This window comes from Anopheles cruzii, chromosome 3, assembly GCF_943734635.1.
Source record: "Anopheles cruzii chromosome 3, idAnoCruzAS_RS32_06, whole genome shotgun sequence".
Classification (NCBI taxonomy): Eukaryota; Metazoa; Arthropoda; class Insecta; order Diptera; family Culicidae; genus Anopheles; species Anopheles cruzii.
Window position 1 is genome coordinate 44,215,131 of NC_069145.1, and position 279,441 is coordinate 44,494,571.

Here is a 279,441-nt window from a genome sequence, read left to right on the forward strand (position 1 = left end):
GGCGAGCGACGGCGAGTTGCCGGAAGCTGATCTGCTGCTGCACCGGTGCAGGGAAAAGCCACTTTGGTTAGCTTCAGTTTTGTAACAGCGGACGAACGATTTTAGATCACACTCTCCCAAAGAGGAGTGTGCAAAGCCATTAAATACACACACACACACCATTTTTGCGGGTCCTCGCCATCGCATCGTACCCTTACAGACAGATGGATTAGTAAAACCGTAATGACCGTCACAACTGATAAGGCGTCGAAAGTTTTGAGATGTATGTATTAAATAATAACTTTCCAAACTGCACCAGCCACCAGCTAAGCAGTTTCCAAACTGGGCGCAACAAAGTTTCGGACACCGCTGGCAGTGCCACGCGCCGCGAGCCTCGAGAAAAACCGATGATTTCCCGGCAGGGACGAGATTATCGGTTCTCCCGTTGGCTCACACGCAACGGAGAGCGTGTGTCTGGTCTGGTTGCCGTAGCAGTGTAAGACCATTACTTATTAAATTACGGGTAGCACCTAGCGAATAAACCAAACTCCTACTGGAAGACAGTTTTCGAAGCCATTTTACGAAGCTAATCGATCGATTCGGGTTCAGGAATACCAGCGCGAAGATGTATTCCCTTTTGATATGGATCTAGGTTTGTCCGGCATGCTCCGGCATCGTCCAATCGAGACACACAACCATCCGGCATGAAGCGCAGGAGCACCCCGCATACCACCATACCCTAGCCCCAGCTCAATGACCCCGAACAATAATAGTTGTTAAATTTATTGCGCCGTAAGACAAGCTGATAGAGAAAAGGCTACGACCGTTTGTATAAGTGTCACTAGTTACCGTTTAACCTTCTTGCGAGATCCACCGATCGGAATGAGAGATAGCCGGACATGCCACAATAGTGACCACCCACCACTGTCCCACCACAATGAGCTACTCGAACGCCCCCCCTCTAACGCTGCAAAACAATCGTTAGCGGGCGTAACGGAGCGCCAAGCTAGTCGCTGTATACAGGGTGAATATAAAAAAATGCAACAAACTTCAGACTGCTGTCATTTCTAAACCTCTCGTCCGGCAGCTGTCAGATTTATACCAGTGACAGTTCATTATATTGTTTACAAGCTTGCAAAAGCATTTCGGTGGGAATTTTACAGAAAAAAAGTTATTCGTGATGGAACTCAACCGTACCAGTATGATTTCATTATATTTGGCTGGAAAACCACAAATGGCTATCTTTAGCGCCCTCCAGCATTTAAATGTTAATAAATATTTTGTGTCTCGTACCATCGCTCGTTACAGTGATACTGGTAGCGTAGCTTGACGTCAAAGAAGCGGACGAAAAAAACAGCAACATCACCAGAAATGGTTCGAAAAGTGAAGAAGCGACTTCATCGAAATCCGTGTCGCAGTGGCCGAAAAATTGCTCGTGCGCTGAACATATCGCAGTATGCCATTCGGCAAATATTGCAAAATGAGCTTGAACTAAAGCCATTGAAGTTCCAAAAAGTGCAAGATCTTACCGATGCACAAAAAAAAGTTACACTCGAAAGAGCCAAAGACTTGCTTCGCTTGGCCGCAAGTGGTGAACTGGCGAATTTGGTTTTCTCCGTTGAGAAACCATTCGTTATCCAGCAATTTGTAAACAAATAAAATGATCGTGTTTACTTGCCAGAGAGGTCAGCTGAAAATTTACACCTTCGGTTGGCCACCAGAACTCAAGCGCCGGCCATGGTGGGGGTGTGGGCTGCCATAACAGTCGATGGTCGCTATCCGCTAGTATTAATCGTCCGTGGCGTCAAAATAATTGCCGAATATAATCACAAAATATTCTGAAGAGTGTATTGGAGCCTAGGGCACGCAAACATTTTGGTCGCAGACCTTGGACATTCCAACAGGACTCAGCACCATCGCACTCAGCTCGCGCCACCCAAGAATGGTTAAAAAATGAGGTTTCTCGCTTCATTTCCACCGCACAATGGGTACCAAAATCTCCGGATGCCAATCCGTTGGACTATTGTGCCTGGGGTATTTTAGAAAGCAAGGTTTGAACTAAAAAATACCAAACTTTCGATCACTTCAAGCAAACGCTTCGCCGAGAATGGGACAAAATACCGCAGAGCCACTTGCGGGCAGCGTGTAACGGTTTCATTGGCCGTTTGAAGGCCATAATTCGTGCCAAAGGTGGCCAATTCGAACAAACCTAATTTGTTCTAAAATTTTATGAAATTTCCGACATTTTTTGCTTTCATTCAATAAAATTGAATCAAAAATGAAAAAAATATGGCGTTTTACTTTGTTGCATTTTTTTATATTCACCCTGTATCATTAACAAATATCCCAACAACACGGACGAAACAATCAGGGGACGAAACAATGTGGTGGCAACATTCAGGCACGAGACGCCTACAGTCCCAACAACACATACTGCTAAAGTAACGCATGAATCGAAGCATAACAAAACTAAACGAAAAGAAACACAAACACAAAAACTAGTATTGAGCTATTGAGTAACAGTTTTTTAGAGATTTTCAAATCGATGTTTGCAACTTATCGACATTTTAGAGGTTGGCCGATAGGCGCAATAGAGCGAGAGTGGCGCGGCCCGTAACTATGTGTGTATCAGAGAGAGAGAGAGAGGGAGAGCGTTTTGATTATGCTAGAGCTGAATATTACATGCAATACAGTTACAATAGGACAACAAATCTAGTAAAACAAGCAGTAGAAACATTGGCGTGACGGAAGCAGAACACGAACCCGAAAACAAACCCCTCTTATCGTAACATAAGTGTGTGTGAGTGTGTAACAGGATTTGCTTAGGATTAGCGCCAGCTCAATTATGGATATACTCATTGTAACGGGCATCCGTTTTTCACATTTGCCAGAGTCCCGCCATCGATCGCTGGCCGATCGGTAATGGTGGCGACGGTATTTGGATTTGCAACCACCGGTTAAGGACGTGGGACGCGTTGGATGGTTGGCCAGGATAGGCGGATGGCTAAGCAGTTGTTGGTCGAAATCGTCAAGCTTTGGTATCGCAACAAGTTGGAATGCACTCGGAATGTCGGAATCAGTTTCGGAGAGCCCTTACGAGGTGGAATAACAGATTTGCTAGCCTTTGGTACCTTCCCGACAAGGGGCGTGTTGGTTGGGAAGGGTTTTTCATACGTCACACGAAACGCTGTTGAACAGCGGCACCGTTGGTGAAGTTGGTACAATTCTTAAATTTAAACTAAACACAGTGGTAGAAAATTGTAATGAAATAAAACTTCCTTCAGCAAATGTCTCCAGCCATCCCGAACGGCCCTAATGGCAACGCTCTATTGCTCCCACCTCACTGGTACCCCTCGTTACGATCCAATCGCCCCTGTATAGGAAACTTTCAAAACTCACGCCCTAGTCGTCGAGTAGAACTCCCGATTCCCACCCAGAGGCATCAGTTCTCGATGTGTAACGAAGATGTACCCTGCATGTGTTCATTATGGGATTTCGTTTCCTGCACTGTGTCAGTTTGCGTCCACCGGAACGAATTTTAATCTAGCCAACTACACGAATTCGCAAAATAACATAGAACGGATCATACATAGCCCAGGGAAGTCGATAGGACACCTAAACCACTTACTAGAACGGCATCGTACAACGCAAAACAATAGTAACAATTGAAACTTTTCAAACGAACTCGAATGGTGTACCATTCGCGTATGAGCACCTGCAATCACACTGATAAGTTACACTACGTCCTTAAGCATTCTTGTGCAACTTTCAATTTGACCATCGGTTCCATTTTTTCATATCCATCTACAACGGACCCGACCCACTGTTGTTAAATAAAAGCGAACTATGAATTAGAAACATCAAGAGTGATTTTTGTCTGGTTTCAGGGAATTCGAAATAATGCTGACGTCGGTGTAAAATCTCATCCACTGCACATCAAAAGCTAGTTAGCTTTCAAATAACAGTTCATTCACCGGTGCGGTTTCATCATGCAATGCGCTCTGGACCTAAGCCTCTCGCCACGCACCGTGTTCACCAACAGCAAACTAGTTTTACATGAAACATGTCGCAATTAAAAGCTGCCGACTTTCCATCATGTATGCAAAATTGTGGCACTCCAAAGTTGCACCACACGTGGCCAATCTAGCCAGTGGGCAACCTGTTGCCAGAAGAGCTTTCGAGACCCGAAACCATTCCCCACAGTGACTTCACCAACTCAGCAGCCAAAGTACCCTTAGCATCTCACAGCAAATGCATTCGTCGGCGTCGATAGACTAGGCATTGTCTACCATCTTCCGATTTCCTGGACACGGTAAGCCGGGTCCTGGACTACGTAACTGGTCCTTCACCGTCAGCAAAATATTTTATTGAATTTTCCAACCCCACGTTCGCCGAGGTCCGTTTTGTGTGCAGACAACTTTTCTCGACAAGCTGACAGCTGACAGGACAGCGATAGGGTCGCCCCGTGCAACCGACACCGGCGCGCACGGTTGAATGCTGATGCATGAAATGCACTTATTTGCATACAACATTCCTATGCGCTCTCTTTCGCACCACCCATCCAAAACGCCCTATCCATGCTTTGATGATTCCTCGTCGAAGCGTCCAGTGTAAACCTCAAAGAATTCAATCATTCGTTATCCATTGACCTGGTTTTTCGCTTGTGAGCGTGGCTGATTTGCGTCTCCACCGTGACACGCTGGTGGATTGGGTGAAATTTTCTACAAACTGTGGACTTGGTCTAGCCCGCCACGGGTGTAAAATTGACGTTCCCTTCGAGCACAGGCTACTGACGCATTTCATGAGAGTCCAGCACCGAAAATGACGATTGGTGGACGATTCTTTCGCTTGCGCTTCACCGAGTACTTTATGGTGTGGACTTCCGTTGTCCAAGGCTGCCAATCGCGCTGCTATCCCGTGCACTGCTTACATTGACATTGGCAACATTGTTACTATGTTTGTACGGGCCATCACAAGCACTGTCTGGTCCCTGAAATGAACTTCATGCCTGACAGTTTTCAATCAGTTGAATTTTCACAGGAGAAGGAACCACCAAAGTCGCTTAACGTTTTTTGCGATCTACAGGGTGAGCAAATTAGTGTGTTCTTTTTTATTTGACTATTTTAAAAAAAAGGCTGAATATTTTTGAAAAGAAAAGATTGATTGATAATTGGCAAATGCTAATATTAAAAGTTTGACGAATGGTCGTCAGTAATCAGTAATTGAGTAACTGTTTGAGAGCTCGTCTGGCACTCTACCATTGCACTCTGACTCGAAATGAAGAGTAGATCCAAATTATCTCGCATGGCGGCGTATCACCATCCTTCGCTTCAGATCTGATTGCTAATGTTATTATACCATCAGTAACGGCGGACCGAGTTCTAATAAAGTCTTTTTTTTTCATCCAAGTTGGTGCGATGTTTGAAAAGTCATCTATTGCTTTAATCCGGATTAGTGCGTGAGGCTGCAACAGGACACTTCGCAGAAAATTCACAATCGTAAGAAAAGATTACGAGGTTAGTTACTAACGTCGATGCTGAATAAATGCATACTCGATTTTTACTTTCTACCTCTTTACTTTACAACCATGTTTCTGGATTTTTCTTTCATTTTCAAGGTTTATCTTATTGCATTTGCACATATTTAAATTTAACACATTTTGTGAGCTGCATTCGTGAATCTACTTATTGTTTTCCCTAAATTTATAAACAACCAAATATGAAATAAGTCCTTCAAATTGTAGAATACAAAATTAATATGAGATTCTAAACTATAGTATGTTTTGGGAAACATCCTAGGGGCAGGATAAATCAGTCCAACATAAATTTTTACAAGTTAATAGTACAAGGCTGGGTGAAAAGCAATCGACGGTTTTCACGACTTTCACGACGGGGGGATGCTTTTAGTGATCGATATCTCGTGAAGTATCGATCGTACAGTGTTAAGTTTTTTTGCTTGTTTTAAAGCTGATACTTTTAACTTAAAAAATGCTCTCACTGTTTTATGTTTTTGCCAGTTGTTTGTAAGTTACAGGGTGTTAACAACGGAGGTCAACGAAGAGAAAATTCGGTAAATTTTACAGTTTTTGTCCGATAAAAGCGAAAATTCAAGCTAGGCCGCTGAAATTGTGCATCGTGTTTGTGGTGCCGATACTCTAACAGCTAGTAATGTGCAATTTTGTTTTCTTTGACCCGTTTCAGTTATTTTGTATGTTTAAGTTGCACTTCGCACCGGCAGACCCGCCGTCGAAAATGTCGATAAAATCACCGAAATAGTCAAAGTTGATCAGCATTTTAGTCATCTGATCTTCAACCAGATCCTAAAGATTACCTATCAAATAGTTGTAAGCCATTTGCGCAAAGCTGGATTCACGAAGAAGCTCGCTGTTTGGGTGCCACATCAATTGACACCGAAAAACCTGATGGATCGAATTGCCATCTGCGAAGATTTGACCAAACGGATTGAAATCGACCCATTTCTTCACGGATTGGTACTGAAGATGAGAAATGGGTCACTTACGACAATATTGTGTGAAATCGGTCGTGGTCTAAAGCATGGTCCACAAAGAATCGGGAACAATTGAATTAGCTCTTTCTCGGGATTGGTTTGTCTTAGGAAACATGTGAAGGTGTCAAAATGAAGGTATTTGATTGTACTTTAAGAGAAAAATTTCATACATTTTTTTTGTTGGTCGTCGGATGAAATCGCGAACTTTCTGTAGAACGCGCGCCATTATTTTTTGCACAATCTTCTGGTCCACCTCAGCGGCTAATTTGTTCCAATTTATTGCCATCTCTGCAACATCCCGCATCACCTTTCCAGTCTTCTTCAACTTCCATTTGATTATTGCTCAATAATTTTCGATTGGGCGGAGTTCAGGGCAATTTGGTGGATTGATATCTTTTGCGATGAAATCCACCTTATTGTCTCGGTATCACTAAACTACCTCCCTGCTGTAGTGATAGCTTGCCAAATCAGGCCAAAACTTAGCCGGACCTTTGTGTGACTTAATAAATGATATAACTCGCTTTTTGAGGCACTCTTCCTTGTACAGCGTTGAGTTCATCGTTGTGTTTGTGTTGAAAACCTTGGTTTCGGTCCACATGTGCAAATTCCTTGCCAGATCATTAGTTTCCGTGCAAATTTATTGCTGAATACATATTTGAACTTGGAGAGGACATCTCTCCATGCCGTGGCGAGATAACATTTTGGTCCAGGAAGCTGTCCAAAATCAATTTTCATGTATGTTTCGTCGTCCATAAGCAAGCATCCTTTTTACCTCGTCAGAACCTTCTTGTATAACTTTCAAGTGCGTATTTAAGCACTAGGTTTTGCTTAAGTGCCCTCTTTCGATGCCTCAATGCAAGAAAAAACACTAGCTTTTTTATAGACAGATCCTCTGGACAGTACTTCTGCTGGCACCATATATTTTTGCAATATCCCGAACCGGGGATCCAGGATTTGCCGCAATTGATCTCAAAACCTTCCAGATCAGCTGCCGGTCGTATGTTCCACTACGACACCTACTCTGAATCTTTCGGTCTACGGTATTGGATTGCCGGAAACGGTGGAGCACAGCATATACAGTTGATTTTGTGAATTTTTGTGTTTTTGAGATTTTTAAAGCAGACCACGTGGTGTTCTCGCCGTGAGTGTGCAGAATTATTTTTCTTCTTTCGAGTTCCATTGAGCGTAACTTTCTATAAACTTCGCGTACCAAGATGAAACGTTCAGCACTGAAAGTCAAATGTTTACTTAAGACATACCTGTCAAAACATTTGAAATCCGACCAACAGAGGCGCTGCTAGAAAACATACAACATTTCCCGATTCTTTGTGGACCATGCTTTAAGCGTGATGAAGCATCTTATCCGGTGATCAAACCAGGACTTACGGCCAGTAAGGTTCTACTGGTGGGACTTGAAAGGAATCGTTTATTATGAGTTGCTTACGTGCAGCCAAACACTAAATTCAGATCTCTACTGTCAAGAACTGCAACTAGCAATTGACGAAAAACGACCAGAATCGGCCAACAGAAGAGATTTTGTATTTCAACAGGACAACGAAATGTCACAGACGTCTTTGGTGACTCGCCAGAACGTCCAGGAGCTTGGTTGGCAAAGTTCACCGTGTAGTCCGGATCTTGCACCAAGCGATTGACACCGTTTTCGCGCCGAACAAAATTTCCTGAATGATGAAAAATTTAGATCAAGGAAGGATTGCTGGGATTGCTCGAGTGTTTTGCCAATAACGACCAAGAAACCAACATGGAAGGCATGAACCTACATTTGCAACGACAACAAATTTTCCAACAAAACGGTGCATATTTGACACAAAGCGGACAATTGAAAGCGCCTTAAATAAAGTTATGAAATTCACACAAATCACACAAATCATACTTCTATTTTTTCTTCGATATGCGTCGTAGACAAATTGATTCCAAAATTCCCCAAAAGCCGCAATTGCCTGTCCGCGAGATGGTCTTATCCATTTGTTTGCATCACATTCCACTCAACCGATCGCCAACAGACACACGCGCACGCACGCACGCTATTTATTTGCCTGTCAACAACGATCCTTGGCCGTTTTGCCGGCATTTGCTTCCCGCGTTTGATCGATCAGCGAGTTCGCGATCGTAAGTGCCGATCGCATTCGCACGCACACAGGCACGATTATCGCGGTTAGCGCGTATTTCAGAGCGAACAAAAACCGGCAACATTCCGCCGATTTGGACACGCACATTCGGAAGTGCGAGAGAGCGAGATGGCAAACGCGAAGCGAACTGAACCACGTACACTAAGCCGCCCCAAAACACCACGGTAGGCTGTGTGCGCGCGACTGTGCATCGGTGGTGGTGTGGTGGTACGCCTTTCGTTCGCTCCGCGAGGCGCCAACTTTAATTCGAACGCCAGCCAGTACAACGACGACTGTGGAGAAGTTTAGCTGTCAAAGCCGAGCGGTGTTGCGTGCGCGGTGCCATTTCGTGAGTTCGCCTCCTTACTTTGCACCTTCGAAGATTGTTTCTGTTTGCCTCGTTTGTCGTGACCAGTTCGTGTGCGAACACGCGTGGCAATTTGTATGCTAAACGGTTTTGCATCGGAACCGGCATAACGAGAGACGACCGCCACAGAGTGTGTAATTGGCCACTGATTTCCGAAATAGCTAATCGGCGTTCCGCGGTTCATCATCGCCATCATTTTTTTGTTTTGTTTGTGCCTTGTAAAGCTTTTGCCGACCGCGTGTGTCTGAGTGTGTGTGACCGAAGCGGTGTGTTTACCCTTGCGGCGAGCATCTTCACTTTCGACTTTTTGCATTTCTGGACCAAACACGTCTTCCGTCATCGCCGCGCGAAGGGCAAACCGTTGACTCACTGCATTCGGCGAGAGAAGTTGCCAACCGCAGCCAAACAAGGTAATTGTGAAAATCACCGCTAGACGATTGTTTGGGACATAAAGGCGCAGTAAAACGGTGTACATCCAAAAAATTTAATGATCAAAGGAAGAATTGCTTGAAGAAATTTGGCACAAAAATGTATGCAAAATTATTATCCCAACAATACCGCCAGGCCCCGGTTGTTCAATCCCTATCTGGAACTCACTTTATAGTGGTGCTCGCGTAGCCCGTTAGAGGACACCGAATGCAGGAAATCGACACACCGTTGGGGAGCTGTTATCGTCGGTTAGGTCAACGCCTCTGGACCCCTCAAAGCGCGAACCGTGACCCTGGGAATCCGGTGTCGTTTGGGTACAGCACCCCCCCCCATCACCCCGTTATCCTTTCCCCCGTCAAGGAAGAAACGAACCTGCCAGCCGGGTGCGCTGATGGGAACGACAACTGGCAACGCCGACTGGAATCGCCGACCGTGGGCTGGCGGAAGGTGGCCTCCAGGGAGTGTCATGTTTGCCGATCGCTGGCGCCCCGAACCAGGCTTGCCGCCCACACCGTGTGCACCGCCGTGTTGTCCTTGCCGCGTGTCATCGGTTGGGCGCTTCCGTGTGCTCGCCGGAAGTGTTGAAATTTGCAACGTTAATGGAACAGTAACTGCAATAAGTTTACCGTGCCGGAAATGTGTTGTTTGTCTGAAGCCCAACCCGTTTCGGGTTTCATTCCGTTCCGCAATATCGGTCTCCGATGTGTGGACTATCATCTGATAATTTTCAATTCTTTAGAATGTGTTTAAGAATGGTGCGAATACTGTTCGAAACTGTCAACATGTTTTGTATATCTTTAAAAATTTAAAACTTGCGCAGCCTGGCCAGCAGCAAGCAGCTGGGCTGGCCGCTCATAATCGACTTATCGTATCTGATCGGCCCGGTCCGTTTTTGGGTTGTAATACCCACGTACCCACGACAAGCCAACGTTTCCGTGGCGTTATTCTCAACACCCAATGAACCGTAAGCAAGCAACCCACCAAAGAAGAGAGAAAAAACAAGTAATTTCGTGACACCATCGCGATGCGATCTCGAAAAGGAACCACGGAATGACCTTTTTCTTCCGTTTCGATGGGACACCGATCCTGCACTCCAGTTGGAGCGACACCCGCCAAAAAGGGGTGTTGGCGTTGGCGGCCAGCGCTGCCTATTGTGGACAGCCGTCCACACCCATAAACGGTCTATAAAATCGAATCGAAACGACACGGAACTCGACCACAGGACGCCCGCCTGCCAGAGTTAGGCGATGATTCACGTACCATTAATCGTGACATCATTCCGGGCCGGGAAGGAGCGTAGATTGCGATTACCATTGTCGACTTTCGGCGGACGAACCACTACTGTACGCAGCCGGCTAATTACTGAGGGCCTCCTAATGTAGGTTTGGATGTCAAGCACAGCCGGTAGCCGAATTTCGGTGCCCCAGATTCCGCCCCTCCCGCGTGTCGGGCTCAAGGACGCACTTTCTTGTTGCGTACTACCGACCGAGCAGCCAGAAACCCGAATGCTGCGTACCGTCGCTTGATTTGCATTTCCGCGATGAACGTTCCACTAACACGCACCTCGTACCGGGTTTTCATTTCTAGCTAGTTAACCCCGGAAACGAAAGGACAGCCAACGGAACAACACACCCTGCACCCCCGATATGGATTACCAAGGCCCGACGGCGGCTGTGAGAGCGACAGTAGCAGCAGCACCAGCAGTACCCGCCGCCTCCGTCGGATCATCAAGGCTGGCTCAGATGCAGGTTAGTGCGCCCGTGAAGACCGCGAGGGCGTTTGGTCCTCTCGATATTCCTCCAAAAAGCGACCGCTCCGGAGAGGCAATCAATTTATGAGTGCGAGCCAATAAAGTAAAATTGGGGTTGCAGGACCGATGGTCACAACCCGCCCCCCAAAGTTAATCTCAGGTTCACCGTGAATAAGGGGCCACTGCGGACCACATACACGCCCACGCGAAGTAACAGATTTGGTCTAACCGATCGCACTCTATCCTATTTTCTTGACGAAGAATCTTAGCTCCATAAATTTGAAACTTGTAACATGGTTACCATAATATTTTGACATGTCACGAAACCTTCACTTTCATACTTAGCAAAAATAAGAGAACCTAAAATCCTAATAATAATAATAATAAAAGTTAGGAAATTAGTTAGCTACATTTCTTTGTACCTTAGAAACGAAATAGAAAGTTCCCAAACACTGACATTATAAAACAAAACGCAGTGCTTTTGGTTGTACCTCATATAACTCCAAATCGTGGCCGTTGACGGTAGCGGTGGACGAATGTTGTTCGATCGCATAAAGCCGCGCTCCACCTACGCGGCCACAGCGCGAGCCGTTGCTTCGAGCCATTCCGGTTACGTACCGCGTGTAGGATCAGAGCATGTGTCTTGGCCGCTGACTCAACTGGTTGCTCGTTCGGCAAGGTTTGGCCCCCTTGATTCCCTGCCGGGGAAGCGGAGCGATGATGACTCACGATAGCCATCAAAAGCGGTACCAGATGTAGGGGGTGAACAAACGAAGGTGGCAAAACGCCTCATCAATCCTGCCATTTCGGACGCGGTGATTTATAGTGCGACTTAACCACGACCGGAACACCGGTCCACACCGGGTCGCAGTGGTTGGCGTTCGTACGATCGCCCAACACCCCATTGCCCATTTATGCCCAGTCTGTGCGCTAATTTGGCCGCACTTTGAATAGAATTTTTATCTTAGCAGCTCGCTTTGCAACTTAGTACCCCTGGTCGGCACGTGGTTTCAGTGCAACTCAAATGCGAATCTATTGCGTCAAAGCCACAGTAGAAATTTTTTTTTTTTTTTTTATATAAATTGCGTTTATTGGGAGTTGATTTCGTAATACATCGAGGTTGATTATTCGAATGGGCTCGACTAAGGCCTCTCCACATTATTATTGAGAATTATTTCACATTATTATTTTCAGGTGTTGTTCGTTAGTGTACCTAAGTGTTTGATTTGTTTTCTTGATATTTTGACAGGGGCCCATTGGACCTGTCTAAGACTTTTTTCCTATGCCTTACATACCTAAGCCTACCTACTGACTAAACTATTTATATTTACATTATTTAAACTACTATCTACAACTACTACTACTTTAAACTACTAATTAACTGTGTCACTGAAGACGGTATTTCAATTCTTTGTTTTTACAGCAAGCGGACCAGTACTTTTTGTTAAGTTTTAGGGTGTGTTGAGATATTTTTTCTATTTTAGCTAGTTTATGTATTTTTTCTGTGCTATGCCATGGAGGCTTATTTAGTATAATTTTTAGGAATTTGTTTTGGATTCTTTGTAATCTTTTTTTGTGGGTATTCGCGCTGGTGGCCCATATGGGAGATGCATAAGTGATGGTGGGGCGGATTATAGTTTTGTACAGTAGCAGTTTGTTTTTGTTATTTAGTTTCGATCTCCTATTTATTAGGCTGTAGAGTATTTTTAGGTGTTTCTCGCATTTTTCTATTACGTGTTCGAAGTGTGTTTTATAGGTTAATTTCTTGTTTAGGTGAAATCCGAGGTATTTGACTGATTCTTTCCATGGGATGTTTGTTCTGTTTATTTTTGTGTGGCTAGTTGGGAGGCGACGCAGGCAACTTCTTCGTGTAAAGAAAATTGCCTCTGATTTGTCGGCGTTAATTTTGATTTTCCATGTTTTACAATATTTTTCATATTTCCGGAGGCTGTTGTTTAAATTGGTGACTATCGTTTTGGGCATTGTACTTGAGGAGCTTATTGCTAAGTCGTCGGCATATAGAAATTGTGAACATTTTGTGTGTGTTGGGATGTCGGATATGTAAATATTGAAAAGTAGTGGGGAGAGAACACTACCCTGCGGTACCCCTGCATCTGGGGTGTAGATGTTTGAGCAGGAGTTTCCTATGAAAACCTGGTTTTTTCTATTTTTAAGGAATGATTCTACTAATTTAACGATGTTTTGTGGGTATTTTAGCGTAACCAGTTTGTAAATTAAACCGTCTTGCCAGACAGTGTCGAAGGCTTTCTCGATGTCCAGCAGGACGAGTCCGGTAGATTTTTTGTTATTTCTGTTTGACCGTATATTGTTTGTTAACCTGTGGAGTTGGTGAGTGGTTGACAATGATTTTTGAAAGCCGAATTGGTAGGGTTGGATTATGTGGTTATCGTTTGTGTGTTTGTCTATTCTGTTTGCTATACTTTTTTCCAGAATTTTTCCCAGGCAGCTGAGCAGGCTGATGGGTCTGTAGTTTTCGGGGAGGCTGTGGTCTTTGCCTGGTTTAGGGATTGGAACGATTTTTGCGTGTTTCCATGCGTTTGGGAAGTACCCTAAGTTTAGACAGGCGTTGAAAATATGTGTGATTTGTATTATGGCTTTGTTTGGTAGATTTTTGATACTTTTGTTGTTGATATTGTCTAATCCGGTGGATTTTTTGGTTTTTAGTTGTTTTATAATCCCTTTGATTTCGATTGGTTTGATCAGTAGGGTTTGGGGAAGTGTTTCTTGGTATGAATTTTTGGAACTGTGGGCCGCTTCTTTTACTGTTTTCTCCATGGTGCTCTTTGTATGCGCTGTTATTTTATGAGAGTGTTTGAAGTGTGAGCTTATAGCCTCACATTTTTCTTCTGAACTCATTAGGAGATTTCCGTTCATTTTTAAAGGCGGGATTGTTTGTTTTTGGTTTTTTAAATTTTTTACTATCTTCCATAGGGTTTTGTTGTTGTTATGTTTGGTGTTGATGTTGGATAGTGTTTTGTCCCAGCTTTCGTTTCGTATTATATTTGTTTTTTCTTTGATCGTTTTTTCCAGTGAAGTGAAGCACGAGTTTGCTAGTTTGTTTCTTCGGTTTCGTTGCCATATTCTTCTGAGCATGTTTTTGACTTTGATCATTTGTTTTAAATTTTCTGGGAGTTTGATGTTATACTGTCCAGGTGTGATGAGTGGTATTGATGCTTTGTGGGCGCTTTGAATTGTTGTTGTGAGCTCGTTTATCGTTTGGTCAATTTTCTGAGTGGTATCTAATGTAAGGTGGTTCATGTTTTGAATATTTACTTCGTTGTTTATGCATTTTCTGAACTGTTTCCAGTTTGCTGAGCTGTAGTCGTAGATCTTTTTCGTCGGTTTTTCTATTGTGATTGTGTGGTTTATGTTGAAAATTACTGGTTCATGGTCGGATGAGAGTTCGGCTATTGTGATAGGTGTTGACATTTCATGATTTCCGTTTGTGATGGTTAGGTCTATTGTCGATGGTGAGAATCTATTGCACTTGGGGAAATGTGTGGGTGTCTGTGCGTGGTGGATGGCGAAGTTTCCTCTTTGACTCAACTCAAACAGGATCCTGCCTGCCCCATTTGACGTTTTACAGTGCCACATTCGATGTCGGGCGTTCAGGTCGCCGCAGATGAAGTAGCTTTTGTTGCTTTTCGTCAGTTTTCTTATGTCGTTTTTGTATTTTTCGAGGTCCTTATTTCCTCCCGGGTGGTATACTGATGTGATATTGATGTTTCCTTTTTTTGTGATAACCGAGATTCCGATAGATTCTATTTTTTCTAATTTGAGGTCGTGAAGAATATTGTGTTTGATGTTTCGCCGCACCAGGATAGCTACTCCACCTTTGCTGCCATCATTTCTGTCTTTTCTATGTATGTTATAGCCGGGGATTGTAAGTTTGATTTCAGGTTTGAGGTAAGTTTCGGCTATTGCCATTATGTCAATTTTGTTGCTTTCTAGGAAGTGGATTATTTCAAGTTTTTTATTTGAAATACTGTTTGCATTCCAGTGGCAAATTTTGAGTGAATTTGATTTATCCATTGAAACAATATTTCTGGATGACTTGGAAAATCACTGTGATTTGTTGTTCTTTGCTATTACAGTTTCTCATGAGTGAGAAGGTATCAGTTATTATGTTTGTTATTTCGTCTGCTGAAAATAGATTTGGCCCTTGATTGGCCCACTGTGCGGATCTGTTTGTATATGTCGAGTTTTTTGGAACTGCCGCTTGTTCACTTGGTAGATGTGGGTGAGACGGCAGGGATGGGAAGTTGGTTTCGTCGAGCTTAGGAGCGGGACGATAGATTGTAGGCGTTGGTGTGCGTTGTGGACGCGCAGGGCACTTATAATAGTTGGCGGTGTGACCGCCGTTACAGTTTGCACACTTTAACAAGTGTTCGGGAATTCTGCCTTTTTCTTCCACCGTTTTTTCGGCGTGTGGGCAATCGTCTGCTTTGTGTGCCCCTGCACATTTCAGGCACTTCGGCTGTGTGTAACAGTTATTGGCTCCGTGGCCGTACTTGAGGCAATTTCTGCACATCATTGGTGTGCCGTTTGTGTGGTAGTGGTTCCATCTTACTTTGCAGTATCGGATCGCGTGGATCAGTTTTAAATTCCCGAGCGTTACCGTACCCACGGGGAAGTGTAGTAGAAATGTGGCCTGATCATCGTACCTCTTGTTTCTGATGTTTAGCTTTTTTATTTCGCTAGGGTAGACCTCTTTTTCGTTTAGCGAAGTTTTTAATTCCTCGATGTCGCAGTCGGCCACACCGCTTAGTACTATTTTTGTTGTCCTACTCTCGGGTAGCTGAAAAGTGTAAAATTGCACTTTGCGCGCGTGTAGGGCCTGCACCACCTTGTTGAAGTCGTGTGTCGTGGTTACTTGTACCTGAATTCCCTTTCTGGTGACATTAGTCATGTATTTTATTACTCCTGCGGCTATTAATTTGCTGTGCACATCTCCTACCGATGTGCCCGTTACGTATATCGGTGGAGTTTTTTTAGATTCTGTTTGTGGCGGAGTGGAGTTTTTCTGCTCGTGTTTGGAAATATTCTCCCTTGGTGTCTGCCGATCGCCGCTGTCATCCATTGGGAGAGTTTCGAAAATATTTTCGCTAGCCACCGGCTCGCGGCTTCTCTTACTTTCACTGCTCAGCCCGCTCTGTATCGGCCGTTTCAGTTTGCTTGTTGGAGCCATTTTTTTTTTTCGGTAGCCGGCCCCTGGCTAGCACTGTCACTGTGTGTAACTCTTTGCTTTTGTTCACTATCACACCTGGATGGAGACGAGCAACAACCGCTCCCGACGGTGGTTTGTTCGAGACTGGCACAGTAGGAATCAAATGATGAATTCATCCGAAAATCGTCTCGCATCATCGGCCACCGATGATCGGCGACCGTCGATTTGGAATAGTTTTGTTTCAAACACCGGCACTAATGTTTGTTTCGGTTGATTAAACCCTCTCATTGCGCGGTGTTGTTGTGCATAGTCGCTTCGATTGTCGCTTCCCGACGAATAGATTCCCACTCGCTCACTACCACCTACCTCACAAAAGTTGCGGCCCAAACTTTGTCCCACGGTCCTATGTATTTTATTTCTACCATAGTTTCGCAACGCAATAAGATCAATCGAATGGTGTATCATCAGCATGTCACCTTAAAACACAACAAAGTAGCACAATCTATTAAATTTAAATGATAACATCAATTCTCCCCGACACGATGGCGCTGTCAATGACAAATTCTATGTTTCCAAAGTGGGCCCATAAGCAACGGTTTTTATTCCTCGTAAGTATTCTATTGGGGTCATGAATCTAGTTTTATATTCCATAAAATAGTGGGAACCCTGACTGCTTATCGTTGTCGCACCACGCAAAGCGCGAAACGCAATATCTTCTTGCAGTAATTTGATTATACGGACGATAAAATCAATGCTTAAACGCGTAAAATAAAACACATTAAATGGGTAAGGCGGATAGTACGGTTAGCTACTTTGTTGAGTACAACCTCCAATGTTCTATCTCACAATCAGTGGCTGAACTGCGTGATTAATACACCCAGGGGAATTTCAGTTTTCTTCGTCATAAATTCCAGTGGCATGTTCAGTGGCCACTTTTAATGCCCTGGCATCAAGGGGAAGTGTTATTATGGCCTCACAGAAACTAACCAAGCTGATATCAATATCATCTCTGTGTAGGCAAACCGTGTCCCTCAAAACTTACAAAAGTAGTACATCTTATGCTCTCCACTCTTGACCATTCACTGCAGAACATAACGAATAACGTTGCTTTGCATAACTTATAGTTTTTAATTAAACTTCCCACCAAGAAGTATGGCTTTGGAATGCCAAGAATTTAACGATGGTATCCCGGTATCGGACATTAATCTCTCTTCACACCACTCGTCCCGTAAAACAAGGCTCCATTTGACTTCAACAGCCGATCGATTGTTAACCACCAAAGGCACCCCTGGATCGGTCATCGCGTAATGCGGAACGTGCCGTCATCAGTTGGGCCAGTAATTGATAATGATTAACGGAGCGACGGCAACGACACTCCGCCAAAGGCAACATCGGCCAAAAGGGCGAAATGCGAGGCCACGGGGAGATCATAAAACGCTGAGCCCTAAATATGGTAAACGATGGTGTCGAGATGTCGCAACGCCGGCCACAAAAGTTGGGCACTGTGAAGAGAACGGCCTTATTGGTTAGCAATGGATGAGCCGAGCGGGACGCTCGTAAAGTAGCCAGCAGGCCATTCGTTCGATGCTAGCGATGCTAGCAAGGAAACGTAACTTCATTATGAAGCGGATAATCCGAAAACTAGTTGAATTGTAAGGAAAGTTTGTTGTCCAGTACGCGGCACGCTGCAAACTACGTCCAGTGTAGTTTGCTGAAAACTAGCTCTTGCCCTCGTTACGATCCCAAGACCGGACTAGTTGAAGCATTAGGAATTCCCCAACTTCACTTGCAAGCAGCGTGCAAAAGACCTGTTTTGGAACGACGTAACCTACAGAAGCGCACGGACTGCAGCGACCCACGTGCCACCATCCGGACTTCGCATTTCATTTAAAATATTGCTAAGCCGTCTACAGCTATTACAGGCAGCATGATTTTGATTTATAGAAAATATCAATTACATCCCGCTTCGCGATTCGCGCGGTATTACACAGACACAATCTGACGCAAACATTCGGTGAACTGTGCCCGCCCGGCCGGAACGCGGAAAGAACTCTGTGAACTCCCGCAACTCGCAATCGGCAATATTGGTCCAGAGTGAAATTGATTATTCTAGCAAAAGCGAACGAATTTATTAGATTCCTGTCCGAAACGAACCCGCGAAAGATAAGCGGCTTGCCGGGTGCGCGCTTGCCTTCCACTGGTCCAAACGGGAGAACCACGTTTTCCTGACCGGATCGCTCAGCACAAATCCTACCAGCAGCCATGAAAGGACGCCGCGGTACGCCAATAAAAAAAGAATTGTTTCCAGTTTGATGCTCCACTGAAAATGTTTGGCGGTGAACGATTGATAGATTTGCAGAACTTCCCAACCGATCACCATCGAGTGTAGATGTGTAGAGAAGCATCTCGAGACTCCATCTGACCCTGTCGCGGTATTATAAAGGTTGATTTATACCGAGCGAAACGCATGGAAGCGATTCCTGACGGAGCGTGTCGATGACGCCGGCGGAGGGCCCTAGAGGCCGAACTGCACAGACGCTTGGCTATGCAAATGCATTCGTTTACCTTCCGAATAGTGTTTCGTCTGGGGTGTTTGAATGGTCTTGCAAATCGACGGCGTGTCTCCAGTGAAGAGAGCCGTTTGAATGGCTCCAGTTTCCGACTGCCACCGCGAGCCGGAGGTTCATTTTGAGATACGAACCAGCATCGTCGACCTCCCCACCGCGGAATCCGAATCACTCTGGCTGACTGGAGTAACCGAAGCCACATGCCGGCAAACAACCGGTGCTGCCTTTTCCTCATTATGGCGATTTTAGATGCCTGCCTAACGGTCTCATTAGAGTTGCTATCTTCCGGAGCAGTCAAGCTGTCACTGATCCCGCAGCCGCGAGCACAACGCGGGAAGACTGTGACGGAACCCGGAGGCCGTTGTTCGCCGTGGTCTGTTTAGCGCTTCGGAGAACGTGATGAAGCATTAAAAACTATGCTCAGACTCAAGCGATGCTCCATCACAACACTCCGCCGTCACGTCCTCCGACTATCTCGAAAGGCAAAAGGAAACTTTCACTCACCGATCTGTTGTACTTGTTATCCTTTCCATCCAATAAATCGCCATTCGGAAGGAACCATATTCAACGTGATTCGTGCCGATGTTGAACATTATATTCTGATCTCTTCCTCTTGCTTGGCACTTCCGAAGCGTAAGAGTCTTTAGACGAAGTTACAGAAACACGACATGTGACTGATAAGAATGAGACAAGTTGGCAGCTGAGTGCCAGACTAACTGTGTGGTGTAGAGGATTGTGAAGATGGGTGCTGAACTCTTCCTTCAACCATCCCTGTGGTCTGCGGGCGAGTAACTCAACACTCCTAGCATCCTAGGTCTCGTTAATTACCGGCCTCGAGCAATCAAAAACCACACTCTCCCTTCCTGTTCCGGGATGGAAATCTTGTCCAAAAACCACTGACTTGAACCGGTTTTCACTCGGATCGGCTCTCGGAAGCGAACCGAGGGTTTAAAACACCGCCGAACACCGTCGAGCCTGTTCCAAGCGTACCGGTGCTGACAGAACTAATAAAGGTACAAATGGCATCATGCCGAGGTGCAATTAAAGCGTATCTGACACCAACGAGAACACAGGGAACGCGTCACCCTGCGAGTGGTTCGTTCGTAACGAATTTAATGCGTTTTATGAGCTCAAATTGGAAGCGAAATGCTTTCAAGTTTGAACGGCAGCGCCGAGAAATGCATAATAATGCGTTGAATTATGTCACTGTCTCTTGCTTAACCGGGGAAGGTAGATCGTGGCCAGGTATAGGGTTATACGTTCATCTCATTTCTGTAAATTTAAGTGTATCCTACGTAGAATGTTTCCATTCTTGGAATTTATTCTCACTTGGGTTCAAAATTGATTATAGAGTATTTTATCTCTATACTGAAACTATACTTAAACTATGGAAACGATGCGTATATGAAAATCCAGTTACCTTAAGCGTTGCCAAGGATTATAAAAAAAAACAATAAAGTCCTTCAATCTCACGTCGCATCTCATGTCACAAGTGCCCTCTGTTGAGCAATCAATGTTTTCAAGTAACTTGCCATTTTCTCCGTTCGGATATTTGATTCCCCGTGCAATAAAGACTGAGAGCTCGGGCGCAATAGACATTGCACCGGATACAGCAAGTATTCCAAGCGACCGACTGCGGTGATCGCCGGGATCTCTAGTTCTCTGGAGACTGGACATAAAAAAACAACTCTCAACAGCCATTGTGCAGCTTCCATATTGCATTTTTACTTCACCGACTACTCCGCTTACAAAAGGCGCGAACAATGTACAGGCAATGGAATCGCAGAACCGGCTGAAGGACACGGGAGGGGCCTTCGTTACCGGACTGACAATAAACCATCAGTCGCAGTTGTCTCGGCAATGTTTATTCGTCCATCAAGCAGCCTGTTGGCGCTGGCCTTTAGGAATGTTTTTTGTCGTGGCCAGTTTCAACATGAGCGTCACAATCAATATGTAAATCACACGCACACACACATTTATCACCACTCCTGCCGTTACTTTCCCACCAGGATGTCATTAAATATTCAGCGCTTTCGCTGACCCCTGGCTCCGTGTGGGTCCCGCCGGCCAGCTCCTCCTGGCATGTTCTTTGTTCCGGGCAAGCATGTGTGTGTGTGTGTGTTTGTACTAGATAATGCGGGGGACGAGGCTTTTAGTGGCGAAAACCCGTATCGACCTGCACCAGTCACCGACCACCACCAGCACGGAAGTGCAACGCGCGATTCGTCGGGGATCCGGTGACCGTGAACGTGTGGCGTTTCACAACCGGCCATCAGTCTGGTTTTGGGTGTGCCGGTTGCTGTTAGCGTGAAAGTGTATGTATCGTGCAGGGAGCAGTGACAACGGAAGTGCCAATACATTCGGTCCACCGATCGATCCGTTGCTGGCGCAAGGCACCGTTGTCCGCGGGGTCGTGAGCGTCAGTCTGGATGATTCCTGGACTGGACGCAGCTTGCTCGAAGCACTGGGACGAGTTCCTCCACTGCGGCCGCTCGATGTAAGTCAACGGGCTTCACGAGATTCAGTTTCGATTAGAAACGTGACCTCAGATCGCTAGGCTGTAGGACGGACTGCACCGAGCCTTTCGCCATCCGGATTCGAACCGTTCGGTCTCTTCTCGTACACGAACCCGAGACATGCCAGACGACAACTCTATTTCGAGTGACCCAAAAGAGCACCGCCTAGCGGGAGGGAGGGCTAGTTAGATCCTCCTAGCCCAGTACGCATCACATTGCTCCATTTTCGTGCCAAGCGCGCCCCAATTTCGCGTTTCTAAGTAATTCGGGCGTGCCACAGTCTAGTGTCTCCCGCCGATCTATCACCGGTCTGGCGTTTGCATGACGAAAGTAAATTTAATCACGCACCCTACGCTACTCTACAGGTAACACTAGGCAGGACACGGCACACCAAAACTATTAAACGCCCGCCAGCACCAGGCCCGGTGAGGCACCAGGCGAACCTTTTGTGTAAATGAGACACCCCATCGACGAAGCATCGATCGGTTTCCAAAACCAGCCACCGGTGGCCTCCACTGAAGGCCAACACCGAGCCGATGGTAACCGTGCGGCCGAAGCCCACCGTGCACACGGAACTCGGAACTCGGTTGTTGTTTTGTTTCATTCATTCGAAATGCCCGTGTCCCCTTCCGGCGGAAGCAGCAGCGGTTGCGATGTGAAACAGCACAGTTCCGGGGCAATCGAGCTGGGGACGAGGGGCGCCCTGTCACTGGCGGTCCTGCCGAAGCGTCGCTTTCATTTTCTATCTACTTTACTGCTCTACCAGCTGTACCAGAACACAACAACAACCAAAACGGTTGCCAGCCCTCGTGTCCTGTGCAACTCCGTGGCGCCTTATTGCATAAAGTCCGTTTGTCGGCTATAAATAAATGTACCCCAGTTTTTCGTGGCGGCCTCTCGCAAATGTGCAACGTAGCACCGACCTGCCAAACAAGGGGCTTGGAAGGCTTGGCGACGAGTTCGGCCACGGGGGGCCTCGACACGGCCGATGTTTGAACGGTTTGTTGTGATGTGGCGGTCGCTCAGTCGTGGATGAGCCTTGCATGGACACGAACACACCGTTCACGTGTTTCTTGGGCCACGCTGCTATATATAGTGTATACAGTGCGCGCTAGTGCGCCACACCAGGACGAATCGGACAATGAAGTTTAAAGCACTGGATTACGGCGACATCATCGAAAGTTTCACTAATCGATATGAAAATATCGTCAAGAAGGTAGTGCTCCGGTGCTCGGCCAGAGCAGCTATAATACTGGGCGAAACTATTCGTGTTCCAATGTCGGGACATCGGGTATCCTGCATGTTTAGTGTACCGGTTTCCATTTCTCTCGATTGGCTCTCGATTGCAGATGCGGTTCCAGCAGCGTCAGCAGCAAGAACGTGACCAGCGAAAGATAGAACAGATTGCAACGCGAACTACGGCATCGACGACGACAGCGATTGCAGCTTCCTCGTCCAACGGTCGCATAATCTCAACGACAACGAACGTAACGACGGCGGCCACGACGACGACGACTGCCAACAGCAGCGCGACATCCGGCGGCGGTGCGGTCGCTGAGCTCGCCGACCGCCTCAACGCGACCACACTCTCGTCCAGTCTGGGCGCGGGCAAGGTACGCCAGATGTTCGACGACCGCCGGCACGGACGTGTGGCCGGCATTGACAAGAGCTACCCGCTGCAACCGATCCAGACGAAAACGGGAACGGCCACGGGAGCAACGACGGCAGCGGCGGGCATCACCAATGGCAACCACTCGACCGGTGGCGGCGGCGGCGGCAGTAACAACAACAACGCCCCCAGTGGTGACGGTGCGAGGGACGGTTCCCTGGGACGGAGCGTCGTGACCAAGGGAGCCACGGGCCTGAACAACAAACCACGTGTCCCACCGATCTCGGCCACCAGCCGCAACCGCTTGGTGCAGCAGCAAACCAATCGGGCACATAGCCTGCGTCAGGACGTCGTCAGTGGGATGCAGCAGCAGGTAAGGAACGATCGTGAAGCCAGTTCCACGCTGGTCTGGGAACCCTGGTTCCACCATCGTGCTTATGTACACCCCCAAAATTCACCCGCTCCCTTCATTTGTAGAGCACGCGCAGCACCAGTAACGCTGGGGAGACCACCACCGACCACGGTGGCTTCGATGACAACGATAATTTTCTCGAACTGGAAAAGCACCCAGGTAAACCCAGGGCGGCAAAATCGATCGCTGGTCAATTACGTCCAATCGGGGAACGGTCGTCACCGCCAGGGGTCCACCGCCCTCCCTAAACTCCAACCGGGATTTAGCTTCCGAGGCAACGGCTAGGGAACCGACACGTGCCGTAACCGGGAACACATGAATCGATTATCAAAAACAGAAATCAGGTGGAAGGTAGAAAGAGGGAAAGCGGCAGAGAGCGGCGGCAAGCGTGGGCCGGGAATGTAGCCGATTGTTTCTTCTTGCTGCTGACGCCCGCAGGAAGAGAAAGCACATTTTCTCAGGCTGCACTTAAAGACACGCGCACGCAAAAGGGGTTAGGCGTTTTGTGTTATTTACTGCTACCGCCACCGGCCAACCGGTTGGGTTGCACACGCGACTGCCGGCGAAGGAGTTCCCGTTTGGTGGTTGGTCCTTGTTGCTACTACTCGTACCATTTGCGTTTTGTGTTGTTCATGCTGCTGAGGGGAATGAAATGGTTCGTTGTGACTATCTTAAAGTCAGCGTAAAGAGAGCTTTAATGCGATAAGCTAGAGCTTAATCAAATCTACACATTTGCTCGTGGCTCGTGCCTTTATTCGATCAGCTCAAACATGTGGTGAGATCATTAACGAACCGCATAAAAAATTGGTTTCACTCAGGTTTCGTTTGAATAGACGTCGCTGTAGTTCGCAAGAGAACGGGACACCCAAACCTTAAAGGGAAGGATACATGATAAACAGCAGCGCCAAGATAAGCAGGCATTGGCAAGTTTACTACACAAACGGACAACTTTTCACTTCGCAGACATTGCGTTTGATCTGGACGGCGACTCGGTTCATGCTGCAGCCAACCACGTGAACAACAACGTCGTCGGGGACTATTCGCACTCCAGCAGTGCTGCAAGAATGGCAACGAACGTGAACAGTTTGAAGCTTAAGCCGGTACCGGGCCGATCTGCGGCGTCGACGACTGCAACGCCAGCACGAAATTCGTCGCTCAAAAAGCAGGCGTCGTCGATTACGTCCAGCATCACATCGACCGCAACATTACCACGCTCCGTTAATGGATCCGCCAAAGTAGGTCATGAGCATTATTTGTAACTCAAATCGCGTATTTCGCCTCCCAAAAATCCATTCGCTTAACTCGAACTCGATTTTTTCGACAGCTCGGCACCCAACGCGCACCTCCAGGCTCCAAATCAAACGGTCCATCGCGTGGTGTTTCCCAGGCCAGTCCCGCCAGCTCGGCCGGTTCGTTGCGCCGAATTTCTTCGACCCCCGCGCCAATGCACGCCACCACCCCTTCACATCACAACGACGATCTCGTACCGGATGGGCTGACCCGCTGTGAAATCTGCAGCCGCAACTTTGCCGACGACCGCATCGAAAAGCATCGACAAATCTGCCAGAAAACAAAGGCCAAAAAGCGCAAGGTGTTCGACGTCACCAAACACCGGGTCCAGGGCACGGACGCGGAATCATACGTGCTGGTGAAAGGTGGCAAGAAAGGTGCCACCGGACCGCCGCGGAAGCAGTCTAGTCAGCTGAATGGTACAGGCGGAACACAGGCGGGAACCGACGCCGGTAAGCAGAGCGGTTGGCGCAAGAAGCACGAAGAATTCATTGCCACGATCCGGGCGGCCAAGGAACTGAAGGCGCACCTGGCTAAGGGTGGCAAGCTGTCCGACTTGCCACCGCCGCCGCCGTCCGAAAACCCGGACTACGTCCAGTGTCCGCACTGCTCGCGTCGTTTCAATCAGACTGCCGCCGACCGCCACATTCCGAAGTGTGCCACGATGCTGCACAACAAACCGAAACCTAAACCGAAGGCTGCGGCATCGCCACTCCGACGATACTGAATGTTCCCGAACAAGAAACGGGACCCCAACGTGCGGGGGGCCGTGTTTGTTTTTCCTATCCGTCTATTTTATGAACGCTTTTTTTAACGCAACTTTACAATTAATGCCTTTTTCGCGACACGTTCTTCTGGGGGTCCCGGCGCAGGAGCTGACCCTGAAGCGTGGTGTTCGCTTCGGACATAACATAGTATTCGGCTCGGAATCGTGGTACGGGATCGTTTCGTGTGCCGTCGAACGTTAAATCTCAGCTCAGAAATCGAGAACAAAACCGAAAAACACGAACCTGAAAGCTGGTAAAAACATTCGCGAGAAGACAGCAGAGACGTAAAATGGAACGAAATCGAGATATGGCTGTGTAGCGGACACGAACGATGTTCAAATTGGTGTACTTGCGCAAATTAATAAAACTGTGGATAAAATCAATGAAAGCGCCTCCGAACCGAGTGTTGTTTTATTAACATTTATCATTTAATTCTCTTTATTCGAGTTGCACTACATCAGAGCGAATGCTCCGCAGGCTGTAGACGAGAGTGAGGTGATGATGGAATGCACACTCCGCTTTACGGAACTAAATCGTCACCAGAAAGAGTGTCCATCACCGTGAGATGGGACACTTTAGCGTCATGCCTATGGCTGAACTATCAGTGTTCGATTGACACTCCGCATCTAACGGTGCTGCCGTTCCAATAGAATGTAATCCCTCTTTTACAACATCCAACTACTCATCCGCTCCCGAAAGAACCGTCTGCAGGTTCGGTAATCGCGCCACATCGCACCACCCTAACGTGCGCGAGGAAAATAGGCGCAAAACTCTGTGGCAACAATAGGCAAAAACAAACAACCAGAGCGCACGGGGAAGATAAATAATGCGTCTTATGGGAAGAAATTGATATGCGATAAAATTTGTTCGATTCTGCTGTACGGTTCCGCTATAACATATTAGCTACTACTGTTTCTAGGAATGGTACCCTTGTCACGGGTTTGTGATCCACGGCCGGTACTCTACTATGGTAGTTCGTCAATTGGGCACTACTTCCAGTTACTGATTAGCTCCCGCTGTCTACCGTGCTGTACTTGGGCCTCTGTGTGGAAGATAATACTTGTAATACTCGTAATCTTGGTTCTCCACCCGCCTGAGATAGGAGGTAGCAATTCTGCGCCCTCGGAATGCGGGGAGACAAAGGAGGTAAAAGAGGAATCAAATGTAAGCCGACGACAGCCGACGCTGCCTTATGTTTCCGGGTACCGGCAGTACGCGTTCCCCTCGATGGCCTCCAGCGGAATCCAGTCCTCCGATAGCGGGAGTCGGTTTTTGTTCGCTTCGACTTCCCGCAGCACCCGCACAATATTCCCCCCGACCAGCTTCTTGATCGCAACGGAGCCCCACAACCGGTCACGGGCCAGTTCGGCCAGAAGCAGCGGGTAGTTCTTCGGTGACCCACTGAGCCCGACATGGTCGACGCCAGCAATCGCGCGAATGTAGTTGATGGCCGTGATGGCATCCTTGAGCGACATCGCCTTGTCGCCGCACCGTTCCACGTTCAGCATCAGCACTCCTCCGTTCTGGGACAGTGCGCTAAGGATGTGGTCCGGCACGGCGGCCGTTGACCCATTGCACGCCATCGACGACGGTAGGGCATTGGAGAGTAATAGCGGGGCTTTCGCCACGTTAAGCGCCACCATCATGGCCGGTTCGGAGAGTCGAGAAATTTCCACCAACATTCCTAGCCGGTTCATTTCCTGAATGACAATCTGCAAGCAAGTGACCAACGTGAGGTTACACCTATCGGGCTACCGGTCACCTTACTTACCTCGCCAAAGCTGGTCAACGTGGACGGGAGATTCTCGTCGAAGAAGTCGTTCCGAATCGAAGCGCTTGCCCACGGTGTGGTGCAGCCGACGCCGGTCAGCGAAACGAATCGTGCTCCCAGCGAGTACATCGATCGCAGAACAGCCAAACTTGAGCCGAGCGTGTGGCCTCCCTCGAGCCCGAACAGGATCGCCAGCTTGCCCTCGGTGTGTGCCTGCTCCATTTCGTCCGCGTTCTCGACGACGGCCATGTCACCGTTCTTGCGCACGAGGCGCCTGGCATCATCCAACCCTTCCAGCGTCAGTTGTACCGCGTCCAGGTACTGGGCGGCGCACGGCACAGCGATTGGCCACAGGAGCGCTCCAACCATGCCGCTCTTGACTTCAGCAAAGCTTTTACTAAAATTCGCTCCCATCGGCGGTGCCCAGTAGCCTTCGACAAGCGGCGATTCCACCAGCAACCGTCGGATGAAGGCCAACCGGGCCTCGAGTAGCGAGGACGAACGTAGCTGAAGCCCGAGCGGGATTCCCGCTGCCAGGGCCACGCAAATCAGCAGCCCCGACACGAGCGCTATTATCTTGCGACTGCGGCGCTCTTTGGCCAGCTTTGGTGGTGGTGGCGAGATGCTTTCCTTCGTGTACGAGTGGATGCTGCCATTCTTGATCTTCTCCGGGTACTTGGTGATTTCGGGCGGCAGCTCGATGTCCGCTATCTCGGTAAACACGAAACAGTGCTGCTTGCAGCCTGTCGGGTGCTGATGCACCGGATGCAGCTCCATAAAGTCGTGGTTCGGCATGGTGGCTGCGTTCATGCTGCCCTATCTGATGGTGAAAACAACTGTCCGCGCCACACGGGGGAAAACAATACAAACAATTACGCAGTGCCCCGGGTCCGTTCCACTTTTTCCAACACTGTGGAACCAACCGACTGTCGAAGATGGAGCATATGCCCGATGAGCCTTCACACACGGAACTCCTGAAACTTCAATAAATTATTTAGATACTTTTAACATTGAACTCTGTGCAGAACTGAATTTGGATTATTTTCTCCATCAACGTGAAAGCTGTCTTTGTGATGCTTTGGCGGATTTCAAGGCACATGCGCAACAACGCAAGGATACGCGTGCCGCGGGTTAGAAAAAAAACATATCAAACTGATTTCAAATGTACCGTTTAGTTGTTTTATGTCCTACGTTTATTCATACTCATTAACCATCTGATGTTCAAAGTTGCATTTGAATCAAAGAAAACCCTTGCAAGCGAATTGATAGAACAGAGAAAATATTCTTTATCTATTTGATAAAATCTGAGCATATTCTGCAACGGACACTGAACAGAAAGATGGTAAAATCTAAAGACTTTTTTCACGTACATTGGTTGAAAATGCATGTATTTGTAAATTGTCTTCGTGTAGCAAAAGAAACGTGTGTTGCAGCTCACTCGGAAACTTCCTCTACCTTGTCGCTAAGCAGCGCAATCATCTGTTTCACGGCATCAGCGGCGACTCCCATATCAAGACCTTCAAGGATGTAGGCCAAGTTGTCCAAACTGGCGTCCATGTCGTCATCAAACCAAAGCGTTAACAGATGACAGCACTGTTCCGTAACTGAGGCATTCTCCGACTCGAAGTACTGTATCTCGTCCGCACTGTAGCCCAGCTTGATGGCTAACTTTTTCCAGTCCTTCCCGATGCTCGGCGACAGTTCCGCCAGCTGTTCCTTGCTTACGGCCAGCGTCTTATGGGTGTTTTTATCTTCCGGTGTTAGCTGTTCCGTTTTCAGCAACTCCGAGTCCATCTGTTCGTGTTCTTCGTCACCGACCAGCCCTTCGCCCTCCGCTTCGGTCGGCTCGACACCACCCGGTGCCGCCGTTTCCTCCTGTATCGCGTTCTCGAGCCTTACGTCCAGCTTGTCCTTCTGGATCTTCTTGCGTACGCTCTCGAGATAGTCCGACACCTTGTACGAAGGTGTGTTGAAGAGGGTGAAAAAGTGAGGCGACTGGCGGGCGAGCAAACGCAGAGCGCGCCACTCGAACGACGGATCTTGTTTCTCTTTAGGGTTCTCCAAATACGTCTCGAGCGACGGCAGGAAGTTCCGATCCGTACCCTTGCACGCTTGCAGATTGTCCGGACAAAGGTTCCACAGACGCGTTAGCTCCTGGTTGCCCATAAAGAACTTTCCCTGTCGCGTGGCATCGCGTATAAGGTCGCCCAGTGGGCGGCGGGGACGTTTGGCCGGTGGGCGACCCGTTCCCGGCGATGCGCCAACCGATGAACCTGACGTTCCGCTTGCTGCCGCCGCTGGTGGCGCGGCATCATCCAAGACCGCTTCGGGGCGTTTAAATTCTTTGCAACCCTCATTCTTCCAGCTGTTCCAAAGCTCCTCGCGCGTCAGCATGTGCCGCACGGTTTCGGCAAACTTTTTGCCATTCGGTGGTGATTCTTCCAGCAGCCGATAGACCAACGTTTCCGTTTCCTTCAACCACTCGCCCTGCGCCGGCGTTAGGACGTGCGCTTCGGCCTTAAACTTCACCGTGGAGTTGAGATACTGGAAAAGGATCAAAAACTGCACCAAGACCGAGCGCCGAAAGTTTGAGTCTGACAACTGGAGCGACAGTAGCTTCGGGTTGGTGAGAAACTTGGCGAAAAAGTGACCCGCCTCACGGATCTGTTTCTCGTCCGTTGGGCTGCTGTCGACCGGTGCGCTACCGTCGGCCACTTTGGCACTACTCGTCGATCGGTGCTCTTCCAACTTGAAGCTGCTGAACGCCGACAGGACACTTCCGGCGTGCGTGGCAAACGTTTTCCACTGCACCTTGTTGTAGCACTGGTTTGGGTTGCGGAAAAAGTCCTGCAAGGCCCAAAACTTGCAGTACAGATTGTAGTCGATCTTCAGCTTGTTCTCCTCGGTGTCGGCCTCATCCTCGCCGGTCCCATTCCCGCCACCGGCCAGCTGTTCGAGCGTCATCTCGTTACCCTCCATGCCGTACTCGGTGATGTTTTCCAGGTTGAACTCGGATATGATGTTTAGCCCGCTCCGTTCAGAAAAAGGGAAAAATTTGGCCAGAAACAGCAGTATCCGACCGCAGAATACCGTGTTCTGGGAGCGTGACAACCGACGCAGCAGATCGTTGCACATGCGGAGCAAGTTGTGTTTGCACGCGGTGAAGAAAAACTCCTCCTTCCAAATGGCCACATTGTTCTCGACGTAGGTGAAAATCTGCTCCGCTCGGTCGAGCGTCACCGCGTCAAAGATGTCGCCCAGCAGCACGACCGGCATCGTGGCGGCGGTCATATCCTTCCGGCAGGATATGATCGCGAAGCTGATGAACCCTTCAATGGCGGGAATGTTTTCCGTTTTCGTCAGCATCATATCGCGGAACGCCTGATGAAGAGCCGTCTTCTTGTCGTTATCCGTGGCCCTAGCCGCATCATATTCCGTCTTCAGTAGCTCGATATCGTTTGCCTTGAACGCTCGCTTAAGTGATTCCTACGTACCGGATGAAAGCACAACATTCAAAAGGACGCCCAACCTCGACTACGACTCTCTTCGAGTGCACACTTACGGAAAACGTTTTCAGAAGCACTAGAAAATTAGATGAACTCATTTTCTAGCGTGTGCTAACGGGAAACAACTGCACCGTTCGGCGGAGTTTGTGTTTATTCGGCAGAATCCGAAGCAATGGAAACACTGTAAACAATCCTGCTGTCAAACCGCTGTTTGACAACTGGGCAAACTGGGACCCTTGCAGCAAAAACAGAAGAGGGGGCACCTGGTCAGTTTCGGTTAAGAAAGGTAAGGTTGAAAAGTCAGGTTTGCATTTCATTAGAACCGGTAAAGGGTAAACCGGTAAACCGGTAACCGATTCGTTTTTTGGCTTTCGTCGGGGAAGGACGGTAAATTATCTATTATCTGCTCCGTTTTATCGAATTGTGTTCCGGAGGTTTGCAGGGGATTTCGTGCAGTTCGAGAGCAGGGAATCGCCTTGATCGCACTTACACGCGGCCAAATACAATCGAATAAATCCTGGAGGTAACGAAGCCACGTTTAAGAGCTGTTATGCGTTTGTTCCTTTCGCCCGTGCGCGCGTGTGTATGGTTGTGTGTGCTAGCGTAGAATTCGCCTTTGCGACCGGTTTCTCTGTTCTCGTTTGCATCGTTGCCTCTGTCTCTCTTGCGCACCGTGTTTCGTAAACACATTGCGGAACCCGACGGAATTGCCGTCACATGCACTTGGGGTTTTTTAAGCGAAGTGGCATTTAACTGTGATGTGCGGATATTTTTACAAACATCTCTTCAAAACTTAACATCCTGTCCAAATCATCCGACGAAAGGGTTCATTCATGCTGCTGACGCGTTGGTGTTAATGCGCGAAGCATACTTCGCTCATCTAACGTCCAGTGTGTTGTGGTGTAAGTGCGCGCCCGCGAGACCAACCGCGGATCGTTCTAGAGGCGAGAGCACGCGAATCGCGTACGACCACATCTTTGGGTGCTGGAGAACGTCTCTCGGTGCTGATTTAAATTCTTGACTTACTACACGGTGCGCGAGACCTGCCGAGGGTCAAATTAGTTAAATCACTCTCCGCTCTGCGAGTCATCGGGCATCGTCATTTTGTTAGTAAAATCGAAAATCACGCAACCCGAGGCGCCGCCAGTGAACGGATCGTCGTGCCTACCCCGCGTATCCCACAGTGATGATGTTGCGCTTCACCACGTTGGCATCGTTTTCAAGTTTATTTGCATAAATATAATCTTACTCCGCATTATCTTCGTAGGTTATCAATCTTCGGCGAGTGCAGCGTGCCTATCGCGTGAATGAGTAGTGAATGCAAGTGAGCCCAGCCGTGTAGCCGTGTAGCCGTGTGTTTCGTTGCGCCAACCAGTGAGCGAGCATCCCCCAGGCGGGATTAAAGTGAGAAGCACATAGAAATCATACATAAAAGTTGCCGTTTAGTGCAGCTTATTCTGTGCGAGATTGCCGTTCGAACCGTGCATCGTAGCTTTTGAAGGAGTTAACCCACAGAGCAGCGCGACTGCGGCGTAATACAAGTTGTTTTTAGGCTGATCAAAATATATACTCCACCCACAGCAGTGGCCTCTTCGCGGTGAGTGTGCGTGCGTGTGCGTGGTTTGTGTGCCAGCATACCGGGAAGAGTTTGAGCGAGCGAGAACGAGACGGCGCGTGAAGTAACAACACCAGCATCATCAGCTTCAGTGAGCCTTTTTTTGGGGCCCGGCCGTGCGTGCGAAAGAGTGCGAGACACAACAAAAATGGCTTCTTTTAGAAATGCGCACAAGAGCCTATCGGTCGAGGAGCGTGCCGAGATGAAGGAGAAATTCGAAGAGGTAAGTGTGTACTGGGGCGGGAGGGCCTCGCACCACCCGATCCCGATACGCCCGGTGGCAATAATGGTCCCCCGCTACGCGAAACATTGCGGGTGGTGTACTATAGCAAAAGAACCTCCCCGGCAAGGTGTTGCCAGCAAACTGAAAGATTGCCCCAATATGGTCACACAAAACCATAGGTTCATTAAAATTACTTTAAAATAAAATTACGTGCAAAAACCGGAAAATTTTCATCTTCTCAAGGACCTCCGCTCATCGCTAATGAAACAAATGTGTTTGAGAAAATATTCAAGAAACCATGCCATGTGCCGTGTGCTTCCTGGAAAGGGGTTCTCGCTGCTCCCTCTTTTTTCGCCTTCATGACTCATGCCAACACCCTGCCCTCATGCTCCGCCCGGCGAGTATTATGTTACAGCCTGCTGAGACCAGTTTTCATTTTTATAGATTTGCATGCCAACATTTCCATTGGCCGGCGAAAACGCGGCCCTCTTCGACGGCCCTCGGTTGCATGTTGGGCGCATAGCATAGTATGCGATATTAATGACTATTAGAGCCGGATCTGGTTCTACTATGTAGCGCCTCTCTTGAGCCCCCGCTTCGAATCAGGTTTAGTTGGTTCGTCGAGTGGCCCCGTCGCGATGTTGCAAGGCAGGTAATTAATTTTTCAATTGATTTACGATCGAGGGGGCAATCAATGGTGCATTCCATTTGTTCCAGAAAAAAGGAAATTTTACTGCACCCATCCGGCTCCGTGAAGAGTGTGCTCCGAGGGAATCCTGAGGGCGCCCATCGGAAGAGAGAGATAGAGAATGTTGGCGCCGGTCCTGTGCAGTGGCTTATGTGGCTGTGTATCGGTGAACCGGGCGGCTTTCCCGTCTGGATATGCCGGTTTTCCCGAAGCGAACCCAGACGGTTGACCTCCTTTTTCCCGGTGCCATGAGCCGCACGCGTACGCGCATGCCACGCCACTCCCAACGCTGTTTCCCGGACGTCCGGCGTGTCCCGGATGGGAGCTCCCACAGGACGGGGCGAAACGACAAAAAACCTGGCTTCGTTCCTGGTTACTGACACAATCACCGGCATTCCCCCGCTGGTTTGTGGAAGTGTTAGTTTACCGGTAACCGGTTGTTGATTTTGCTCACCAGTCGGAAGTTGGGTTCTTTTATGTTGCTTTCCACGTTTACCAGCGCCATTTTATCCTTCTCTCTCTTTTTTCGCTCGATTTCTCTCTCACTTCAGTGCCGAATCCGGTTCGCAGAAGGGTCGCTGACTGGTAAGGATTTGCGCACTGAGCGTCGCCAAAGAACCTTGCAAGAACACGTGCACGTCTGGCATACTCAATGGAAGGACGATAAGAGAGCGTGTAAGCACGTCCCGGAAAATAATGCTTCAGACACAGAAGAGAAAATGGAAGCCCGAAAAAGGAATTGGTTAGAATACGTGTCTAAGCAAGGGAATATTCCGTTCCGATCCTTTATTGCGTTCCACGTTTGATTTATGAGTGCAAGGCCCTCGCCAAAATCAAGGGTTTGTAATTGAAGTCTGCTCACAAGTGTTTTAAACACGTTATGCTATTTTAATCTACTAGTATATCAATAACAAAAATGTTATTAACTTGTTTTCAAAACTGAAAGCTTGTACCTTTCAAATGTTTACTGGAAGCTTAGCTCACCATCGTCTTTCGCTCTTTTTCTGTCCTTGACCACTGCTCAAACAGCATTTGTGCGTAGGTGTTACCACAATCCCATAAGTTACGAACTCTACGTGTCTACTTTCGAACGTCCCTCGGGGAAGGAACGTCTGGTCCACCTTCGACGAAAACCTACTCACTGCAAGCGAAGTGACCACTCCAAAAGTTGAAACTCTCCTTCCACCGGGTCCACCCGAAGCCATAATGTCATAATGCCAACGCCCGTAGCCGTCTTCGATCTTCCGGTTGGTGGCGTGCAAGAAGTAGATCTTTTAATTTTATCTCTTTTCTTTCTTCCCTCTTTGTTTTATAACCAACACTTTCCCCCAACCAAGTGGAAGCCGGACTGGAACTTTGACACTTTCTCTCTGGCCACACCGATGCCGATTCATAAACTCCCATGGGTTGGGTTTCTGCCGGGCGGGTTCCGGTTTTCTGGTCGATCGTCGCCTGGTCGTCGTTATCGGGCGTCGGTCGACTCTTGAAGGTCGTCCACCAGCCTTCTTCGGGTTACCGTTGTTGCGGAAGTGGTGGCTGCCTTATCGCAGACGCCTCTAATAGCATAAGCGCTCCTCGGCCACCTCGGCGCATTCCGTTATGTAAAGTGCAGTGCCAGTAAATGTGCATTCCGAGGGCGCGCGCGCCCTTTATGAGTTGCTAATGATTCACTCGACGCCGGATGACAAAGAAAGGCACCCAGAACGCCGCCGACGACGACAAAGAGAAGACAACAATCTCGGGCCCACCGGGTGGGTCACGATCGTAAATATTTTTTCCCTGACATCATTGTGGCCACTTGGCATTGGGCTAACCACCGTGGGATTGATTCTCGCTCCACTTGGGACACGGAGCGCGCGGCAGTGCAATTTGCATCTCCCGACACCGCTCGCTCCCCTCGAGGGGTGTGGTGTGGTCACAGATACTTCACTTCCGCATTACGGGTCTGGGGTCGGGTCGAGAAGCACAACAAAGGCGCAACCCCCGGGTGCACCCGCGGTGTGCAATGAGTCACGGGTGAAGTCTCGATCGCGCACGACTGTCAATCTTGGAGACGAAGCGACACGCGATGCGTAGAGCTTTAATAGCTGCCGTTGCCGTCAACGACGAAGAATTTAAAGGTCCACCAATCAACACGTTTATTGACGTGTCTATCGAAAGTTACCGCCATCGATTGTACGGATAAACAACACACCGTTTCGAAAGCAATCCGTCCGAGGGCTCCAAGGTGAACCACTTGAAATACTTAATTGAAATAAAAATAAATACTTAGCTTTTTATGGGGCATCGAATTTGCATAAACAGCATCGTCCGTGAAATGAGAAACATTTGCACGAATCCATTTCATCCATTGAAATAGCGTCAACAGATGCCGGTATGAGTCACGTGCAATATGAATGGAATATCATATTAAACGCTAAATTCTCCGAATTTCAGGATGCTTCATCTCCACCGGCGGCCAATAATTCCTTGTGTTCGCTCAATGGGCGTTGTGAGCGTGTGTTCCACCTTCAAACCCACAACAAACAAGCTGGAATCGAGCACGTAACGGCTTGGAACCCCCGAAAAACTATCAACCATATGAATGGCGCACTCGAGGGCGGACGCGCAGTGGGATGATGTGGGTGGGATTTTGTGGCACGTATTCTCGGGATGGTGGGAATACACACCACCACACGCGGCCGGTTGAAGGTTATTAAGCGATTCCGATGCACACTTCACAGAGGCACAATAGAACTCTCTAGGTGGTGTCCGTTGATTTAACAGCCTTCACACGGCGGAGCTTACGTCATGTGGCGTGCGTGTTGCAAGGCGTTTGGACCCGAACCCCCCGAGAGTAACTATGACATCAGCGGGCACGACATGCTCCACATTATTAAGCCTTTCTTGTGACAGTGGAGCGTGTTGTAAATGAGCTTCACAGCCGAGCGCCATGCTTGAGATGAGCCCCGTGCGCCCCAGAGTTCATCCATCTTGGACAGTGAATGGACATTTGAGGTAGTTGTGTCAAGTCTAAACGTGGACTATTGGTTCCGCTTCTCTGTTGCGTGCCGGATTTTTAACATTCCAGTTTGTGTTACGTTTGATCGCTAAGATTGGTTTGGATGAAGCTACGCCGAACTGCACTCGGTGCACTTATGTAAGCAATGCTTATGGTTGCCGACCCCGGTCCGGGATTAGAAAAGTTCCTGTGCCATTACTCACCAATAATGCGCTCATCATGGTGGTGATTTATCTGTCGTTCGTGCTCGGCTTACAGACCTTCGGTGGCTTCGGGTGGTCTTTCTACACCCACGATGGCCCTTTATGGACCCTCCTTCCCAAAAAGTAACGTAACCACTTCTCGCTCTTTGTGTACCCCGCATATCTGTGACTACTGCCACCACGATAAAGCACGATGCAGGAAGCCAACAGCCTAACTCGGTTCCTCAACATCGTGCAGGGTAAATGGCCACCCAAAGACCTCCTGCAGTCAACAACAACAGCAAGATCAGTAAAACAGAAACGGAGAGAAAGAAAGCAAGAGTAACAGCCGAGGCACAGAGAAGGGCTTTAGTTTGGTAATTCGTTTTTCCACGTGTTTCGCACCCCGAAAAAAGGGCGAAAAAAGGGGCGAAACTGAACACAAATTGCAAGCTGCATAACACAGTTATGTTGTGGAGGTTTTTTGGCAGCTGTGTGTTTGACTGTTTTCTGCACGTGCACCCTCTTTGTGGTTTAGTTTTTCTTCACCGTCACACGAAGGAACCATAAACCGCATAGTTATGGTGGAAAACAGAAAATATAAATGGGTCTCTGGTATGGAAAGGTTCCAATCCTGATGTCTTCGGTGTGGCGATGTGGGGATTTGAAAGCAACCGCCAGAGCGCAGGGACCTCCGGTTGGACCCAGTGAGAGATTCCAAGGGCCCGCCAGAGGCTGCGTATTATTACTTCCACCGATTATCTAATCTACATGAAATTAATGTTTACTTGCGGTCTCTGCCCAGCCCCCGGGGGCAGTTCGTAGTTCGAAGTACAGCGCCCTCATGCGCCCTTAGCGATCGCTGTCGACGATTCCAACCGCCATTCGGGTCATTGCGAGGTGAGCCCGTCCTATGTGCGCCCGTCTGTTGAAGGCTACCTTAGAGTCGTACTCGTGGTCCTAAATTCATAGGCTGCTCATTATCAGTACAACGAATGCACCGCACGCGCCGATGATTGAGAAACACACGCATTGGGCAACGTCTATTGCTGGCTAAATTACTGCAGCTCTCGTCTGTCTACATAATAACCTATTTGGTTTACCCCTCTAAGTGTTGAGCCATACACAAATAGTTTAGCAGTTTTTATCAACTTATCGCTAACAAATAAATGCCAATTTGTTGAGTTATTATTCAGCCATTCTCTTTAACATTTTTTCGGTCCGTAAGAAAGATCTAAACCTCTTAGCATAGCGGAAGAGCTACTTGCTACTGTTAAAGCCTTTCGGTGAATTCTCGTTCAAAGACAAGAAACGCGATTTGGTGCATTTGATGTCATCAGTTCTATACTGATCGCCTATCGAAACACCCCCACCAAAAGCTTGAAACTAAAGCGAGTCGAAGCGACTAGAAGATTCAAGTTCTTGACCAACGACCATTTTTGGTGCCTTACCCAAAACGTGTTCTTCTTCTTCGACTCCATTCCTTTCGCTGCGGCGTTGTGCCAAACTGGTGATGTGCCGTCCTGCCATTCGAAGGCCATTAATCGTTAGCAGCAGTTAGCTGACCACACCACCATATAACCCGCGCAGACCCCGGTGTGGCCGGCGAATGCGTTGTAAGAAAGTGGAAAGCAAACGGCTAAATTGTGAATTCATAATAAATGTGTTCACCATATGTTGGGACCCACGCAGGGGTTGTACGGTATCTGGCATCGCAAATATAGGTGCCTGTGTGTGTACTTTGCTTATTCCGGGTGGTGGTGCGCGTCACGCAATGTTGCCGGGAGGTTTCGATTTTTATTTTTGCATAAAGAGGAAAAGTTGAAGTTGGACAAAAAGGTCCACCATATTTTTACGCCCCTCACCGCTCAGCAGAACGCAACATAGGCCCATAAATCCCCAGATGTGTGAGTGTGTTCTGGCGCATTAATACACGCTGTAGCGTTGCGGGAAGAGGATGATGACGCGCATGACGTTGTGGCGAATTCATGCTGGGAGGTCAAAAAACTTCGATGCCACGGCAAGAACGAAGCCATCCTGCACCCCCGTGTGCCGAGATGGTGAGATACAAGGAGGAGGAGGTTGTAATCGGGTTATGTGTAACCCATGCAGGAATGTTTCATCACGATTCCCAACTGCCATAGACCACGGAAGCCACGGGTCGCTTGGTCGTTCTTGAAGATTCGTACGCTTGCCAGCGGTTGTTGATTGACAACCAGAGCGAAAGGTTCGAGCACGCCTCAGAAGTACCCAAGTTTATGGTGCTGCTAAAAGATGAGTTCAATAGACACGACAAAGACGTACATTTTGATTGAATTGCAGATGAACTAACAACTAAACCAGAAAAATCGAATGAGCAACATATTCGCCCGATGCGATCGAGAAGCATCTTTCGAGTCGATTGGAAAAATAGATCATAAATTGAAACAGTCGAAGAGGCTAGAGCTGCAACTGCTATCTGTTGTAAATAAAAGAAAAATGTTGTTTGTTTCGGCAAATATTCTTATTTATTTGACAGAATGTATTTCAAAATGTGTAGTGGGTCTACGGTGGTATATGAATGTATAGGGTAGTCAAAAAAGAAATCCATTATTTTTGCGTGTACTTCAAAACTTTATTTAAGACACTTTCAATTGTTCGATTTGCGAAAAATAAGCACCATTCTGTTGGAAAATTTGTTGCGTTTTAAAAATACCTTCATAATGACTCTCTTGTAAAAGGCTTAGTTGTTATTGGCGAAAAACTTTAGCAATCCATTTTCACAATCCTGATTTTTGATCTCAGTTTTTCATCACTCAGGAAATTTTGTAATGCGTGAAATAGGTGTCAATCGCTTAATGCAAGGTTCGGCCTATACGGTGCATGCATTAAAGCTTCCCAGCTTGATTTGACTTTCTCGGACTTTCTGGCGAGTCACTAAAGACGTGTGTGACATTGCGTTGTCCTGGTGGAACACAAAACCTCTTCCGTTGCCCGATTCTGGTCGTTTCTGGTCAATTGCTAGCTTCGAACGATGCAGTTGTTGACAGTAGAGATCTGAATTTAGTGTTAAGCCCCACGGAAGCTACTCATGATAAGCAATTCCTCTCGAGTCCTACCATATACACAGTAGAACCTTCTTAGCCGTTATTCCTGGTTTGTCCACCGGTTAATCTGCTTCACCACGCTTAGACCGCGACCAATTTCACACAATATTGTCGTATGTGTCCCATTTCTCATCCCCAGTATCTATCCGTTTAAGAAATGGGTCGATTTCATTCCGTTTGGCCAAAATTACGCAAATGGAAGTTCGATCCATCACGTTTTTAGTGTTAATTGGTGAGGCACCGAAACATCGAGTCAAACTCAATGTCAAATTCAGTGTCGTTTCAGTAAAGCAAATGTTTTCCTAACATTTTCGTCGTTATCGTCTTTCGACATTGGCAGTTCATGAAGCACACTTTTCAATTGGAAATTTTATACACATCGTACTCCAACGACCTGCGACTAATTAGTCGCAAGTATTCGAGAGTTTGGTGACTTTTGCTCATCAACGCAGCGCAGTGATCATTAAACCCTCCGGTGGCCCAATAACGGTCGAATAACGCAAAAGCAATGTACGCTGCAATGAAACGACTTTATTCAGACTTCGGTCGGTCGGTCGTCGGTAGGCACAATAGTGTTTATTCAAGCGCTCCGAGACATAGCAGAACCATCCGGAGGGCAGCTGACCACAGACAGGGTCGCCGGCTAATGAGTGAAATGGCGCCAGGACGGCCAGGCGAGCGCGAGTCCAGTTTGGTTTGATTACACAGCTGATTAAGCTGATGACCTCGCAGCATAGCATACGCCGCGCACGCGTGGACCATTTAAATGTTTGTGCCATTTTTAACTGCGTCCCGACAGCCGGCCGGAACCGGTGCAACGAGACCCACCGGTATTTGCCACGGCACGGGGACCGCTTTCCTGTGTGTCAGTAGCGGCAAGTGTGACGGCAATTTGTGGTTCGCTGCTGCGCGGCGAAAATCCGGTTCCGTTGACGCATTCTGTTTTCCGGTGTTCCGCCGATCAAGATCCTCAAGATTTGTGTAGCCTGTCGGTTTCATCATCACGCGCTCAGCAGGGTAGCATCTTCGTCGTCGATCAACGACTGGGGACAAGTCGCTTCACGCAACGCACACCGGTTTCTTGGCCACGGCGAAGCCTGTAACCGCAAAAGACAGGAATCGAGGTTCCGCGACCACCATTTTCTACCTGACAGCTGACGAGGGTGACATCGGCGACAACTGCGACGCGGAAGCAAAACCAAATACAAGCGGTGACATTACGTAACTAATTTGTCAAACACCGCAGGCCCCCCGAGGCCGTTGATTGACGCGCGATGAAGATTACGATCATTGGCAAGTTAAAATGCATCGTGTGTCATCCTCCGTGATGACACGGCGGTGATACTACTCCGGAGACTTGAAGGAGACCTAAAACTGACCACTTGAGAAGGTGGCGCCCACCTTATATAAGGAGGTGGGCGGGTACCCCATTTGGGGCGTTCGAAAGGCCTAGACAGTTGTGGCCATACGCCGCAAAGCGTAATCGATAATTCGTACTTTTCCTACAATGTTTGCGGACCCAGATTTCCGTCCGTCCGTTCCCGGAATGGCCAATTGTATGTGTGTGTGTCTGGCCGGATAATTCGATCAAGTTTGGTGGCGTGCAAATGTTGCTCGTTGCTCCCCCCCACGTCAGTGCACGGAAATCGATAAAATAGACTTAGTGTTTGTGTTTTAAGGTGAACGAAGAAGCGCACGTAACGCGGCCTAACGCTGGCTGGCTGACGGTGCTCTGATTACAGGTTCGATGGTTGGTACACTTTGGTTGCCCGATCGTTTCCTCGCCACCTAGCCAGTCGCACCGCTTTCGATCTGATTGCATCGAGCCGTACTCACCCTTAAAGTGCTGTAATTGGTGGCGCTCGTTGCGTAAGTGCGCGCGCGCAACAGAGGAGTCTATCAGAGATCGTCATCGTGGGTTCGAGTCTCGGTCCGATGTCCGAGATTTCATCTCGTGCGTGTCGCGCTTTAATCTTCTTCCAGCAGCAGCCTATTCTCCGGATACTGATGAGCTTTTAACAACAACGCGAACCGACTAAAGCCCCGTTTCATTCCAAAAGTAATCTTCCTTTGTGGCCGGAAGTAACTGCGCCCCTGCAGATCTGCCCGACCACCCACAGAAAAGAGCACAGCACTTATTCCTTCGGCCCGCGAATGCGCCCGAATTAATTGGGTGTAATCCAATTACTCCAGCCCGCTGCCCCGGAACCGGAAATGGGAGAATCGTGAAGTGGCCGACGAGACGGTGGGGGTGCGGCTCGCTAATGTTCTTCGATTTTTCGAAAACCGTGTGTCAGCTGCCGGGCGCACTCCTCTCTCCGCACTCTGATCATCGATCACATCTAGAAGCTTGAAGAAAAACCCGATCGAATCTCCGGTTGAGGGACCTTAGAATGCGATGTGCTTGTGACGTGTGTGAAAACATTGGCGGTGAATGTGCGGAGAAGACCCCCGAACAATCGCTCCATTATGCTGCTGTAAGCAGGACGAGATCTCAAGGGGGCCGCCGCTTCAAAGCTCGCGCAATCAAAGCAAACGGCGCTCGACTCCCAACCACGGCAACCTTGGGCCGCGCTCAGAAGATGGAGTTTCGTCTCGCATTTTGTGGATGATCCACTGCAGATCCACTCGGTTTCGGTTTCGTTTTCTCGGCGCCGCCTCATGGGAAAACTGGCCGCCCATGACCGGTGGTAGCTGAAATGGGTTAAATGGGACGGGGTCCATAAACAACGAAAATCACTCAGAAAAGCCGCGCGGTTGCTTGCCCATTGAGCAAGATGTTGAAAATATTTAAAGCACTTGCGAGGCGATGGGCCGGGGCGGCCTTTGCCTCTTTCTACACGCCCGATGTTACGTCGCCCGCGGACAGCACCGCGACGACGTCGATTGATGCTCCTCTTTCGTCCGATGTTTCGGTAATGAAAACTGATTTCCCAGCCCATTGAGATCGGCCCGGGATGTGGTGCGATTTTACGATTGAAGCGTTTACAAAAGTGGCCGCGGCCCCCTTGTGTGTCGCGGTGGCAATAAAATTCTGTTTTCCATCATCATCATGAAGTAAAACGGGTGCATTATAAACCCGTATATTGCTTGATTAGAGTGGTATTGGTCGGTGATTAGAGAAACATTGGCCCGTGGCCATCGAGATTCAATCATAGGAACAACAGCATGTCGCGGTGCACAACGCGACGATCCGTCGCAGGGGCACGTCCGATCATAAGTTTTCGACCACCACCAGTGTTATCATAAAGTCTATGCCATTTGTTGGCACAGTGAGTTCTTCGTACCACGGCAGCATTTTCTCACGATGGTAATCGCAAGTCTCTATCGCCTGAGATAATCATGAGGCAGCTGTCTGGCGACGTACAGGTCGTACTGGTCAAAGAACTAACATTTCCGTCCGTCACTGTCACGGTGGGTTGCTGATTCCTTACACATTATAGGTTAAATGCTGGGTTCTGTTGATGCTACGGTTCAGACGTCTATGTCCTGGTTGGTTGGAATCACTTGACGTATTATAAGCCAATAACGGTGTATGTCTGCGGTATTTAGAACTCACCGCAGGCTGTTGCTCTCTTGATCGCGATATTTTTTTCCGTTTCATATTATCCAACTGGTCCCTTTAGTGTTTGGGTTCCGAAGATGGGGCGCAAAACGTCGACTTAGGCTGTCACTGTATGGCACGTAGCCGTCGTCCTGCTCAAACCAAATGTCGTCCAAGTTTTCAGCTTCAATTTCACCGACGAACCAATCAGCCAATAATTTCTCGATAGCGTACGACATCGACGGTTACGGCGGTTCCTTCTTCTTTTTCGAAGAAAAATGGACCGATAATGCCTTCAGACCAAAACCCCGTTTTAAACAGTCACTCGTTGTGGGTGCATTGGCTTCTCTTGCACGACGAGTAGGTTTTCCAAGCCCCAAATACGACAATTCTGCTTATTAACATAACCACCGTGGTGGAAATGAGTTTTTCAAATTTTGTACAGCTTTAGTTGAAAACTCAGCACTTTGGAAATATGTTTTTAATACTTCCCAATTTTCGGCAAGCGTAAAGCTAAGTTTTTACAATTTACAGAATGAAATTTGACGTTCTACAAGTCTAGTAACCGATAGGGTAAAATCCAAACACTTCATGGATTACCCTACAACATTCTGCGGTGTTTTTCGAAGAAATGGTGAAATATTACGTTTTCCATTAATTGAACCCGTTAAACCATTTCCATAACTCCACTGAACTTGAACGAGGAACCGAACCGTCGAGGAACTTCGAGGAACGACCGCCCTCGGAATGGCACAGGTTATCGCAACAGCACGAACTGGACCAACCTTTCCTTTGCTTGCGTTTTCCCGCACGCCACCTTTCTTATCCTTCGTTCCCCTTTAGTCTGGCAACTGGCAACTGGCAACTGGTGGTTCGGAGACTTTTGACCGGAAGTGTGCGTGTGCTCTCCCCACAATCTGGAGCGATCCAAGACCGCCCGTCCGCTCCGGCAGCTTTCGAAGCGCAACCACCATTATCTCTGCTAGCGGCTGCTTTCTGACCTAAAATTCTCCCCGGAAACCACCGAATGCTGCGCGCGGCGGCGGCGGAGCCACGTGGTGGAGCAGCAGCCACGAGCCACGGTGATCATCTGAGGTACCGCGGCGCCTGAGGCGATATCCGGTGTACACCGTTCGTTGCGGGGCGAGAGGTGGTGGCCTTTGAAAGGCAAGGCAGGAGGCGGGCCGTAACCGTAATGCACATTTCGAACCGATTCGGCAGCAGCAGCAGCAGCAGCAGCAGTCACACAAAAGTGGGCTGTGAAAAGGAACTGTGTTTTCCTTGTTTGTTGTTTGTTGCTCCCGCCTGATGCTGCGGCCCCCCGCCCAATAGCATAACGATCACCATGTGGCGATCACACCCGGCGTCGAGAGGCGACGGACGGTGGGAAGCGCACCGGGAGAGCCGTGCCACACGATCGGGAAAATCGGTTCACAAATTACGCTCATTAACATTTCTTCCATCACATAGCCGAGCATCGGCCGGCTCTGGGGAAGACCTAGACCCGGCCCGACTGAGAAAGTCTTGCGGTGTAGGTTTGTCTGGTTGCGTGTGTCCGTGTGTGTGTGTGTGTGTTAAAGTTGAAAATAAGTACAGGGGAAGGAAAGAAAGTCGGAACAGACCACTTCCTCTGCCTTCGGGGGAGCCACCGCCACAACCCGTCTCCTCTTTAGTGGAGGCTCGTGGCGGTAACGACCTTGCTGAGAGTTCCAATTTACCGTAAGGAATTCGACCCTCCTCCCCCCAATGCGCGTTCGACTTTCCTGGGCTGCTACGGCTCTGGCATGTCTTTTGAGCACATTGTCGCAGGCTAGGGGTGCGAAACGAAGCAGTTTAACCGGGAATGTTGTGCATGCTTTTCGTGCCTACAGCGAGCGTAGTGCTTCAGTTTGGCGCACGATTGTGACAGCCGCAGTGTCGCGCAATGTTGATGATCGCACAACAGCCGTACCGTCACGTAAGAGGACGCGCGGTTCTGAGATAAAAGTGCATTCCTTGCCGGCCCGTCGGCGGCGGATGATAGGTACGTTAGGTTGTTGCTGGTTACAATTCACTCCGAATGCCTCCGCGAAGCAGGAAATGGAGGTTTATGATTTTTACTTCACATTTATTGTACGTACGCCTGAAGTGCTGAAACAAACAACTTTTGTCAGCCTTTTGCTCTGTTCTGTTATTTTGTAACCAGATGTTAGTTGCGCTGCTGAAGCAGTCGAAAGTTGAGCGGAATAGATATCTGGAACTTGACGACGAAGTTCTAATGCTCCCAAGGCTGGTACACTAAGTTGATGTGTCCGATTGTGTCCGAAGTGTGCCGTTTCCTTATTTCCTAAATAAGACATCCCTACCAATAACAACCCTGGGGAATTCAAGAAACTCGGGGTATACACTACGGGTCATAAGTTATCCATCTTAATTACTTGAGTCATGAATCATAATCTTAAGCCGCTATTCATCACGCTACTCAACGCGCCGTCCGTTTATCTTTATTGCATTTGGCTTACGGAACAATATAATTATTGAATCCCACAGTAAATCGGCAATTGCTGCTGATTGCTTAAACAGCTCTTTTAATTACGCTTACGCGGTAATTGGTCAACTGAGCCTCATTTTGTCACTGTCGAAAATTGTTGCCCTTGAAGCGTTCTGTTGTTCTGAACGATCAATCATTGTTTTGCCCCTTCTCTGGTGCAGGTTTTACTCCTATGGAGTACCGCCAACGAAGCCAACGATATCTACCAGGAAAAGGGCCAGTCACTGCCAGGCAAACATCGACACTATCGCAACAGCGAATCGCTTTTTGCGCTCAAAAATGACACGGCCCACGCAGAAGCACACCCACCTAGCCTCGTGTCCGTGTTATGCGCGTGTGATGTGCGTTGTGAAGTGTCATATTTACAGGGTGAGTCAAAAAAACTGCAACAAAGTAAAACGCCATATTTTTTTCATTTTTGATTCAATTTTATTGAATGAAAGCAAAAAATGTCGGAAATTTCATAAAATTTTAGAACAAATTAGGTTTGTTCGAATTGGCCACCTTTGGCAGGAATTATGGCCTTCAAACGGCCAATGAAACCATCACACGCTGCCCGCAAGTGGCTCTGCGGTATTCTGTCCCATTCTCGGCGAAGCGCTTGCTTGAGGTGATCGAAAGTTTGGTATTTTTTAGTTCAAACCTTGCTTTCTAAAATACCCCAGGCACAATAGTCCAACGGATTGGCATCCGTAGATTTTGATGGCCATTGTGCGGTCGAAATGAAGCGAGGAACCTCATTTTTTAACCATTCTTGGGTGGCGCGTGCTGAGTGCGATGGTGCTGAGTCCTGTTGGAATGTCCAAGGTCGGCGACCGAAATGTTTGCGTATCCTAGGCTCCAATACACTCTTCAGAATATTTTGCGATAATATTCGGCATTTATTTTGACGTCACGGTCGAATAATACGAGCGGATAGCGACCATCGACTGTTATGGCGGCCCACACCCCCACCATGGCCGGCGCTTGAGTTCTGGTGGCCAACCGAAGCTGTAAATTTTCAGCTGACCTCTCTGGCAAGTAAACACGATCATTTTATTTGTTTACAAACTGCTGGATAACGAATGGTTTCTCATCGGAGAAAACCAAATTCGCCAGTTCACCACTTGCGGCCAAGCGAAGCAAGTCTTTGGCTCTTTCGAGTGTAACTTTTTTTTGTGCATCGGTAAGATCTTGCACTTTTTGGAACTTCAATGGCTTTAGTTCAAGCTCATTTTGCAATATTTGCCGAATGGCATACTGCGATATGTTCAGCGCACGAGCCATTTTTCGGCCAGCGCGACACGGATTTCGATGAAGTCGCTTCTTCACTTTTCGAACCATTTCTGGTGATGTTGCTGTTTTTTTTCGTCCTCTTCCTTGACGTCAGGCTACGCTACCAGTATCACTGTAACGAGCGATGGTACGAGACACAAAAGATTTATTAACATTTAAATGCTGGAGGGCTCTAAAGATAGCCACTTGTGGTTTTCCAGCCAAATATAATGAAGTCATACTGTTACGGTCGAGTTCCATCACGAATAACTTTTTTTCTGTAAAATTCCCACCAAAATGCTTTTGCGCGCTTATAAACAATAAAATGAACTGTCACTGGTATAAATCTGACAGCTGTCGGACGAGAGGTTTAGAAATGACAGCAGTCTGAAGTTTGTTGCAGTTTTTTTGACTCACCCTGTATGTTCCTGCCTCGCACCTCTGCCGCAGACCACAGTTTGGACTTGGCAGAAATCAATACGCCCGAATCTGTGTTGAGCTTTTTCGGTTCGCGGTTGTCTATCTTTTCCTGCCCGCCTGGTGCTCCGCCAATCGCCAATGGGTATCGATTGTGGATGATTTATGTATTGATGATAGGTTTCAATGATTGTATGCGTTGCGTCGCACACTCTCGAGGGCGAGTGAAAAAAAACCAGCACAATATCGGTCAAAAGCGCCGGCTGGGTTTGTATATTGGATGCTGATTTACGCCGGTTGGCTTAGCTAATCAAGTATTCCATACCGGTCACGCCGGGCGGTTAATTAAATGCCCACGAAGAATGTGCATAATCTGAGATCAAAAGTAAATATTGTGCGAGTTTATCGCCAATTGCTGCATTACTGTGCTGAGGTACCGGCTGAACTTGCTTTTAAATATTTGCATCCTGTCAGAAGCAACGCGCATTCTAATTGCGCATTACTGCCATCGCCCGGTGTGTTGCGGGCCAAATGTACGGGGAGGGGGGTAACAAAAAAGTGACTTTCTTGTCAGAAGTGGGATTCGAACCCACGCCCTCAGAGAGGACCAGAACGCTCGTCTAACTGTAGGGAAACACCCGCATGATAGCAGGCAAGATTTGCTCTTGAGTCTGGCGCCTTAGACCGCTCGGCCATCCTGACATGTTGAGAGGGGTGCGCTAGAACAGCACCAGCATGGGTGGCGACAAAAGACCGGCAACACGTTGATCGAAAAGAGCATATTTTGTATGGTGGCTCGGATGAAATTAACCAATTTAATCTCAGTTGAAGCAATAAATGTTGACCCCATGGTCGTATGTTGCTAGTGGTTTGGTAGTAAAATATTGTAAAAATATGCAATAAATGTTTTCCTTACACATAATGAACATTAGACATAGACCGCCGTAAATAAATACAATCAAATTTTTTTGTGGTTTTCTTTTGTAGTTCCTATTATTCCTATTATTAGCGGATAAAGCGATGTTCTCGCAATAGTGACCTACTATGAGATCGAAGCAGTCTTCAAAAAGTTGGTGTAAAAGTTATTACAATAGTTTTTGCTTCTATTTGGCAACTACGAACAAAATTATTAGCCCGATCATGACCAGTTTCAATAAATTAATAGGTGATAGTGAAATTGTCGGAAACAATGTTGAAAAAAGGTGGCTACACGAAGTGCTTTCCGTGAGTTATAGTAAAAGTTTTCCGCATCATATGTGTTATATTTCAACTGTTTCGATAAATAGTGTTCTAAGCTTTCTATTCGTTTTTTTAATCTTAGAAGAACGGACCGTATTAATTTCCATTCGTATTGTTCGTGATAAAAATAAGATTCCACAATGGGTCGTATCTGTGTGTTGAGGTTCCACTGTATCCGCTCTTTGCATATGACGATGGTTGTACCGTGCCATTCACCGCAAGTCAAGTATAAGTACGACTTTTGCTGCGGTAAAAGACATGGCCCGGATAGCTCAGTCGGTAGAGCGTTGGACTTTTAATCCAACGGTCTAGGGTTCAAGTCCCTATTCGGGCGGTCGACTTTTTTTTTCATCGAAACATGCGGTCTTCATGAATGGCGTTTAGTTTAAAATAATCTTCGCACAGTCAACGGGTTGAATAAACGATTGTTTTGTTTTCCGTGAAAAAATACGAAGTTATGACATTTGTTTATTCATAATAGCACACCCACTCTTGACTATGAATAACATAAATAGTTCATTGAAATTATCTTCACAAAATTTGCTTCTATATCTGGTCATTAATTTCACAATAAGCAAATATCCAGAATGGCACAAAAGATAATTTTATTTACCCTTATTTCGTAAAAATATGGAAAAGAAGGTAACATTTAATTATACGTGTCCGATACAGTGCACTGTTAAAATCATTCGACCTACTCTGTGACCTTCCTGCTTAAGTTATCAACCTCCAAGTGAACGGTCTAATGGTTCTTTGGAAATTAAGAAGCATGGATATGGAGCAGAGTGGTTGTTTTAATTAGTGTTAATGTGTTGAAGTTAAGTGCTTAAATTAAACATTTAAATAAATAAAAGATAAATATAAAAGATAAATATAAATTGCTAAATATAAATTGCTAAACAATTGCATGTAGAGCCAGTCTGATTGTAATATTATAAATTCCAACAGAGTTTGTGTGGTTAGTGTTTGTTCGAATAGAACGTTAACGTTTTCTCTTTATAAAATGTTTCGAGCAAACATGCATTTGAAATTATAATGGCAATTTGAAACTACAATGCAGAATGAAAGAAATTCACAGCAAACAAGTGGTCTTTTTATAGATAGGAAATTTGAAAAAATGCACCCACAGATGGTAATCTATATTTGGCGCCCGATTTCCAGAGGCCCGGGTAGCTCAGTCGGTAGAGCGTTGGACTTTTAATCCAACGGTCTAGGGTTCAAGTCCCTATTCGGGCGGATGAAATCTTTTTTTTCAGCTTTTAATATCGATTCTTTTTAACTTACATTGTGCCTAGCCATTAAGTTGAAATATACATTTTGTATGTAAAATATGTGGTATTTATCGAATGGGTAAAATATGCTTTTGCATTATAGTCATACATTATAATGGATCAATTCGAGATACAGCTTTATAAAATCTATTATTACATTTGACGTTAGTTGCATGATTTGAAATAAAATTGATAGTAAAATTTCGTCCAGCAAAAAAGTTAAAATGTTGCCCCAAAAAGTATTTCAGATGTCAGAAGTGGGATTCGAACCCACGCCCTCAGAGAGGACCAGAACACTCGCGGCAACCCATCAGGTGAATGGGCAAGATTTCTCTTGAGTCTGGCGCCTTAGACCGCTCGGCCATCCTGACATGTTGAGCGAGGTGTAGCCCAAACCCAACCACGTTCTCCCAGTCCATGGTTACTCCAATCGAAATTTTATTCATTCACAGTCACTCATCGCCTTCCGTGAGTGGCACGTTCACTCTCTTGTTTTACAATCGTCCTATACGCGGGGAGTTCATCAGCCGCGGCTTGTCGGGCCAAATTTTCTTCAATGAATTAATCATGAACGATCGTTTGGTGTTTTCTTTTGCGGGTTTTTTCTCCTCCGCCTCATTTTCTTTTTCGGTCGTCAAAAAGTTTACGCGGAAATGATGCGCTCGAAGGAGAAATACTGGGACAGGGTCGCTCGTTGTTGGTCAAACGGGGAAAGTTCGTATATGTTTCATGTGCGGTGCCCACCGCACCTGGCCAAGTAGCGTGCGGAGCAGTGTTTCGATCGAAAGTTTTATATGCTCCGATTCGTCCTAGGCTGCCTTTCGGGCTCACCAAAACCCATAAAACGATAACGCGCAAATTGAACAGAACCAACAAGAAAAAAACAAACGTCACATGCGCAGCGCACCTTTATCTATTGACTTTCGGCTGCGCCTCTTTACGACCCTCTTTACACTTTTTATGGCACACAAGGAAGGGAAGAGTTTGAAAAAAAAACTATCGTTTATACCGATCATTGTGCAGTTTTCTACTTGTGATGGTGTGTGCTGCAGGAAAAAAGCGAAATTTCTATACGTTTATCGGGATTGCAGGTTGCAAAAATTAAAACCCCACATCACCGCCCAACCCAAGGACAGCACCGATACTACCCATGGTCGTTATCACTCTACACACACACACACACACACACACACACACCGGAGGAAATCGGTTTGCCACTTGGTGGAACCCCAGTAAACCACTGATAGGCAGCCGGAGTGTTCCGGCGCGCGCGCTAGAGAGAGAGAGGTTGGACCCCGCGCGGTGCCCACCCGTTCGTGACCGCGCTTCGCGAACGGCCTCTGGTGTGCTGGAGGAGCCTTTTGGACTTCCCGCGAGTGCAGCGGCCGGTCAGTCTGATGTCAACAGTCACCCACAAAAGACCGGCATCGCGTGTATTTCGGACCTCTCTTCCGGACCGTCGAGCGTAATCGGTCCGCCTGGACTTTTATCGCCACGAGCAACAGGCGCACACGAACTGCAGCATATTGTGACGTCCCTCTGGGCGGAGGGTTTTGGTTTCGTGATTTTCCCAGTAGTGTATCCGTGTCTGTTGGTGGTGTGTATTGGTGTATGCGCAAAAGGGTTAGAGTCCAGTTGCCCATAGTCGGAAGAACTCCAAAGTTTATCGGTCGCAAGAGCAGAGTGTCCGTCCGTCCGAAGCGTGACAGTGACCCAAACCATGGATATCCACCAAATCGCCCAACAGGATCACGTGCTGGAGGATTTCCGGCGTACGTTCACGCAGGACCTGTACGATCGAGTAAGCAACATAAACACACGAGAATCCTATACGTCTTCCTGGTGGGCATCATCATCATCATCAGCTCTGTGATGATGAGTCAGTTGTGGTCCGGTGAGCGATGATCGATCGGAACACCTTTCCCCGCCCTAGTTGAGTCACCGGAAGACCGAAAGACGACAAACTCCGCGCTCCGCGCTGCGGCTCCGAATTGGGAACGTCAAATCAACATATCGGACGGATAGATGGATTAGTCATACCAACCGAGCGACTGGGGATACTGACTCATCGGTGATCCTTGGGGTGGCGGTTCTTTTTTTTTTTGGGGCGGGGACCATCGGCGTAACGCTGTGTCAGACGATATGACAGGCTGTCAAAGGGGGTCCTCTTTGCCAATTTACGATTTGCTATTATTGGTTGCCCTCTTTTTTGTGCCGTGTAATGCAATAACAAGATTAAACTGTCATGCTGCGCCGCCCGCCGGCCCGTTATCGATGTACTCTTCGCGCTTCGTGAAAGCTTTTGTCGCCATTGGCGTCACACACGTCACAGCGATAGGTGTCAGATCAGGCGAGAGATTGTGTCTGCCAGTGCAATATCTCGGTCGCCCAACGGAGCGGGAAGTTAGAGAGAGCCATTGGATATACTGATTTAGCTTTCTTACCGTAGCGTTTACGATGCGTTTTACTTTCCCCAAAAACGTGCACAAAGAAAGAGGAAGGATCTGGCGATTGACGTTTGCTTTGGCTGAATGGTGGATGAGGATCATAAACATCGAAAGTGCGGCGGGCTGCGTAGCATCTAATAACCACCTAATTGCTGTTGTTTGGGGGGTGGCACCGACTGCTTGCCGGCTTGCCCTTTGCTTCCACTTCACGAACCTCCACAACATCCATAAAACCTAATCGCGCGCAGGGCAGACTCCAATGGTCATAAAAAACTGGGTACTAAGAAGTAGCGCCCGCTGATAGAGCAGTCGGTAGTGCTCTTCGCTGTCACGCAGCTGGCCTGGGTTTCGAATCCCGGGATCGGTTGTCACTCAACCGGCCATGGTTTCGATTCCCGATACCGGCGTGACAGGGGGGTTGGCGCGGGGCTAACAATCCCGCCCGTAAAAATTAAATGTTACAGAAGAGCATCAGAGAGATTAACATTAGTCTCTGGTGCAGGCCAAGACTGCTCAGCGGTTGTAGCGCCAAAGAAGAAGAAGAAGTAGCGCTCCCCCCCAGCAGTGATCACCTGTCGATAGTGTGGCCATCTATGGCCTTCCAGGGAGGATTTCCTGGGCTTTTGCTTCCAAGTGTTTTAGTGACTGATAACAACCATTCTATTCCCACACCGCGACAGGCTAACGCAGGCTACCGGAAGTGACCTTCGAATCGAGTTTCTCCTGCGGAATTAATTCCACCTTATAAACAAACACGACGCCGCACAGGTGTGACGATCGCCCCGATTCCGGGGTACGATTTGTTCCGGGTTACGAAAGGGATTATCGGGGCACGGATCGTTTTCGTAACGACCATCGTCCACGACTGTCGTAATCGGCGTCGAACTAGCGCATTTCCCGGTTTCGGCCGGTGGAATGATAAGACCCGGGAGACGAACCCAAGACGCGGCCGATGAATAATTTAAAGCGGGCTCAAAACAGGCCGCCAAATAGCGGACTCTTTTTCTTTCCCTCCTAACTTGGCGAACTATGGGCAGTTCGGAAGTGTCCAAAAGCGCACAGGACTGTCTATCAAAAGATAATCACCGATCCTTGCCAAACACCACAGCCCCCGGTCCCGGATACTACACCCCACTCACACCACGGACAATGACCGTTATTGCCAGGGCGATTGGCCCCACAACTCGTCGCTTCACTCGACTCTTAAAGTGCGCCTGTTTCCGTGAAGGTCCAGCCAAGAGTGGACTGAGTACGCAACGTCGATAAGATTAGGGTAGTATCCTCGTACCGCACCACGCCACGTAAAGGTGGCCATTTGAACTCAGCGCAACTCTGCTGTTGACATAGTCAGAGCCCACTGGCTCGCAGATAACCACACAAGGGTGGCCCTTCGCCACCGATCAGGGAACGACGGGGCGGGGGATTCTAGTGGAGCGGCTTGTACCGAAATTCCTGACCGATTGGAAATCGATACTGCCGGACCCTCGTCCATCCTTCTTATCGCCGACGCTGATAAACCATTCGGCCGGGGGTCTTTTGCCGGAGGGCCGATGTTTGAAGGTGGTCCCTCTTGAAGGTGATCAGTTCGTACTGCTGACGTCCAGGATGGCCGCTCGTCCGGAGAGGGGCTCGTATCCGCCACTTCACCTCAGCACCTGCGTCAATCGACGTTTGCGATAAAATGCGACACTTTGCGCGTTTGATAACACGCCGTGAAACAATTAAAAACTGCATGTACGTGGCTCCGGTAATTTCTGAGAACTGGAAGCATTGTTTCGTTGGGCCGTTGGCTTGGGCTTTCCTTTTTCTCCAATCACTAACACGGCTGTATTGCGACCGAGTCCCAAATTGCCAATTGATTAATCAATCGATGGTCATCGCATACACGATTAATGGGGGCGCTTCAATTGTGGACGTTGAGTTGATGAGAAGTGATCGCAGGCGCAGCAGGGTCGTGAAAATGTGGGTCACCGTTGGAAAAAGGTGGATTTTTTTTTCGTTTTGGCAACGATCCGATCCGATGGAAGTTCCGCCAACGCCACACGAGGAAGGAAAATTCGAAAGAGAAAGGGCTGCGCGGTCAACCTTGGTCAACGGAAAATTTGTGGCGAAATCACGCCTCGAATGTCACGCCGGTGTGTGTGTGACACATACCACCGTGACCACCGGGTGCGGGAGAAAATGAGTCGGATTGTTAATTTGTTTCATTTATTATTCATTGCACACATGTTGGTGATGTTCCGAACCACGCTTCTCGGATTTCGGCTTATTAATATTGAACCGAATGAAAGTGGAAATGCATAAAACAAATTGGCTACTCGGTTCGCTTCCGGCAACTGCTGGTCGGATCGCGTATCGCGCGCCGGAAAATGCTGGTTTTTGGTGATGGTTTTTTCTTTCTCTTAACCTTAAACGCACACCAAACTGGGTCACGCAATGCTCTGCTGCCGGGTGGAACAGGATCCAAACTCACCTGCTTTTTCGCTCCGTCGCGCCATCCTCGCGATGACCTGTTCGATTGCGATCCGCGCGATCACATTGCCGCGATTATTGCCGCGTTATCAAAGTTGTCTCGTGTCAATCAATTTTGTCCAGTCGTCCTGGAATTTTGGCTACGCCGAAGGGCACTATGCCCTTGTCGAAACCTTCACCTGCGCACACCGGAACACACGGTGAAGCCATTTCATTGCTTATCGATAAAACAATGCCGCCCGGCGCCGCCGCCTGCTTTCGGCGGTATTATTGCTTACTAACGCCCGGCCAGCCCATTGACAGGTTTCGCACCCTTTTAAAAGCCGGTTCCGAGCATTGTAGCCGAGGGATGATAGCGCGGCCGTTGCGAGCTGAGTCAGCCGCAGTTTCTCGGAATGCACACTCGGGGTCGGGTTCGTAAGTGACGAATCCATTTTGCCGGGGAATCGAGTCACTTCCTCCCACTAACATAGCGGGGGGCCCACTGCTCCGTCTCGTTCAAGGTCATTGACAAGCCGTGACCAGTGTGTGTGTGCTTTCTTTATCAATATTTATTTGTTTTACCCCCGGCTCGAGCACGGCGCCACCGGAAGTGGCAGGCCGCAAAAGGGCAACAACATAATTTCCGCTTCGAAGTCAGCCGGAGGCTCGCCTTTCGGTGACCGGCACCGGGCAGACACGGTGGCGCACTAGGCAGCGTGAATGCCTCTTTGCCGCCTCGCCTGGAATGGCTAATGACTCATTTTGAGACGACCAACGGAGAGGGTTCTTGCAAGTGCGGGACGTGTCAGAGGCAGTGTGTCAGCGAGAGGTTGTATCAACTAATGGCGTGTCTGGCGGTCGAGCTTACAAATGTTTTGGGACCCGCCCGTGACTACATTAGTGCCTAGTTTACTTCCTTCACCCGATCTATGGGGTTTTCGGAGCCATTAGCGTGAGGGCTGTTTGCGGTTGACAGGCTAATGTAGATGTCTTGTACCCCGAATGCTGGCGCTGGGTGTACATGAAAATGAAAGTCAGTCAATATACGTTTTAAAGTTTCTGAACCCACGGACCGTACGCTCGACAATGCCAAAAGTATTCCTGCATAGTTGGGCTACTTATTGGAATATCATCAGTGCGTCAGCCAATTGTTATTTCCTAATCTCTTCATCTTCTTCCATGTCTAGTCTTTCAATGTTTACACATTACACATTCAAAGCAACCTGTGTTATATTCAATTTAAGGTTCATTTTTTATCGATCCCAAACTACACTAAATAGTGACGTTGTAGTGACGTTGTAAAAGGACACATTCGGTTTTCGCCACCCGATGCAGATTAGGAAGAACTCAATCAGTCATTAATTCAATTGAACGTCCAATTTGTTGTTTCTTCTATTAGCATAAACTCATTCAAATCTCTTGCCTCGCGGCATCTTGCCCCTACTTCCAGATCGATGCGAACAAAGATGGTTTCATAGAGCTGAAGGAGCTGAAGGAAGCGCTCGATCAGGTCGGCTTCAAGCTGCCCGGCTACCAGATACGGCTGATGATTGACGAGTACACGAACAAGCAGCGCTCGCAGCACATGGGCAAACTGTCGTACGATGAGTTCGAGTTGCTCTGCATGGACCTGAAGGCGAAGGACGTGGCGAGCACGTTCAAGAAGGTGGTGTCGAAGAAGGAAAACCTGGAAACGCTCGGCGGGATGTCGGACTCGTCGGCCGCCGGTACGACACACTCGGTGCGCGTCGAGGAGCAGCTCGCGTTCAGCGACTGGATCAACTCGAACCTGGTGCACGATCCGGACCTCAAGCACCTGCTGCCGCTCGATCCGGAGGGCAAGCAACTGTACGACAAGATGAAGGACGGTATACTGCTGTGCAAGATCGTCAACCACTCCTGCCCGGACACCATCGACGAGCGCGCCATCAACAAGAAGAACCTGACCGTCTACACCAAGTTCGAAAACTTGACGCTGGCCCTCGTGTCCTCGCAGGCGATCGGTTGCAATATCGTCAACATCGATGCGCACGATCTGGCCAAAGGCAAACCGCACCTGGTGCTGGGTCTGCTCTGGCAAATCATCCGTATTGGGCTGTTCAGTCACATCACACTCGACAGCTGCCCCGGACTGGCGACACTCCTATCGGACGGTGAGCGGCTCGAGGACCTCATGAAGTTGTCGCCGGAAGCAATACTGCTGCGATGGGTGAACCACCACCTGGAGCGGGCCGGTATCGCGAGGCGTTGCACCAACTTCCAGAGCGACATCTCCGACTCGGAGGTATACTCCTACTTGCTGAACCAGATTGCCCCCAAGGACGCTGGTGTTAACTTGGAAGCACTCAGGGTAAGTACACTCAGACGAAGATAGTGCCTCGAAGTCAAATACATTGCTTACGCGATCGTTCACATTCTCCCCTTTCGCAGGAACCAAACGCCTTAAACCGTGCCGAAGTGATGCTGCAGCAGGCCGCCAAGCTCAACTGCCGCTCGTTCGTCACCCCGCAGGATGTGGTCAATGGTGTCTACAAACTGAACTTAGCTTTTGTGGCGAACCTCTTCAATAACCACCCGGGCTTGGATCAGCCGGAGGAAATCGAAGGGCTCGAGTCGATCGAGGAAACGCGCGAAGAGAAAAGTACGAACCGAAAAGAGTCGCAACGGGCTGATCGGGTTTGAAATGATTGCTAACGATCTCTGTTATCTACTCGCAGCGTACCGTAACTGGATGAACTCGATGGGTGTGAAGCCGCACGTCAACTGGCTGTACTCGGATCTGGCGGACGGGTTGATCATCTTCCAGCTGTGCGACATCATCCAGCCGGGAATCGTGCAGTGGAAGCGCGTCCACCAGAAGTTTACGCCACTGCGGAAGTTCATGGAGAAGCTGGAGAACTGTAACTACGCGGTCGAACTGGGCAAACAGCTCAAGTTCTCGCTCGTCGGCATTGCCGGGCAGGATCTGAGCGATGGCAATGCGACGCTCACCTTGGGTAGGTTCAACGAGCCGAAGGCGAAGGTACCAAGGTTCGCTCTTTAACCTCTCTCGTTACCCCGTAGCCCTCATCTGGCAGTTGATGCGTGCGTACACGCTGTCGATTCTGTCGCGCCTTGCCAACACCGGTAATCCGATCATCGAGAGGGAGATCGTACAGTGGGTCAACTCGAAGCTCCAGAATGCCGGCAAGCGCACGAGTATGAAAAACTTCCAAGACTCGGCCATCGCCGACGGCAAGATCGTGATCGACCTGATCGACGCCATCAAGCCGGGCAGCATCAACTACGACAACGTTCGGGAAGGTGGCAACGCCGAGGAGAACCTCGAGAACGCAAAGTACGCCGTATCGATGGCGCGCAAAATCGGTGCACGGGTGTACGCCCTGCCGGAGGACATTACCGAGGTGAAATCGAAGATGATCATGACCGTGTTTGCGTGCCTCATGGCGATGGACTACGTACCGACCATGGACGTCAAGACGACACCGCCGGTCGCGTCTGTGTCGCCGCAGCAGCAGCAGCCGTACAATAACGGATTGGCCGCTTCCCCCGAACCGAAACCGATGGTGGAGATCGTCGAATCAGAACCCGCTGCTGCCGTCGTTACGAATGGCAACGGAACGTTGGAAGAGAATCACGACACGGACGAAGTGGTCGTCGGGGCCACGATACAACCGACGGCAGTATCTCCGACACCACCGTCGACAGCCAACGCCGTTATCGATGAGTTTGCTGATTGAACGAACGGAGCATTGAAAGGACTGCGATGCGACGGATAACGAAACCGAATCGCGGTCATCGTGCTTGGCGATATGATGTCAGTGATCAGTCAATACAATACGTGGGTTAAGCGGGACGCTACGTGACTAATGCAACCAGGCCGAGAAATTGTTTGCGTGTAAGCAACGGTATGCGTGTGTTTTGTATGTATGTACGTATGTTGTGTACGTAAGCGTGTGACTGTCCGTTTGTGCGTGCGATAGCCTTTAAGATTGTAGAAGTCCCCACTGTCTCCACCCCCGGGGGCCATCACGTGGTTACGAGATGATGTAAGCTTGCGTGGCCGGACAACCAAGCATCCGCGGTCGGTACGAGCAAGTGGGGACTACTCGTTTCGGATTTAATGCAATAATAACTAATACGGACATCTATTGTAACAATTATAATAATTGTAGTGGTAACGATAAAAAAAATGACGAACGAGAGTTATAAACGCACGTTTGAGGCACTGCGAACGTGTATGAGTTTCCGTTTTTTTAATGTCCCGAAGCTTTGAAGTGGGCTGAAAATGTGCTGGTATTATTTTGTGCTTTTACTTTTATCAGCAACCGCTTGCAATGCCACAAAGATTCACGGAAAGGGTATTTTATGGAAAGAATGTTTCCAACAGAATGGCAATCAGAACTACTCTCAAACCAGCAAACCGCAGAGAAACTCTCTGACCTTACAGCGCAGCAGTGAAGGGTCTCGAGTAACTCCCGCAAGTTTGAGTATAAAATAAAATGAATACACATACAAAATGCAGAACGTGCCAAAAGATGAGTTAAAGAAACGGAAAGATGAATTGCTGCTGGTTTGGCTCCTAAAGTTATTTTTTGCAGGCCTCGGACGTTGGTGTGCAATCCGTGGGCCCCCGGGGCTGGGTTGTGCTTTTTTGCTTTTCGCCCGTCTATTTTTCTGGCATCCTTACGCGCACCATCGCAAGCAGTGCGAAAGGAACTCGACTCAACATTTCGTGAGAAGATTGTGCAACGTTCAGCGTAAAATGGATTTGTTCACATTTAAGAAAGGAATTGTGTTATTTAGCAAAAAGGGGGGGAATAATGACCCTAAGGTTTCCTGGGAAGTGACAAAGGGAACGCGTGCAACAATTTAGCTAAACATATATCTACGATTTGGTGACTACGAATAGTTTGTTTTCCCCTTCTTGTGCTTAATTTTAACCGAATCGTTCCATTTTGTCTCACTAAACAGAAAACGGAACCTCTATACGCCCCGGGAAAGATCACGCTGAACGTGATCCGATTGGTGCGGGATTTATATTGATGAAACTAATCATCTGTAACGCAGTATTAGGCTTCATTAACGTAGATAAAGGAATGGGGTCAAAGCATAAGTCAAAGTAATGCGCCGATGTATAACGAAACGATACAAGTGTACAGGACAAAGGAAATCGCATTCATATCGTTACAGGCTAAGTGAGCCTTAGTTTGTGCTTTTGGTTTGTTTTGTTTTTTCTCTTCCTTTTTTTTAACCATTAGATTGATAAGTAGCAATACGAATCCGCTTGAAGAAACAATTTAAACACGGAACCCCAGGGACATCGGAATGAGGAAGCCAGAAACAGGAAAAGTGGACGCGTGTGCTTAGAGCAAGTTAGAAGAAAACGGGGCGTTGTGTCTAATCAGCTTATAATGGAATTAAAAACAAACCATTAATCATAACCTACGTTAAAGTTTCCGTACTAATTTGTGTGTTAAGATGGAAAAAAGCGTCCCGGCAGGGATGCGAATGCATTCCTGTCACCTGGGAATTGAGCCCCGAGCCGAATTGATTAGTCGTTAAAACGACATCACCCCGTTTACAATCCAAAACTCACTGCACCCCCTTATTTCCTACACTTTAACCGTGTGTTGAGTCCACACCGCGGCAGCGGCTCGGAAAAATATATGGTTTAAGGCATCAAAGTTGCGTGAACATTTAAATAATTCAACAAACAGCTTATTATGTGCCCTGTAACGATGCGGCCGTATCGGAATGGAGCAACGGCTGGTGCCAAGTCCCTGACACGGTGTGCAACTAATTTAACGATACGTTCTTCTGCTCAGCGTCGACTTTTCAATTCAAATACAATGAGGATGGGCTTCAACATCTGTCACATGCGGTATTAGTCGTAGGGTCACAGGCTTTGGAACCAGGATACGGGAAAAAGAGAATCGTTTATTTGCTCGCATGAAATAAAACCACATTCGATTAAAAGCAAAATTACCCTTTATTTGTCCTTCTTACTGTCGGCCTCGCATTCGTCAGTTACGCTTTCGCCCCCATCTTCACCAATCTCTTCAGTCTCCTCGGGTTCGTTTGTGTCCGTCAGTCGATCACTCTCATGCGAGCTTCCAGTTTCGTTCGAAGTATCACTGGCCGAATGAGGATCCAGCTGCCGATACAGCCGACCCTGGTTTTTCTCCAAATATCCCGGCAGCCAGAAGATAGCCTGAACAAGCCTGTCGGAAATTAGACTGCAAAATTAAACCATCCACGTCGTACGGATCAATCAGCGTCACACTCACTTGAACAGGACCCAGCCGGAAAACACCAAGCACAGACAAGTGCCGGAAGTTTGCACCATCGCCGCATAGTCCGGCACCACCTGTTGATGTTTCATGCCCGTGAACGAGTAAGACACGTTCTTTTCGCAATGGCCTAATTAATTGCACCTCCGAAGAACCAACAAATCCTCGTAACAACAACAACGTGGTGCTAGCGTTGCTCGCGCGTGAACGAGTCAGTATTGATTGATCTTTCGTCGATTCCGGTGACGGGTACGACAGGACCTCTCGCATTGATGCCCCGTGGGATGGGAAGCATGGTTTGGGCCCATCCGTTGTCATAGTTATTGGTTGTGGGCCACGTGTCACTAACGGTGCGGGCTTTGGTACTGGGTAATTTATGTGTTATTTGTCCTAAAGGTCCATTGATTTTCTGGACATGGGTCGCTTTCGTTGCACCCCATTTCACCCCACCATTTCGGCATGGCGTGTGGTGAGTACGCCCTTTCATGGAACTGGCTTCGGGAATAATCCATATCAGGCAATTTATTTAAAGGGCGTAGGCTCACTTAAAGTCTAACAGATTACACAGTTTTTGATATGCAAGCAGAGATATTGTCATTGAGATTCATTGATTGAAAATATTAACATTGTACAAAGTCGGCGGGGTTTCGGTAATGTTTATAATTAACGAAAAACTTGAAAATGATTTCAATCAAATATTAAAGCTGTGTTATCTTATCGAGGACAAAATAGTGAAGCGAGTGGATGCTTTGGTTGTGCAGATATGACTAAATTTGAATAATTGGAAACGACTGGTGATCAGATAGTGCAAGACAGTCCAATTTATACGCCAGTGGCCAGATGATAGCCAAATATGGCTGTGATCGTTTGTAGGAAGATAGAATATCGACATCGTAATTTCTACAATAAAATAAACAAATCCTCCATCCCACTACCAGTAACCATATTAGTGCCACTTAATTCACAAACATTTTTGTGAGCTGGTTTCTGGCGATATTAAAAAAAACGTTAGTTATAATTTTTAAGCCTCTAATTACTTCAGCACTTTTTAAAAGTGGAACCGAATATTTCAACCATCAAAATGGTTCAAATCATTTGTGTCCAATTACATTTCTCTGTTCCTGACCTTTTAATAGTCATGTCCTGTCCTAATAGTTACTTTCCCTTTTTGTTCTAACAAAAGTAGCAACAACTTTTTGAAAAACACAGTCTGTCACCACAACCACTGTTCAGTATTGTGTCCTATTGAGTAACATATAACCGTTTGGCCCACATAGTAATTGCCAAAACGGCCCAATCATTTCCGCCAAAAAACCCTCTCACACACAGCTACGCACGAAGTGGCCAGAGGCAAGAACAATCGGTCACCGCGTAACATGGTGGCTCGAAATTCGGTGACAGTCTACGGCGGTGTTGGAAGAAAGTGCATGAGGCGCAAAAAAAAGAGCAAGTGTACGGCCACACTTTCCTTTTCGGTGCAATCAGTGCGCGCAAAACCCGCGCCACATTGGAGGTGGCCGCCTACACAACCCCATTGGCATTGGTTCCACCCTTCCACCGAGACTGCCAAGTTGACAATTTCTTCGGCTGAATCTTGGGTATTGCTTGGGCACGGGCGAACTGATTTTGGTCAATCAATTTGGTTTCGCGGTCCCCGCAACGATCGGCGGAAGGATACGGCTGAATGGTTCGGGATCCCCTCCGCCGGTGTGAGAAAAGTTTCGAATTTTTCGGAACACCACCACCGTGGGGCCAGGTTGACGCCGTGTTGTGTGTCGGGCCTTTTTTCTCTCCCGAGATTTTCCTTCAGAGGTTTTTGCTCCGTTTTGCTTTGGTGTGCAATTATTTAACGCCTGTGCAGCGGAATGTTTCGTCGGGGGGGAAATAGCTGCCCGGGTCCGTGGCGTGTGGTCTATCGCAATACTTATAAAATTATCGCACCCGCCAACGGTCGGACGGCAGTCAGAAAATGGCCTTCGGTTGCGAAGGTTGCGAGCAACACTAGAGGTGTGGTCGAGTTGATTCCCGAGAGTCTTCCCAGTTTCTACGCTTCATCCCGAGACATGGCGTCGAAGGTGGCGATCCTGTGCTTTGCCGTGGCTGTGCTGTGGTGGTCCGAACTTCGTGCCACTTCCGGTGCGGTTCTGTTCGACGGTGCGTACAGTGACACGTCCCTGGTGGATGATATTGAGCGGGAGTTGCTGCGCTTCGACGGTGGCATACACTCCCTGGCGGATGAGGGCGAGGAGCCCGACTTCAGGACGGACTTTGATCTTTCGCAGCTCCACCCGATCTCGGCCACCCCGTCGTTCACTCTGGACCCGTCGTACATCGGTCCGGAAGACGTGTTTCTGGCCACCCGAACCAAACGGGCCAATTGGGTCGCGCAGGACGCGAGCAAACGGGCCAAACTTCGCAAACGAAAGCAGGACAAGGAACGGTTGGAGGACGATGAAGAGCGGGAACGGCTGGTGGAAGAGGAAGATGATGAGGAGGAAGAGGGAAAGGTTGTCAGCTCGGCGGACGAACGGGAGCCAGCTGAGCCGCTCGAGGACTACGCGACGCGCTACGAGCAGTTCATTGCGAAGCACTTCGACGACGATGACGGCGGCGGCAGCGACGTTGGTAGCAGCAAGCGGCGCGAGAAGTCGGCCCAAACCCGGAAGGCCCCGGCCAGGAAACCGTCCCAAGGTGCGCGAGACGACGATGATGATGGCGATCGGGAGGAGCAGGACGGAGACTACAAGTTCGACCGCTTCGATTACTCCTCGTCGGCGGATTACGAGCGCATCAAGGCGGAGTCGGAGGAGCAGAGCAAGCGGCTGGCGGCCGATCCGCGGAACTGTCGGACCTACGAAAAGGACGGCATGGTGTGCTCGGTGTGCCACGATCCGGCCAGCGAGAGCGCGTCGGAGAACTGTGCCTACGCCACGGAGCCGCACCACCGGAAGTACGCGTTCGTGAAGGAGCGCAACTACGACAGCAAAAAGGATGCACCGCAGGAGGCGCATGATGCCGATGACGAAGGCGACGACGATGGTGAGGGAGACGAGCGGGCCGACTCGCGGCCTGAACGGGAAGCAGTCCCATCACTGGGTAGCACCACCACCACCAGCACCCCAGACCGGAAGCGGCATCCTTTGCGACGACCGATTCTTCGCTCGAACCCACACCAGCTGGCGACGGTCGTGACGACCAACGGCGGAGGCTACCGCTACCAACCGCCGGCGATCGACCTGCGCTCAAACCGGGCCATGAAACTGCAGGCCGAGCCGACGGCGAACGGAGCCGACGAGCCGACGGACATCTATGTGATGGACTACGGCGACCAGGACGAGGTGGCTAAGGTGCTGAAGGACTTTGCGTCGCGCGACTGGTCAAACTGCCGCAAGGGTAATCGGACGGAGGACGGCGAGCTGACCTGTTACCAGTGCCGCGATGCGGCCGGCGTTAACCACGAGGAATGTATGTACGTTTCAGAATCGCGCCAGACGGCGACGGGTATCGTGAGCCCACCTGACCCACCGAAGGACCAGAAGGTGCGCAAACGCAAGAAGGTGGTGCCGCTGCGAAAAGCCGCACTCGTGGAGCTCATGTCGCCGAGGATCGAGATCGAGCCCCAGCCCGGTAAGCAAAACGAAAAGCAGACGGTCAAGCGGACGGTGTCGTTCCGGAGCTACGTGGCCGGTTCCGGCCTGGGGCGCCCGGGATCATCGAAAGTCGGTCCGCACGGAGGCGGCAGCCCGGGAGGGCCGGGTGAGCGTGTAATCCACTACGAGCACCACATCTCGCACGAGGTTCCGTAGATCGTGATCGTGGAGCGTGATCGGTAGAATGAGCAAACCATAAACCATAACACTAGCATTAGAAACGCTGAGGCGACGAAATTAGACATTTATTTCACCGTTTCGCACGCTGCGGCCACGAACGGGGCACTGGAACTAATTAATAAACGACTCCGAAAAAAAAGAATCCACTATTTTTGGTACAAACCCTTGCAATCAATGTTTCAAAGCTGGTTTTGTGATCGGCCTTCTTCAAGGTGGCCGAAAAAGAGAAATCGGACAACGAGCAAGAGTTCAGCACGTTGGGTGAACCTTAAAATAAGGAGCACCAAGCGAATACGCTAGGATCCGACGCAATCCACTGCATTCCATTCGGGCGTACCTGATGTCGAAGCGATTCGCGAGACACTTTCTTTCGGCACGGGAAATAATCGGTTTCAGCACACCGCGGATCACGTTTCTTCTTATGTAGTTTATTCAAATCATCATCCTTATCATCATTTATGCTCAGAATCCCATTTTGTTTTATTTATGTTGCTAATCTTCAGCCCTTCGCACTTCTCTCTCCTCAATATGTTTTCTATGTTCTATAACTTTCATCTTATTATACGCTCCTGGTGCACATTAAACGTGCTCTGCGCCGTCGACTTATTTTTCGTGTTATGTCTGTCCAATTTTGTATATCCACCCAGATTTGCTACGCATATTTGGATCGTGTTTATGTGTTGTATGTGTTGTGTTTGTTATAATGTCAGGGCCTTCATCGCTCTGAACGAGTAGTGTGTGTGTGTCAGTATCAGAATTATTATCATCAGTTCTGTGTTCGAAGGGCTAAACGGTTCTCCTCCCCATCATCGGGAGTTGCCGTTACCAATTTTTATGTTTTCTCGCCTTAAAACATGCGTGTAGCATACACACGCACACACGCGGTTGGGTGGAGAGTTTAGGCGCGCTGAGTCGCTACGGTTAACGTAAAAACTAAAATGACCTCTTAGCTTAGGTTTTACACATCGATCGTTGACAATTGCGCAACGCGCCTCTTTGCAACGGTCTCTTCTTTTAATTGCTGAACGATTGTCGCTCGTAGCCAATCGTGTGCTCCCGCGGAACGTTATCTAAATAGGTTTATTGCAGAACGGAAGGTGGCAGCAGTATGCTGTTGTCAGGAAAGCGGTTCAATGAAGATCGGCACTAGTTTTTCTGTATTATTTCCTAAGAGAACGGACACACTTCTGTGCGAACCGTTTTTAGTCATTGTTGCTTTTTGTCCTGTACCCGCCAGCTCCTGGTGGCAAGCTGCTTCAAATCCGTTTAAATGAGCAGTTTCTACGGAATCGATCATCAACATCCCGCCCCCCCGGAGCTCCATTCGATCACTTGGAAAGACTGATCAACGTGCTATTATCCGGACGAGGAATCTTTCTTGTTTTATGCATATTTACTGCCGCTATTGCAGCTGATATCACCACCGCCCTGTTTACTTTCTCTCGCTCATATGTATTTCCTTGCGTATGAAAATTAGTTTAAAGTTTCGTACATTCGTCAATTTCGCGACGTAATGTTTAATATCACTCTTCGTCGGAACCGTGTGTGCGCGAGCAGTGTGACCAGCACTCACAGCCTAGTGCACATGCCAATCTCCAAGGATAACATCACGACGATGAAAGAGGATGATGATTTTCTGGAGAAAATCCCAATTCGATGGTAGTGTTCTGCATCCCTTGGATTCCCGAACCTGTTCAGTTTGTGATCGGTGTGTTGTGACGTTCTCGTTTTGCATCATATCGCACGTCGGCCAAGTGTTTGGCGATTCAAATATATCTTGTTCAAAGTACTTTACAATATGTGTATCCCATGCTAGGGACTGAGTGGGTGTGTTTGTTTAATGTTTGCGTAAGTGTGTATCAACTTGTGCTATCTGAAAAAATAAAACACACTCACACTAGCAAACAGCAACGAAACAAAAATGTACTAAGTCTTAAAGTTACCAAGCTTAGTGTCTAATACCTTTTACATAATGCTCAAAAACGCACACGTACGCTCGCACTTACTGAATTGTGCCCTCGGTTCGAGAAGGAAGATCCCAGTGGAACTATTCACCTTCCGGCAAACTCTAGGCAAACATAGCGTCACGTTGCGCGTAGATAAGGTGTGGTGAACCAAAAGGCGACTTTTTCGCAGGCAATAGTAGTTATCTAACGGCAACGGGCATCCATTGATAGGGAATATACCGCAAATGTTGCGCAAAGACTTCTCAATACGCACCTGTTGTTCAAACTGATTATCTCTGTTAGATTCCCTTTCTGTCTCTCTTTTTCTTTCGCTGTTGTTCATTGATTTTGTACAAGCTGTCTTTCGTTCATTCGTTACATTCTTTTCCATTATCTTACATACACCACCCCAAACGAGAGCAATAACTAACTAAATCTGACTTTACAATTGGTTTTTCTTTTTTTTGCCTTCAAATCGATTGTACGTGATTCATATTTCGCTAAATCGGATTTTGTTTGTTGCTAAATAAAAAAAACTGTTACCTATACAACCGTCTAAGGCTACGTCTCTTCTCTTCTCCATGAAGCTGGTAAGAAGTTTATGGAGCTTTACACGAATGGCGGAGAGCAGAGGGAAAGCAAGAAAGTTTACTTTACCTTCTTTCCCTCGGAAGGAAGAGGAATAAAATTGCAGCACCGCCGATAGCATTCTTCTAGTCGCTGCACTGCGGGATTGGTTCACCGGCGGCAGCGATAGATAGTCTCGAGCATCTTCTCCATTTGATTGGTGGAATTTTACTAAAATAAATTAAATGTTGTTGTCCTTCGCATATCTCTTGCGTGTGCCTTAAAACTAAAAGAAGAAAACAATGGTTCGTTCACAACTATCGTTTCTCGCCCATGCATTGTCGCGCCCAGAAAGAAGAGGTCACCCGGGAAGGTTTCAGGGTGATTTCTTCATTCTTCTAGACCTCCCGTCTGCATTGTTCCTCTACTTTATCATCATCGACCATAAAACTAGTTTTAATTTTGTCTTATCACTAGCATTAGGCTGTGTGCGTTTTACTGCCTTCTCGTACGGTGCAGAGTACCCAAAACACTTGAGCTGAATGAGCGCCCGAAAAGTGCTATGCTTGGGGGGGAGGGTTAAGTGTAGCGTACCGTCTCGAGATAATCACTTTTCGAACCAAACGAACGTTAAAACGCGACTAGTCATATCTTAATTCGCAAGATAATCGGCGACGCGTTTATGTATCGTTGTGGTCGGCACATACAAGGCCGTAATTTGGCTCATCTACTCGCCCTGTACACACTGGGAACATAGCTCTCCCACACTGCAATTCCGCGCTTGTGTTCCCGAGCATGGAACGGATCAATTTAGGGCGGCTCATCGACTCACCGATAGCTCTCACGATCGGTTGTTTCTCTAAAACACGTACGTTTCATCGGCCATGTCGATAGCCCATCGGAATTTATCACGCTGCGTTTTGTTGAAAATTTTCTCTATGGGAACACCAAACCTTTTGCACCTGCAAGTTTCCAAAAACGAAAGAAAGAAATTGATGATTGTAATGCCACGCTGGCGCCACGTCATCGGCGATCGGCGATCAAGCGGTCAGCAGTCACTCACCATGCAACGGAAATACGGGGATCCAAGTAGTTCAACTTCGACGTACCGAGGGCAATAGTTTTATTTTCATCTCTGTCCGTTTCTTGTAGTTCGAGCTTCTTGAGTTGCTCCTTCAGCCGTTCCAGTTGCTTAGTCTTCTTGTCCATGGCGCCAGCATCGCGCACGTTACTCTTTTTGAGATCCTTTGGCATTGGCGAGCGTACGGTACAGGAATAACATTTCATTTACGGTCCACCCATGAACTGCAGCTCGATCGTCTTACCTTCACCTCCTTCTGACACTGATCAATCTGCTCCCGTTTGACGCGTATCTTTTCCTTTAGATTGCCCATACTCTTTTCGTGTGTCTTCGGAACGGCGCGCTGATGGTTACACAGAATAGCTACGGCCCGGTTCGCCCGGTTGTATGAAAGCAGCTTTTCCGGCACCGAACTAAACGGATCGGTAAGCTCCTCCAGCTGCTTCTGCAGCGTGAACGATGCGTTGAAGGTACGGAACACTTTGGCAGTGAGTCCTGAAATATCCAAAGCATATTATTAGCACATTTCATTTTGGTCGGTCAGCGTGTAACCAATGCCTTACCGATCATTAAACTTTTCAAGTATTCATTCAACACGGACGTATTCAGGCGGTCAAACAGATCGTCGCCCGTTTTCTTGTTCTCCTTGAACAGTTCCAAGTTTTTGAAGACACGTTTCTCTACTTCCACTTCATTGTAGTAACGGATCGAGTCCTTGCCGAGAAAGTCAAACACCACCACGTTCTCCTTGCCATACCGCTCCTTGTACAGCTCGATATGTTCAACGCGCAGCGAGCAGCAGCCGACAGTATCCGCCTGGTCGTCATCCTTCTCGTTGCCCGCCCTCAGTGCCAGCTTGTCGATGAAGTACATTGCCACAGCCCGTTGGCGCATGCGCATTTCCTTGCTTTTCCATTCGTCTTGATACGTGGCGCGTATCTTATCGATGTGCTTCAGCAGTTGGCGTGCAGTTTCGTACTTTTGCCAATCCTTCTCGCCCTTGAGCTTCGAGCTCGGGTTAAGCATAATGTACTTTACCTGCCCCTGCACGTTCTCTGTCCACGAGGCCAACCACGAAACCGAATTGTCGTGCCGTACCTCCTTCCAGCGGTGGCCGACGGGCGCCACGGGAGCTTTGCTGTCTTTCGAGCAGTTAATAATAACGTCCTCGGGCATGACTCGTCGCTTCACAAGCCCCATCTTCGGATGCTCGCCGCGTCCACGGAACAAACCGGGTGGTTCGATTTTAAAGTTACCGATCTTCTCCTTGTGCCCATCGATCACGCAAACGCCGTACTCTTTCATGAGTTTCTCATTTTCTTCCTTCAGGGCCACTTTCTCCTCCTTGGTTCGGTTGCGGTTCTGTTCAGCCTGCTGCGCGAAGTGGGCTGCCATCGACCGAAAGTTGCATTTACTTAAATCCGTGATTCGGGAACGCTCGGATTCGGTCATAGTTTTGCGCCAATCTTTGAAAAAGTTTTCATTGAAGGCCGCCTTCGAGGTATAGTCGTGATCTAGCATTCGCGCATAGAAACCGGCCACCTCTTCTGCATTCTTAGACAGCTTCATCTCTCGGCCATCGTACTCGAACCTGACGTTACCCGGTAACGGATCGTACGGCGGAGCAAATACAGGACCCTTATGTTCAAGGAATGTCCACTTACCATTATCCTGGCGCTTTTCTTCCTCCCACCTGAGTTCACACGAAAGGCAAGGCGGGTGCACATGAAAAGGGAAACAAATGGAAGTATTAGTATACGGCACTGCTGCCTTTCCTTCCCATACCAAAAACGTTGATGGACATCGATGGCACGTGGAACTTTACCTATTACACAAGAATGACACATCCGTGTGAAATGCAACACCAAAAACATGACAATGGACCATTTTTAAAGAAAAACATCGTCGGACAAACATTCGACCGGGTCACTGATCCGAAGCTCAAAATTATGTGCAAGGCAGGGCACACGCGAAAAATAATGTGTTATGTCAGTTTTGACAATTGACAGCAGAAGAAATGTTCGCCGCCTTTTGATGCTTGGAGCGCTACCCGGCGCATTGCGGCGATTTCAAAAACTATCATCCCGTATAAAGTTGGCACTCACACACACTCGTATTCCCACACCAAATTCATACAAAATTTAAACTTGCATTTGCTCTAGGTTTGATACGAAAAATAAACTTGCGTTTCCTGCACTCGCCAGCTGTATGATTCTTGGTTCTCGGTTCACCACACAAACACTCACTGAAAACCAGTAACGTCTTGCGCACTGGCTGTCACAAAACAACAACGGTAACACACATCGCCGGTTTCAAAATGTTGCCGGGTCTCCCTGTTGAAGGTGTTTTCAAAACAATTCCTTAACGCTCCAGAAGCGAAGGACAAATTGGAAAACTTCATAGCGCATTTGGCGGTGAGAAGATAAACGATAGATGGAGAGCTTTGCACTTTACACTTACCATTTCCACACTTCTTGTTCCTCTTCTTCTTTCTTTTTGCGGCCACCCTTCGTTGGGCTAGGTTCCGTTTTCACTTCCGTCTTCACGGCCACCTTCGTCTGTGGTAGAAGATGGAAAAGGTAAAGTCAAATGTAAACATTGCATATTCGACAGGCTATCGAAGCAAGGAGGAACAATGCATAAATAATAATGCCTCCCGCTCGCCTACTACTTTTCCGATTGGAGCTACACTACGTACGCGAATATTCGCAAATCGAATCGGTTACCTTTTTCGCAGTTTGTTGCGCCAACGGCTCTTTCTTGAGTTTTGCCTTTTTGGATTTCTTTTTGCCATAGTCGTCCTCATCGCCGTCTTCATTTGAATCGCACGAACGTTTTTTAAGCTTTTTCTTGTCCTTCTTTTCCGTTTTGATCTTCTTTTTGTTGCCCTCGTCGTTACCGTCGTCGGCTTCCTTCTTCTTGCGCTTTGACAATGGAATATCATCTTCGGATTGTTCCGATTGAGGCTCCTGTTTGATCTCATCCCGCGGTTCCTCCTTGATTTGAAGCTGTTGATGATGCTGTTGATACTGATCTTGCATTCCACCGTAATATGCTTGCTGGTGCTGTTGCTGTTGCTGTTGATAATGAAGCTGCTGCTGCTGCGGTTGCTGGTCGTGGCCATTTTCATTGCCATACTCCTCGTCGTCGTTGTCGCCACCACTGTCACCACCCTCCTCGTCGCCATCCTCATAATCATCCCCTTCTCGGTAGTCTTCTCGTTGATTCGACTGATTGTGGTCCATCGATTCATTTTTCAGTGGGAACGGTGTTTCGTCCGCCCGAAATTGTGACAAAGAGTAGTCGCACGAACTGGCCTGCGACATATCAAGCGGATCGTGCGGTTTGGTCCCCCGACACTCCTGTGACACATCGTGTTCCACCTTCACGTGACCATCACCATTCAGGAACTCTCTTGGAAGCCCATCTGCATCGTCGATCGGCTCCGGCTTTACGGCAGCCACGACTGCGGAAACAACACCTCCTTCATCTTTCCCCTCCTCCCTCCGGTGCCTTGACGAGGAGGATGACGACGTGTGTTTGTCCTTATCCCGTTTCGAACTACCGCTGCTGGAATGTTTGTCCTTGTCGCGGCTCGAACTACCGCCGCCACTGCTGCTTTTGTGCTTGTCGCGGTCCTTATCCTTGCTGCCGGACGTGGACGATGATGATTTGTGCTTATCCTTATCGCTTCGGCTGCTCTTGTCTCGATCCTTCTTATCACGATCACTGCGGTCTTTCCCATCCTCACGGCTACGATGTTTATCTTTGTCCCGTTCCTTGTCTTTCGAGCGGTCCTTGTCACTTTTCGAGCTCTTGTGCGAGGACGAACTGGTGTGGTGAGACTTTTCCTTGTCCTTGTTGGTACTACTGCTACCGGAACTACCGTGCTTCTCTTTGTCCTTGTCCCTAAAAGCGGTTACAGTTTGTTTTAATAAACTTAGATAGGGGAAATTTTAGAAATCTCAACAAACATAATGCTTACTTGGACGAACTTCCTCCACTCTTTGAGGAATGACCACCGCTGCCGCTGCTGCTCTTTTGCTTGTCTCGCTCTCGGTCGCGCTGCTTATCCTTCTCCCGTTCGCGATCCTTCTCCCGGTGCCTGTCCTTCTCGCGATGCTTGTCCTTGTCCGACCGATGATGATCGCGATCTTTGTCCCGATGCTTGTCCTTACTCGAGCTCTTGTGGCTCTTGTGGCGATTGCCATTTTCTCCACCGCCGCCGCTGCCACCACTAACCGCATGACCATTGCTTACACCATTTGGGCGATCGACTATTCCATTCATTTGCTTCAATGAATCCTGCAAAACAAAAATCACAAAGCCCAACCCATTAGAAAATAACGGATTCGCTAAGTACCATTCAAATTGTCAATCCTGTGGGTTTCGGGTGGATGTTCGTTTCGTCTAATGTTTTTCTTTTCCGGCTTTGTTCTGCTGTGAGTGTTGGCGTGCGAATGACATTCCATCTTTCGAACACGTTTAACGAAAGACATGAACACGTGCGTTACTTCGCTAACTCACTTACACAAATTCAAATGCAGCATAAAGTAGGTTGGCGAACGCACGATAGGCGCATAATAGATAACCCTCGGCAACCACATTTTACAGAATGGCTCTATCAGGAATCCATGTGCAGTGCTTCCGTATCGCTCATTGCTGATTTTCGACCCGCAAAGAATCGCACGACGAATGGCAATCGCTCTGCTCGTTTCGGCTCCAATAAGCACAGCGCCGCGAATATTCGATTAACACGTGCTAGCAATGTGGTTTATATTTTCTAACTGTGTTCTCTACTGTTTTGAACATCATGGAGAAGTCTGATGGCCCTGTGTCATACTACCGGAACACGCGGAACAAACATGTCGGTTATTTTAATTTTCTCCGAGTTTTCGCCACGTGCCACGCACTTCATTCTACACCGCCCAACAGCTGATCTAAGCCTCTCTTATGTGCGTGTAATGATGGATAAGAGTGATGGGAAGGAAACTTCTGTTAACAGAACCGCAAGCAATACGGGTCAAGTATGTAAAGTTGCCATTCCGTGCACAGGTTTCGCTAGTTTTGTGCTACCGAAACAAGTTTCCTCCTCACCGGATGAAAGTATCCGGTGAAGTGTTGCCAAAACTTTCGTATGTTAAAAATTGATCAAAATGGATGTTGGTTCAAAACCTCATTTTTGGGAGGTTTGGGAGTTTTATTTCTTTTGCCTACAAAAGATTGCCAAACTTCCTAGCACGTGCTTCCCAGAGCGAAGTGTGAATGAATGCATCGCTCGTTCGTAGGCAGAGCCAAAGTTCGAATTGTACTATTTTCGTTCTTCTCTTAAGTTATATTTTTCTGTCGGTCCCGTTGCCAAAGCAGGGTGCGCTAAGTAATACATATTTCAGAGAAACAATCTTTCATATAAACAAATAATTTAATCATGCAACCATGTATAGAACCGTAGAACTCTCTTGGAATGACTCTTTTCTCTAATTTTCCTAAATTTCAATCCCAGAACGGGGATCACATTAACTTTGGGAAAAATGTAACAATTTTTGAACAAAATAGACTGTAGACAGTTTACTGAGCCCCACGATGCAGCGGTCGCACAAGAACCCAAAAACAAATCGATGCTGTGATGGGAACTGTTCATCGAAAACCGTGCGCATAATATGAAAATCTAGCGCGCGAGAAACAAACACTTGCAAGAATCCAACCGCCTTTCTCTCTCGCGACGACGGAGCAACCATCGACGAAGTGCATTGTAAAAAGCAACTCGGTACGTCGGCCGGTTCAAGATGCTGCGTTGTTAACACGAGAAAAAGTGACGGTCATGACGGGGCCACCTTGAGAGACAATGTTTAGAATAATCTAATTTAGAGTCAAACGAGCATCTCTTATTTGCCTCTCTATATTATGTGGTAAATGGAGCGCAGGAAGCCGAAACTTTGTTGCAGATTATAATAAATAGATTTGTTCTACAATATCGACCTAATTGTTGCTCGCACACAGTAGCGAGAAACGGTCACAGGCACACCGCAACAAGGCAGCGGTCGGAAGCGAACACACCACGCAACGACCATCACCACACGCGCCCATCGTTGTATAAGAGGGAAGTGAAAAATTTTCTAAGTCCCCCAAAAATTTGGGACTTAGCCGCAAAAATGTCGAAAAATCATCTTCAGCTTAGGTGATAGTGTTCGGCGTGAAACGCATTTTGCCACCGGTCCCATCGCCGTCGGCCGGCCCAAACGGACAATATTCGTCGGCAAAGTTTTCCACATCGCCCATTTGCCACAGAACGTTCGACGTGGGACTTAGTCTCCGGACGCCATTTTTCTCGTACGTTCGTTCGTTCGCTCTCGCGGCTAAGTCCAACACACCGCTGTGTGAACGGCGGTGCAACGAAACACTTGGGTCGAGCAGTGCGTATATATGAATGACTCTTGGCCATTCCGCTCGCTCGCTCACTCGCAGCAGCGGCGAATGGGGATGAAAGGTGGATGAGATAGGGCATTGAGATTGAGTAAAGGGGAAGGTTACATTACAGACGGAAAAAATCGAACAAGAATGAATTTTATCTCACGAAATATGTAGTCCGCCACCCAAAAACTTTATCTTCTTCGTCGTGTTTCGGAGACGACGGGACACTCGCTGTGCTCGCCTACTACGCGGTGTGTGCGTGCGTATGTTGTTCTTTGTTCCCCCTGTCTTCCGCTGAGGCGACGATGAAAATTCTTTTTTGCCCGTACCTGCACTATCGCAAGCACCCTGGCCACTTTCTCTTCCACAGTAAATCGCGAAAAAAGTCCTAGCAGAGTGCCGAGATGGCACGGGCGCTGATTACGCTCCGCCCGCTACTGCGTGCAATTAGCGAAAACTTCGAAAACTTCCTGCTGGCGTGCATTGTCCACCTTGTATATTTATCATGTTCCATTGCATGGACAAATTGACCACACTTACCGCTGGCTGAGGATGACCGCTTGCTGGTGGAATGACCGTTTCCACGCTCATGGTGCTGCTGGTGGTAGTTCGCCTTTTCCGCTGCTCGCACCGTGGGTCGAGACACCGGACCGCGGCGAAGGACGACCAAAAACGATTGTGAATGGATTAGCGACGACGACGATGATAATGGTACGATATCCGGAAGAGTGGCCACCGCAACACACCGCACGCAGAGCCTAGAAAGACTGTCCGTAGCACAAGTCCGTCCGAGCTATGAAAATTTTTCTAAGTCCCAGCTCCCGATGTAGCACAGCGCAGAGTGTGACGATTTCACTTTTGTCTGTCGGTGTGACGGCTAAGCTCGATCCTTCGCTCTCGCCTCTAAACGCGTTCACCTCGACGGCCGTCACGCACACCAGTGCAGGCCGTCCGGCCGATTCGTACTTTCTGCGATGGCACGCAATTTGGAACAGTAAACGGAATTCGAACGGAATTCGCTTGCACGATCAGCACGTCACGCGTCCATTCACAAATCTTCACGGGAAGCGGCGAAGGACACAAAGAATCGGCACCAAACGCACCAGCGATTGCGGAGAATACCTAAACGTCGCCAGCAGCACAGACAGCAACAGAGCAAACGCACGTCAAAGAGCACACTTCAAAGAGCAGAACGGGACGGATGATTGGCATAAGGTGTGTAGAGACGATGGTCACCCTTTAAATGACATCTTTCGATAAACGAAAAGTGCGACTATAATACGGGGCGAAAGGTGTAAGACCCTTGTATTTTGGAACAATAATATGAACATAAACATTTTCTTCTCCTTCCGGGTGGAGCTCTTAAAATGAAAAATAAAAATTGTAAAAAAATGCAAAATTATAAACCACTGATTCCAGCAGTTCAAAATCGTTGATTCGAATTAAACTCTCAAATACAATGTCTACCCGATCCAGCTGTCAAAGTGGTACAAAACAAAAACCATAGTTCAATTTGTTTATTTCTCAAACCACCTTCTGTATTATAAAGATTTTATTTTATTCATATTCTTCGTAGAATACTGTAGCGCAGAACACATATTAGCCAGTTGAGGACCACAGAACAATCTGTTACAATGGTACTAAGTACAACAAACTGTTGTCGCTTATGCGCGAAGATGGAAACACAGCCGTTGATGCATTCGCTAGAGTCGTTAAAAAGCACCGAAGAAATGATACAATTGCTAGATTTTTGCCTCCATCATCAGGCTGATTTAAAGCGAAATGATTCCTTGCAGTTCATACCAACAGCTGTTTGCGATACGTGTGTGGATGTTGTAAAATACCTTGCCAAATTTGTTCACAATTGCCGAAGAGCTCAACACAAACTGCAGCAACTCGTATCATCCGAGATGTGCGATTCAACAGCTTTCGACGTTCACCACGAGACTTCCAATCACTACAACGACAATGCTCCATCGATCGAAACCGTGATCGTTGGTGATAATCTTTTGGATATTGCTGTAATGGAGCAAGACGATAATGTAGAAATTAAAGTTGAAACAGTTTATTGTCCGGGAGCACTTCCAACAATCGGTAATGGTAGACAACCTGGTCGGCGAACAATCGAAACAACTGACGATACAAAAGTAGAAAACACTGATCGTGAAAAAGAAAGTACAATTGGCGCCTCGTATCTGCATACAAAAAAATATTCGGGAGCATCTAAATCAGGAAGAAGTAATGTTGCTCCATACACATCGGATGTAGATGTGCCAGCAGAAAAACAAAACAAACGAACGACCGCCGACCAACCGCCGCCATCGAGATGCAAGCAGATCTGCCAAATTTGTGGCAAAGTACTCTCAAACAGTGCAACATTCCGGGTGCATATGAAGATGCACTTGCAGGACAAGAACTTGGTGTGTCGTATCTGCAATCGGCGGTTCTACGTTAAGCAGGAGCTAAAGGTTCACATGGAATCGATTCACGAGCAAAAAGAGTTCGCTTGCAGTATCTGTGGTCTGAAGTGTCGTTGGCGCAAGAGCTTGAGTCGGCACATGCAACTACACGAAGAAAACCCTTATAAACACAAGTGCAACCACTGCGGACAGGCTTTCGCACGTCCCCATCAATTGCGGATCCACGTAATGAAGCACACCGGAGACAGAGTATACTGTGAAGAGTGTGGCACCGGTTACAGGTAAACGTTGACGACGCAACTTGCGTCTGTAGACAAAGTGATAGTGTATTTTTCTTTAAATATTTTTTAGGCACAATTACATGCTAACACAACACAAAATTCGCAAACACGGTCACGTGATAGAGGGCGTACAGTTGTACAAAATAAGTCGAAAAAAGATAAAGGGCACACAAAACAAAGCGAATGCGTCACAACAGCTCGATGAATAAGAAGTGAAAATTAGAACAAGCTCGACAACGGTTTATTGAACATTGTTGAAATTTAACACCTGTCGGTTTACGGAAAAAAACTTTGAAACGATTGAACTATTGTAGTAACCATTAGTGAATTAGACACATTTAAAACTCCGAAACCAATATTGTTAGACCTCGGCTTTTTGCGATTTCGCCAAAAATGACTTACAGCACCGTACACATTGCACGTAGCACTGTTCGAATCCTTCCGATCCGTTGTCGTAGTAAGGATCACGTATAATTGCTCCGGGTTGTTGAGGATCGAAGTCGCCGAGTAACAAAATTTTAGCTTTGCACTCTACGCGCGGTGCCCGCTCCTTAAGGTCTGTTATGTTTTCTCCATCCATGCCAAAAATGTAGTCGTAATGGTCAAAGTCCGCTTTCGTAATCTGGCGCGCTTTGTTGCTGTACGGAAGATCATGTTTTTTCATAGTTGCCAATGCTCGATGGTCGGGAGAGCGGCCTACATGCCAGGATCCGATGGCTGCACTGTCTACCTCCCACTGGTCAGCAACACCAGCTGCGTTAATGATCTTAAGAAACACCGCTTCAGCGATTGGCGATCGGCAAATATTACCTGCAAAACAAATATTCTGAATATAGTTTGTGTTGGATAGGCTTCGTGTTAAAAGTAGTATTCGCCGCTCGATACTCCAAACTGCGTAGTTCAACAAACGAAATCTAGCATACCGAGACAAATAAACAGTGCTTTTTTCCCGTCGCTCATGGTAATCAGCAAAACAGCAATCAGAATCTTCTTGTGCAATAACGCTACGGAAACACAAAAAATTAGCGAATAAAATATGAGAATCACAAAATATGATGTCAATAAGCCGGTTAACGTCAAACTTTCCACAGGGTGATTCTCCACTGTCAACAACATTTATTTTAAATTTGAGTGCCTATTCAATTTTTTTTAAATATTTCATACAGATATTTTGTTAACCTGGTTTTAATTAATAGGTCGTCATATAAGGAAGAAGGAACTGTAGACAAACGGATTAATGAGTCATAAGTATATTTGTTATATTATACGTATACATTATCGTAGCCACCAGTAAGGCTAGGTTCATAAAGAAAAACAGTTATATGGTAACACAGCTTCTATTCTATTATTTCTTTCTATGAAAAAGAAAGGTTTTTATACATTGTCTCACGTTATACCTTTAATGATATATTGTAATACACTATAAGCTATTCGCCTCGTTCCAGCTCTTCCTGTTCACGATTCCCAGTCGTAGTGACGCAATAGTTTCGTAAAGACGAAGTATTCAACACTGCTTCCCATTCTGCACGTCCTTATACGGTTATTTTAACAATAATATTGTATAACTTTCAACCGCAAATAGGAAAGTTTGCGATCGCAATTGCATAGTTGGGAGGACTCGGACATAGGTGTGGAAAGGTACTTGAAATGTGTCGACCGTCGACCGCCATGGATGGACTGTTCTTTGGATAACTGCACGGCAAATCAACAAAGTTTAACAAACCTATTAACTACATAAATACGTCTTTGATATTTTTGAACTGGCGAATCGACAAATCCTCCGGTAGGTCGAAACGATACTGCGTTAGTGTGTCGAGCGTCTTGAGTGCATCGCGGAAGCCAGTGTTTGCGACGTAACTCCAGGTGGAATAGTACGAACTGATCATTTCTTTACACTGGTAGATAAGGTACAGCCATTGTGTTAGCTTCTGCGCGCTGAAAAGAAAATCATAAACATTATACCGATTCCATTAAATAGGCATTTTCTATCTACCTACTTTAAACCAGCGCATATGAATGCTTTGAACTGCGAATCGTAGCTACGCTTGTAGGGGCTATGCAGTGCCACAATCGACCCTATGGCACTTAAAAGACTCTGTAAAACGCATAGGTATTAGCACTGATCGTAGGCACATAGGCATTAGCACTCTACCGATAGTTGGTACATACCTGTTTGTTTGAAAGCGGCCTACCATCAACTATATCCAGATTGAAGCTTTCTGATAGCTTTCTCGCCGGTGTCGAGTTGTAACGATCGCCATTTTTCACGTTATAATAAATAAGTAACAGTTCCCAGGCATGCATGCTTGGGTCACTGTTTGCACGGGTTCTATGATCCTCCCATTCATACTCATCATCGACCTCGTTGTCCTGTGAAAACAGATTCGTGGCACCTGCGGAAGCGTCGCCTTCAAAAGAGTTTGTCTGCTTTTTTGGAGCCGTTGTTGTTGCTCCGGCACTCTTACGCCTCACGTTGGAACGATAGAAGCGTTCATCCGGTCTGCCGTCCATGTTCGGTTGCACATAGGTGCTGTTGCTGCCGCTACCTCCGGTGGATGAAAAACATCCCGATATGAATGGGACCAAACTGTTACCTGTGCCTTCAGTAATTCCTCGCAAACCGTGCTGCATCAACATTTGGATCGTTTTGCTCAAACGCTTACGAACCAGTAGCGTCAGATCGTAGTGCTTCCGGTTACGACGGCTAGGACGCACTGAATCTTCTTCATCTACCTCGTTGCAATCGGATTCGTGGGCTGTCTGTTTAGTTTCGCTCTGCAGCATCATTGCTAACGATGCAACTTCATGTACATCGTACTCCAGACGCGCTCGTACATCGCCCCAGCAATTCTCTCGCGTGCGGGTCATACTTTTTGATGCGTAACTCCGTTCTCGCGTTCGTTCGCTGCTGCAATTGAACTGAGACAAGGCGAACATCTGTAGCAACGTTCCAGCCTTATCCATCAGTCCGAAGGCTTTATTGTTGAACGTTTCTCGTCGAGTTATCGGTGTGTAAGCACTAGGGCGGCCAGAGACTCCATTTGATGTTTCCGGTTTCGAAACCGTGTGACGGCCTCCACCGTCATCTTTGCCCGGGACCGGTGTGCCTTCCATTGCCCTCTGCTGTTGCTCGAGAAAGCGCTTTTTGATTTCGGCCTTTTCATTCGTCTGCAAAAATCCGATAAAACGTTCGAGATCCTGTATTTGGGTTTTCAGTTGGGTCACCAACTGCTCCTTCATCTTCAACGGGTTGACCAGTTCGTCCAGTGCGCTGTCAACCTGCTGACGCAAATCTTCCGACGTTAGCTGGGGCAGATCAAGTTCATTCAAATTCAGATTAATCTTCTTCTTGATCTCCTCAATGATCACTTTCTGCTTTTCGAGCAGAATCGACTGTGGAAGGATCCCGGCACCCGATTCATAAGCATATCGCTCCAGGTCCATGAGCTGAGATTTTAAGTGTTCGATGAGCTCATGTTGCTTCTCTCTTAGGTTTTCCACCGACTCGGGGCTACGATCTAAGTTCGCCACTATCTCCGGGATATTTTGCTTTACCGGATTTTGCTGGATTTCTGGTATGCCAAGGAAGGCGAATTCTTCCAGATTTTTTAGCAAACCATCGCGCTCTACCGCGGGCGCTTCGACTATCTGCCGTAGACGGAGTTGCACCTGTGCGAAGTGTGACGTTAGGGCAATCAAATTAGACGACAAAACTTCATGTTCGTCCTCGAGCGATCTTAAGCGTTCCCGCTCTTCGGAACCATGAACCGCTTCATCCTGCTGGTCGACTGTACTTTCGTCGGTGAGTGCATGATTAGACTCCGAACTGAAGGCAGAATCGAAATCAAACTCATCCTCGGATACATTTCGAATGTGTACGGATCGATCATTGTCCACGCATAGACTGTACTTTGAATCATGCCTGACATTGTCTGGAACGCCACACTCATCGTCGTCGTTTTCCGGATCAATTTTGTTCGTATTCGAAGGGGGTAAATCCTCACAGATTTCTATGTTGATGGACATTGTTCCCTGTCCTGGATCTGAGTCGCATTCAGTATGGTAATCGATGTCCGTAAATCCGTCTCCACGAAATCAATGTTTGGTATTCTGATGATTTTTTCGTAGATTGAAAATCAACTAGTCGCTACACCAAGTTTTATTGGGCTAAAGAGAAAAACAGGATCCTGTTGACTTCTGGAATGACGTTAAAACCAATTTTCTACTTCATTCGTGTACCATATGTCCAATTACAAGACACTTTTCTTTAGCAACATACCTTAACAATTTGTTATCTACACTCGTAACATGAAATACGAAAAGCTGTAACTAATCCAACAGACGGAAAACATTGAGCACATGTTGCCACGTAGCGATAAATTCATTAGCACATTCTACACGTCGAACAAATGAATGCCAATGGAATAAGGCAGCAAGTCGTACGAAATGAGCTGAGACTTTTCCGTTCTCTACTAAGACTTTGGAACGCGTTTTGGTTTTCTTTATTATTGACAGCTTTACAAAGTTTTTCCCACCTATACTTGTGTTGGTAATCACAATATTATTACGCTGCCCGTATTGTGAACATTTAAACTGCACAGCACATGCGCATCTACTAGTATAACGCTGGATTGTTTCTTTCCTTACCACGTGTAAACTGACGTAGGCTCACGTTCAAGAAAGATTGAACAGCAAATTAATAGTTGGATGCCAAGATTCGACAGGACTTTGAATTGGGCTTTATGAAAAAGTAAGATATTACCAGCATTGTCAAAAACCATTCGTGTTGCGCTTCAGATCTTTCTATAATTGTTTCGTACTTGAAATAGAAAATGCACAAGAGTGAGTCAACAGGTAGTAACATCATCTGGGCAACTAGACTAGAACTAGACTGACTGACTGTAATGACTGTAATGACTAGAACAGTTTTGCTAAAGTTCCGTACTTATAATAGTTATATTTTAAACATTTTCCCTTGCCAATTAGTTTATATTCCTTTACTCATAATAATTATAAGTGTTTTTATCTGAATCTACTATCACCCAAATACTTTGCGATATATTTTGTCCACTGTATGAAAATACATGCAATATGCAATGAATTAGTTTAATAATATCGTTATGGAAAACAAATATGTTACCTTTCATTAATTTCGCACATCGACCAAATACTATTACAAGATATAAATTTATCATTTTCTATAATGAATAAATCCAAATCTCTTTATTATGTCCTTTATTTGTCAACATAATTTACACAGTTTTATCGCATGAATCCAATATTTCTACATCATAATCCACTGCTTCTAACAGATGCTCTTCTCCTTCCTCTGATTCCATTATTATTTCGCCTATGTTACATGTCTTCGTCCCAGTTTGCAACGGATTCCGCTGGGCAGATTTCGTATAGTTTGACACCTTCTTTTCGTACAACTTGACTCCAGCAAAAGTCATACTGTGCTTCCGTATTTTGTGTTGAGTTAGCATATAATTGAATCTGTGCGAAAATGCGTTCAATATGCAATAAATTAGTTCAACAATATCGTAATGAATAACGAATATGTTATTATCCGCTCTTACCTGTAGCCAGCGCCGCAGATTTCACACCACAAACGATCTCCGGTATGCTTCATCACGTGTTCCCGCAGCTTGCCGGGTGTCGTGAACTTTTTCTTGCACACCTGACAATCATGTTTGAACGCCGTCCTTGTGTGTACCACCTTTACATGGCGTTGTAAGCCTTTTCGCCAGCGAAATTGCACATCGCATAAATTGCATTTGAATAATTTACACTCGTGTATCGACTCTATGTGCATTGTGAGGTCACGCCGCATCTTGAACTGCTTGCCACAGGCATCACAAGAAAAGCGCAGCTCGTTTGAGTGAATCTGTTTATGGTTCGACAGGTTACCTCGTGATCGGAACGTCTTACCACAGACGTGACAGATGTAGCTAGGAACAGTTTTTTTCGTCAGCGTTCCATAGTTTTTCGGGTCTCTCTCCAAAATTGTCACGCTTTCTATAAATACATCGTTATTACGTTTTCTGTGTTGCCTCAAATTCTTAGATTCATCCGGCATGTTAGCGAGCATCTCTATGGTACTCAAATTAGTACCGTATAGTTCGTCTCCTGCTTCAGAGTTGAGATCTTCCTGAGTTGTATCGTTGCAACTGTTTTCATGAATATCGGTTTCTTCATGATCGTCCAACTCTTGCTGATTTTCGACAAGAATGTCTGTTTCGGAGACTAGATATTCCTGCGCTTCGTTGTCTCTGCTTGTTTGCGGTGTTCCAACCTGCTGGTTATCGGTAACATTATGTTGTTCGTCAAAAATAGATCGCAATGTTTCCTGAGCCTCTTTGCACCGCATCCAAAAATTTTCCACAAACTTTACGCTTTCCTTGCAGCTTGAACAAACACCAACTGGTAAGCACTGCGAGTCACACAGAGCAAGTTTACTTTCAAATATATCATCGAGTATTGCCAACAATGCGCTCCCGTCGTCCATTTCCGAGCTCTGTATGGCACCACAAAGCCTACAATAAGCGTTTTGAAACATAATTTCGCGTCGTTTTTTAGGTTTATATACCTTTGATACGTTGTCGTTCGATGTAGATAGCAATTGGATATTTCGCGATGGTAGCGTTCCCGGTAAAAGACGTGGTGTTCTATGTCTTCGATCGATATCTCGTTCGTGGAAGTGCCGTTCGCAGACAAAAATTGTCTCCGGTAAACTCTGACCATAATATTCTTTAGGCCACTCCGTACGGTGCCACCAACGGTTTAATTCAACCGTACGTATGATCGAAAAAAGAGTTACATTCTTTTTCGTTTCCGTTGCTCCGGAAGCACAGTTAGGAATAAAACAACTCAAAGCCATTAGAGTCACGAAAAAGTGATTTTGTGTTAACAAACAAGCATCAACAAAATCAACAAACTCTGTTGCAACTGACGTTAGCTGCTGTCAAACCAATTTCATCGCAGTGTTCAAATTGGAATCGAGAAAAGTTATTTTTCTATATTCGATTAAATACTATTTATAAGTAGCGAATTATGTTGCACTTGCACTTGGCAGCCTAGACTAGATTCAAATCCATGCAATAATTTTAATTTCCAAATTAACTTAACAATATTCCGATCAATATATAAAAGTATAGAACCATTGAGTATAAAATGAGGTCATTACCGAACGTCAAGTATGTTAGTTGTCAACAAAACAGTTAGAAAGTTATGTTTTAGTATCATTGCTGATAGAATACTTTACCCTTAATTGCTAGAAGATGGGCAATGATCGTGATCTGAATTCTACACAAAATCTAGTTCACCCGGAGTGGGAAATACTGGACCCTACACCGGATATTTTCACTCTGTTTCCATTATTTGACCGCAAGTTCTTTCAAGGCAAGTTGGGCTGCGTGCAGCTAGAGTGGAGTAAAAAGATGTACAACTGTGCCGGAATATGCTACCAGCGATCGAATCGTATGGGTAAAAGCTATATCATAAGACTAAGTGAACCACTACTTAAATTACGACCCCGAAAAGATTTGGTACAAACGCTGCTGCACGAGATGATTCACGCGTACTGCTTCGTTCTCGGCATCCGGGAAGGTAACGGTGGGCACGGTCCAACGTTTAAGAAAATAATGAACGGAATTAATAAAATAGCTGGCACACATATTACAGTGAGTTGTTTCATCGTGTTCTTGACTTAGATGAACAAATCTTTAATTTACATTGTATTGTTTGACTTGCAGGTTTATCACACATTTCACGACGAGGTAAACCTTTACAAAACGCATTGGTGGAAGTGCAGTGGACCATGCCAACGCAAACATCCCTTTTATGGGGTGGTGAAACGTACAGCAAATCGCAAACCAGGTCCCAGTGATTTCTGGTGGAAAGAGCATAATCTGACCTGTGGTGGTGAGTTTGTGAAAATTCGTGAACCTTCGCCAAAACGAAAAATTACAAAAAATAAGGAAAACCAACCTGGATTTTTCACACCAAGTCAGAAGAAAAAACCTGAGCCAAGTAGCTCGAAATCGATCTCCAATAGCCCGCAGAAAAATCTAATATCAAATTACTATAACAACACTACCACGTATGGAACCGGATCTCCTGCAAATGTGCCTTCTTCTGGGCGTTCTAACCCATCAGGAAAACCGATTTATACGCCTGGGGTGAAACCCAATTTCGGTGGTGGAACGCTGGTCATTCGAAAGCCACCATCCACTGTTACAGCAAAACCCGCTCCTGTTACACCAAAAGTAGAAAAACCAACCACTGCCGCACCGGCGCTTCCATCGCACCGTCCGCATGCTGAAGGTAATTTGCGCAACGTGGTTCAGTTCAAGGACATAAAAAGCGATGACGAAGGGACCAATCCCCACAACCCATCGCGACCACCCATCGGGCCATTATTTGTCGGTCGCGGTTACACTCTTGGATCATCATCGAATGGTGAACGGAGAAGCCGTCTTTTGGATCAATTTCCTACATCGAAAACCAAACCTTCAAACCCTAAAAGGGCACGCACCGAAGACACTTATTCCGTGGATCGTTCAACTGTGCTGTTGTCCGACGATTCCGACGATCTTTTTGATGCCATTGACCCGACGGAGGTGGAACGAACGGTGGCTAAAATTAAAATGGAACGACAGGATGCTATCAAGAAGGAAATCATCGATTCTTTCACTGGTGACGAAGTCGATGATATCGTGCTAATAGACGACGACTATGAGGACGAGTTGGTGGACGAAGAACTTGCATCAATCGATGGCTCGTTGCTTGATCGCTCCGTTATCGATGATCTGTTCAACGAAAACGACGAGCTGATCGAAGATTATAATCGAACGAATGCAAAAATTAATACTGAAAACGTCGACGATGAAATTGTATCGTGTCCAACGTGTTTCAAAAAAATTGCACGTAAAACAGTAGAAGATCACCTAGAACATTGCTTTAGATCCATTACTGAAGGCATAGATAGAGGTGACAACTCAGGGAAAGCGTTCGTTAAGCGGGAAAGTGACACCATTAGACCATCAACATCGAAAGCAACTCAAGAAGGAACCAAGCCAGTAATTAAACAAGAAACGCACGCATCCACCGTCACCTCTGGGCCAGATGCACACGAAGCACGTCGGCAGCTTCTCCTCGATTGTGGCTACACAGATGATTACATTGCGTCCGTGCTGAACGACTGTGCCAATGACCTACCAACGCCGGATCTTTCCAGCCTGTTACGAGAGAGTGGCTACACGGAAGAGGACATTGCACGTGCCTTGCATGGGTCGAGCCGTGACGATTCATTGGAGGACGACGTGGAATTCGTGTCAACCGTTGATAGCTGTGACTGTCCAAGCTGCGGGAAACCGGTCACCCTCGCACACATTAATCAACATCTTGATCAGTGTCTGTTCAAATAACGATACATAAAACTGAAAATCGCATGAAAATACTTACAACCTCTTATATTTCGTCATGAAGGTGCAGTCAAATTAATGTATAAGAATATAAATGTAAATACTTGTTTAACGGGTTTTTAAAAAAATTAAATGTTTGCCAAATTTATACAGCATCCGCAGCAACACCAACTGTGAACGGCACATTGTACTGAGCCAACTGTTTTTGTCTGTGTCTAATGTATTTTATTTAAATTAATTCAATGGGGCATTATTTTAAGACTGATATCCGGTGGTGGACGAACTAATCGGAAGTTTTTGTACGCATCTTTCCTCTTTGCTTTCTGCTACTGCTTCCCGGGTGTGAGTTCGCAGATGAGTGCGCAAACCGTTTTTGTTCGCAAAACACTTGCCACAGTGTTGACACATTTCCGGTTTCTCTCCGGTATGCGTGGTGTAGTGGGCGCGAAGTTGCTTGGCTGTGGCAAACAGTCGCTTGCAACGGTCGCATTCATACTCCTTGAAATGCGCCTGCAAATGAGAGATCATGTTGTTCACTTTATCCGTACCATACCGGTCGCAGTGCTTGCACTTATAGTGCATCGGTTCACGGCTGACTATCGTGTAGTGTTCCTGCCAGGAGCGCGTCGGACGGTAGTTGTCGTTCTTGGCATGCACTTTCATGTGCAAGAATAGATTACACGAAGTGTTGAATTTTTTCGGACACAGTGAGCACTGGTAACTGCGTTCCTGCGTGTGCTTCTTCAGGTGTACATCGTACGATTCGATCGTTTGTAGCACCTTCTTACACACCATACATTCGAAGCCACTATTTTCATCGTGACTGAGCTCGTGGTTACGCAGTTTGTTTGGGTGGTTGAACACTTTTTCACAGTGCCGACACTTCAGAGCCGTCGTGTGGTACTTCTGATGCTTCTTTAAGGCATCCTGGGAACCGCACTGTTTTCCGCACACCTTGCAATGTGTGATACACGGCGCACCACCGCCGAGATGGTAGAACTGCGTATGATAATACTTTCCAGACGCATTACTATATCGTCGATCACAGTAATCGCACTTGATCGGTTGTTCGTGCATTTTCAGGTGCGTGTTTAACGTTCGAACACGCGTTAGGATGACCGTCTTCATGACACATCGCTCGCAGGTGTACGGAACTCGGTCCACGTGTGTAGCAAAATGGTCCAGTAAAGCCTTCTGGGAACCAAGGGATTTACTGTTGCAGATGTAACATTTATAATCACGCAGCGCCGGACTCGGACTGCCTTCTGGTTTTGTAGACCCGTCGCGACAGGAATTTGTCGTTTTTCTGCGTTTCCTTGTTTTGGGATGATGTCCAGTTTCCAACACTTGTGCGATGGGCGAAATCTCGGCATCGATAATTTCCAAACCATTATCCTCCGGCATGTCGTTGCAAGTGATATCCTTCTCGCAGGAAACGCTCTCTTCGTAGGATAATTCATCGTAATTATCGTACTCATTATCCGATTGTTTTTCATCCTTGTTGGATCTTTTTGATGGCGAGTTCGTTACACCATGTCCGGCAACCTTGGCACGAACACGACGAGACCGCCGGCAATTTGTAATTACCTGCCTCCGCATCAGTACTGAGTCAATGGCGTGTGGAAATGAACGCCGTTTATCGAGCGAATGTAGTTCGGCATCTGTTCGGTCTCCAGCCAAAATATTATCGAAAGGATCGGTGGAATTCCTAGCAGTGTCTGAATCGTTGCTTACACATATCACTAATTCCTTTGCGGGTATAGCAAGCCTACAGAGACATGAAAACAAGTCGTTGATGAATTTACGACGCAGGTAATTTTTTAACTCTTACTCGTCCTTAGCGATGCTATTAGCTGCAGTACTACTGGAGACTAATGATGACCGCAGTTTACGGTCGGAAGCACGAAAGAGTGTCACATGTTCCTGAATGCTTATGAGCTTGTTAGCGCACGTTGTGCAAATCGTTTTAGGTAAATCATCTTCTTCGTGGATCTGTAAGAATGGATTCGGATAACGTTTGCTCTTAGCGCTTCTTGTGAAATTACTTACATCCAGTTGCACTGTCTCTCGGATGATGGCACGGAGATCACACTCGCCGATTGCTTCGAAAATAGAACGTTGGTCGTCAGAGATATCGAGGCATAATCTGCAAATGGGAAACTTCCCTTCTTGATTCATTTTCGTTCCGTTACGCGTGATACTTTCACATTCATATCAAACTATTTTATGCTTTCCACCACTAGAATTTCGTATGAAGCTAGCACTTCTGGAATCAAAATAAAAGTTGAACGTAATTTGTTTACCTTATTGACAGTTCGTTGACGTTTCGTTGCTCTGTTTTCAGTTGGTAAAATCTAGTTAAAATCTAGAATACATAAATTTTACAATTCTTTACTTAAAAATAACAAGTTCAACTGTTTTAAAAATGTTAGAAACATTCTCGTTTAGGTAGGAACTATTTCAAAGGGATTTGGTTTTTGCTACGGATTCAACGTTAGTCTACTCTTTTCTTTGTAGAAATTGTTGGCCCAACAATATCAGAAAGCGCTTGCTTCGGGAGCGAAACACTGGAAAAATGTGGCAAATAATATTGTCGCGGATGCGGTAATTAATAAAAACCACAAGCCAGATTTTTGCATGGAGTACCGGTCTTCAATGTGCGAGGTTTTTCGGTCCCAAACAATCCGCAGCTTGCTTGAAAGAAAACTACATAGAATTAGTTTTCGTTGGTCTGAGTTCCTTAAAGCCTCGGCGATGTTATTTGCGGCTAGCGATTGAACTTGTTCATCGTAACTTGGGTCGTGGCGATGTTATTCGGCGTTATTTTGTTCATTCGAATGTTCAGCGAGTTGGTGCTGAATCGTCATGGTGTTGAGGTGTTATTGAGGTGTTGTTGACGAGGTTGGTGCGTTTCTATTTCTATTTGGTGCCACCGAGCAAATGTTCCCCTCCGTTGGGAGTGTACGAAAAATAAATCACAGTGTCACAGTGTCGTCAGTGTTTTCGGTTTGTTTCAACAAAAGGCAAATGTCCAATCGCGATCGTCGTCACATCTGTCCGCATGACATCCCATTTTTGCTCAGTGTAGGTTCGCGGTTGGGAAAGTTTTCTGACCATCGCACCAATCCCTTGTTGGGATCCTTTCGCGATAGTCCACTGGCTAGGAAAAGTGGTAGTGGCAGTGGCGATGGCAGTGGCGGTGGTGGCAATCTAGTGCGGCTCATCAGAGCAGAATTTGGCTGATCCTTCCGCTGAACGCGCGAGTGCGTGGAGTGTGTGCGTTTGCTTGTGCGTGCCCATTGTGTTGTTGTAAAATGGATTGGGATGAAAATTTACATCTTCCGAAAAAATCACTCCCTTGACGCGCGAGCGCCACTGAGTGGTATTAGCGCACTTGCCAGTGTGTTGGTGGTGGCGAAAATTCTGAAGTTGCGCCACGCACTGTTTCAAAAGGTTGGTGTTGTTTGAAAATAATACCTGCCTGACGTTCGGTGTGTGTATGCGTGTTTACATCGTGAACGATGCTCCGTGAAGTTATGTGCACATTGGTCCCTGGGCCCGTTGTCAATGGTGATCTCCGATGGTTCGTTCGGACGAATCTATGCTCGCCCTGCACATAATTACACATTCCTGTTCCGCTCCCTTTTGCGAACAGATTTCTGTTCGATGAACTGCCAGAAGAATCCATCTTCTCTAAACGAATCTTTTCCTTTTCTCCATATTAATGTTCCCCATTTAGTCTGCACGAAATGGCCAGCTTTCGGTGAAGCTTTAAATAATTTCAGTGCTCGCTGGTGCATCGTGAATGTGCATTGTGACATGTGTACCAGAAAGATCGAAATTTCGTAAATTGCAATAGAAACCCGTTTATTCGTTGACCCACTTCCACTGAATGGGTGTGTAGTACGTGAAATGGCAGTGAAAATAGTGTGAATCAGTTTTTACAAGTTTTTCGATCGAAAGAATCTGTCACTGGCTCAAAGTGGTGCTTGCTGAGGTTTCCCCTGACCGCTTCTTCGTGGGGTCATTCGGTGACCTACAGGAGCTCCTGGCTGTGGGCTGCAGCTGGTTTCGTATGGGAAGCTAATCCGTTAGTGTTATAAATCGGATCTCCGAATCCCTAAACTGCAGGAAGGAGCAGGGCACCACGATTCAGCACCGTTCAGCATTTATCGTTATTTGTCGATTTGGTGCGTTAAATAGCTTTTGTCGCCTGTCCGTCTGGTTGCGAATCGTCTACATTCGTCTTCGTTTCCGCGAAACGTGACAGAAACGGTAGTTTCTGTAACGACAGCGCCGTCGAACCTGAACCAGGAAGCTCGCTTTCTTGGCACACGCTTTAGAATTGAAAGCTCGTGCAGGAGGGAAGGACGACTGTAACGCGAAGGTACTGACCACCGGGAGGCAACTTGCCCAGGAAGGTCGTAAAATAGACCTACCGTTGGAAGGAGGAAGGAGAGAAGGATCGAGCAACATCCATCGCTGCAACTGCCGTGCACCCACCAGTGCAGCGGACGGAGGCAGGAACGATGTCGTCTAAAAACATACCCGCTGATAAGGTAAGTGGCAGGACTAGATTAGGACTACTGCATTACCGATGGCCTCTTTTGGTGCTTCGGTGGAAAATAATTTAGGAATGTTTCTGCAAATTGTTTATGGGTCGTCCCTTCAAGCTTGAAAGCCCAACAACGAATGTTGATCGGGAAGACATTTTTGTTTCGTGTCGCTTTCGCCCAGCACAGCAATTCTTCTGGTTTTCGTCTTTTAGCACAATGGGTCTATATATCACACAGCCATCTACAAACTTTTGCCAGAGATTAGCTGGAGAAATTCTTATACAGACTTAAACACGAGCGAGGTTTTCTACGCATTCCGCAGCGCGAAATGAGTAGGCCATTTGCATTTTCTGAACGATGTCATCGGAATCTCAGAATGTGTAAAGTGTTTTGTGACCGAACTGAATATTTTGATCTTTCTCTACTTGTTCGCGAATAGTGAAAAATGTAATGGTAATGTAATGTTGCACTGGAATACCCGATTTTTTGTGTCATCGTTCGGGCTGTGCTTTTGCTACGCTTTCCAACAATCAGCGTTGGCACACATACGTAGTGTTTCACCTTTGGTTTCTATTTTTGTCGGTTAAACATCGTTTATCGATTCGAAGCATTTTGTGTCGCGTCACATGTTGTGACATTTTTAGCATGGTGCAATGAAAACAAATCGAAGGTCTGTGCGAATGCAAAATGTCGTTATTGATTTTTTCACTGCCCGTGCCCTACAATTTTGATTTTGGTGGGTTTTTTTATGCAAACGTTGTTGCTATTTTGAAACAATCAGTGCACTCGGTGGAAATACTTTAGCAAAGGCAGACCATTTTGACCACTTTGGGTTCAACGGAGCCTGCGGATCAAGCAGAAAGACATCAATTATCTACCCAATTTAGTATCGGGTTGAACAGGCCATTACGTTCTGCAATGTTTAATCAATTTTTCATCCCATCAAACAGAGTCAGCCACTCATAAAATATGCCCGAAGGAGACGAAGAAAGAAACCCTTTTTGGCGTCCGTCCTTTTTTTAAGCTCAAAGAAATCATGAAAATCGTTCCGTACCAGTAGGGAGTGACTGGTTTCTGATGTTATTTGATGGTCTTTTTTCTGAATGGTAATTAATTAAAAATGCCTCCTCCCTGAGTGTCAAAATGAAGGGCATGAGCATTGCGACAAGGGCAACTGATAACTGACTGGACGGGTGCCTAGCGACTGGCGCTTCTCACTTGCTGTCGAAAAGATTTGAGGTTCAATCACGGTGAAGCAAAGGACAACAATGTGCGGTAGCATATTTTGGACGTCGGATGCTGAAGGCATAGCGACCTTAATTACTTTCCCGCTCGCAGCGTACTTTGGCTGAGATGATGGATGCGGGGCATTTGACTACTCTCACTTGGTGTAAAGTCCTGCACGATCAATTAATTAACTAATGAGCGGACGATAAATTGCAGCGATAACAACGTAAGGTTACTTTCTCGCTTTCTCTGTCCCCGTTGACTGCCTTTTTTAATTTTAATTCACTGCGCACACCCTATTCAATCACCGTAATCCACCCACCGTGCTGGCCGCATATTTTTGCTCCACCTTCGACAAGAAAGTCCGCGGTTGGCGGGTGATTTTGCTGGTTGGTATGCGTTCTAGCTATTTGGCTAATGGGTTTTTTTCTTCCACTATCCAATATACCGAATTGGTGTCGAGTGTTGGACGGGGCTCTCAGTTGAACTGCAGCAGCCAGCAGCAAATGGCACCGAAGGCACAAGGAGGGGGTGTTTATTGTAGAACACATTATAATCCGCCGATAAGGTTCTCCATTTCGTAATGAAACCAGTAGAGTGGCATAGTTGGGACTGTAAAACGTTTATCTGCGCTATCGTGATGACAACGTCGGGAAAACAATGAACCGATTCCGTACGTCAGCCCGAAGCTATCGTTTTCAGCAGTCCACATTTCGTTACTGCGCTTCGACCCCCAAGTGAGCCTCGCCCAGGACCCGGTTTCGGACACTACCCCTCTCCGCGGGAGTAGGGAAGGTGTGTCGGCCTTGCCAGCCTTCGTGGACAAGAAAACAAACAATTTTTGCTTTGCCCGCCTGCAATCGAAAAATTTCAACCTGCAGCCTCGTAAAAAGGACCGGATATTGCAGTGCATGCGCGATGTAACTCACCAGGACTCTGGGCGCTGCCATTATCCCTTTCTGTCCCACTGCAACCAGAGCAACAACGGTCTCAGCGTTTCCGATCCATGCTCTTTCATCTTATAGCTCGCTCCATTCCGTCCATCATTCTCTTTTCTCTGTCTCTCTTACAGCGGTGCTCTCTCTTTCTCGCGCGCGCATATCTCTTCCCTTCAGCGATGGTTGTCCTCTTTGCTGATGCACTCGCCTGGGCATGCAATGGCTCTCGTGCTTCAAAAGTTGATACGACAGAGGCACACCTTAATTGCAGCGGCAGCTTTACATTAAAAATTCACTGCACTTGCATTTGAAATATGGCGATTTTCTAAAGTTTGTTATTGGTTCTTGTCGACATCCAGCTTTTCGATGATTTATTTTTTTTATTTCACGCCATGGAGATTGGAAAAGAGCAATCAGTAACAGGTTTTTAAAGGATACTCTCGAGAAAGGAAAGAAACAGGACAAGAAACAGACAGAGACTCCGTCTATTATTTCGATATGGTATTATCTAGAATGTGTCATAAAAAATATAACATACACAAAAAAATGCTCCTCTCGACACCGAGCACGAGATTGATTTGAAATGGCTCAGAAACATTTCTTCGATTTGGGCAATTAATTGTAAAACTGCTGTCCTGTAATTACTGTACACTGTAATTGAATATAAAATCCATGCGCCATGTCCCAATCGACCTGTGCGCTTGAACGTGCTCTCCCGTGGGCTTCCGCACCAAAACGATACACCAGATATGGCAGGGGATATGTCCGCCACACGGGGCCAAGTGTTCCGGTTGACGAGCAACGACAACTTTTCCAGCGTCATTATCGCTGCGGGTGCGGTGTCGGATGTCACTACCTCATTGTGCTTACCGCATCTTTAGGAGTTCTTTTTTTATGTGCCTGCCAGTGCCACATGAGCAGCGAAGGCGTGGCTCTCGGTGGCAGATTTGATTACTCAATCTCAGCTGGTGACAGCTTGTAGTAAATTGCTTTTCCAAGTGGTTGACAAACGAACGGGAGGGCCGAAGGAATTATGATTCGTTTGCCGTTAAACCCTTCACAAAATTTGACTTGAAAGGGCAGCAGCTCTCCAGCGAGAGTTGAGTAACCCCTTCCTGGGGGTAGGTTTTCGGTTGAAGTATGTTTTGAAGTGTGGCCACATCTTTAGCCTTTCGTCCCTTAACCATTATCCTCGTGACCGAAGGGAGCTCGTTAATCGATCAGGGTCTGTTCCCCTTTCGGTGGAAAGGATACTCAAAGTTGGGTTTTCCGACTGAAGGATCCGGTTAAGGCCTTCGGTCCTTTCGCAACGGTGGCCATTACTTCCACCACCGTCAACGCCAGAGCAGCCTAATGTTGCTTCAGTTCCACTTATCTTACGCCACATGCTGTCGAAAGTTGTGCACCTGAAAGGACCCGTGAAGGATCTGCGTGACTGGCAGCAGGGGACCTGTTGTTGTGGTGCATCATCTCGTATCACCATAAACATGCTTGAGATGGCTGACGACGTCAACGGCGTTAAATGGTGCTCGTTCCCACGCACTCCATTATTGGGCCATTAAAAACCTTTGCGCTCAGAACATCTGTTTCCAGTTACGAATTCATTTTTCAATCACAAAGCCCGAGCTTGAGTCAGAGTAACTTTGGTGTTTCACAAGAATGTTTTTATACGTTGCTTTCGAATGAAAATATGTCCACATCTATGGGACGCTCTGTTGGCGAATCATAACGCAGGGAAGTATGATTGGAAAACTAATGGTGCTGGGTTCATAAAACCATCTCTCTGTCTATTGATGACTTATTACTAAGGAAACAGTTTCCAATCAGTAACCTTTCTTTGGGAATCTTGACAAAGGTCGACCGTCGTCCTGCACAGTAACGAGCATTTCCGCTCTCTTTCGAACTTCAGCAGGAGACATTGATCTGGCATCAAGGATTGCATTTTGCGAGAAAGATGCTGATGACTGCGAATTTGCCATAAACGAGGAAAGTGCACTGCATCCTTCCATGGTCGTCGATTCCCGCGAGAGCCGACCAGCGCGCAGCAAAAAGGTTGTTCCACTGTGCGCCTGGTGGCTTTATTTTAACGAATTACTTTCCCAACATCAAATCCTGTGCCCTGTGCATGATGAGATGGCCACGACGATGTGTTATGATCGAGCACAGCTCACCGGGGGAGGACACGCCTCCGGTTCGACCGTGGCGTTGAGTGGCTTTCGTTTCGTTGCCTGAATTTAGCTCGAATTTTTCCCACTTTCCGTGCACGAGCAGGGCCGCGGGAAGGATTGCGGGAGGGGTTTTCAATTTTCACCATTGTCACCATCAGCACACCCCGCTTCAAAGCACTCCGGAAGGGTGCCCTGGCGCGGTTCGCTCGATTGGACGGTGGAGATGTATGAGCAGAGATAAGGCAGAAATCTTTCACCATTTTTCCACGGCCATTATCAAGCGATTCGCGCCCGTCGCTCGGGAGCAGCCTCCCCGGAGTCGCAGTAGTTGTCATTGGAGAAAATTAAATATCGCTCGGTGTGGGTGGGTTTATGATTGCGGGTGAAAAAATTCGCACGGAAACCATCCAACCCCCAACCGGATGAAGGCAAGCGCCTAGAGAAAAAAAAGTTTAATATCGGTTGGTAATGATGCGAACTCGGCGTGTCCCGCCTGTGGCCGCCCAGTGTTGCTGAAGAAAAGTACGAAAATGGAAAATGGGACCACCGACGACAATTTATAATGGGTCATCGTAGCGAAAGAAAGACGGAGAGAGATAGAGAGACAAAGAAAGAGAGAGAAAGAAAAGTGAGTGGGACACAGTGGGTAGGTTGTGCAATAAAGTAATTTAATCGCGCAAAAAATGTTTATAGGAAAGCGAAAAAACTGGCGGCATCATCCCAAAAGAGTGGCTCCGTGGTTTTACTGGGGGAAGTGAAGCGATGAAAAATGACAAAAGCCCACTATGTGTGCGTAAGAGGTTGTCCTCCAGGGAAAATAGGCTTGGGAGCATCACTTTTGTGATTGCTGCCAGAGGCAGCCAGCAACATAGGACCACCTCAGCACAGGGACAGGGACGGAAAAGGTCGCTAAAGGCGGCTAAGCATGAAACATAAGGGCGATCTTTTAGTGCCGCCGTCCGAGACGATGCCCCTGGTTCGGCACATATCAATTTTGCATTCAACCTCTCCAAAAGCCCGAGAAAATGGTTTTAGCTTTTCAAGACGTTACACGTTCTTGCTGTCTCGGTTTCGTCTCCGGCGCGACACCCACAGCCCCAGGGGTGGGTTTCTGTTTCCTTCCTAGATGAAACGAACATGAATTTGCTGCTCTAGGGAATTATGCAAACTTTTGCTTCAAACATACGGTCGCAACTGTTGATGGTCTCACAGAACAATTTCTAAGCTGCTAATCCCTGCCTCCGGGGATGCAGAAACTGAGGCCCGAGTTCATGCTATGCTGCGTGTACCAACTCCATGCCTGCCACCTGTTACGTTCAGTGCATCTTGTTCCTTTGTAGAACCACTTTTAAATGACTCACGCTCTTCTAGGCACTTCAACGCTACATTTAGTTATAAATTTATTAGACGGGTTCGGGCATCATAATATTCAAGTATGTCAGTCGAATAAGTTATGCTGGCACAATATTTAACCGGACGTACAGTACGTGGCAACCCGTAGCCGTTTTGCCGAAGGATTTTCAAGTCGCTGTGTAAATTATTGACAGAGTTTTCGCCTGGGCGCCTATACGTAATATGTACGTCTGTGAAATTGTCTGTGCCACCGCCTACACACTGGTTGCATGTTGCAACCGTATGCAACTCATCAGTCAGATTGGCTCCGCCGACTGCATCCGCCGGTGTGTAGGCGTGGGATTTTGCGGCATTCGCGTGGGTATGTGTGTTTGGTTGGGAAGATTTGAAGGCATTCATAAGCTTCGCTTTGACGTCATCAGCCAACGGTGGTGCCGAGCGCAGGGAAGCCAATTCGCGCGTCTGTCGCTCGTGTTTTCCTTTGCGTGGTGTTTCTGTTTTCCATTTTTAAGCTTTTCATTCAATTTTCTTCGCCATATCGCATTACGGCTGGTTTTGGGTGAGTGTGCGCGTACGTTGCCTAGTGGCCATTAGAGGCCCACAACGATTGACGTTTGCCGTTGTTCGATGCGCGTGGATCGGAGCAGCAGGGGATTTTATCGCGATTGGTGGAAAGTTCGCGTCGATAATGACCACGGGAAATATGTGGTTGATTCATTTCGCCCGGGGCTCGGTCCACGGTCCGGTTCGAAATTTCCCCGGTACAGCAGGTATCAGTCATGCTGCATAACCGTACACAACCACCTCATTGCCAGCTCGCCGGGGTCGATCATGCCATTCGTGGGTTTTTTGTTTCGGAAACTATCATTCCGTGTGTGCATGTAATCGTGGTTCGTGTTACGAAAGAAGTGAACATAAAAATACAAACTTTACACTGACTGTGGTATTACAAAACTAATACACTACTTTGTGTTATTCTTTATTTTTTCTTGCAGGTAAGAGACCCCTTTCGTCTTCCACCGTCAACTGCACTAGGGATTTGAGGTAGAAATGTGACAAACAATTATTACGTTTGGAGCATGTCAGTGCTGCAAAAGGTTGCCGTTACGTAAATAAGCGCATGGCATCGAGAACTACTGCCTTGAGGCCCACTCTAGAAAATATGTTACGTCTTCTCTCAATTTAATGAAGCAATTACATACAGTGACTTTCTTTTTTGAGCCACCTGTATTTAAATTTTGTTTTCATAATCTCTATGCCCATGAGCCAGATGAGTTTTGATGGCAGAATTATGATTCTACTAGCAGCGACAGCACACGCAAAGGTTGTCCCATGAATTCTTTCCCATCACGAATTATGCCGAGTTGTGTCAAAGCTAAAGCGCTAATCAGAGTTCTAAATTAATCCTAAACATCGTCATGTTTATTCAAACGTTTGGTATTTTTGGTAAAAACGCAACGCAGCCACGTACATCCATACGAATTAGATTAAACATCGTTTTGTTACATTAATTTTACAAAGCTAATTGCTCAAAACACCATCTCTTACGTATCGCTCTAGTTATCACAACTATTCTCTACGATTAGCGGATGATTCTTTTTGATTGTTTACCTCACGCCAGCCAATTTGATGATCATTAAGGAGGTGCTTTATTCAATCGTCATCGTATAATCAATACTACACCCTTAAACCCTTTTGTAATAGTCAGGGAATGGAACGTTTCGTTTAATTTCGAATTCGGCAGTTTATGGCGTCACTTCTCATTACGATGCATGAGTCAGCCACGGGCCTCCGTGTCGAAGGTAGTGGCGACAGCGATCTGTAAGGGTTCCTTCAAGCCCGGCAACTGCTATGATTGCCTAATCGAACCCTACCGTGCCGCCCGGACCGGTAATGATTGGTTATGGCCGGGGTGTTGGTCCCGCCGGCCGATAGAACGCGCAAGGAAAGGTCAAGCCGTAAAAAAGAGAAAGCAGCCGCGCTAGACACGGTCCGTGGACGCCCATGTCTACCTGCCCGGAAGCAGCATATGGGGTGAAAACAGTTCATAATAGATCATGGGGCACGGGGAAGCTTCTTCTTGCCGGTGTCGCAACACCGGCGACGGTTTACAGTGTCTTTGCATTTGGCCCGAAGACGCGCTACGCACATCTGCAGTCATGTGTACGAGACAGAGAGCGTGCAGAGAGCAAGAGAGAGAGAGAGAGAGAGAGAGAAGAGTAGAAAGTTGAGGAGAAAAGATACACAGTGACACTACATCGGAACATGACGAAACAAAAGGCTATTATGAGCCATTGTTTGCTAAACATGCCGTCGTTTTATGATCCGATCATGTTACGTACGCGAATGCCTCTGCCGTTCTGTCGTATTGTGTTCTCGGTCGCATGCGCCGGACGAACGAAGCCTACAGATTAGAGCAAAAGCGCATTGATTTGTTGTGTGTTTCTTTTACTATTTTTAAAAACATGCTGAATCTCACGTCTTCAAGAATTACCGTTTTTGGACTTTTTTCCAGTCAGTAGCTAACTTTGTTTTTGTTTTACTTGTTGCTGTTGTCCGATCAAAACAGCATAATTTCGTTAAACCACTGACTACGTGCCTGGGCATTTAAATTACTGTTCTATATTAGTAACCCTTGTGCATTCGAATGTTACTTGCAATACGGTTTTGGAAACTTTGCCCGTTACCAGCAAAACATCAAAGAGCAGGACAGAAATGTTTAAATTGATGACTGAGACTTCCCCTTCTTTGGCCACACTTTGCTTGGCTTAGCCCGCGGTCTCCGGGGCAACACTTCTTCTCTCACATTTTAGGACCAAATCGAAAAACTTCTTGGCTTGGCCGTGCGCTCATCAGTAACGCTGTGCTGACTGGCATCATAAAATTGGCTTATGATCACCGTGCATCATGTACTCTACACCACCCTTGGACGGTGGCGCGGATAGGTTTGACTCAAGTTTTACGTGGCGTGGCTCGGGAAAAAGTTTAATTAATTCTGCTTCCGGCCAATTCCGGGCGATAGTGCTTAGTGTGGCCATATTACGTGCTTCCAGAAGGTCCAGAACGGGGCAACTGTCGCTCAAAAGTCCAGCCAAAAAGGGCGGATGGTTTCATTTCTTATTTTGGGTTCAAACAAATTTGCCGGGTTTCGCGGATCCCATATTTGATCCCGCTGGAGCGCGCGATTCCCGAAGTGTGCTGGTCAACGCGTAATGAGCGAAAGGTTGCCCGTTGGCTCTCGAAAGCATAACTTTTAACCCCTTTCACAGTATGTCAAACCGAAAGTAATTTCATTATGCAAATCTGGCGTTTCTAAGAAATACTGTAGAACTTTTTGATTGGCTTTCTTCGCAACGAGCGGATGTTATGTTTTAATGACGGTTGTTAGAACAAGCTTTAAATTGGTTTAAAAAATATTAAAGGCTGGGGTTACTAGTAAAGTTAGTTGTTGGGTGTTAAAGCAGTTCGATGGTGGTCGATACAAATCCCTTGCACCGTATTAAAATGACCTACTGGAAATACGATCATTTCTAGTCGACTGTGTACATTTCCTTCATTAAGAAGCATAACACAGCGTTAAATGTGGTTAAGATGCTCGAAAAGACGCAAACATAAAATTCAACCGGCTAACGGGTTTAGGTAGAGTAGTAGTAGTGGTGTAAAAGGTGTGATGGCTGAGCTTGAGCTGAGGTTGATCTCGCGGGTCTAAAGGATGGCTTTAAAATAGTGAAAGAATGTAAACAACGGCGTGCTATAAACATAAAGCAAACTGTCGGGCAACGCTCTTCGAACAGAGCAGAAACCGTAGGAGTTTTTTGTTGTAGACGATTTTACTCATAAATTTCAGACTGCTCTCTCTCTCTCGGACGCAGCTCGGCCGAGCCGAAACGGTGACAAGTAAGGCACCTTCGAATTTCCCTTCTACGCACAACAAAGTAGCGCGTAATTTATGGTCCTTCGCGGTATTCGACGCTCCACGCTTTCCACTGCACCCCATTTCGTGGATTCCCCAGTCCGTTCGATTCCCAATAAGCACCTCCGGATGGCCGGATCACCGGGCAGAGAAGAAGCGGTGTAGTACCTTTTCATTCTCCGACGTTTCTTTTAGTCTGGGCGGCCGGACAATTATAATCCTCTCGCCGTCTTCTGAGCCGGGCGCGGGCTCTTGCTGGTGGGCCACCAAATGGACGTCCGTTCCAAGACCCGGCCCGGTCGCTACTTATCGCCGTCTCCGCCGTGCCGTGCTGCTGGTGCCCTCCGTAGCGAAGACGTATCAGTTATGTTGTGCGCTGCGCTAGCCTTTTTCCTTCTTCCTCCACAAGACCTGGCCGGGGATCGGTCCGGTCCTGGCCGGGAGTCCCCTTCTTACCCCCCCCGAATTTCTGAGGCACTTCCAGACGATGTGTTTTCTCTAATGGGTTTTGAAGAAACCGTTGGTCGGTGCTTGGGCCTATTTTCGTTGGATCAAGCTTTTTAGGTGTAGCGAACGCGCCCGATCCTTGGCCTCCATTATTGTTGCGGTTGGCCGCGAGGATGCGGAGGGGAGATGCTGTGGGCAACCACTGTGTTTGGGCGTCTTCGGTGGCCAATGTATGAATTTCGTACTCACAAATTATACGTCTCTAAGATTGCAGTTGAAGAATGATCCCTTCGGTAGGAGCCACATGTCCCGCATGTTGGTGGTTTGTTGGTACTTTCTCCTAATTTTCTTAGTCCATCTTTTGTCCGTGTTCCCATTAGGCACTCCCGGCGGGCCTGTGTTGAACACGTTGAGGCACTCTTTATGGCCCTGCATAGTATGTTTCTCGTCTGCAACACGCAACACGCCAGAGGCCGTTCTTCCCTCGGCAAGAACTGTGATTTTCGCATGTTTTTTTTTCTCCCCGGGCCGCAGGCAGACAGTCGCTAGGTCGCCAGGTCGCCACAGTCTTTTATCTTTCCTCGAATGATCGAAAGTAGCCCGATGGGTTTGAAAACCGATTCTGACCGTCTTCGTCGGAACCATCGGTTGGAGGAATGAACCCGAGAACTACTTCGTCTCCCGCCCGCCCCGCGGGTGGGGTTTTCAATTTTCATTCCCATTCTGTTTTGATTCTGTCCCGGGCACAAGCGCGCGTCCACCTTGCTTCGTGATGGTGGTTCAAGTTTCGAAATCTTGGCACATCCTTCTCGGCGTTTGAAAGTTTCGAGCAGCTTCGATTTCTTCACTTCACCCCCCACCGTTTCACTCACTTCCCCCTTTTGGTTTGGCTGATCAAGAATCTCGTTTCGGTGGAGTCCAGCATAGCGCAGCATAATAACACGACCACTGCCACTCACCTCGTGCCACGCCACCAAAGGTCAATGGCTAGCGCGTTGGAGTAGCAGCAGCAGCAGCGGGAAGACGCGGGAACCGATAGAAGGCGGTGGCCGTAGGCGCCCCGGTTCGGTCACCAGCATACGAGCGAACCCCCTTTCCAGACCCCATGGGCGTCGCTCAACACCCACCCGCTGCTTACCACCCCCAGCCACCCTATCGCCCGGAAGGCCATGCCACGCACACAGTCCGATACGGTCCATTGATCCGTAACACGATCTCGTTTGTCGAGTCCATTCGGATGAGCAATCTGCCCGAGAGAGAACACCCGAAATTAGGCGCATCAGATGCCCGGCGAACACTGGCCGCTGTGTGGCTGATTGTTAAAAAACTCTCTCAATCTGTTTCTTTCGCTAACACGTTAATTGGAGGACCGAACTACTCTGGAGGAAACGAAATGGAAGAAAACATTGAAACAACCTCGCGCTTTATGCAATTCACTACTCCTTCAATAAGTTCGTAGCCTCGATAACAGAGAGCGCTGCTAATTTCAGTCCAATTTTTTTTTGTAATATAGGTACACTCTTCATATGAATGTATGTGAAGTTTCATTTCAATTGGTATCGACATGTCACAGTATTTTTTTCAAAGGGAAAAAATCAAGTATCATGCAGTGATTATATTTTTTATTTTTGGAAGGTTTAAAAGCAAAGCAAATTTATGAATCAATGTTGAAATTATAAAAGGAATCTTCGCCTTGAATTAGGGGGTTAAAAGAGGGGATTCTGAGTTTAAACCTGATCGTATTAGCCTTCAAGACGATCCACGCCAAAAACGTCAAAAAGCACCCGACACCTGAAATCGTAGAAAAAATACAGGATATCGTATTGGAAAATCGTCGAATCACCGAGAGAGATTTATTACAAGGCCTAGCCATCTCATTGAGCAGAATAACCAATATTTTGACTGAAATTTTGGGTTCCTAAAAGCTGTTGGAGTCTCCGTGGAACAAGTGTATCGATGTTCAGGAAGGCCATACTGAATAAAAAAGTGTATTTCAAACCGTAAAAATGTATTTTCATTGTCGACGCTACGAACTTATTGAACATCCTAGTATGTCTGGGGGTCCTCGAGTGTCAAAGGCAACCCAAAAAACTGGTCGCCTATGTGTGGAAAGAGTAGTTGCATAGCGTTCGAAACATTCGTTCTGCAACAGCTGCCAATTTTGCGGATCTGTCCGATTTTACTATTGCTTTTGTAATCCTAGCATACAAGTTGCGCGAGTTTTAACGTATAATTTTAATTGCTATCGGGGCATAATATGACCTCCACGTCATGTGAAAGGGTTTGGGTGTATCAGACAGCGTGCTGTTGATGAAGGTACGACAGATAAGCCCATAGCCGAGGTGGTTACAATACACTACACGCACACGCGTGGTGTTTTTCGATTGATGAAAAAATATTTAACAACTCAATAGTCTAGCTCTCTCTGGGCACTAGGCGCTATTTTGAGCGCCCATTGAGTTTTGCCCGGTGTGTTTACTTCGCGTTTGCTGCGCGTGTGTACGACGGCTGTTTTCGTAAACCACAAAGTCAATCTTTGCACATGCACGTGACTGGCGCAACGTGGCCACCCCACCAGCATTACAGATTCCTCTCAAGTGGTCCGAATCTTGCGGACCACCGAGAGGGGCCCCCCCGGAAAACGAGGTATTCGCTTGGTTTTTGGTGCCGGTCCGTCGAAGCACTAATGGGAGACCACGTCGCGTGTGCGCTCTGTCATCACACTCACCCGGAGCTGGAGCCTGCGTCTGGCGCACGATATGGTTTCGCAAGACGCGAACCATGTTTATGCTTGCCCCGCTCGGCAAGACGAACAAAAAAAGGGAATAAAAATAATAATACAGCCCGGGGCCCGGCAGCAGCCACATGCCAGCCAGCCAGCCACGTTCGAGATGATGCCGAGACCTTCGGCGACGCATAATGCGTTTTTCGTTCGATTTGTTAAACTCACAATCGACCCACCTCCCCTCCTGGCGCCCGCCACCGGAGAGCACTTTGGCCCGTCGACCAGTGACCGCGAGGGGCGAACCTTCAATTTAGCAGCCACGCCGGTGCCGGACTCGTGCGACAAACACATGTGTCGGGGTTGGGTCTCCGGGTGGCTGTCGCAAGCGGCTGTCAAAAGTGGCAGCATTATGTTATTGCCCCAAGGTCGCCGGTCTCGCTCGCATCGATCGCGCTTCGATCGATCTTCCTGTCGCACCCGAGCCCCCAGCCCAGCTCAGCTCTCGACGGCCGATTTTGTTTGCTAATGAGCGGCACCAGAATGGCGTTCGTCGAGGGACGAAGATCTAGCGCCCTGGCTGGCTGGCTGGAAAATTTCACTCAACGGTCACGTCTCATCAGCATGTATCATTTTGGCGCGCCCCCACGGCTATAAACATCATTTTCCACCCGGCCCGGATTTTCCCGGTCGAAGCAATTAGTGGAAGGGTTTCGGGACTCGGTCGCCCATTTGTGTTTTTTTTTTGGGAAAAGTTCTTGCGAACTGATAAGAAAATCACAAGGCCGACTGCTAATCGATTTTTGCATTCCACCGCGCTCCACAGGATCACAGGCGCGGCTGTTTAGTGCGCCGTGGTGTTCGGTGTTCGATATGCTAATTTTAAACCAATTTCGGGCCGGCCAAAGCTCGAACGAGAACGAGTGGATTCAGTAAACGTGTTTTCTGGAGGTCGGTTCTTTTTTTGCTCTCTCTCTTCTAAACGTCAGCTTATCGCAGATGAACTCGATTTGGGGTCTTTTTTCCCCTCTTCAGCCCGACTGCGTTTAACATTCTCTCACATTTGAATGGCTAATAGCGGTTGGGGCTGCAGTGTGGCGGAATTATGTTATGTTTTGCCGTCATTAGTGTGAGACGGTCACGTCAGTCCTGCTGGACTGGATGTCGTGACGGTCCGGTGTACAACACCGTGTGTTGCACGTCTGGGAACCGGTGGGTATCCGATTAATGCGTGTGTTTGCTTCCAAATTCTGGCCCCCATAACACGGGTTGAATATTTAGGCAACTCGTGAAATCATTCTTGTACAGAACCGGACTGTGAGGGGTCCATGTATCTCGTAAAGCAAATATATTTTAAGGAATAGCCATAATGAGTACATATTTTTTCTTACCAATCGGGCCCTTCAATTCGATTTGAAGCAACATTCTCTACCGAACTCTCTAGAAACTGTTATTTTTGTTTCACTTTTTTATGATTAGCCTTGGACACCAATGCTGGTTTTGCTCCACATTGGGGGCCACTTTTCGTTCAGCATATTTGCACGTACAATAAAACATTTGGCCTACGGCCCCGGGCCCCGTACGGACGTTATAATTCTTGTCGGAAACAAACAATACTTAGCAACGACGACGCGCGGAGAAGCTACAGCTCGCTCGTCAAATCGAACTCAGGGCCAAACCGGTAGAGGCGCCAGAGCGAAACCATTCTCAATGCTGCTGCTTCTCCAATGTTTGGCGCCGGGGGAGGAAGGCACGGGTCGGACACTCTAACCTTGGACACTGTTTTCTTACGATGCACCGGTTCCAGTGAAATCGATACCACTCGCCTGCTGGCCTGGCGGGCGGACTGCACGCGCTTTGAACATCGCCGCGCAACGATAGAACCGAAGTACAATCTCAGCGAATCACCAATCGCGGGGCATCCCTTTAATCGATCGACTGCAAATGCCAAGCCAAATGCATTCGGGTGGGGTGGCCGTTCTTTTAGACGTCATCCGGCGGTGCAATGCGCGCAAAAAGCACACCTGTGAACACGTTCAGAACAAGAGACACGCACCATGCGTTCCGAATGCCACTCTCCGGCGAATGGAAACTAAATTTAAACCTTGCCCACGTGGAACGTTTTGGTGCGTCACATTTTGGTGTGTCTTCGTTTCCACTGCAATGCGAACACAGAAGACTTCGTCACACTCCTAAGATGTTTTATCGTTTACCCAGCGGCGTTCCGGCGAACTTCGTTGCGCACGAAATGGAAATTTTCGAATTAAAACGCTAATATACAGCCGGCTAGACCGTTGCAACATTTGCAAGTCGCTCAGTTTACTAGCGTCAAAGTGATTTGAGCGAAATTCGGATGCAGCATTCGCCTTTGGCCGTTCCCTTAAACGGCTTCATCGAAACTACTTTTTGTTTCTGTGATCGAAAGAAGCCATAGACATTATCCTGCAGTTATGCTTTTCAAGCAGACCGTCATAGCCCACCAACGGCTAACATCACACATGCTAAGGAACGGTAGGTAAAGTTTAAGCGAAATGGTACCAGTGATAAAATGTGTTTTTAGCACATCTAAAACATGTAAAATATTTTACGGAGTTGCACTGAAAACACATCGCGCCAGAGATAGTGGTATTTTGTCCGAAACGCAGAAGGTTTTAATTGGAAATTAATGCCTTAATTTTGCGTTGTTTTGTTTTTGCGACAAAAATGGTGTTGTTGTCGTTATTGCATCGAAAAATGCCGTTTTTCTTTTAAACCGGTCCCGGAAGCGTTCGGCACGGCAAGTTTCTTTCAATTTTTTTTGTGAATGTCACAGCGTCGGGGGGCGCGTAAAACTGAGTAACGAATTTCGAATTAAATTCGTCGTCCTCTACTTCGCAAACCTCGCGCGCAAGACGCGCTCATTAAGTCTGTTTCTGTAACGCTGGCAAAACGGTGCGCTGGGCCACATTGGCTCCGCTCGGTTCCCGATCCAGGTTAAGAGTTCCGATCTTTGCGCACTCGCGGAACAAAACTTTCTCTAGTGGCGCGGCAGCGCGTTTGGAAAAACAACCGCCACACTATTTCTTCTTGGGGCCGATCTTGGGGGGCTGCTGCGATCCGGACCATCTCGTTCCGGACCATGGCTGTTCCCCACCGGCCGGCTGGACCACCACAACCACCAACTAACGGAACTAAGCTCCCCGGGAACCCAGTTCCCCTCAGTGCCTGTTTTCCGGGCAAGCGCGCGCCCGGCCATGCATTAAAAATCGCACAAACATGTCGGACGCACATTTCCCTCGCTTTATTGTTTTTTTTGTTTTCGCTTACGTTTACGTTTTCCTGGTGACTGATAGCCGCCGGAGTGGAGGTTTTTTTGTTGTTGAAGCGAAATGATGACCAGCATTCGGTGCATGGATTCTTCACCTCCACGGTGTGCTGCATAAAATCCATGCCTGGCCACGGGTGTCTGAAGCCGTAATTGACCCAGTTCCCAACTCTCGGTGCCGCTCGGGTGCCGGTACCCAGTTGGATGTTCCATATTTGTGCCTAGCAGTGGCACAAAACATTAAAATCCTTCATTTTTTCTCCCTACCTCTTTCAAAGCCGACTGACCTCCTAAGACTGGCTGACGCGATGCCGATCTGCTTTGTTATTTATTTTATTACGCAAAAATACAATCATTATCCGAACAATGGAGCATTTTCTCTTTTCCAATAGATTTTTTTTACACTTTTAATGCCACTTTACTCAGCCACATTGTTATCAAGTTAGGCATTTCGTTGTGACGGTGAACATCGGGATAGGCAGCCTTGTTTAACGACTTTCAAGAGTGTATGAGAGATTAAAGAAACAGATTTACCTAAGCATTGTGTTAAGAAAGATGTTATTGGCAGTGGGTAATTCACAAAAGTCATTTTCAATGGCAAGATATTCGATTAATCTTGAAGTTGTAACCAGATCCTAGAATTGGAATTTAAAATTCGTAGGAAACCATAAATTATTTATTCAATCACAGGCTGATTTGCCGATTCCGCTGCTAGGCTTCATTATATTATTAAAACAAATAAGTGAGCAGAAGTAAGCACTTTAAAAGACATAATAATGTTACGCATCAAACATCAAGCGCTTGGTGACTCTCCATAGTGCGACTTGCGTGAGCAGCGACCCTTTCCTAAGCGATCATCAGCGTAAGAAACATACTCGCGGAGTCGTTTCTAGCCGCCTGCGGGCCTCATGGAACGAACCAGCGAGATGTGCGCCTAGATTTTTGCAGGCTGCGAACCTAAGTAGCGCAATGGAAGTGCAACGTAACGTATGGCGAAGAACCGGTTAATGCTGCGAGGTGTCTCATGCTTGCCCTTTCGATGCATTTCAAATGTAGGTCAACATGAAGTAATTTCCTTTTTCGATGCTTCCTTCGGTGGTTGCGTTGCGTTTGTTCGCATTACGTAGATTCTTTCCCCGTTCTGACTGGTCCGCCATTCGTCCTACTGTTGATCTTTCGTTTCAAAAGATCTCCTTTGCCGTCGGTTCAATGAAGAAAACACTGATTTACCGTTGAAAGTATGTTTCGATAACAAACGCGCTTCGGAAGCTTTTTAAACACAGTTTCTGAAGCTGTGATGACGTGCTTGAAAAACATTTAAACGAGCTGCCTGGCTGATTGGCAAAGCGGCAACACTTCAAGCTGCAGCGGGCGTGTTCCAATTTGTTAGATTTCGCTCTCAAACGAATGTTCAACTATTTGACGCTCGTTCCCATCTCAATTTTCCGAAGACATCCTTCTGGAACGTCGTAGGCGTACGGAGGGCGCTCAATGGAAAGCGGTTGCAATAACCTTGGTGAGCCGTGACGGCGGAGCAGAGCATGCACACAAAAGCTAAGTAGGTGAACTGGCCTCTCCGCCGCGCATGGAGCGTACAATTCATCACGGCGCCGTGCGGGGTACGGTGTCTTAGTCCTTGCAAAATAATTTATGAAGTTTCCACTCCAATCGAAACGGACGACCGGGTTTCGACCTCGAAAGGATGCATAATGCACGACCAGCAGCAGCAGGCCTAGGGAGGTAGGGGGCCCTCGGAAGGGGGGTGCAGCACACCCAGTTTCGCTGCTTGTTTGCTCGCTGTAAGCCGATGAATCGTTTGAAGCATGGCGCGCACAGTCGATGCTTGTAAGCTGTTGTGGCAAACGAAGAGGGTATTAATGTATGTGCGTCAAAGTGACACGGCGACGGTACTGCTACACGGTCGTGATAGACGATAACATATACAGTTTTCAGGGCCCGTTCCGGGCAGGATGCTAACTGTGATGTTAATTGCGTGGCACCACATGCAGAAACCGGGGCGGACGTGCAAATAAAAATCTAGACGTGACACGAAAAGAGGATCATCGGGCCGAGTACTGTCGAGTTGCCGATACTTCATGTACTAAATTGTTAAAATTAAACTAAAATTGTAGAGTTTTACTACAAATACGTTAGTGTGGAAAGCTAGACAGCAAAGTAATCTTTTTATAAATAAAAGTCTAACTGTAACTGTTCGTCCGCGGTTGATAGCATTTTACATGTGTCTGATATTTAAATGGTGACGGCATTGACAAACGTCAATGCCGGAAAATCCGACAGATGTCGATGTTGGCCAGTGTCATCGTGCCTTTTTTCTGATTAAAAGGACGATCGCAGAATACTGACCATCTATTTATGGCTGCTGATGACCACAATATCGAAATGAAGTTACTTGAAATCATTGCTTATTTTATAAAGAACTCATTCGGCGGATTCGCTATGCAATTTTTTATTGCATCACGTTTGTGTAGTATTTATTTATTTATTGTGTTTTGGTCAAACCAATTGATGTTGAAATGTTTGACTTAAACAATGTTCTCATCCATTTACAGGCTCTATATCGTGTTTATGCTCTAGTTGAAGGCGGCATTTGTTGGCTGCCTCCCAGGCAGGGCGTTACTGTTGAAAAACTATGAATTGATCATACCTCAGCATGTTGGTGTGAATATGTCGTCGTCGATGGCCAAAAGCACGGAACCGGCGTCTGGACAAATATTCCGTCTCGCAGATATTACTTACCACGCAACCACTATAGCAATTATTGAGTCAGTGTGCGATGATTGTTTGAAGTAAGAGTAATGACGCCATAGTGTTTCACCCAATTAGAGCGTGGGGGGGTGGTGATATGATGAAAACGCATGGACTTTTGGATTGTTGTTATTTCGCCGCCAGGTAGCATCGGCAAAAAATGGAGGAAGAAATGGATGGTGCATTGGTGGACGTCGGTAATCGCCTACCGTTATGATTGTCCCACTGCTCGCCTTCGTTGCAAGATCGATATCGAAACCGCCTCCATTTGCTTCGAAACTCGAGTGTAATGGTAAAATTCCTAAACCTGCCCAAAACAACGTTCCATTAATTTATTATTCTCCAACGGGGGTACGGTCAGCGCACTGAAAATCCCGATCGGTGGTGGTGAATTACCGGCCAAAAGGATTCGTTTCCGATGCCATAGAATTATGGCCGGGTGCGCGCGCTAGAGAGAAAGTGAGAGCGAGAAAGGTCGAATGTGAACTTCTCTCTCGCTGGGTCGCTGCTCAATTTTCCGTTGGCATATTTCTATGATTTATTTGGCACCGAAAATGGCTTTTGCAGCAGCTAGCCCGGCGAGAGCCCCCTTTGGGAACCGCCGATCACGACGAAGCACACGCAGCATAAAACCAACCAACCGGAGTTGAGTGTGGAAAAGCTGTTCTTTTAAGGGTGGCAGTGCAGGACGCTGCAGGAAGCATGGGCAGCTTAAACATTCCTGGTGTGGCCCACACCAGTCCCCCAACGTCTCCTTTTTTTGTACGCTGTTCATCAGTATCCACGGGGAAAATGTTTGAAACGCACAATTTTCCACCCTTCGATCCATTTTGAGCATGGGCGCCCGGTTTTGCTGTTTGAGTTTTCCAGTGGAACTTTGAGCGCAAAAGCGAACTAGCATGTGTTTACCTTTTTTCCTTTTCGCTTACTTTCTCGCTTAATTCCAGCCACCATTATCGGTTGTGGTTAGAATAATCAAATTGTTTCTTTGGAGGAAAGTACGGTACCGAGAGGAGGCCCCACGGCCGGTAGCGTATTTTGTTGATTCGTCGGCTAAATTACATGAACGATGCATTCATTTTTCCTTTTCCACCGACTGGAGGATGATTTTGGGCCTGTTAGTTGACTTGTTCAGTTCTGACTTTCAATTTGTTTGTTCGATCTGATTTAAAAACCGGCAAATTACTTTCGGAACAACGGTGCGGAACAACGGTAAACAGAAACCTGTCAAAATTGCTATGAAAAGTAAAGCTCATGGGCATCTCGTTCCATTCTCGTCGGCTCATCGGATCGCAAAATGACCAAACAACGCCTTCACTTAGTACGGCAATCAAATTGTCGACAAACGATTCTTTAAGTCTTCAATTTTCCACTTATTGCCGTAACAACATGGACACACAAACCAGTAGACCGTTTCTAGGCTCCGGCAGGGTTCCTTGTTGAATCACACCTGAAGCGGAAATTCACCTTCAGTTGTATGCTGTCGAATTTCAACCAACACAACAGAATTGCATCACGAATATTGCAACTGTGATCGATGACTACTAGATCGATGTTACTTTGATTGGGTTTTATTAAGATTGGAAATTTCAAATGCACAGAAATGGTGGCAGAAATGGTTAAACGGGTTTAGGAAGAATTTACGGGCGTTTTAGAAACTTTTTTGTTTGCTCTGCATGTGCTTTGATCAAAATCAACATGTTATCTGTAATACACGCGTTTCTTCTTCTTCTTCTTCTTTTTTGGCGCTACAACCGCTGAGCAGTCTTGGCCTGGCACCAGAGACAATGACAATGCTAATCTCTGATGCTCTTCTGTAACTTTTAATTTTTTACGGACGGGATTGTTAGCCCCGCGCCAACCCCCCTGTCACGCCGGTATCGGGAATCGAAACCATGGCCGGTTGAGTTACAACCGATCCCGGGATTCGAACCACGGCCAGCTGCGCTGACAGCGAAGAGCGTTACCGACTGCTCTATCAGCGGAGGTAATACACGCGTTTAGTATACCTAAACATAAACACTTTTTTGCAAATGCAAATGCTATGACAACAGCTTTGTCATCAATTATAGTTCTGACTTTTTAATAGATAGATTTGAATATATCTAATTTCTGATAAAAATCTTATCACTTATGCGTGTAAACATACAAAGGAATATAAATTAAGTTGATTTCTTCATAAAAAATAAAAATTAAATTTTCCATTCGTCCATTCGTTTTCCAATCTGTATTGCACAAAAGAACAATCCTCTGCTAATGTATATTCAGTATCAGATAAATACTTATACTGATGGTTCGAATGACTCCTTTTAAGCGGTCCGCCTTTGAAGACTTTAAAGCGCCCTTCCCATTACTCTCAACTCCTTTTCACTCGAACGAGTTAAAGCGGGTGGAAAATGGATGCTAATGATTGAGCAGTGACCGCCGCGAATGGTGAGAACATTTTCGTACGACACTAAACCTACGCGAGTGCGCGCACGTTTGTTGTGTCACGCGCACATGCATTATCCTTAACCGCCGCCTCCAAACACACATACGTACCAGGTGGAGGGGGCACTGTGACCTACGACACGCGGGGCGAAACTAAGGCAGCCTCAGCGTGACCTACAAATTGAAATGCACAACTTTCCATCTCACAGCGCGCCAGCAGCGCCATCGTGTTGCTGTGGTTGCGGCAAAAATAATAATAAGCAACAGCAAAAAAAAAAGGCTCAACCAATCCGTGTTCGGTGGAACATTTCGCGGACTGCCACCGAACTGCCGCGGCGTTAGCTGCTGCTGGCGGGCGGTCTGATGACGAAACGCGAGTTCGCCGTGGCGCTCTCCGGTGAGCGATGATTAGATTGCGAGATGACATTGAAGCTTGTGGCCTCGGTATCGATGTGTGCGTGTCTGCGGGTGTGTGTGTGTGTGTGTGTGCGTGTGAACGGCGCTGGCTGCTGCGGGCGAGGTGACGGCTATCAGCTGCTGCCCGCATTTTTTGCTCGACTCACCAGAAAGGCCGCCAGAAAGCGCCTTCAGAGATGCTTTTGGGGGTTGTTTGGCTTCTTTTCCTTCTGCATCTTGTTGTTGTTCCTCTTCTTCTAGGCAGCCGTGATCGTTTGGCGATATACTTGCCTTCTGATCCGCGCCTTCACGGCGGTTCGGCGATGATTTGCAGATAGTAGGTGTAAACAGAGCTATTGTAACTGTAAAAGACGCTACCAACCAACCAAAACCGATTCAGGAAAACGATGACGAATGGTAAAAAAAAAACAAGGCAGAGCCTTGTGACAACAGGAAGTTGACCGCCGCACGTCGTTGCGTCTCTTGGCGGTGACATTAAGCGGGAAGCGAAATAAAGGCTTGTCTCCTCGTTGTGAAGTGTAGTGAAAGAGAAAACAAGAAGACGAGAAGGGGTGTTCCGGCGTTTGAAAGATGGCGAAACCCCGCGAAGGTGGCACAGAGCGCGAGAATTAGCATATAATGGGAGATCGCCCGAGCCAAAAACGATAACAACGACGACGACGCCGGAGCATAGCGAGTTATGCGCGCTGCGCTGCGCCGCGCCGCGGATCACATGCTTAGTTGGGTTCCCGGCGCTGCTGAGGTGGCTGAGGTGGCACAAAGAGGTCATTGTTTTATGGGCAATTTTTCTGTGTGTGTCGCTCGCAATTTGTGCGCTTTTTATACGCCTTTTCCGGTGTTTCTTATTACGCGGCGTGCTGCGTTTGCTTTCTTTCGCCATCGCCAGACTGTTGGCGCGTGTGTGTGTGTGTTGGCGACGCCGTTTTGTGCCTTTTCAGCTGATTTCTGTTATTTTTTCTGTGCCGAGTGTGTTTGGCTGACGTTGCTCCCTGGCCGAGACGCTGGCGCGCTGTTTTTCTTTTCTTTTTTTTTTTTGGTTGTTGTTGGCATAATAACCATAAACCGATAATCAGCTCGGCGTAATGAATGCGACAAACCACCCTCTCGCGGGTGAGGCCGGGAGGCCACTCACACGCGCCCGCAGAAGTCGTCCACTCACCGCTCCGCGGTCGCTTTCCCAAGTCCCAGACCAGTTCGCGAAGCCTACGTGCGCCGGATGCCGAGCGGACGAATTCTTTTTTTTGCGGTCCGGTCCATATTTCATTGCTCTGCTCTCTCGTAAACACAACCTGTCACAACATACCAACCATCGGGTGGGGTGGCAGCATGGCGTGTGGTGGTAATCACCGTAATGGAGCCGCGAAGCTGTGGCATCGTCCTTTTGGAGGTGGCGAGATTGAGTTTTGCTCAAAGGGCCGTTTAAAGTCGGGCGGGTGCGACCTGTGCTTCCGGTGCGACCAGTTTTGGTCCATGCCACCGGGGGCCAGGCCATGTTGCAAGAGCATGCCACACACCTTCCTTCCTCCACTAAACTGGCTTTTCCCCACTGACCTACTCCTATGGTGGGGCAGGAGAGGCTTCCTGCTAGCGTAGCTGTGGCTGCGGGCAGTAAGGTAGTGAACTGATAAGATTGGCCCATTGGCCCTTTCGGCGGCCGGTTCGAACCGGTCGGCGGTGGTGAGATCGAAACGGTTCCATCTACGGTGCATTATCTCATGCCTGCCGATCAGCGATCTCAACGTGGGGTGTATCGGCTTCGGGTCAACGTTTTTAACGCACTGATCACTCCACTTTAGAGAATGGTAGGTTGCAAAAGTTAGCCTCAATGTACCTTGCGCAGGTATGCTGCTGGCATGTATCATGTAAAATTGCACCAGCTTCTCACGGTAATTACAAGAAACGTATCGTGCAGTGATATATTTTTTATTTTTTTAAGGTTTAAAAGCAAAGGAAAATTATGAGCGAATGTTGAACGTCTATAAGGACTCTTCCCCTTCAATTAGGGGGTTGAAAGGGGGGTTTCTGAGTTTAAACGTGGTCGTACTATCCTTCAAGACATGTAGCCATGTCAAAAACGTAAAAAAAACAGACACAACACCTGAAATCATAGAAAAAATACACGATGTCCTATTGGAAAATCGTCGAATCACGGAAAGAGATTTAGTATAAGGCCTAGTCATCTCATTGAGCAGTATAACAAATATTTTGACTAAAGTTTTGGGTTCCTGAAAGCTGTTTGCAAAATGGGTGCCGAATTTGCTAAAAATGGAACAAAACCGCCCTTCGAATGCAAGTTTCTCGGCAACATTTAGAGGTTTTTCGAAAGGATAAAGTGGATTTTGAGCATTCAATCATCACTATGGATGAGACTTGGGTCTATCACTATGATCCTGAATCAAAACAAGAGGCTAAGGGGTGGTGTGAACCTCCGGCTTCTTCTGCTCCGAAATGAGTTCATGTCCAGAAATCACCCAAAAAGGTTTGTGGAATGCGAATGAAATTTTGTTACTTGCAAACTGGTTTGAAAAAATAAATTTTGATTATATTTGAAATCTCTGTTTATCGTGTATCGATTATCTTTGTATCTCGTGTGTCACAAGTAGTAACCGTGTCACAAGAGCATTTTAAAAATGGCAAAAATCCATAAATTAACGTTCGAATTGTTGGAGTATCTACTGTATTCGCCAGATTTGGCCCCTAGCGACTTCCATCTGTTTCCAGACCCAATTAAATCATGCGTGGAAAGCGTTTTTCATCAAATGATGACGCCGGAAGTATATTTTGAAGCCCTTCCAGTTTCTCACTTCAGGGATGGAATTTATAAACTGGAGTGTCCTCGATCATACTGAATAATTAAGTGTATTTCAAACCATACCTACCTACCTAGTAAACATTTGAAACAATAATCTGATTAGACGAACACTTATTTTTTAAGCCTGTTGCACGTTCAATGGTCTCTACTGTTAATTGCAGTTTGTCAAATCAATTTTAATGTGTATGATGAAAAGAAACGCGGTCTTGCGTTTGATGGGATCCGTTTAAAGTTATCTAAACACTAACTACCCGACAAGCATCAGTCGCGCACAGCTACACAAATACCAATCGTCTGTAGAAACACTCAAAGCTGCCTTGTAAGTCTTTGATCCTGCAGTGTGCTCTCAATAACTAATACCTGAAATCAACGCTTATGATGACAAACGTGAACATCGACGAAAAAAACAGAAATAAATATTACGTCACCTTACGCGTTTCGCCTTCATTGGGATCCGCAAACCCACCGCTGCCTGGGCTGCCACTTTGAATTTCTAAAAGGTTGACCTTTTGGATCCCTCGATGTTTTCAAACTGATCCTTCGACCATCGGCGAAATATCACTCCATTTTCAGCTGGGGAACTTCAGCTAGAAACTAACTTTCTTTTCGCCTTCGTTACTTTCGTTCCAGGTAAGCCAAACCCGCATCCCAGTTAGCCAGACACAGCACGGCCAGGCTGCTGTTGCGTAGCCCGAGAGACCCACAGTCGGTAAGGTCTGCCCCGATGGTTGTGTGGCCCCCGTAAGATTTCTTCCGCGATGGGCGGGAAGCGAGGAAGCGCTTGCCTCCTTGTCGTAGCGCTACCTCGTCTGTGGTGGATTGAATTGTTGGGCTCCCCGCGCCGACAAGTCGTCGGCAATTTCCTCGTTCGTCGGCAGCCGGCACCAGACCGCACGCAAATTGCGCACGAAAGCACCGCTCTGCGCACTCCAAATGGCGTTAGTTCGCGTTTGGCTTTCACCCGCCGCCTGCCAGACGTACGGACGGGGGCCTCCCTTGGACGGCAGGCAGGTCAGCAGGACTGTGTGTTGCCACGGCGACAGTGGGCCAACCTGGGCGCGCGAACCCTCCATCATGTCAGTCCCGTATCTATGTCGTGTGGCAATCATTATGTAGCGACGAGCGAACCGACGAGAGCGGCTCGTCGGGGTGCGATCGAAGCCGGAAAACTTTCTCTCCGCCCCGGGACCAGCCAGCCAGCCAGCCAGCCGGCGAGGTTGTTGTTTTTCCATGAGACTTTAGCCCTTCTCTTGACCACCAGAATCGGTGGATGGTTGTGAGCTCTGATGGTCTAGTGGCTTTTGCGAAAGTCCCCCAGGCATTGGATCCTTGGTGTAGCTGCTCGCTTGCATTTAGCACACTTGCACGGGACGTAAATGCATTCCTCTGTGGGCTTGCATTGTTTACAATAACCTGTCGTACTTGTTTCAAGATGCTGTGCTTTATTCACGCGAGCAGAAGAAAGTGACAGAATCTTGCGGGTTGTTTTATAATTCAAATTTAGCTAAACTATATACAGCATAGAACTGTGTAGCACTCACATGTGTCCAAAGGCACTAATGAAAAGCGAACGAAGTTAAAGACTTATCAGGATTTGCTAAATATTTTATACCTTAAACTGCTCATGCCTCATCGTGAACGGTTGTTGAAGGCTTCTGTTTTTGGTTGAAAGTTTGCGTTTTCGTCATTCTCTCCACAAAACCACTTTCAACGCATGACAACGCGACTGTTCACTTCCGATTGTTAAGGTGTTGTAACGGTTGATCGACTCTCGCCCGTCGCCGTTGGTCCACTTGGGGCCGGGGTTCCTGTTCGAAAAACCTGTTCCGCGATCCGCGAACGCGTACTACCCCACGGAGACATCTTCGCACGGAGTGGACTCCACTGAACTAGAGACCTCCTGCTGATGCTGATGCAAACCCCGCGAATGGTGGACTTCGTTAGACTTATATGGCGGAAATGTATGCGCGAGCCATCGAAACGAAACAAGCGTTAATTATTAGCAGCTGATTACTCGGCCGCCGCATCAGAGAGAGAGCGAGAGAGAGACAGATGATGGTGGACGCTGCAACTGACCTCCCCCGGATGACGCACCGTCTTGGCCGTCGGTCGGAAATCTTACATGTCCACCCGTGTCTATTAAAACAAGACATTCGCACACCGAATCGATTGGGCGACGCAATTCAATCAACCAGGAGCCAAGTAGCGCGCACCGCTCCAAGTACGGCCAGGCATCGGAGCTGCGGTTGCCTAACGAAACATCACCATCTTCGGGGGATGGGGGGCACCGTGCCGAACCGCGGGAAGGGACTCGTTGTCTTCAATTGGTTCGGGGCGGCAGCATCACCGTAAGATGCCGTCCGTCCCGAAGCCGCGCGCAGCCCTTGAACGCGACTGCAAGGGAGAGTGGCACGATCGGTGGAGCCGTTTTACGACCGCCGGCAAAGGGGCAGGCTCTTGGTGGCTCACACCTGGACCAACGCCATTCGAAGAAACGCCATTCGTCCGCCATCTTGGGTTTATTGGCCATAGGAGGCAATCGTCATAAATCACCAAATATGTGTGTAGAAGCCATTCGCGACGTCGTTCTTCAGCCGTGGGAGGGAGATTCTAGGTGTGGGCCAGAAGGTTTCCACGGTTTTTTTATATTTTTTCTTCACACCACCACCGCTGTTGATGATTACGACAACACGGGTGATGATGATTGTGTGCCGCGAAGGTGATACACCACCGCAGAAACGAAGACAGAGAGAGCGGGCCCGAACCCGTGAACGATCGTAAAACTTGCGCAATCGATTGTCCATCCGTCGTATCGGATTGGTTCGTAGTTGACTAGGGGCTGTATGTGTGCGCCGCCGAGTGTATGTGCAATCCGTTTTCTTTGCCCATTGCACCGCGGCCACGGCTAGTTAGTAAAGTATTCGCATTTCACGTTCCTTCCGGGCGAGGTTAGTTTGCGGTTATGGTAGTTTAATGTTTGCGCCTTCACAGCCTTTCAAATGGCCATTACGGGGCGGAGGATAACACACCGTGCGCTGCCGCTGCCAAAATATGCAACCGTCCACTTGTTGATGGGGTGTGCTTTTTCGGGTACGGAGAATAATGTTTTCACGCAGTAACGGTTTATTGACGTTTATATTATCTCTAAGAGCGGAGCAGAGCCGCATTATTCCCTACTTAAACTCTTGCACTCAAGTTTATGCGTTGTCAAGGGTCCGACGCCTGACGCCTTTTGCATAGAAACTGATTATTTGGTGACTGAGCGCAGACGGCTAACCACGATTCATTAATGATTCACAGGGTGGCAACGTGAAAGTGATACACTTAAATTATGTCATAAAAATCAGAATATGTTTTATTTCTCTCTTCTTGCTGTTTTAATAACATGTTACAGTAGTAAACTTACAATGTGTTTAGTTCAATTCAAGTTTTTCGCCTTTGTGTTTGACTACGGCCCCAAGTCAGACGCCGCACGCACGACTTCGTTGGGCATTTCATCCTAGATTTTGACTAAACGATTCTTAAAACGTGTCCAAACTCATATGCTTTACGTCGCCTAACTTTCCTACCATGTATCCCTAAATACTGCAGTCGAGTAGGTTCAAATCTGGAGACGATGCGGGTCATTCAGAGGAACTGATGAAACATGGCAAATTTTGCTTACACCATTTCTAAACAACCAATGCTTCATCTCCAAGAAGTTCCTTGGCACAAGGAAGCTTCTGATGCTAAATGGCTTCTGATAACGTTTTGCAAGTAGTACTCCTTGTTGATTTTCACACCCCGATCGATGAATAACAGTGGTAGTTTCCCTTTTACTGATATTGCTCCCCAAACCATCACAGCTGATGCATTTTGGTACCTCTCGACTCCTCTTTTATCGGCTGGAACATCACGAAGACTTCCGCCATAGCAACGATCATTTTGCTTGTTCAAAGTTAGCTCCAAAGTAAACCGAAAATAGTAAACAAAGATCGGACCTATAGCAGTTAAAATTAAAACGATGGGCACTCGAATGAGTGTATCACTTTCTCGTTGCCACGGAAACGATGGTTACTATGGGATGTTCTTAGAACATTAGTTTAGCATACATATTTGGATGTTTTGTCATTATTTTTTAGCTCATTAGGACATCGTATGTTGGTTACATCGTGACGCAATGTTTGAATTATTAAAAGAATTATTTAAATGTAATGGATAACTTACAGCTGATACCACCAAATGCATCTTTTATACCAGACTTCTGACTTTGGACCTTTTGGAATAACAGTGCCTACGGTTTGTTGTTAGTTGTTAGCTTGTGTCAAGAAGAAACAAAACCAAGTGTTCTTTTTTAATTTGATTCATTCTACAGGGTGAGCAAATTAGTGTGCATTTTTTCATTTGGCTATAAAACAAAAACGGCCGAATATTTTTCGATGCTTAAACTTTTATTTGAAAGGTTGATTCCTAACATTTATTTATGTAAAACAATTTTGGTAAAATGTTTACCACGATTGGCTTGACAGTAGCTTTTTTGGTCGACCAATTTTTGAGTACATTTTCGATTGTATGTGGTCCTATTTCCTCAATAGCAACTTGAATTTCGGTCTTAAGGTTGTCAATAGCTGCTGGTATGTTCGCATAACATAAATATTGATTGAGGCTTACACTGAATGGCACGTAGCGCCGTCCTGTTCAAACTAAACGCCGTCCAAGTTCTCAGCGTCAATTTCGCCGAAAACCCAAACAGCCAAAATCCGCACCAAAAAGTCACTCGTTGTGGGTGTATTGGCTTCTCTTGCACGATATGTGGGTTTTCCGAACCACAATAGTGCTTATTAACATAGTCACAGAGGTGGAAATGATCATCAATGAAATGTGTTTTTGACGAATGATTTGACGTTCTACCACTTTGGAAATATTTTTTCATATTTCCAAATTTTCTGCAACCAAAATTGTATTTTATACATAAATGTTAAGAATCAACCTTTCAAATAAAAGTTCAAGCATCAAAAAATATTCAGCCGTTTTTGTTTTATAGCCAAATGAAAAAATGCACACTAATTTGCTCACCCTGTACATTTCTGTATTAAAATTGGCAACATTTAAATTCTTTGTTTATAAAATAAAATAATCCACAAAAGGATATGAAACCAATTCACTAAAACCCTTTTCAATCCCAATATTTATGTTCCTGGCAATGTCACAAACGATTCTTATTGAAAGCTTCTTAAAACCGGGTGCAGAATCAAACATTTTTAACGACGTTCCGTTCGTTTGTCGAAAATGAATATTTTCCAATTCCAACTGACTAACGCAACAACCGGTAAACAGCGTATTTTACTTTAATTATATTGTAAATTGTGTGCAAAAATATTAATGTTTTTTTCGCGTGTTCCGTCCGTACCGGCAACAACAGCACAGAAAGCAACAACAAATGTCCCTTTCGACCTTATGCTAACCTTCGGAGAAACGGGCTCAACGTCTACCGAACAGCGTCGACGCATCCGTGGCGAGATCAAGAAACGAAAAAAGAACATATTCAACATCCTTTTTCCTGCCCAGTGTGTGGTGGTGGTGGTGGTGTACAAACACGTTGGCCGAACGAACGAAGACCGAAAAAAGATGGTGGGACCAGCAAAAGGTAACAATAAATTTTGGATTATACGCGCATATTGATGGCGACGAGTAACAACAATCCTTCCCAACACAATGGTCGCTCCTTTTTTTCCGCGCGCGCGCGCCGGTTTCCCGTTCTTAATCTAATCGGAGGAGCAGCGTACGGAGCCGCGTACGAGCGATGGTTCCATTGCCCAAAATGAAGATTTATGGCCAATTTTCCGGGCATCTTCCCCGGTTCCCGGTTCGTCGGCATATCGTAACAGCGTCGTCGTCGTCGCCGCTGACGTGGAAAAGATGTTTGCCTCATTTTCACATACTGCCGCTTCAGCGACATCCAGGGCCTTGACGACTGCATATCGCATAACAGCATCTTGCCCCGCGCGTGCTGTTGACGCAGCATGTTTCGAGAACAAAACAAAAAATCATGCGAGTAATGATAATAATTTCTTTTGTTTACGCTAAATTGGTCGGAAGAGTTTATCTGTCGTCCGTTTTGCGACGAGGTTGACGGACTACCGTGTGTCGTGGTAGGTCTTCCCGTTCGTTGGCCTCTTTTTGGCGGGGGTTCCCATAATGTTTTCTTGCCCTGGCCTCGAGTTGGCGCGTTGATTTCTTCCTCTTCCGGGTGCGCGTTGTGTCAGCCGTGCTGTTATCAGCATGTGACCTGCGTGTTTGCCCACTACTTAGACACGGATGATTTGGATGTGATTGTTTTAATAGCGTTAGGCAAACGTGGCGCTTCACGGCCAGCAACAAACGCGCGCCCCACTGATCATGTTTCGCCGGAAGCATGTGTCACTCGCCTCCATTAGTCATCGCACGCAAAAACCCGGTTGTCTCGGTGATCACTCTTGGGTGCTTCTCACAACTCCTTGCGCTCTGTTCGACCGACCAACTTCGCTGTGCATCGCCATTTCTCTTGGAGGAGGAAGGACTGTTTCCTTGAGATCCACGGGGTCCGCGGTATCTAGCAGTTTCACAAGCATTAGCAAGGACGGGACTAGGATCGTGATACAATCATTTTGAAACAACTTCTGGGATCGTAATATAGCGGCCTATGGGTCCTACTCAATTTACCACCTTTTTTAGTTGGTTGTTGTCGCCCCGAAAGTGTAGTACCCCTGGGACACCTTGGCTTTGATCTTTTCAGCCGTGCGGCGCTTCGGAATTATGCTGTCGTCGTCGTGCTCTGGGACCTTTGGGCAAAAAAGGTTGCCGACACAGGAGTTCTTCGTTGTACCACCGTGTACCACACCTACACCGGGGTTACTAGCTGAACCCGTTCTGCCCGCTTTGTATGGCGCACTCTAGACCTGATGGGAGCCGCCAACACTCCTGAACCTGACTCCCGGGAATGGGGAAGGACCCGTGCAAAAGGGGGTTGGCGTTGCGTGCCCGGCGGCACTCCCGATTGTTATCAATTTGTGTGCCAATTGCCTTTCTGTACCCACTTACTCATTCACCATTCCATCTCCCTCACTTTCTCTCACTCTCTCTCTCACTCTTTCGCTCTTTGTTTAACGGCGACAGTGGTCCGCTGAGTTGTGACTCTTTCCGAGGTTATTTACCTTTTCCGTGGTGGCGGCGGCGGCGGCGGGTCAGACGGAACCGAGTCACGGTGTAGCGTGTCCATCGCCCATAGAGACCCCATGGCACCGGGTTTATTACTTTGCCAAAGCCATCGCCCCACGTACCACCACCCTCTCTCTGGAGTATAGGAAGAAGAAGAAGCGACAGAAGAAAAAAAAATGGCAGGTGTCGTCTCGTCCCACGGCGGCGCGCTTTAGGATTCATCGCGCGTTGTCTCGGCGCTGTTTGCCGGTTTCACGACCCAACCGGAATTACGCCGTGCCCCCCCACGGGAGGGGCGGCGGCAAACTTCTCTGCCTCTCTGGTCGTGCGACGGACGTCGTGTTTCTTCCCCTCGTATGCATTCCCCATGCAGACAGAGGCATTAGCGGCACGTCAAGCAGCGTGACATGCTCGTTCGTGTTACGCCGGGTGATTCGTAATGAAGCAATATTTTTATCATCGCAACTCCCAAAACGCATCTTCCTCGATTGGTCTCTTGATAGACGTGGCTTTGGCATCGAGGGAAAGTGGATCGGACGCCGGCCGCGCAGAAACCTGAGCAGGGCAGCGTCTTGTTCCGTCGGGCGTCCTATGTTATCCTTTTTCTTCAATCTTTTACCGGCATTCGAACCGGTATCAATATGTATCCGGTGGCGCTGTGAGTTGTTGGAAAGTACTGGCTTGGCCGTTCCTGGTGACAGTAACGTAACGCGCCAATGTTGCATTTCAAAGCATTCCAGCGAATCCTGTGTCACTTAATCTTGCGCTCAGCCCAGGAACGACATTTTATCGCAACACAAATGAAAAATTCTTTTCAGTGAAAGCATTATACGATCAACCGTATCGCGTCAAGTGGGCAAGTTCTTGATAAATTCTTGAGTGAGTTATGCTGCTCGCTGCTGACGATATTGGATCTATGATAAAAATGTAGTGCAGTTCATAGAAGTACCTGGCGGAAATCTGAAGACACTCTCGTCTATAAACAAATGTGCAACATAATTTACAACTACGCACCTAGCGCTCGCGAGCTGTGGGCTTGTTTAGTGAAAAATATTAATTTGTATCCGTAAAAATATGAGTTATGTTCCTATTGATTTCTGTTTTGAGTTTAATGTTTGGCACCAGCACCACAATGTTTGGAGCGCTTATGACACTAAATATTTTACGCTTAATTTAACCTGACACTTAACAACATGACCGGAAAGTGTCCCAATCCGGGGTTGCGTTCAAGCGCTGACGTACAAGTTTTGTGAACTTTAATCGAAACGACAAAAACTAACCTCAAAGTGCTGCAAAACAGAAAACCCAAACCCCCGGGTTATGCTGAGTGAGGTGTTCCGTTGCGGATGCAACGCCGCGCGACAATTGCACAATGCTCCAAGTATCGCGCGCATAGGGTGCGCCAACGGTCGGCGCCATGGATTTGCATAACGAAATGGCACCCAAGCCCCCGCGCCCCGCTCTCCATGCTGCGTGCGTGGTGGTCAGCTCTTGCACAACCCTACAGAGCGGCGGGTGGTCAGCAGAAGAGCGAATCAAAAATACATTCATACACATGAACGACAAGAATGGCACAACCGTTCCGTTCCCAGACCGTGTGACCGTGCGCGAGACCACGCGCCCGAATCAATCGATTCGAAAGCAGTGCTGCCGCTGGCGGCCGGGAAGGCAGGAGTACGTTTGGCTTTTCAAGGTCACCAGCGTCATCAGCGTCACCGTCACCGAATGTCCTTCGCGCACTTTGCAATGGTGTCATCATCGATCCGTCCCCGGAGACGGCTGGCCGGCCGGCCGGTCCGGAGTGTTCTGGGCGCGTGGATTTTAAAATTGGACAGCATTTTGTTATCCGAATCCTCCCCATTTATGTTGCGCTTACGACGGCGTACGGCGGCGATGCACCTCTCGCCGATGATGTGCATTATCGATCGGACGTGTTAGCGTTAAGTATTTTTGACTTATTTTCCATGATCTTTAATTGATCGGCCGAAGATTCGGAGCCCTAGTGGAATCGCCCAGAATTGCGTCTGCGTGTCAGGAAATGGTTTTATAAGTAGAGTTGCAGGTGACGGCAGTTAGGAATAAAACAGTCGGTTCAATCAGAAATTTTGTTTTAAATTTTCTGCCGAATTCCTGCCGGTCCTTCCCGCGCAACGTCCTTCCACAATTGCAGTTTAATAAATCGCCACTCCCGGGACCAGGCACCACTTAGTAGTTCAAATCAGCATCCATCTTGCGTTGAAGCAGAAGAAATTGAATTCCGCTAAAAATTGTATCACCGTAGTCGTTGTGAGTCCTTTCCAGCGCGTCCGACTCGTTGTGCCAGAAGAGAGACTGGGTTCCTCCAATTTATTATCGCGCGAAACGTGACAATTTCGTAACCCATCGTTCGTTCGCCGGCTAACTTTGTAGCTTTCTGACGTCAAACGCAACCCAACCCTAGCGAAAAGTGCATGTGAATCCTTTTTTTTCGCACGACTCTGTTCCGTTTCGAGAGCCGCCTGTTTACGTTCGACTGGTTCGATCCATTGAGCCAACTCGTTTTGGACCTCTAGTGCCTAGTTGCTGGACGCTGGACGGGTGGGATCACAAATGGACCCACGGAGTGGGGAGAAAAGGAATCTGATTACGATATGATGGCGATCACATTCCGGAGACAGGCCAACACAGTAGTAAGCTGCTACAAAATATGTAAATCTCTTCTGCCAAGGATTTCAACACCAGCGGCCCCGCTCTTCCCGTCGCGGCACCCGTTGTTGACGTTGGACAAACGCGTGTTTTCGTGACAGATATTGGATATGTGTGTAGCGCTGGCGGTGGCGTAAGCTAGCGAAAGCGTTAGCTAATCTTTGCAGATAGCTCCACCGCGCAACGGTGGTGCGGAGAAGAGTAATCGGGGGGCGCTCCGGACGCCATCGGATGGCAGAGCCGGGATGTGATCGGTCCAGTCAGCCCGCTGTTTACACAGCACTTCCAGAGCGAAGACTCGGATTTTCGAGTTCTGCAATCTGCGGCTGCAACACATACCGTCTCTTAGAGTTCTACTTTTCTCCAGCTTTCCACACTATTTTCTGCCTGTCACCACGTGCCGCAACACATCTTGTAACTTGTTTGCTTGTAACTACAAAACGTGCACGCCTTGGCGCACTCTCTTGGACTAAAATTCAATTTGCGCCGAATTGGATTGTTTTTGCATCCTGAAAACAAACCGCGTTTATTTCGCATTATTTCTCAGAAAAGACAGTTCTTCAAGAATTGAAAAAAAAAATTTAAAAGAAGTAAGAACACAACGGCCAATAAGAACGAAATTGTTAGCATTGTCGTCAAGCTCGAAAACATAAATTTCGCCAGGAATTTGACAAAAAAGGATTAAAGCGCAACAAAAGGTGATAAATAACACAAACAACGAAAATGGATGCATGCAGAGAGTGTTTGTACCTCCCACAAATGCAAACTGTCAAGAATAAAATTAAATCGAATTACACGAGCCGCGACGTCGACGGATCCGGCCACGCTGGACCGAATGGTCGTGTCGTGGCTCTGGCGAGAGAATTCATGTGGACGGTTTGCAACTCGTCACCCGGCGTTCGGTTTTAGTGCTTTCAATGTAAATGTCATGCTGTGTTTGTGTTCCGTGTTCACACAGCCGCGCACGCCGTGGCTTGCCATAGTCCTTTAACTAACGATGCTGCAAACGATGGGTCCCGCTATTTGTGTTCGCTCCCGCTTTTTGCCATACGGCCCCCTAATGGGCAAAGCGAAGAGCTTTTTCCAGTGATTATAAATTTAATTTTTGTATACACGTTTTACATGACCCCGTGTAATCCCGTGTTTATTGAGTCACACACTTTTGCCGCGAGTCCTTTGGGCGGCGCTTCCGCAACGCAATCTGGGCGAGACACCGATGAACGCGCCGTCGCGGTGTTGATGGACGCAGTAATTTCCGCGAAGCTGTTCGACCCATTTTTTGGTTGGGCCGCGGCGTGCAGCTTCGTGAGTGAAGTGCACAGCGCCGTGTCCGTGCTGATAAAATGGAATAAATAAGAGAACCGTTACTGGAAAACCGGGCTACACAAAATGGCGGTGCGCGCGACCCATCCCGGCCCCGGCCAAAAGCATTATCCGTTCACGCTAATAGCGGGGTAGCTTATGAAACGGTCAATTTAAGGTTACGATCCGATGTGAAAACGGTGCACTAATTAAATTTTATGATAATCCATCCATCAACCGCGGACGGCGGCCACTAACAATTGGTGCCCCGTTAGCACGTTGCAATTTTCGGAAGCAATCAACCGGGGCAGCGGACAACCGTCAGGGAGGGATGCTGGTGGTGGGCTACAGTAATTATTTTCAATTTACGCCCCAGTTGGACGGTTTATTAGACAATATTTCACTAACTATTTGCATGAAAATGCATCCGGATCGATCGCGGTGCAATCAGCATCATTCCCATATCAGGGAATGTAGCATAAAGTGACCAAATAAATGGCGCCCCGTTGGAATTTATGTCCGTTGACTCGATTTTAATCTTCTTATGAAGAAAATTGTCATCGTTCGTTGACAAATACCTGTGATTTTGATGCTTACTTCTTGGTAGGTACCTGCAAGTTGTCGATGCGGATGTTGAACGTCCACAGACGTCGGTCGAGTTAACGTACGTCAACACTAAGATTCAGAGACGGTTCGTTTCCGTTATAAAATATATACGAGGTGTGATCAATAATTTTCGCGACATTTGAATTTTCTCGGGCTACGTATATCCGATTTTCGATTTTTTTGTGGAGTTAGGTTACTACACATGTCTGTAACTTATGGTGAAAAGTTAGGCCATTTTGAGTAATCAGTAAATTTTGGACAGCTGTTTTGCTTGGACGTGTTTTGGCTCATCGTCGATTTTTGTCTCTTCCAAAAAATGGATGGCAAAGAATCTTTATCAAATTCTGTGTGAAAAACGAAATTAAGAGCTCGGACGCAATCGAAATGATGGCTGTGGCTCATGGTGAAGCTTTTAAGACCAAAAGCATTGCTTATCGGTAGTTCAAAATTTTGTCAGAGGTCCAAGAAGATGAGAACTTCCAAAAGCCAAGTTTGGTCGAATGTGAACAGTTTTGCTTACAATTTTCTTCGATTGCATGGTCGTGGTGCATTATGAGTTGTTGCCAGAGGATAGAATGGTCAATAAAGAAAATTTTCTGCAAGTTATGCGCAATTCGTTCGAAGCAATCCGTTATGAATGCCCGAATTTGTGGGAAACCCGAAATTGGTTGTCGCGCCCCTCCTCACACATCGTGGTTTCTGCGTGAATTTTTGGCCAAAACAACACACTAATGATACCAAAGCAACCGTATTCTCTAGATTTGGCCCCCTGTAACCTTTTCCTGTTTTTTCCTTTTTCCAAAACTCAAATTACAGCTTCGTGGTCAATTACTTTTGGAGTACACAAAAATCGACGATGAGCCAAAACACGTCCAAGCAAAACAGCTGTCAAAAATTGACTGATTACTCAAAATGGCCGAACTTTTCACCATAAGTTACTGACATGTGTAGTAACCTAACTCCACAAAAAAAATCGAAAATCGGATATACGTAGCCCGAGAAAATTCAAATGTCGCGAAAATTATTGATCACACCTCGTATTCCCTTTCGGACATTTTAATTTCCCTTCGAATTGCAACACCGGAATGAAGTTGTTCGATGGTCTCGTGTAAGACTTAGAAACTTAGACACTGGAAACATAAGCTTATCCAATTGCATTTGTGTGTAGTCGGAATAGACAATGAACTATCTTAATATTAGCGGGCCCAGCGCTTTATTTTCGGACAAATCTCGTTTTCCTGGATCTCTTTAATCTGGAACAACTAGAAAACGAGCATTTATGAATTTATTTTTGTTATTATTAGAACGGACAGGGCACCAGTTTAAAGTTTTACACTCAAGTTGACGCACTGTCAGGACGTCTTTCACTTAGCAATCGACGAATAGGTACAGAGCAGACGGATGATCTACGGACGAACCATATTTGTTCATCCATTACTTTTCATTTAATATTCATTTAATATTTCATTTAAAAATTATAAAATCATATTAAATTTTATTATTAAACAATTCGTTTCGTTTTAAATTTACAATCCCACGGCATGGCCGTAGCCTGACCGCGCGGTTGGGACCGTTTGTTTAAATTGTACGCAAATGAATGAATATTGATTTGGTATCGTTTAGCAACATGGTAATCAACATATTTCCTTGCTGCTTCATCGCCCTCTGCAAATACGCTCTCCATCCGCTTTTGCATCTCTATTTAAGTGATCGATTTTTATGTTATTGATTCCCACCTCTGCAATCGTACCGTGGCATTGTTTTCCTCGTATCCTAACCGTAGACCAGCCGTCGCACACCCTTTCACATGGCCGGGGCTGTCGCTGAACATTATTTTGCCAGAAGAATCGATCTGGAACTCCCGTTTTCCCATTTTAACGTGCTAAATTTGAGGGGACCGGACGGGTGGTATGGTACGCACACCCGCCCCGTGACACTCTCTCCGTGTTAGAAGAGACCTCCCTTCTCAAAGTTGGACCGAAGTTTGGTCGGAGTTGGATGGGGATGAAAAATTTAATTACAAACGACGATCGTCAACCGAAAGATTCCAAAGAAAACATAATTACTTTTCCCTTTACGCCACGCCAGCGTTCCGGTTCCGGCTGTGTGCCGTTTCACGAAACTCTGACTTATGTTGTTTGCTGGGGAGTGGACCATTTTCAGCAGCAATGGCGACGGCGACGGTGACGGTGATGATGATGATGGGATGGATACGGTTTGGACGACGAATCAATTCAACCTTCCGTAGCGGGGCCCCATCCGCCGGAGCACACACTTCATTTCGGGATTGCCTGCGATTGCTGCGGGTTCCGAGAGTGCGCGGCAAGAGTTAGCATTGTCAAGGGTCTGTTTAATCATCGGAGTAACGGGGCTGGATTTAAACCGAAACGAGAATCCGAGTAAATTGTCAGATAGCTTCAGACGGTGTTTGCCGTTTGCCGTAGCAACACAGTCGCAGTCGTGTCGGCTCTCTATCGCTCTGCTCTATGGCTCGGAGTTGCAGCGCACTGTTACAGACTAATTTACATACCCGCATCCGGCCCCCAGGCCGAGGGTTGTATCAATCATTCGGCAGTGCATCATGCTCTCGGCGAGCTGTGAGCGTTTGTCTGAAAATTAAATCTACCATTTGGGCCTAATTCAATCGTATGTTTTTGGGGAATGCGGACTACGCATAGGCTATTACATTAAAAACAAATTTTGGGTGCCGTCTGATCCGAGCAAAGTGGGACACTTTTTGCTTGGGTCCGAAACATTACAATCCTTTTTTTTTGCCGCAATAAAGTCATTCAATTACACTCCACAGCAATTTATCGTACTTCTGTGGGTGACTTCGCAAATGAATTTGCATAAATTGACCAGCAACAGAATGGTCGGAACAGCCGCAAACGCCGTCCTTCGTACCGCGGGGTTGATTCTGGAGGCATCGGAGAAAACCTTCGCAAGAGTGTCTCGGAGGCGGTTTGCCACAAAGCACAAGAAGCATCCTTGTTTCCACCGGATGGAGGAGACCGGCACAGATGGGGCCGGCCAGACGGCCACCCAGACGAGGAAAAACCCCTAATCAAAACCCCAAAACGAAAATCACGATCCGTACTGCGAACTAGGCACGAAGGAAGAAAAAAACGGGTCTAAGTTTTATTGTGAATAATTGAGGGTGTGCCACCTGCTGCTGTGCGAGGCTCTCTCGGGACTCTGTGTGGAGTCTCGCGCGGGGAGCATTTAAAAAAAAGTTACCACCTCGTCGTGGCCTGCGAAGAAGAGAGAGAATTGAAGAATTTGTTGCGGAGTTAAACGCCAAGCCAGGGGGCGCCAAAGTAAGCGAAAGTGTAGCGGAGCTTAAGATGTCTTCCGGAGCGAGCAGGGAGCGACCGTTTCATCCATTTTTAAAGAAAGGACGAACGCCGGGCGAGAGCGACGATTTAGGGTAGCAACCATGTTGGTGGAGCCTCCGAAGAAAGCAAAAAGGTGTAAAAGGTGGCGTTGGGCCACTCGGAAAACAGGGAATGTTTTGCATCGCTCGAGCACTTAAGGGAAGCAAAGTAATAGACTCTGGTGTATTCAAATTCAATAATATTGGGCTAACGTGCCCCTCCGGCACACCGCTTTTAGGATAATTGCGAACGAAAGAGTCTTTACATTAGCCTTCCCCGTAGGAGCCATCCTAATCGCGGCGGTTTACGGGAAAAAACCCAGGCGGAACAATAATTAATATACAGCACAGGCTGGACACAGGCGCATACATCATGCGTTTGAGCTTTTACGTATCATATTTGGCGTAAATATTCCGACGCTAGAGCCGAGCGCGTGATTCAACTCCGGCGCTGCCTCTCTGGATACATTGCCCTCATTTATTTCTGTCCCCACCGCGGACGGAAGACGATGTGAAATCACAGCCCAAGAACCCACCCACCCGGGCAATGATGAATCACGCTTCGTCTCCGTGGTTCCCGCATCCATCGTCCATATTGCGGGTCCTCTATAAGTGGAATGAATAAGCCAGCATCTAAACGCCATCGGTGGTGTGTCCGGCCACCACCGCCACCGGCACATGGCACCGAACGCGAGCAATGATGCAAAAGAAATGGAATCGTTATTTATTCATTAAGAAGAAGATGTTTAAATTTAGTTCACGCGGATCGTCGTGACGCGCAACAGCACCCGGGTACCTCCCGATGCACCCTATATAGAGGCCAACGCGGCGATCAGTCGCGTTACGTAACACTCTATTTTGGCTATTTCGTTTGTTAGGGAATAGTAATTCCCTTGCAAGAGAGTCGTAGGCCGGTGTGCTAAATTTGTAGTGCCAAAAAAACGAATCATTTGTCACAAGTTGTATACGAACCCACGTCGTCCTCCGAGGGGACCAAAATGTTCGCTTGAGGACACTTGGGAAGCGTCGATAATTGTCCGAACCGTATTTACGTGGTGCTATCTTTTTTGGTTGTTTCGTTATTAGTTCTATTCTCGTTCCTATAAGGTGTGTGAATTAATTCTTGCGGTTTTCATTTGACATTTGTGGCCTAACTGCAACAACAAAACGTATGACTACCTTGATCGAAGTATTGTCCATCGTTAGCTACTACTTTCTCGCATGTTTCCATAATGAATCTCGTGTTGATAGAATTCCTCGTCTTTAGAGGCGATCCAATCAGAGATCCATTTTTCAATACTTTCATAAGAAGTGAACCCCTTTACTGCCAAATTGTTACTCATGCAACGGAACATGTAGTAGTTCGAAAGAGCAACATCTGGTGAATACAGCGGGGGGGTTAACAGTTCTCATCCGACATTTTCGGGATAGGTTTTGACCGGTTTTGCGATGTGCGGTCGAGAGTTGTCATTTTGAAAAATCAGTTTATCATGTCTTTCATCCTATTCTCGTCGTTTTATGGCACAAGCTTTGCTTCAAATGCATTAATTGTTGTTAATGGGATTGTCCTTCAACAATTTCATTCGGTTTTAAAAGCTCAAAGTACACCACACCTTTCATATCCCACCATATGTACAGCATAACCATTGCGCAGTGAATATATCTCTTCGGTTGCGATAGACCTGGTTCACCAGGCTGTATCCAGGCCTGTTTGCTGCTGGGATTCTTGTAATAAATCCTTTTTCACCACCTTAACCTTAACCTTAACCGAAAAACCTATACTACGTTAGATGCGTAATGACAGTAGCTGTCAAACACATATATATTTCATCAAACAACAAATTTGTAACATTTAGTGATTAATGCCATCTATTGTAAAACCGCAAGAATTAATTCGTACACCTAATATACAAAATGGGTCTCACTTATCGGCGGTTACTAATAGGCATCTATAGCTCCAATCTGGACCCTACACACTGATCTCCCGTTATTTCCAATAGTAACATATCTGTCCATTATCAATGGGCAGAAAAACTGTATCTCACAGTGAACCAGATTTCGAGAAAGCGGCAGCGGCTCTCTTCCATTCTTCCGTTCCCACGTCCACGCTGCGTCCTATGTCCTTTTCATAAATAAACGACCAGCGCCACTCACCTAATGCCAAAGCCAAAGCAACGGCCGGCCGGAGGCGACACGAAAACTGGCACATTTGATGAACTTCCTGCCGCCGCCGCGCTGGTCGGCCTTTTTATGGTAGTAGCGGCTCTGTCGCTCTCTCTATCTCTCTCTAAGTGCTCAAGGTTCCTCCCCACAACCCGATCGTTAGCATACCGTGTTATGGTCCGAAAAAGGAACCCGGGTTTCCTGGGTTGCGCGCGCTGGTCCTGCTCGTGACATGTCCAGATGCATATCGCCCTCGCACACAACACCACAAAGCGAGAGAGGGGCCTATTGCCGGGCCAGGCTGCCCAGCTGGCATCCTTGGGAGCGACTGTGCTGGCGACCAAAAACCCACAGCGGCAGTGACTCCCATCTCCGAGATGATGTTCTCGGCATTTCGAATTTGCATTGCCAACAGTTGCACCACACAGACTTGCGTTGCGTGTGTGTGTGTTTGTGAGATGACGGTGCATAGCTCCTTGCAAGTCGGCACAGATGCGATCCCCAATTGCGAACGGCCTCTCGGCCGAACAGAAACTATTACCCCGGTACCACTGCCGGCAACTATCTCGCTACCCCCGTTTGGCGTTCGCATCTGGAAAAAGGCGGCAGATGGTTTTTGTAGGTCACTCGACGGCGGCGGCGGCGAAACGATGACTCTGCGCCAGCCAGGGTGGTGTGCACGTCATCGGCCGCGGGGCGACCTTTGCTCATGCTGCTCTGGCCCCCACCGCTTGCACCCCCCTGCAGAATTGCATTCGCGTGTTTGTCGTCGTCAGCCGTCCAGTGCGCGCCTCGTCTTTTTTTTCTGGCAGCATCACCAGGCGGCGCCGTGTGGGGCCAGAGAGACGGCCGCGCGTAGGCAACGCTGCAGTGTGCTATGCTATGGGTATTATGTTTTCCGCCAATTTCGTCCCATTCGGCTCTACGCCTCGAACCGCTCTCGGTCTCGGTCTCGGTCGTCTTCCATCACTTGTGAACGTCATTAATTATCGTTACCACATGGCCAAAGCTGCAGGCTGCAGGCGACTATGCGGTTGACACTTGACGTTCTGTGCTGAGTGTGTGTGTGTGTGTGTAGGGGGAGGTCTCCGTGCGTTGGTCTGTCTCTCCGTCAGTCGTCAATCGTGGGATGACGATGATGCGTCGCCGGGTCGGGCCGGGTTGGAAGGCAAAATTGGAACCGAATGAAATTATCACACCATCGTGTGTGGTGGGCTACGGTCAGGTGCGCACCACGGACCCTATGCAATGCTCGGCAGCCAGCACCAGTAGTGGCCGGAACACTTTGGTGCACCGAAAGCAAGGAACCTCAGGTTTCGGCGGTGGTTGTCCGGAGTTGTCAGCTCTTAGCGAAACATGTACACAGTTTTGCAGCCCTCATGCTGCCACCCCTTTGCAATGACCATTCCGATTAGTGCCCTGATGGCCCGGGGGTTGGTTAAATGATTTACCATCAGCCGACGGACGGGGCGAACTCGACGAACTCTTGACGAGCATATGTGGAGCACATCAGAATGTCTGTCAGAGTGTCAGAGTACTTAAACGATAACAGTCGCTGGCAAGTTTTCCACTGTTGTTCTTCCCTTAGCCGGCGCAGCTGTTTGGATAGGGTTTCAGCTGCGTGTATTGTGATATAATTCGGACCCATGCGGCGGTAATGCTCGGTCAAACATTATGCACATGGGCAAAATAACATAATAAACCCCTTTTTCTTGTGGCCCGTGCCCGGTGGTGCTTCAAGGTATCTTTAAGAACCATTTAATCCCGTCGAAAGGCGACCCACGCGTCCGTAGTCCGCGCTCTGGCACACTGGCTCGCCTCTTCCAGAAGGCGATTTCGCAATTGGATTTCTCAGGTGTAACCTTTCAGTCCCGCGTCCCGTTGTTGGCTTCGCGCCGCTCGCCGTGTAAGCGTTTTCGGTCTCGTCCTTTGCCGCCAACTGAAACCAAACACGACGCCAACGGAAACGCCCGGGAAAGCAAAGTCGTGGCGTAAAACGAAGCAGCAAAAACCGGCGTACCGGAAACGATCATCGGGACGGGACGACGGGACATATGGGAGGGATGCTCAAAAAGTTTTGGATCTTTCGTGTTTTTTTTTTCAAGAAATATTGGTTTACTCATGAATATCTATTTTGTCAGGTTTAAAGTAATGCCCATCAGATATTATACACACTTGTGTCGTCTTTTAACAATCCTTGAAGCACTTCAAAAAATCATTTTTTTGTGTTCAGCTTCTCCTTCGATGCTTCATGGGGAACGGGAACAAAAAATAGTCACAAGGGTATGCGCCTGCACCACGCCCTGCACCACGCCCTGCAATGGAAGAAAATTGCAAGCAAAACCTTCACATTCGATGGAACTTGGCACTTCATCCTTCACATCTTCTCGCCCGTCTGAGAAAATTTTGAACCACCGATAAACGCTGTTTTGGACCAAAATAGCTTCACCATAAGCCACAGTCAACATTTCAAATGCGTCCGCGCACTTCATTTTGTTTTTCAAACAAAATTTGATACAGATTCTTTGCCATCTATTTTTTGGAGCAGCGAAAAATCGCCGATGAGCGCCAAAATACGTTCAAGCAAAACAGCTGTCAAAAATTGACTGATCATTCCAAATGGTGACCGAACTTGTCACTATAACATAAGGCCATAAAAATCGCAATCAAATATACGTAATCCGCGGAAATACAAAATAATCGATACTTTTTCAACAGACCACATATGTAGTGACGAGACTGTGCTCGTGCCTAGAATTTCTTCGCTTCCACCTTGCTCGGGAAACCCTTTCGTTGGCTTCCTGTCCTTGTTCAGTTCAGACACGCTTCCCTAACGTCTCAGTGGAGGCCATTTTCTCACTCTTTTTCTGATCCTTTTTTTTCTGTTTCTCTTCCTTCCAGGTGAGTGTACTCCGTTACGGTAGCAGCTGACTGACTGACTGACGCGGTGCACGCGGACAAGCACCGTTAGGATAACGGAAGAAAGGACTCTCGCATCTCGGAAAGTGCGGTCCTTCGATTCGCGAAAAGTGTGCAAAACGAAAAACGGAAATCGTGAAGTTTCGTGGCGCGCAAAAGACGACCCACTGACGGTGGGTCCCCCCGAATTACGTGCCCCGATGGTGCCGCCGCACCCCTTGTGAATCGCGCTACGTTTGTGACTTTAGTTTATACGGTGACTTTTATAGCGTCGGATTCCAACGGTCGGCGGTCGGTGGTGAAATCGTAAAGCTGGCTTCGAATCGTGTAACTAATTACGCGCACAAACGGTTGAAACGCGGTCCCGAACCCCCGGGCTGTCTCGGTCGCGGGTGTAGTCGACCGGCGCAAACCGGCAGCGGCATGCAGTAAAAAGTGATGGTGTGCGAAATATGGTTGCCAATAAACGTCAACGGGGGGCGCTCGGGCTTTCGTGGTTAAAAGCGACGGTAAAACGGTTGATTAGTAACGAAACGTGAGCTGAGGCGGCCCGTGCCTCTGCTCGGTCGGTCGGCTGTAAAAAGCCGCAAAAAAGCCGCAAATCTCAATCTTTCAAATGTGTCCCGCGAAAGCGGGAACGTTCCGCCGCCATGTAATAAGCGGGGTCATCGTTAGCAAATTATCGATCTGTAACCAACGAGCGAAACGGCGCATTAGGTGTGTGTGTGAAAGAGAAAGGGGACGCGACGTTATTACACAGGGGGCGGCGGGCCAATAAAAACGGGAACGAAGGAATGCACGAATCTACGAAATCGAAACCACTCTCCCCGACAAGGAGCCGCGCGAAGATGACGCACATTTAGCGCGCCCGTTGGCAGTGCCCGTTATGAATTAATTTCGAGCATTACACATGGGCCACCCTCCGCCCGGCCAAGCTCTTATTGGCTTTCCTCCTTCTCCGGGTGGCCTCGCGAAGAGCATCGCGCGATGGCAACGTTCGCAAGAACGCTCCTCTCGCCGTCGTCGTCGTCTTCGTCGGTTCAAGTAAAGGGAATGTGTTTAATTACAGTTATTTCGAACGGGGAGCGACCAAGTGACAGGAGACCGTGGTGGGTGGTGGCGCGCGCTGCAAATGGATTCGTTACGGCCTCACAGCCCCAGAGACAACAAAAAAGAATTAAAAAAATACCACAGCAACAACAGAGCAGAGGCAGAGAAAAAAATGAATGACCAAAGAAGGAACGGGAGATCAATAAACTCCGCGCAACCGGAGGAGAAGGAAGCTCCTCTCGGCACTGGTTTGGTCGGCAACTCCCGGGAGGGAACAACATTGAATGGTTGGACAGCGTTTAGGCTCCGATTCCACTGGGACCACCCTTAAGACACGGGGGGAGAGACCACTAATCCGGTTCAATGGTTTGTTCTCCGATTGTTAAATCGAGCATGAATGACCCACCACCCATCACCCCGGCAAAGGACCACAAAAATCCGACCGACGGAGAGAGAGTCCTCTGTTTCTGGGGGCGCCCAGTCTAATAACTGGACGCGGAAACTAGTAATCTGCCGCTCCGGATGCACTGTTGTAGACTGCGCGAATCCTGAGGCCCAACGGCGCAAGGTCCAACTTTCAAGAGCCGGGACCTACCCGAGGACCGCGACAAAATGGGGTTAATGGAGTGAACCCAATCGGGCGCGAGCGGCAAAATCGCGTGCGATTGAAGCACAAACTCCCCCAACTCGACAGCAGTGAAGAGTGTTGCGACCAACACCACCTCCAGTGACTCCGCGGGATCGATTGCCGGCTGCCTGCTCCACATAAGACTCTGATGTATTGCATCGTAAATGTCAATCCACGCTGTGCCGCGCTCTCGGACCAGCCGCGCTAATGATCGTAAATTGACAGATTGTTGCGTCTGTGCGACTGTACGCGCGGCCACAAAGACAGAGAGGTGTCCGGACGGATTGTCATGGACGTAAATTACTCCGAATGAACCGAAGACCCATTATCAACGCTGCATCTCATCAAAGTGGGGGGGTTGAGATGCATCGCAAACGCAACAGGACGCGTGATGCGTTTCTAATTAACCTTCGGTGCCACTCCGCACTTTCCGGGGTAAAGCACACACCCCATCGGTTGGCTCGTACATGCGTGGAGTTCGATAGCGTTTCAATTGTGCCACCGAAAACCATAAGCTGCGCGAGCCCCGGGGACTTATGTTGGGGCGGTCCTCCCTGAGTAGGTTGTGCGCTTTCTCACGGGATTAATTAAAACCGATTTGCGAAGAACCGTCGCGGTAATGGACCTTTGACTTGGAACCCCGACGACGGTGGCGGTGGCGGCGGACAGCGCAACTAAATTACTTCACATCCACTAGGAGAGCCAAGACCGCGCGGACCTAGACCGGTCGGCCATGTGGTGCGAGAACCGCCTGTCGCTGGACGAATAACCGACGGGCCACAATGGAGCGGCGGAGCGCTCAATAAATAATTCGTTATTACAGTATTTAGTGGTTTATGTCGAGTTTCCGTTCAAACCTAGCTGCTGCTGGTGGACTCAATGGCTACGGGTGGTGTGCCGCCCCCCGACCATCCTTCTCGTCGCGTTGGGAGGAAACTAAAAATCCGATACAAGCGCAATCCTCCTCGACAGCAGCAGCAGCTCAAATTACACCATATCCGTCGCGCTGCCGCTACCCATTGCTTGTGGGAATCTCACAAGAGCAACAGACTGCCATTGTTGATGTTTCTGAGGGGGGGCCTTTGTCCGATGTCCGAGCCTGAGCTGCGGGCCGCCACTTGTGCGGTTCTCAGCTTTGGTTTTGGTCTTTGATTCTTCCGTCACGGAATAGAGACAGAATAGGTTCTGTGGACTGGTTTTTGGAGGCTACGGGTTTTGAACTACTTTGGCGCGCTTGGCGCTGTTTCGTAACCCGGTTCGTAACAGCCTCCGTGACTTGGAGGCGATTTGGTTACGAGAACTACATCCCTTGGGGATGTCTTTTTGCGATGGTCAATCTAATTCCTTTGTGGAACTCTTGTTCTTGCCGAGCGGTCTTGGGGTCTGCGCACCAATGTGAATATCTGTTGCTTTCTGTAACATTGTGTTTGCCACGTCGGGGGTTGAATTAGTGATAGTGAAATAATTCCAAAGGGTCCAGGGATTGCTCCTATGGTCCCGTACCAAAATCTAGCTCATAACCGATCACACACACGCTTCGACAATGTTCCCCTCTAGATCCGGACGGTGTACATCTACGGTCAGCCGATCATCTCGCTGTTCGTGGAGCACCAGGAGCGACTGTGTCTGGCGCAGATATCCAGCACACTGCTGAAAGACTTCAGCTACAACGAGATCCACAACCGCCGGGTGGCGCTCGGTATCACCTGCATCCAGTGCACCCCGGTCCAGCTGGAGATCCTGCGCCGGGCCGGTGCCATGCCGGCTTCGTCGCGGCGCTGCGGTATGATCACGCGCCGTGAAGCCGAGCGGCTCTGCAAGTCGTTCTTCGGCGAGTGCACGCAACCGGCGCTTCCGGAAGGGTTCGCCTTCAGCGTGTTCCACGAGTGCGCCTGGGGCTGCACCGGCTCGTTCTCGCCGGCCCGCTACAACTCGTCCCGGGCCAAGTGCATCAAGTGTTCGTACTGCAGTCTGTTCTTTTCGCCGAACAAATTCATCTTTCACTCGCACCGCCTGACGCCGCACGACAAGTACGTGCAGCCGGACGCGGCCAACTTCAACTCGTGGCGCCGTCACCTGAAACTGCAGGGTAACCCGCCGGAGAAGATCGTGTACGCCTGGGAGGACGTGAAGGCCATGTTCAATGGGGGCACCCGGAAGCGCTACATTCTGTCCACGGCACGCAAGTACAGTGGGGCTGCACCGCACCCGTCGGTGCCGCTGGCGGCCTCCAGTAGCAGCAGCGGTAGCAGCGCCCTCTCGGTGGGCTCCTCCGGACCTTCGGCAACGCCCGAGAAGCCGCTGATGCCACTGGTCCCAACACCGACGATGGCCGAACCACGGCCGATACTGCAACCGACACTGCTTCCGGCGGTGGCGGCGGCCACATCGACGGCCGCTTCTTCGCCGGTGGTGGTAGTCCCCAAGAAGGAATACTCCGACAGCCAGCCGATCGCCGAAACCGTCTACAACACGGACAGTTGCAGCAGCAGCACCAGCCCGTTCGCTCACATTCCCCATCTCCTGTCCACGGTCAGCAGCAGCACCAGCGGGGTGGCCAGCATCGGTGTACCGCCCGAAAGGCCGATGGTCAGCGTCGCAGGGAGCGTCGCAGGTGCACCACCGTCGTGCTCCGTTCCGACCGGGGCACCGAGCCCTTCGGCGATGGCCGCTTCGGTGGCAGCCGCCGCCATGGTGTCCGCCGGACACTCGGCCGTCAGTGTGGCCGGGGCGCCCATCATGTCGAGCTCGGCGGCTGCCGTTGCTGCGGCCAACTTTGGCTTCAAGCTGTCCTGTCTGCAGCCATTTTCGTTCGGCCACAGTATCGGCCACTTCCCGACGATGGTACCGACCACGGCCAGCTATCTGGTGCCGCTGCTGCGACCGACCAACCCGAAAAGCATCTCGGCCGCTGCCATGTCCGCGTTCAAGCCGGTGGTTAAAATTCGGAAAAGGTACTCCTGCCGTTCGGCCGTTGCCGTTCCTTGGCCGTTCCTGTGTCGCGCCGCACCGCGGAACGTTCTGTCACGATTGTTGTCACATCTGTCACACTCGCTCGCGCACTGTCTGTCACGAACGTTGTCACCATTCAAACTATTTATCAACACGAACGTTATACACCCGTACGGGGAGAGAGCAAAAAGGGATGTGTGAAGGAGTCTCCTGAAGTATGTTTTTCGCTCTCGGTTCAAACGCCTGCCCTTTTTGGGGGTCGAAGGAAGATACAGTCCTGATGTTGTGTAGGGTCATTCCGGGGTGCCATTCGGTCGGTCGGAACTGGAGCCACTCCCGTTTCCAAGCGGAGCCGTCTCCGTACCGTGGGCCGCTAAAAGCCCTTCCGTTTTTCTTTCTCTCTTCCGTTCCTAATTTGGCCAACAAACGCGGGAACACCTTGCAACAAACCACACGCCTCTCACGAGTCCAAGGGCGTCTTGGACATTCGAAAGGGCGTACTAGTTTGGATAGAAAATGCCAGCTCGCCTCTTCTGCTTCTTGACCCCCTGAAGTCAAGACCTAGGTGGTTACGCTCTGAGATTGCGATTGCAGGTAAGTCTTGAGATTCCGTTGAGCCATCCGTTGGCCGCTAACGCTACGTTCCTTTCAGAATAAAACAACCGAGGTATGATGTGTCACGAAAATTGTTCCACCCGTCTGTAGAACCTTTGTCGGCCTTTTAAGTTTTCCTTTCTCCACTTTGACATCGGTCAACGCGTAATAATTAATCATGATCTCAGCTCAGTATTGAACGGCCTGCCTACGGTTATGGTTGGTTCCCGTATCGTTTCGTTCTTTGATTTGAAACCGGAAACCCTCCGGTTAGCCGGCCCCAGCACCTGAACCTGATCACTGGACGCAAAATTAGATAATGCTCGTTTTGGGTCGTCAAATGTTTGCATACGTCAACAAACGTCTGGATCCCATCCCCGGCAAATGACCTTGGTGAGAGTGGGTTCTCGGATGTCATCCGATAAGTGATAGAGTGAGAGGGAAGGACCCCGGCTACAATGGCCATGCCGCACGCTCTCTTTCTGATGAGGCATTCCAATTCCGTTTTCACGGTCAAGGACTCTTCCGAATGGCGTCATCATCATCAGCATTATCATCGTCTTTGTCTCCTTGGGCTAAGGACCGAGTGTGCCGAACGCGCGCTTCTTTGTGGTCAGGAAATTTATCGTCATGCTTGCGGACGATGCAAACCGACGACCGACGACCGACGGACGACGATCATGCTATCCTGTCCCCCATCCACTTCCAACGACCAATCGATGGCCAATTTCCTTACCCAGACTGCTGGGCCCGGCTCCGGCGACGTCACTCCTTGTGAGTGATTCTACAGTTTCCTTAACTGGGGCCAACCCTTGGAGGCACCGAGCTATATTTCTTTATTGGTTCTCGTCCGATCATTTAACTTTAAGATGTAATCAGCAAAAAAGTGTTCTTGAACCGGGCGGCACCGTGGTACGAAGTAGAGCAAGAAGAAAGACTCTTCTTTCGAAAATGCTTCAAATTTTCGTTGTCATCAAATCATTGTCCGGCGCAATCTGCATGCTCTACATTCGCGCGGATCCATGTTTTATCCTTCCCGGTTCTTTTCTAGGTCGCGTGACTGCTTGGCTCAGCTGGCCCTGAATCGCCCTGTTCCGCAGCACCACTTGAGGTTTGACGAGCAGAAGCATCCTTTTGCCGGTGACGACAGACTCACTGTGAGCTACTGTTTTCGCTGAACAAACTAATATCACCAGAGAGGAGGCCTAACGATTTCCTGGACACCGTGAAGAAAGCCTTTGCTAGGGGCTGCTATACCGGAACCACTTTCGTTCTTTTGGCTTATGTCTTTTTCTAGACATTGGAAACAAGAAAACAATTCCTAACATAGCGCTCGTTAACAACGCTCATCGCTGGCCAAGACACGGATTCGATTTCTAATGTCCATTTCTGTTTCCCCAAAAACTTTATTTCGGAATCGTTTAAACTGTACAATACTGTCCCATTACACTTGATCCTGTGTGCGTGTAAGGTCCAGCTGTTGGGCGATTTACTTTAAAGCCTTCCAGATTGGCATCAATGAATTACAAAGTTTTCTGGAACCAGATTCATCCCCCCTCCTGATGCAGGTGTGTCGCAACCGCAAGTCTCCTGCTGACTTTCATTAGGTACCGTCTGGTTATTTGAGAATTTATGCACCACGGGTGCTGGTTCCTATTGCCACAGTGGCTTCCGGTGTGTGTTACTTTAAAATGTATAGAAAATCAACGTGTATTACACCATCGCCGGTTTCGGTTTCGGTGCAAACCACACAGACTCCCTCTGGCATCTGGACTGCCCAACCCAAACCTCCCGCGCCAATAAATGCCCTTTTCCCGCGTCGACCGGCGGGCGGACACAAGATGAAAGATTCTTGCGAAAGTTCCACCATCGAATCATCGGACGACCAAACGCCAATTTTCACATGTGGCGTGCGTGGTGTCGTCTCCACTGATCTCTGGTGGCGCGCTGGATGGCGGCAACCGCGGTCCCGAACAGAACACATTAAGCAACACACACACACACCGCACTCAAAATAAAAAAGAAACAATCGATCCGCAGCTGCGCTGGGTGAGCCCATTTGTAAAACCACAAAGAAAATGCTTGGCCTGCCCGCCCGGCGGCGGCAGATAAACCGAACCGACGGGCGGGGGGGCGAAAAGGCCAATCTGCGGTGTAGCGGAATTCGGCGTTCGGTTGCGTTTCTGCTGTTTATTCGCCCTACACTGTGTTTCAACATCAACACAATATCGGTTCGCATCGGGCCGAGCTTCGCCGCCGTTTGTTACAATTTATTTATGTATGATCAAATATTGTTTCCCCGTTTTATATTTTGCTTCGCGTGGGATCAGCTGCTCGGTGTGTGGTTGTGTGTGTGCCTTTCAGCTTCTTATTATTTTATCCATCGCTTCGCTTTCGTCGCGTCCCTGGTTTTCAGGTTCATTTATCAAGAAGAGTTCACAATATTCCTCAACTCTCGGAACGGGAACTGCTGCAATATTCATAGATTGTGATTCGTATTTTGTTCGACTATTTTATGGGTTTTGGTTTGCACGATTTTTGCTGATTTCGCAGTGATTTTTACCGTTGAATGTATTATTTCTAATTAATTTTCTGAGTAGGATCTAGCGAAGAACGGCAAGATACTCTTAGTTTTATGTCTGCAATGTTGGAGTGGTTTTTTTCAGGTCACAAAATAGACGGCGAAAGATGTGGATCCGTCAACTGTGTTGAACCATTCACTAATATTATTTATTCATTTTCATCCCTCTCTTTCGCCCGCAACGATCGCATCGGCCACTGGAAACTGAAAACAGATAAACCTGAGGCTAATACTCGTCAGTGGCAAGACGAAAGAATTCCTCTTCAGTCAAACGGACTCGGCCGGTGATATAGCACTCACAGTATTCGAAAACTGGCCCGATGGTAAGTGCTCATTTGTAGTTTGTATGGCGCTCCACTCTGTCCAATTCCAATTAAAATATGAAAAATGTGAGCAGCAGTGTGAAAGAGCGTAAAATGTGTTGCTGCTCAGATTAAGGGTACATCAAAAAAGGGAGCAGCATCGCGAAACGTCGTAATTCGCGTGTCCATAAAAAAGTCCTACCGTGTTTGCTGCAGTAAGAATCCTTTTTTCCCTACTGCCGGGGCCGTTAACTGCAGATTCTGGGTCTTGGCTGTGTGTCAGTATGTAAATAGGAAAAAAAAACGATTCACGCGCACTCCACACACACCAACGTGTTTCGGTCCAACTTCTTATGCGTCGTAAAATTGTGCAGAAAAATCGACGTATGTGTGTTGCAAGCAAAATGGGTGCTTAAAAGAACGTAAAAAAAGGATATATGGACAGCCCATCGAACCGGAACGAACATAAGGATCGCTTTCTGTACGGTGGCTCCCCCATTCGGTAACGGGTTTTCTGTTTGATATTTTCGCAAGTTTAAATCATTATAATACTCTCCCCCTAAAGGTGTGCCCACTTTTTTATGCTCAGCACCGAATTATGTCTGTCTTTGGCAATCCTTTATGGGACCGAGGGTATAGTTAATTTGGTGGTTGCTCCCACTAGGTCGGTCGGAAAGTATTGGCCGTTTTCTTCTCAAGACGGTCTTTAATTGGGACAATTGAGTCGATTGATAAATTGGGACAATTTTTAGTCGGCTAATTGCTTGACACACATATTCTAAATTTTTGAAATCTTCCAATTTTGAAGGATATTTGATTTTTTTAAAATTATGTTTTGCCTTTATTTTATTTTTTTTTAGTAATGTACCGTATGTGCTCTGGATTTTATCTCGTAAGCTTTTTATGTTCATGTTTGCATTTTTCATGCATATTTATTCCGTCTATTAACTTGAATTGCGTCTTTATCATTTTGGACGTGCATGTTGGCAAGATTATACTATTTTTTATATCGTTAAGATACTTTGACATCTGTTCTTTTGATGGGCTATCTGAATAAAGAACTAGTTTTGAGATTTTCAGCTATGCTTTGTTGATGTCTAACTGATTTACTGAATTGTTAGTCATTACATACAGGGTGCGTTATCGCGACAGGAGATATTTAAATGCTCCGCCTTTTTTTCAGTCGATTTTGGCAAATGAAAAAGATTTATTTAGGGTATACAATGCCATTTATTGATAATTCACAAAGAATACAATATCGTTCAAATGACCGGCTCCATTAGACACACAAAAAGCGGCCTTTTTTTGGGCATTTTTCATTGTATTTGACAACATTTCGGGCGTAATAGCAGCTATTTCCGCTGTGGTACTAGCTTTCAGTTCTTCAATGGTCTTCGGCTGGCTGGCATACACCTCTTCAAATTGCCCTAAAGAAGTCAGAAGAAATTCGGTAGCAATTCGCACAGTTTTCACAGTTTTAACAGTTGAACAGTTTTAACAATGTACAGCGCTACAATTTCAGTCCGCTCTTTTAGCATGAATCGATCTATGACTAAAATGGCATAGACTAACGTTTCAGAATCTGGCTGATTTATCAAAATCAACTGACAAGTGACGGAGTTATTAACCTTTTCAATATCTCCTATCATGATTACGCATCCTGCATAAAAATAATACGAACATCAGTTCGGAAATTTAAATGTTGCATTCAACGTAGCCAAACGAGGTGTTTTCTTTCAGATTAATCGAACATTTTACTATTTCTCAAACACAAAAAATAAAACTCATGACGCATGACGCGTTGTTGGTCGGCGAGGCAAATCATACCAATGGGAACGCGAGGCAAACATCGATACACTTCGGCTTTTGTTGGCGCCTATGTTTTGGCTTTCCTGTGGTCCGCATTAGGACGTTGCTGCAAGAACACTTTGCCTAACAAGCGGAGAAAATTGTGGCCGTGGCGTAAAACAATGCGGTTCAGAAGGGGGTGCGCGGGCTTTGGTCGGTCGTGAAATGGCTGTTGGTTTTCTGGCACACGTTCCATTACATGGGAATTGATTACCGGCGCTCCCGTTTGACACTAATGAAGACAAATCTTCGGTTTCACAGAACCCTGCTAGGTTTTGGGCAACATTTTCGGTTTCCACTTTGGTGGTTGTCCCCGTATATAGTGCTCCTTCGACATAAACGATATGGTGTCTGACAGAGAGAGAGGTAGAGAGAGACAGAGACCTTCACCGCCGGTAGGATTACACACTGCTGCCCCGAAATGCCAATGCCAATTCAATTACAGCCTCCATTTCGTGGACGGTGCTCTGTCCGTGCGTCCGTTCAGGCTTCCACGGGCGCGCCACCTACGGTCCCTGCAAAAGTAAAAGTGCCAGGAATAAATTAAGGAAGCGAAAAGGAAAAGTCGCAAAGGAATTAAGGAGAGCTAAACTGTCACCGAGTGGCGGTTGTGGTGTGCGGTCTGCCAAGAATCTCAAGATGGTGTCGCTCGCAGAGAAAGAGCATAAGTCGTGTTCTAGTGGGGGAGAGCTCTCGGCCTCACCTCACCGTACATCGTGGGTGCTACCCTGTTTCGTGTCTCGATGTGCTTCATTTTGCAAACGGAACACGATGACCGAACAAAAATGGAGTCTGCGAAAATGTGGCTGGTTTTGAGTGAATTTTTTCAGCCTTTTCTATTGGCGAAAAAATAGTAAAATTTCACCCAAAGGATCCGATACCAATTGGAGCCTTGCACCATAACCTCAAACGCAAATCTTTCTGTTCGCCAACCATAATTAGAAGCCGTAACAATCTCTCGTTGTAATACCCCCTTTGTGTGTGGTTCATTGCCGTTTGATTAAGCCGTTTCCATAATACGACAGACGTCAGTTCTCTCGAACCCTGTTGCTATCGCACCCTGCTGATAATGGATAATACTGCTCCTGCCCGTTCTTAACTAACTAGACAAAATAATTACCATATTACCTAACATCTGTTGTAGCTCGCCCGAACATGTCAGCTTTAAGTGAGTGAAGAGATTCGAACCGCCACAACTAATCTGCGGCAAGACAGCTCAAGATCTTCCGCCGATCCGGAAAGACGATTTCACTGTAGCATTCACCTACTGCGCTGCAGTTCCGGATGGCAGGACTTCCGGCAGAAGCTAGAAGCGCAGGTCGATGGTCGAGCAAAAGCATAGGGAAGGACCACGGAATATGTTGTCCATATTTACGAGTTTTCTTAGCGAGTAAATACACTTTCGCTCGAATGGACAAATGTTTTTTGATGTCGTCCTGCGGGAGAGAGCGAGCCCTCCGGGAAGAGAGTGGAACGCTATCTCGTGTCTAACCATCGTACCACCTCAAACCCACTAACCCCGTCCCGGTCCGTCCGTCCGTCCAACTGAGAATCGATTCGACTTTCATGTTCGTTCGACGGCCATTTGTAATTGTCCCCTTCTGTTCGCCTTGCCCCTCGCCTTTTCGGTCCCTGCAAAACTATTCCCCAAGGAGCAAAAATTGCAGGAAACTCAGGCCGCGACCAAAGTGTGTGACAGGAAAGGAAAGTTTTTTCGTGCAAGTTTTTCCTCGATACGAAAACAATCTACAACCTTCCTACCCGGGGACCGCACACCGCAGGACGAACTGCCCGGGAAGGGCGCCACCCGTGGCTGCTTTGGCTGCTTTCCTCCATTTCCTCTTCTGTAAGGCATCACCTCCGGGGTGGGCGTTTGCCCTGAGCGACAAAAAAAAAACGGCCACCCAATGAGGAAAAATGGCAGGACGAAGCTGCGTTGTGTTTCCGTCTGTCAACGAACTGACCCGGCCTGGGCCGGAATTTCCTTGCCGCCGGAAAATTAGGGAGCGGTTTGGAGACAGCGGAATCTCGTCGGGAGCCCGGAAGTGCAGGACGAGCCAACGGGTGTCCTTCTCCCGTGGGTGTGGCACGTTGCCGTGATTAATTGCCAACATTAATTACAATCAAAAACGGGTGGGTGAAGCAGAGAGGCGTAGAAGAGCGCGTTAGAAGAGAGGCTTCTCTTTCTCTGTGTGGTGGTGGTGGTGCAGCCTGCGGCCGGACACACATCCTTGGGTAAAACAAAACCACCTAGCGGCGGGCGGGCATGTGTCCGTGTGTCTTTTGCAGCTCATTAGTTTTTTTATGCTTGAACTGTTTTTCTATTGTACAGTTTTTGGTCCCACTCTCAACTGCGCAATATTTATTAGTTTCTGCAGGCAGCAGGCGAAGCAGGCACGTTGCATAGCGCACGTGTTGCTGCTGTTGCTGCTGTTGTTATTGTTTCGCTACTACTTGTCACTCAGTGCGCAGTGTGGTGGTATGCATACCACGCAGCAACAGGCACGTGCGTGTGGTTCGCTGCAAACAAAAGGGTTCGCTTCACTCAGAGTGAGCAAAGTCTGGCGTTTCCAACTCGAGTGAGCATAAAACAAATCCTGTGCTAAGAAGAATAAAAGAAAATTCGAAGGTTCCACCGAGATTTGAACTCGGATCGTTGGATTCAGAGTCCAAAGTGCTAACCATTACACCATGGAACCCGTTAAGATAAGGGACGCTTAAATCGCGACTACCTAAAATCGAAACCGTCGAACGAACGTTTTGTTTCTGTCTCTTATGCTCCCCTTTTCTTGCGTCTTTCACAGATTGGGAAGCGGAAGCGGTGGCGAAGGCGGAAATCTTAAGACTCATCTACCAGGGGCGCTTTCTACACTGCAACGTGACGTTAGGGGCGCTGGGGCTACCGTTAGGCAAAACGACCGTGATGCATCTGGTGCCGCGTGATAATCTACCCGAGCCAAACTCCCAGGGTAAACACGGATGAACCGGACCGGGCGTGGTTGGGGAGCACTGACTGACTGCTAACGAATTTTCTCTCCTATACACGCAGACCAGCGACAGAAAAGTAAAGGCGGTTCCAGTAGATGCTGTTCCACGAGCTGCTGTATACTGTAACCACGCTGCAGGACGCCGGCGATGTGTTGTACGTTTGGGGCAGGTGGCAGCAGAAGCAGCGGCAGGAGGACGAGAAATAGCAACCGGAGCAGGACGAGGAGGTGTGCAGGTGCGCCGCGTAGTGAGATCGGGGACCGGCCGCAGAGTGCTCCCGAAGGATGATGGCCAACGACGGCAAGGATGCTGCGGTGCACAAACGGCGCAGAACCGTGATCACGCCTGAGATCATCGCAACAACCGGAACAACAACAACAGTGCGTGCGTGTGACAACGGTGCGCGTGAGAAGACGGATGCGAGAACGTTGTCATCTCCTATGGAGTGTGTCCTAAGTATTTGTGCATGGATGTGTGCGTGCGCGGGTGGGCGGGCGCGCAAGTAGGTTGTTTTTAGTCGGAGCGCCACGGATGTACACAAACGGACCCGCCGCACATACACACACAGCCATGCACAACTGCATCCACGGTTCATCAGCACGTACGAGCGCATATGTGAGCCAACTTCTAAATGCCAACACCGTCATAAACGCGTCTCTGTCACCGGCGAAAAGCCGTCGACGCCGACGCCTCGGCTGCTGCCGCACACCCCGACGACACTCGATGAGATGATATGTTGCTTCAGTGGGAGAGAAACGCGCGCGCGTGTGTGTATTATTAGGGGAGAAAATGCGAATTTCGGTAAACGTTACAGTAGTAGTAGTCGATATGTTTAGTGTTAGGGATAATATACGTTTTTTTTTGTCTTTCGGTTCCGTTCGTTAATACTTGTTCAGTTTTTAAATTTGTTCCCGCATCCGTTGACTGCCTCAGTTTTTACCTCACTCGATTCTCCACACGATCAACCTGCGTGAGTTTACCCTCCTTTCCTTTGGAGCCACAATGAGCTGTCCACGCATCCACTAGGTTCTCCAGTGCTTTTCTAGTTCTAGCCGTTTTTGGCACAGTGATCGCAGTCTGAGATTGTAGTAGACCACGGATGAACACGACTTCCGGTGAATGGTTGAAAACCGAACCAACTCAACAATCGTTCTTCGACCCGTCAATAGATGGCGCTGTCGCGATTCCGAGCTTCGGATGCTGGGCGGATGTTTGATTTGATGAATGTTTCGATATTTTCCTTTGTTACTCATAATTTTTTTGTGTTGCCCCCATTGTTTGCGCAATTTTCATTGCCGTTATTCCGTACGTTGTTGTCACTGTTTAAACCTCTTAGTTTTGGTCGTTTCCATTCTTCGCGCGTTCCCTCCGACGACACATCGATAAATCCCGGTTTCTCTTCCGTTTTGTCCCGAGTAAGCGCTCAGCGAGACGAGAAAGATAGGAATTATTTTAAGCAAAAGTGTAGATTATGTTGTTTTGTTATGCTAGCGAAAATGAAAGGCGACAATGCGCGTGGTCGGAATGCGGAAGCGCTTGAAGGAAAATGAAACTGCGTACTACGGGAGATTGTGTGTAAAAAGGCAATGCAGTTGTAGTTATTAAAAAAGAAAGAAACAAAAAGCGTATATATGAATAAAATGAAACATGTAGACGGTCACGCATGAATATTACTATACGAGCGAACAACAAACCAACAAAAATACTACCCACAGCAAACAATAGACGGGGTAAGGACAGCAGCACACAGACTATTGTGTTCTGTGCGTGAAGAAGCGTGTTGGAGTCTCCGAGGTGCAAACGCCTTCAACGGAACGGAAGGCTTTCTTAAGCTGTGCTAGCGAGAAGATGGCCGTTTCCGCGATGTGGATGGGACAGAATACAAGGCATATGACTAACGAATAGGCAAAAGAAATTATTATCAGTTCTTCGTTAGCATCTTTTCTGTTTAGGTTAGTTTAAGCAATCTATTTGATAACGAATGATGCCGCAACTGGCCAAACAGTATCATCAGAGCAGCAGGCATGTCGGATTACTGTATAGCATATTAAAAAGTTTTTGCAGGCCAGGACCGACCGCTCGGCGGCGGATGTAGCTGCCCGATAAGAATATTAAAACTATAACGAGAACGCGGCGGGACGGAGAACGCGGAAACGGATAGAATCGTTAGGAGCGCAACAAAAACATGAAGCGGCGGCTGTCTGTGCTACTTGCATATTACCAATAAAGAAAACCATACTATAAAATAGTGCTACAAAAAACTAAACCAGTGGGAGGATGTGTAATGCGGTTGTTGCGAATAGCGTGCGTGTTGGATGCACCGGAACAGCACTCCCGGTGCACTTTCGACAAACCGTACCATATTTCTTCCCTCTCCTCGATAGAATGGAAAGTTGCAGAGAAGCATGAGCGTTCTAAATGATTCAGATAATAAAACCTATAGCGAAAGGCCACTTCGAAGGATAAGCAAACTAACCCAATCTACTACAACATAGAAACGGTTCCAATTAAAATTCACAAACTATGGATAATGGACTCATAGAAAAGCTTAACGGAACTCATGATTACCAAATCCCGTACCACCCCAACACCCCGGAGCAAAACTCAATATCTAACCCGGCGGTATCGACTGCGCCCAGCTTGCGATACTTGAAAAGAAGAATCGAATAGAAGTGTACATTGAAGCCCTTTACGAATAAGGAGTATGTTTTCCGTTCCTGCTTGCCAGTCCCCGAGACTTCCCTGAGTGTACTACTTCCAGGTGACCCGTAACAACACCTTCTCTGTTTCTCTGTAGCTTAGCGCTTTATTTCTTGCTTCTCTTCCCGGTGGCTCTCTCTCTGTCTCTATTGCCTTCTCTCCAACTCTCTCTTTCTCCCTTTCTCTCTCTCTGTAAGTCTCGTCTAGTAGTCTAGTAGATGCGTGCCTGGAACTTGTGGCTGGACTACAGTGTGCTGGGGGGGGGCGCGCTTCTTTGTAGGGTTTCCTCTGGACCACGTGGTGTTGAACCGAAAAACCACCTGCTAAACAAGGAAACAGAGAAACAAGAAAGGCTGGCGAACGAGAAACAGAAAGAGAGGCACCAAACGGGTTAGAGGGAGGAAGGGAAGAAAGAGAAATTAATCAAAATGCAACAAACTACAAACTATTAGAATACACACATTTTTTGAAAGAGCTGCTCTGCTGCAAAAGGAGACGATATTTTAAAAGTAGATCACACAAAATAACAAACACCGCAGGGAAGGCACACTCGAGGATAACAGGCAATGGACAGGGAAGAAGGGCCGGAAAGGTACGAAGATACAAATAGGTAAATGGAACTCGGATAGGATGGGTGTTAGAAACAAATGTGTTGGCATATTCAAAATGGACGTGTTGTGTATCTACTGCGTACTAGAAGTGATAAGACAAAACAGTGTAGCAAAATGTAGCAACCAGATAAAGGCGGCGCGTGGCGAGACACGGCCAAGTGGGTGAACCGCAAGTGATGATAGTGGCAGATGTAGGTAAAACGAAGCCGTGGAGGGGTAAAATATTGTGACAAAAAATAGAAGAAAACCCACACACAAGAGGATAACTATGTGAGCCGTGCGTGTGACTACGGATGACATGGTGAAGCATAATAAAAGCTGACGATGTATTGTTAAACCAACGTGTACGTTAATCGATTTATGTTACCCAAAGAAACTGGATGCAGCTAATGCCGGAATGTACTTATTTTTACGGCATATTGACACGGAAGACATACAAAAAATCGAAATAGAAGTACTACATCCAAGCGAGAAAATGCCAAAAAAGGTTTTTCTGTTTCCGCCCGGGATCGAACCGGGGGCCTTCCGCGTGTTAGGCGGATGTGATAACCACTACACCACGGAAACAGTTGTTGAGACCGTCGTCTATAAGCGTACTAAAGCTGAGTACTAAGACTCAGTGATCTAATTAAGATATCCATGTTTTACTGTTAAATTATAACTTGACTTACAGCTGTTTATTGTTCAAACCTAAAGATAGCTTGTTCAAGACTACCCATTTACTTTATTTACTTATTTTACCCCCCCATAGTCAGTTACTGAAGCTGACTGTCATTGAGAACTTGGCATGGCTTTACATTGACCGATTATAACACGCGGTTTATAAGTAAAGCATAAAACACTTCATTATAGTCTGAAAACGTTGTTTCAATCATATCTAAATAGTGTCGAAACGGCCGAAGCTGAAATGGAAGCGTGCAAGAGTCGCGTGCATCTAGCGCGGCTCCTTTGGAATAATCATGTCATGTCCTTGTCCACCTACTGCGATAGATGGAGTCTCTGGTGTAAGAAGAAATGTGTTTCTTCAAGGAGCTCCACCTTGTACAATCAAACAAGTAAAGGACGTTACGAAATAATGTTTTTTTTTAATCTTAGAAGAACGGACCCGGCCGTATTTATACGTAACGTACCTGTTCTCGGCGTGGGTCGCCACGCTTAATTTTATTCTCATTTCTCGATGATCCGGCGTTTCAGAGGATCGAACTTCCTGGTGACGAATCTAATCATCTTTCTTTCTCACTTCCCGTTGGATACATGGCAAAATTCGCGCCAGCTGAATTTGGATCAAATTGCTCGAAAACAACTTGAACTATGCTGAATTTTATGTTACGTTTGTATGGGAGCCACCCCTCCTGGGAGGTTTGGAAGGGTTGCACTGTCCTGTATTCACTGTCCGGTGTCACAAGACTGCGCTGTGTAAAATTTCACGTGGATTGGTTCAGTACTTTTGGAGAATCCGAAACGCGAAAAATCCGAATCAGAAGGGTTGGCTTCGCTCAGAGAGAGCAAAGTCTGGCGTTTCCAACGCATAACATAAAACAAATCCATAAAACAAATCCTGTCCTAAGAAAAAAAAAAAAAAATCGAAGGTTCCACCGAGATTTGAACTCGGATCGTTGGATTCAGAGTCCAAAGTGCTAACCATTACACCATGGAACCCGTTAAGACACGGGGCGTTTAAATCGGGACTACTACAATCGACAGTAGCCGTGGAACAAATGTTTTGTTCCTGTCTCTTATGCTCCCCTTTTTTGCGTCTTTCACAGATTGGGAAGCGGAAGCGGTGGCGAAGGCGGAAATCTTAAGACTCATCTTCCAGGGACGCTTTCTGCATTGCAACGTGACGTTAGGGGCGCTTGGGCTACCGTTAGGCAAAACGACAGTGATGCATCTGGTGCCGCGTGATAATCTACCCGAGCCAAACTCCCAGGGTAAAAACGGATGAACCGGGCCGGGCGTGGTTGGGGAGCACTGACTGACTGCTAACGAATTTTCTCTCCTATACCCGCAGACCAGCGACAGAAAAGTAAAGGCGGTTCCAGTAGATGCTGTTCCACGAGCTGTAACCACGCTGCAGGACACCGGCGATGTGTTGTACGGTGGTGGCAGGTGGCAGCAGAAGCAGCGGCAGGAGGACGAGAAAGAGCAACCGGAGCAGGACGAGGAGGTATGCAGGTGGGCCGCGTAGTGAGATCGGGGACCCGCCGCAGAGTGCTCCCGAAGGATGATGGCCAACGACGGCAAGGATGCTGCGGTGCACAAACGGCGCAGAACCGAGATCATCGGACGGAACTCAAGATAATCAAACCCCGTACCACCCACACTACCCTCCCATGCCAAAAAACTTCATCTGTTTCCGCCCGGGATCGAACCGGGGGCCTTCCGCGTGTTAGGCGGATGTGATAACCACTACACCACGGAAACAGTTGTTAAAACCGTCGTCTATAAGCGTACTAAAGCTATACCGAAAGACACAGTGATCTAATTAAGATATTCATGATTTGGTGTTAAATTATAACTTGACCAATGAGTCAGTATCTCTTATAGCTTAATAGATTTCATACTTTTTCACTTTTCAATCCTTTTCCTTCCTCCCATCGGCTTAGTGTTGATAAAATAAGTCTAGTCTTACAACTGTTGATTGTTAAAAGCTGAAGAATGATTGTTTAAGACCATCCTTTTCTATACAGTTTTCATTTTAGTGGTGCTATTTCATTGAATAGAACAAATCATCGTCCTTACTGAAGTACTTTTTTCTTATCTTCGTTAAACAAGAAACTGAAGAAAACACTCTGAAAGATGGCCGAGCAGATAATATACAATTCATTTTCTATACCAAGGTTACTTTGGGGCACTTTAGCTTGTGGTCTGCTTGTCAAAGATACGTTGTAGGTGGACCGCTATAGGTTGATCAGCAGTAAACGACTTAATCATAAAGCTTCTTTCTGTTACTTTTTGTTCTTTATCCTCCGAGCAACTCGCATTAATTCTATCATTGTGTAGTAAACAAACATAATTAAAAATCTAGAAGGTTGATACAAAGTACATGAAAACTTTCTCTCTCTCTCTCCTTCCATCTCTGTTGAACTTCGATATGCTGCTGCATCGCAGCCGCATGCGTTGTCAAATTATCATTTTTGGTCAAAAGCAACACTGTATTTTGAGGTGACAGTTAAAGAACTGCTTCACCACTGTAACTTTATCTCCGCCATGATAGCCAGCACCGCCACTAAAGGAAACATATCGCCACCGGAAGCTGATAGTGAGTTGTAAACCTCACTGCAAAAGAATGCATGCAAGAGTGACTGACAGACAAAAGCTTTTATCTTTTAAACGTTTCGCAGCATTTCCAATGCACTGCACCTAGAACTAACGAAAACAAAATTACTTGTTTACTTTTGACACCCTTAAATCAATTAGAACCTAAATACGCGACAGCCATTTGAATGCCCCTGCAAGCTCTTATCAATGCTCCGTCGTCGTGTGGTGATCGCTGTTTGTGTTCGCCGTCTTAAGGTGCGCGCTAAAATGCAACACGGAGCAAGAATGTCGTTGTGATATTCATACGCGGTGCCGCGACGTGAGTCATCGGCACGAGCCCTCGCTGTTCGCAGAAATCGTCGTCACTTTCGACGCCCAAGAAAACCCAGCGATCGCTTGGTGACCGCGGAAACGAAAGGTAAAAGTGGCCACACTTAATTGGCTAACAGTTTTGAATGATTCATGACGATGCGGAACACCCCCGTGTTGCTGTGGAGGTTACAATACACTCAAGATTACCTTGAATCACCTGCTTTCATGTTATCGATCGATGTTTAGGCCGAAAAATCACGAAAAGCAGCATTAAAACGTGCAACTTGATAAACGAAAAGGCTTAATCAAAAACAGGAACGGTGTGTCCAGTTTTGAATCAGGTTTAGGTGAACAATTTTAAGGTGGAACATCTTTACAAAATGCTGCGCTGCATATTATAGAAAATATAAATGCAATGAATGAATTTAGTTACGCATTTGCTTATACCGCGAAACCATCGAACGACACAACATGCTTCGTGTTCAAAGCACAGAAGCAGTGTGGCTTCTTGGTGAATCCGAGAAGCGATAATTGAATAATTGACTGTTCAATTGATTTTTGTCACTGTCGGACTGGAAGCTGAAAGACGATATATCAATCCGTTTCAAAGGAAGTCAATCAGGGCACGCAATATTTGCCTTATTCGGTTGGCTGATTCAGTTTGTTTTAACTTTTCGAAAAGTGAAACTACATTTTACATCTCTAGCACATCTATTTAAATTACGCCATTTTCCTAAACCCAAATTTTGGATTATTCTACAACCTGTTAACATTTTTTAACATATGAGGTTGCTAAGTGGTTCCAAAGTGGTCCCCCTCAAACTCAGTGGTGTTTTACGGTTTACGGGTATTTTTTGTTTACGGATCAACACCTTGCCCGCAACCACAGCAGCCCAGTCAACCGGTCGTGCCGCCAACGAATACCGATGACGTCATAAACTTCTATCACACTCTAATGTCTCTCGCTCTTTCTCTCTGCCGTGCTGCCTTGGACTAGCTGCGTACTGTTGCTCGCGGACTTCGACGGATGGCGCGGTTTTCTGCTTGCTCAATGCTGCCGGAGACTTCGACGGGTTCGGAACGGCCTTTGAAGTGTCGAGTCGACTTAACGGCGTACAGTTGGAGGAAGAAAAATAAAACACAAACCCGACCGTACCGTCACGTATCCTACATCTCCACGCGCGGGCACGCCGCGAAGTTTAGTTACTATCGGAAAAAAGTGAGCTGTTTGCGTTATCCGGCAACTGAAGTGTGTTGTCTTATCTTGAAGCGGTTACCTCTGTGTGCGGTGTGTGTGTGTGCATATGGTGTATGTTTTCCTTTGCACATTGCTCTACTTTGCGGCACATTGCTATCGAATTAATATTTCGTAACGCCGTGGTCCGCGGATCCTCGAGCAAGGTGTGGCCCTTCTGCAGTGTCAGCAGTTTAATTTGTCACCAAAGTTGGCGGCCAATTAGGTGGCTTTTGAAGCGAAAGTGACATTGGTGAATTTCAAAAATCCACAAGTGAGACGCAAGGCACGCGATCATGAACTTCGTCTCCGTTCTGCGTGTCAAAATGAAGATCAGAGTGTGCTGCAAGCCCCCAGGACCATATCCGGTTTCGGGGTGATCGAAATTCCCGTACGTCCCGTGTGCCGCGGCTAGTGAGCAGTCGGTGTTGACTCATTCAAAAACGCCACAACGGATTGACGGATTCACCAAGAAGCCAAACCTGCTTCGCGCTGCGTGCTCGCCTATTTGGTGGTCCAGTGCGCGCTCTGAATCATTGTTGTGGCCGTCGCAAAAAATACGTGTCACGTCTCTGTCTGTGTCACAAAATCAATTACCATGATGATCGCCAAAAAAAAAAAACAATAGAACCAAACTCAAGCACTCTTCAAAAGCGTGATAATTCAATCACAACGCCGTGACGTTCCGCGAAGACGTAGGAAAGCAAACCAACAGAAATCAAACAAAAACCCTTATGAAAAATACATTAACGTCCGCCGAACCTCACGATGATCCTTATGAAGATGTCACACCTTTTACGGGACAAAACGTCAAATGATAGCGAAACTGATGCCTTAAAAGCCAACCCTTTGTTGAGAAGTTAATTAAAGGTTATGTTTTCCTTTGCAGCCATGTGAAACGAAGCGGATATAGTGGAGCGTGTGTGTGTTTCGGGGCAAGCAAAAAAGCAAATCGATCACCACCAGAGGAGATCACCGTAACAGAATCCATCCGTGCGTGGTCCGTGTCCGTTCGTTTGTTTGTCCACGCTGCGGTCCGGTGTGGCTCTAGTGTTTCAGTTTGGGTGGATCGGATTGCTGATGCGAGGAAGAAGAGCCGAAACGATTTAAATATTCCATTACCAGCCCAGAAATCGGGACGCAATGGCGACGGCGAAGTTTGTGCTGACGTCGGTGGCTCTGGTGCTGATCGATCTGCTACGTTCCGGTTCCGGTTTTAACGTCTCGCCACAGCCAAACTATGTGTTCCGGGAGCCATCCCTTACCACCTACGTGGACAAAGTTCGAAGTTCGTACTTTGGATATTCGCTCAATCTGCGCCCAGCAGGGTAAGTAAGCGTCGAAGAGAAAGCTGGACTTTTTTGCTGTTAGAAATGTCTTTGTTTGCATACGCATCACGCAGTCGTTGTGGAGCTACTCCATCTTTGAAAACGGAGATCCTTCAGTAAATGGGACATGGAGCACTCGAAGGTCAGCTAGGAGTGATCAATTCCTTCCTGATGGGTCGTAATACTTTAAACGATGAACTGATCGAATCATCTTTGTTTCGCTAATGTTTTATTGAATGTGTTGCAGTCTCACCGATGCCAAAGAAGCCACCAACCACTCAGGACCATTCCATAGTTGAATGGAATGCGGTGCAACGTACATTGAAACAACGCGATACAAGCTGTTTAACAATAGCTTGAACATTTTCGAGTTTTTACGAAACTGCCTACTAGGCCTAACTTATATACACGACTTATAAAAGTATGTGCTTTATAAACGGAACTAACGGAAGGTTACTCATCAGAGTGCTGCAGCCTTATCAAAATCAGCACATCGATTGTAGCAGTTATCAGTAAGACTCGGTGCAACACAAAGAATGTCAAGTTGCTTGGCTATCCGAGTATTGATAGAAACCATGGTTTATAATGCTTAAACTGGACGTTTGCAATTAAACAATATTTTTAAAAGATTGAACATTTATAAAGCAAACTTGAATTTGTGACTGTTGACAGTTCGGACCATAGTTGAGAGAACGGCGTTAGGAAAAATACACTGATGGTAGTTTAATCTCAACTAAAACCGGCAAGTCCGGCACTTTGAGAAGGTCACAATAGTGTAGCACCATTAAAGAAACCGTTAATGAATAATTATATTTTTCCAAAAAACAATTGATCGCATTTTCATCAGCTCACGCACCTATGTGTCAAGCCCCGCGATTAGCGAATTACACACCAGTTCACTGTAATATGTCTACCTACGGAAAAAGAGTACCCCAGTGTCTGGGCTCCACTTTCAATTTCGACCAGGCGCACACCTCCCACGGGGATAACAACGGTGTCATGCTATAAGGACGTTTGCAAGTTAATAACATCGTCATAATGAACGCTAATGTGCCATCCTGTGTCCGTATGTGTGGCACACCTAGAGCTCTTGAGCTATGCCGCCGTTTTACAAATATCATTCAAATAATTAGCTAGTAGCGGTCAAATTTGAATAATTAATATCATGGTCGGAATTAATCAATGGTCGTTCCACCCCTTTTTGGCTGAAAAAGGCATGATCTTCCAAAAGCGAGTTTCGTTTTTCGGGGCAAGTGAGGGCGCCATGGGTTACTGAAGCAAAACTCGCACCAGCTGAATTTGGATCAAATTGCTTGAAAATTATACGAGTTTTGCTGAAATTTACCCAGATTTTGTATGGGAGCCACCCTTTGTAAAGTGGGGAGAGGTGTCAAGCATTTCCCCTTTCCAAAAATTCCCACCTGCGTAATTTGATTCGATTTGTTCGCAAACAACTCGAAGTATACAATCAATTTTATGTTACGTTTGTAAGATCCGAAAAAATCCGAAACTCGGGAGGAGATTAGACGAGATTTGACTAGGAGAGCAGATTTTCGGATTTTTTCGGGCCTGCCGAATGGTTAAGAAGTAGCGCAGCATGCGATCGGTCGAGAAGAAAAGCACGGGTAGCATTTTCCCAAATGTTTTCCCTGAAGCTTCCGACGGAAACTGATTTTATTTCGTGCATCGTAACGAGACTTACCTGACTTTCCTTGCCTATTTCTTTCGGTGGCCGATTTATTTCCAATTCCAGCGGAAAATGAAGAAAATTCTAACGACGGTTTAACGATTCTGGTTGTATTTTTCATTGTTGGGTTGGGTTTCGCATTCAGTGCTGCAATCGTATCGAAACGGTGCTCGATTCAAATCAACACTTTACAAATCTGGTAGCATCTTCTGTTGCGTTGAAAATCATCTTACATGTTGATCTTGTTGCTCGACGATTTTGCACTGCCAACCGATCCATTTCACAGGATGCCTCGCTTTGCTCTTGTGATTGAGAAGCACGAAGTCGAGCCATATCAACGCGCCGCTCTTCACTGGCAATTTCTTGTTCTTCTACAGTCGTTTCATTCGCAATGTTTTGTATCCTTCTTGCATTACGGCTTTGTCGTGAAAGGTTCGACCGTCTTGGTGGCGGCATTGTTAATTATGATTAACGGAGAACATAAATTTCTCATGATTATTGATTTCCGACAAAATTTATAATTCAATTTTCACAGTTATAAAAATGACAGCTAAACGTAATTTTGTATACGGTTACTGGGATCAATTGTCTTGGGTCCAAATTGCGGGGACCAGTTATCGATCCGTTATTCCGTTATTCCATGGCAGATGCGTTTTTAGCACGTTATATAGTGACCTCACTGGAACGCGGTCGAACGGGGTAAAAAATCTTATGTCCGTCTCCTGGTTCTAAGCTACTTCTCCGCCAATTTTCAACCAAATCGGTTCAGCCGTTCTTGAATTGGTCTTGAACTAACACGACTTTCTTTTACATATAAACCGATAGATAATGTGATTATTTGCAGAAATATAATGCAAAGAACTGCCCCAACGATGCCCGACATCTTCCATGTCCTTTTTGGCGATGTTACGAATCCCAATATCTGACCCTTCTTCATCGTTATTTCCCTTCCAGTGTGGTTGTCGGTGCACCACGAGCACAGTCGGATCTGCCGGCGCAGCGGAAGGTCAACGAAACCGGTGCCATCTATCGGTGTCGCTTCAGCGATGGCCACTGTGCACCGTACTACTTCGATCGGCTCGGCAACACGCAACAGGAGCAATCGGACTTTGCCTACAACTCGGAGAAAAAGGACTTCCAAATGCTGGGCGGCAGCATGGACGGGCACGGTGCGGACGGCGATCGGCTCGTGGTGTGTGCCCCGAAAATGATCAGCGAACTGACCGAGTACTACCTTCTGCACGGCCTCTGCTACGTAGTCGATGGGACCGAAGGTGACGCACCGAAAGACATCCGGAAGATTGTGCCCTTGCGGGCGAAAGGTACGGAAGCGATTTGATCAACAATATTCCTGCTCCTCCCGAGTTGCTTACACTTCGCGTTAAACTTTGCAGAAAAACAGTTACACAAGGACGCCCTTGGCCAGTACTACTACTACATGTACGGCGAGCAGGGCATCAGCGTGCACGTGACGGACGACGGCGAAGAGATTCTGATCGGAGCGCCCGGGGTGTTCAACTGGCGCGGCACCGTCGTGCGGTACCGGCGGCGTGTCACGGATGACGCCGGAGGACTCAGTCGGCGCGATTCGCCTCCCGGCAATCGGCGCCCAACGAACCGCCACAAGCGCCAGATCGTGAGCTACGTGAGCGATGTGCCGAATCCGTACTTTAACCGCGTCAAGGACGATTCGTACTTTGGGTACGCCGTCAGTTCCGGCCGGTTCTTGGGGCCGGACCAGAAGCTTCTGTACGTGGCGAGTGCGCCCCAATCGAACGACCAAGTCGGCGAGGTGTTTATCTTCGAAATCCTGAACGCGGACTCGGCGTTCGTCGAGACACAGCTCAGGATGCACTTTACCTTTCCGGGCCAGCAGCAGGGCGAATACTTCGGTTACTCGCTGCTTGCCGAAGATTTCAACGGTGACGGGTTTCCGGATCTAGCTATCGGAGCACCGCTGCACAGCCGGACGGGCGATTACGAGAGTGGCGCGGTGTACGTCCACTGGAACGAGGGTCAGTTAAACTTTCAGCTGCAAACGAAGCTAACCTCGTCGTACGATCTCGGTGGCCGGTTCGGTACGAGTTTGGCCAAGATCGGTGACATCAACATGGACGGCTACAACGGTAAGGCGTGGTGGATGGTGTTTCTTGTGGGTTCCATTATTATTGACCACTAAAATTTCTCATCGCACTTTCAGACATCGCCGTCGGAGCCCCGTTCGAAGGAAATGGTGTGGTTTACATCTTCCTCGGTTCCGTCGATGGGCTGCAATCGAAGGCGAGTCAACGGTTGACGGCACCCACCAACGAGCTGGCGTGGCCTGGGAACGCCATGTTTGGACACGCGATCTCGCGCGGAACCGACATCGACCGGAACGGTTACAATGATCTCGCGATCGGCTCCCCGAACGCGGAAACGGTGTACGTGTACCGCACATATCCGGTGGTCCGTATCGAGGCGGAAGTATCGTCCACCAAGCGGGAGCTGTCTCTCGAGGACACTTCGTTCGAGCTTTCCGTGTGTCTGAGTGCCAGTTTCACCGCGGGCCTCCAGTATCCGGTGCAGCTCGGTTACAGTCTCTCCGTGGATGCCCAACTCGGCCGGGTGACTCTCCTGGGTTCCGGCAGTAAGTACAACAACACCGTCACTCTGCGTGACGCCACCGAGCAGTGCCAGCCGGTCCGAGCAGCCCTTAAAGCGACAGCGGCCAGCATCTACCGACCGATCGTGATGGAGCTGACGTACCACTTGCTGGCCGAACCTCCAACCGAAGCAGCGGCATCTGCGTTCTGTACTCACTGTGCCCTACTGGATCCCACACTGCCGGCCCATGTCATCCGGAAGATATCGTTCAAAACGGGCTGCCAAGGCGAAGTGTGCGTCTCGGATCTGCGACTGTCCGCTCGCTGGCTGGACATTGCCGGTGGTGACGCTGGATACGTGCTGGGCAGTACGAAGAAGGCGTCGATCGAGTTTACGGTGCACAATGCGGGCGAGAACGCGTACTTACCGCAGCTCAATGTAACGCTAACACCGACCAGGTTGACCCTAGCGAAGCTCACCTCCGAGTGCCGCCAAACGGTTACGTCCGACGGTGTGAACGTGTTGTGCGATCTTAACAACGGGCTACCGCTGAAAGCATCCTACACCTCGAAGTACACGTTGATCCTCGATATGACGAAGCTGGAAGCTGCTACGGCGGCTGAGATCCGAGCGGAAGCACTCAGCTCAAGCGAAGAGTCGGTCCCCGGAGACAATTTCCATGAAACGGTTCTACCGCTCAAAGAATTCAGTGACATCGAAATCGTCGGGTAAGTTGGTCCACACGGAGCCGCGCGGAGAAGCGATTGCGCCTTATGACAATCCACGTTCGTCTTTGTTTGCAGAAAATCCTCCGTCCCGGAGGTGCATCTCGAGAAGCAGCGCGGAATGGTCGCGGTGGAGTACGAGCTGCAGCTGCACAATAACGGTCCGAGCGTGTTCCGAAACCTGGCGTTCACGCTCGACGTGCCACTCGTGTACCACAAGCCCAGCTCGGGGCAAACGTTTAAGATCATCAACTTCAACGATATCGTAGTGACCGGTTACTATAGCTACAAGACGCTCGATTACACCTGGACCCAGAACGATACCGTGTTGCTGCCCAATCCGATCGTGCACAGCACGATCGAACCATCCCCGGTAGTCAACGTGGAGGATCTGCACCGTCAACCGAGTGATTTCGTGCTCATGTCGGGTGCCGGCGGCGGATTGTATGGCGGGTGGACAGGAGAGAACAGTTCACCACACGAGCAGGACACGATATCGTTCCACCGCAGGCGCCGTCGCGATGTGTCGGATTCTACGCACACCTCTTCCAATTTCAACCGCTACACGAATCAACTCTCCCGGCAATCGGTTCACCCCGCGAGCCGTCTGTCGAGCGTGATCGATGCTTCTACGCTGGGGCTGCCGGGCAATAGGACGCTCCTGTTCAGCTGCATCGAGGATGAAGACTCAGTCGCCGAGTGCGCACGGCTTAACATCGCCGTCGATCTCTTCCGCCCCACCAACGTGCCGATCGTGATCACGCTCGCCTTTCAAATCGATCTGGACGCGATCGATGAGGCGTTTCTCGAGCGAGAGGACATCTTTGCCCTCCTGATGCTGGGCGACATTCAACGGGACGAGCCAGACGGAGCGGCCCGGTTCCAGCTGTCACGCTCCAACCCGTTCACGGTCGTGTACCGCTACTCCGACACCAGCACACCCGTCTGGGTGTACATTGTGTCGGCGGTCGGTGGTCTTCTGGTACTCGTGGCCATCACGTACGGACTCTACCGGTTGGGTTTCTTCAAGCGAGCCACCAAAGAGGAGATGGAAAAGCATCAACGAGAGGTAGGATACCGGGCACAGCACCCCAACAGCCCGCGTAACGTGGAAGGGCGAAGTGTAACGTTTCTATTTTCTCCTTCGACAGAGCGCCCGTCTGAACGAACCGGAACCTTCTAGCAGTCGGGTGGATAGCGAAACGGAACCCGAGTCGAACAAAACCTTGCCAAACGAGTCAATGTAAGGCTGACCAGAGGCGGCTGCCGGATGTTGAACGCATTTAATGAAACCAAAACAGTGAGCTCCTCACAACAACCTATCGTTAACGAAAGTGCAAAAAGGACTTGCGAACCTTTTCCATGTGTGACTCGTAGTATTAGTTTTGACTCGTAGCTATAAACTGTTCTTTTGTAAGACTACTGCTAAGTCTACTTTTGCGAATATTTCAAGATCATCACACGATACCATCATCAAAAAAATATAAAATGTGCCACAATTCGTTTCAATTTCTTCGCAACATAAGGGATTGTGTGACTGAAGGTTAGGTTTTATTGATTTTATCCCTTCTTCGGAAGGGCTAATGTTAACGATTTGTTAGTCTTTTGCTCTAGTTTAGTATTAAGTAGTAGAATGAAGTTTTTTTAATAAGTAGCACGTAAACCTTGATCATTTTAAGTTTCCAGAGAAAATATATCAAAACCCACAAACACATGGTCATTTTCATGCTATTTAGAAAACAAAACTTCAACATTGTTGCACGGCACTTGCTGACTGCCCAATAAACGTTAAATTATTCATTGCTCTAGCACAGCTCTAGCAAATTATTTATTACCTTCATACCGTTACCAACGACAATTTGCGTGTTCGAACATTTGTGTACATAATTCAGGAGAAGTCGAAACAACGTCCGGCAACAGAGCTACCTCACCGCTTCGCTAATTGGAACAAAAACATTTACTTGTGCAACACTAGTTTTGGAACGCTAGTGGAATGGTTGTTTGAAGAAGATTTAGTTGAAAAACAGTAAATTAATTAATTTAAGTACGGTAGCCTGTAAGCATTTAAATTAATGTATCTGTTACGTAAACATACAAAATGTTCGAAACAACATGAGCACAATACATTAGTATGCTTCGTGAGTGTTCTTTAAAGATTAGAACCTGCATGCGTGGATGAAGCAGTCCGTTGAGGTACGTGTTGAGGATACGTTGGCCAACGCACATTCCGATGTATCCAGTGCCCAGTGCATCATCTTTAGAATGCAAAAGTTTAAGTTGGTGATTTACTGCAAAAACAAAACAACAAGCAACACACGAAACGAGTTTAATAATAAATACCGTATATTTTGTTACTCTGTTACTGTTCGGTTTGCTCCATTGTTCTCTACACCATCATTGTTTCATTTTGCCTATGCTGATCCGATTAAGTCTATGTCGAGTCTATGTTTTGGATGATTTAAACCTATTTAACTGTTAGTCTCTTGCGCGCTACGGCATATTTAATTGCTAGGTATATCGTCGTAGAAATGGTAGACGTTGGTGTATTTATGTTTCCGCTGGTTTGTGGTCATTATTCCCCCCACTATTCCGATCGGTATGCTGTTGTTCGCTGGTGAGGTGTTTCGTTATAAAATGAGACTTATTGGTTTGATTTAGTGTGTGTCTTGTTTTATCAGATTATTGCAATTTCGGTTTTATTATCTTCAACTCGGCAAATAACGACGATACCTATGCTGTCAAAGGAATCATTGGGTTTTTTTCATTAACATCATCATAATAAGCGCTATCGTTATCTATCGAGTGTGAGTGTCTCCGTGTCGTGTATATATGGTTACGATCTATGCATCTTTACTGCTGGTATTTACGCTTACGAGTGTGTTGTCACTTAATGGGGCGCTAGCTGCTTTTTTCTCTGGGTGCTGCATAGTGGTGATGATTTTTGAGTATACTTTCGTTATTGGCTTCGCTCTGAGTATGTTCTAGGCGTTGGAAGAATGCGGCTGCTAGCCTGGCGAAAGGGGTCCCCATATACGGAGACTCTTCCCTAGGAGCATGCTGTATGTGTACCCCCTTTTTCCCACAGGGTTAGTTACATTTCCACCGTCATAAAGTTTCAATAGATTTTGTATATGTATATTTTACGTGTGTGTATATATATATATTTTCTTTACTTAATTACTTCTTGTCCCCGTCCCCGTTCCCGTGTCTCTCTCAACATCGAACTGTTCTACGACTACGTCAATAATGCTCCTTCAGCATAGTTTTCCTTTACTAACGCAAATGAATAGTTAAAATTATTAATCAACTGGATAAAAATTGCAACTCATTCCAACGCAATGCGCCCTCTTTTGTCTTTCAATTGTTATTAGAATATAGTTCTAAACTGCTAGTTATTCCTGTCTTCTAAACCTGCACATATGCACTATAAACTGAACCAATGGTCATAAATTAGGAATTTGTTTTTCTGGAAGAATGTATCGTTCTCCTTATGCCTAAAAATTAGAAAATAATTTTCGCACTTTTGTTCCTGTTAGTTCTCGGGCAATGCCTGCTCCCACTGCTACAATAGTATCTTCCCAAACAGTCAATCTTGCTTCACAACGTAAACATAACTCTCGTATAGCCTCATCTTCCTGTGCGGACAGGTGAATATTAGTAACGGAAGAAATAAACAAATGTTCTAATAAATTTCTCTTCAACAACACTAATCCAACGGTGTGTAATCGAAATCTTAACTTTTACGATCAAATCTTTGACAGTCACGTACGGGTTCCCGTGAACTTCGCTCTTTCCCATTGCTTTTTTCGCAGTAACTTTGCTATTTAACTAATTAACATACTGAATTTTGCTACCGCTCGCTTCTGTTCCCGCTGAAAGTCCTACTGAAGGCTTGGCGCTCCTTCGGAGTGTATGCTGAGGACCTTTATGCACTGTAAAATAGTCTCACTGGCATTGTTATACAGGATATTTGCATGTCATTTGAATTATCTAGCTTTAAAAAAAATAAAATAATTAAAACACTACTCTTTTTCCCTATGCTATAACAATCGTATAACCTGTTTTATCGACAGCATTGCATTCATCGTGTCGTTACATATTTGTCTTTCGATTCCACACCACTTGGAGCCTTCTCTTGAGAGCTTGGCGTTGCCTCGTCACTAATCTCTAACGCTTGTCTTTTTCATCCGTTCCTTTCGTAAATTAGTACTAATTTTTACTGGCGTCGTTCACGAAGGGAACTACAAATCACGCTCCTTACCGCCAGCAACGGCAAGCGTGTGGTTTTCTTCTAAACAGGCGCATCAGCAGGAAAAAAACAATTAAAGGAATAAAACGACGACTGTAAAACGTGTCCGGGTAGCGTCCGGGCTGATTCAATCAACCACCAGCCATTCGGCGTCACCAATCAGTCCGTTCCACTATCTGTGGGCCACCACCACCGGTCGCCATCAGAGATCGTCGCTTTCTAGCTTCACTTCCGGCTCGAGGTGTATCAGTGGCGGATGGTCATCGTGGTGCTGCTGTTGCTGCTGCTCCTCACCGGACTCGTCGTGATCGTCACTGCTAACCTCGTGCGGTGGCGCCGGTTGCTGGGAATGGTGCCCGTTCAGCAGCATACTTTGATGGTGCTGCAGTTGCTGCTGCAGATGGCGCTGGTGTTGCTGGTGAAGCTGATGCTGTGCTATTGCATGTGCGGCGTACGTGACGGATTCGGCAAAGTTTTCCTGATTGCCAAACACCGAGTGATAGCTCAGATCGAACCCCGACGGTGCCTCTCCTCCCCGTCGACCGTCGCTGGTCCCCTCACCGAGGGCCTGATGAGGGTGGAAGTGGTCCCAAAGCGATCCGTTGTCTTCGTTCGGCAACCGAGCAGCGCTGGTAGCACCGGCGTCGTTCGAAGCCACGTTCAGTCGAATACCGTAGTCACTGTAGTCGATCCACTCATTACCAACGGCTCCGTTGTGGCTGTTGGCGTTGCTGTGGTTAGCACCATTCAGGCTACCGGCAATGCTGGCCATCAGTGCAGCATTCCCGACACCACCACCACCACCACCACCACCAGCTACATGGTTTCCGTTCAGCATGGACACTGCACCATTGACGGCTCCTTCGAGCAGGCGACTTCTGGCTACCAATTCGGCCGCTCCCAGCATAACGGGACCGTTCCCGGCGTAGATCGCGCTTCCGTTCGCCGCACCGGCAAACGATACCATCAGTTCGGCCTTCTTTCTGCGCCGCCGCCGTCTCGGTTCGCCCTCGGGCCGTATCTCGTGCACGTGATGACCGCGAAACTGATCTACCGTGCCGTCCGCGTTCAGGTAGACCGCGGCGTGGCAGCTACGAATGGCTGAACAGCGCCACACCTTCCGCCCATCCTTGCGGACGTAGTGCAGGAAGTAGCGACAGTTCTGAAACACGAGCACGTCCCGATTTTTCCAGTTCTTCACAATCCGATACTCGCGCGTGCCGATCAACTCGCTGTTCGTGGTGCCATTCGCCATTCCGGTGGCCGTTGTGCCGGGTGGTGGCCCACCGACCAGCCCGTAGTCGCTCGGATCGTGGCTGTGCGGTTGCTGGCTCGCCTGAATGACGACTCCGCGCAGATCGGTGTACAGTGCCACCGGGCACTGCGCTTTCCGTGCGTCAACCCACACGCACCGGTAGAAAGCACTTTGCTCCGTTGGATGGCGCGAAACGAAACGGAAATGGTACCCATCGTGCAGGATGATCTTCGCGGGCGTTCCGGAGGCCACTCCGTCGTCCATGCCGCTTTCATCGTCCGTTTTCACACCGGAAGCCGTTGGCTCGCCAGCCCCGCACCAGCCACCGATGGCGTCCTGTGCCGTCGGGTGATTGTGATTGAACTCTTCCGGTACCTGCAGCGTTCGGTTCGGCAGCAGCAAAACCGTCGCCCGGCACCCGGACACGGCCGAGCAGCGGAACACAATCTTGCCGTCTTTGCGCGAATAGTCCAGATAGAAGCGCCCGCCGCGATACAGGACCAGATCGCGACCCTTGGCGTTCTTCGTCAGCACGAAATCATTCGTACCGATCTCCTCCGCCGGGAGGCGCACCTGTGGCAGGTCCGCCTCGATCTGGCCACCGGCCACGTCGGGCCACACGCTCGGGATCGCGTGATTGTGCTCGTGGTTGCGCGTACTGACCAGCTCGTACGTGTCGTCCTTCGTGTGGAACGACACCGGACACTTGGTGACGAGCCGCATCGCACAGCGCCAGTAGATCGTTCCCTCGCGCTTACGGGTCGCAAACCGGAACCGGTGGCCCTGGTGCGTGATGTACCGATGGTAAACACCACCCCAGCTGCGCAGCAACGAATCGTCTCCACCGTGCAGCGACCCGACACCGGTACCATCCTCAAGAAGTGCCACTCCACCGTCACCTTCTCCATCGACCGCCGTCCCCGCCGTGTGGTTCAGGATCTTCTTCGGGGGCGAATGATTGTGATCGACGAGCTTGGCGAAGTTAATCGACCCGTCCGGGAAGAGGTGAACCGAACCACGGCACAAGCGGTGCGAAGAGCAGCGCCAAACTTGGCCGCCCGTTTTTTTCTTGTAATCCTCAAAGTAGCGCCACCCAAGGTAAATCATAATCTCTTTGTTTTTGTAATTCTTAATGATCCGATAACCGTTTCGCCGCGCCACCTCCGGATCTTTGGCGACCGGAGGGTCCCCAGGAGGAGGTTCGCTTGCTTTCGGAGGCGACGCATCCGCCGCCGTCGACGGTCTACCGTCGCCCCCGGCGCCAGCGTCACTTCCGCCCGACGACGTCGTCACTTTGATCGGGCTCGTAATGAGACTGTCCTTGGTGATGTACTTGTCCATGTCCTCGACCGGCGGGTGTGTGTGGATGAAGTTTTTCGCCTCCTGGATGGTGCTGTTCGGAAGGAGGAACGCCCCGGCCGGGCAGTTCTTAAACATCGTACACCGGTACGAGCGGCGCCCGTTCTTCGACTCGTACTGAAAGTAGTACCGGTAGCCCTTGTAGATGAGAAACTCGCGCTTTTGGCCGCTCTTCACGAGCTTAAAGTCGGTCGACCCGTGCTCCGACTGCTCGCCCGCCACCGGGAGCCGGATTTCGCACAGCATCGCATTCTCGTGCGGTTCCGACGGGTCCGGTACCTCGTGGTTGTGCGGCTGATCGTTCACCTTCAGGAACTCCATGTTGCGCTTCGTCTGTAGCGACGCGAGGCAGTCTTTCTCGTGCCGCTGCACGCACCGCCAATAAAAGTTGCCCTCGGGCCGAGCATGGCAGTACTTGTACCGGTAGCCCTCGTACACGATGATCTTCTGCATCCGACGCCGCTTGTCGTCCTCCTCGGCGCCGTGCTCGCCGCCGCTGCGTTGCTGATCCTCTCCAGCGCCCAGCGCCAGCGGTGTGAGATCCATCTCGTAGTCGACGTCTTCCTCCTTGCAGATGCGCCCAATGCGACCGCTCGTGAGCAAAAAGATCGTGTCGGTGCACGGGCGACGAATGGCGCCCTCGTCGGCCACAATGCTCGTACACCGGTACACCCGGACACCATCCTTGCGCGTCATAATCAGGGCCAACGAATGACCCCCGTACAGCAGCATCTCGGTGCCGTCCGCGGCCGTCTGCAGCTCGTAGTTTGACCGGCCCTGCGCTCCTCCTGCGCTTGCCTTCGGGTGTTCCGGGGGTGCCGTTTCGGTGGTGCTGCGTGCCGAAACAGCCGCCGCAGCCATCATCGCCGCAGCAGCGGCCACACGGCGCTGTGCCATCTCGATCTGGCGCTGGCGTAGCAACTGTTGCTGTTGCTGCTGGCGTAGCATTCGTTCCTGTTGCGCCTGGTGCTGCTGCTGCTGCTGGAGCAACAATTGGCGCTGCAGCTGTTCCGCCTCGTGCGGATCGGGAGCGATCGTTTCGTACTTGCTGTCCGCATCCGGCTCGGTGGCGGGGTGCGTGTGCGGCAACTCGTTCGTTTTGAACAGCCGGCCGGCGTAGCTGCAGATTTTCACCGGGCACCCGGTCACGCTGCAGGCCCAGTACCACTTGGGCAACCCGCTGACCGATTTGTTGCGCCGCAGAAACCGATTGTCGTCGAAGATGATGTTGTACGAGTTGAAGCGCGCCTTCACCACCTTGAACGCGGTCGAGCCTCCGTCCTACAAAAAACAAACCACAAATGGCACCCCCGTTGAGAATTGGTCGGTTGTGTTGGTTGGCCGAAGCCCGGCGCTCTTACCCGCGCATAGTGAGGATTCGGTGCACCGGCGTTGTAGATCAGCTCGCGCAAACCATCGTCCAGGAACTTCTGCACCTTCTTCGTGTGCTCGATCACTGACCCGTTCGGACCGAGTCGCCGGCTCACGGGACTCGCTCCAACCACCGGCGGCGGCGCTCGACTATCGGGTGGTGGAAACAGCTGACCCGCCGGGCAGCCAGCGAGTCGTCCACCCGCAAGGCCATTCAAGCGCTGCAGTTCCTCGTGAAACGCCAGCAGATTGTTGCCGGCGGCCGCTGCCGCCGCGGCCGTTAGGAGCGCATCCGTTTCGAATCGCTGCGCTCGTCCGCGCTTCCCCGTTACGTTCGAGTAGTCCGTGATCTTGAGTGTCCGCATGCCGGATGAACCCGGTTGCGGTGCAAACTCCGTCGTCTTCCAGCCGCGCTCAAACGACGAAGCCATTGCGGCCGCAGCGGTAATACTGTTCAGCAGCTCCTCAGCCCCGGCGTGCCCGTTCGGAAGGAGGCCGGAATCGCCATCGGAACTGTGATCACCACCAGCACCATCGTCATCGTCACCGATCGTCGCATCGGTTCCTTCGTCGATCTGCGTTTCCTGTGCCAGGAACTGGTCCGGATTGAAGTACTCCTCATCATCGTCGTCATCGTCGGCGTCCTCTTCTGCGTGCTCTCGCTTCTCCGTACGGCCCACCATCCGTCCCACGTCGTCACCCTCTTCCACCAGCATCAAACCATCGTCGTCGTCCTCGGTTCGTGTCGCGGCGAGTGGCACCACTTCCTGCTTGATGCGATACGCCAAGCGGCCACCATCGGCGTCGTCATCGTCTTCCGCTTCCTTCGTCTCCAGTTCCTCCTCCTCACCGTTCGCTTCCCCTTCGTGCACTGCACCGTTCGTGGTTCGCTGCCGTTTGCTATCCTCTCGCCGCCGCCTCTCGTCATCGTCGCTATCGTCGTCGTCCCCAACGCCGAACACTTCCACCGAGTGCTGCTGCTGGATTTGGTGATGCCGCCGCTTGTGCTGCCCCCCGTGCTCCACCAGCGCTGGCAGACGGCCGGCTCCGGCCAAATCGGCCGCCAGTCCGAGCCCGGCAAAGAAACTGGCACGCTTCGTACGCAGCAACCGATCGTTCTCGACGCACTGAACTTTGTACTTGAAGAACGCCTCGATGCTGACGATACAGTTGGAGCAGATTCGGGCATCATGGTCTTCCCGGTAGCTTAGCTGCATCATCGGTGACGGACCGGCCGAACGGGATCATTTCACCGGATTGTACATCCGCCGGTCGCGTGATCCGTAACATCAGTCAGCCAGCCAGCAGTCAGCAACCGAGGTCGATGTTGCGCGCAGTGAAAAAAAAGAGAACCAAAAGAAAGAAAATTAAAACCAATCATATATCATACATGCTTCGGCTGCCCCCGTCTGGGGGCGCTGGATTGGTCGACGGTTTATGGAATGGAATGGAGAAGAAAAGAAGGGTTCGTTTGCATAGAGATAAAAGGCATGGGCATGGGACGCTGGTATGGTAGAGACATGTGGCCCGGCGGTCCGTGGTGATAATATTTCCGACTGCCCTGTGTTACTATCAATTAGAACCAAGGTGCGAGTGAAAGAAAGGCACTAATCGAGAAGTGTCGCAGGGGAAAGCGAGAAACGGCGATACGACCGAGCACAAGGAGCGGGCAATGGATATTGTAAGATTCCATAGCCAATAGATAAGGGCATGTGGTGATGCGTGTGTGTGTGTGTGTCTGAGCGTGTGACAGACTGTCGCCATTGGGTGGTCCTATTTTTTGGGTCCCCGTCTGAGCTGCACCCACCCCTATCGGCCGGTCTAGATCTAGATTGATGGGTGATGTGTGAAGTTATTTTTCGGTAAAAAAAATTAACTTCCAATTCCAACAACGACAGCCGCATGATAACGCAACCTGTTGGCCGGCCGGCCGGCTGTTTGGCCTGTTGGCCAGAGACCGCGCGTATCGGTTGGCAGCCGGTTACGTAACCAGAATGAGTTCATTATTTAAATATTGACAAATCGATTTTGAATCTCTTCGTCGGTAGGAAAATAACTGTCAAGACCCCGGTGGCCTGCCGCCGGTTAGGGTTGGCATTCCCGCGGGAAGAAGCGAGATGCTAGGCAGCTGCGGGAAACACCGCGCCGTTGCTGGGGCTTCCATCGCTTCCCAAGAGATACAGTAACCGGCCGGGTAACGCCGCTTGAGTGAGTTTATGCATACCATCATTTCGCACTATCTAATGCAAATTGATATTGTTTCATAAGTGAATGTGTAATTTACCTGCGTGTGTACGTGTGCTTCGCCGCCACACAGCTTTGCCCACCACCACCTAATTACTCTAATTGTGCAACGCAAACCAAACGTCGAATCCAATTGGGACTCGACGAAAGGGGTGTGCGATGGCGATGCGTTACTTGTTATGGGTGGGTAGTATGTGTTACTTGTTGTAAAAAAAAAGCTGAACAAAAACGAAAGGCAAATATGGCAAGTAGGGGCCCGAACACGGACGAAAGATGGAATAGATAGGGATGTGTGTGGCAGAAGAAAAACTTCAACAATCTTTTGAAAACCACTTTGACGATGGCGCGATGGCCCATCGATCAGTGGCTGGATCTTTCTCTCGCGCTGCCTCCTCCTTTCCTATTGGTATGAGTGTACGTATGCTCATTTATCGCAATAAAAGGCCTCGGCCCGGTTGGCTCGCTAACACCTTGCAGCAGACCGGGAGAAGTTCCACAATGTATGCGTAAAAGAGGGACAGTGACTACCAGGAAAGGAGAAGAAGACATTAAAAAGTCCAGATTTCATTACGACTTGCCACACCGGGAGCGGCCAGGACCGGACCGAACCGGACCGGGTCGCAAAGATGCTCGGCGAGGATATGTTTCAGAAATAGTCACACACTATAGTAAAACGTGTATGTGAACTTAAAACGCTGCTGGGTTGTGTTATGTTGGTACACTTTTCATATGTGAAGTTTCATTACAATCTGGCAATTCAGTTTTTGTTGGCAAGCCATTTAGTATCGTGACGTGGCACAGTATTCTTTACAATTGAAAAAACAAGGAAATGAGCTGATAAAACAAAAAAGTCGTAATATTATTGTAACCTTTTAGACCAGTCGAAGGAAAAAAACATGAAAAGAAACCCGGTTTGCAGAAGAAAAAAATCCTTTTTCATCGTCCTGATGATGCACCGTGTCACAAAGGCGTTCTGACAATGGCAAAAATCCATGAATTATGGTTCGAATTGTTGGAGCAACGACCGTATTCACCAGATTTGGCCCCTAGCGACTTCCATCTGTTTTCAGACCTTAAAAAATCGAATGCGTGGAAAGCGTTTTTCATCAAATGATCGTCATAACAGCTGCGGAAGCGTATTTTGCAGCCCTTCCAGATTCTCACTTCAAGGATTTTCGCTTCTCCATAAATTGGAATCTCGTTGGAACAAGGGTATTGATATTCAGGGAGACAATACTGAATAATAAAGTGTATTTCAAACCATAAAATTGTGTTTTTCTTATCGAACTTCAAACTTTAGCTAAAGCTTACGTTTAGGTTGAGGCAAAAATAGTCAACTTATAACACTTTTGATAAACTAAAACTGTGATTTGTGATGCAAAAACAAGTTGAAAAACCAACCAAGCCATCTCAACGAGCTACAATTACGAGCTTGGCGAAACAATTTATTTATTAATCAGCACTGCATATGGTGCCCTACCCCGCCGTGCTATGTGTTTGATTGTTAAGAAACGATGTACCAACGGCACAAGTAATTCATGTCGTAACTCTTAGCATTAAGCAAAACGGGCTGCGACGAGACCGGACACGGGCGGTTGGCCAAACGGAGTCACAAGATTCCTTCCATGCCGCTTGCTACATCGCGCGCAAGTGGTAATAATACACTTGTGGAAGATAGACATCTTTGGCGTTGAAATACAGAAAAAAGCATTCCACTGCACAGCACCCTCGCCGAGGTCCTCCTCGGTCCTCGAGTGCTCCCATCTCATATCACCCAATCAGCGGGCCGCAGCCACCCAGCCAGCATAGTCGTCGTCACCACTACCGACGTAAAATGCTAACTCACGTTCAATTGTGGCTTCGATGGACTCGAACGAACGGAAATTCGAGCGTGAAAAACAAGAAATTCTGGCCCCGGCTAGAGGCTAGACCAGGGCTGGTGGTGGCCACGGCGCAATGCCAACGAACCTCTGGGGCAGTGTATCTGGTGGCGATTGCGCGAAGCTTGAGAAACTGGCCACACGGCGCTGCTGCTGGCCACCTTGCCAGCGCCTGAGCGGGCCAGAAAACACAAAACATAATGGTATACAATATTTGCATTTTGTTTTTCAGTTCATTACTGTAATGTAACGGCCTGTGCTAAGAGAACGGCGTGTACGAATGTAGCGCGCTCGTGTTTGTGTGTGTCTGCGGAAAATATGTTGCTGCCTCCCCAACACACACAGAGCTCCACCACCGTCGTCCACTCGCCTGCTCGATGCTTTCCACCGATGGCGGTCGGCGCGGCGTCTCCATCGTAAACCACCCCTCTTCTCTCGCCTGCAGCAGCAGCATGTGTCCCGGAATGGTAATCGGAATGCCAATTTCGTATCGGTTTTTCCTCCGATGGTGGTGCCCTGCGCGCGTTTGTTTGAAGCAAAACTTCGACTAAATAAAGCACGCCAAACCCGCGCAAAAAGGCGCACACTTTACGCCCGCGCCACCCCCACCGTCGCCCACCGCCACTCGACGGTGTGCAACTGCGCTGTTTGCGTAACTATTACTCCCCGCCGAACACACACGCTGGCGCTGGCATAGTATGTATACGTATGAAACGAAATGGGACTGAACGAACAAGAACTGAACTGAAACTAGAAACCAAAAAGAAAAGTTACAAACAAAGGCGGACAAACAAACCCCAGCCACAAGCACAAGCACACCCATACAACGGAATGTGTTTTTATCATCGGAATCATCATCATTAACATCATCATATGGCGCGGGGCAGAAGGCAAATAAATCTGGCGCAAAAACACGGCCAAGAGAAGCAAAAATGGTGAGAAAAAGTCAACCCATGGAAGATAGTTTTCTGGCTTTTCTGGCGCGATGCTTCTGAAGCTAAACCACCGAAGGGGGCAGCACAGTCAAAGATCGAATCTCGCCCGCAGCTTCCTCCATTCCAGCAGGGTTAGCTGGAAAAACGTCGGCAGCCAACGTCGGGCATCGTCGCAGTAGCACGTGGAGATTTTGAAAATAACGTCACTCCCGGTTTTCTTTCCATGTGTGGTGCGTGTGGGCAGGCAAAGGATACAAGAAGAGCAACTACGGGGAGCAACAAACCATGAGAATTACGAGAAAGAGAAAAAGAAAGAGGGAAAGAGAGAGTAAAGTAAAGACAGCAGAACACAACATCTTTGGAGGCAGCCTCGAATTTCCGTACGTAATAAAAATGAAATATATCGTTTCTCCGTCTACACGGCGGCCACCGAAACGAAGTTTGACTCATCATCATCGTCAGTCGCCGTCAGTCGTCGTCATCGCTCTCGTCATATCATACTTTTTTTTCGAATCGTTCGTTATATTTTCCATTATTATTATTATTATTATTATTGTGCCCTCCGTTCCCTGTTTTCCATATGGCCCCTCCGCGCATTTCCATTAGTATTTTCCACATTTTTTCTTTCGCTTTGGCTTTGGTTCAGTTTGAATTTTTACCCATGTTCTCGTTTTTCGAACTGAATTCTATCGCTCCTTTCGCTGTGTGCTCGCTCTCTCGCTCTCTCTCTGAACAAACACACTCCAACACCGGGCGGCGGCCAGGAAAGCATTAAAATATTCCACCTCGCCGCGTTTCCCGCCTTTTATAGTCCCGTCCGTCCGTCCGTCCGTCGTGTACTTTTCTCCGCTAGATTGCTGTTTCTCTGCTTATGATTTCCATGTTTTTAAAAAGCTTCTTCACCTTTCTCTATCTTCACCCATTCAGCGTGCGACGACCTGCCCGTCCGCCCGTCCGTCCGTTTGCATGTGTTCGTGTGTAGTAGCAGCGTTTGGGGGTCGATGGGGTGGTTAGGGATGCCGGTTGTTGCCGGTGACAGGTATGAGGCGGCGGCCCTTCCGCGCGCTCGGGTTTGATAGTCTGTTTTATTGTTATTAGTACTCTGTGCTGTTACGTCCCGCCGTCATTGTGTTTTGTTGTTGTTGTTCTTTTTTCACGATTTCGATATTCATTCCACCCATTTCCAGCGCACACACAAAAGTGCGAGGTTAATGTATTTTTATGTATATATACAAATATATGTATCTCCTCCTTTTTTTTGCTATTTTCTTTCTCTGTTTTCCATGCACACTCACACAGTCGCGTCCACAGGGACTGCCGTTGTTGTTTTGTTTTGCTTAGCCTTTTCCATCGATTGATCGAATCGCACACAGCGCCCCCTGGCGGTCGGCGCGCTAGTATTTCGAACTGAACTGAATAGGTTTTATCTTTTCAGTCCGCTCCGCTCCGGTTAGGTCCCACAACTCCCTAGCAGCAGCAGCACATTCTCATCATGGTAATTGAAATGATTGAGCGAAGGCTGTACGACACAGCGACAGGCGACATATACATAAAAGCGATGCGCGAGGATGGCGACACGAAACGAGATTATGTAATCAGGTAAGGAGAGCATCACCGCCGCAACCGGCGTGTCGTGCGCGCCTATGAGCGATTAAATTAAATATTAAATCAACCGAATCCGCAGCGAATCAAAGTCCTGGGGGTTTTCGGTAGTCCGGCTAGCCGGAGCCGGAGTAGTGCGTTTAGCAGCAATACTCGACTCAATTGCTGTGCTGCTGGTCCATTAAAGCGAAACATCATGCACCAGTCGGTGGTTGGTGGTTTGTATGTGTGTGTGTGTGTGTGTAAACAACACCAGATACGGATACGGGACCAACAATTATGATATTGATCATACTCTCCTAAGCCCACTCTAAGATCCCTCCGCAGTTGATGATTATGACAACACTACATCAGCGATACAGAGAGAGAGAGAGAGAGAAAAAGAGCGAGAGGGAACGAGAAAAATATGCCATCCTTCTTTGGAAATATGCTGCTCTACGACATTACGGGATATGTGCATGGAATATACAATTAATGTGAGAACGGGACGGCGGCGGCGGCGGTGCGAGCGAGACGCCGAAGACGAAAGAGTTTTGAGCAGCGAAACAACAAAAAGTAACAAATGAAGCACAACTCGGGGCCAACTAAGGCAAAGAAATTGACGAGAAGCTGTCTACATACAGCTTAACGGGGCGCGCGCTCCACTACCCGCCGCCGTGTGTACGTGTGCTTGAATTTGTTTGCTGAATTGCAGGGCGCGAACGGGGCGGGAAGAAAGGAGGCGACGGTGGCGGAGGATGCAGCAGCAGCAGCAGCACTGGCAGTGGGGTGGTAGTGGAAACTTTAGAAGTACCATTTATCGACCCAGCCAGCCAACCAACCCCAGGCCCCCAGACGGACGGCAACCAGAGGCACACAATTGAGGGTTAGTGAGCTTAGAGTTGCATTCGCGGTTCGCGCTGAATGAGGACACAAATGTATGTAGAGCCGGTGTCTCTCACTCTCTGTCTCTCTCTCTGGAGAGACAAGATACACTGAATGAGTGTAGAAAAAAACCGAACCATTGATGTTGGTAATAAATTCAAACTTACACTAAAAACTGAATGCGAACCAGCGTCATTGCATACAACCAAAGGCGGGCGCGCAGACACACACCAACATATATGCTGGCAATTTAGAGAAAAACCGTGTAAGCAGCTAAGTAAGCTGTAATCATACATAAGTCACCATCATTGTCGGTTGCGGCTCACCGTGACGACCATCGTGCTCTTTCGATTTGCTCACTAAACGGAGAGACTCGATCGCTTGGCAAATGGACTAACATGGTAGTAAAAGTTTAAAAATTGCTCAACCCCATAATAAACTAATTCGATCTGTACATATCTGCGTATGTGCGCACAGAAAGGTTTATATAGGTGGGTCGTAGTGTTTGGCCGTCCGGTGGCTGTTCACAGAGTAGTTTACCTAATGGACAGCTGCCAACTGCTGATTCCATCAAATGCTTTGAAGCCATCATCACCAAAAAGAAGACAATTATTTGACAACAGCAAACGGAGAGGTATAAAACTCAATTACACCTTATTTTTAATATTAGTAGAATGGACTTAACTACACCGAGTACGGGATTTGTCTATTTAATAATAGAATCATTTACTACTGTGGCCAAATAACACCGAGAAATTGCTTATAACTCAAAAACCCCTTAAGTATTCTTCTAAATTCATTTCATCCCCCTCAAAGTAGTCGGCCCAGGATGCAATAAACTTGTACGAAGGTTTTTTGCCAGTTTTTCAAAACATGCCACAAAGTCTTCATCCGGTATAACCTTCAATGGGTTCTTCGTTTCAGTTTCTATCTCTTCTACGGATTCAAAACGATGTCCACGGAGCGGCCTCTTGAGTTACGAACGAATAGCCAGAAGTCAGATGATGCTAAGCCGGGTGAATACGGTGGTTGCGGAATGGATGTGGGTCGAGTTTGCGTCGAAATGATCACGAAAATGTGATGCAAAAACATCGCGGTTTTTGGCACCAATCGACATTCCACTTTTCTGAGACACAAAACGGTCCCTCCGAAAGGTTTCCACTGATCCTTTCGATATTCCAACAAGGTTAGAAAGATCTCAAACTATCAATCGACGATTTTGGAGCACCAATTCTTCGATTTTATTTACGTGTTTAGCTCATCACTTGATGTTGACGATCGTCCGGGCAGTGCCTCGTCGTTGATGCTTTCCCGACCTTATTTGAACATTTTGTACCACTTTTAAACTTTTGTTTTCGGTAGAGCTTGCTCACCGAAAGCCTTCTGCCTCATTTTCAATGTTTTAGCAGCAAAAATTTCATTCCAAAATAAATCGCCCAGTGACTGAAGTATTGGGTTTCAGGAAACTGTGTGCACAATGCACCCATTGTGGAACAGAATTCACCAACAATGGAAGAAAAACACATTCGACTCCAATTTTCTAGGCCACATTTAGAGCGTTGCCGAAAGAATAAAGTGGATTTTGTGTGTCGATTCATCACTACGGATGAGACTTGGGTCTATCACCGTAATCCTGGGTCAAAACAAGAGGCAAAAGAGTGGTGCGAACCTGGTTCTTCGGCTTCGAAAAGAGTTCGTGTCCAGAAGAAGCCAAGAAGTTGCTGGCATCAGTTTTTTGGGATGCGAAAGGAATTTTGTTTGTGGATTACTTGCAAACTGATATAACAAAAAATTCTGAATATTATTGTAGCCTTTAAAAGCTAAATGAAAACATTCGTGAAAAAGATCCAGTTTGCAGGAGAACAGAATCCTTTTTCTTCAGGGCAATGCACCGAGCCACAAAAGCATTTTGACAATGGCAAAAATTCATGAATTAAAGTACGAATTGTTGGAACTTCCATCGTATTCATCAAATTTGGCCCCTAGCGACTTCCATCTGTTTCCAGACATAATTAAATCATGTGTGAAAATCGTTTTTCGTCCAATAATGAAGCCATAACATCGGTGGAAGAGTATTTTGCAGCCCTTCCAGATTGTCGTTTCAGGGATGGAATTCATAAATTGTAGTCTTGTTGGATCTAGTGTATTAAAGTTCAGGGAGGGTATACTGAGACTATGCCGGACCATTAAAATTGTGTTTTCGTTGTCGAACCACAAAACGTATTCAACAATGAAACTCTCTGACACAATGAAACATGACACAACAGCCAAAGAAACTTACACTACACAATGGTCCGCTATGAAAGGTTAGTCAATTCATAAACTGTCAGCCGGAAGGTCTTAGGAAGCTTCTATGTTAAAATTGTTCTGTTTTATCATTGTCTGTTCTTTTTGTGTGAGAAACTAACTGGAAAACTCATAACTTTCTACAAGACACACATTCTTCGTTCCCTTGCCTTTCAGCAAAACAGAGCGCGCAAAGTTGTGAAACTCTGCTCGTAGCATCGACCCACAACCACACGCCCTGTCGCTAGCCTGAATGCGGCCAGAAAGGAACGTAATCTTCAAGCACAGACAAAACGTCGTATAAAAAAGAAGTAAAATAAATGGAATTTGAAACTTGGCGGCGCGCGCTGGCCTCGCCGCTAAAGTATAACGAGAGCCCAATCAATTCAATCAATTCAAAGGCGCGCGCTTCTCTGAAGTATCCGAGCGCCAGAAGACGAGGGAATCACACTGTAATAAACATCGCGATGCCTCTGAAAAGGTGAAGAAAATGTGTGAGAAGCAGCATAGCAGCGAATATCTATTGTGTTTGTGGTTGGGATTGTGTGCGGCGAATGGAACGAAGAACAATCCACTCGTGCACTAGGCACCACACAACACAGCTACTAGCTAAGTTGGTGCTGCTTCTCGCCGCGGCGAAGACATGGCGCGACGGTTGACCTTTGAAGCGGGTGGATTTGAAAAGACGAGCTCCCCTTTAAGAAGCGCAAAACACGTAACGAAAGTAACGAGACAAAATCAACCTTTCGGCGGAGAGCGCAGCGCGGAGGATGATCCTGACAGCGAGCGCGCGCGCGTCCTTCGTGCGAAAGCGAGCAAAAAGTGAGAAAAATCTGCGCCACTCACCAGCGCCCACGTGTTAATGAGATCATCACAGCGTGAGGAAAATGCACCACTCACGCCGGTGAGCCGGTGAGAGAGCGTGGTTCGACGGGGTAAGAGATGACAACACGAAAACCAGGCATACTTTGACCTTTCCCCACTCGCTCGCTCTCTCTCGCTCTGTCGCCCCCGTTGCATGACATGCGGGGGATTTGATGATCATTTCCGGAGCAAAACGAATCCACCATCCATGCAGCTGCGGGGCCCCTTCAGAGGGAAACGCGGGGTTGAATAATAAAATATTATAAACGAGTGTCCCCTGGAAGTGCTTTGTACGAATCTCATTTCTACAACCCAAAAAAAAAACACGCATGACGAGTGCGACGAGTTGGGGTGGTTGGAAGCAAGAGCACCGATCAATTTATTCCCCGGCTCCACTGTCCCCCCCTACTCGATACTCGGGGGCCGGCCTGCCTGATGGAGCAAAACGAATAGAGATATGTTAAGCGGGGCGGTGTTTGGGGGCGGCCAAGGCGCGCCTAGATAAGCGCAAAGAATGTTTCTTCGAAGAAAACTGGCACTGGAGTCGTGTCTTCGTTTGCACACAATACATGGGGGCCGGCGGCCCGATGCCTAATCGACGAATCGTCGTACGTTGTCCCCTCCCGTCGCGACCGCGGACACCGAGAGAAGGAGCGGGGGGCACTTAGGATTGCGAGAATTTTAATGAAAATAACAAAGAAAGTTTAACTAAGAGGTGAGGCAATAAAACACAACAGGGGGAGGACAAAAAACCACACTCAACTCGTTGAAAATTCCAACAGACACACAGCAAGAAGTAGGAAAACAAAAACACTTTTCAAAAGACGCAACTCAATTTACGTACAGAAACGAGAAATAATCGAATCGAGCAGCAGCAGCAACAGCAACGTAAAAAACGAGACAAAATGAATAAATAAAAGCGGGCGCGCAGAAGTACGGACAAATGGAATGTAAAACTCCTCGCGGTCGCGGTCGATATAGGCGCGCGCGTGGTAAGAAACGTGAACATTAGGAAGACGAAAGCCCGCTGCGCTAAGACGGCAACAAGAGGCGGAAAGATTGGAAAATAAAACATACGAAATAGAAGTAGAGTATACAACACATCGGTCGGTATAATGGTATCTACATACACACAGCTAAACACGTCGGCATGGGGCCGTGCGGTCCGAGGGGAGCGCCGCGCCGTGCACAGAAAAGAAGTACGAAGATTAATGATCGTCTATAAAATGCACATTTTCTTTGCTCGAGCTCTCAGTACAAAAACGTCAAAAACAACCGCGCAACGAACGATTGCTAAACATAAAAGAAAAACGTAAAATAATGTTCAAACCAGATAGTGAGAGAGAGAAAGAGAGAGGGAAGCACAATCTCGTTCGGTCTCGCTCGCACTCCAGCCGGCGGCAGTGCGCACTTATCCGATTTACCCAACCCCGCCAGAGGGCACAATGAGCGAGCGAGCGAGCGAGAGAGGAGAGCGCATAAAACCAGAGCATATGACAGCAAAGTACACCATACTGACAGGTGGCGGCGGGAGGTGGGGGACGGGGGGCTAGGGTTAGAGAGCAGCACGCGAGAGCGAGAGAGAGCGCGCGCGCGAAAGAGAGGGGCACGGAGGAGCATGCAACATATAAGGTTGGGGAAAAAGTCATCCATTATTTTTGGGTGAAATTCAAAGCTTTATTTAAGATACTTTCGATGGTCCGATTTACGTCAAATATGTACCGTTTTGTTGGAAAATTGGTTGTCTTTTCAAAGATATGCTTATAATGCCTCTCTTGTGGAGGGCTTGTTGGTTATTGACGAAAAACTCTAGCAATCTCTTTTCACAATCCTTTCTTGATCTCACGTTTTCATCACTCAGGAAATTTTGTAATGCGCGAAAAAGGTGTCAACCGCTTAGTGCAAGTTCCGGACTATACGGTGGATGCATTAAAATTTCCCAACCAAGCTCCTGGACTTTCTGGCGACTCACCAAAGACGTCTGTGACATTTCGTTGTGCTGGTGGAACACAAAACCTCTTCCGTTGGCCGATTCTGGTCGTTTCTGGCCAATTACTACCTTCGAACGGTGCAGTAATTGACAGTAGAGATCTGAATTTAATGTTTGGCTACACAGGAGCAACTCATAATAAACGATTCCTTTCAAGTTCCATCATATACCTTCCAGTAGAACCTTCCTGGCCGTGAGTCCTGATTTGACCACCGGTTAAGATGCTTCTCCACGCTTAGACCATGATTATTTTCACACAGTATTGTCGTATGTATCCCATTCCTCATCCCCAGTACCTATCCGTTTAACAAATGTTTCGATTTCATTCCGTTTAGTCAAAACTGCGAAGATGACAATTACAGCCATCATGTTTTTTGATGTAAATAGGGTGGCGCCCAAACATCGAGCTTCTTTGTGAATCCAGCTTTGCTTTAAGCTGTTCGATGATCTACTTTGATGCCGATGCCGATCTACTTTGATTATTTTTGTGATTTTATCGACATATTCGATGACGTGTCTGCCTAAGCTTTAACATCAAAAATAGCTGAAACGTGTCAACGAAGACAAAATTTCATCGAGCTAGCTGTTACAGTATCGTCACCATGAACACCATGCGAAATTTAAGCGGCCTAGCTCGAATTTTCGCCTTTATCGGACAAAAACTGTAAAATATATCGAATTTTCTCTGCGTTGACCTCCATTGTTTACACTCTGTAACTCACAAACGAATAGAACAAATAGAAAACAATGAACGCACTTTTTTAAGTGTAAAATATCAGCTTTAAAACGAGCCTAAACTTGAAACTGTACGATCGATAGTTCACGAGATCATTGATCACTAAAGGCATCTAGCGAAACAATAATGGATTACTTTTTAGCCAACCTTATATTTTGCTTTTCCCTTTGTCACTCTCCAGCCGTACCGGGTGGAAGGGGGGGGGGGGGCCCACATAATACGAGTCATTCTTTGAAAACTAATCCGATACTTCGCTGTGCACTTTACAAAAGTACACACCCATACAGTGACGCGAGGTGCCCCGTGGAACCGATCGCACAATACCCTCGCGATCCTAAGGCACACACCCCGCGCCGGAGAGACGGTGCGCGCGCGCGCGCGAGGAGTTGTTGGCCCGAACGGTTTACCGAAAGCTCATGAAACTAAATTACACTTTTGTAACTTCATGAAAATGGGCCCCATCCACCCCGCCATTTGGGCGTTATGAGTATGTATTTGCGTTGGCCGTGTGGCCGGGTGGAAGTGGGAAGAGCCGCCAGCCTTCACTTGCGGGGCGTGCGGGAATGATGTGCTTGATTGGATGGTTTTATGCTGCCATAAATTGTGTGTATGTAGCATGAGACGGTTTTAAATGTATTTCTGCCGTCCGGCGGCTGCTGCCCGCCGGAATGGAATTCGAAGCGAATAATACGGAGAATGGACTGTGTCGTGTCGCGCGGATGGATGTCGGGGACTGCGAGTGACTGACTGACTGACTGTGGCCCGTGCGCGCGCTCGCACTTTAACTCGGTTAGGGCAATCATCATCTTGGGGCCGCTTCTTCAACGCGCGACACAAACCAGCGCGAGAACCAAGAACCAAGTCAATAATATATTGCAAAAGATCGACCGAAACCAGGCGCGCCAGAAAGAGACCGCCGGCCGAGCGCGGGGAACAGGCGACGGAAAGAAGGTTCGTTGAGAGTTCAGGCACAAAACAGATAGAAGACCAGACTCTCTTCATGGAGTGGCTCTTTTTTGAATGCTTTTGCTTCACTTCTCTCGACCTAAGTAGTAGCATTCCCACCATCATCATCATCATCATCATCGTCGCCATCACCAACCACCCCAAAGAAGGGGACGGAACGGAACGAGAGAGAGAGAGAGAGACGATACACACGAACGAACGCAAAAAGCATTCGCAATTCGATATTGCTGTGCGCGGGAAGGAGTGTACCGAGAGACGCGGGATGGCGGGGTTTTGGCCAGCACAGGGAAAAACGGATCATGCGGGAGGACGCGGTGGCTCCGCTCCCCGCCCGGATAACTGGCATTATGGCGATATTTTTCACAACATAGTGTAAAAATGGGAACAAGAAAAGGCTAAGCCCCGCGTACAAGACGACGACGGCGCGACATAGCGACGACGACGACGACAATTGACATAGCATCACACACTACACTCGGCCGGCCACTTCTCTAGTAGTGGTGGTGGTGCTGGTGGTGATTTTCAATTGTCGCACGATGGGAAAGATGATCATCGCGTCGTTGGCCGTTGGTTGTGTGTTGGGCGCGCTCGGGACACAACACAAAAACGGGCAGAACTCTCCAAGGACACAGAGAAACCGAAGGCGCGACCGGGACCACCGATAAAGTACGGAAATTTACAATGCGAGATTTGTCCACCCGACCCACCCGCCCCGTTTCGTCCTCTATTTATTACTGGAATGCGCTGATAAGGCATCCCGCAGGAACCGCGAGCAATGACTTTGATAAATTGTTGATCGGCTAAAATTTGAAATCGATTATAGAAATTAGCGAGTGCCAGCGAGTGATTGTACGTCGGCTGGCTTTCCACCGGTTCCGCTACTCCCCCGGCCCGACCCGATTTGAAAACGGCTAACCAGACGATGGCCCAGAGAGACAGCCAGAGTGGAGACGAATAACACCCGCGAGCGAGCGAGCGAGCGAAGAAAGGAGAAAATTCCGATTGCCTCGATTTAGCAAAACTTCATAAAACTTGGTTCCCTCCCGAGCCACCCCCTCCCGGTGGCCCGGTGGTTGCGTGAGAAGAGTTGATTCTTGAAGCACCATCACCACCACCACTCGCTCGCTCGCTGGAACGTGGATTAGGAAGCGAAGAAGCGAGGCACAAAAAAAGGCAGCAAGAAAATAGTACATGATCAAATGTAAAAACTTAAAACAACTTCCAACTATCTATCGCTCATGCATACTTGCACCGTCCCCGGCGCCACCGAGCGGGCGGGCGGACGGGCGGACGGACGGACGAGCTATCTATCTGTCCGTCTATCTCTAGCTATCTATTTAGAAGCCACGCATACATACGTCCAGCATACCCCATGTATAGTCCCCCCGCTACCATTTCTTGCCTTCGCCTTCTAGAGAGTCGCGCTTGACTTTATAACAATTTTGTATGTATTTGGCCGCCGCTTGTTGTGCTGTGCCGTGTGGTGGTTGGTTGGCCTCCAAGAAGAAAGGAAAAAACAACAAGTCAGGCAATTAAACTTTGAATTATCCATTTCCCTTATTCATATTCTCGTGCCCTCTCTCTCTCTTGCGCTCACTATCTTACTCGCTCGGCCGACGTCGTTGAGTTCTCTCTGACCGCGCGCCACCCCCCCGGTTCGCGGCAGAGCATACCACCCCCCGCCGCATGCCTCTTTGCGTGACGCTTTAAACCGCGTGGCTCGCTCCCCGTCGCCGATCCCGTTTCCGAGCCCTGCGACCGATCGGACAGAGTACTCAAATGCAATGCTCCCCGGCACTCAACGGGTGGCGGTGGGCGGTGGGCGGTGGGCGGTTGGGAGGCCGCATGTTTGACAGCCGATCGGGAGCCGAACGGATTGTTGTTGTGTGCCGGCACCGTTGTGAGCGAAATGTGTTGCGACGAATAATAAACTCAATGGAATTGAAACCGCTCTCTCTCTCTCTCTCTGCACTGCTGGCCGCCGTCTTTATCATTCGCAATAGAGTTGATGTCCCTTCTCTCTTTCGCCCACTATCAAGTGCCAGTTAGTCTCAGTTCCTCGTCTAGCAGCCAATTTACCGACCTCGTTTATTGGACTTGAGCAGAACTAGTCACCGAAGCAAATGGTAAGTACGAAAGGAAAGGCACGTCGATAGGGAAAGAAACCGTGGCAGAGCAAGATGTAAATGACATTTGATGCTAGACAAACGGCACTCGATCGATGTGATCCCGATCTGATCCGCGAGCACCTTCCGGTGGCAAAAGAGAATAATCGTCGTCTACCACCCTTTAGACTCTTATTGCCCGTGAAGCGATCACTCGTCATTTCCTCACTTCCGGTGAAGGTCCTTAAAATATAGTTTCAATAGAACAGATTACCCAATTCAAAGCACTCTCTCTCACACACTTACCGTTATTGTGGTGCAGTCGAAAATCTTGTGCAGCAACGCCTTGTTGGGGATGCTGGCCGACGACGGGAAGAGCGCCCGAAGATCGTCGGCCTGGTTGAAGCACAGCCGGCAGAACTTGCCGCATTGCGATGTGGTGGGCAGCAGCAGCGGATCGACCACCTCGTACATCTCCTCGCTTTACCGCCGATCGGCGATCGGTTGATTTGTGTCTTTTGAGTGATTCGCTCAGAGGACCACCACCAGCGGCCCCTAACGCCCCGGTCCCGGTCATTCACCGGGCGCTGTTACACCGCCGGACACAGGGGAAACGGGGCGTCACATTAAAAACTATGTTCCGAACTCCGGCTCAAATTCCGGCTCCGTGGGCATGTGTCAAACCTAGAGACAACTCCTCTCGCTAATCCGTCACTGTATCCGTCCAGTCGCACACAACTAAAGACCGAAAAGAAAAACGTGTTCCCCACTGAACCATTTACGCAATGCAACACAAAAAAGAAAGAGATCATCGATCGACCCTACGAAGATTGATATCGTTTTGCACACTGCGCGGCACCGCGAATAGGAGCACGGAGGAAACAGACGGAACACGGAACATTTATGGTGCGAACGGGGCAGGGTAGGGCGCGGGGCGGTGTGCCACACTCCCAGTATGGCATGCGGCCAGTTGTTTAACACAAAATTGGCATTCTATAGAAAAATAGTGCGAGCGAGCAAGAGAGAAGGAGCGGGGGATAGGCGGCGGAGAGCGGCACTCGCACGCACACTTAAACTGCATCCAATTGCACAGCCAACTACGGTGACACAGGACGGGACAGACGTTTGCATACCGATGCTTCACCACCATTCAACGGTCTTCACTGCGGCCGCGGCGACAATCGGTTGGATTTTGCACATCACCATCACATCACCGTAATCGTCATTCGTTTCGTCATCATCACCACCATCATCGTCGTCGTCGTGGGGCACCACAATAAATGGCCATTTTCGATTACTTCAATTACATTCCAACGGGCGGACGATAGTGCCTTCCTTATAGAAACGTTCCACTTCCGAAGCCGCGCAGAACCGTTAATTTACTGCTGTCGGCGACCGGGCGATTATGTTGAGCACGATCGGTGGTTGGTTTTTTTCGTATTATTGAGACTTTGAGCTGCAATAGCCTAACATTTGTCTCTTTTATATACTAAGTACTATTATCTCTAATAAAAGTATACTCTACTTTCGACGGGAAATTATGTGTCGCCGGGAAAATTCGGGAGATCGCACTTAGTCATCCAGATTCTTATTGCCACTCTAGATTTCAGCTTGGATTATTATTATTATATCGAAACAAACACCTTTTTATTATGTTATTTTGCTCCTTCTCTCTCGGATGTTCGAAATCAATCTGTACTTAACGTATTCGAAAATATTACCAACAGCCGAACGAAAACCAACCACCTAGCTTGAATTTGTGTTTTGTTTTGAAATAACCCTTTAGTTTCAGTACTTTCTGTTTCCTGCGTTTTCGTTCCTACTAGAAAAATAAAAACCTCACTTTTGAACCAGACCTTTCTTAACCGAAACTGACCAACTTTTCTCTTCTCTCTCTGTATTTCTCTATTCTCTCTCATTTCTGTGCGCTCTCTCTGGTTTTTCGACCCGAAGTTTTACGGACAAATTTAATTGAATGATTCAAATAAGATTTGAATGATTCAAATAAGATTTGAATGATTTTTCTTTCGTCGAAATCCCAGCTTTCGAATCTTTAAAGCGCTGTTTTAAATTTCTTTATCTCTATCACGTTTTACACTCTGCGACTCTTTCTCCCTCCGGTTGGGAATGGGTTGAAGTTGTTATTTCAAATAGCTACAAAAGGAAACCAAAAAAATGATTAATTGATTATGTTTCGACTAAAACGGGCTGAAATCGGATTAGCTCACTATTAGAAACTGAATTCCGTTTTAATACGACGGGTCACCCTGTAGAAATGCAAAATGTGAAACGTCACAGTGACAGTGACATTTCTCTTTGTTGTGGTCCGATTACGGTGGTTTCGTTCGGTAGAAATAAACGAGCAAAATGATGTTGGTTCGAGCAATAATGGCGCTTCTTTGGAGTGTTTGGGTCCATGCCAATGAAATTGAGGTATTGCTTCTGCGAGGGATGCCAAGTTTACAGCATGGATAACGGTGGTTCTCCATTCCGTAGCTCCCGGCCAAGTTTGTGACGAGTAGCTCCCACACCAATAACTGGGCGGTGTTGGTGGACACTTCGCGGTTCTGGTTCAACTACCGGCACATTGCGAACGTACTGTCGGTGTATCGTTCGGTGAAGCGGCTCGGTATACCAGACAGTCAGATTCTGCTGATGGTCGCCGACGATATGGCATGCAACGCTCGTAACCCTCGGCCAGCCACCGTCTTCAACAATGCCAAGCAACACATCAATGTTTACGGTACGGACGTGGAAGTTGACTATCGGGGCTACGAGGTAACCGTCGAAAACTTTGTCCGCTTGCTGACGGGACGCAACGAGAACGGGACGGCTCGGTCGAAGCGCCTGCTGTCTGATTCGGGCAGCAACGTGCTCATCTACCTTACCGGGCACGGGGGCGACGGGTTTCTCAAGTTTCAGGATTCGGAAGAGATCACCAACCAAGAGCTGGCGGACGCGATTGAGCAAATGTGGCAAAAGCAGCGCTACAACGAGCTGTTCTTTATGATCGATACCTGCCAGGCTGCGTCTATGTACGAAAAGTTCTACTCCCCCAACATACTGGCCGTGGCGAGCAGTTTGGTGGGTGAAGATTCACTCTCCCATCACATCGATCCAGCCATCGGGGTGTATATTATCGATCGCTACACTTACAATGCGCTGGAATTCCTGGAGCGAGTCGAATGGAACAGCAAGAAAACGATGGGTGATTTCGTGAGTAATCTACGGATTTCGAAGATTTGCACCATTTCAACGGCCAAGTTTTCTGTGTTTTTTCTCTCCACTGTAGCTTACCGTGTGCCCAAAGCGGGCCTGCATCTCGACTGTAGGCGTGCGAAAAGATCTCTACCCGAAGGATCCTTTCAAAGTACCCATTACGGACTTTTTTGGTTCGGTGCGTCCGACCGAGATATCTTCGGATGTAGTCAATGTTACATTATCTACCATTCCGGAAGAAGTATTGTAAGTAGTTGATGTTGAATTCCAAAAACGTTTAGGTTTATTAGGCTGGAAAACGAACACGGACTATTCTGAAGTATCGTTTCTTTTCAGAATTCAGCAAAAGTCCATCAGCGAACCGCAGGCCCTTCTGTTCTACGAGCAGTTTCCCAGCAAGCTGTTCCCACGTTCCTAGTCGTGCAAGACGCAACATAGTTTTAAAATAAAACAATAATAACAATATCTTTGTCAGCACCACGCTACTTCTTTCGGCTGATGTACGGTTGGGCATCGGAACCAATCCGAATTGTTCCCGCAGAACACTCCTTCAGCAGTGAGTTTTCCGCCATTGCAAGCTTCGTGAGACTAGAGATGAACTGTTGGTTTTCTGGATTATCCTCACACAGGTTGTGTATGGCCAATATGCTCCATTCCTTAATCACTGTCGAAGCAAATCGAACCAAAACAAGACCACCGGAAAATTTACAACCAAAACCCAATTATCCCGGCTTTCTGTTTATACACTTACGAGGATTTCGTGCATCTAGACTGGTGCAGTCCAATATCGCCGCCATTATGTCCATGTCCCTGGCTAGGTTTTGATTCTTCTTCGATTTATACGCCATGTTAGCCAAGGCTTTTACTACTGCCGATCGCAGTGAGTAGGATATGTCGGCCTCAATGTTTTGCTCACTGGTGCCCTGTTTGATTTTAAGCATTTCCTCAATTTTCTGCACCGGTGTGAAGATGTTTTCGGTCCCCAATTTACCGAGCAGCTGCATCTGACGCAACAGGCCTGAAATAGGTCAATGGAGGGATTAGATGCGGGCGGGGGCACTGCGGCGTATCCGGGTCTTACATCCAAGGTTTAAAAATAGCGCTCCATCGTGGCGCAAGAATGATGAGTATGGTTCAATGCAGGATGCGTCCGAGAGGTAAACTAGTAGCGTGAACACTTCTTCGGTGGCCGGCGCATCAAGTTGCACGTTTTCCGTCTTGAGAACACCATCGGATTGCCGCTTGAACTGGTCCAGAAGATGCTTGAAGATGTCCGGATGAATTGGATGTATCCGTCGGTCCTCCTGCCGCATATATTCGATCAGATAGCGGTACAGCAACATCTTCTTGCTGAACTCGATCCCTTCGAGAACATCCACCATCTCATTGCTTTCACTTATCAGATAATCGAGAAAAATGCCTACAAACTCCGGCAAATCCTGCTGCAGAACGCGGTTCATTTCGACGTTTGTCAGCAGTGTTTCGAGGAGGGTGTTCAAGCTAACACTGCCCGCCTTGTAGATGAATCCGTTGTATAGAAGCATAGCTGATGCATTGGCCAGCGCATCGTTCGCTACTATACTGTGGAGTAGGAATGGGTGCAGCTTTCCAATAACATTCTCCTGATTAGCTTTGTTTTGTACACAAAGATTGCCCAACAGCTGCAAGCAACTGGCACGAATGTTTTCAGTGACCGTATCTTTCTCATCCACCAGAATCACACGAAAGCGCTCCAGGAATCCGTCCCGCGAGATGATGATGTTTTGAAACGTTTCCCCACGGGCGCAGGACCGCTTAAGCAGATTCAAGCATTTCATGGCCACAGAGATTGCGGACGCTTCCAGCGAGTTGTAACAGACAAGGAATGTCTCAAAAAGATTGGTTGCCTCGCTTCTGAAGTCATCGTAGCTGGTTTCGCTGTGGCAACAAGAACGAGACGGGATTTTAAGATAAATTCTTGTAGCACACCCGACACCGATACCTACCTAATGTTGAGTGCATTGAGAGATTGCAGAACGCGCTCGTAATTTTGCTCCGCAATATCTTTCTTCAGATCGATCATTTTATCACCGTTGCAAAAAGGACTGATTCCACGTTAAAGCAAAACTACAAAACTAGCGAATCGCGAAACCGGACCGAGCTGTCAAATTTGACCTCTGCGCGCAGCCGTTTTATGCTTCCTTGATAGTATGTGTGTAGCACAATTGTTTGTTTACATTTTTCAAATTTCTTCCGTTAAGACTATTCCACCTTTTTCCCTTTATCTTTAAGAAGAAATCTCTACGTTTTAAAATTACACATTTTGTGCCTAAATGCTTGATTCTAAAATTGGGTAATTTAATAAAGCTGGTTATAATTTCGGCGAAAAGTTTCAAACAGTTTTTCATACATATAATTATAGATTTTTGTCGTTTTATCAATTCATTTTGTTGTTTGCAACATTACATTCCGTTCAATGACTTCCTCTCTATTTGAACAATTTCAAAATTAGTGTAATTTAGTTTTCATGTGCAACTCAGGCAATTTACAAGGTGACTTTTAAGACTAACTAATAAATACCTACTAAATACTAAATAACTAAACTAAGATTACAGGATTTTCGTTTCCAATGGTTTGTCATACAGCTGATCATAAATTAATAACTGACTGGTTAATCGCGGCGATCGCTCATGGAGGAGTTTATGCAAGAACACCATAAAACTGAATGTTTCACACATTGTGCTAACCAAAAGTACATGGTAAAAATACTAATATACAAAAAGTGGTCCAATGGCCAACACGGTTTATTTTTATTTACAGGTAGTGCTACCTGTTCCCAAATATGCAAGCTTGCTTTTTAAAACAATCAATAAATTTTTGAATATTTATTCAAGTCCCCGCCCATTGATAGGAGGAGCCTGAAAGGGTGTATTTCAGGCATGCGCGGTGCTGCGCCGCCTTTGCGGGAGATTTAAAAAGGATTCCCACGATTTTCCGGGGCATTACCCGGTGCAGTTTGAAAGGAAACGGACTTGGAATAGTGAAACTTGTGGAACTAGTCAAGTTCGGTGTGTTAACTGTTGTGTGATCCCCTTCAAAAAGGATTCATTGTGGTTTGTTTCTTAGGAATGGTGTCGAAGTCAATTGGTGAAAACATGGAAAATAATTTAACTAACGACATAGAAATGTCCAAACTCCCAGCTTCGACAAAATGTCTCTTGACAACCTTCGAGAATGCCAATGCGAGTGTAATGGCCACGGTAGCAGGTGCGTTTGCAGCAGTGAGAAAAACGGACGAATCCTTGCGGCCTAGTGACGCAGGAATGTTGGGTCGAGCTGGACGAGAGGAACCTTGCTGCAGCCCAATTCCTCTGCACGATGTGTCCGATGATGACATGTCAGACTTTTCCTCCAACGAAAGCGATGAAATGGAAGAGCTAGATCTGAAGAATACTGGTTAGTGCTTAGTGCGTGGGATAGTCCGATTTCTTTCATCGACTCAGTCATAACGAATAGTGCATTTTTTGTTTCTCGATCAGGCTCCATAATCAAAAATGGGGACGACATTTCAGACCAAGCTGCAAACGACTGCGGGGCCCTAATGTCGGTACTACCGGAGGTAAGTTTGGCCGGAACTAGGCTTGGCAATGGAGCCAATGGCTCGGGTGCGGTTGTAAGAAAAATGTTCACCAACACACGGGAACGTTGGCGACAGCAGAATGTTTCTGGAGCGTTTGCAGAGTTGCGCAAGTTGGTTCCAACGCATCCGCCGGATAAGAAACTTTCCAAGAACGAAATACTCCGCATGGCCATCCGGTATATTCGATTGCTGTCCAATGTCCTCGAATGGCAGAAGAAGCAGGAAGCAAGCGATCGCTCTCCACTGAAGCAGCGTAGCACTCAACATATTCATCAACAACCGCCGCTGGCCGTGGAACAACAACCCTATCAGCAGTTGCACTCGAACAACGAAAACCACTTCACGGGTAATTTTCGAGAAAATGGCAACAATCTGCTGATGATTGTTTCACCAAGAAGTTTCGCCAAAAGCGCTGCCTCAGTTAGTCGGGCCATCAAAGCGGAATCCAAGGCAGATTCGTGCACGGACATCGACAAAATAAGGCTGGTTAACAAGCTGTGTCTTCCTGTCAAAAGTTGCAGAGTTGCAACGATGGTATCCGTTGGCTCCGGTGCTGCCAAGAATCGACGGAAAATGCCTTCGCAAACATCGCTGCATCTTCCGAGTGGAAGTGGCGGCCACTTTCGGGCCGGTTTACACATTAAAACGGACGTGATTCTGATGCCACAATCGTGTGATGGAGTGGTGCCTCCTTTGGTTGAGAGTGAAATTAAACGAGAACGTAACCAACAGGTCAGGCCGTCGGTAGTCAAGGAGTCACATGACCGCGAACATTCTAAGGATAATGGACCCTTCTCAAAGCGATCTATCAATAAAGAAGTGTAAGCGTGTGACTAAGATCAGAAATCTGATACTAAGAAAGTAAAACACTTCACATGGGGTTTATTTCCGCAATAGAATAGAGAATAATAATAATAGAATAATCGCATGTGACGAGATGTTCTGAAAAGAAGAGTTCTTCTTTATTTTAGACAATCTCTTAACCATATTATTTATTGTATTTATTCAAACAATGAAGTTGAATAAACGATTACTTTTGAGATTCTTGACCAGATTCTTTTGAGATTGATTTTTTAAAATTTGTATCTATCTTTTGTGGCCTTTTGAAAACTATATAGCTTTCAATTTTTATTTTGTGTTGATTTTAAGAGGTTTTTATTATTCTATTTATAGCCTTGATTTCGAGTAAACGCCAGTCCTAAAACCTTATAATGTATCACACGTTTTCGATAGTTCTTTCAAGCAAGCTAATCCTTTTTCCCACCATTATTACACGAACGGCTCCGTTCCGACGGATCCCTCTCAATTGAAATTCATTACATATCATCATCGTTGCACGTGTTTGTCACCTATTTTGCAGCAAAGTGACAAATCGGACGCTGCCACCAGTGCAGTGCTTTTATGCCACCCTCCGAGCCGAGGCTGGCTTGAAAAGATAACGCACCCTCATCCTGCTTGACTTCAACTTGGAAGTGGTGGTCTCGCGCCCAACCACGGTTCACTCGTAATTTTGGTCGTTTTCATGAGCTGTTCAATTAATTTCAAATGATGCCTTCGCCACACGCCAATCCGGAACACGTGTCGTCACCTAACCGTTTGCTCATATCAGCGAGATGGAAAGCTAATAGGATAAAGATTTGTGTTTATTTTTATTGATTGGTTTAAATCAGGATTTAATGTCGGTCGCAGGACATAAGAGACAGACGTTGCCAAGACGAGGGGATGGAAGATGACGGGTATGTAGAAATTCTGCACGGTTCCAAGGATGTGCTCATAAGCCACGCCTACCGTGTTGACAGAACGCCGCTATTGAATGTCCTTGTAGCTGACGAACTTCGAAGGAAACAAAAATTTATAAGCCAATGGATTAAAAAAACTATGAGTAATTAGGAAGACTGTAAAAATTGATACGCGAGGCGTGGCGGACAGGCATTTTTAATCTTTCAATTTTTTTTCCTACGAAGGTCTCTTCATAAGAAAGACAAGAAATAAAAAAACGACGAGATTAACAAAGTTCAAGAGCAGCAATAGGTGAGGTCGTCTGCCTTATTTTGTGGTCAGCATTTTGTAAATGCTATGATGGGAAAAATAAAAACAAAGAGCTGCACCTGCACCAAAGTAAAAAAAACACAATGACACAATGATGATTAGTTTATGCTAAATTTTTAATTTTACAGTTAACACAAATATCACTATATTGTAGATTGAAAATTTTAGCACATTCCTTAGTCATTTAGAAAGTAGTTTTTGAAACATATTGCTTTCATTTTCGAGTTTAAAGAGCAGAAACAATCTAAAGTATAACTTGGCCAGTCCTTGGATCATTTATAGATTAGCCCCTATTGATTCTTTCGTACGCAATATACGTTAATTCTAATCCTGAAAGTGCATCAACTAGAATGCAACAACTTTATTTAGTGTTAACATGGCTCTGTAGATTTTAACAGATGGGCATAAATTAAATAAAATAATCTCAAATAATAATAATAATAAAATATCAATAAACTACCGAATCGTGCAACAGAGTTTGAGCAGTTTATAAATTCAACGTAAATGTCGTGTTATAATTTTAAACTCTTGTTTTTAAACCATAATCTTTCGAAATGTTTATACCGTGCTTCAGCCTTCAATAAAAGTTCTATCCTTGTTCCAGATGCCACAGAAAGTTACTAGAGAAGAATTGTCATAACTTTAATGCTAGCGGCTTAAGACAAAAATGTCATTCCAAATATTGATGACAAGATTAAAAATGTTATCGTGTGACTCAAAGGATTGCCTTCGCGATGGTTACTGAACTGTGATTTGAGTTTTAAAGTTGATTTCTGCATGGATTTACATTCGTTATTGGTTAATATTTGATTTGATTGTTTTAGTGTATAGTTATCGACAGAAATACAAATATATTTCGCTCATTTGTATTTAATAAAGCGTTGGAGCATTGGAATCGACTTCTGTGGGTTGCGTTCTCGAAAGTGCAAAAGGAAAGAACTTTAAGCCAATTAAAGAGAGTTCATTCCAGAGAGAGTTCACCCAATTCGAGAGTTCACCCAATTAAAGAGAGTTCATTGCGGTATTTAACGTCACATTCAAATTCACTATTTTTGCCATAATCCACGATCCACGAAATTATGGTAAATTAGTTTAAATTTTGTCCAATAGATGGCACTTTCCACACTGAAATTAGCGAGTTTTTTCCTATCTTCGTTTCACACTTACACAGACGCAATGCTTGAGGAGAGCCAAACCGATAAGTTTGGAGAGTTGAAAAGTCCCCATTTGCGAAGGAGGCCAAGATTCGTCCATCGTCGCCGTCGTGCTGGTGTGTTTGATATCGAATATCGCTGCTGAAATTCTTCGCTAAAACCCAGACCCGTAGAAATATTGTGGAAACTGCGACGATATTGTTGCTTGTCTCACAGTTTTTGTAGTTTCGTAGAGCATCGCATCTTCGACAAACTAGAAATTTCACCCAGCGACGGCACGACGCGACTAGTGACACTCGGTGGTTTGCTTGTACCAAGAAAAACGCAACAGTACTAAAGATGGTAAGTGATTTTCGTTTTTCATTTCATATTCTCTTCGAGCTTTGTTTTCGTGCTGAGAAATGACGAAGTATTTAGTTTAATTTCGCCGAGTAAGAAAATTTGCAGTAATGCCAAGACGGAGTGAAAAAAAAACATACACACGCGCACTCAGCTCGTATGAATGCGATGACTAGCGAAGACCAGAAAAAATGGTCCCTTACCACATACGGAATAAAATCTGGGCCCTACGGAATATGGCAAATGGCCGTTCGCTGATCAGCTGGACCATGTTTTACCCCCTGAAAATGCACATTCGCGGGATGTTACAATTTCCCCGCTACTAAAGTGGGCATCGCTACTAGGAGCCAAACCTTTATTAACAGTACAGACGGTTACATCTCTTCATCGCACACTCACCAAAATCGTCCTTTTTATTTGCAGGGAAATGAAACGTCGCTGCCAATGGAGCTTTGCTCAAACTGTAAGTACACGACCGTGAGTCGCACATCGAAAGGAAAAAAAGATCTTTTGTTATCTGTTTGAACGATTCGCTTGTACTACGAAGTACTAGCAGGGCGGAGATTTTTTTTAGTGTACCTTCGAGTGTTGAGATTGTGTAGTTTTCGAATGATAAATGGATGAACAGGCGCGCGCCAGCGTGAGTGAAAGTTTCTATGCATATGTGTGTGTGTTCAAAGGCAGTGGATACTCTAGAAATCGTCGGTACGGAATTCCGAGTCCTCGGCCTGCGCTGGCGGACGTTTTGCTTTATTGATTTTCTCCTTTCATTGAGAAAGGTCTTGCCACAGACAAACGCGAGAAACGGGGTTTAAGGAAGAACGACGAAATGTGCGTTGGTGATTTCCGTAAAAAGGATCTAACGTGCAGTCTGCTTTGATGTGCCGACATTCATCAATGTTGTTGATGAGGTGACGTTATTTACATCGTTCATCTTCAGTTGTTGGGCGTTTGCATCTGCCACCTATTTGTTAATCATCACATGATAGCATTGAGAGCGTTGGAAAAATGTTTGGAAGTTCGCGGTTTAGAACAGATGCGTTGTTAGTAATTCCACACATTTGATCCTTTTTCCTCTTTTCATGTATCTTTGCTAGTCGATGCCGATGAGATTCGCCGGCTCGGAAAGCGATTTAAGAAGCTCGATCTCGACAACTCGGGAGCCCTAAGCATCGACGAGTTCATGTCCTTGCCGGAGCTGCAACAAAACCCACTTGTGCAACGTGTAATCGATATCTTCGACGCAGACGGTAACGGCGAGGTCGACTTTAAGGAGTTCATTCAAGGCGTATCACAGTTCAGCGTTAAGGGTGATAAGTTGTCGAAACTAAAGTTTGCCTTCCGAATATACGATATGGACAACGATGGTTTCATCTCGAATGGCGAACTATTTCAGGTGAGCTGACAGCCCACGCTGGGCAATTCGTTACTTTACTGATAAATCATGCCCGGCTCGGGACAGTTTTTGAATTTGAGTCGGTTCTAAAAATAAGTTACCACCAATGCCACACAACGGGCGCGCACGATTTGCGGCCAACTCTAGAAGAGACTGCCTTGTAATGTTTGCTTAGAGAATGATAATTTGTATCCTCCATTTTTTGTAGGTACTGAAAATGATGGTCGGAAACAATTTGAAGGACACCCAGTTGCAGCAGATCGTGGATAAGACGATCGTGTTCGCGGACAAGGATGAAGATGGTCGAATTTCGTTTGACGAGTTCTGCTCAGTCGTCGGCAACACGGATATTCACAAAAAGATGGTTGTCGATGTTTAAGCCGGCTCCCGAGGTCCCGATCGTTTTGCTGCCCTCTGTCCCTACCGGCAAACCACATATTACCATTGACGGTGGTGTGTGTGTTTGTATGAAAAGGACACAAACTACAAACTAGCTATTCTACATGCCCCCCACTGGAGGTACGCCGTTTTGTATGTCGACTATGCGTGAAAGTGCGTCGTTCTCATTGTTGCTATTACCTGTACCAGCGATTCCGTGGTCGATAACAGAGTAGGGAGATAACTGTGCTGAGGTGTGCTGTTGGATATTTTCTACACCACTACCCTGCTTCCATTCAATATCACCTGCTGCGTGTGATAGGACTTATATCTGGCCCCACGGCTGTCAATAGTGGGCAGTCGAAAAGTACAACCGAGCGACGCTCTGTATATTTGTTTGCAGTCAACGCAAGAATCGTCGTTTTATGCGGTACATGGTTCTTATTAGGGTCTGTTTTCGAAACCATTTGATTTGTTCCTCTTTTTTGCCATCGCGTCCTTGTTTTGTTCGTACATGTTTAAGAATGGGGCTGATGTTTTATCGGCTTCCCCTTTTTATTGTTAATGTCTCGTGCGGGAGGTTGCGGTAAAAACTGTGTTGGTAAAATGATGGTAATCGAAAGGACGACACTTGTATGCATAGCATTCAGTTGTTCAGTGTTTCGTTTTGTTTTAATAAACTATATTTACGTATGTAAGTCAATGTAGTTAAGTAACGGAAATAGTCAAGACCAGTAAAATTATTAAAACTACAACTGCGAAAATTGTGTTGAAGGCGCCAGCGAAGATGAAACAGTATGGAATGAAACAACTTCTAAGTTAGTTACTTTCTAGGTTTCGCTCACAAATTCGAACACTGCTGTAGCATACGTGTGGTGGTCGATTGATCGATTGGAGTGGTCGATTGTTTATTTTTCTTTGTTACTTTCCCACATACCGCATGCTTTCTTTACACATCAATAGCAAAATGTAAATTACCCGGTTACGGTCTGTTCAATTGCAAAAGTAAAACCGACTTCTTTCAGTTTCCGATGTAAATGCTTTGAACTGTGCAATCGTCGTAGACCTCTGACTCTGTGAGGTAAAGTATGTTAGTTTAGCAATGAAATCTTTATCCAAGTAAAAGCGTTGCATTCGGAAAACCCCTATTTTGTAGCTGATACAAAGATGATCGAAGACAAAAACTAAGCAAAAACACAATTCACAGTAATCGTAATCGCACTCACATTTCATTCACTAATACTACGGAAAATGTAATGCGATTAAAGTACGCTGTTAACATACTTCTTGGGAGAAGGTTAATGGTTTTTGATCAATGCTATATCAACGGGCAAATCATTAATTCACTAATATGTTACGTCAGCAGGGGATCGAGAGCGGGAAGAAAACCAACAGTAAAGCATAAAGCATATTTAATAATATCGGAAGACCATTACCTACATACTTACAAAAACGTTGCAGATCTGTTAACGTAGTTCTTAAAGTTCTCTATCGTTGAATAGGGACAATTATGAAAGGCAAAACAGTCCCAAACCGAAGATCGCATTCGCGAGGAAACACTGATCAGTGCTTGTGCATAGAAACGAACTATTTAATTGATATGCGGAAGTAGAATCAAGCACGCCATTTCTAGGCATCAAACGCCAATCACACGCACCATGAATCGTCAAGTATTCTGTCATGAGTCGACAGTTGCGTTCACAGTCACTTTCGGGGCGGGCCATGCAACGGAATCACAGCTCATCATTCTGTTAATCAAATTGGAAATACCAAGCACCCAGAAAAAATTAAAGCCATATTTTGCCCTTTTCTCTTATACAGTTTCTTAGGTTAGGAGTAACTCTATTGAAAGGATTACAAAAAAGATTTAGAGCTGCCGTCAAAGGAAGTAACATGGACAGTACATGTAACATGTAAGTTGCGTAAACCACCATGCTTCGATGCAAGTGATCGTCCTGCAGCCCACACGTGCCGTCGTTAGCTCGAAACTAGTGTCGCAAGGTAACAAAATGTACACGATACCTTTTTAGTTTAAATCTGGCTCTTCTAGTACATCTGAAATCAAATTAAGTACGTCAAGTAGATCGAATTCAAAAATGAGAAACCGATCATGTGGCAACGGTTTTGAACTTGAGCTAGGAGTCCAAATTTAGCTAATGAAGGTTAGAGTAGGATTGTGAGAATCTCTTAGGAAGAGGATCGCGTAGAATTTAGCTATCCAGACACAAAGACACGAGCATAACGAGCGGCACAGGTATGCCAGTTTCAAAATATAATGCGCGAAATTAGAACCGGATTTCAGAGAGATACTGTACACTTTTACCTTACGAATAAAGATGGATTCTATCTTAAACGAACTAGTTTTGCTGGAAAGAGAATTCACTTGGGGGAACCACATGAACGATAAACTTTGATAAGTTATGCCCAATTTTATTATTTAACCTTCCTTCTATGAAGAAACTACGTTGAGGTTGTACCTTAAAGGCACAGTGAGTGCATACACAGATCCCACACTTTCGTCGTTGTTCGTAATACATCTGCCGTTTCTTATGTTTGTCCCTGTATTGCGAAATTTGTTGGCCGTTCCATTGCCTTTGTCAATGGTCTTTATAATTTTTAACGTTTCCGTTTCATAGAGGCACATAGTATGTGTACATCAAAAAATTTTGCCTAATACCACATAAAGTACCATCGTATAGAGTAATTGTATAAGTACTTTCAGTGTCGTCGTTTTCCATCTTTACCACGTAGTTTTAATCACAATAACAATCGTAAAACGGTACACCAATTGGAATGGCGATAAAAACGCACGAAAACTAAATCATGCTATACGGTCAGTATGAGCTTAACAGTTTACAACGTATACCGAGAAATGCTACGTATCTTCCCCTTTTTCTAATGCTTCATCGCGGCTTTTTCAAGTGCTGTAGTTTGAATTAGCTATCTAATCTAGTGCACGACAAACATTGTTCATAACTTCATCGCAGCGATCGACACAACACTGGGCGTTGGCTTTCTTAACCGCACCGTGAAAACGGGTCTGAAGCATTCTGTCTTTTTCGCGAGATCCGGTTTATCTACTTATTGAATCAAATTCCAAGTTTAAGCATATTGCTGAATGATTCAAGTACAATGCTGCAAGAGGTGCCTTTTATCTATATGAGCTGCCCAGCCGCAAAATGGAGCTTAGTAGAGTAAAGTTCGCGGGAAATGGTTCATCGCAATGAAATCTTGAATTATTTCCTCTAACGCTTCGCGCGTGATTTGAGGACGACGAAGCCGGTACCCGAATGATTTTAGTTTTTCGTTGCTTAAATGCACGTGCTTGTAGTGCAACAGTTCTTGATCCATGTACGGGGTAAGTGGAGTATTGTGCACTCCGTCCCGTTGGCATAGCTCAGCCCACGGGCCCAAATGACGATCGTTGATCTCCTCAATGGCTCCGGCCATATCGAGCTTGGTCATGTTCGACATCGTGACGCCCCAATAATCGATCTTAAGACCGAAAATATCCGCGAGCAGTTCACTGATCATCGCCTGGGTTGCATTGCTATCATCACAGACGTTTATTGTTTCTCGTATGGAGCCATCCGTTTGCAACAACTTCCAGATGCTGCCGCACACGTCTTCAACGTGTACCAAGTTCATCTTCATCGTTCCGGTCCAGAGAAGTTTCATGGTCTCCCCGAGATATTTATAAATCCCGGCGATGATGATACGGGGCGCTAAGATGAGGACAAAAAAAGTAAAAGAGATCGTTTCTTCGTACTTAATCCAACTTATCCGTAGTACATACTTAATCCTTTGCGATCGGCTACACCGTAGCAAATCGGGAGACGCAGTATGGTGTACGGTAACTTGTCCATCGACATCAACTCCTGCTCCACCTTTGCTTTATACTTGCCCACCATAGTCCATGGTTCGATCGGGCAGTTTTCAGTTTGCGGTATTTTTTCGTCCGAACACATACTTCCGGTACTTAGTTCTACATAGCGCTTGACTTGATGTTTCATGGCCTCAGTTGCACAGTTGATGCTCAGCTTCAGTATGCCTTCCTCGTACACAGGACCTGTTTGTCCTGGTTTTGTTTCGGCCGCACAGTTTATCACAAAATCCCAGCCACCACAGTCTTCACTGCTCCGGATCGATCGTGTTCCGAACGCTACGTCGCAGGATGTGGAATTGATGAGGTTGGCGCTTATAAACTCGACACGTTCGTCGGCAAACGATTCGCTGTGAGCCCGGTTGAGCCACGCCATGAGAGGAGGCATTTTATCGACGACTCTGATGCGCCCCGCAAGATCATTCATGACAAGATAGTGAACCAGATGTCGTCCGATGAATCCACATCCTTTAAATGATCGAATAGCAAAGAAGAAAGATTGAAACAAAAAAATTAAAAAAGTCCTTGGTGGCAACGAAAACAAGAGATGGCAATGAACGGAGATTATCTCGGGGTCATGCCAGGAAACCGGCTTGCGCGAGTAACGCAACGCAGCATGTTCGCGTTAAACGTGTTCCTGGCTTCCATGACGCGAAGACGAACGAACGCAGCACAGGATATCGATCACAGGCGACCTGCGTAATTATGTGACATTAACTTAATTATGACCATCAGTACGGCAGGAGGTAGACGGTTGGTTGCGCAACGAGATGTTCTTTTCTTCCCTTACAAACCCGCACTTACCACCCAATACTAGAACGTTCGGCTTCGTCATTGTTTATTTTACACCGGCACGTTTTTTATCCACTACTCCCACGTAAATGATAATGTGCTAAAATTATGCATACAATTAACACTTATAGCTAGCCGATAAGCGTGAGGCCAAATCAAGGTTTAAAAGTGCGACAAGCAAAGAAAAAATAATGCAACACAATCAGTGTCGGCAAACACAACCCCGCGCTTGAATGTTCGAAACAAAACAACTCTTTCTTTGCTTCCTGAGAAAAGAGAAATATCGCTATGGTCAGTTTCGGTTAAGAAAGGTAAGGTTCAAAAGTCAGGTTTGCATTGAGACCGGCAGAGACCAGGACTGACTCCTTTATTACCTTTATTACAGTTAAAATCTGTATGTTCGACATGATATGATATAAAGAAACTAAAGTTTTATGCATGTTTGAATTAAAGCGAACAAATGAAAATATGAAAAAGGGAAATTAAAATCGGTTGTTTCGAAAATGTCAACCAATTCTGTTGACGTTTACCGATCTTATCTTCAAACGTCAGTTTCTAACGCCGTCTCTGACGTGTTTTGTTGTTGTACACTTGGCACTCGGCACAGGATCTGTCCCGGAAAATTGCAAAATGCTTAACATTGCGACTCATATGGTATGTATTTCGTTGCCAATTCCAAGATTGTTTTAGACTACGCCAAAATCCAACTGTTGCAGGACTTTGAGGGCCAAGGAAGGGCCGAAAAGCTTTCCCGTATCATCATCACCTTGTTCGGTGCGGTCGGGCTGCTATGGGGCTACATCATTCAACAGTTTTCGCAAACCGTTTACATTTTAATCGCTGGCGTTGTACTGGCTTCTCTCGTTAGTATATTTGATAAACACTATAATCATCGTTTGGTCCTATCGTAATTGTGTTTATTTTCTTCACGTCTCACAGCTCACCATTCCACCGTGGCCAATTTATCGTAAGAAACCGCTTAACTGGCAAAAACCTCGACCAGATACCCAAACAACACAGAGTTCGTCCGATGATACGAAGAAGAAAAAGAAAAATTAATCATTGTGTAGCTTTTTGCTGTGTCTATGCGATACGCGTTTACAATAAAACTTATAACGATCAGTTTCTCGATTAAAGAATAAAGTCATCACTTGTTTATCTCTTTTCATGCCCTAGTACAATGGTCTTCGATAAGATTTCAGTTTTTCGTGATCGTAATACTTGTGTATCAGATTATACATGTGACGGAAGAAAAATAGTATATTGTCGTACTGACCGTTGTACGGTTTTACTCCTTCCGTTTCTTGCGCATCTGGCAAAAAGATACGACCTTCCGCGATTGCGTCCTTTTTGAGGTGAATATGTTCTAAGCCGCGGTAGCGACTGTCGAGTCCCCAAGCAGCAATGTGAACCTCCATCAAGAATTGGTGGACCGCTTCTACCGTCGCAAGAAACCACCGAGGACTATTTCGCTGGTGGCGCCAAAACTGTGATATTCTATTTTGGATCACTACCGTCCGTAGGCTGGAAAGCCGCTCATCTTTGTAGATCCCGCGACACTGGTTCCAAGTACTGTCGATGAAGACCGCTCGTCGTACGGGAATGTTTGACAATGCTCCATTCGGTTCCGCCGCTTCCTCGCTTTGCTGCACGTGTGCATCAACAATGTCGTGTAATCGGAAGCGTAACAAAGTGCCCATGTGGTACCCCTTCGGAAGGCCGTAGTTTTCCTTCATTTGATAAGTTTCTCCGCTGAACAAACTAGCGACCGTCAGGGCTGTTGGTGTGGGGAATATAAGTACCACTCCTTCTTCCTCGCGATAGTCGGGGATGTTGGGGTACGAATGAATAGTAACATCTTCCGGGGCAAGTATTGCTGCGTGGACGGCCGTACTTTTGCCATCGATTTCGTTTTTATGTTTGATTATGTCAACCTTCAAGGGAAGCGCAATTCGAGGAACACGGTTGACTATGCCCGCAACCGGAACGTAGCAGGTGTAGCAGAAGAACTTCCGCGATCGCTGACACACCGGACACGAGCTGCGCCCTTTCACATCCATCAAGAAGTCGGTGTCGGCAATCTCCATTCCTTCAAAGGGGTCAGTCCTCGGAGATGCATCTTCAGATGACATAGTCAGAAATGTACTACTGGTTGATGAATGCGTACACTATGCTTTTCTTTTGCGAATATCAAACCGTTTAGGAATAAATGAGTGAGTAATAAATACACTGCACTTTGTTGGATGAGTTTGATTTGTTTATATCGTCTTGATGCTTTTTTGTTGTTGATGGAAGTGACATTACCGGCGTTACGATAGCGTTACGTCTTTTTGAACTTTTCTTGAAAAATTAACGAATTAACGGTTTCTAAAGACGTTCTTAAGTAAGTGACTTGAAGTTTTCGAAGAATAAAACATCCTTACAATGATGAAAAAATCTTACCACACAGAATCAGCGCGATCATCGAATCAAACAACAAATGCATTCGTCCGATCTGGGTTACCATTGCACTTCGACACTGAACCTAGTATATACGCGCGACGTACAGCCTGTTGCTGAGATGCATTTTTGTGCATTCTGGCTTCTACCATTTCGTCTGTATACTGAGACGCCCGGTAATTAATCTCACATGGTCATGTCAGCAACATATGCCTGTGATCAATACAGGAGTTGGCAAGAGGCATAACGCAGAGCAACACGAGACACCTTGGCAATGGAAGCGGGTGCCAATCACAAACGGTTTGGTGAGCTCAACGGCATCGGATAAAGATGGAGATGAGTTTAATAATTATAAATATAAATAATGTGCCAATATAAATAAATCGTCACCTTAAATCGAGCGTACTCATACACGGACAACGGAATGCACACTGTTTTCAATGAAGCAAGGGAACAAAACTGCGATGGTCATGCTTCGAACAGCTTATGATCGACTGATCAGCATTGAGCGTTTAGCAGCAACACCGTGGATCAGTTCTGCTAGTTTGCGTTTGGAAACGCTACCAGCTAGTCGAGCAAAGCGTCACGGAAAATCGATTAGTGTGAAAAGTGTTACGAAACAAAAGTGCTGTAAGAATGGCCACTTTTAAGCAACGGCAAAGTATCGCCAATCTGCTACTCGGAACCAACATGCATGATGAAGAAGATAATCATAAAGCGGTTTTCATATCCAACTGTGTAAGTTGCAAAACCAACGGTAGTGGAGGCCCCTCAACGGTAGTGGAGGCGCCTCAACGGTAGTGGAGGCGCTTCAACCCAACGGTAGAGGAGTTTTTATTGTTTGACGAGCGAATTGAGTGAGAAAATGCGATAACAACCGTCCAACGTGTCTTAGACGAGTTTCGTTTGTGTAATGGATAACATTTAAAGTGTATTAAATTAAAACCAACCTGAATGTATAGCATGAGCATGATTGTTTAGTGACTAACGAATGATGACTTTATAGTGTGTCATTCAAATGTTTATCTTAGACTTAGACTGATATACAAATTTCGTTGCAAAATCGCAGCTGTAATACATCTACTATTCAATCGGTTTTAAATGTTGATATATGTAAATTTCACTTTATATTTCATTCCTCTCAGGTTTTTCTTAACATTTTCGCATGAGATACCAGGCGCTTCCATTGGCATCACCCCCTTGTGAAACGTGTGCCTATATAAACTACAGCGCGCGCCTTCAACATGGTCAACACAAATGCAATTCAATACAATTACAGCCCCTCGTTAGCGACATGCGGAACGCCATTGAACTGCAGATCGTGTTCGATCGATCGACAGTGTCTAGTGATTCGCCAAAGTAGTGATTCGCCTTTCGCATAGTTTCTCATAGTTCAACCACAAGCAAATGTAGTTATCAAGAAATAGTTGAAGTGTACGGCAAAGACATGGATTTACTTTTCCCAGTCACGTTCAGGAAACGGCCATCTCAGGTAGGCGAGGTGTCATTTAGTTTCATTTTCATTCTTAAATAAATAGTGACACTTGATCGCGAATCGGAGGATCCTATTTTTACTGTAATTTGATGCTATGAGTGACTGACGCGCCAGGAAAGTGTCGAGCTAATGGTTCAACTCACCAGATGAGCAAGTGTAAGCAGCCAAAGAAATGCTTTCAGCAATTCGTCTCACATTGGTGCGTCACATAATGTACTCACGGTAGGCACTGCCTGTAATTCCGGTTGAGGGAATCCCGGCTGTTGTAGCTCTCAAAGAGTCGTCATTAAAATTGTTGACGAAAGTCCAACGCACCATAACGACTTGCCAAGGACAATGTCTTGTTAGACACCAAGGTTTTGGCATCATTTTAAGACACTAGCAAAGCTGATCTTATGACATAAGAAAAGGAAAATGATGCTTCAGACTATGCAGTTTTTCGCACCAGTACCTTGCGAAGTATTGCGGTCTAGGAAAACGAAATCGACCAATGACCTCGACCGGCCGAGCAATAAGAAGCGAAGAAATTGTGTCAGATAAATAAACAACGTGTTCTCATGCGGTACTTTCATTGAAATCACGCACATTGGTGTAATTTTAATCGAAGAAATGGCAAAAAAAAAAAATTGCAATCTTTGAAAAGAAACTTTTTCAATAGGGTTCAAATGAATGCAATGAATCCCAGAATATCACATCGTAAATTAAGGTAAATGTTGTTTTACTCTATATGTTGCTTGAATGGACTTTAAAAATAATATGAAAAGTGGCACACTTGTTCACAAAAAGTACAAACATGTTAGCTGTATCTTCAAAAAAAAGACAACAAAAAATTGGTGCTAGAGAATTTGATTCAAATTGTGATTTTCTTTCGGCGTAAGAAACGTAACAATTGTATTAAACAACGAAAACATGGTTTTTCTTTCGCGGTTACGTTCCAATGTCTAGATGGGGTGCGGAAGATACTTTTGCACACATAGGCAAACAATCCGACTGCGTGAAACATCGAACCGTAGAATCACTTTTAATTATAAGTTTTATCCGAGAACACTCTTACATTGGTGATTGGCATCTCGGTTCGGTAGCTATCGGGTTCGGTCTGGTCGATCGGCAACATTCAGTATGATCGCGTTACTTCGTGAAGAATGCCATTGAGTCCAATGGTATAGTGAGAAAGTAAACGAGTGTGAACACATATGCTATTTTGTCTACTGCGTCTGTATCATCATTTATCAACACGGCGTACCGGTAACCACGCGCTCTTTCTTTCAAGCGACCGTAAATCATTTTCTAGTCAGTGAAGTGAAACTCTGTATAAAACTATGCCAAAAGTAGCAATGTTAGCGGCGTCGGAGCTTTTAAGTAACGCCATCTTATGATATGTTATACTTAACAATGAAATACGTTTAATCGAGAAAAAATGCGAAATGTAGCCGTCACATGATAGCAACCATTTCAGCGTAGATTCAAGCTCCCTCGTGAAAACAAATGTGTTTCTTCTTTATTATAAGCAAAACTTTTGATTTTCCGATTCTTAACGCGAAAGGCATAGTTGTAATTTTATAGTGAAGTTCAAACAAAATAGTGCATTTTGCTAAACATTTTGTACAACAGTTTTTGAGGTTGGGCTACACAATATAACAGGTAAAAGATGGACGCCTGGAATGCGATAACCATTTCGTCCTCCATTGTTCGTCTCGATAGTTTCTCTAGTGGAAGTTTTCGACGTAGTCGAATGGTAAGACACTGACTGTGGTATCTCTGACTGCTATTTTGACCACCAGCTATTGTTCGCTTCGCCGCGTTTTAACCAAAACCCGTATCCTCGATTTGCTACTTAGTCTAGTCGTTGCTTAATAATCAGCTTGCTTCTTATCTTCCAACAGTTATTTTTCGGTCATTCAGCTGGAACGGTTAGTATCACTTAGCAGGACATTCCGTGACTATCCGTATCCGTGGCAACCAGTAGCATAACGTATAATTTGCATGCTGATCCTCAATGTACCTACTAACTCCTGCACTTCTACTAACAAAACTAATCCCTTGTTTTTTAGTACTTCGATCCGGAGCGGACTGATACAAGGAGCGCGCATGTGCTGATGAATGAATGGCGAATGCTGGGATTTTCGGTAGCATACGGTAGCGTTGTTTAATTTTAGCATTATCCACACACACACATACACATTGAACTAAGCGCCGTTCGTTCCGTTCAGAGCATGGTTTAAACATTTTGTGTACACTTATGAAAATATTTCTCTGAGCTTGATCTCTAGCAAACCCGTACGACAAAGAGCCGCTCAGAATGCGAGGTCCATGCGTACGATCAAGCATACGCACACATACGCATGGCTGGTTCATCTATCTCGGTCGGTTGCGGATGTTAAAATTTTCACCCTCTTGCGGAAAATCGAGCTGAAACACTCAAGAGGAAAATCGCTAGGATCGTGTGCAGTGTGTTTCACGTGGCCTATTGTTTGCACCTTATTCAAAACCTCGCAGTTCAGGAGACTAGTGGCGTAAGATGGATATCTCGAGCGATGTGTGGAACCAAGTGGCCCTGGAAGCTTCGCAGCTTTACTTTACTGAAGATGGCAAAAGCCCCTTCGCAAATACGGTTTGATAAATATATTCTGTGTTACATGCTTTAATTTTTGTTGTCACTACAAGTGGTGCCGTATGCTCCGTTGTGTTCTTACCTAGCCAAAAATAGATTGAACCGTGGACACCGCCTGGCACTCCTTAACCTAACATTACGTTTTATTGTTCACAGTCCATCGAGAAGCTGCCGGATAAGGTGATATTGCACATTTTTTCCTATCTCAGCCATTTGGAAATATGCCGCTTGGCGATTGTATGCCGTCGTTGGCGAACGCTTGCTTACAACACTCAGTTGTGGAAGAACGTGTCCCTGCGCCCGGAAGTATCAGGTTTACACGTGGGCTCACTAGAGTCCCTGCTCTCGCTGATATCCGTCCGATTTGGTCCTTCTCTGCGCTACATCGAGCTGCCGATCGAACTGATCACTCATACCGTGCTGCACGAACTGTCCTCCAAATGTCCCAACCTTACTCATATGCTGTTGGATTTTTCAACCGGTGAGAAGGCGATCGAGAAAACGAAAAAGTGTTTGCCATTAATCCTATTCATCTCGATTTTTAGCCATGCAGCTTCACGACTTCAGCGAAATGCAGGCATTTCCAGCCAAACTGCGCTACATGTGCATCTGCCTGTCGGAGGTGATCTTCATGGAAGGCTTCATGCGCAAAATTTATAATTTCATTAATGGTCTCGAAGTACTGCATCTGATCGGTACGTATGAAAAGGGCGAAGAAGAGGAAGAAGAAATCTACGAGGTGATCAACGTGCACAAGCTGAAGTCTGCTACCCCGAACTTGCGCGTCATCAATCTGTACGGTATCAATTTTATCGATGACTCGCACATCGATGCATTCAGCTCGAATTGCATCCAGCTTGAGTGTCTGGCCGTAAACTACTGTAACAAAGTAACGGGTTCAACTCTAAAGCCGCTCCTAGCCCGTTCGAAGCAGCTCAAGTGTTTACTGATGAACGGCACCAACCTCAAGTCCGAGTACGTTATGCAGGCCGAATGGGACAAGTGCTCGGTGCAGGAACTGGATATCTCGGGAACGGATCTGTCGACCGAATGTCTTATTGATCTGCTCACTAGAATACCGACGCTGCGCTTTCTTAGTGCAGGCCAGATCAATGGGTTCAACGATTCCGTGCTGAAGGCATGGATGGAAGGGGGCAACCCGAAAACACTCATCGCGCTTGATCTGGACTCGTCGGACAACCTGTCCGACGAAGCACTGGCCCGCTTCATTACGCGCTACGGCGCTCAGCTGCAGGCGTGCGTTCTTTCGGGCATGACACATATCACTGATCAGCTGTGGATGACGATTATGCCGGTGCTCACGAACATCCGCATTATCGTAATGGGCACGACAGAACGTTTGAGCGGTAATATACACGTCGATCAGCTAATGGACACAATCGGGTCAGCGTGCACCAAACTGGAACGGCTGGAGCTTCGTTGGGATCCGGAAAATCTTCGTTTCTCCGATAAAAGCCAAAAGGCAATCGACTTGCTACGCGTGAAGTGCCTAAAGTTGCGCTGTCTTGTGCTGAAGTGAGTTTGACCACGGTTTACGTTTGCTATCTATGACGCAGATTAATTTACGAAATGTTTGTGATATTTTTTCAGTGATGGCCGCTACTATGAAACGGTGAAGGCCAATTTCGAACGTGCTGATCGCACAACTGTTGTGCGCACTACCACCAGTTGTCGCGTATCTGCGTACCATGTTCTCAGCAACTACAACGATTTGATCTTCAACTAGTCGCTTGTTTTACGAGATATTTTTCAATGTCTTACAAACAAAAGGATGGCTGCGGGCCCCTATAACGTATGGTTTTATTGATTGTTACTCTGTTGCGTTTTTCCATTGTTGTTTTCAAATATAGAGCAAAAAAACTTCAGAAATAAAGATAGAGTTTGTTCACGTTCAATGCACACTTCCATTGGGATGCGAATTTCGAATACTATTTTCTGCTAATATGTTTGTTTCGTGTTTCTCGACCGGCATCGCGAAATTTAATCAATTCATCACCACATGTACTTCTTTGGTTGAAAGTTTATTACAGTTTTTTTATTTTGTGCCAGCAAACTGGCTTGTTAGAGTACAAAGATATTTTGAAATACATTCTATCGCATAGTTTAACTAGTCGTTCGTTAATTGATGTTGTAGATGTTTCGAATTACAACGCTATGAGCAAGTGATTTAATCATTTTGCCAAGCAAGCTTATCATGCAAAGAGATGATGTTAACCAATCGTTAGCTACAGTCGCTTCCTCTAGGTTTAATGATCCTTGTACATACCATTGCTCACACCGTTTCGGACAGGAAAGACTCCATATCTTCTGTTACGATCGCGTCAATATTGTAGAAGGCAGCATGAAGTGATATCACAAAAAATGAGGCACCCAGAACCCAGAACATAACCGCACCTGCCCCCGCCAGGTAAAGTATGGGAACAGCGGCAACGCTCACGGCAGCACATTGCTGATTTGTGTTCAGTTGCCGGCTAAAAAAGGCCATCGGAGTTGCGTTTTGTTTGATCTTATAGCAAGCGTACATAACTGCTGCCAGGACGATCAGTATGAGCGGTGAAGTTAATCTGTAGCGGGAAAGAGACGGATAAATTATAACGTTGTTTAATTACAACAAGTCTCGTCAATGTAGCTAGTAATCTGCTAGTAGGACTTACAGACAGTATACAATCAGCCCAAGGAACACGAAGAGATAGTTGCTCTGAAAGTAGGCCAGGTTCCGAATTATGCGATTTGTCAATCTAGATACATTTGCGACAGTTTTAAAGTTCGAAGTCTGGAGAAACTCAGACCACGGTCGAATGTTTTGCCGGCTGAGACGCAACAGTTCCCAAAATCCGGGAATACGCGTGGAGATATTAGTGAATCTGATGAAACAAATTATAAAAAAACACACGATGAAATGACTGAGTCAACGTTTGTTGAAGGTGCTACATACGAGGAAAAGTTGAATGCCAGTTTCGGCTCTTGTTTTGGAGGTTCCATGTTTCCACTGACGTCGATATGCACTTCTGGGGCCTCCATTGTTCGCCTGAGGAAATTAAATTAACGGCACGATGCGCTGGACTAACTCAAATCACTAATTTATCTTCCACGATTGCTCAGATCTCAGATCAGCTTAAACCGAACGACTCTGTTGTCGAAAATAATCCCTTTGTTTACGGTCAATGTTGACACGTTGACGTGGTTGCTTGTTCGAAAGGATATTTGTTAGCCGATGTTAAATTATGTATATCCAGTAACAAGACGATTGGATATTCACACAACGATATTACATTTTCGCAAATTTTAGCTATTGGAATTTCGGCAAATAAAGGATTCTGAGGATATTTTTTCTGCTTACTGCTAGTTCCAGCAGTTAATTGTTCGAGCAATCGGGGTCGAACGGACACTCGCGACAACCCCGGCCTGGTTAGGTAGAGCAGTGGGCCGAAACCTAGGTTTCTTGTAACTGTGTAGCAGCGTGGCCGTCTTTTCAGAATTGACCGTGATTAGGTAAGCATCTCTGTTGGTTCGGTGCTTTTCTCGGTGCTGCACGCTTGGCCAGTGGTGGAGAAGAATCCGGTGATCTTAGTGCTAACTGTGCGGCTCGTGGGACGCGCGTGCCAGCGCAACAAAATGTTTGGCCAGGTGTACCACCGGTCACTAACGGCTGCTCTCCGTTCGTTTTGCAGTACATCGTCGGCCAAGCTCGGTAGTCGCTCGCGGATCCCGGAACTAATCGCAGCAGCATCAGCTCGACCCAAGTTCGACTGCGATCGTTCACGCCTTTTGCTCTCTCGCACGGCCCTAACGCTCACTAGCAGTCGATATTTTTCGACGCCCATCAGCAGAGAAAGCTTTGTGGACGAACTTGACATGTAAGTAAAAGACTCGGAACGATATATAATCGAATGCAAGTGATGGAAATGCAGTGTAATGTGGCTAGCGTGGTTTGCACGTGGTAGTGGCGTGGTTGGGGTATTTTAACCTTAAAGTAGCATCACGGGGCCGTTTTTCTCTTCCGCCAGCTCGCTGCCGAGCGGTTGGAATGGTTTTGACCTCCAAAAAGCGGTTTTTCTACGCTGGAAATGCGAATATTTGCACCGTTCAAGTTGGCCTTGGTTTTCCGATTGTGGAAACAAAATGGCGGCCCTCAGTCACACACATAGAATTTGATATGGGCTTTGTCGATGGCTTTCTCATCGCGAGGCGCGTCATGAGCTCCCGATGCGGACGTATGGCAGTGTTGCCAGATGAAAGTTGGTTGGATTCATGCGTATGAATGAAAAGGGGAATTTCGATTTGGTTTCTTTTTTTACGTACGTACATGCGGTGCCCGCGGTGAGCGTGTGTGCGCTGGCTCGGTTGTTCGTTGTTCGTTGTTCGGCACTCGCCCTTCGCTGGCTGTGGTGTGGTGTGCGTTTGCTTGCTGGCTTGTCGAGTGAAGTCGTGTTGGTTTCAAGAAGGGTGAAACTCATTTTTCACCGCCAATGAAAGTAAAAAGAGAAAAATCGAAACTATTTCGCAATTTTCCTTGAACCAACCGTCCAGAGTCGGTTATGATACGTTTTTTTGGTGCTTGTTCTCGTAAATCTTGTCCACATATCAGCATCATCCAACACACAGACAGCGATGCCACGCTCAAAACGAAGGCTTCATTCGAGGTCCGGGTCCCGGTCGTCGGTCGGCGGTGGTGGTGGCGGACGGTACGATGAGAAGCGCTTAAAGCATCACACAGAATCCGGGGGCGGCGACTGCTTTAATAAGAATGCGAGGAAATCGAACACAAGCTCGTCCCGTAGAAAACGGAAGCGATCCGAAGAGTCCCATCATCGGCGAAGTCAAGCGGGGTCAACTGGTGGCGGCCACAGGAAGAATCGATATCGGGAAGAGAAAGCAACGCGCCGTCACGAGGACCGGACGTCGCGCAATAACAGAGAGCGAGAGCTTAGGACGGAAGAGCCGAAGAAGCACAGCAATGCCGCGGCTGCCGCCGTGAGGAACGATGCGGAAGGGCATCTGATGTATCAAGCTGGTGATGTACTGCATAATAGATACAAACTATTATCTACCCTAGGTGAAGGCACATTCGGGCGTGTTGTCAAAGTAAAGGACACGAGCCGGGATCATACGATAGCACTGAAAATTATACGCAACGTGGAAAAGTACCGCAAGGCGGCCAAGCTGGAGATCAATGTGCTGGAAGAGATCCTGTCCAAAGACCCGTCTGGTCGGCACCTCTGCATTCGAATGCTGGACTGGTTCGATTTCCACGGCCACATTTGCATCGCATTCGAGATGCTCGGACTGAGCGTGTACGACTTTCTGAAGGACAATAAATACGAGCCTTTCCCGCTGGAGCACGTGCGCCACATGGCTTACCAGCTGTGCTTTGCCGTTAACTTTCTCCACAGCATCAAGCTGACGCACACCGATCTGAAGCCGGAAAACATTCTGTTCCTCGATTCGGAGTTCACGACCGTCCCCAGCAACGCCCTGCGCAAGAATCGCGAAGTGCGACACGTCAACTGCACCGACATACGGTTGATTGACTTTGGCAACGCGATATTCGATCACGAGTACCATAGCACAATTGTGTCGACCCGCCACTACCGGGCGCCCGAAGTGATACTAGAGCTCGGATGGTCGCAGCCCTGTGACGTCTGGTCGATCGGGTGCATCATGTACGAGCTGTACCTGGGCATAACGCTCTTCCAAACGCACGACAATCGCGAACATTTGGCCATGATGGAGCGCATCCTCGGGCCCATACCGTACCGAATGGCGAAGAAGACCCGCACGCGCTACTTCCATCACGGCAAGCTGGAGTGGGATGACAAGTCGTCCGCCGGGCGTTACGTGCGCGAAAACTGTAAACCGCTAGCCCGCTCCGCCATCGCCGACACGCCCGACCATGTGCTGCTGTTTAATCTCATCGGCCGAATGCTCGATTACGATCCGAGCGATCGTATCACGCTCGCGGAAGCGCTCGACCATCCGTTTTTCTCCAAACTGCCCGCCCATCAACGACTGCACACACGATACGGAAGCGGCGAGAAAAGTACGTCCTCTTCCTCGGCGTCGTTGACGGCGACCGGTTCGCGGGATTTTTCGCACAGTCTGTCTAGATGAAATGGTGATGATGATGAGCAGCAGCGATTTTTGACGTTGGTGCCGCTGATGATGCTGACGCTGTTCTGCTGGCTGGTGGATGTTATGATAGTGTTTAGAAAACAACTGATGATTCTTCGCACGCGACGCGCCCCTCCTTTTTTGCATGAGACGTGACGATGATGCACAACAACGCCCCGCGCAATGACCAATTGTTCATACGACATTAGCTGTGTAAACCTACTCTCCTCCTAGCTTGCTAACAACCAAAACACACAAGCTGTTAATTAAAGGTCCTTTGCCCGAAACGCCCGAATGAGTTCGGCGTTAGATAAAAAAGAAAAAAACGAGCAAAAAAACGAACGAAAAAATAACAAAATCAAAACAAACCAAAAAAACCATATGAGAAACACGCGGAAATAACTGTTGCAGAGGAAGGAATATCACATGAATTTGTATTTTTTATCGTTTTATCTTCAAGGGCTCCGAGATTCGAGCGAGAAGACTACAAGAAGGAACCGTACCACGGTGTGAAGCGTACCGGAACGGAGTTCAAGCCCAGTTCCGGTGCGCGCAGTGGTGGTAGCGTTGGTGGTGGTGGTAGTGGTGGGTTCGGTGCCCGTAGTGGCGGCGGCGGCTTCGGTGGCGGTGGTTCCGGCTATGGCGGAGGCGGTGGCAGCCGCTTCGGCGGCGGTGGCGCGGGCGGAGCACGCCGCGATAAGTGGTCAGACTCGGCGATGCCGTTGGCGAAGATCGACTGGAGCAAGATCTCGTTGGCACCGTTCAAGAAGGATTTCTACCGCGAACATTCGATCGTTCGCAATCGGTCCCCGAAAGACGTCGACCGTTACTTGGCCAAGCACGACATTACGCTTGTTGGCCAGTGTCCGAATCCGATCACCGAGTTTGACGAGATCGATATCCCGGACTACGTGATGCGCGAGATCGAGAAACAGGGCTACAAGAGCCCCACTCCGATTCAGGCACAGGGTTGGCCGATTGCGTTGAGCGGGCTAAACATGGTCGGCGTGGCCAAGACAGGCTCAGGCAAAACGCTCGGTTACATGCTGCCAGCGATCGTGCATATCAATCACCAGAAACCGGACCCGACCGTCCGCGGGCCGCTGGTTCTCGTGCTGGCACCGACCCGCGAGCTAGCGCAGCAGATTCAGCAGGTAGCGACCGATTTCGGTTCGTCGTCCTACATTCGTAACACCTGCCTGTTCGGTGGCTCGAGCAAAGGACCACAGGCGTCGGACTTGCGCCGTGGCGTGGAGATCGTCATCGCGACACCTGGTCGGTTGATCGATTTTCTCGAATCCGGTACCACTACCCTGCAGCGGGTAACGTACTTGGTGCTGGACGAAGCCGATCGTATGCTGGACATGGGCTTCGAGCCGCAGATCCGCAAGATCCTCGAGCAGGTTCGCCCGGACAGACAGATTCTCATGTGGTCCGCCACTTGGCCCAAGGAGGTGCAGCGTCTGGCTCGCGATTTCTTGGGCGAGTACGTGCAGATTAACGTCGGTTCACTGGAACTGTCGGCGAACCACAACATCACCCAGCACATCAGAGTGATCGAAGAGCAGGACAAGAATCAAGAGTAAGTACGATCACGCATCATCTTCCCAGTGTTCTCTTTGGACAAGAACACCGGGAGAAGGTGTTTCGAATTTTCGCACCCCCCGAAGACGGATGCATGCACCATCAGATTAATGTTCCGTGTTTTCCTACACCTCAGACTCGGCAAGCTGCTAGAGGAACTGTACCGCGGTGGTAACCCCGGCAAAATTCTCATCTTCACTACGACTAAGCGCAAGTGCGATCAGATAAGTATGCAAATCCGTCGCTACGGTTACGATTCGGTCGGAATGCACGGTGACAAATCACAGCAGGAGCGTGAACGTGCCCTGAATCGCTTCCGTAACGCCCGCTCTTGCATATTGGTCGCAACCGACGTGGCTGCGCGTGGATTAGGTAAGTTGTATTGGCGACTGGTGCTTCGACTTCTCACGTCAGCATATTTTATGCTTCATCCATACTTAAATTACTTAACCAAAAGAACGGCGCAAATAGCAAACCAAACCTGTAGCAAGAAAGAGGGAAAAGAAGTATGCTTGTTTGTTGGGTGTGTGAGAGTATTGGTTTGACTGTTGGAATGTGTGAGAGTAGTCGTGTGTGTCGTGAGTCGTGAGTCGTGAGGATAACTAGCTTAGGGGTGGTGAGCCTTTCCTCACGGTACGAGCAGCAGCAGCCGGCGGCGATGGTAAATTGACACGCTTGCTGTGCTGTCCATGTATACCGGACCAGATGTTTTGTAACTCCATTTTCCCAAAGGTGTGTGTGTGCGTGTGTGTAGTGTACCCGATATCCCTCGGATCGCGGATCGCGCGACAAGTACTAATGTTCCACCCTGGTTGACGATTATTTTTACAAGGCTTGATGCTGGCTATTATACAGCAGATCGTCGTCTCTCTGGCATTCTTTACGATTTATCTAATCGATCAAAAGACCCAAAGCTGTAACCAAAGATTAAGAAATAATTTACTCCGGGCCGCGCGCGCGCGCGCGGTAATTTCTTTTCGCTTGTTCTTGTCCCGATGAAAAACCAAACATGGAGAATCAGTTTTACTCAAGTTTTCCGCTTTTCTTCCGATCCCGTGTCGTTCTTTCTTTTTTCAGAGGCCGGACCAACCTGCTGCTGTGGTGGGGATAGTGAGAACAAGTACATCTCGTCGGCCCGCTGTTTTACATATGTTTCACCCGTCCAATGAGCAACACAGTGCGCTACACAGAAAGTATCCGTGCACGTGCACCGCCGCTCCCAAAAATCCGTTGGGTGTATTTGGTGGTGACCGGAACAGACACGGTAGTGTGCTGCGCTCGATCAAAGTACTCGATTGCTTTGTAGTGACGGGAAAAGTGTATGTTACACGTGCGAGCCCACATCCACGGCCCCCCCACAGTCGTAATATAATGATATGAAGATGAAAAAGGGGGCGTGAGAGATGCATGGAAAGTCACACTAGAATATCCTCGCCAGGTGGAAAGGTTACCGATCAAACGGCCTCTCTTTGGGCGCGCGCGAGTCAACCGCGCGCCGTAACTCTCACGATCGCGGACGAGCGCGGCTCATGTGCTGCTCGTGTGCGCGATCGGTCGATCGTGATTACCCAAAATCTATGCGTGTTACTACTTCTACTGTTGTGTATTACTGGCTGCTACCCATTACACTACGGCTACTGCTGCTAATTCAGACTGCAATGTACGTAAGAAAAGGTCAGGCGCGCAAAGGGCACCCTCTTCTGGCACCAAGTCCCCTGGTGACGCACGGAGGGGAGTTCTACGTCAGAGGAAACCTGATTTTGATGCCTCAAAGCAGATTCGCTCATCGTGGGAGGAGGCGGGTGGACCTGTCGTGGTCGTTTTCGGTCCACATTTCGCGGTGGGCAATCGCTCGCCAGAACCGAAACTCCCGTCGTCCGTCGTCCCCTCCACCGTTACAAGCGAACGCGATGTTTCGGTGGGTCCTGCTGGAAGCGACAGTTTGAGTGCGACTGGAAAGACGTAACAATAATGGTTCCCCCCTGCACCCCGGTGGTTATGAAGGGAAGCGCTGTGGAGGATCACACATCTGCTGTGTGCAGAGGAAAAGGACGATTCCAGAATGGATGAGATATAATATATCCTGTATATTGCCTTTGGTGACGATAACTGGAAAGTTGGAGACAAATGCAACAAAGGAGCGAGCTGAGCTGCTGTCGTGTTCGGTGCCGCTGCTGCTACTGCTGTTGCTATCTTCAACTATTTCGTCCAATCCATCGCGCTCCTGACGGCAGATTCACTCAGACTCCAGAAACATATAGCGCCAGCAGAGCCACCCCTTCACGCCGGTGTCGGGTGCTATCGGGTGCGTCGGAGAGGAAAAGATGACCATGGAGCGAGCCTCTCCCACAGTCGTATATACAGTGTACGCTTAAAACTGCCGTGCCACTTCCGTAATGCAGGAACGATCGTCGTCAAACGGATTGCGGTTCGCCTGGTTCTGGTATGCCTTGTGCCCGCGCTTGACCGTTAGTGGAACGCAGCCGGTAGTAGAGTAGTAGCATCAGCAGTGTTACACACACAAACCACACACTCGCATTATTGTTTCAACTCGCAACACCCTACGTGGCGGAAATCGTTCAACTGCGGCGCCGCTAGTTGAACGTCCCACACGAGTTGATTCCGCCCGATTCCGCCACAGCGACAGCAGCGCGTGTAGATGTGGTGGAACCGGTGCAGTCTGGGAAAATGTGTTCAAGGAGAACAAACGCGTCTGGTGCTCTCAGAAAGAGGGAGTGAGAGAAAGAGAGAGAGAGAACCAAAAAGTGTCTGCTCTCGGGAAAGGCTCTGAAGTGGAAGAAGGAATATGTGTCATTTCCCAACGGTTTGTATCTTGTGCTGTTCTTAATAAGTTTAAGAGTTTTTTTACTTTATCCTTTCATACTTAGTATTACTAAAACCATACATATCCGGACGCTCTCGTTAAACACATTTCGAGTTTTCTCCTAACTAAATTTGGTATGGCTCATAACAAATTTCGTTGGAAAGTACGTTGGTGCCTGATCAACGGGCAACTGGCTGGAGAGCCGGGTTTCGTTTACTATTGTTTTTGGTCGGGAAATGGCAAACATAATTTTCTTCACACAATCTCTCACCTTTCTCATCAGTCACTCAGTCAGTCATGTATCCAACTGCAGTTATCGTTATTTTCTTAATTAGTGATCATTCATCAAACATTTTGTTCCTTCATTCATGTCCTCATAGATAGACCTTTCTTCGGTATTTTTTTTTTTAAATCGAGCTCAGAGTCGCTGGTATATGAATGTCATCGGCCTCTTCAGGTTGTCCGTGTTCTGCCAGTGCTTTAAAAATAATCGCTCGAACATGAAACGAAACCCCTCTTGGGCCCAAACAAAACCCAGCGGTTAGTTCCGTACCGTTGCGGCGTATATTTTTTTAGCTCAAGAGACAGTCCTTCGCCAAAAAACATGCAAATATCTGTTTTTTCCCACTTTTTTAAATTTTTTTTGCCATTCGATGTACAAAAGGATCGGTTACTATCGTCCTATTTTTCGAGTCCGTGTTCGCCACGATTAAAAGCTTGTTCTTTTTTCATCTCCATTGCTTCTCGCCCATTTATCACGTAGCGCGTATAACATTTGAAATAGCCAATATTTTGCTAGATTTTCTTCAACTTAAATAACGTCAGACGCGCGCTACCAAGCGTCTCACGCATGCGCGCCTATTTTAATCTGTTTTCTAAATTCCGACTTTACTAACGATGATTATCATCAATCGGCTTGACGTGCTGCGTACGTACTTTCTGTGCGCCGTGCTCTTCGTCGACTCATTATTGCAGATGTGGACGGCATCAAGGTGGTGATCAACTACGATTACCCGCAGCAGACGGAGGACTACGTGCATCGTATTGGCCGTACCGGGCGCTCGAATGCCACCGGCGAAGCGTACACTTTCTTCACGCACAACGAGCGCAAGATGACGAAGGAACTGGTTTCGATCCTAGAGGAAGCCCACCAGCTGGTACCGCCGGAGCTCATGAAGTGGCGTCACATTGGTGGCGGCGGCAACAGCCGGTACCGCAGCTTCGGTACATTCCGCGGTGGACGCGACTTTGGCGGTATGTCGTCGGGATCGCGTTTCGGAGGCGGTGGCGGCGCCGGTGGTAGCCGCTTTGGCAGTGGTGGCGGTGACTATCGTAATGGCGGTACGTCGTCGTTTGGTGCAAAGCGACCGTACGAAAGTGCCACCGGTGGAGCATCAGCCGCTGGCAGCCGGGGAGGCTATGGTGGTGGTGGCGCCGGTTATTCCAGCAGTGCTACGAACGGCGCAACAGGCTATGGTGGTGCTCCGAGTAGTAGTTCCAACGGGTACGACTCGCGTGCTTCCAAACATACCCGATTCGATAATTAAACCCCGCGACAGGGAGAGAGAGAGCAGAACACAGAGCGTGTAGATGCGGCAAGAGATAAGAGATAATACGGTACGCGCGCAGGTTTTTACAAGTACGTAAGGAACACGCACGCAAAGACAGAAACGAGACGATGATCTGTTTACGTACAATGCATTGATTTGCCACTTATTATTCCTAAAAGATAGCGTTTTAAGAGCCAAACAACACATTGTCTTATGTTCCGTTATTTACAATTCCCCTGCGTTTTTCGTTCCTTCCTCATCATCGTCCTTGCGATTCAAGGTTTTTTTAAATTTTGAATAGCCTTTTCTCACCTACTGTACACATCCCATTTTCGTCTTTGCTCTACTTAGTTGTAAGTACTGTTTTTACCTGCGTTTCGTATTATAATCTTCGTATCCGCTCGCGTGGACACATCCCAATGCTGTCTGACCGTTAGTTTCAGTAGTAATTTTATTAGATTGGTTTTCAGTTCCAATTGTCAGCATTATAGGAATCTAGTTTTGGACTTTACGACGGAAGTTCAATTCGTTGCCGTGACAGGCCACTGTTGAAGCAAAAACGGCGGCTCGAGCAGCGGTCGCGAGAAAGTTGCGCCCTTTTGATACGCAAGTGAGTTTCCCATCAATCATTTACTGTTGGCGTCCTGTAGCAAGCATCCCCACAGCGTCAAACTCTGGTCAATGCTCTCGGTCGTTTCTCGTCGTATCTTCATTGAAATGCTATCAGGGATTTCATGTGTGGCACTATCATCTGTCCTATTTCTCTCAGGCAAAACAAAAACAATTGAGTAACAAAGTATAGACCATCATATTTAGGGCGAGCGCGTTTTCGGGTACATTATAAACTTTATACGACAAAATCACCTCTCGCGGGCGCACGCCGCCAGGCCAGCAGCCAGCGGAAGCGAAGCATATACATTTAACATCTTACAAATGTCAGCGTTCTATTTTTATTTTATTTTTTTATTACTCTGTGATAAAATAACGCAAAAGTGTGTAGGGAACACTTCTGACACGAATTACAAATACTGTAAAGTGGATTCGATGATGCGACGAAAATTGTAATTTAAATCGTTTACCCAACTTCTTCGGATGCGCGTTTGGTCGTTTTCGTAGTATTTGTGAGCCACCAAGAGAAAAAATTAACAACCCGTTTAGTTTTTGTGAACCACCATCACATCCACCACCAATAAATCTAGACGACCGAACAACTACAAGTACACAGGCTCCATGAAAAGGAAACATATTCTATACTGCGCTTTCTTTTTCTTGCGGTTGTCAGAACGTCCTTCCGCTTGGGAAGCTGAGTTTTCAGTCGCCATTGACAAAATTTAGATTGACGGGAGTGACGACGGTTTAGGAAAAAAAAGTACGCGGTGTATGAAATCTGATGCAAATCAAAGGAAAAGAATGTCCCACTACTACTCAGCACATTGTACCGGAACAGGGCACAACTCTGGAGCACTAACAAGCAAAAGTAAACCAGGATTCGAAGTGAAAATATAAAATAAAGTTAATTTTTTAACACTTAACAAAAACTTCGATTATCATTTGGCACTTGGTCGAAGGAGGTTGTATTGATGGTGTTGCTCTAGAGGCATGGAAAGAAATAAATTAAATCACTTATATAAACTAACCTAATTACCCAGGCGAACGGAAGCATACGGTACGGTGCGCTGCAAAAGCTTTAAATGCCGAGAGTCTTGCAGAGGTTGTAGTACTTTTTGCTTATTTTGGGATTGTCCAGGCAACCGTACAGATCATTGATCTTCAGGCAGTCCGTTTTGCTTAAGGCTAGCCGCTGCCCGAGCTTGATGCCGGGCATTTTGGTTTCGATCGTCGGCTTGCCCTTCCCGATGCTGAAGTAGTTTTTACCATAGTGCATGATGCTGTTGTAGTCGTACTCGAAGCTGTAGGTTGTGTTCTTCAGCGATTGCTTCTCGAAGTTTGACTTGAACGCTGTGTAACGCAAGAAAAGAGGACCCGCATGAACCACTCATGAAGCACGAGAAAGCTTTTAGAGCCTGAGAAACCGAACCTACCGGGTATGATGTTGTCCCAGATGATCTTCACGAACCGATCACGATCGGCACGCGACTGCTCGTGAAAGATGCCGAGCGCGTGCATCAGCTCGTGTATGGCACGGCCCTCATTACCAAGACAGTTCGGGCTCCGGTCGTCCGGGGGCTGTAGCGACACGATCTGCGTTCCTCCAATCTTTCCAACGTAGCTCCAGCAACCCTTTGGATACTTGATCGGCCAGACCAGCAGAAAGTCTTTGTCCTTCCCGTTCCACGACACAAAGTTTACGCACGTCATGAAGTTTAGGGTACGGATGGCCTGCAAGATCGTAACTTGGTCGTCCACCTCGTACAGTGGGCTGATGGCGTATGGAACGGTACCGTTTGGCCACACACGTTCGGGAAAGACGTCCCAGTTGAGCCCCACACGCCAGTAACGGTACATTCGGTTGTCCATTGCCATATCACCCTGGAACAGCCCTGGTGTCACTTCCGGATCTTGCTCGGTGTCTGCGAGGAAAGATGACTGTTCCACCAGATCGATTCCGTCCGGTACCGGTGGATTCAGCACGTCCGGGATTTTGGGTAGAACCACGGCTGCGTCTAGACCGCGAGCAACGATCCACACTCCACAAACCACAATCCATAGTCGGGTTCTTCCCATCCTCACCACAGGGTATTCTGCACTAGCGTAGTCAGGCAACGATCCGCGAATGGCCACTACGCACCTATTTCGGCCCGAGGGAGAGTCTGTACAGAACCGGTGTCATTCACCGACTGACTCTCCGAGCGGTGATCGCGGAATAAGAAATTTCTCCATCGCATTGGCATTCCGGCCGGTGCGCGAGCCCGATCATAGGTTTTGATGGCGGCAATGGTGCTGTGTGCCTGTTCCAAGTGAAAGTGAAACTTGTTTTTGTGGCGCACGCTGTCGGCGAATCAATCGCTTTGCGTGCACGGCCCGCGAGAATTGGCTTCCAGCAAAATCTGTCTTGGTCTCGTGGCTTTACTAAGAGAGAAAGAGAGAGAGAAAATCATAGAGTGTGATAAGTAGGGTTTGGTAGGGGCACTCTCCGTTGATTGGCACCTTCTTTTTAGTATCGCTTGAGAGGCACACATCGGATGAGGTTCGATACGGTTATCTTCCTCGGGGTATCGAGTAGGTTTTGCATGGTTAATTTATGGAAGTGGACTGACCCAATGGGACCTCCCATCGCACGCGGTGTCGGACCTTTGCCCTGCCAGATATGGTCAGGTACGGGGCTTCTATTGCACTTTCTATGCCATCGCCATACGATCAAAAGCCGCGATGAAAGTGGGCGAGGCTATTTTTAAGTGAACATTTAAAAATGAGTAAACTAACTATCGGGATGTTTTGAATGTTTCACTGCTTACGTTTCGACAGTTAGACACAGTTAATGAAGTTCAATTGTTGGTTTTACATCTTTAAGGACTATTTTTGCAATATAGGCGGATAGATTTGAGGACATACTTATATACGGGGTTTAGAAAATGAAGAGGTACGAACCAACTGCCTTCTATTCCGAGCGGAGTCAACAGATGATAAAAAATTTGTTTGGCCTCCAATTGAAGATATGGTCTTAGAAGATATGTGGTTTCAGCAACACAGGACAACGAGCCACACAACAAAAGCGGTTCTCGATCTACTGCGCGATCTACTACTGATGGGCGTATAATTTCGCGTTCTGGTTAATTGACCACCAAGATCGTGCAATTTGACGTGAACTTTGATAGAATTTGGGAACTCGTGGATATTCACTGTATTGTTAGGGACATTGTTTGTGTTGTTTTTGTGGGCAATGGATGAAATATGAACAGTAATATCCGAAACTCTATTTCTGTTCGCTATGAGAACGATGTTACCCGGTGCCATTCGATACCTAAAAGTTCGTTGGCATAATAGTAATTATTATCAGTAATTTTTATCATAATCGTAGCAAATGCACCATACGGCATCAAGAAGAGCAAGCCATGAAACAGTCGGCTTGGTAGAGCAAAGGGGCGAATTATTTTGCATAAATCGGACGACCAGAACTGGCGCTGAAGGGTACTGAGGGTGTGGTGAGAGAGAGTGGGTAAAACAAACGAAACATCGAAACAACCACTCCCGAGTGCTTCAGCCGGGCAACATCGGTCGAATTTCCATGACCTGACCCAATCATTTCCCAGCGACGAAGAAGTGTTTTGTGTTTTGTGCGGCGAGCTCTCAGATGATCAACATCAGCCGACATTCGGCGAGGAACCCACCGCTCCAGCTGGGGAAAGCTGCGACCGAGGTAGGTGGCACTGCGTCGGCGCACCGTTTGGCGCGTACATCGTTGAGTCGGGGAAATGTCGTGCCGTTGGTCGATTCCGGACCGTAGTGTACCGGAATCGGCCGATTAGTGTCGCATCGTAGCTGGCGCGAGGATACCCTGGTGTTGCGTGCTGCGGTCGTCAGCCGTGGCCCGGAAGATTGTTGCGGTGCCTGGTGTGCATCGCCGGCACGAGAGCTAACACATGCACGCTGCATTCGCCACTATTCGGCACGCCAGTCTCCGCCTGGATTAGGGGCGCATATCTTTCAAGGTTACCAGCGGGTTCACCAACAAAAAGACGAAGATAATATCCCGCCAGGACATCGTTTGCACGGGTTTCCTGAACGGCCTGTAGTAACGGCCTGCCAGTACGGCATTGCGTGACCCGCGGTGTCATCGGAACTGAGAGCGAAGGAAACACAAAACAAAAAGCGAAAGGAAAAACGCATCCCAGCAACATGCCGTGGACTTGCAAATTTGGTCCAGAAAAACAACACGTTCATCCAGTGGTGTGGCCACCATTACACCAGTAGCTCCGGTGTCGGAGGAAGTTTCGGGGAGCGACGGGATTTTAAAATCCGCAATGCAGCACAATCGTATTGTCCGGGTCGAATGCCCCGGTCCTCTCCGGTCGCGCCGCACCCCTCGGCGCTTGGTTGGTGCAGCAATCTCTGTCCACCGCAAGATGGCAGCTGGGCAAGAACTTCGGTTCGGTCACTGTTTACACTGACGATACGGACGATCAATCTAGACGAGTGTTTTGCCGTGCGGACGTGCAGATAGCGCCCGGTGAGGTGGCCCTGCCGCCCCACCGTCAATGGTTCCCGAGGGGATATGAATTAGAATACCTTTCGCGACCTCCGCTCTGCAGGGCTCTTGCTACGTGCTTTTTCGCGATCGGCAACGATTCGCCTTGAGATGGAACCGTCCACCGGGGGATTCCTTGTTTCATAAATTAGAAAATGCAATTTTCGTGCATCGCATTCCACAGACAGGGGAATTTGTATTGTTTCCGTTGCGAAGTGCTTTCTCGTACTTTCACTCACAGTCCGTTCAGCCCACCCTGGGTATCCTTTTCGGTGCTTGTATCGTTTCGAAAAAATAAATCTTATTCACAGGAAACGAGCGCCTTTTCGTAGAGGTGAGATGCTGAGCCCATATGGCACGCTAATGCTCTGGAAAAGCACACAACCGTCTCGCAGTACTGTTTGCTTTGTCCTGCTTCGGCCGCTTTCGCTACATTCTCGTCCGCGGTGTGTGCATTGGTGTTTATAGCCTGAGTAATTATAGCTTTTGTCATAGCTTTATCGGATTACCTGGGCCGTACTGGGCTTTGGCCTAAGATTTTAGCATATTCCCGTAAGTCAGAGATAGAGCAAACATTTGCTTATGCTCGCCTTACTCTGCTCCGACTAACAAGTGTACACAATGAATGGTGCAGTTAACGGCCTATTTAGTAATTGTCGTTTCTATGCCTGCAGACACTACGTTAGTTGACGGTCTGTTGTGGAAGTTGCAAATAAATCCGAGGGCTTAGGAGAGAGGCAATAATCTTGCTCCTGTTGTTATGTCCAATCTTACTATTAGAGTAGCAACTATGGCTGCAAAGTTACGCAAAAAATGCACGTTTTGGATCTTGCGAATAGAACAACCTATTCTTTCGATCCGTGCTCTAATCTTTAGAGCATCTTTTTTAATAGAGAACTCATAAAAACATAGTTAAGGGATCCAGAATTGGATCCACACACAATTTGGATACTTCGACCGCCACAGCTGTTAAATATTTCTGCAAACAACGCATAATTGTCCAACTGGCCAACACAACCTCCACAAGTGGCACGTACTTACTTAGCTATCTTGCTTCTATAAGACACCAAGGTTTTGATAAGTTCAAAATATGTCAAATCTGGTATCTCGTGCTAAACCTACATACCAGGTCTATACGTTGAGAATCGGAGCTTTTTTAACACACAAAAAATGTTTATAAAATTTTAATGCGATTTTCTATTTTATTCAAAGTAGGTGCCATCGCTAGCTATACATTTCTCCTATCTCTCTGCTAAATCATGGATTCCCAGACGAAAGAATTCTTCGACTTTTCAAGTAAATTAGTCATCCCATTTCGACTTCCTCGTAGAAAAACGAAGGGCTGCTAAGCCAATACGTGTCCCATCAATGAAAAAAAAAAGATATTCGGAGTCTGGTGAATAACGCGGGGAGGGATAGCAGCTCCCATCCAAGTGATTTGATAGTTTCCTGAAACAGTTTTGATTTTTGGGCACAAGTCAGCTTCACTTCACGAGGGACTAGGCGCCTCCATTTTAGAAAACAGAAACGGCTTTTGGTTGCTTTTCGATCAATGCATGGTTCAAATTGATCATTTGTTGTCAGTAGCGGTCGGAATTAACGTTTTCATCAGGTTTTAGGAGCTTGTGAAGCTTCGCACCTTTCTGTCCCATCAGAAAGTTCGTTTTTTGGAGTCCTTCGACGCTTTTTGTTTGTTAAGTCAAAATCTCCATTTTGAAATTTTTGAAACCACTTAAAGCACTGCGATCTTCCAAACAGAAGTCCCGACAAGCATTTGGTGCGATTCCAAAGTAGTTTTCTTCAAGAGGAGCAGAAAAATAATAATCTCCGCAAAACGTCATTTTCAGGCACAAAAATTGACTTAGTAAAACCCTTTTAAAGATTCGATTTTTTTTTCGACCTGAAATCATTTATCTGATATCAACACAAGGTAATGATGAATGAACAGCAAAACTGGGAAGTCCCAACCGGCAGGTACAGCCATCTTTTTAATCTTCCGATTCTCAACGCATAGACCTGGTACTACTAGACTAGGTACTAGACCTCGGACAGAATACTGAATCATGTTCGTTTGAGTATGTTCTTTGTCTAGGTTATTTAAATAACTATCCACTGTACTGTCGTTTACGTGTCGCGAGATAAGGGTCATGCTTGACACTGTACGGTGCCTTAACAAAACTCGTGGATCGTGGAACGATGTGCGGCTCTAAGCATAGGATATCGTCCGCTGATGGCTGATGAGGGGGATGTCACGATTTTTTTTGGGTAATGCCACGGGGCAAAGAGTATGCTGACATACCGTTAGTGCTTGCCGCCTTGGCCGTGTTTCGCGTTTGGTCGCGAGGGATTGCGAGCTTCGCGAAGAATTCACAATGAAGTGCAAATCGTTGAGAGCTTTTGCCGAGAGTGATGAGCTGCTACTGGAATTTGCACTGTGTGTAACGATCCCGGGATCCGCACTGGGATTCACTGTGTTCTAGTACTGTTAGATGGGACATACCAACATCTGATGCACACAGCAAAAGACGAATACGGCGAATTTTAGACAACCCGACATTCTTAAAAAACGAATTTTTCGTTTTATTCCAAGTATAGTCGATACTAAACCCCGTCACATTAAAGTTTATTCATTATTTTCAAAACCAAATTAGACTGTATTTTTACTAACATTTAGATTTTTTATACCAATGGTCATATTTTACAATAAACTTTTGGTTCAGTGTTACGAACAACTCGGAACAAACGGACTTCACGGTCACAACAATTAATTATGAATGTCTAGCGTTGCATATGCATGGACTTTGTGATGGTAGGGACAGGTAACGTGTCGCCAGTGTCGGACTAACTACGGCTAGTGACATCCGGTGGCTTGTCTACACGTGTTCCGCAGGTGAGCTACGTAGAAGTTGCGCGACCTCCTAAGGGAGACATCGTGCAGCGACAGTATTTACCAATTTTAATTTCTTCCGTTGGCGCATAGCAACTTGCCTCTTCTTGCGGGATTCGGCTTGGGGCTGTATTACAGTTTGGTTTGCAGAGGTGGACAATTAGATCAATCTGAAATAAGCACACATAGTGGCCTCGCGTAGACCAAGAAAAGTACTATGCCAACAAGGCACGCTTTCACAATTTAAAAAATTTGTTTTATCTTTTTATTGATATAATAATAAACCATAATGATGATTGAAGGACTCGCCGTTAACCCATTTTGAAGAGGGTTAATCAAATTTTAATAAATAGAATAAATTGAATGTTTTATTTGAAACAATTGGAATACGATCTTAATCGAAGTCTTAACCAATGGAGCAAGTCTAAGTTTCTTAGAAACTGCATTGATGTTGTTCCAATACATTGTGAACTAATAATCAACAAAACTTGTTTGCCAGTCACTTGCCTGAGCAATTGCTAAGTAGAAGAAAGAAACTTGAGTGAACATTTTCAACTCGTTTACTTGCGCAATAAAAAAAACATTAGACGAAGCAGAACACTAATACACTGTCTATGCAATTTGTAGGTAGCTCTTTAATTCTTCTAGATTATGACTAAGTTTGAAAGTGTTCTCCTCCACAGCTACTATAGTTTTTAGCAGCACAGTTTTCAAATAGCAACAACACCCAGAACGTTGGCCCAAAAAGCTGTTGGCTAATCGCAATCGCAGTTTCGCAGAAGAATTTATTCGTTCGTTAAATTGGCTCGCACGGCAAAAAGAGGCGAGTGAGCGGCGACGCCGAGATTGTAAAAAGATATAAAACGGGCTGTGAAGTGGCATGACTGTAGCAATGCAATGTCGGTGGAAGAAAAATGCGACCCCGGTCGACAGTCATTTCCTTCAGTGCCCACATTCATTGCCATCGCCGTTAATAGCTCTTTATGGTTTTGGATCCATAACTTACTGCTCGCTTAAGCCGGGCCTCCTGACCGGCCTTACACGCAAGCCCGGCTGCGTACCTGAGAGTCCTGGCACGATCCGAACACGTCGATATGATGGCATGATGGCATAATGGTTCCGGTTTTATAGCCCGTATGATTATAACTCGATTAAGATGGCATTATGGGCCAAGGGTAGACGATGTTGGTTGGCTGGCTGGCTGGCTGGCATTCAGTTTTTCCTCGGTGCTCCGAAACGGCACCACTGGACGCCAAAAGTGCAACGATCATCGCAATTTGATTACAGAGCGGGCAGGCTACGGGAGCTTAATCCCGATGCCGAGCCGAGCATTTATAGGTAATTTAATGACAATTCTTCGCTCACCGGAAGTCCCAGTGCATTCGGTCCCAGTCGGGCAGTCTTTTCAGACAATCATCTCCCTGTGTTGGTACTCCGTAGGTACTCGCTTTATCCACCGTTAAACAGATTCTGTGCCGCTTGTCGTCCGTGCGGGCGCCGGTGTCGATTATAAAATGGTACTGTTTCCGGCGCCGCTACGGCGCGTCTCAGGCAAGCACGGCCAGGATCAGGCGGGCAGAATAAATTCATTTCGAGATAAGCCACGACATGAAGCTCGGTTTCGATTTTAAGCAAGCCCACGGAGGCCACACGCTCCGGATGGCGTGCAAATTGAAAAGTAATTTTACCGAAAGAAATTGTACCGTAATTCCCGCTTGATTGGATTACTGTCGTGTGTTGGGTGGCTGATTTTGCGACAGCTCGTAAAGCTCGGCTACATGCATTCCGTACCCATCCGGTGCATCTAGCCCCGGGGTGCCTGTGTCAGCTTCAATGCAGTTTACTTGTAAATGGAAACGCAAGCAAAGACGTTGAGATATCGTGGAGACGCCATTGGCTGGCGTGTGACTTCGCCACGGAACAGGATTTCCGGGCTCTCTTGCGGATCAGAGTGGATCCCGAGTGCGGTGCCGGTTGCACAGTGACCTACGCGAACGGAGTAAAACGTTAGACGTTAGTCGCTTACTTTGTGGAACAATCATTACCAGCGCTAACTTTGCCTACATTGAGCATGTCCTCCTGTACGTTAACGGCGTCATCTTAGCGGCTTTCAATTGCACACAAAGTAGGTCCGCTAATGTTGTTTCTTATGCAATGGATTCTATTTTCGCCCAACCATCTCAGAATGAAGATTGAACTAAATAATTCGTTGTAGTAATTGAATTCGCCTCATTTCATCACACAAAAGCCATCGTAGCTGGTCCGATGACAACAAAAAAGCGATACTGCAGTTCCTGGGATGGACGCCACAATAGAGAGCCCTGAGCGTAACCGTTACCCAACGGGCTGCATCCGACCATCTTCTTGGGCGGGAAGGTATGTGGCAGAATGTACAACAAATCCTTGCCCCCAGCCCGGGTCACGTCCCTCCTTGGCGACCAAGACATACGGCCACAGCCACGTTGCCTGGCACGGTCGGGATTGCTGGCTTCGTGTGGTACCGAACCGAGCGCGCGATCCAAATCACGAACCAAGGACACTTTGGGTCAACGATTGAATTCGGTCCGGTGTGCCGGTTCCATGCCAGCTCCGCGTCTTCCGGTGGGGCTGCGTAGCTCTCGGTGGTCGGTTATTTTTAGATCCGGGATGCAGCCAGCAGCACCCGACCCGTCCAGGCGAAACCGGCCCTGCAGAAAAATCAATATCCTTCGAGAGCGGGCCCGGGGACACGTACTGAAAGCACCCGTTAGCGGGCCCAAAAGTTGGACGCCTGAGTCCTGTCGGGATTGAGGAGGAACACGAATCGATACCGGGGCGTAATTGGTGAGCACAGCTCAGAGGGGTCCTCAGGCGAAACGGGATCGTAAGGTGGTGGCGTCTGGCTCGTCGGCGTGTTTTGTTTTGTGGCTGCGAAATGAATCTTGCCGTTGTCCGTTCGCTGGTGTTATTTTGGTGTACCTTCGTCCTGTGCTCCGACACCCGGCGAAGCGCTTACTGAGTTGCTTCCCTGAGCTCTCTGTGAGGAGGTTGCTAGAACGCTATTTGGCGCCACACTACGTCGTCCGTGGTCGAGTGGACAGCATTACGATGCGATGCGACTGGAAGTTTTGTTCCTTTGTGGGACTATTTTTTGTTGGTTTTAGCCTGTCACCCTGTTGCTGAAAGGGACATCATCAACCTTTCTTACGGGTTGGTGTCGCCATTATTGCAATTGTACTGGGCCGGAGCCCTGTTGCTTCTGTAGATGGGGTATTGGACGATTGGAGGCCAAGCTCACGAGAAGTAAAGCGAACGGTTGACCAAAGCGTTCTGTGGGATTAGTTAACGTCAGCGTGAAATGGGCACACCGGGAGTCGCTTGCTGATGACATTGTTTCTCCTTTTGATGTTACGATCGCGTAGCTTCGAGTCCTTCCTTTCGAGGGATCAAGGAGATCCGATGCCCAGAAACCGTCGTACGGTTGCCCGTTATTTTGTGCTTCAAATTTGGTGCGCTTTTCGGAAAACCGTTCGAAGCACGTTTTCTTTCTACACGCTTGTTTCTGATGGTGAAGTTGTAATGCGCCGTGCTGGGTAGCATTCGTCATTTAAGCTCGTCACCCGACTGAAGGAGGACTGGAATGGACCGAGCAAGCTTTCGAACCCTAAACCTCGACCCGTACACGACGCGGAGCGTTCGCCACTCGAAATTGGATGCAAATTGACGGGATGTATCGCCTTGGCGTCAGAATGATGGAATTATGTAACTCGATTCCATCAACCCATATCGACGCCGTTCCGGTATGCGTCACTCGGTGGACGTGGTTGTGTTTTTTATTTATTTTTAAAGCATAGCACCTCCGACAGGGTGGTATTACGTGGCTGTGAGGACCTGGTGAGGAAAGAAGAAAAAAAAACTGGGTAACCATCCCAACCATGCTTTTGCCAGGAATTGATTAAGTTTGGAATCGAGCGGGTCACGGTTGAATACTAATGTGAGGTGTTGGTAAAGTGTCTGATCATGTCCGCCGGCAGCGGACCGCTCGGGGCAGGTTTATTGAATCTTGAGCCATATCTTTGAAAGCGCTTATTGAATCACTGGCGTGGCATCGAGGATGGCGTCTGTCACGTGTTGGCGGAATGGGTTTGATTAAGAGCAATCAGGTCGTGGCAAAGTGCTGGGGTTTTAGCAGAGTGCCCACCGTTACTTTGCCATACTTTGAAAATATCACCCTTGACAGCACAGCCGATCGAACACGAAACCGTTTCGCTTCGACTTTTTAGGCGCACTTTCAATCGTTCTGTTAGTTTTTCATAAAATGTGTAAGACTATTGAAGTGTGTATGATGTTTTAGAAATGAGCAAATCGAAGCAAACATAAATTTATAAACAATATTTTTTATACAGCACAACCGGTAATACACGGCTAACCGGTAATTAGTGCTAAGCTGAAGTCTAATGTGTCCTTTAAGCAAGCATTCCGTTTGAGTCCTTCAATCATGTTTTCATCGTTCCCCACATGACAATTTGCAACAACGAGTGGCGCAAGCACGGCAGTCACAGCGAGCACCATCGGGTACCTGTGTTCAGTTTTCTTTTGCGACACTGTTGTGGCCCTTTTCTTAGCAATTAAAGCAACACCGTAGAAAACAGCGCACTTAATGAAAATATTTCCATTCTGCGTCCCACGGTACGTAGCTGGCACGCCAAAATAAAGGACACACTGTTCGTCGGCATTAATTCCATCCCACCGGCGGCCAAGAAGCTCACTTGACGTGAGGACGTTCGCTGGAGGCGCGCATAAAATGGCACCGTTATCACAGTCCGTGAGCACTTGAACGGGCTCGCCGTATTCATCGTCTGCCGTACGAAGCCGGTCCAGGACTTGCCGGCGCATTCCGGGGATGCAACGGAGAGCGGAGCGCAGCTGACGCCCGGGCTGACAAAGAAACTGCACGAATGATTGTAATAAATCTCCCGGAGCATCCAACCCACAGCCTAGGAGCCGGCGATTCTACTAGTCTCATTCACCGACCATTTTCGTGAGGACATGTGCAGCGACGGCTGCTGCCTCGCAGCGGTCCGCTTGCGGCAGTGGTACTTCACACGGCCACGGCACTCTAAGGATCATCGACATTAAAAGGCACGACCATCTGCACGCGCAGTAACGGCACGTTGGTTGGCTCGTCCTTTTTTCACGTCCTTCCGCTTCGAACGACTCGCACGCGTACCAATGGTGTCCGTGCCGTGGCAAACCGGGAGCGTGCTTTGAGTGGCCGGAAAACGGTTTAAATATTTAATGATTATATTTAACTCGAGCACATACGCCGAGGCTTAAAGCGAGAGAGAGAGAGAAAGGGGAAGGTAGAGAAAAATAGGGACAGGGAGGGAGAGAGAGAGAGAAAAACGACAGAGAAATCCCGGGCCAGTGGCAACGACCTGCTCCCTTGCCTGGGGCATCTTTCCTGTCCTGTCTTTTGTTGAACCAGCTCTTCTCTGCCGTAGCCGCCGGCTAAATGGTGTCCCAGATTGTTGCCCGGGCCTGCCGGATAATCCCGAAAAAAAAAATACAGCCCCACTACGGTCATCGGTAGCAGTCCTGCGAGGATGATGTTGGTGTGCCCGGTTTTCCAATTTCCTGTCACGATTCCGGGGAGGCGTTTCCGCAACTGCACAATGTTTCGAACGCAGCCAATTCGACGTGCATCGGGTAGCGCACGGGTTCTAGGAGCGAGAAATGGCGTTCTCGGAACCGCAGATGGATATGCGGTCATCGGGCCCGTCGTTGGGGTTTCACCCTGCGAATTGGCTATCGGATTTGTGACGAGTTGAGATGCGACGGACAACGTTGAAGTAGCACAACGCATAGGTTTGCTCAAATATCAATCTCGTACAATGACAATGATATTGTAAATCAACTGAAATAAGTATTCTTAAGTACACAAGCATTCCTTTGAAGGGTATGTTACAAAGTACGTTAGGTGAAGCTTGGCGTTAGGTGATTCGTTATGAAGCTTGTGAAGGGCGAAAAAGGCCAGACAAAACAATGATGCAAGTAATGCAAGTAATTCTTTTCATTCGTCAGCAGAAACGCACAGTTTCTTACAGTAACGAGCTACAACTTTTGCTTTTGACTGTGTTGAAAATCTAACCAATCGACTGGAAGACATGACATTGAATAGGTTTTCTTAAAAGACCGTTGAGTATCAGATGTACACTTTTTAGTCTGTTTTGGTGATTTCGGTTTGAACGTATCAATATTTTATTAGTTGTTGGGCGTGGATTATAATCTTCTAGTGTACTTTGTAATAGATAATCCTCGGCTGATCCATTTAAACGCGAAACAGGCGTAATGGTTTCTTGGAGTCTTTTTCCATTTTGCTATTAGTTTTTTCTTCTACCATTTTGTCCATGAAAAACCAATGCAGCAGAACTCATCGGTAATATAGTAATGGAAGGGAAATAAAACTTTCTATATTGAAAAGCAAAAAGCAATGCACAGTTTTACTTCAATACAACCTATGACGCTTAAAGCTGACAATTGATCTTATGAATTCAGTTGGATGAACTTGGTTAGATAAACTTCGCGAATCGTTCTGAACCGTTTCATTGGACAACCAAGAACATTACACATTTTCCAAAAAAATGTCTTAGTATACAGCCCATGCATCGACAGATGCAATGGGGCAATGGCTTTGCAAGCCATTTAGAATAATAGAAGCATTATCATGATACTCAGAGGCGATATTGACCCAAAGCACCAAGATTGTAGCGAAGTACGAAGGATGTGTACTTATAGACAGCGAAACGTAAACTATATTATGTTCTATAAGCTCATAAAATAATGTTACTTAAAAATTTGCTTGAAAAATACTTGGATTGGTATATTCCACTTCTTGAGCTATTTCACTGTTTTGTTCTTATAACCAAATGAAAAAGAGAACCTTTGTTGGCTCACCCTGTATATTACTTGTTATCGCCATAGACATCGGTTTAGTCTTTTATCAGGTCTTAAACCGGTTTCCCTATTTTGGGTTCCGCATCGTTAGTTTTAATTAAATGCGTTATTTGTTCAAAGCTATACGTGCAATTTGTTAATCAGACTATGTAGCCCGGTTGACTTTGATTAAGATATGAAGAATAAAGGATTAATTCCACAAAATTTTGCTAAACATCACCAAGTTGAAAAATAGTAAGAAATCATTCAATGAAAGTTGAAAAAGAGTAAAAAGTGACAAAAAAAAACCGACGAGACTACCTCAACAACATCAGCTTTGTAAATAAGCCATAAATAGTACATTTCACTTTATACGTAGGCCATAGCTGCATAGCATTCACTATTGTTCTTTCCTATTATTTTATCTAATGAAACTTTACATCTACAACAACTGGCCGAGGACAGGTCAGCTTTAAGCACGCTCTCTTTTGTATTTCCTTGTTATGGTTCACCATTGAAGTCCAGTGTGTTGGTGGCATTTTAACCGTTTTGCCACCGATCGGAAAATACACGCCGCTGTTGCCACACGGCGAGGACGTTTGATTGAGCGAACGTCCGTCAGCGGTGTTTACCGTCGATGCCTGCAACCACCGAGCACGCGGTTACACGGAACCTAGAACCATGATTACTACCTTTTTCCGCGTTGTGCTTATCCAATTTATCCCTCCAGTCACGGTACTGGCTTCACAAATAATTTATTGCGCCATCGGCCCTTCCGCGGTGCTGTGTCATTTGTGTGTGTGTGTGTGTGGTGCTTGTCATTGCACAAACAAGCGCCAGGACCGCCCGGCGGAGACGGCAGCGAAACAAAAATGGCGGACACACTGATCGAATTGTGTGTCCTTCACAAACCATGGTCCGTGGTTTCTCTCCGCCTTGGAGCTGGTAGCGCATTTTGGGGACCGATAATTGAAATTAAATAAAATTAGCTAGAAATGGTTGATAAACAACCATCGCGCATCGAGGGGCTGGCCCGTCTGGCGACACCGCTTCCGGAACCGTTTCCTAAGATCTCTCAGTCCCAGCGTCCTCGGTCCCGTGTTTGTGGCACTGTGTGCACCTGAGTTCTGGTGGATCTGTGCGTGATTGTGTGTTGTTGGGAACTGTTTTTTATCGCGGGAGAAACGTGGCACAAAAGCTCCCATCATCTTGGGCGAATCGCGTGGGAAACGAAAATGTTGTTCTTATCCGCCCGCCGCCCGGCTGCGTGGAAGATTTCGTCCCACACCGTGAGCACCATCACTCCCCTTACCCCGGCGCTGGAACACGTGGCACTGTGCGTCCTGCGGGTTAGATTACGTTTCGTGATTGTTTCCCGAATAATTATCCGGGGCTTGTTGTTATTCTGTCGGCATCAAAAGACGAATCCTGGGGCACGCGAAACCTCGGATGAAGACCGTTACGGGGGTGGAGGACGGTTTGCAGGGTCGAGTTCGCACGAGGTGGGTTGGGTGTTGTGTTAACCTCCCGTTCAGCCGGGCCCTTCACGGCGCCGTGGAGCCTACCTTACCGCTGCGCTCTTCGGTGGTGCGGCAGATCCTCTGGCGGCAGCCGCATGTGTGTGAGGGTCGATGGTACTTGAAAAACGGTGGCCACCTGCCGGGTGGTGCAGGGCCGGTGTTCTTCGTAACTTTGTTTCGTTCTTTGTTTTTCTTTGCTTTTTTGTTGTTTGGTTGCCTCGATGCCGATCGTGAATGGCGTGCCCGGAGTAGATTACCTTCTAAAGTGGCGGAAAAATTGTCGGCAATCGGAACGTGATCCGTCGCGTGAGTGTGTGTGTGTGGTGCCTCAGCTTCACATCCGGTGGCCATTGGTCGACGTCGTCGCCGTCGTTCGGATCGGTTCAATAACGATGCTCGATAATGTTATCATTTGAAGGCATTCCGGGGATGCTTACGGGTTAGACGGTCGTACGTGCCGCCGATTCGCCGGCACTGCCACTCACTCAATCCCGGAAGGTGCAATTCCGGGCGATTGCTTATGGCACTTTTTCGGAGACCGATTTGGGGAACCTGGAGAAAAAACCTTTTCCACGCCGCACAATAATGGCCAATAATCGGCACGGGAGGGCCGTTCACCGATTAGTGACAACTTGCAAAATCTGCAATTGGCACATAAAACTCGGCCCCCGGGAAAGTTTCTGGTCCTGGACGAGACGGACCTGGTCGGTTTTGGACACACGACTGTCTGCAATGCGGACGGTGCAGGAAGTTCTTCTTCTTCGTCTCTGGGCGATAAAACCCAAACGGAGCAACTACAAAATGAGGTTAGGGTTCGAGAAGAAAAATGGTGCACCGCCGAGTGGGTCAGCGCGCGGCCGCACAATCAATTCCACGCGCAGCAGGACGCTCGCCGGGAGCGCCGCACAATCGGCCGCAGGTTCGGTAGCTCGTCACAGGTTAGGGTTTCGTTTTGACGGGAAACATTTTCACGCGATACGGGTACCGGTCACGAACAGCCGCGCCGTTTCCGCGGTTGGGTTTGGTTAATCTGTTTGCTTTCGGTTATTAAATCATCCTTCAAGCGGTGCGAATGATGGGCGCGGCGTGATTTCCCTGTTCCGGGGGATTTCTAAGAACCAATGGAATGGAGGACTAAAACGAAGAAGAAACAAAACTCACCACTCTATTGCCAAACGATGGCACATCATGCACGCTGCAGCGGGAAGGGAGAGACCAAGGGGTCCACCCTATGGACGGGTTTTCGGACCTGCCGGCTTTGATTGATGAGCGGTGATTTGTGGCGTGCTGGTGATGCTTTCACTTCTGCGCTTCACTTTATTTGCTTGCCCCGGGCGCATTGTCCGGGAGCGCCAGATGCTCCTTGACAGCCACAACTCACCCGTCTCTAGCCTCTGCCCACTACGATGACCACCTACGGTCGTGACCATCCACCTTGTCGTGGCTGACGTGTATTTGGCGAGCGAGCCCCCGGCGGAGGGCGATGCATGAGTAGTGGCTATTCGGTAGATTGTGGCACACTTTCGGTGTAAGGTGCACGATCGATGGCGAATGTCAGTGGCGAAAGTGGCCGAAGGCCAACACCGGTTTTGCTTTTACACCGTCAGTCGCTTGTTTGTCAATTGCTGATTGAAACAAATCATGGTCCGTTAGAGCGGGATTCGGTTCGGGTTCGATGAGGTTTCAATTTGCCGGCTGGCCAGCCGCGTTGACAGGCCAATGGAGGCAGATTTGGGTCCACCACATCGTGGGGCCCATCAAGCCTTGACATAGGTTATTTGCCACAGTGTGTTAGTGGTGGCTTACGAACGGAAGTGCTGTCGAGCTTAACCAGCTCATCTGTGTGATGGTCGGTGTAGTGGGCGATGTTTGATGTACTAATGGAAGTAAATTAGCTTCTGAATCGGTTTATTGGTTTCTATGAAGAGAGGCTATTGTGCGGTAGAGTGTTACGGAATTGGCAGGCCGGTTGGGATTTATTAGAGTGTCTCGAGATGGATTAGAGAGGGTCCTAAGATTGGTCGACTTGATAGTTATTGGCTAATTTTCGGCCCATTTCAGTTAGCCACGTTTTGCGTTCGGTACAGAGAGTTACTTATCATTATCAAAGACTTTTTGTCAACTTAATATATTTATACGAATTAATATACCGTATTTTTCAATGTATAACGCGCACCTTTTTCCCAATTTTTTAGCTCTAAAATCTCGATGCGCGTTATACAAGGGGAGTAAAAATTTTGTCTCCTCGAAACTTACAAATGTGCCCTTTTACGTACATATTTTATGGTATTATTGTATAAATTAGTAAATGAAACATTTGTTAGAAGTATAATTATCCAAACAATATCGTTACATATAATATATACCTAAATTTGGGGTAGTACCATTTGGTTACTACCATTTCATTCAATAAATGTGGCATCAGCAACGCTATAGATAGATCTGAAGATGTCGCAATTTATGAGGACTCTTCAGTGAGTGACAATGAGGAGTACATTGAAGAGCAATTAGAGAATATCAATTTGTCAGACAGCAGTGAATCTGAGTTTGAAGATTATTACTAAATATAAAATACTAGTATGTCTTTTGCAATGTATACGCATTTTATCTTTAGTCTACTTTAGAATATTGATAGAATAATATAGAATATTATTAGAATATTTAGAATAATACATTATTCTTAATGAGTAATTGTTGGGTATCACATATCTGAAAAATGTATAATAAAAAACTTTTTTCCACTTTTTTTCTCTTAAAATATGGGTGCGCGTTATACACGGGTGCGCGTTATACATTGAAAAATACGGTATGTGGTTAGTTGTGAGCGTTTGATACTCCTAAACAATATTACTTTGTTACGTAATATTATTAAATAAATAATGTAAATTAATATCGATTTGATTTTTAATTTACTTAAAAATGAATTTATTTTTTTTCTAATTTTTTGATATACCAAATCGGCGTATCCTACTTCCTTGCAAATAAAATTACAATGCGTTGACGCGCTACCATGGAAGCATAATAAGCTCATCAACAGAACTATACCTAGTACCATTACATGTTATACGAAATGGTCCGTGAATTTTCAACGTCGTCAAAGATCAGCATAGTTTGATGGAAATGTAACATTGCGTTCGAGGCAGATCTGTGTTATGGAAATTCGATGAACAAAATGTCCACCGCCGTCCATCCGCATCCCACAGTGACTTACAGAATCAAAAACATAAACTTAACGAAACGATGGGTTAGCATTTTTCGCAGTAAAAAAATATTTTATAGCTTTCAAATAAATTTAATTTATTTAATAATTTAATAAAAATTTCCTCGAGCTCCAGTTGATAGCACGTATATTGACATCAAATATGGCGATCAACATTAGACGGTGATAAAAAATGTCGCTACTTTGTACAATGAGCATACCGAAGGGCACGCTTTTGCCGTTGGCATTCTGCTTGTGCCAATTTGTCTCGGAAAGCTTGGTACATGTTGTCTAGTTCTCAATAATAATTCTTCAACTGCATATTTGGCCACATGTTTGTGAAGCTTCAACAGTGGCTTTCAATTTCCAAACCAATGTCGTTTCAAAATTAAACCTTCGCTCCCGTGCACCGCCAGCATAAATAAACGGCTTAACGAGATCACAGTTGAGCGGCATCAAAACAAATTATCCAGCAGGTGCAAACACATCCACCACAAGCATTGTGGCATCGGGTTGCAGAAAATAGTGGCACGCGAGCGGCTCGCCAAAGCTACTATTTACGGGCTTGTTTGGCTTTGGCTCGGAGTCTCGTGTCACGAAACCGTTGCCACATCGGCAACGGTTCAGCCTTGCACTTACGAACCATGGTGACCTCAGCCCTGTGACACCCGGCGTTCGGGCGGCTTAGAACGGCCCGGAAATAGAGCTCAAATTTGAATAAATTTCCACTTTTGCACATTTCGACCATCGATGGAGGCGCACGGTGGTTGACTGGTTTCGGGGTGGCCATCCCCTGCCTGCGATGTCAGGCTTCAGATTGCCAACACGATTCGGTTCAGCCCATTTGGGTCCACTCTTGGCCTCGGCATCTCTGAAGTTGGTGTTTAGTCCGTGCAGTACGATGTGTTTTACGAGGCAATCGATTTTGGGCAGCCAGACGTCCTGAGGGCTACGGACATTGAATAAAAACATATTCTCATTTCCCCTAGACTTCCCCGGTAAGGGAAGTGGGAAAACTTCTGCTGATCGTACGTACGAGGGTTCTGAATCCTGGCTAGAGGCTATCCCCAGTTGGCCGATGGAACATCTCGAGAGGTTCTTGGGCTGCGAATGTACAGCCAGTCACCAATTTGCTGTACGTAAATGCTTTTATCAAATATTTACCAGCTTCCCGGCGCTGGGCGGCAAGGTGTTTCTTTTTACGGTGCTGTGAAGGACCGAAGCGGATAATGGCACTAATATACCGTGGCAGCGATTAATGAAGGACCGAACCAGCGAAAGGGCAGTTCGATATGCAAATGGGTCGATTAGTTTTCTTCAGAAAGGTTACGTTTCGGTTGTTGGTACACATACCATGCATACCGGTAAGCAAAGGCTTCCACCCGTGTTATTCCTAGCCTGTTGTTGGTAGAGCCTGTTTCGCACGATTGCTGGGTAAGTCGATAAAGTAATCCTCTACAGCACGTGCAATTAAATATTCACGCTCCACAGGGCGACGGTGACGATGTACTTTCAACCATGACAGTCACAGAACAGGTCATGAAATGTGAAGTGCAATCGGTAGAAATGGTACTCCAGGCAAGGAATGGCGAGAAATATGTGGTTATTAATGAGAACCCTGAAACGTCAGAAGCTGGTAGAAATGATCGAAATGGGACAGCAAATTGACATACTTGCTGTCCCATTTCGTTGTAATCAAACGACCTCACTGTGGGAGCGTTTGCTTCTGAAACAGGCAGACGGCTTCGAAGGTTTTGCTGGAAAATCTCGATTAATCAAATTCTGTTAACACCTTTTTATGCTGCTTGCTTAACACGATGAATAATAAAGAGCGCAAGAGGCTACAGAGAAGCGTAAGTCCGTGTCTGTTTTTGTTACGTTCCCTCGTACACACCAAGGATATTACGATAGGATAGGGCGATGAGTTTCAGTCGAATTTTTGGTTGTTCAGAAGATACTTACCTCCGCTAAACTTAGTTCCGCTGTTTTGTTGAGTTTTGATCAGCTTCTGGCATTTAGTTTTTCAAACATCCAAGCTCCGTTCAAGTTAGTGCTTCAAAACATTATTTAAAAACTTATTTAAATTAACAAACACAGCATTCTAGAAGACGAAATAAATAATGTCGATTATATCAAGTAAAGAAAAGAGCCAGTGTGAGTAATATTTAGGGTACAGTCTGAACTATCTTTAACTTTATTTGAACTACATAACTTTAGAAAAAACTACTAAGGAGCTAAACTTTTTCATTTCGGTCATGAGGTAAACTTATTACACCGGTTACCGACTATATTCATGTTATGTTATTTACGTTTAGCGTTATTTCCAATATATTTCCTTATTAGAAGCGTGATAGAAGTAGAAAAAGAAGATAGTTTTAATTAGATTCACCCGGATGCTGCCATGCGAAACTAGTAGTAGATGTCGAACATTAGTTTTACCAATTTCTCACCATCATCACACGTGGTCAAAGTTGTTGCACGAGTGGAGCTATCTTCGTGAAAATATTCACGCTACTCCACGAACACCCAGCCGAGTTAAAGAGAATCGTCTGTCACATTCTGCCACCGGCTTCTGGTGCCTGGAGCAACTTTTTCAATTTAACTTCCGAACGGTGCCGTCATCTTTACTGCTTGCGACCCGTTTTCATCCGTTTCGTCCTCGGAGTGCCATCGTCACGATGCGGGCTACCGACAGGTTATGGCGAAATCGAAGCATTCAATAATCATTTCGAAAAATCACGCATAACGAAGGGAACGATGTAGAGCGGGGCGTATTTATTCGGTGGAAGCATCACGACAGGCTGTAGAGACCTGTTCCTGAGACCTTTTCCGATGCGGAACGATGAGTTGTGATGAAGAAAAAGTTCAGCATCAATTTACGGAGCCAAAACCTTCGATTTTGACGTTGGTGCGGGTGTGTGTAAAACGTCTGTGACTGCCGTGCTGGTTGCGAAAGCTAGAAAATAAGCTTTCATCTAATTTCCTCCGATACGTGGGGCAAGGCTTCCGGAAAAATCATAGGTCACGACTGATGACCGAAGTTTGTGGCGCGGTAAGACGCTTGCTGCCTAGGTTACGTTGATAACGAGCTTGCTTCGAAATTTATATCTAATCAATCAAAATCAATCAGTATGAAGCAACATCATAACTCGTCACACTATGCTCGCTGGGAGCTCAGCAAGAATATTCAGTTCATCGGATGGGATGTTGATAGGCACGGGACGAGCGAGCTACACTGAAACGCAGCCACAGATCTCGGAAGGTGCACGGAGTAGCCGTGGGTGAGCGCGACGTCCATGATGTTGACAGCGGAAACTTTTGGAGCATTATGCAACTCGTCCGAAACGGGGTCCTGTGGTGTGGCGCAAAATGCTTGATGGGTTCCGCAGAGTTCGCTTTCCGAATGTCATACGGTGTTCCCTTGGAAAGGTCTAACAGACCTTCCGAGAAATAAATGGTGAACCGTCTTAATTCACATCCGATGAATTTGGACCTGACTGGCGATGAAAGGGTTGGCAGAAGATTGATTCGCCAAAGTTCGTGGAATGCGAAAGTTTTGATGAGCAAATCAATTACCAGGAAGTTTCTATTTTATACGTCCAACTTCGATTTCGTCGTTGTCGCTTGGACAGGCTAATGTGGCACACGCTATGTGAGTAGGTATTTAAATTTAATTTTCTCACCAACAAGATATGAAAGATACCGACGGAGTACAATAGAATTGAATCAAATACTATTCATCTCGTATTTTCTATATTCAATATTATCTTAAGCCGTTTATTCCGTTTCTTGGAAATAATAAATTGCGAAAATCTACAAAAGGAAAAGAAGCGTTTGACATTTCGCTTCGACATGGACCAACCGACGGTGTTCTTGAGAAGAGAGTCTTGAAATCCTTCCATGAAAATAAATAAACAAATACCGCATCGGATTGAGAGCCAACCAATCTGGGTTTGCGCTAAGCTGCGGTTTTTTTATGTAACGAACCGAATCACACAAGAGCCGCGCGCTGCATGGTTTGGAATCTAGCGAACCTCTCCCATCAGTAGAGGAATATACCCGGGCTGTTGATTTTATCGTTTTATACGCAGCCATCATCATCATCGCAGCCGCAATCATTCGTCAAGTATTCGATTCGATTCGTTGAGCATTCGATTGGCCACATACAAGTACGATAGTTGGAAGGAAACTTATGAAAATTCACGATTCATTCGTGTTCATCTGTATCGTCGCAATGTGAGGCATATTTTGGAGATGTAAAAACAATGACAATCAATTTCCCTAAATCTACGTGAAGCCTATGTTGAGTACAAACCCAAAAATAATAACCAAAAGTTGATGTGCTAGTTGAGGAGGCCGGAAGTTATCGAACCACGTAGTACAGCCCGAGGGCGCTCGCTCGGTGCCAACGCAAAGACAGTAGTACCCCAGCAGCGATTTAGCAGCATGATTAAGTCAAATATTCCTTAGCACCATCCCTTAGTGAAGGGCAGGGGCTTATGCCGGTGCCATGATGACCCCGATACTCAAAACGGCCACCGGGATCCTTGCCACGATCCTCTTTCGAACGAGTAATATTCTGATTATCTTTTCGTGGTGTGCTCCTGTTTTGTGTTGCAGTCGCTGTGCTCCAATCGGACCGTAGCACTGCTGCAAATATAGATATTCCCGCGGTTCTGAAGCGGCGTCTGAATGGACGGCGGGGCGAATAAATATGCAGACCGTTCTCAAGTCGAACCAATCCAATTATCATGAAACTGCATACCCAAGTAGGTTCACGTTGCAGCTCAAAGAGATTAAGATTGAGAATACAACTTTTCTTTTAGACAGCAGGGTGCCCGACAAGCCGCCACGTAGGAAACAGCTTCGAAAGCGAAGCTGGCAAGTGTGGCCCCGAACTTCGTACACGTAAATTCGATAAAACCGAATGAGAGACGACCTAGCGATGAGTACCGAGGGCTTCTGCCGTTGCCAATGCTTTCCTCCGTGATGGGTATTCTTTGTTTCCCAAAGTTTAGGCATGTAATGTGGCACCTGAGTGCGGAGCACGAGGCTGAGCCCATATCCGACAATGGCATACGTGAGAGTGAAGCAATGTCACCATTTTCTCCTCGCTGCAGAAGCGTATCAAACATCAGACTGATGGTTTGCCAATTCCCTCCCAAACTCCGGACCCAAAACCACCGGTACTGAGCGACCAAAAGGCGTGCATAACTTTTACCACTTTATTAGAATGGTCGCTGGGATTGAGAAGGTTGTGCCTTTAAGGGGGTCCTTTTGCCTTTACGGCAAATCGTAAAACTAAAGCAAGGTTCCGATGGGGTGCCGTGGGTCGGCACCACCCGACAACACGAACCGGGCAAATCTGTTCCCCACACCAGCGGATCCCACTGTAGTTCCCGACCGGTCCCCGTGAGGTCAGATTGGAAGGCCGCGACGATGACGATCGCGACCTCGGTTGGTTCCGGTAAGATCCGTGGGCGACAAATGACTGGCGTGGACAAACCAGATCAAACCCGGTGACCAACGCTCCGGAGTCCGGTGTGTTGGTACATTTTTGATGCTTACCTAGCGCTGCGGTATCCGTCGGTCGGTTCGAAGTCAATGTCGCTTACGCCGGTGATTCTTTCCCTTTCCCTTTTTTTTGCTAGCCCATTGAAGTGCCTCGGCCAGACCGGGATCGGCTCGGAAGGTCCTCTGCTTCTGCTTCCGTATGAATAAAAAACTAGGCACTGTAAATTGCCCTCATCCAAAATTCATGTGCTTCGTTCAGTCACCACAGAGTACGAGCGAGGGCTGCAGACGGTTGGAGCGGTTGTCTGTTTGGTTTGGAAGCACCGGGATGCGACGTATGTGGGCTGAAGAACTTTAAAAGAGCTTACCAGGGGTAGGATGGCGCAGAATACCTGCTTAATCTGAAGCCTTCGAAACCGTCGGGCAGGAGGATGTGTATTGGCGGAAATGGTACAGCGTCCGAGGGAGAGTCCCGGGGACGATACAATTTTGAAATCAAATTGTATCTCTTCGCAGTCGACATAGTGTAGTCCCGACGGTGGCCAACCAGTGACGACGTTCGCTCTCCCATTCCCTGTGTATACACCGGAGGATGCTCTCATTGTATTACAAAATGCTGGAGCCGGCGGAAACCCGGCGAAATAACGATCCGGTGTGTAACATTCTCGCTTGGAAGGCTGTTTAGCTGGTCGGATGCCCCGCTACCGTGTGGAATCTATTGCATAATGTTGTTGAAATGTATTCGGAAGCTACGGCTTTGTGTTGAAATAATTTACGATTTGGGAAACTCGCGATCACACGAGATGTGTTTGCGCTGAACTTGAACTTTCAAGCTCTCTTACGAGTAACGACCGAACGAACAATTTTGTGCACAATGAGCATGCTTGGTCCAATTCTCCAATTACTTTTATTAGTCAATGACTCATTTTTATGAACAAATCCATGTTTTCATGTTGTTTCTTAAGCATTAAGATTCGCGTTAAATTTCACATGGCCATTTCTTGCGTATTTTGCTATTTAGTTCTCCATATGGTGTGCTTATGGTGGTAATCAACAATCTTTTGATTCACTCAGTTCATTATTGAGTGCTAACATTATTGGGTTTACAGGCATTCAACCATTGGTTATGGAAACATGGTTGATTATATGGAATCGTTTGAAGCTATTATTTTCTTTTTAGATGCTTTTGCATTAACCCGAAATTTATATTTAAACGTTGGACAAAGCCCATTTTCTATCATGATGTACTGATGCCTGAGTAAATTTGTTTTGTAGTATAGTGTGTACTATTTCGAGCATTACTCTTGTGATCTTTAACCCACTTCTGGAGCTAGTTGTACTTTCTTAAATTAAAATCTATTTGTAAAAAACCAAAATTTTCTAATAACAAATTGAAATGCCTACGTGAAGACCCCGAGCACTTTTGTTCAGAAAAGCTCACACTGGCTTTTGTATTGACCAAATGTTGCTAAACCGTAACCCGTTGAGTATGTGGTGCACTCGCTGACTAAGACAACACATAAAATGCTACAATGCATCGTTCAGCGGGGTCCCGAAGGTGCCCAGGTGTTGTGGCCGGAAGTTGGAAAATTTGATGAGGGACGATAAAAATTGGACCGAATTTCCACACCGCACCTACAGCACACGGTGCTCCAGAAGTGGGACAGTAAAGATGGGAGTGCAAGAAGGTCATTTTGGGGCCGAGCGAATCCGGCCCAGCTCCGAGTCCACCGTGCGTCCAGTCCAGCAACCTTGTAATAAAGTGAAATTTATGACTTGTGGGCAACGCCGTGTGAGCCGTGCGCCCCGCGGGGAGCCAGCGAACGTGAGGGCAGCAGACTGGCGAGTGATTTATCGATGCCGGAATGGTGGCTGAGCGAGAGGAGGCGATTCCACCTTCAGCTGGACGCGCGAAAAATCGAAAAAGGTACGTCGGACACCGCCAGGATCACCATTCGCTTTCGCTTTTGGTGGCAAGTTTTCATAAATATCTTACGCAACCACTGCCAGCTTCGCTTCCGTCTTGAAGCGGAAACGGAGCGTTACCATTGTAATCTGCGGCGAGTGGAGTGGTCGGCATTAGTCTGAAGTTGATAACATAATGCATTTCTTGGCTGGGGAGGAGAATGTTTATTAAACTCCAAGAGGTATCTTGTTTTGACAGTATCGATTGAACGGCACAGCTCTGCCCTACACTGCTCTGTTACTGTATGCATTTCACATGACTAGTTTCGACCAAGTACCAGTTACAATGCAGATGGGCGATTGGGAGTGGTTTGCGCACGTGATCATACACAGATATGCGTTAGGGGAAGGCTTAAGAAAAATTAAAAATTAAAACCAAACGTCCAGCTACGTACTTTAGTTCGGTACGATGAAGGATATTGAACAAATCAAAGAAAATCTCAGAAACATCATGCCCCTGTTCTCTTCGAGACATTCACTTAGGATCGAACCGTACAAACTCCACCGGTTGCTCCGGGTATGATATTGTTGGGAAAGCAAATGTTTGGACTGCAGCCGGCACATAGGAATATGATATCATTTGCTGTTTGAGTCAGTTTCAGTTTTAGACATTCGGCCCGTTATCTAGCCACATCCACACTATCCACAATCTGAGGCAATAAATTGAAATCGGTAGGCCTTTGGTACCGTATCTATGCAAAAACCGAACGTACCAAGATAAACCTGCTTCATGCACTCCCCAGAGAGACTTCCAGCGTGACTTCCGGGGGACTCTATGAAACAACGCCGACCGGCCAGCGTTTCGTGTTTGGTTTCGGATCGTGGGAACGGGTATGCAAAAAGAAGCAATCATTAAGATCATTGTTGATGTTCTTCGCATTTTAATTGTACCCATCCGACGGCCGTTCTTCGTTTGTTATTCCATTCAAGCAGCTTCTCGGAGAGCCTGTGTAAATAGGGCATACAAACGCCGGATGAAGTCTCGTGAGCAAATGGTGCGCACCGCAAATCAGTAACCGACAGGACATTGATAGTTTAGCTTTGTTACCCCAAGCGTTACAAAAAACATGTACAGAAAATTAGGAGTACAGGAGGGTAGGAGTACAGAAAATTTTATTTACGAGTTACAGTCGAGTTAGAAGTCGATTCTGTTTTCTTTACACCGTTTGATTCCGGCATCGATATGTTATCTTTGACAAAACAAGCGGAACGAAACGGAAATGCTACTTTGATGACAGCACCTGTGAACTTGTATAAATGAATAAAAAAATATTCATACTTATGTACTGTATAGTTGTTAAATTTTCTGAAAAACTGTTTTGGTTCCATTTTCAATTATCTTTAGTATTTCCTTATTTTTAAGGATGTTTAATTTTATCTATTTAAAAATTCAAACGAAGGTTTAACTTTGAATACCAAAACCAATGCTATTAAAATTCTGTGAACTAGAAATTTATGATAAAAAAGTTTGGAAATTCGGCCTCCGAAATGACCCGGTTTTATTAAGCAGTAAGGAAGATTTGGCACAAAATGTTGTCGGTGAAATTGTCTCAAATTATAAAAAGAAACCGAAAAGTTTATCGTTCTCAACGTTTCAGCACTGTGCGGCACAATAGCGCACACCTCAGACCATAAATTGTATGCAACAATAATGTGCTCGTTGCATCAACGTTATGCTTGCGACGAGAGCGAGGGGGAGGAGAGAAAGAACGAGCGAGTCCCAAGGTTTTTCCATTACCCGTTTCTGCTCTCGGAACCTCCAACCAAGGACCAAGACATCTTGTTTGCCGTGTCTTGGCCATGTTTTCCACCAGCACCTGCAAACTTCGTTCGCGTTCGTGTTGCAGGTTGTACCCAGGTACTCTGCCGGTTTACCATACTTTATTTGCCAACCACCCCATGGAAAGCCACGAAACACGAAAAGGATGCTCGAAATGAGTTTGCAGCGCCGTTGTGGTCTCGCTGCGGGGGGCACTGTTTTTGGGGATTGTTTCTGCTTCGTCTTGACGACACTGCACTCAGCATGCACGGTGAGCGAGTGTTTAGTTTTGAAATTTAATTTCCTCGTGTAATCGACAATCAACGTTTCTATTTTACGTTTTACCCCATACCCACGAAATACTGTCCCAGCGTGGTACCATCGTTATGGAACCAGCCAAAGGATATCTGAAAATGTAACAACCAACCGAAGAGGTTGTTTACAGGATAGTTAGCGAAAGGCCCCTTGTTTCCGGCTATATCGCTGATTGAAAACGCTTCACTGTTCACCGTCGAGTTTGGGACGAGTTTCTTGGCAGCAGCCTTAGCCTCGCTTACAGCATCCGATCGAAGGATAAGAGTAAAGAGCACCGAGCAAAAGGGATATTTTTGTCTGACCTGGTTTTAAGCTGTTGGATGGGCATTGTGATCTATTATTTGATGTGACCGGTAAGCCGAGCAGTGGAGAGTCACACGGACAATAATTGCAACTCTCGGGACAACGACGATGAATAATTGAGTGACACTCGGACGCGAGTGGCACTGGCTCTGGCTTGGGGCTTATTTTTGTATGTATCTCTGTGTGTTTGTGTCCCTCTTATTCGAAGCCCACTCCGGCAGGGCTTTCCTTGACCTCGAGCGATTGCAAGGGCCAATCAAGTTAATAGCTCTACGGCGGGCGCGTTATGGAGCTGACTTTTTGTCGCCGTCACGCTGGTGCCATGCATAGTTAATGAATCTCGCTGGCCATCGAGCAAATTGAGTGGACAATTTGTTTCGAAAATTTTTGTTTCAAAAAGGCACGGATTGGCTGTGCTGTTATTGAGTGATTGCATTGGCCCCCTTTGGTCCTGCTGCTACTGCGCCCTGCAGGCGGAACAGGAAAAACAGTCCAAGTCAGAGCGGAAGTTATCTCAACCGTGGAAACAGGAAGACGAAACCAGATCTGAGTTAAAAAGTTTTCCGCAGTCACATCCCTTATGCTGCGGTCCGGTGCTGCCGGCAGCAAGCAACTGTTACTGCTACTGCTGTTGCTGTGTGAGTGTGACGCGAAGTGTAGAGTATGTTGCTACGGAAGTGGTAAGTGAGACCTCCAGGTGTTCAACTTTTTGAAGTAGAATGACAAAGTTTTTCCCTCTTTTGACTCCATGCTTTTTTACTGGTTCTGTTTGGTTTTATTTCATTCATGGCCGCTGTTTGCCGGCAACCACGACTGCCGGGCACCCAATTTGTGTTCTTTTTTTATTCTGCAATGAGTTAAATCTGTTTTAAAACATATGCCGTAAGGCGATATGTTTTAAAGTGATATGTTATGCGGTATTATTTTTTTTCATTCTTAGATAGTTTGGTTTATTTTTTTGACGTTAACTTATAAAATTGGATCTGTGTGTTTTATCTGATTGGCAATGTTCGACATTTTGTAATTCGTGATATTACCAGACAGCCAAATGGCATGAATTTGGCATACAAACAACATTGAGAACGTGTGAGTATCTGAGCTACGAAGAAATGTTTCGATGACGATCCGAGCACTTGTTTACTGCTCGATGTATGGAGTCCCAGCGAAGCGATTGAATTTAGACGAACGGTTATTGAATTTAATGCCACCAACAACTTGTGAGCCCTTAGGTGTCCACCTAGCTAACCGGACGTCCGATGGATGATGGACCGCAACGGATGGATTGTGCGCCTTTCGAAGGACACACATCCTGAGGAATTTCACCAATTTCAATCAAATTACATCGCACCGCTTTGCCGGACGGATGTGAGCATCCTTGTTTCGGATGGTTTTTCCTCAGATCTTGATGTTGGCATAAATAAAAGTCATCTCCCTTTTACGGTTCGTTTGACGTGTATCTTCAACAGTAACCAACACAAAATCAAATAAAATTGTTTTCATAAATACTTGAAATCGAATTGCGTTTGGTGCGAAAATTTGAAATGGAGCTTAAGGACAACTCAATAGTTAGCATCAAAACATAGCCATTTCAATAGGGAATACTTAGATTAGTGTGTAAAATCGGATTTCGGGTATTGTATTAGGTCTAGGTGTTAATTCCTACCGTTTTACAATAGATGGCGTTACTCACTAGATAAGATAATTTTAAAATATTCATAACTTAATTTGTATCATACTTTTCTTAGTCTGTGAATATATTTCTGCTACACTACACTACATTATAAAAGTTAACAAGTAAATTACAGCTTATACTGTGTATAAAGTTTAAGAAATAAAAGGTTTCGGTATCCCATCCGTAGGAAAATCCTCTGTTCTTCGATAAAGTTCAGTTTAGCTTTTTTAAATCCCTCTCACACTTTAAGCTATATGTTCAGTTTTATATTTTTTGTGAGATATTAAAACAAAAAAATCACATATAGCCAACAACAAATACTCAAAACGATTCCTTATGTACCTTTGTATAAATAAATGAAATGATGTCATATGAAATGTGCGACTATTTAAACTCGATGCGTGCCAACAGCTTGCTGACGGCAGCGTAAAGTTTGCATATTGGAACCACACTCCGTTGGATGTTTGCGTTTCATGTCAATACGCATCGTTTACGTTCCCATTGGTCAAGGCAAGGTCATTGTTGCGGCCCGGAAACGTGAGTTTTCAAACGGTGACCACGTTTGGCGCTTCGTCGCTTTTACTTCAACGTCTCCGCAATGCGGTGTGAGACGACCGCGGCAAGATAATAAAGTGACGACCATCTTTCGAATAAAACATAATTTCGATGCTAAGCAAATGGCCTCGAACGGCACAATGGTCTCGCGTACCTCAGCTGGTCGCCGCCGCGGTTATTAGGATTTTATTCGTTTACGCTGCGCTAAATACACACGCAGGACGTCGCGTTTTACAATGGCACTCGTTCGTCCTCGGGCTCCACGGTCCTTAAGCTCGGCGGCAGCACGACCCAGCCAGCTGAGACTGTTCCGGCTCCCTCTGGCTCGGAAATGGTTCGCCGGTTCGCGCGGGCTGCAAACGGTGCGAAATCAACCGAACGAAAAGTAATTAAGCAATTAATAAATTATGGTAATTATTCTTTAACTTCCGTCGCCATCGTCGTCGTCGCGGTCGTCGTTTTGTCGTCTCGTTAACTGGCGCCGGTTATCGGTAAAGGTGTAGTGCAATTGGCGAACTTTGGCAAAGTCGAGGGGGAGTTTTTGGCGAGCTGCCCGGCACCGAGAAGGAAGCGAGAAATTAAAAGCACTCAGCCGTAATTACGGCAATCGATCTTTGGTTACCACTTTCGGTTTGGCAGTGTCGGTTTTGTGGGCCGCGCCGGCTGTTCGTGGAGAGTTATTCCAAATAAATTCCGTTAATGAAGATATCGCTCAAAATCTCTACCCATTCTGGCTCTGATTCGTTGTCGACTCACCGGGCCAACTTTCGATAAACTTTACCGGGAACCGCCGGAGTGTCGGAGAAATGAGTTATAATTTATGTAGTTATTTATGATGCAACTTTACTAGGTTTCGAATAGTTCATCGATCGCAGATGAGTCAATTCAATTAAACGCAGCGAAATGGTCTACTAAAGCACCATTCTACGTATCACCACATTGCATACACGCACGCACAAGGGCCACGTACGATTCAATATTAAGAATAAGTGTGCAATATAAGTTTGAGATCGAGCTGAGTTGAGATATTGAAAACCGTAGAACCAAAATCGTTCTTGCTCCAATTCATGCTCAATAAATCAACCGCATGGACCTGGACCTGTTGTTGTGCGGCGTCCTGCCTGTCACATGTACTTGCGCGTACATTTGGGCGATGGATGCATAAAGTTGCCGCGAAAGGGCACGTAGCAGGTTCAAGTAACTGTTGTCCCAACGTTGCGGAACTTTCGGCAGAGCGCGCGAGTAAGTCTCGAGGCCGAGAATCGTTTCGCAGCGCGAACAAACCATTTTCTGGGCCCTCTTCGGACCTAGAAGAAGTGAAGTTGACAACTCCATTATTCATGTGTCATTCACACGGTGAGCGATTACAGATCCGTGTGCGTACGTGCAGCGCCCGGTTTCGACTTGCTGCGTCACAAAATGGCGGCGTCTCCATTTGGTGTCCGCGCGGTGTAACCGCAGCCTGAGGTTGACTCACAACGCTTCGGGAGATACCTATCACGAGGGGAAGTCGCTTGACGAGTCGAGGTTACGGAACTCGGCTGTACGTGTCCTGGCAGTTGAGCGTAGCGTATGATGGACGACTGGATGGTGGCTACCGACCAAGCATTCGGGGATACACCACGCCTGGCGTACCGCGGAGTGGAAAATAAAACATGCTCTCCAATACCTGAAGCGTCGGGATGTGGACGGAAGAAGCAGTAACCTGATCTGGAGAAAATAAAAACAAGCCACCACAGGAAAAGGGGAAACCTGCAAGCGCGACAGCAAAACACGGCATGACCAGATGTTTGGAAAAAAAGGACAGGAAAAATGGAAAACCCATACAGGATACAGGCCAGTGGTCGATGGATGTCGGAACGGGCACGATTGCGGTTTGGAGGAACAGGAAAATTGTCTGCATTGCAGTAATTGCTTGCGCGAAGTGCAGGGCGACATGGGTCGGCACGGTGCCACGGCAGAAACCGGACGCAGGACATCGGCGTCGAGCAACACGAAAGCATCAACATTATGCTTTTCGGAGTCGCAGCACCGTCCGGGAGGCGTGTTGTTGTTGACTGGATGACGCTGTCTCAGACTAGACCGTGTGGCGGCGTGTGTTTCGTGGCGCTGCCCGAATCCAGACATCAACGATCTAGTTGCATCCTGGGCAAAATCCGTTTTCGGCACCGGAAGGAACGTCTGGGCAGACAGGAAAGGCCCGAAGCCCGAGGCGGCAAAAATAAATAAACAAACGTTACAGTTGGGTTCCCGCAAGCCTTACCGGGTGTGTGTGTGTAATATGAAAATGTACTTCTTATGCCTGTACTCGGGCGTATCCTAAGATGAAAGAATAACAAGCCGCCCCGCTTTGGTAGGACGCTAGTGGCAATCAAGCATTTCGAAAATATCGCACATTTCATGGTAATGAAAATTGGGAAAACATCAAAAAGCAATTTTCGCAGGTTCCTTCTTCTACGAGGCAGAACATGTAAAGGTCCAAAAAAGTCGAGCGTTTTGCAGCTGATTGCAAATAAATTGAACGCTGACCTAAAGTGCCTGCGCTCGAGTGAAGTAATCCGTGATCATGTAAATGTGAAAACGCAGATGGAGAATAATCCTCGCTACCTAGAATAGATTAGAGGTAAAGCAAACAAGTCAGATAGAATATTCATCCCTCTCATGTAACATTCGCTATCAGCCAATCAGAATTACTGTCTCTAATTATATCGAACTCCGGAGCACATTAATTACAATATTTGTCCTGAATAAGCTACCGTGTTCCACTGAATGCCTTGCTGGTAATATTAAGTGCTAGTAACTTGCTAATTTTGCATCTGACAATCAAGTTAAAGGATTGCCGTTGTTGAAGGGATCGATGCGATATCGTACAGCAATCATATCCGAAATGATCCAATAATCTACTTTTTAGCTTTAATTATGTCCTTAGCTTTAATTATATACGGTGAGAAGATACGAGGTGTGTTAAAAAACTTTCGCGATACAACTGTTACCAACTATTATCAATTAATTAAGGAATATTACCTGTAAGTTATGAGCAATTTGCGCGAATCCGCCAGAAATGTCGGGATATTGTATGTGTTTTGTGTTTTGGCCAAAACCAAGACACTAATGATGCCACAGCCACCGTATTCTCCAGATCTGGCCCCCTTGTAACTTTTTCTTGTTCCCGAAACTGAAGAGCCCCATGAAGCATCGAAGGAGAAGCTGAACAAGATCACAAAAAAATATTTTTTGAAGTGCTTCGGGGTGTGGAAAAACCTTGGTACAAGTGATTAATATCTGATGGCGATTACTTTGAAGGGGGGCAAAACAGCTATTCATGAATAAATAAATAATGTTTGGAAAAATAAACAAAAATTGACGATACATTTTTAACAATCCACGTATGCGAATAATTTATTATTGCGAATCAAAAATCACATAAATGGCTTTAAAATGTTTCTGTAGCAAGGTTGGTTTCTTGTTGGGGTAAATTGTTTACTAGCAGTACGAGATGCACTTCATTATGTTGCTTTAAAATGGTTCTAGTTTTAGGTTCACGTTTAAACTCATAAATTAGCCCATCTGCAGCTGCATTTATTCAAGGATGTTTTTTTTCTATATTGATAAAAGTGCACATATCGAAAACGATTAACAATTGACTCAACCAGAAGGGCTAATTTCGGTTCGATTCCGATCACATAAGATAAGGACGTTGATTTATCACTATGCGCTTATTATGCGCATTATGCATTGTGATAAGCTTCTAGTAGTAACTAGAAGTGCGGAGTACTTAAAAAGGCATTGATTGTTGTTCGGTAAGCCGCTTGTTCTGGGTTTTTAGGTATTTTTTGAGCGGTTGTTGCCAGCGCACCCTTAGACTAAGTACCGATTCAGAACAGTATAACGCAACTTTCGTGACTAGAATTGTTCGGTGCAGAAACTTACCCAAGTTCGCCCCAGCAGCTGGGTGCCGAGGAAGCGAGGTGTGCTATCGAGTGCCGCTGTTTTGCCGATGTAAGCGCAGTGTGGCAGTTCGACATGGGAAAACAAGACCTAAATTTCGCCCCAAAACCTTGATTCCTGCTCCCAAGAGGGCCCCAAGCTGCAAACTGCAGCAAAATATTCCTTCGAGCTGCAGTCGTGTCTGTGTGCGCGCCATTAGCGCGCTAGGTGATGCAGGATATCGGCCACGGTACATCGGGTGCGGTTTCTTCAACAACCCGTGGCCGCGAGGTGTTGCCGGCTTCGACCTCCCAGGGATCCCGCGATTCGGTTGCACTCCCAAGAGAACCATATTTTGTGGCACGCGTTGTCAGTGTGGTGGTTAGTTGCGATTGTGGCAGCAAACGGAGGAAGTCTGTGTTTTTTTTTGCTTGCATAGAGAGAGAAAGAGAGAGATGAGAGATCTAGATGGAAAAAATATAAAACGCCTTTGGTTCGGTTCGGCTTTGTGGTTCCCCTTTTTCGAATTCTGGATTTTTTATCTTCCTTTTTGGGCAACACCGCCGGAAGCCGGGCCGGAATTTAACTGTTTCCGCATTCCGGTGGTTCCGATGGTGCAGCGTGGTGCCGATGCACTTTGTCTGTGTCTCGAGGTGGTACCGGTGAGCCCGTGAGTAATGGATTCCCACGATGGCCGACGAAATCCTTCGTGGGAAGTGCCGGGGAGCATTCCTGACAGCTTCATCTGGGCGTTTGGTGTGTTTTTGGGCGGCAAAATTTACGGCAGACAGGCGCCACTGTAAATCTTTCCACTGTTCCCTACCCATGGCGCGGTTTGACGAAAGAGCCATTTTGGTGGGCTGGACCCTGGCTGGACCGTGATCTGATGTTGGGGATCTTTTCGGATCGACCGATGCCGGAATGGTTAAGTGTTTCCGTACGAACGTGCCAAGCGCTAAAACGATCTTCATGACATATTCATGAGTGCTTGGCAGACAGGCCTAATTTTGGACCCGTAAACCCGCTGTAGCAGCCTATCACACGGGGCTAATGTGCAACCGATGTCGTCGGGGCTTCCTGTCCGTGGTGTCTGGTTGGCTTATCGTGCTGTTCGGAGGCCAGATGCTCTACTAAACCGAGGGTTAAACGGTCCAATGGCTGGCTTGCGAGCCCCAGGCTTCAAAGTAACGCAGTTAGGGCAGGCAACAGATAGACAGCCAGAGCGACAGATGAAAGTGAGTGAAGGCTAACCACCTCCGAAGCAAAAGAAAACGATAAGAAACATGCAAATAATTCAGATTATTAGTGATGAATATTCATCGAGGTTTGTCGGGCGCCCGAGAGAGCGAATGAGGTCGCACCGAAGGAGCTTCCGGCGTCCTCGCACCAAGAAAAGTCGTCAGAAGGATGGCCGTATGATGGGTTGCGAGTCGCTTTCGAATTGCAGTTCGAGCACAGCGCTTGATCCGCCATCTTTGAGGTGGTGTTAAGAGGTTCCGGTCAGGGCCTACCCGTCGGGGTGGGCGGGGTGTAGCTACGGTGAAGGGCATCCTGATTTCAAACAAAACCTACACCTGCCTCACCCATCAGATGCCTACTTCAGCACACGGTCGAACGGCAACATCTTATAAATAAATCTTATTTCGGTTCAATTTGCATAAATTTGCTAGCAAATTCTTCTAGCGATTCTACCCGGCCGAGGTTTGCGTTTTTGGGGACTCGCTGTATTGGTGTCTGCAAGACACGGTTGAAACTTTCTGTGAAAGCGTGGAGCACGCGAATCGCTTTCCTAACCTCAATCCGAGACACATTTGTGTTGTGGCCCGATTTTTGACGGTGCTTCTGCTTCTGCTAATGATTCCCCAGTACTGTTTTCCACTTCTTCTGCTGCACCAGCACTCCGCGGTTCTTTCTCGCCTAGCCTCTCCTCCGCTCCCTCAGCCCCACCGGAAGGAGGATAAAAATATCGTCCTCGTATCGTATCGAGTGTTTCCCTGCAGTCCTCGGGCCGATCTTGTGGGATGCCGCTTCGTGAGAGATCGTCTCTCTCTCTCTCTCTCTCTCTCTCTCTGAAGTGGTTTCCGGAAGAGGAAGTCGAAGGGTTCGCTAGTGGTAGGATAGTATGGAAGGCTAAAAATCGGACCGGGAAATGGAGATAGCCCGGTGTATCCATTACGCCTAATAAAAGGCAGAGAGCACGAACGGCAAAGCGGCAGTACCACTTTAGATAAACACGACGACATGGCGATGATTGCATAACATTCGTAGCCGGTTCGCTGTCGACGGGCACGTTTGCACGGCCACGGTGATCTTGGCGACAGGCGGCCACGAGACTCGACCAGGGAGCCCGCCGATTCGCAGAGATGTGACGCCGGAAGAAACATGACTCCTGATGGTGACGTGCAAATCGCGGATAGTAACCCCGAGGAGCCCGATAAGTGGAGCATCCGCCCTTATGCGTATAGGTGTGTGTGCACGGCTGTGTTGGGCTCGCTGTAAAACGGACGTGGATAATATGTTAAACAGTTTTTAACTTTTTCAATTTAAGTTAACCGCCGGTGCCGGTGTCGCCTTGTACCTGGGCGATAAAATGTTGCGGGGAAAAATTGAAACATGGATCAAAGGTGTGAAACCATGTTTTGCCCTTCATTGCGCCAACCTCCGTGGCGTGTGAGGAATTTGTTACTCGAGGTTTCGAACATTTTTTGCCTCTCGTGCGTCACATGGACCGGATGACACCGCGTGTAGCGTTCGAACATCCCCCAGCCCAGCTGGTGTGCCATGGCTAAATGTTGTTCGCGCAAAACCTGGACATCGATAATCCCATGCCAATAGGGTCTTGCTCCGTAGTGCAGAAGGCAATTTCGGGAACCGATGGAGGGCATGTAAAAGAATGTGCAATACACTGTACAAGCTTGTCGAAATTGCTATCAAGGAAGAATTTTTTAGTCAAATACTCCTGTGATCCTGTGGTAGGCAAGGTTGGTGTCTCGAGTAGAAGAAGCGTTCGTTGCAGTCGCTTCGGGAATAGCTCCAATTTCGTGGCGCTTTTGCTGAAATACCCAGCTTAAGAAGGTGGTATTCGACGTAATTTATATATTTATTACCAAAGTATAATACTACAAAAATACGTACAAAGAATATTAAATTTAAAAAATGATTATGATAACATAGGTGAAACGCTATACAACATTATAACATGATTTTTAAAGCTTATGATTTATTGCATAAAATGACTGCTTATATTTTTCAGCCGTGTGCTTCATTTGCTGTTGGAAATTTTGATTTCAAAAGGTTTATCGAACGGTGGTTAGTCGATTACTGAAACAGTTGGTTATTTATGCAAGATTGTCTATACATTGATAATTAACCATGCGAAAGTTAGATAAGAGATTTCGCATCATCAACATACTAGTAAAATGAGACGAAATCGAAGCTGCGGGTAAATACACAGTATTTGCATCGATTGCTGCAGCACCCTTTCAAGATTTAAATTGAAAGAAAAAATAAAATTGATTTCATTACGTGGTAAATCAGAGAGAAAGTATGGAAACATTTCAGCCAATCACCCATCATCCATCCAATAACGCCACAAAAAAAAACGAAAATCGGTTATACGTAGCCCGCGGAAATTCCAATTTCGCAAAACTTTTTGATCTCCCCTAGTATACACCCTTGATCAAAACGCTTCAAAATTTTCTAGCATATTTGCTTCTGGCATTTTTATTTGTTTCGCTGCTATTAGTAAATTTAACAATTAGTAAATTTAGCAACAGTAAAAAACAATTTGAAAGGTTCGCAAACCTTGCAAATGTTGGCATAATTGCGTTGTAGTTGGGGAGGAGATATTGTCGACGTTGAAGCAGACAGTATCGAAATTGAACAGATAATAAACAGATATCGTACAATTTTTACACGAATTCCGGGAACTTTTTGATCAACGTTTGGGTTTTGGGCAAAACCAACGCGTCCGCTAGAAGCACATGACTTGTTTATCGAAAACAATTCGTGCACGTCAAAAGAGCTGTTTGGAATTTTTTAAATGCGAGTCTCGTGTCATTTAAATGGCAACTTTAAGCAAACGCAATTTTTAATTTCTAGCAATCTACACGGACATCTACAATGTTAAACCGAGTTTTTCGTTCACTCAAGTAGCTTAGAGGGCCCGTACGGGAGCAGCAATACGATATTTGACGACTTTTCCATTTCTCATCTGTACGGCCGAGAGTAGCCGAGGGGCTTGCGAAAAATATAACGAGCCACACGGGCCCCGGGAGTGGGAGTTTTCGGGGCACCATCGTCGGCTGAGCACGTCAAGATAGTATCGCACGCTCCTCTCGGTATGCCCTAGGGCTGCAGAACGATACTTTTGAACCGGAAAAGGTCAACTATCTGCACGGGAGAGAACGTCGTAGATGTTTGCTCGGTCGACATTCGTCCGGCAACTTGCTTGCTGACCCAAACGGGCAGCTCGTGTGCATGCGCAACAAGATTTATAGTCCACACGACAGGAAGTTTGCCAGGATAATCGAGAAACTCTGTTCATTGCCTCCCAACTGGCGCTCCCAGGTAGACGGAGTAGTGCAGGCTGACGTTCAGGTCAATCCCGTCCGTGAGGCCTGTCGGGCATTTGCTACAAGTTAAGTATGCAGCCGAACGAACGAATGGTTGAATGGACATTGGACTTTGAAACATGACAAGATTGCATTTCGAATAGGCCAAACAATAAACACTGAAGCGGATAGGGCACACGTGGTTTATTTTCGAATCGAAATATGATGTTCTCTCTTATCTCTATTGGTTTTGCTCGTGGCACAAATTCGATGGAATGGAAAAAAATAAATTCAACCCGCACGTTAGTGTGGTGCATTCACTTTACTGCTTTAAATGTTGAATCCCTTGTGTTGACAAACGAGTTTTCCGGCAGTGGGAAACCACGGTTGGCGTTCACCGTATTTGGCCACTTAGTTGAAATTCACGCAACTTTAAGGACAGTTGCGAACTGGTACAAAGCACCAGTTTGTCCGCACGAGTACGAGTGATTTAGACTGCCTTGATAGTACCGGCAATGTAAAATACGAGAGCCACATAAAGTGCGAAGCACAATATGCGCCACAAGAGAGCTGGATGGTGAGTAAGAGGAAAGTTGTACGCCTATTTTTTGTAGAAGACGTTGGCGGGAGGCAAGATTTATTGAGATCGTTTTTAAGCTTCATACTTTTATCTTGTGCCGACAAAAAGTTAGCAATGCCGGCCGGGCGATTTGTGGCCGTGAGTGCGGAGTGCGATGTGGTGCAAATGACGGTGCGAGTTCTCGCAGTTTCCGTGAATTTCTTAATGTAAGCCATTAAAGCAATTCTACACTCCGCTACGGTCCCGTTACGCCCAACAATTTTCAAGTATTTTCTACAGTAAATATTGTTTCTGACCCAAATTTTTCTGAAATTGTTATAAGCCTGGATTTAGTATATTTATAAAAAAGAAACCTGTTATTTCTTTTTAACGAACAGCAATGTCCTTTTTACCGAGAAATAGTGTTATGTTGTTAAGGCATTACACATTGTTAAAGGTCCTCAACAGAACTTCAAATCATGTTCTGCCTATTTTCAATATCTGTATACACCGAAGGAGCCTTGTTTTTCATTTTCTTCTGAAACCACACTGCACTAGCGTCAGTCAGTGCGCAGCACAGTGTGTTGGAGAAGCTCGTGTCGAATCTGTAGCAGCAAGTTAGGTACAATTTACGAGGATATTATTGGCGCAATTACCAACCGGTTCATACATCGTCGGAACGTTTTACAGTGACCCGGGGCTTCAGTAGCCAACAGGGTTTCGTACGCAATACCGCTTCGGGCCTGCCGCGGAATCGGTTCTAGCGAAGCGGATTTTAAGGACAAGAATGAGTCTGCGGCGATTGCTACTAACTTTCGGACGAGCACGGCCACCGCACGGCAAGCGGTCGGTAATTTGGCACCCAAAATTAGAAACGCAAAAACACTGCGATTACAAGTGACGTCCGGGCCAAAATCGATAAATTCTGCTCCACTGCCGCGTTGCAGTTCGATGCTTATCGCGTAAAATGGGAAAATACCTCCCCCGGGCCGGCTCTGCGTCAAATGGAGGCTGATTTATGATACACACGCATGCACACACACTGCACACACACAACGATCGCCATAAGCATATTGATTGTGGCAGATCGTTTTTCAATTGCTCGTTGATTTTCAATCTGACGCTCGATGTTTGGTCCAACTGCTGGGAACTGCCCGGGACCCGGGATAGTGTACTCCGACCCGTTGGTTGCCGTATCGATCGATATGCTTCGATGGCGAAGTTTTGTTCGGCGATGTTGTTGTGCCTATATATAATTTACCGCACCACAGATATGATGAATATTTGAGCGCACTTTGGGCTCACTTTGGCCGTGGATTGGTCCCAGGTTTCAGCTGCCGGCTTTTGAGGTATTGAAAAATATACACCATCCTCCTGCGGCCTACGGAGACTTGCCGAGGGACGCATGCATTCGATGTTTTTCACTAGCACCTCAAAACTCCAGACCTCCGACACGTCGTCCGCGTAAAAGTTAAATGTTTTATTTTGTTACGTATTGGTTACGTGCCACGGGATGAACGTAGAGAAGGTTGTACAATGTGAGCGCATGACCGGCTACGTGTGATTTGTTTATTCCAGTCCGAGGGGATTGGCTTTCAGATTTTAGTCCACTCAATTGTGGAGATCAAGCGTCCACAGTGTACATCGTTTAAACACTCTACCGATCCTGCTTTTGACGACCAATGTGCGGGAGCTTCGGTTTTGTGTACCTCGAATTGAAAACGGAGATGGTGAATAAATCATGTTTGTAAAATAACGGATATCTGACAGGGCTGGGTTGGGCTTTCGCACCGTACTACGCGCAGCAAACTACTTTCATTTCCGTCGCTGAAAAGTGCCCTCGTGCTGTTCCGACTAGAGTCTGGTCGATTCGATGCTACACCTTCAATGCTGGGCACGGTACGCAGCATGGGTCCGTAGGTTCTAGTAAACGCGAAAGTCGACGGGAGAACGATTGTTGGCGCTCACTCAACCGTCACATCACTCGCCGAGCAATGGAAGTAAATCAAATTTTCCGGAAATTGCTACATTCGGAAGCACTTAGCCCAACGCACGCTACTTACCACCGAAAGTTGCCCTGTGACGTCTTTAAGGCGAAAGTTGACGGTCGGAAAAAATATCCATTTTAAGGGAAATAGGAATTGGGTGGCCTGGATATATGAACGATCGATAAGGTGAACGTGCCATGACTTTGCGTTGAGAGATAACGTAATGTGGTTTATTGATTTATTTTCGACAGAACGAACTTTGTAAATTAACCATCCAATTCCATCCAAACACCAAAAACTCATAGTATGTAGTTTTCAGTTTGTCACAGTATTAAAAAAAAAAATTATACGTAAATAATAGTTAATGTATTGAAGGCATATACGATTTGAAGACTTCCCCTTCAAATCAATCTCGATCTGACCTCGATCTGAAATCAAGCGTAAACAAATGTAAAGAGTAATGATAGTAATCTTATTATTGGACAACTAAATACGTATACTCCGTTTTATTTGCTCAATTGACAGTTTCTCTTGTTTCGGCTTTTGTAAATCAATGAACGAAAAGATTATTTTTAGAAAGCTTTTTTTCTATTAAATAGTTTGAATAGTCTTCTCCATTAAAGGGTGGCAACAATCGAAAGTGAACTTAAAGGTACGTATTGTTTGGCGAGGACAAGGAGTCGTTCTCGCTGCTTTTTGTATACGACGTTCATATGTTTGCCAAACGACGACAGATGGACGATAAGAAAAAACAATCTTACAATAACTAGAATAATTTTCGATTTCCGCAAAATTTTGTCATCAAAGTTTCTGGTTAAACTGCTCGAGTATTTTTACCTCAAAACGTTTTGTTCAAAGGCTCACTCGAACTTTTCGGCGTACTTGACTAATTGTTGCTTCAACATTTGCTGACTATGCACGGTACCAGGAACGTGGTACCGTGCTCAAAGGCCATTTGTTTTTCCCACATTGTGCATCGCTGCAAGTCCAGCACTGAGTGACCGTTAAAGACCACCTTTGAAATGGTTGATCCACAGCACTTTGAACCGTTCGAAAAAATAATCACCATGATCGTGACAGGGGCACGTGCGAAGAAATGTCATATTAATGGGAAATAAGTTGTTATTGGACGCTGAATAATTAGGATTTTTTACTCGCGCGTCAGAGGTTACCGACGGTTAGTGCATTTGTTCGGAGTGGTCGAGAACTTGCATGTTTACACTTAACCATGAAGCGTGCTTGGCTGGCTAATGAGCGATCGAAACCGGCGATTAAGCTTCTATGGACGGTGGGCGCGCGGTGGGCAATTATGCTCGCACCAGGATGCAGCATTCGCACGCGTGTGTCAAACAACGAATAAATTGCCTTAATTAGCGCCGCAAGTTAGCGTTTTTCATCACTTTAGCGTGTGCTTAAAGCCTCCCTCGATAACACAACCGTCATTATCAGACATCCGAACCTAGCTCCCTATGGTAGGTTTCCTTTGGGGAGATAAAACAGCAGTATAAATGAAGGACATTACAATAGTGTTTGAAAATTGTATTTTAATAGTTATAATTAAAATTTAGTATTTTAACTAGACATATGCTTGTTTTGGTATAATTCAGAATTTTCATTCTTTCTTTCATTACCATTAAGTGAAAAGCAAAATCCCAGAGACTATACAAGGAGTTTACAAGGAATTTCGGAAAATAACTTCAAAGTATTTACAACCAGTTCTACAAGTGTTAGGGTTAAAGCCTGTCTCCGATGCGATGCTCTATACATCAATTCAAAATTTCCCCTTTCAAATTCGGAAATGTGTAATATTCCTGGGAAATCAAAACCAAAACATCAAATTACATTGCTGCAGCTCATAACTCATAACGCTTATAATTAGTTCCTACTTCGTAAAAGCTCCGAGAGAACCATGTTTCATCCTGTGCTCGAAACATCGAAAGTCACGCTTTGCGCTCGTTGAAAGCAGCACATGAACACCGACAGTGTTGTGGCAGCTTTTTATTGAGCCGAAATAATTAATCTTTCAAACAAGCTTATCGAACAACGAGCTACTCAATCATGGTACGCCATGGAGCACCGAGAAAGCCAATCGCAAAACCTAAACAAACTTTGGGAAACTTTCGGGTTAGTTTTCCCAAAACCCTGCCGTTCTGCAGCATTTTCCTTGGTGTTTGTGGCTTGGTATCACAAACTAGCAAGTGCAGCAATGCGTGGCAGCGGAGTTAACGACAATAGGAAAATACCCACAAGGGCATCGAGGACGAAGCCAGCTAGCGAACGGAAGTGCTTTTTCCTGTAAAACTTTCGCCATGCTCAAGACAGTCGGAGTTGGAAGAGTGGAAAATAATTCACTGCGTCTCCGGGTTGCCGTTGAGAGTGGTGGCGCCGCACGTGTGGATAAGTTGAGGTTGGGAGGGCAAAATCGTGCCGAAAATTCAGCCAGCAGCCAGCGTTCGTGGTCGTTTCTGGAGCCGGAAGTGGAGAAAGATATCATAATTATTCATTAGATGTGGCACCACCGGCGGGGCCGGCTTTCTGTGCCCGGTTCCGGGACCTCAGTCACGATGCATTGACATTTTCTTCACGGTCACTGCAGTTCGACCGCAGGAAGACTGTGCCAGCAGTCCGGATCAACCTGAACCGAGTACATTATCCGGGGCTACCAGTTACTAGCAGCGATGTCTGGAAGGAGTGCTAGATACTGCGCCGTAAACTGGCGTGGAACTCAATTAACATCTGTTGAATTATTAATTCTAATGATATTGCAGCATTAGGACACCGTCCATCACTGCCCCATTACTCGGGATCTCAGGCAAAGTTGTAAGGTGGAAAACATCTTACAATACCTAATGCCAAGTCGGCGATGGCTTCCCAATACTCTCCTTCGTTGCGATCCCAGGCAGCAGGCAGCCGGAGACCAGCTGGTGCCGGTGCTCGGAGGTCTCCCCTAGACGCCGAGACTGGAGATTAGACAAATTTTTATTGCTCTTTTGAATTTGTTTGTTTGGACAGCACCGGCCTAATGGGCGGTAGGTAACGGTTGGTCGAGCGAAAATGTAATCTGCGCCGCGTGTTGTACCATCGCGGAGACCTGAAAGTGGAGCGTGGCGCAAATCCGACAGAAGCCGCTGGCGGGAAGGAAGGTAATAAAATTATCATAACCAAGTAACGTTAATTATCCCATTTCGAACGAAGAGAGACCCAAAACCTGCTTTCCGTCAGCCAAGGAAAACATCTGTAGCTTCTTGATGGCCCTCCGGCGAGACGTCCGCCGTCAAGGGTAGGCCAAATAATGTTCCGAACTTGTTTGTCCTAAGGTTGCCGGTCGTGAGGCCAATTTAGGATCGGTTGGCAGGGTTCATGACGTTCCTCATAACTTGGGACAGATTTTATGACCCTTTTACCATCGACTACGAGACATTTACACCTTTTGGAGTGCACCGTGCTGGGCTTACATAAAGAGTTACTTACAGAGTTTCCTAGAACAATTCAATTTATGTCAGTTCTGTTGATTTGTGTCTTTTTTGATTTTTGTAAACTCTATTTTTGTTGTTGATTTATTATTGATTGATATCTTTCATACATATTGAATGCACATCACAATAATTGCTGCATACAAACTCACGTCTCAAAACTCTAGTTGACCTCAAGACTATTTCTTATTCAAATGACATTTTAAGTTGAAATTTTCTTTCCAAATGCCATTCTTTTATAAATGCTCCATGTGTGACATAATTACTTTTATGTGAAATCTTGATGTCCGTCATTCTCATCAATCCAGGTTTCTGATCTCGGAATGTTCAAAACACGCACGATCTCTGACACCAGCGAGTTTCCGAATCATACGGTTGTGAATAAATAAATATAGAACGAAAGCAAAATGTTCCCGTTCCCGGGACTTTGGGCCGTGGCTAAGCGAACCACAAGACACGAAGTACGTTTCGACGGCGAAATGATGCTAGTGAAACTTAAAGGAGTGCACGTGCGAGTGTGGTACACAGTTTGACGGCACATCAAAGAGAAGGTCAACCCGAGTGTCTCCGGTCCACCGTGGCAGACAACGCCTACGGTGTGCTCATTCGCATTCGCCCTCTCGACGTCATTAATTTTAGGAATCGTTGTTTATCAATCATTATGCTGCGACTACAGCCTTCCTTTTCGCAGTCCGTGTCGTGCCTGAGCTCTGCTTTATCTGTGATATGCGTTGACAGCCCGGAAACGGTTGAGATAGTGAAATACGAGTAATGATGTATGCCTCGCATCGCCCTCCACGAGCTTTGACGGATCGAAAGCTGCAGAGTTTTGGACAATCGTTAACCTGGTCAACGTGGTTGATTTTCGAAATGGAAATCAGCATACACGCCAGCTATATATTCGTGTGGGTTTGTGTAGTAGAGAGATTATACGAAATTAGTTGGTGCGATTGATTGTGTGCATCGTTTTTACCATAAAGTTACCTGAAGGCTGTGATAGTGGCCATCTCAGAAGCTCATTGTGCCCTACTGAGGGCAGTAGATATTATCCTAAACATATGTCTGCGCATTTTGACCATCCAAAGTATCTTAATTTTTATTTTCCATCGGTTAGAGCTTGTCCTTGATCCTCAACAAAATGGAGACTAGGAAGTTTGAGGTTTTCACTTGAAAATGATTCGATCAGCCAACATGAATTCATTCTCTATCGCATCGATCGTAAGTAACTACGACATTACTTTTTTGCAGAAAGTATCAACAAGAAAAAAATATATAAAAGATGATTGAAAGCTTGCAAGCTTCAGAGTGCTTTTGGCTTTTGTTTCTACCGGATTCCATTTCAAATGATCATAGTTTATCATCGTTTTATGTTGTTTTTATTTCTACCTGTCTGTTTTTTTCGGTTTACCGCTACCACTTGACTTACATCACTGGCTAGACTGCATCACTTTTTCCCCGCTGGTATGTAATCAAACAAATTTCCTGAAAACTGTTACTCCAAAAAAGCAACAAGTAATAATGCAAAATTTCTGCGAATAAAAATATCATTATGCGGCATGCTTTACAGACAGATGCTGTTCGATGTTGGCGTCATCAGAAAGATGGCAGGAGTGCTTTTCATTGGTTGATTTTAGTTCATGTGTCATCATTTTTTCGGAAACAGAACGAGACCTTTGGTCCTTTAACTAGCGGCGCATCAATCATGATGAAAGCATCACCGGCGACAGAAGTCGAAAGGCCGAGCAGTTCCCGGCAGCAGCAAGTGAAGTGGAATAAAGAGATTGAGTCTCTTTGAAGTCAGCAGGAGGGAGCGCGTAGTGGACCGGTTCGGAGCTGCACAGGACAGCGGCCCTTTGGTATGCACAGCAGCTTGACCAGCGACAGTGGTCAGTGGGAAAATAAATAATTTATATCATCGTGTTTACTTCTCATGAGATACCACACAATAATCCGCGCGGCAATGGATATTTATGACATGGTCCTGCTACCGGAGTGGCCGAGGAGCTCAACGCGGAACGCCTCTATAACCTGTGTTTAATTCCATAAGTGAAACAATTACAACTCTCCGTGGTCCGCTGGTCCCTTTGGCACAGATACGCAGGCGGATCATGGGATCGTGGCCAGCCGGGCTCGAAGTTGGCAGAAGAAGGAAACTTTAATCCGATTATGTTGAAAGTTTCGAGCACCGTCAAGCCAATCGAATGAAAATGGTCGAGGTGTGTGCCGTACCTTTGTCGACCGAGACCTCTCGCGCGCCCTCGCTCCCGCTTTGGTCTCGGTCTGAGTTTTCCGGTTTTTGGGCATTTCGCCTTTTTCCCATCGACCCGTTACCGGGCTGTGTTTGTGGGTAGTGTTGGGGCCCCGTGCAGCGGCCGGAACATGTTCCGGATACGAAATTTGGCGAACGGAAATGCTTTTGCACAAAGTCATTGAAAAGTTTTATCCTTTCAGCTTCCCACGGTCGGTGCTTCGGGTGACTAGCGGCGGCGGCGAGACGGTGGAACGGTGAACTGGACCAGACGAACTGCCGGCCGGACCCCGGGGCCGGAAGCTGATGGAGTTAAAAATGGTAACAATGAAACGGGAACACTCTCCAAATCCTGCACCGTATCGTAGCTGCTGGGCAAACAAACCTACCAACGATTCGTTAGGCTCGTTGTGGATCTTGGTCTAGGGTGTTGGTTTTGTTTTACTGAATTTACGGTGGCACTCTTCTGGACGCCTCCTGTAAAATCTGACACTTTTGACGTCGTAGGTAGTGATTCTACTCAAACAGACTAAATCTTATTAGGCATAGAGACAATTACGTTAACATGTTACTGTTAACGGCAACATAGTTTCATAATGTCACTCATCCGTATTCTTAGCAACGTATTTTACGAATAAAACTTTAAAAGAGCCTTTTCTCGTTTTGCCTTGTCTGTAACAGAATTGTACTCGTCATCGTACCGATAAACCCATGTTTAAATGTCGCAAGTGGGTTTGAAATTTTTTATCGAATATCTGGTGCTCTCCACGTTCTGGGCGATAAATAAATGAAACATCATTTGAAATTAAATGTGCGTCGGTTAGTTTTCACACATCAACATAATGAATACTGGATTATGAAACAACGTATCTAGTTGCATAGAGCACGATAAAACAACACTTGTTTTATAAAGTTTACATTAGAAATCTATGCCAAAAGCTAAGACTTGATGACTGAAAATGGCTTAAAATATTCGTGAATAATATGTTTCGTAAAACTACGCTGTTATAAGCTTTGGTTCTCGGAGCGCATAGATTATTCACACAGCAGTTCCGCTAGTTCCTCGAACCGGATGTTGATTTAATTCTTCAAACGTAGATATCAAAAGAGTTATATGTTATTCACCGAGCGCTGTACACGCCCGCCAGGTCCCGGTGGATGATTCGTAGAAATGTTGCAATCTGTTTGATTAAAGTTTTCGTCCGAAGGCTTGTCGAGTTGGCGGGAAGTCAAGCCCGGAAAGTCCGCGCGAGAAATTGGTTCGAACGAAGCAATGCTGCACAATAAGCAATACCCTTAGCGACGGCCAATGGTTCGGATGGCGGCGAGTTAATATTTGATGAAGCCATTAAACGAGCGCAGCAAGGCGTGCCCGAAAGGCGCGTCGCGGCACGTCCAGGAATGCGGCTACGCTGCCGTCCTGGCCTACTCCGTACGGGCCCACCAACAGCTCAGCCGCTGCAGTTACACTGAAGGCCACCATCTTTGGCAACGCCGTCGACGGCCCAAAGTTAAACAAAATTTAGCAGTTGCACCCAACTGTCGACTGGCAGTCTAAGTTTGACGCCGCCGACAACTTCCGCGCGTACTCGGTTCGCTTGGAATCGCTTATGTATTATGTAGCGCACGGAGCGTAAGCGTAAGTTTGATTTTTTTTCTTTTTCCACGGTTTGACGTTTCCCTGATTTCGTTGTAGGAAGGGTCAGGGTTGCCCATTTCGTAACGCAAACACTCGAATCCAGGTGAACGGACGAAGGGAGAACATGCATTTCACCGGCTGTGGCGGTGGACTAACTATGTCGGGTCGCCGGTCCAGGCTTCCGCATGGATCGAGGTGGTTATTGATTTTTCGCGGTCCCATCTTGTAATTCGTCACGGTTTGATTGGGGTGGGAAGAAATGGGAAATGGGAAATAGAAGCCTGGAAGCCATACTCCAATGTTTCGGCAATCGTTTTCGAACTGTCCACTTTTGGAATCCTTGCTGTTTCCGTTGCTGGACACCAGCAACGTTTCTGTCGTCGTCGAATGACCGTAGATGTCGGCAGGGTAGGTGAGAATACGGAACGATCTTTTGTCGATGTGAGTCCACGGAAATGTTTATACAGCTGCCATGGAAACCTTATTGGGCGAAGGTTCGCTCACAAGCCTACTTGAACTGGACGACACTGATGATCACCGGAATCCATTATTCCATAATACGCCCAATAGCTGGGAACATTGCTGCAGAAATCACAAACCAGCAGATCAAAACTTTGGGGTCTTTTTGTCCAAGAAAAGTTAACCATAACAAACTTTAGAACAAATAGCTAAAGAAAAATGAAAAAAGGACGAGCAGGACGAAAACCGCCTGCGCAAAGTAACTAACATTTTGTATTTTCCTTTTCCCAAGCTGCTGGCGTATTGTAGGAAGCGTCATTAGCCGAAACCTGCAAATCCGGCACGTGCTCAGAAGTAAGAAATATTCCTGACCATTTAAAGCCCTGTCGCCGGAGGAAATGAAAAATACTGCTTAGTTCTTTCTTCCGCAGTTTTCTTGTGACAATTCTTCAACAGGACAGGATTTTTCTTTTCCAAGTCAGTCCATGCCCCAAGTACTCCGTTTGTTGCTAAGCAGAAGCAAATTAATAGCTGGTACAACAGAGAAAGCCAGCTGTTCGGCTCTCTACTCTCCTGTGTGGGTTTTGCTGGACGACGACCCAACGAACGGGCAGTGGACACGTGTGGACGACTCAAAAGCTGGACGACTCTAGCAAAGGCTCAGGCTTCTGGGAAGCCTGGACCGCCGGCACTTATTTAAATAACAGATTGGTACACACCTGTACAGAGTTGTGTGTTTGAACTTCGGTAGCCCAAAATCTGTGATTTCCGGAAGTAACCAAAACATTGAGGTTGGTGCTAGTTACAGAATGCAATTAAAAGTTCTCCCGCACACCTGCATTGCGGCGGGAGCGGTCAGCCAGTCGTCGGCCCGTCGTTTGCATGCGTCCGTCCCGACGCTCCAACTTTGACTCCGTGACTGCGTCCGTGCCGCCCTCTACAGCTCCCCAGTGCACGCTCCTTGGGCAGTCTTCCCAGTATCGCCACAGTTATCTGACCGCCAAATGGTCACTCAGTCGGAACCCCACCAGCTCTCCAGTCGGTCAGAGGTTGCTTTCGGCCAGCGTGTTAAATGCGCCACGTGTTGACACGTTTGGTGTGATTCATTTTCGAGCCGTTTCGAGTCGCTCCAGCGCGGTGTGTGTGTGTGTGTGCCCGCGAGGTGAGAAGCGATCGAATGGAGTCCTATGGCAATCGAGTGCCCCGTGAGTTAGCACCGTACGAGGCGAGGCGGGTTATTCACCACCCAGCTCGGGGAATGCGTTTGACCGCGTGAGTCTGCGCCGTCGGCCGTTCGTCGATTTGCCGAAGGTTCCGCGCTCGGGACAGCTGGTACGGTGAGTGCCTCGACGAAAGGACGAGATCCGGCTGCCGCCGCCGGTTCATCGACGTGTGCACGTTCCTTGCACGTCGGAGGCTTCGTGTCAGCTGCGGTAGTTTGTCGTGAGATTCGGTCGGTCGCGGACACGGGACACACGCGTGGCATTGGGCGCACTGTGTTGTGCATTTGCAGTGCGCTTTCCGTTTTTTTTTCGTGCTCTCTCGATGATCGTCGCGTCGGTCGGTTCGCGCTAGCTACGCTCCCAGCAGTGCAGCACCAGGACCCGCAAGTGCGCGGCGAAAGTGCAGCAAACCGGTTGCGGACGTCCGGTGAACGTGATTACCATGAGAATGGCTCCGCTTCGCAGTGCTGTGCAGTAGCTCACGTAGCTAGCAGCTCGTGACGGTGATCGTGGCTTCCGCAGGATGCAGCGGAAGTGCAGCGTAAATAAGGATCCACGGCGGATCACTGCTTGACGCAGTGCCAAGGCCCGGTAAGCCGGTAGGTGCCAGCTTGGGTTAATTCACCCAACTCTACCGCTATAGCGCTCACCAGGACAGCTCACCACCAAAGGCGTTGCTGAATGTGCTTCAGGAGGCTTTCGGTGTCGGAGAGTGTATTAATCGTAGCTCAACGAGACATTCGTTTATCGCTCCCACCTCGCGCTCGAGACACGCCGGAAGTGCGTAAAGTGCAGTGCTGCTGCTGCCCGCGAAGTGCGCGACGTTACAATATCCGGTTGTGGTTTTTTTGTTTGCTCTCTCGTTCGCGAGTTTGTGTGCGTTTCTGCTTCGTCGCCATTCCGTGTCCGCGTGTGCGTGTGTGCGTGCGTGCGTGCGTGCGAATATTGCGACGGTGCCGTACGGTGGAATTTCGCGCGGTTTGACGAACGGCACCCGGTTTCGCGGTTGTCGCTGGAAATAACGTTCAACAACTTTTGCGCTGCGTACCGACAGCAGCGCAGCTACTTCCTGTCCGGCCGGGCACGTTGGCGCCTTGCGTGTTTTGCGGTGACACGCGCTAGTGATCGGGACAGCGAGCGGAAAAACGAAACTCACCACAAACGTCCGTTAACAATGGGAATTAATTTACATTTTATGAACCCCTGCAGAAGCCATGAACCGGTGGCAGCAGCAGTACCGGTCGCTGGCCAGCAACGGAATGTAGCGTCTGGTGGCGGTGTCCTCACCGCAGATCAACGTCAATCGCCGTCGTTGGTGTATCGCCGGTATCGTCAGCACTAGGGCCGCCTCGCTCGCAGGACAATGTGAGCTTCGCCGTGACAGATGAAGTAGAATCGAAAACGAAAAGTCTGCACCTGACCGCCAGGTGACGTAACCGAAACATATCCTTTTTGCTGTAAACGGTGCTGCGGCCACTGCACTGTGACTAACGGAAGCATATCATGGACGGGAGATTAGCTTTAAACAAGTAAATTCTGGGTACCTTCGGCAAACCGTCTACAACCGAAACCGAGCCTTCAAGTCACGACGTCAATACACAAGGAAGCGTTTACAATTTTTCCTATTCCACCGGCCCCCGGGAGAAAACCGTTAAGCCCCCAACATACACACATACACACGTACACACACAGACACCCAAAATCCGCAGCAGTGCAGCAAAGTTTAAACAAAGTGTATCCAGTGTTGGCAACCCTCGTCGGCCGGCCTCGACTGGAAGGTGGTTCTGAAGTTCGAAGGCCTTTTGATCTTGCTCCTTAAGTGTGTGTCTGTGTGTGTGTGCTCGGCTCGCACGACCATAAAGGGGCGGGGGGCGCGTACGTGAATCCCGCGGGTGAAGTGCTCGCGCTTCACTCGCGCTCGAGTGGCGCCGAAAAAGAAAGGGAGAAGGCTCCCACGTGCGCCGGAAGTGTGTGTGCAGAAGGTTGCATTGTGTGTTGCGTGCCGTGCCGTGCGGTGTTAGGCTAGCCTGGCCAGCCCTGGGAAACCGGAAGATCCGTGCGGTGCGTCCGCGACGGTGTGGTGTGCAGTGATTGTTCCTATCAAGTGTGATACTTTCGCTCGAACGGTACTCAATCGATCGATCAAGCGCGGGATTTTCAATCTACCAGCCTAAGGCGCGCTGCCACGTGGGAGAGCGTGTCGAAGAAAATACGCTAGGCAAGGCACGGAGCCGAGCATAACACAGCGCAATATGTAAGTTTGATCCCGTAGGCTTTTGTTACATTTTACGTTCTGACTGATCAGAGTACCGCTCACAGCACGAATAAAGGAATGAAAAAATTACAAAAAACCGGAAATACCTACATTGCGCGAATAGTGCAGCTGTGTTTGTGAAAACCAATAACACAGAACGTACGTGTAACAGAACCTTTTTAAAATGCTCACAAAATACTCTTATCATACTAGTATAGCGACTGATTTTCCAGCTGCAATGTATACTGCAGCTGAAAATGAAGTAATTCATCATTCCGACATATTGAACTGACGTGAAACTTTTTGTTGGCTTTGTTTCGTAACAGTTGACGAGTTCAAAGAATTGTGGAATAAATGGAGTGGAATATTCTGCAAAGTGAGGATTCGTTAATATTTCCCGCTGTGTGTTTTCAAAAGCTATACGACCGATTGTTCGGTCCCTTTAGACCAAACCAGTAAAGAAATTCCCTATGATTTTCAAAAATTGAAACGCTGATGTGTTGGTAATACGCCTTCTGAACTGCCATGAATCACCAAGGAATAATTTTTCACTTCAAGAATCCAGGCCATTTGGAAGTCGTCTTTGGTGTTTGATTCGTTCGTTGGTGGCCTAAGTCCGATGTACTTATAATTCTTAGTCTTAGGTACTCTTCCTTAAGCAGGATAGTGTTTGCTGTAAGAAATATTGTTCTCAACTACTTAGACGTAAGGGACTACGCAACCTTGTTGGGCTGAAAAAAAAATATATTATTTATTGACAAGGCTGCCTAAAACCCAACGCTTGTTGCTACGAACAATGCGTCGTTTTGTTCGGGTGCTTCTAAGAATGTCCAAGATGATAGGTCTTCTCAACAAACAATAATGGTTTCTAGCGTCGGGTATTTCGCGGGTCGCGTTGGCGAAGAAATGACTTGGCTTTATTATTTGTCGACCACGAACGGGACAATGCGACTTGTCACCGTGGCTTTCAAATCTGAAGAGAAAGATGTTCCCCACCCGAAAAGCGGCCTTTCTTTGGCTGCCTAATGATCGGTACATGGGCATTGTTTGCTGAAAAAATAATATTATACTACCGGTGGCCAGCGTTTAGTGGGGAGGCCCATTTGGGCAATGATTCCGATTTCCGACAAACTGGCTTTCAGTGCACGGACGCGCACGCTGGTCGACGAATTGGGAGCCCAAAAACGGAACGGAACGGGCCAAGTCATTGGAGCTTCCGCTATGGCACCTGTGGTTCTGAAAGTCCTTGGTAATGTCACCTAAAAGCTCTCCGTTTTACCTTTTCGGGTACGATTCGTGCCGGTCTTCGTGTTGTTTATGGCTGTCAAGACCAATTGGACGTGTCACTTGTGCCCGCCCTGGAAGTGTTCGTGTAATGGGTGCACCTCGGCGCACTACGTGGTGTTCGTAAATCCGATCCCTAGCATCCGGACAGCGGGCAATCGGTACGGGTCCCCAAGAAGCAGCCCTCCCCCGAAGAAAGGAAAATAAATCGTCTGAACATCTGAAAGCGATTGTGATTCAATTTGAACGCAAATCAGGCTC

The 279,441-nt window shown here is 47.1% G+C and overlaps 27 protein-coding genes and 8 non-coding genes across 44 annotated transcripts; 15 read left to right on the forward strand and 20 right to left on the reverse strand.

Moving 5' to 3' along the window:
• Positions 1-9,256: 9,256 nt before the first annotated feature.
• On the forward strand, positions 9,257-25,873 carry LOC128271491 (uncharacterized transmembrane protein DDB_G0289901). Of its 3 annotated transcripts, none has more exons than XM_053009050.1 (6): positions 9,257-9,389; positions 10,996-11,156; positions 22,779-23,411; positions 23,516-23,609; positions 24,414-24,685; positions 24,775-25,873. In XM_053009050.1, exons 2-6 carry the CDS (start codon positions 11,055-11,057, stop codon positions 25,465-25,467), a joined length of 1,794 nt encoding a protein of 597 aa, XP_052865010.1. In that variant the 5' UTR covers positions 9,257-9,389; positions 10,996-11,054; the 3' UTR covers positions 25,468-25,873. The 3 variants fall into 3 exon arrangements, with proteins under 3 accessions (XP_052865010.1, XP_052865012.1, XP_052865011.1); XM_053009052.1 differs by lacking the exons at positions 9,257-9,389; positions 10,996-11,156 and adding an exon at positions 22,511-22,645 and having other exon boundaries at positions 22,779-22,901; positions 23,031-23,411; XM_053009051.1 differs by lacking the exons at positions 9,257-9,389; positions 10,996-11,156 and adding an exon at positions 22,511-22,645.
• Positions 25,874-25,983: 110 nt separating this feature from the next.
• LOC128273352 (dipeptidase 2) lies at positions 25,984-28,156 on the reverse strand. Its single transcript, XM_053011294.1, has 2 exons — positions 27,279-28,156; positions 25,984-27,219 (listed from the first exon to the last, which is right to left on the reverse strand). The coding sequence occupies exons 1-2, from the start codon at positions 28,086-28,088 to the stop codon at positions 26,698-26,700; spliced, it is 1,332 nt and encodes a 443-aa protein (XP_052867254.1). The 5' UTR covers positions 28,089-28,156; the 3' UTR covers positions 25,984-26,697.
• A 470-nt stretch (positions 28,157-28,626) lies between these two features.
• LOC128273166 (THO complex subunit 1) lies at positions 28,627-30,882 on the reverse strand. The gene is made up of 2 exons (XM_053011089.1): positions 30,841-30,882; positions 28,627-30,764 (listed from the first exon to the last, which is right to left on the reverse strand). Exons 1-2 carry the CDS (start codon positions 30,880-30,882, stop codon positions 28,713-28,715), a joined length of 2,094 nt encoding a protein of 697 aa, XP_052867049.1. The 3' UTR covers positions 28,627-28,712.
• A 1,274-nt stretch (positions 30,883-32,156) lies between these two features.
• LOC128274974 (plastin-1) lies at positions 32,157-60,693 on the forward strand. 2 transcript variants are annotated; one of them, XM_053013330.1, is made up of 5 exons: positions 32,157-32,622; positions 56,186-57,085; positions 57,166-57,376; positions 57,453-57,731; positions 57,799-60,693. In XM_053013330.1, the coding sequence occupies exons 1-5, from the start codon at positions 32,548-32,550 to the stop codon at positions 58,473-58,475; spliced, it is 2,142 nt and encodes a 713-aa protein (XP_052869290.1). In that variant the 5' UTR covers positions 32,157-32,547; the 3' UTR covers positions 58,476-60,693. The 2 variants fall into 2 exon arrangements, with proteins under 2 accessions (XP_052869290.1, XP_052869289.1); XM_053013329.1 differs by lacking the exon at positions 32,157-32,622 and adding an exon at positions 51,530-51,635.
• Positions 47,893-48,026, reverse strand: Trnal-caa (transfer RNA leucine (anticodon CAA)). Its single transcript has 2 exons — positions 47,989-48,026; positions 47,893-47,937 (listed from the first exon to the last, which is right to left on the reverse strand). It is a non-coding gene; the product is annotated as a tRNA-Leu (tRNA).
• On the forward strand, positions 48,825-48,897 carry Trnak-uuu (transfer RNA lysine (anticodon UUU)). The gene has a single exon. It is a non-coding gene; the product is annotated as a tRNA-Lys (tRNA).
• Trnak-uuu (transfer RNA lysine (anticodon UUU)) lies at positions 49,727-49,799 on the forward strand. The gene has a single exon. It is a non-coding gene; the product is annotated as a tRNA-Lys (tRNA).
• On the reverse strand, positions 50,084-50,205 carry Trnal-caa (transfer RNA leucine (anticodon CAA)). Its single transcript has 2 exons — positions 50,168-50,205; positions 50,084-50,128 (listed from the first exon to the last, which is right to left on the reverse strand). It is a non-coding gene; the product is annotated as a tRNA-Leu (tRNA).
• A 34-nt stretch (positions 60,694-60,727) lies between the features above and the next one.
• On the reverse strand, positions 60,728-61,120 carry LOC128270467 (uncharacterized). Its single transcript, XM_053007869.1, has 2 exons — positions 61,026-61,120; positions 60,728-60,959 (listed from the first exon to the last, which is right to left on the reverse strand). The coding sequence occupies exons 1-2, from the start codon at positions 61,118-61,120 to the stop codon at positions 60,728-60,730; spliced, it is 327 nt and encodes a 108-aa protein (XP_052863829.1).
• A 4,169-nt stretch (positions 61,121-65,289) lies between these two features.
• Positions 65,290-75,493, reverse strand: LOC128274441 (DNA topoisomerase I, mitochondrial). Its single transcript, XM_053012647.1, has 8 exons — positions 75,404-75,493; positions 72,438-72,757; positions 71,179-72,361; positions 70,913-71,010; positions 69,016-70,145; positions 68,697-68,947; positions 68,435-68,616; positions 65,290-68,333 (listed from the first exon to the last, which is right to left on the reverse strand). The coding sequence occupies exons 1-8, from the start codon at positions 75,452-75,454 to the stop codon at positions 68,231-68,233; spliced, it is 3,318 nt and encodes a 1,105-aa protein (XP_052868607.1). The 5' UTR covers positions 75,455-75,493; the 3' UTR covers positions 65,290-68,230.
• A 983-nt stretch (positions 75,494-76,476) lies between these two features.
• LOC128274731 (myoneurin-like) lies at positions 76,477-78,615 on the forward strand. The gene is made up of 2 exons (XM_053013028.1): positions 76,477-77,564; positions 77,635-78,615. Exons 1-2 carry the CDS (start codon positions 76,498-76,500, stop codon positions 77,771-77,773), a joined length of 1,206 nt encoding a protein of 401 aa, XP_052868988.1. The 5' UTR covers positions 76,477-76,497; the 3' UTR covers positions 77,774-78,615.
• LOC128274732 (low molecular weight phosphotyrosine protein phosphatase-like) lies at positions 77,783-78,648 on the reverse strand. The gene is made up of 2 exons (XM_053013029.1): positions 78,488-78,648; positions 77,783-78,374 (listed from the first exon to the last, which is right to left on the reverse strand). Exons 1-2 carry the CDS (start codon positions 78,522-78,524, stop codon positions 77,926-77,928), a joined length of 486 nt encoding a protein of 161 aa, XP_052868989.1. The 5' UTR covers positions 78,525-78,648; the 3' UTR covers positions 77,783-77,925.
• Positions 78,649-78,901: 253 nt separating this feature from the next.
• LOC128270468 (RUN domain-containing protein 1) lies at positions 78,902-81,590 on the reverse strand. The gene is made up of 3 exons (XM_053007870.1): positions 79,734-81,590; positions 79,562-79,659; positions 78,902-79,499 (listed from the first exon to the last, which is right to left on the reverse strand). The coding sequence occupies exons 1-3, from the start codon at positions 81,588-81,590 to the stop codon at positions 79,295-79,297; spliced, it is 2,160 nt and encodes a 719-aa protein (XP_052863830.1). The 3' UTR covers positions 78,902-79,294.
• Positions 81,591-82,816: 1,226 nt separating this feature from the next.
• LOC128270469 (zinc finger imprinted 3-like) lies at positions 82,817-84,433 on the reverse strand. Its single transcript, XM_053007871.1, has 3 exons — positions 84,154-84,433; positions 83,144-84,100; positions 82,817-83,060 (listed from the first exon to the last, which is right to left on the reverse strand). The coding sequence occupies exons 1-3, from the start codon at positions 84,306-84,308 to the stop codon at positions 82,817-82,819; spliced, it is 1,356 nt and encodes a 451-aa protein (XP_052863831.1). The 5' UTR covers positions 84,309-84,433.
• A 411-nt stretch (positions 84,434-84,844) lies between these two features.
• LOC128275132 (DNA-dependent metalloprotease SPRTN-like) lies at positions 84,845-87,103 on the forward strand. The gene is made up of 2 exons (XM_053013531.1): positions 84,845-85,246; positions 85,319-87,103. Exons 1-2 carry the CDS (start codon positions 84,845-84,847, stop codon positions 86,990-86,992), a joined length of 2,076 nt encoding a protein of 691 aa, XP_052869491.1. The 3' UTR covers positions 86,993-87,103.
• Positions 87,104-87,244: 141 nt separating this feature from the next.
• On the reverse strand, positions 87,245-90,724 carry LOC128270470 (zinc finger protein 60-like). The gene is made up of 5 exons (XM_053007872.1): positions 90,702-90,724; positions 89,039-89,144; positions 88,821-88,981; positions 88,577-88,757; positions 87,245-88,534 (listed from the first exon to the last, which is right to left on the reverse strand). Exons 1-5 carry the CDS (start codon positions 90,722-90,724, stop codon positions 87,245-87,247), a joined length of 1,761 nt encoding a protein of 586 aa, XP_052863832.1.
• On the forward strand, positions 89,852-150,308 carry LOC128275133 (ubiquitin-like protein 3). Of its 2 annotated transcripts, none has more exons than XM_053013533.1 (5): positions 89,852-89,890; positions 90,729-91,548; positions 144,286-144,394; positions 149,026-149,190; positions 149,271-150,308. In XM_053013533.1, exons 2-5 carry the CDS (start codon positions 91,519-91,521, stop codon positions 149,333-149,335), a joined length of 369 nt encoding a protein of 122 aa, XP_052869493.1. In that variant the 5' UTR covers positions 89,852-89,890; positions 90,729-91,518; the 3' UTR covers positions 149,336-150,308. The 2 variants fall into 2 exon arrangements, with proteins under 2 accessions (XP_052869493.1, XP_052869492.1); XM_053013532.1 differs by lacking the exon at positions 89,852-89,890 and adding an exon at positions 90,301-90,442.
• Positions 148,849-148,920, reverse strand: Trnaq-cug (transfer RNA glutamine (anticodon CUG)). The gene has a single exon. It is a non-coding gene; the product is annotated as a tRNA-Gln (tRNA).
• A 2,706-nt stretch (positions 150,309-153,014) lies between the features above and the next one.
• Trnav-aac (transfer RNA valine (anticodon AAC)) lies at positions 153,015-153,087 on the reverse strand. The gene has a single exon. It is a non-coding gene; the product is annotated as a tRNA-Val (tRNA).
• Positions 153,088-154,107: 1,020 nt separating this feature from the next.
• On the reverse strand, positions 154,108-154,179 carry Trnaq-cug (transfer RNA glutamine (anticodon CUG)). The gene has a single exon. It is a non-coding gene; the product is annotated as a tRNA-Gln (tRNA).
• Positions 154,180-154,871: 692 nt separating this feature from the next.
• Trnav-aac (transfer RNA valine (anticodon AAC)) lies at positions 154,872-154,944 on the reverse strand. The gene has a single exon. It is a non-coding gene; the product is annotated as a tRNA-Val (tRNA).
• A 3,526-nt stretch (positions 154,945-158,470) lies between these two features.
• LOC128270471 (integrin alpha-PS3-like) lies at positions 158,471-164,900 on the forward strand. Its single transcript, XM_053007874.1, has 6 exons — positions 158,471-158,655; positions 161,297-161,664; positions 161,737-162,468; positions 162,543-163,656; positions 163,732-164,722; positions 164,805-164,900. Exons 1-6 carry the CDS (start codon positions 158,471-158,473, stop codon positions 164,898-164,900), a joined length of 3,486 nt encoding a protein of 1,161 aa, XP_052863834.1.
• Positions 164,901-168,104: 3,204 nt separating this feature from the next.
• LOC128270472 (uncharacterized) lies at positions 168,105-188,833 on the reverse strand. The gene is made up of 4 exons (XM_053007875.1): positions 188,666-188,833; positions 172,402-173,098; positions 171,878-172,314; positions 168,105-171,797 (listed from the first exon to the last, which is right to left on the reverse strand). The coding sequence occupies exons 1-4, from the start codon at positions 188,831-188,833 to the stop codon at positions 168,105-168,107; spliced, it is 4,995 nt and encodes a 1,664-aa protein (XP_052863835.1).
• A 1,836-nt stretch (positions 188,834-190,669) lies between these two features.
• On the forward strand, positions 190,670-192,012 carry LOC128271312 (putative GPI-anchor transamidase). The gene is made up of 4 exons (XM_053008776.1): positions 190,670-190,792; positions 190,856-191,575; positions 191,652-191,824; positions 191,915-192,012. Exons 1-4 carry the CDS (start codon positions 190,727-190,729, stop codon positions 191,994-191,996), a joined length of 1,041 nt encoding a protein of 346 aa, XP_052864736.1. The 5' UTR covers positions 190,670-190,726; the 3' UTR covers positions 191,997-192,012.
• LOC128271311 (ataxin-10) lies at positions 191,836-193,703 on the reverse strand. The gene is made up of 4 exons (XM_053008774.1): positions 193,564-193,703; positions 192,660-193,495; positions 192,330-192,596; positions 191,836-192,242 (listed from the first exon to the last, which is right to left on the reverse strand). Exons 1-4 carry the CDS (start codon positions 193,638-193,640, stop codon positions 192,061-192,063), a joined length of 1,362 nt encoding a protein of 453 aa, XP_052864734.1. The 5' UTR covers positions 193,641-193,703; the 3' UTR covers positions 191,836-192,060.
• Positions 193,704-194,712: 1,009 nt separating this feature from the next.
• LOC128270473 (uncharacterized) lies at positions 194,713-196,022 on the forward strand. The gene is made up of 2 exons (XM_053007876.1): positions 194,713-195,013; positions 195,097-196,022. Exons 1-2 carry the CDS (start codon positions 194,713-194,715, stop codon positions 196,020-196,022), a joined length of 1,227 nt encoding a protein of 408 aa, XP_052863836.1.
• Positions 196,023-198,456: 2,434 nt separating this feature from the next.
• On the forward strand, positions 198,457-201,545 carry LOC128275180 (calcineurin subunit B type 2). Its single transcript, XM_053013593.1, has 4 exons — positions 198,457-198,742; positions 199,163-199,202; positions 199,837-200,135; positions 200,344-201,545. Exons 1-4 carry the CDS (start codon positions 198,740-198,742, stop codon positions 200,512-200,514), a joined length of 513 nt encoding a protein of 170 aa, XP_052869553.1. The 5' UTR covers positions 198,457-198,739; the 3' UTR covers positions 200,515-201,545.
• A 1,396-nt stretch (positions 201,546-202,941) lies between these two features.
• LOC128271974 (uncharacterized) lies at positions 202,942-205,417 on the reverse strand. Its single transcript, XM_053009675.1, has 3 exons — positions 205,201-205,417; positions 204,310-204,864; positions 202,942-204,238 (listed from the first exon to the last, which is right to left on the reverse strand). The coding sequence occupies exons 1-3, from the start codon at positions 205,229-205,231 to the stop codon at positions 203,700-203,702; spliced, it is 1,125 nt and encodes a 374-aa protein (XP_052865635.1). The 5' UTR covers positions 205,232-205,417; the 3' UTR covers positions 202,942-203,699.
• A 344-nt stretch (positions 205,418-205,761) lies between these two features.
• Positions 205,762-206,320, forward strand: LOC128271994 (signal peptidase complex subunit 1). Its single transcript, XM_053009700.1, has 3 exons — positions 205,762-205,842; positions 205,905-206,051; positions 206,128-206,320. The coding sequence occupies exons 1-3, from the start codon at positions 205,819-205,821 to the stop codon at positions 206,245-206,247; spliced, it is 291 nt and encodes a 96-aa protein (XP_052865660.1). The 5' UTR covers positions 205,762-205,818; the 3' UTR covers positions 206,248-206,320.
• LOC128271993 (tRNA-uridine aminocarboxypropyltransferase 1) lies at positions 206,134-207,403 on the reverse strand. Its single transcript, XM_053009699.1, has one exon. The coding sequence runs from the start codon at positions 207,318-207,320 to the stop codon at positions 206,361-206,363; it is 960 nt and encodes a 319-aa protein (XP_052865659.1). The 5' UTR covers positions 207,321-207,403; the 3' UTR covers positions 206,134-206,360.
• An 842-nt stretch (positions 207,404-208,245) lies between these two features.
• Positions 208,246-213,653, forward strand: LOC128271508 (F-box/LRR-repeat protein 7). 4 transcript variants are annotated; one of them, XM_053009074.1, is made up of 5 exons: positions 208,970-209,119; positions 211,006-211,032; positions 211,890-212,214; positions 212,279-213,269; positions 213,345-213,653. In XM_053009074.1, exons 1-5 carry the CDS (start codon positions 209,075-209,077, stop codon positions 213,478-213,480), a joined length of 1,524 nt encoding a protein of 507 aa, XP_052865034.1. In that variant the 5' UTR covers positions 208,970-209,074; the 3' UTR covers positions 213,481-213,653. The 4 variants fall into 4 exon arrangements, with proteins under 4 accessions (XP_052865030.1, XP_052865034.1, XP_052865032.1 ...); XM_053009070.1 differs by lacking the exons at positions 208,970-209,119; positions 211,006-211,032 and adding an exon at positions 208,246-208,365; XM_053009072.1 differs by lacking the exons at positions 208,970-209,119; positions 211,006-211,032 and adding an exon at positions 210,748-210,857.
• Positions 213,654-213,762: 109 nt separating this feature from the next.
• On the reverse strand, positions 213,763-214,853 carry LOC128273192 (prenylated Rab acceptor protein 1). 2 transcript variants are annotated; one of them, XM_053011121.1, is made up of 4 exons: positions 214,690-214,853; positions 214,409-214,618; positions 214,021-214,318; positions 213,763-213,942 (listed from the first exon to the last, which is right to left on the reverse strand). In XM_053011121.1, the coding sequence occupies exons 1-3, from the start codon at positions 214,773-214,775 to the stop codon at positions 214,027-214,029; spliced, it is 588 nt and encodes a 195-aa protein (XP_052867081.1). In that variant the 5' UTR covers positions 214,776-214,853; the 3' UTR covers positions 213,763-213,942; positions 214,021-214,026. The 2 variants fall into 2 exon arrangements, with proteins under 2 accessions (XP_052867081.1, XP_052867080.1); XM_053011120.1 differs by having other exon boundaries at positions 213,763-214,318.
• Positions 214,854-215,290: 437 nt separating this feature from the next.
• Positions 215,291-225,355, forward strand: LOC128272919 (uncharacterized). 2 transcript variants are annotated; one of them, XR_008269251.1, is made up of 5 exons: positions 215,291-215,611; positions 218,326-219,447; positions 219,586-219,821; positions 220,527-222,273; positions 223,249-223,390. XR_008269251.1 is itself a non-coding variant. In XM_053010805.1 (4 exons), exons 1-4 carry the CDS (start codon positions 215,370-215,372, stop codon positions 223,818-223,820), a joined length of 2,172 nt encoding a protein of 723 aa, XP_052866765.1. In that variant the 5' UTR covers positions 215,292-215,369; the 3' UTR covers positions 223,821-225,355. The 2 variants fall into 2 exon arrangements, 1 of the variants encoding a protein (XP_052866765.1); XM_053010805.1 differs by lacking the exon at positions 220,527-222,273 and having other exon boundaries at positions 215,292-215,611; positions 223,249-225,355.
• LOC128272920 (serine/threonine-protein kinase Doa-like) lies at positions 216,351-218,116 on the forward strand. Its single transcript, XM_053010807.1, has one exon. The coding sequence runs from the start codon at positions 216,366-216,368 to the stop codon at positions 217,863-217,865; it is 1,500 nt and encodes a 499-aa protein (XP_052866767.1). The 5' UTR covers positions 216,351-216,365; the 3' UTR covers positions 217,866-218,116.
• A 155-nt stretch (positions 225,356-225,510) lies between the features above and the next one.
• Positions 225,511-226,508, reverse strand: LOC128270474 (hatching enzyme 1.2). Its single transcript, XM_053007877.1, has 2 exons — positions 225,866-226,508; positions 225,511-225,782 (listed from the first exon to the last, which is right to left on the reverse strand). Exons 1-2 carry the CDS (start codon positions 226,506-226,508, stop codon positions 225,511-225,513), a joined length of 915 nt encoding a protein of 304 aa, XP_052863837.1.
• Between the last annotated feature and the right edge of the window lie 52,933 nt (positions 226,509-279,441).

Coding starts and splice junctions, on each gene's coding strand:
- LOC128271491 (XM_053009050.1), top strand. CDS start 11,055: ATGGATTACCAAGGCCCGACGGCGGCTGTGAGAGCGACAGTAGCAGCA. Junction 23,412..23,515: donor TCAGTGGGATGCAGCAGCAG/GTAAGGAACGAT, acceptor CTTCATTTGTAG/AGCACGCGCAGCACCAGTAA. Junction 23,610..24,413: donor CGAACTGGAAAAGCACCCAG/GTAAACCCAGGG, acceptor TTCACTTCGCAG/ACATTGCGTTTGATCTGGAC.
- LOC128273352 (XM_053011294.1), bottom strand. CDS start 28,088: ATGAACGCAGCCACCATGCCGAACCACGACTTTATGGAGCTGCATCCG. Junction 27,220..27,278: donor CGTTGACCAGCTTTGGCGAG/GTAAGTAAGGTG, acceptor ACTTGCTTGCAG/ATTGTCATTCAGGAAATGAA.
- LOC128273166 (XM_053011089.1), bottom strand. CDS start 30,882: ATGAGTTCATCTAATTTTCTAGTGCTTCTGAAAACGTTTTCC. Junction 30,765..30,840: donor TGCTTCTGAAAACGTTTTCC/GTAAGTGTGCAC, acceptor TCCGGTACGTAG/GAATCACTTAAGCGAGCGTT.
- LOC128274974 (XM_053013329.1), top strand. CDS start 51,555: ATGGATATCCACCAAATCGCCCAACAGGATCACGTGCTGGAGGATTTC. Junction 57,086..57,165: donor TTAACTTGGAAGCACTCAGG/GTAAGTACACTC, acceptor CCCCTTTCGCAG/GAACCAAACGCCTTAAACCG. Junction 57,732..57,798: donor CAATGCGACGCTCACCTTGG/GTAGGTTCAACG, acceptor GTTACCCCGTAG/CCCTCATCTGGCAGTTGATG.
- LOC128270467 (XM_053007869.1), bottom strand. CDS start 61,120: ATGAAACATCAACAGGTGGTGCCGGACTATGCGGCGATGGTGCAAACT. Junction 60,960..61,025: donor TCCGGCTGGGTCCTGTTCAA/GTGAGTGTGACG, acceptor AATTTCCGACAG/GCTTGTTCAGGCTATCTTCT.
- LOC128274441 (XM_053012647.1), bottom strand. CDS start 75,454: ATGAGCGTGGAAACGGTCATTCCACCAGCAAGCGGTCATCCTCAGCCA. Junction 72,362..72,437: donor AGTGGAGGAAGTTCGTCCAA/GTAAGCATTATG, acceptor AACCGCTTTTAG/GGACAAGGACAAAGAGAAGC. Junction 68,617..68,696: donor AGTGTCAGAAGGAGGTGAAG/GTAAGACGATCG, acceptor CCAATGCCAAAG/GATCTCAAAAAGAGTAACGT.
- LOC128274731 (XM_053013028.1), top strand. CDS start 76,498: ATGGTACTAAGTACAACAAACTGTTGTCGCTTATGCGCGAAGATGGAA. Junction 77,565..77,634: donor GAGTGTGGCACCGGTTACAG/GTAAACGTTGAC, acceptor AATATTTTTTAG/GCACAATTACATGCTAACAC.
- LOC128274732 (XM_053013029.1), bottom strand. CDS start 78,524: ATGAGCGACGGGAAAAAAGCACTGTTTATTTGTCTCG. Junction 78,375..78,487: donor AGCACTGTTTATTTGTCTCG/GTATGCTAGATT, acceptor TTTGTTTTGCAG/GTAATATTTGCCGATCGCCA.
- LOC128270468 (XM_053007870.1), bottom strand. CDS start 81,590: ATGTCCATCAACATAGAAATCTGTGAGGATTTACCCCCTTCGAATACG. Junction 79,660..79,733: donor GGCCGCTTTCAAACAAACAG/GTATGTACCAAC, acceptor TGCGTTTTACAG/AGTCTTTTAAGTGCCATAGG. Junction 79,500..79,561: donor TTCATATGCGCTGGTTTAAA/GTAGGTAGATAG, acceptor TTTTCTTTTCAG/CGCGCAGAAGCTAACACAAT.
- LOC128270469 (XM_053007871.1), bottom strand. CDS start 84,308: ATGGTCAGAGTTTACCGGAGACAATTTTTGTCTGCGAACGGCACTTCC. Junction 84,101..84,153: donor CGAACGACAACGTATCAAAG/GTATATAAACCT, acceptor CGCTTATTGTAG/GCTTTGTGGTGCCATACAGA. Junction 83,061..83,143: donor ATCTGCGGCGCTGGCTACAG/GTAAGAGCGGAT, acceptor ATTTTCGCACAG/ATTCAATTATATGCTAACTC.
- LOC128275132 (XM_053013531.1), top strand. CDS start 84,845: ATGGGCAATGATCGTGATCTGAATTCTACACAAAATCTAGTTCACCCG. Junction 85,247..85,318: donor TAGCTGGCACACATATTACA/GTGAGTTGTTTC, acceptor TTTGACTTGCAG/GTTTATCACACATTTCACGA.
- LOC128270470 (XM_053007872.1), bottom strand. CDS start 90,724: ATGGGGAACATTAATATGGAGAA. Junction 88,982..89,038: donor GAGAGACAGTGCAACTGGAT/GTAAGTAATTTC, acceptor CCATTCTTACAG/ATCCACGAAGAAGATGATTT. Junction 88,535..88,576: donor CAGTACTGATGCGGAGGCAG/GTAATTACAAAT, acceptor GTTCGTGCCAAG/GTTGCCGGACATGGTGTAAC.
- LOC128275133 (XM_053013533.1), top strand. CDS start 91,519: ATGTCGTCTAAAAACATACCCGCTGATAAG. Junction 144,395..149,025: donor ATTCGAAAACTGGCCCGATG/GTAAGTGCTCAT, acceptor CGTCTTTCACAG/ATTGGGAAGCGGAAGCGGTG. Junction 149,191..149,270: donor ACCCGAGCCAAACTCCCAGG/GTAAACACGGAT, acceptor CTATACACGCAG/ACCAGCGACAGAAAAGTAAA.
- LOC128270471 (XM_053007874.1), top strand. CDS start 158,471: ATGGCGACGGCGAAGTTTGTGCTGACGTCGGTGGCTCTGGTGCTGATC. Junction 163,657..163,731: donor AGTGACATCGAAATCGTCGG/GTAAGTTGGTCC, acceptor CTTTGTTTGCAG/AAAATCCTCCGTCCCGGAGG. Junction 164,723..164,804: donor TGGAAAAGCATCAACGAGAG/GTAGGATACCGG, acceptor CTCCTTCGACAG/AGCGCCCGTCTGAACGAACC.
- LOC128270472 (XM_053007875.1), bottom strand. CDS start 188,833: ATGTACGAGGTGGTCGATCCGCTGCTGCTGCCCACCACATCGCAATGC. Junction 172,315..172,401: donor TGGTGCTGGTGGTGATCACA/GTTCCGATGGCG, acceptor CGGCCGCAATGG/CTTCGTCGTTTGAGCGCGGC. Junction 171,798..171,877: donor CGAATCCTCACTATGCGCGG/GTAAGAGCGCCG, acceptor TGTTTTTTGTAG/GACGGAGGCTCGACCGCGTT.
- LOC128271312 (XM_053008776.1), top strand. CDS start 190,727: ATGATGTTGGTTCGAGCAATAATGGCGCTTCTTTGGAGTGTTTGGGTC. Junction 190,793..190,855: donor TCCATGCCAATGAAATTGAG/GTATTGCTTCTG, acceptor TCCATTCCGTAG/CTCCCGGCCAAGTTTGTGAC. Junction 191,825..191,914: donor ACCATTCCGGAAGAAGTATT/GTAAGTAGTTGA, acceptor GTTTCTTTTCAG/AATTCAGCAAAAGTCCATCA.
- LOC128271311 (XM_053008774.1), bottom strand. CDS start 193,640: ATGATCGATCTGAAGAAAGATATTGCGGAGCAAAATTACGAGCGCGTT. Junction 192,597..192,659: donor GCTATTTTTAAACCTTGGAT/GTAAGACCCGGA, acceptor GACCTATTTCAG/GCCTGTTGCGTCAGATGCAG. Junction 192,243..192,329: donor TCTAGATGCACGAAATCCTC/GTAAGTGTATAA, acceptor TTGCTTCGACAG/TGATTAAGGAATGGAGCATA.
- LOC128270473 (XM_053007876.1), top strand. CDS start 194,713: ATGGAAAATAATTTAACTAACGACATAGAAATGTCCAAACTCCCAGCT. Junction 195,014..195,096: donor GCTAGATCTGAAGAATACTG/GTTAGTGCTTAG, acceptor TTTCTCGATCAG/GCTCCATAATCAAAAATGGG.
- LOC128275180 (XM_053013593.1), top strand. Junction 199,203..199,836: donor AATGGAGCTTTGCTCAAACT/GTAAGTACACGA, acceptor TATCTTTGCTAG/TCGATGCCGATGAGATTCGC. Junction 200,136..200,343: donor CGAATGGCGAACTATTTCAG/GTGAGCTGACAG, acceptor CATTTTTTGTAG/GTACTGAAAATGATGGTCGG.
- LOC128271974 (XM_053009675.1), bottom strand. CDS start 205,231: ATGACGAAGCCGAACGTTCTAGTATTGGGTG. Junction 204,865..205,200: donor GAACGTTCTAGTATTGGGTG/GTAAGTGCGGGT, acceptor GATCATTTAAAG/GATGTGGATTCATCGGACGA. Junction 204,239..204,309: donor AGCCGATCGCAAAGGATTAA/GTATGTACTACG, acceptor TCCTCATCTTAG/CGCCCCGTATCATCATCGCC.
- LOC128271994 (XM_053009700.1), top strand. CDS start 205,819: ATGCTTAACATTGCGACTCATATG. Junction 205,843..205,904: donor TTAACATTGCGACTCATATG/GTATGTATTTCG, acceptor CAACTGTTGCAG/GACTTTGAGGGCCAAGGAAG. Junction 206,052..206,127: donor GCGTTGTACTGGCTTCTCTC/GTTAGTATATTT, acceptor CACGTCTCACAG/CTCACCATTCCACCGTGGCC.
- LOC128271993 (XM_053009699.1), bottom strand. CDS start 207,320: ATGTCATCTGAAGATGCATCTCCGAGGACTGACCCCTTTGAAGGAATG.
- LOC128271508 (XM_053009070.1), top strand. CDS start 208,264: ATGGCCACTTTTAAGCAACGGCAAAGTATCGCCAATCTGCTACTCGGA. Junction 208,366..211,889: donor CGGTTTTCATATCCAACTGT/GTAAGTTGCAAA, acceptor TATTGTTCACAG/TCCATCGAGAAGCTGCCGGA. Junction 212,215..212,278: donor GCTGTTGGATTTTTCAACCG/GTGAGAAGGCGA, acceptor CTCGATTTTTAG/CCATGCAGCTTCACGACTTC.
- LOC128273192 (XM_053011121.1), bottom strand. CDS start 214,775: ATGGAGGCCCCAGAAGTGCATATCGACGTCAGTGGAAACATGGAACCT. Junction 214,619..214,689: donor CTGGCATTCAACTTTTCCTC/GTATGTAGCACC, acceptor TTGTTTCATCAG/ATTCACTAATATCTCCACGC. Junction 214,319..214,408: donor GGGCTGATTGTATACTGTCT/GTAAGTCCTACT, acceptor TTCCCGCTACAG/ATTAACTTCACCGCTCATAC.
- LOC128272919 (XM_053010805.1), top strand. CDS start 215,370: ATGTTTGGCCAGGTGTACCACCGGTCACTAACGGCTGCTCTCCGTTCG. Junction 215,612..218,325: donor TTTGTGGACGAACTTGACAT/GTAAGTAAAAGA, acceptor TTTATCTTCAAG/GGCTCCGAGATTCGAGCGAG. Junction 219,448..219,585: donor GAGCAGGACAAGAATCAAGA/GTAAGTACGATC, acceptor CCTACACCTCAG/ACTCGGCAAGCTGCTAGAGG.
- LOC128272920 (XM_053010807.1), top strand. CDS start 216,366: ATGCCACGCTCAAAACGAAGGCTTCATTCGAGGTCCGGGTCCCGGTCG.
- LOC128270474 (XM_053007877.1), bottom strand. CDS start 226,508: ATGGGAAGAACCCGACTATGGATTGTGGTTTGTGGAGTGTGGATCGTT. Junction 225,783..225,865: donor CTGGGACAACATCATACCCG/GTAGGTTCGGTT, acceptor TGCGTTACACAG/CGTTCAAGTCAAACTTCGAG.